General features: G+C 38.1%; 2 protein-coding genes and 2 pseudogenes across 9 annotated transcripts; 1 reads left to right on the top strand and 3 right to left on the bottom strand.

Moving 5' to 3' along the window:
- The first annotated feature begins 29,766 nt into the window (after positions 1–29,766).
- Positions 29,767–36,739, top strand: NR1I2 (nuclear receptor subfamily 1 group I member 2). The gene is given in 9 exon segments (XM_032630749.1): positions 29,767–29,896; positions 31,126–31,313; positions 31,811–31,841; positions 32,190–32,422; positions 32,424–32,434; positions 34,471–34,604; positions 34,806–34,931; positions 35,291–35,396; positions 36,595–36,739. Coding segments are annotated over 9 exon segments (975 nt in total). The 5' UTR covers positions 29,767–29,895.
- A 3,914-nt stretch (positions 36,740–40,653) lies between these two features.
- Positions 40,654–243,628, bottom strand: GSK3B (glycogen synthase kinase 3 beta). 8 transcript variants are annotated; one of them, XM_032629874.1, is made up of 13 exons: positions 242,542–243,054; positions 173,739–173,932; positions 144,751–144,834; positions 122,856–122,966; positions 120,672–120,802; positions 113,304–113,410; positions 110,418–110,515; positions 86,711–86,806; positions 77,725–77,763; positions 74,767–74,953; positions 60,367–60,465; positions 54,316–54,365; positions 40,654–45,537 (listed from the first exon to the last, which is right to left on the bottom strand). In XM_032629874.1, exons 1-12 carry the CDS (start codon positions 242,627–242,629, stop codon positions 54,361–54,363), a joined length of 1,239 nt encoding a protein of 412 aa, XP_032485765.1. In that variant the 5' UTR covers positions 242,630–243,054; the 3' UTR covers positions 40,654–45,537; positions 54,316–54,360. The 8 variants fall into 8 exon arrangements, with proteins under 8 accessions (XP_032485765.1, XP_032485766.1, XP_032485769.1 ...); XM_032629875.1 differs by lacking the exon at positions 77,725–77,763 and having other exon boundaries at positions 242,542–243,628; XM_032629878.1 differs by lacking the exons at positions 54,316–54,365; positions 77,725–77,763 and adding an exon at positions 153,752–155,156 and having other exon boundaries at positions 242,542–243,627.
- LOC116752846 lies at positions 138,345–139,000 on the bottom strand (annotated as a pseudogene).
- LOC116752847 lies at positions 220,752–221,395 on the bottom strand (annotated as a pseudogene).
- Positions 243,629–251,486: the final 7,858 nt, after the last annotated feature.

Below are 251,486 nucleotides of genomic sequence, written 5' to 3'. Positions count from 1 at the left end.
TGTTTTCCCTAACTATAAGTAAAAAGGGTTGAGCCATTTAGACAAGTGAGCTTGATTTGTTCCATCTGCCAGAAACCCAATTTTAATCCAACCTCTTTTGTAAACTGATGGGTTTTACATTGCTGTACCTGACTCAGGGCTGAAATTCTGAAAGGAGAACTATGAGGTCTCTCTGTTTGTTTGTTTATGTCTTTGTCTTTGGATAACATTGCTGAGGTTAATCTGTAAATGAGCTCTATTTAATTGGCTTAAAGAAAGGTAAGCGCTTACAAACTAAACAATTCTAAATACAAGAGAAATTAAGCTAAATGAGTTTCAGGTTCTCTTGAACTGGGAAATATTTAGTATTAAATTAAAACCTCAGGGGCTTCCCTGGTGGCACAGTGGTTGAGTGCTAATTCAGGGAACACGGGTTCGAGCCCTGGCCTGGGAGGATACCAAATGCCACGGAGCAACTAGGCCCGTGAACCACAACTACTGAGCCTGCACGTCTGGAGCCTGTGCTCCGCAACAAGAGAGGCCGCGATAGTGAGAGGCCCACACACCGCGATGAAGAGTGGCCCCCGCTTGCCACAACTAGAGAAAGCCCTCGCACAGAAACGAAGACCCAACACAGCAAAAATAAGTAAATTAATTAATTAATAAACTCCTACCCCTAACATCTTTAAAAAAAATTAATACCTGGTACTAATGTTTAAGTTTGTTGATCTAATTAATATAGACATGTCTTTAGAGTCATCAACATTAAGTATAATACTTTATTTATTTATTTTTGCGGTACGCGGGCCTCTCACTGTTGTGGCCTCTCCCGTTGCGGAGCACAGGCTCCGGACGCGCAGGCTCAGCGGCCATGGCTCACGGGCCTAGCCGCTCTGCGGCATGTGGGATATTCCCGGACCAGGGCACGAACCCGTGTCCCCTGCATCGGCAGGCGGACTCTCAACCACTGTGCCACCAGAGAAGCCCCAAGTATAATACTTTTACTGCACCTAGGTTTAATAGAAGTTAAATAAAACCTTGTTATATCTGTTGCAAACTTGTCAGCATGAAAAATAACTTGACATGATGAAATTTTAAAGTAAATGCAAATAAGAGCTTTTAGGTAAACTCTATAGGAATAATTACATTCTGAAAATTATTTAAAATAGCTTCTTCAGATTTTGGTAACTATTACTTGCCTCTTGGTTTTCACCAGAAATTAAGCTTTTTGAGAGTCGGGATTCTAATTTAAATATGTAATTAAAGCTACCGAAAATAATAAAACATTTCATTATACAGGAGGAAAGAGCAAAATATGTTTTGAGTAAAAGGAGTTTTATGCATGATCAGGCTGAGATTAAACTTAACTGAGTAAATGAATTTTTAAAAGCTGGTGCAAATCTTGAATCTGGCTTTTCTGTTAATAGGACAAGTTTTCTTAAAATGTCGAACTGCCTTTGATAACAGATTTTTAAGTTTCTTTACCTTTTAAGTGATCAGTTCTGTACCTATAGAATCTTTTATTGTTACTTTGGTTAATGAATAACAATTGTTTCACAGTGACCTGTGATCCTATCTGAGTGTTCTAGACTCTCTAGTTTTTTGACAAAACTTCCTAAATCAAATTCTAATGAAGTCCTTTTGGACTCTAGATAACTTTGGGATTCTTCAAAGGGCTCCTGAAGCATCCCAAAGCAAGATAGGTTCATTTGGTATGTTAAATTACACGGGAAGTATTTTCAAATGAGTAATAGATCTTCTTAGGTTATACTGTATGGTAAATGTTACTAATATAGACATTCTAGAGATTATATAAAGTTTCTGAAATTTGGTATGTCCTGGTATAATGTTATAATTTTGTTATCTTAAAATACTGTATGTCACAACAACTTGGATAAACTTCTTTGTCAAGAAGAATTGTAATCAGATCTTTAACCTTGCCTTTTTAAGACCTTCATCATTCATAGGCAGCTAAGGTAATACTTTGCAAAACTGCCATATCTTCAACGAGATTCATAAAAAAGAAACTTTTTAACAAATATAAGTTTCTGATAGCCTTTAGATAATACCACTGGACTGGGTAACAAATGACAAAACTAATGGGAAACCTGATTACTTCATCCAGATAAAGAGGAATTAATTACATGGGACTGAATGAACTGATGAATATGGTTTATGACTTTGGGAAATATACTAGCTTTAATCTTTGTTTTCCAGAAAAACCTTTTCTCTTATGCTATGACCTAAGACAAGTTGATAAAGTATGTCTTTGTGAACAAAGATGAAACATTTATCTTTTTCTCTCTACTTGATCCTGCCAGAATTTGGCCTCTCCAGCTGGCTCTCCTGTGGACTTGATATTTTATTGCAGCTGGATTACAACTAGTTATGCTAATCATTGCTTTAATTTGTTCTTTGTTTCCAAACTGTTTGTGCTTTGTGTCTCCCTGCTGCCCTATAACTTTGTCCGTGTTACTAGCTGCATTACTTTTATCCTATTTTATAAGATTGTTGTCTATTACAGTACCTAGTGTGTAACTAGGCCTCCAACAAAATAGATGATGGTTAACATCTTGAGGAAATAGATCACATTTATAACATAAAATAATTGTAATAGTGTGATTCTAGGTATGGGTAGAAGCAACAAGGGAAAATGTCTCCTGGATCATAATTAGACAGAGGATCCAGAGAATCTTTAATTATCAGTAGGGCCTAATCCAAAAATTAGCACCTGGAGTGGCATATCAAGAATTTTTGCCTGATCTAGGATGAGCCTCCTAGCGCCGTGGGACAAATTTGATCATGAAATGTCTCCAAAACGTTGGTCAAATTCCTGACCAAGAGGGGAGGATTTGAGAAATGGAATATTTCCTGCCACATCAGTCATCGGGGATTGCAGCCCTCCAATGTGAGCTGGTGAACCCTGAGGGAACTCAGGAAGGAAAAGAATACCTGCCATCTAGCAGCCATCAGACTGCAGCCACTCCCTATGGTGAGCCCTAAGGAAACTCAGGATGTGAAAAAGCAGGATACAGGCCCCAGATAGCTGTGGTGCCTATCAAAGGAATGATTTCAGTGAGCCCAGACTCTTGCATCTTCCCATACACGGAAAAGCGCAAATTCCTTAACTTGAGATGTTGCCTCCCGGGTTTGAACTCCTAAAATAATTCCTGCTGAATAAAACATAACTCTCAACTTTTAGGTTGTGAATATTTTTTAAGTCTCTAGGTGTAAAGTAGACACTTTCCAAAGAGGAACAAAAGAAGACAAATCTCAACATTTGGAACACTGGCACCGCCGGTGGACACTCCCAGAAAGATCCATCTGATGAAGCAGTTAGGATGGTCGTCACCCCTTTTCCCATAATACTGTGGAATGGACATTGACAGTGGGGAACTGTAACAGGAAAGAGCCAATTTTGACTCCATGCTGGATCTGTTTCTTTGACTTTAACCTTTGCTTTTTGTAACTTTTGTTATAATCATACATAATGGTCCCTCTGCCTGAATGTTAAACTAAAGTGCCTTTGTTCAGCTCACTGGGAGACAATCTGACCCTGCCCACCTGTGAATGACTGCAGAAAAGAAGAAATTAATACATCCCCTCCCTGATGCTGGCCAAGCCAGACAAAACTAATGGCCTTTTTACTTTACTTCCTCACCTCCTCCCCCTCCCCCTCTGTTCTATAAAAGAAACTGGCATCCAGACCCCCATAAGATGGTTATTTTGAGACTTTAGTCTGCCATCTTCTCCATCTGCCAGCTTTGCTTTCCGAATAAAGTAACTATTCCTTGCCTCAACACCTCGTCTCCTGATTTATTGGCCTGTCGTGTGGCGGGCAGAGCGAGCTTGGACGTGGTAACAACATTACTATAGGAAACAACCTTTAGAAACTGCTTGGTGTTTTTAATAAGAGGCATAAAGAAATGGCCTCTTAGAAAACTGAAGCAGGGAATCATAAGAACAGACAGAGGTTAGCCCTGGATGACCAATCCTACAAGCAGTTGGAATTCTTAGACAAAACAAAAACAAATAAAATAGAAACAATAATCAAAGTTATAACAAAAAATTTCCTGAGCTGAAAAAATACCTGATCATACAAACTTGAAAGGTTTTACCTTATCCTAGGAAAACTAGGATTGGGGCAACGTTTTTGTTTTTTTGTTTTGTTTGCCTTGAGGATCACTGACCGACAGAAAAGTACTGCACAAGTAAGAGGCAATTGAATTTTATTTTGTTCCTTTAAAATTGCTAACCTTAACTAGGTAGAGGTTATATTATTCACTTGTGAAATGGAAAATCGGGAACACAAAATGAGAAAACATGGGTTAGGGATGATGGGGTAGAAGGTGGGAGGAAGGGAACAGCAGGGAACAGGAGACTTTTTCTGTAAAGAGCCAGATAGTAACCATTTTAGACTTTGCAGGGAAGATGGTCTCTGTTGCAACTACTCAACTCTGCCATTTTAGGGTGAAAGCAGCAATGGATAACACATAAATGAATGAATGTAGCTGTGTTCCAAAAAAACTTCAGGTACAAAAACTGGTAGCAGGCCAGATTTGGTCCATGGGCCATAGTTTGCCCACCCCTGCTATACAGCAGTGAACTAAAGTTAAAATCAATACCTACTTTAATAAAGGATTTAAAGCAGCTTCTAATAAAGAACATATAATGAAACTTACAATAGAATATTTTCTAAAAAATCTTTATCCTTGTATCGTCTTCTAAAATTAAGCTTTGTGTTTAGGCAAAAAGAACACTATAACGTATTACAAAATTCTCATTAGCTAATTGAAGTTTACCAAGAAAGGAAAACTTTTTCCTGATACTGGCAGCCCTCTGCTTATAATGACTTGAGTTGAAACACCCCAACTTTAATAAGTCTTTGCTCTTGAAAAGAAAACATCCTGAGTGACGAGCAAAACTTGTGTTTAAAGCCATGTGATCATGACAACTGGGGCCATGTAGTGGGTTGGGGTTGCTACAGTAGTACAGTCGGTAGCAACGCACAGTCACAAAAAACTGATTTCTGAGGCGGGAAAAGTGTTTTGCATGCATGCATAATTAGTCACAGTGGATCCTTGTGCTTCTTGACAAAGGCACTGCCTCTCTTCAAAATGCTTAAGAACAGACAAGGTAAAATCCAAGGAAGAAGTTTGTAGTGTGACTAAAGGTTCGCTTTGGGATGAGAAACTGCTGGCACAAAATTGTTGGAGAGTCCAAACTCCCGAAGCACAGAGCTCCCAGACAAGTTAAAGTCTGAGTATATGTTAGTTCAGAAGGAGCTCCCACTACTGACTCTCATCCCCCTCCTCAATTCTAGATTATGGCACACACTTGGAAGGAGACTTGCATCTACTAGGAAGACTTGGAATACTTTTATGCAGCAAGCATACATGGAAAGTAGCCCAGTGGGTTTCAATCTCTAACCAATCAGATGAGTTTCTCCATCTTACCTGGAGAAGAGTAAGAGAGAGAGAATATGGATATGCTGTCATAAGTGAAGAAGTGAGAGGAATGAGTGCCCCTTGTTCTGCAGAATCTAAGTGTTGATAATAAGGGGTCCCTCGCTACCAGACAACACAGAAGTTAGAAGGAAGCCATAAGTGTCATGAAGAAGAGTTTCCCAGAAAACTTAAAAAACCATTGAAGAAGGAGGTATCTTTATTGTAGGTGTCAAATGTTAAGAAAAGTGGAAGCGGGGACCACGGTGGTTCTCAACCATGGCTGCATGTTAAAATCATCTGAGTCCTTTAAAAAAGGGGCTCTTCACCTTCTGTCTAGACCAATCAAGACAGATCTTTAGAAGAGGAGCAAGGCAAGGGTATTTTTTCCAAGTGATCTAATGTGTGTTCAAGTTTTAGAATTAAAGACTTTCCCAAGGAAACTGTCCCTCCCCAAGCATGTACCATTCAGAGAGATTTACCATGGAAGACATGTCTTCAATACAGGTTTCAATGATATTTTATTTCTAAACCCTCAAGGATTCCAAAGGAAAAAATGTGGGAGCAAACACTGATACTGGGCACAATCATAACACGTGAACTTCCTCTGCCATGGCACATAGCACACTTGATCCCAAATGCTTATGGAGTCACCTCTTTCACCAGTTGGCCTCTTAGGTCTGAAGGGAGGGCAGGAGCTGCATCTCCTGAGTTCATTTGTTTATATCCTGGTGCCTGGCACAGTCTCTGGCACATGGTAATCTCTCAATAAGTATTTATTCAATGAAGTTCTACATACCTAACGTTTGTAGAAGCAAATATTTGTGTGGTTTTGGAAGACATTTATGATGTTTTGGTATTTTATATTATAAAATGAGTTAAGAACATAATTCTAATTTATAACGTTAATTTATAGTAAATAATATTTAACTTTTTATGATTCGACTGGTGAATGTTATCAAGGAACCAAGTAAGTCATAAAGGGAGTAAGGGCCTTCTGTATCTTGAAAGGGACTTATCCCATTTATCGTTGCACAAACAACATTCAACAACTTAAGAAACCTCCAATGGAGGACTTAGAAAAGATGCAGAAATGTTCTCCTCACTGTTTTTTATTTTAAATAAAGGTTAAAGGACTTCCCTGCTGGCACAGTGGTTAAGAAGCCACCTGCCAGTGCAGGAGACATGGGTTTGAACCCTGGTCCAGGAAGATCCCACATGCCACGGAGCAACTAAGCCCATGCGCCACAACTACGGAGCCTGTGCTCTAGAGCCTGTGAGCCACAACGACTGAGCCCACGTGTCACAACTACTGAAGCCCTCACACCTAGAGCCCGTGCTCCTCAACAAGAGAAGCCACCACAATGAGAAGCCCACGCACCACAACAAAGAGTAGCCCCTGTTCACCGCAACTAGAGAAAGCCTGCGTGCAGCAACAAAGACCCAACGCAGCCAAAAATAAAAATATAAATAAATAAATTTATTTTAAAAAATAATAAAGGCTAAAGACATTATATTAGAACATAATTATAGTCAGCTTCCAATTATGACAGAAAGAAGAGGTCAGCAATCCACCTTACTAGAAAAGTATATAACTGGACAAAACTGTCAAAACACCCATTTTTAGGCCAGCAGTAATCTACCAGAGATGGACAACAAATTGAAAACTTGCTGAAGATTCAAGTAAGAACAACAGAAGTCTTGTACCCACCCACCCCCAACCCCTCACCTACCTCAGTCAACAAGAATGGTAGTCTTCTAACACAGCAGCTTTGCTGCCAGACTGGGAAGAATGGATTTAGGGTAGGCAGTGGGGGAGAAATCTTGTGACTTTACATGCCAAACTTAGTGAACTTAGAAGTGAACAGGGAAAACCCACAGCTTTGTTAGCCCAAAGATGTAGTCTCAGTTGGGATGAGCAGCAGACCAACCAGAAATTTAATGGGAGAGACCCTGGAAGGGTTAAGACAAGTTCTCCATGCATCCCTACTTGACTGGGAATACGAAAAATTAACCCAGATGAGGGAAAGAATGGAAAAACAGAAGACTACAACACAGACGGGACAAATAGAAAACAAACAGCAGGGACTTCCCTGGTGGTACAGTGGTTAAGAATCCGCCTGCCAATACAGGGGACATGGGTTCAAGTCCTAGTCTGGGAAGATCCCACATGCCACAGAGCAACTAAGCCAGTGTGCCACAACTACTGAGCCTGCACTCTAGAGCCTGTGAGCCACAACTACTAAAGCCCACACACCTAGAGCCCATGCTCTGCAACAAGAGAAGCCACCACAGTGAGAAGCCTGTGCACCGCAACGAAGGGTAGCCCCCTCTCGCCGCAACTAGAGAAAGCCCACGCACAGAAGTGAAGACCCAATGCAGCCAAAAATTAATTAATTAATTTTTTTTAAGTTTAAAAGAAAGAAAATAGCACACCTAAACTCAGCTATAGCATGCATTAAATATAAGTGGATTAAATAAGCACTCCAAATAAAAGGCACAGATTGTCAAAATGGATTTTTTTTAAAAAAATGCAAAACCCAACTATACGATACTTGCAAAAGTCCTTTAAATATAAAAAGAGAAATAATCAGAGTAAACAGATGGAAGAAGTATGCCAGGAAAATATTTAACACAAGGAAACTAGAGTGGCTCTTTCATTATATCTGGCAAAGAAAGCTTCAAGGCAAGGAGTATTACCAGAGATTAAAAAGGACATTTTATAATGATAAAAGGATCAATTCATCAAGAAAACTGAACAATCTTAATTATTTATGCTCCTAATAACTGAGCTTCAAAATTCATGAAGCAAAGCTGACATAACTAAAGAAAGAGACAAATCTAAAATCATAGTTGGGGATTTAACAGCTTCTTCTCAATAGATGACAGAACAATTAGACAAGGAATCAGTAAAATTATAAAAGATTTGAAAAACACTATCCACCACCTTGATCTAATACTAATTAGAACACTACACCAACCACTGTAGGACATATGCTTTCAAATGTACACATGACATTTACCAATATGTGCCATATCCTGGGCCATAAAACAATTCTCAATAAATGTCCAAAGACTGAAATCTTATGGAATATGTTCTCTGGCCACAGAAATAATTAAATTAGAAATCAGGAGCAAAAAAAAAAAAAATTATTTAAAAATCCCCCAAACATTTGGAAGTTAAACAATACATTTATGAATAACCTTTGGTTCAAAGAAAAACACTGGAAATGAGAAAATACTTTGACCTTAACGATTGAGAAAATACAACTTTGAATTTTATGGGCTGCAGCTAAAGCAGTGCGTAGAGAGAAATGTACAACTTTATTTACTCATATTAGAAAAGAAGTTTAAAATAAATTATCTAATTTCACACCTAGGGAAGACATAAAAAGAAAAGCAAAGTAAATCCAAAGTAAGTTGTAAGAGGGATATTTTGATAAGAACAGAAATCAATGAAACAGAAAACCTAGAAACAATAAAGTAATAAAATCAAATTTTCATTCCGTAAAAAGATTATTAATAAAATGAATAAACTCCTAGCAATACTTATTCTAAAAAGAGATAATACAAATTATCTATGTCAAGAATGGGAGGAAGGGACTTGAATCAAGAAGATGGAGTAAGAGGACGCAGAACTCACCTTCCCCCACAAACACATCAAAAATACATCTACAGGGCTTCCCTGGTGGCGCAGTGGTTGAGAGTCCGCCTGCCGATGCAGGGGACATGGGTTCGTGCCCCGGTCCGGGAAGATCCCACATGCCGCAGAGCGGCTGGGCCCGTGAGCCATGGCCGCTGAGCCTGCGTGTCCGGGGCCTGTGCTCCGCAACGGGAGAGGCCACAACAGTGAGAGGCCCGCATGCCACAAAAAAAAAAAAAAAATACATCTACATGTGGAAAAATTCTCACTGAAAGCTAAGTGGAGATTGCAGAAGGACTCGTACAACCAAGGCTGAAAGAAAGATACATGCAGAATCAGGAAGGGAAGACAAGTGATCAGGTCAGGATCTGTGCAGAAGGAAGGAAACAATAAAGATCAGAGAAGAAATATATAAAATACAGACCAAAACCAAAAAAAGAAAAAATAGGAATGATCAATGAAATCAAGAGCTGGTTCTTTGAAAAGATAAACAAAACTGATAAACCTTTAGCCAGTCTCATCAAGAAGAAAAGAGAGAGGGACGAAATCAAAACAGGAAATGAAAGAGTTATCAAAATAAGAAATAACAACCAATATCACAGAGATACAAAAAATCGTAAGAGAAGGGACTTCCCTGGTAGTCCAGTGGTAAAGAATCTGCCTTCCAATGCAGGGGATGCAGGTTTGAGCCTTGGTTGGGGAACTAAGGTCCCACATGACATGGGGCAACTAAGTCCATGTGCTGCAACTACTGAGCTAGCATGCCTTAATGAGAGAGAGGGATGCCACAAACTACAGAGCCCACATGTTGTGTAACTTACACAAATTTCAGAGACAGAGAAACATAAGAAAAATGAGAAGACAGAGGAATTTATCTCAATTGAAAGAGCAAGAGAAAACCCCTGAAATAAACAACTAATGAAACACAAACAATTTACTAGATAAATTTTTTATCTAGATAACGAATTCAAGGCATTAGTAATAAGAATGATAACTGAATTAGGGAAAAGAATAGATGAGCACAGTGAGAATATTGATGAGGAATTAGAAAATATAAAAAAGATCTAGTCAGAACTGAATTATACAATAACTGAAATGAAAAACACACTAGAAGGAATGAGTAGCAGACTAGGTATTACAGAACTCATAGTGATCTGGAAAAAATAATGGAAATCACCCAATCAGAATGGCAAAAAGATAAACAAATTTTAAAAAATGAAACCAGTTTAAAGGATTTCTGGATAACATCAAGTGTACCAATATTTGCAATAGAGGGGTCCAGAAAGAGAAGAGAGAGAAAAAGGGGTGAAAACGTATACAATGAAATTATGACTGAAAAATTCCACATGTTCTGGAGGCTGTGCGCCATGACCAGAGAGAAAAAAAACCCTCACGCCACAACTAGAGAAAAGCACATGCACCTCAACTAGAGAGAAGCCCGCATGCCATAACAAAGAAGCTGCGCACCACAAAGAAAGATCCCACATGCCTCAGTGAAGATCCTGCATGCCACAACTAGGACTTGATGCAGCCAAAAAAATAAAGAAATTTTTTTTAAAAATAAGAGAATACTACGAAGTTATACACCAACATATTTGACAACCTAGAAGAAACGGACAAATTTCTAGAAACTTACAAACTTCCAAGACTGAATCAGGAAGAAATAGACAATCTGAACACACCGATCACTAACAGTAACATGGAATTTGTAATAAAAATATCCCAGCAAACAAAAGTCTAAGACCAGACAGCTTCACAGGGGAATTTTACCAAACATATAAAGAAGAGCTAATAGCTATACCTCTCAAACTATTCCAAAATATTGAAGAGATGGAACACTCCCAAATTGATTCTATGAGGCTACCATTACCCTGATACCAACACCAAAGATACCACAAAAAAGAAAATTACAGGCCAATATCCTTTATGAATATAGATGCAAAAATCCTGAACAATATATTAGCAAACTGAATCCAAAAGTATATAAAAAGGATTACAAACCATAATCAAGTGGGATTTATTCCAGGGATGCAAGAACAGTTCAATATTCACAAATCAATCAATGTAATACACGACGTTAACAAGCGGAAGGGAAAAAAATCACACAATTATCACAACAGACAGAGAAAAGCATTTGACAAAACTCAACATCCATTCATGATAAAAACTCTCATCAAAGTGGGTATAGAGGGAACAAATCTCAACATAATAAAGGCCATCTATGACAAACCCATAGCTAACATCATATTCAACAGTGAAAAACTGAAAACTTTTCCTTTAAAATCAGGAACAAGACAAGGATGCCCACTCTTGCCACATATATTTAACATAATATTGGAAGTTCTAACAAAAGCAATTAGACAAGAAAAAGGAAAAAAGGCATCCAAATTGGAAGGGAAGAAGTAAAACTGTCACTATTTGCACATGACATGATACTATATATAGAAAACCCTGAAGTTTCCACCAAAAACTATTAGAACTAATAAATTAATTCAGTAAATTTGCCAGACACAAGATTAACATATAGAAATCTGTTGCTTTTGTATACACAAATAATTCTATCAGAAAGAAAAATTAAGGAAACAATCAGGGAAGTTTATTGCTAGGTATTTTATTCTTTTTGGTGTGATTATAAATGTGATTCCATTTACAATCACACCAAAAAGAATAAAATACCTAGCAATAAACTTCACCTAAGAGATGAAACACCTGTATTCTGAAAACTACAATATATTGATGAAGGAATTTGAAAATGACATAAAGAAATGGAAAGATAGCCTGTGTTCTTGGATTAGGAGAATTAATATTGTTTAAAAGACTATACTACCCAAGCAATCTACAGATTTAATACAACCACTATCAAAACACTCATGACATTTTTCACACAACTGAACAAATAATCCTAAAATTTGGGGCTTCCCTGGTGGCACAGTGGTTAAGAATTCGCCTGCCAGTGCAGGGGGCACAGGTTCAGGTCCTGGTCCAAGAAGATCCCACATGCCATGGAGCAACTAAGCCTGTGCACCACAACTACTGAACCTGCACTCTAAAGCCCGTGCACCACAACTACTGAGCCCGCGTGCCACAAATACTTAAGCCCACGCACCTAGAGCCCATGCTCCACAACAAGAGAAGCCACCGCAGTGAGAAGCCCATGCACCGCAACGAAGAGTAGCCCACGCTCACCGCAACTAGAGAAAGCCTGCATGCAGCGAAGACCCAACACAGCCAAAAAAACAAAATAAATAAATAAATAAAGTAATAATAATCCTAAAATGTATATGGAACCACAAAAGACCCCAAACTGCCAATGTAATCCTGAGAAAAAAGAACAAAGCTGGTGGTATAGCTCTTCCAGACTTCAGACTATACTACAAAGCTATAGTAATCAAAATAGCATGGTACTGGCATAAAAACAGACACATAGACCAATGGAACATCACAGAGAGCTCAGAAATAAACCCACACATCTATGGTCAATTAATCTATGACAAAGGAGGCAAGAATATACAATGCAGAAAAGATAGTCTCTTCAACAAGTTGGGCTGGGAAAACTGGACAGCTACACGTAAAACAATGTAATTAGAACATTACCTCACACCATATACAAAAATAAACTCAAGGGCTTCCCTGGTGGCGCAGTGGTTGAGCGTCCGCCTGCCGACACAGGGGACACAGGTTCGTGCCCCGGTCCAGGAGGATCCCACATGCCGTGGAGCGGCTGGGCCCATGAGCCATGGCTGCTGAGCCTGTGCCTCTGGAGCCTGTGCTCCACAATGGGAGAGGCCGCAGCAGTGAGAGGCCCGCTACCGCAAAAAAAAAAACAAAAAACAAAAAACTCAAAATGGCTGAAAGGCCTAAATGTAAGACCTGAAACAATAAAACTCCTAGAAGAGAACATTGATGGGAAACTCTTTGACATAAATTGTAGTAATATTTTTTTGGATCAGTCTCCTAAGGCAAAAGAAAAAAAAGCAAAAACAGACAAATGGGAACTAAACTTAAGAGCTTTTGCACAGCAAAGGAAACCACTGACAAAATGAAAAGACAACCTACAAGCAAAGAAAATATTTGCATATGATATGACAGATAAATGGTTAATGTCGATAAATGGTTAATGTCCAAAATTTATAAACATCTCATAAAACTCAGTATCAAAATCCAAGAACCCAATTAAAAAATGGGCAGAAAACCTGAATGGACATTTTTCCAAAGAAGATATTCAGATGGCCAACAGGCACATGAAAAAAATGCTCAATATCACTAATCATCAGAGAAATGCAAATCAAAAACAGAATGAGGTATTACCTCACACCTGTCTAAAATGGCTACCATCAAAAAGTTTACAACTAACAAACATTGGTTAGGATGTGCAGAAAAGGGAACTCTGGTATACTGTTGGTAAGATTTTAAATTGGTATAGCCACTATGGAAAACGATATGTAGGTTCCTTAAAAATCAAAAAGTAGCACTACCTCATGATCCAGCAAATCCACTGCTGGGTATATACTCAGAGAAAATGAAAATGCTAATTCAAAAATATATATGCACCCCAATATTCACAGCAGCATTATTTACAATAGCCAAGATATGGAAAAAACCTAAATGTCCATCAACAGATGAATGGATAAACAAGGTGTGATACACACACACACACACACACACACACACACACACAACCAGGATATTACTCAGCCAAAACAAACAAACTGCATTCTACCATTTGCAAAAACATGGATGGACCTAGAGAATATCATGCTTAGTGAAATAGAGAAAGACAAATACTCAACATTATCACTTGTAAGTGAAATCTAAAACATAAAACAAATGAATGTATATAACAAAACAGAAACAGACTCACAGATACAGAGAAGAAACTAGTGGTTACCAGTGGAGAGAGGGAATGGGGGGAGGGGCGAGTGGGGTATGGGATTAAGAGACACAAATTACTATGTTACAAAATAAATAAGTAACAAGAATATATTGTACATCCCAGGAAAATATAGCCATTATTCTGTAAAAACTTTAAATGGAGTATAATCTATAAAAATACTGAATCACTATATTGTACACCTGAAACTAATGTAATATTGTAAATCAACTATATCTCAGTTAAAAAAATCCTAATGTTACCATCCAGAAAAAAAAAAGAGACTAGGGGAAGGTATCACTACAATGAAGGAAAGAATGTCACTACAGATCATACAGGCATTAAAAGATTAATAAGGGAACATTTTGAGGACTTAAGACAATAAATTTGATATTTTAGCTGAATGGACAATGTCCTTGAAATATAGAATTTACCAAAACAGATACGACAACAAATAGAAAATCTGAATAGCTCTATACCTATTAAGTAAAATGAATTCGTTATCAAAAAACCTTCCACAAAGAAACCTCTAGGACCAAATGGTTTCAATGGTGAATTCATCAAATATTTAAAGATACCAATACCAATTTTACACAAATTCCTTCATAAAATAAAGAGAAAACACTTAACCATCATGTTTTAAAAGGCCAATATAACCATGATACCAAAACCTGACAAAGATAAGAAAATAAATTTACAGATCTGTATTTCTCATTAATGTAGATGCAAAAGTCATTAACAAAATGTGACCAAATCAAATCCAGCACTATAAAAACAAACAAAAACCTGGACAATACATCAGGACCAAGTGGATTTATTCCAAAAATGCAAGGTTGGTTAAACATTCAAAAAATCAGTACAATTTACCATATTAATAGAGAAAAAGGAGATTATGATCTCCATAACTGAAGAAAAAATTCAACAAAATTCCACTGATTCATGATCAGAAATTCTCAAAAAAACTAGGAATAGAAAAAAATTTCCTCAATCTGACAAAAGCATCTATCAAAAACCTAAAGCTAGCATCACAGGCAATGTTGAAATAGTGGATGCCCCCCACCTCAAAACTGGCAACAAGTCAAGGACATACACCCCACCACACTTCTATTCAATTGTGTAGTAACGGTTCCAAATGGTTCAATAAGGCAAGAAAAAAGCATAAAGATTGGAAAGGAACAAGTAAAACTGTCATTATTTGCAGAAAACATGTTTTTTTTTTTAACATGGAAGAACCTAAGGAGTACTAAGGAGCAACTATTGGAGCTATTTAACAAAGTCACCAGACACAGGGCAATATACAGAGGAAGGAAAAATGTGTGTGTGTGTGTGTGTGTGTGTGTGTTAGCAACAATTAGAAGATGAAAAATTTTGATTTATAATAACAGTATAAAAACCTTAATAAATTTAACAAAAGATATGCAAAATCTCTGCACTGAAAATTACAAAACACTGTGAAAAAATAAGTGACCTAAATAAATAGAGAGATATACCACATTCACGTACTGGAGCACTCAACATTATGATGATGATTCTCCCCAAACTGATCTATAGATTTAATGATAACAATCAAAATACCACAAGCATTTTAGTAACTTTGATAAGTTGATTTTGAATTTTATATGTAATGGACATAGGTCAGTTTTAAGCAAAGTTGAATGGTCCACGCACCTGAATTCAAGACTTGCTATAAAGTTTCCATCAAAACACTGTGATATTGGCATAAGGATAGACAACTAGATAAATGTTACAGAATCGGGGGTCCAGGCTTGGGCCCAGGCATATATAGTTAAATGAGTTTTGACTAATGTGCCAGAGCTGTGTAATGGGGAAAGGATTGTCTTTTCAACAAATGATGCTGGAACTAGTGAATAAATGAAAGGGAGGAAAATGAATCTTAACACATTACACCAAACACAACTAATTTGAGATGGATCTCAGAATTAAGTTAAAAGCTTAAACTATAAACCTCTTAGAAGAAAATCTTCATGATTTACCTGCACAGGAACCAAAAAGTACTAATCATAAACTAAAAAACAAACTGATGGATGGCTACAGCTCCTTCTGGGGAGACGTCGTTCACCATTATGGCCAATGTGGATGCAAAGCCCAACACAAAAAGGTCTTGGGCTTGTGGACAAAAAAAAATGTTGTCTGCCATTTTAGTAAACGAAGAATGCCACACAAGCCATCAGTCACTGCAGCTACCACCAACGGTGCACCCTGAGGGGCATTCAGGATGGAGAAAAATAGGCTATTGGCCCCAGACAGTTAAGATGCATGTCAGAGGAATAATCTCAATGAACCCAGACCCTTGCATCTTCCCATACACAGAAAGGCACTAAAATCATTAACTTGAAATGTCTGGATTTTTTTGTGATTTGCAGTAATCTCTTCATGTTCAACTACATTTTTTTTTTTTTTTCCAGCAAAACCTCCTTTATATCCTGGCTCCTCCCTTACCTCTTTGGAAAGTTCCACAAAGCTATCTAAGAGGCTGTTTACACACTATAATCCTCAGTAATATCCTCGAATAAATCATAATTCTCAACTTTTAGGTTGTGCATTTTTTTTTTCAGTTGACAGACTTCTGGAATAGGTTTTTTTTTATTTTAGTGATCATTTCTCTCAAAAGGAAAGCCTCACTACAAGCTCCCTGTATCATCTCCTGTACAGAAAAAGGAACTGAGACAAACACAAAGAAGTTAAGAAGTGAGTCATCCACGAGCACTGATGTCAGCAAAATGGCAGAATGGGCGGCTCCATACTCCTGTCCCTCCACACAAACACTGACAAACAAGCAGCACCTGTCAGAACCAACTTTGCCAGAACTCTTGAGAAGAGTCAGAAGTTTACGTCAACCAAGCAAATGCTGAATTAAGAAAAAGGCCACTTAAAAACGGTAGGAAAGCTCTGTGGCAGTTTTACTTTTCTTGCTACCTCCCCTCCCTGGCTCAGCAGCAGTCTTGAAATCAGCAGCCTGTATTCCCAGTGTAGACCCCTGGTCCCTGGTTCTGGAGGGAGCAGAGCAGACCTTATTCACTAATTATTGTGTTTGTCTGTCCTAACCTGTCTGGAGGCCAAATGAAGGACTGTGTAAAGTGCTCTCTCTGTTTTGACTCACTTGTAACGGACATGGGGAAGGGTGTGTGTGTGTGACAAGCACTGCTCAAGAACTTTGTAAGGCAAACAAAAAATCCCCAGCTCCCTGGGGACAAAAGATTCAGGTGGAGACATACAACAGACTGCCTAAGGCCTGGGAGGAAAAGCCAGGGAGAGATTCTTTGGGAAATAAGGACCATTCAAAAGTGTAAAAGACTTGAGAAGACCCTAAGCTTTTATAGTTGGCTGCTCTCCAAAGTTCAGCACAAGCAGGAAGTGAGGGCTGAGGGAGAGTTGTAAATGGCTAGGTGTTAAAAGGAGTGCCCTAGGACAAGCCACTCCACAAAGAGTAGGAAAGGTGGGGGGTTTGTTTTGTTTTGTTTAGCTCCTGGATTTCAAGGAAATCTCTGTCAAACACTAACTGAATATAAGCTAAGCCTTCAACAATTAAGAAAAGCAAACCCAGGGGGACAGGAAGAATCTGGCTTCCAGAGTTAACACATTATAATATTTGAATGTCAAATTTTCAACAACAAAAAAAAATCACAGAGCATACAAAGAAGTGGTAAAGTATGATCCATTCAAAGGAAAAAAAAAAGAACTGACAAAACTGTCCATGAGGAAGCTCAGATATTGAACTTACTAGACAAAAACTTTTAAAAAACTGTTTTAAATATACTCAAAGAATAAAAGAAAACCAAGGACAAGGACTAAAGGAAACTAACTACAGCTGTTGAGAGGTCATTGTCATTAATATTGCCAGAAAGAGGCACTGTTGTGTTACCAGATTCCAGATTTTCACATTCTTTCCTCAATTCCTTTATCCCTTATATATTATAGTGATTTATTTAAAAATAAATTTAAAAGTCCAAATCATATCTTAGGTTTTAGGTAATTCCATATATATTTAATACCCAAGTATTTCTTTACTGTCAAAATATAATTTATCTCTATCATGACTTTTGCCATCATTGTGTATGTAAGTTTTAAAAAATTAAAATTTAAGATTTTACTCATTTAAATATTAATTCATTTAATAATAAATTAAAAGTAAGCATGAGTTTCGTTCAATGCTATCGTGAGCTGCAAGGAAGACTCTTTCAAGGTGGTTGTGAGCTGATTTTTTTTCTCCTTTTCAATCAAAACAGAACTTTATTAAAGTAGTGTTAGGAAATACCATCTTTAAAAGAATTATTGAACTGAACAGAGCATTCACCAAATGAATGTGGTACAAAACAGGTGAGGGGCTCTGCCCTCAGGGAGATTATAACCTAGTAGCAAAATCAGACACAGGTACCACATTCTGCAATATAACTCATGAATGAGGGGAAACCAGTGTTCCAAGACTCTGAGATGAGAGATACTGGGGCTCAACTGATACTGAGCAGGACTTGTGGGGCTCCTGCACACAAAAGCCTTTCTGTGCCCCCATTTCTTAATTACAGGAAATAGGCTTCATTCAGCCTCCAGGACCTCCCCTGAGTTCCAAGGGCAGGTTCAAACAGATGCTAATTAGGGAAGGGAGGAGATGCAGAGACAAGGGAGGAGCAGTCAAGAGGAACAATAGTGCAGCCTTGGGGCAGGGTCCTGGTCCCGCCTCAGGGGATATACATAACAACATCTTTGAGCTGTTGTGCAGATAGGGAAGCCCAACCAGGTGGGAGAAGTTAACGGTATGCTGCCCACAAGCATATAGACCACAGACCGTTTGGAACCAGAAGGATGATGATGCTGCCTCCCACTTACCTCACCACCAACCAATCAGAAGAATGTCCATGAGCTGACCACGCCCTCTTTGAACCATTACTATAAAACTCCTCACTGCCCCCTCCAGGTGGGGACACAGAGTTTTGAGGGCATTAGCCCACTGTGGCCCCCTTTGCCTGGCAAAGCAATAAGACTATTCTTTTCTACTTCACTCCAAACTCTGTCTCTGAGATTTAATTCAGTGTCAGGGTACAGAGGCTGGATTCGGCTTCACAACCACAAGTATGACTGGTGGTGCCTTGGAGCAATTATAGGGTCTGGAACAGCTGAAACTCAAGTTTAGTAGCTCCCCCAGTTGCTGAAACCTGCCATTTCTAGGAAGGGAAGATTCTTGGCACTGCTCCCACTTATGAAAAATGGGACCACATTCAAAGAGAAGGTTCCTATTCCTTGTCTTCTTGGGTCTTTTCTATCTCCACCCAAGGACAAAACGGGAGAGGGCGCCTCTAGGATTGCCTCACGTGGGTCAGAGTTGCACCTCCATGTGTCCTGCCCTGCCTGCCCCCTGTTCCAGGGGTCTCCTAGAGTACACCCCGGGGGAATCTTAAGAGATTTTGAGAAGGATACCTGTCTAGTTGATAAACATCTATTTTCCTCAGGCTCGACCTGAATTTATACCATTAGTGGAAAAGTTTTATTTGGGGATCTTACTGAGGACTATGTACTGGGAGATGGCCTCTCAGATGCTCCGAGAAACTACTCTGAAGAGGTAGGTGAGGAGCCAGGATATATAAGAGTTTGGGGGCTGGAAAAACAAAACAAAACAAACATGTGGTGGAACATCAAAAGATTACTGTGAATCACAAAGAACAGACATCTCAAGTTAATGATTTTAGTGCTTTTCTATGTATGGGAAGATGCAAGCGTCTAGTAGACTCATTGAAATTATTCCTTAGATAGCATCTTAACTATCAAGAGCCAGTGTCCAGGGCACAGGATGTTTGCTCTCTTTCTCCATCCGGAATTCCCCTCAGGGGGCACTGCTACAGTGGCTCATGGCCTGATCCTTGTAGACCTGGGATGGTGAGCAACATTCCCTGTCCACACATTTCTCCTTTAGTTGACTCTCTCTGTTCTTCTTTAAAATACAAATATTCCTCAGAGGGAGGTAAAACATTAAGTGGATTCACAGTAAGGAAACTCCCTAGGTTTATCATATATGCTTTTCTGTTACCAGCAGCTTAAGAGCTTCACATTTCTGGTTGCTGCAAAAGAGTAGAATATAGGTCGGGGACTCAAAACTTCTCCTACTTTTCAGCTGTGCTTGAAGCTGACTCATCTGGGGACATCAGTGTGCTGTTCTTAATAACAAGAGTGTAGTTTCTGGGTGTTTCTTAGCTCAGAGCTGTGCCTAAAGTTAAAACTGCCCTTATAGACTCAAGAGGCCTGGCAGTCCTGCAGCCTTTTTCCTGTCTTCTGACCACACAAGAGACCCAAAGGAAAAGGGATCCAGAAGATCCCTGCAGAAACCTGAGAATAGTTTCTTTGCCTCAGTGGTTTTATTACCTGTTCTTAGTTCCCTGTCCCTTACTGTAAATAATTTGCTATTTTAATAAGAGAGCTAAGACCAGGCCCTTGTGAGCCAGGAAGGACTGAGAGATGAAAGCTATGTATTTTACCCATGACCCAAGGACTTCTGGCAAGCTGCCTTACCTGAGCCGGGATCTGCCTTTTTCTCCTGGACACAGAAATGCCTGTCTTTACAAAAGGGCCTACTTCTTTTTTTAAGACTTTGGGTTTTTTTAGAGCAGTTTTAGTTTCACAGCGAAACTGAAAGAAAGGTACAGAGTCCACATATACTCTCTGACCCCCACTTGCACAGGCTCCCACCAAAATGGTGTAACAGGGAAGAGCCAAATCTGACTCCATGTTGGATCTGTTTCTTCTACTTTAACCTTTGCTTCCCACTGCTTTTGTTCACTAAAATGATACTGTCTATACACAATGGCCTGCCTCAGGGAATCCTACCCCTCTGCATGAATGTTAAACCAAAGTGCCTTTGTTCAGGGAGGCATCCTGACCCTGTCCACCTGTGGATGGCTGCAAGAAAGAAGAAATTAACACATCCGCTCCCGGAGGCTGGCCATTCCAGGGGATATTTGCAAAACTTATGGCGTTTTTACTTTACTTCCTCATTTCCTCCCCTTCTCTATGCTATAAAAGAAACTGGCATCCAGACCCCCGACAAGATGGTTACTTTGAGACATTAGTCTGCCATCTTCTCCGTCTGCTGGCTTTCTGAATAAAGTTGTACTCCTCACCTCAACACCTCGTGTCCGATTTATTGGCCTGCTGTGCACCCAGCAGAGCGAGCTTGGACTCGGTAACAACTGGACATTTGTTACAATCAATGAACCTACATTGACACATCATAATCACCCAGAGTCCAGAGTTTACATCAGAGTTCACTCTTGGTGGTGTACATTCTATGGGTTTGGATAAATGTATAATGACATGTACCTACCATTATACTGTCCTACAAGATTATTTTCACTGCCCTAATTATCTCCTTAGCTCCCAGAAAGACCTACTTTGAATCGTGGAAATAAAGTCTCCTGGGATTAGTTCCTAACCATTTTCAGCCTTCCAACCCCATGTGGCTGTGGTCATGACCTTCTGGTCATAGCTTATCAGGGTACCAGAGGTGCCACGGGGCCCAGCATGCAGCCTCCAGGGCACACTAGAGAGGCTGCTTCCATTGGGACCAGGATCCAGTATTTCACTTATTCTAGGTTCTTCCTGTCCAAGGCCCAAGTCAACCTCCCAACCAGTGGGATGTATAATTCAGTGCTTCCCAGTCTTAGCAGAATCCCCCGTGGACAGTCAGAATCTTGACTGAAAGAAAAGAGCTCCATGCCCAGGGGTCCCAGTCACCACTGCTGCTGCAGATCTCTTGCTGTGTGAGCTGCCCTATTCTCTGTGCTTGGCTGGGAGGAGCAAAGCAAGCAAGCACTTGAGAAACGTTGACCCCTAGGAAGTCCCAGACTCAAATCCCCCTTATCCCCTGGGAGGGGCAAGCTGAGTAAAAGAGACAAACCAATTTAACTAAAGACCAACCAAACAAACAAAAACCATACTTAGATATTCTTGCTCTTCTCATCAGGAGGGCGGGGTTAAGACATGAATTCAAAACAAAAACAATTTAAATCAGGAAATAAGTGTAAGGAATCTGAAATTTTCACACGAAGATTGCCACAGTAATTTTTTGGGAATCCGTAGTTCTCTCCCCCCAGCATCCCACCCCCACCACCACCATCTAATCAACAGTTCTTCTCCCCTTCCTCTCCCCCTCCTTCGTGGCCAGAACCCTCTTACTGTTGTCTGAAACATGTATCTAGCCCATTCCCTACATCTGCCATAAAGCATCCTTAAGAACAAAGCAAGTGGGAGAAACATAACCTGTGAAACTCACCACTTTGGGCTTCTGTCTCCTCTTTTCCCTTGAGAGCTAGAACAGCCATCAGCAGCTGCTGCTGGGAACCCAAACGATTAGGTTGATGAAGGAGGGGCTGCTGGCTGCTGGCAGGGCCTGGTGGAGGAAAGAACCCTGAGAACCTTTCCCCACGGTCCATGCTCCCTGCTCCTGGTCAGCCAGCGTCCTGAGGTCAGAGCCACAGGTCACACTCTTGTGAGCTGTGCTCAGACCCCTCATCTCAGACTCTTTCCCTCTCCCTGCCTGCTTGTCTCTCTTACACAAACATGCAGTTTCAAGTAAGTAACCCTATCCAGGAAGGTGGCTCAGACAAAGAAAGAAGTGTTTGGAGATCTAAGTTCGAATTAACTTTGCCCTGGGGGCTAAAGTGCAGAGCCCCTCAGATGCATGAAATTTGCTCAGAACTAATTAGACAAAGCAGATACTAGCAACATTCCTCCCCTTCTCCTGTGTTTTACAGTGAAGACATCCGAGAGAAAAAGTCAGGGGCACATAATGAGAGTAAATACGGTAATCCGGTCACTTGCAAGTTCAAGCACTGGACTTGGGACTTAGTAGTGCCAGATGGGGGGCACTTACAGCCTCCCTCTGACCTGGACTGAAATGTGGGTGACAGACAAGATTGGCTCAGATCCTGGGAAATAATAACCTATGACTACAGCACAGGGAAGAGGAAGCACTGCCCTGACAAGAGAGGCAGCCTCTCGCCCAAGTGAAGTGTTTGTTCACTCCTGTGAAAAGCAAAAGATTAAGCTAATGCTCCAGTCTTTAACAAGGCAACTACTTCAGGGATATTGATGTTTTGATTGATCCTTTATTCCTGATTGTTCAAAGTGGACCTCAAAGGAGAAGTCACAGCAAAGAAGTTACCACCTAACAGGTATAGTTTTTCTTTCTCTTTTGCTGCTGCCCCCAGTTCCATGTGAAAGAAGTGTGGGAACACAAATGTATCTTAAGTTTGAGGTCAACATCGCTGTGGGATGTGTATGTGTTGGCCTTGCTGCTCTCCATATTTCTGGGGCGGAAAAAATCATGAAGGGAATCACTTAATACTGAGTCTCATTCATAATGCTTCCTGATCCTGCACTTGCCTCCTAGAGAAATAATCACAGTGGAAACCTCAACCGTAATGAGCCACCATGAGTCATACATACACTCAGCCCACTCTCTGTGGTAGTTGGAGCCTCCTGACCCAGAAGATACCACGGTTGGGGACTGTGGGAGCTAGACAGTAGGAGCATCCCAGCCCTGGTTCCGCTCAGCCTGCTGAATTAGCGTTGGCGGACCCTGGGACCACAGCTGAGACAAAGCAGCGTGACAGTCACAGGGCCTCAAGTCCTCAGTTAGGGGTCCCTCCTAGGCCTGCCACACACTGCACAGCCCTGGGGCTGCACTGGCTTTGCCCCAGTGAGTTTTCTGTCTCCACTTGCCAGGTGAGGCACCTTGTCCCATAGAACCGAGCCTCTCCTACAGGTGTCAGCACCACCAAGCCCTCCTCCCCACCTCACAGCCCAGCCTGGCTGAGCCTATGGCCAGAGACTTTGCTTTAAGGCAACTCCACATCTGGGGATGGTCAGGAGTCACCTCTGAGGCCACTGAACCTTGACTCAGTGAGTCACGTGTGGCAGGCACTATCCCCGCCATCTCATGGATGGCTGTGCGACTCTGCTGCTGGGAAGGCCGATGGTCACCACCGAGATGGCCAAGGTAAATGGATTATCTCCACTGGGATGGGTGTTTGGTCTCTAAAGATATGGCCAGAGTCTAAAATATTCTAAGCAAGGCCCCAGAGGCTACAGCTTATTTAATTAGTTGGTTAATACAAAAGATTATTTTCCCATACAACAAAAGCACTTATTCAAAATACATTTTAGTTATATAATAAACTTAGTCTAAACAAGGGGTTCGCAAACTACGGCTCAGAAGCCAGATGTGAGCCATTTGGGGTTCTTTTTTTTAATCATCTTTATTGGAGTATAACTGCTGTACGATGGTGTGTTAGTTTCTGCTGTTTAACACAGTGAATCAGCTATATGTACACATATATCCCCATATCCTCTCCCTCTTGCGTCTCCCTCCTACCCTCCCTATCCCACCCGTCTAGGTGTTCACAAAGCACCAAGTTGATCTCCCTGTGCTATGCGGCTGCTTCCCACTAGCTATTTTATGTTTGGTAGTGTATATATGTCCATGCCACTCTCTCACTTTGTCACAGCTTACCCTTCCCCTTCCCATATCCTCAAGTACATTCTCTAATAGGTCTGTGTCTTTATTCCCATCTTACCCCTAGGTTCTTCATGACATTTTTTTGTTTTTTTCTTAGATTCCATATATATGTGTTAGCATACGGTATTTGTCTTTCTCTTTCTGACTTACTTCACTCTGTATGACAGGCTCTAGGTCCATCCACCTCACTACAAATAACTCAATTTCGTTTCTTTTTATGGCTGAGTAATATTCCATTGTATATATGTGCCACATCTTCTTTATCCGTTCATCCGATTATGGACACTTAGGTTGCTTCCATCTCCTGGCTATTGTAAACAGAGCTGCAATGAACATTTTGGTACGTGACTCTTTTTGAATTATGGTTTTCTCAGGGTATATACCCAGTAGTGGGATTTCTGGGTCATATGGTAGTTCTATTTGTACTTTTTTAAGGAACCTCCATACTGTTCTCCATAGTGGCTGTACCAATTCACATTCCCACCAGCAGTGCAAGAGTGTTCCCTTTTCTCCACACCCTCTCCAGCATTTACTGTTTCTAGATTTTTTGATGATGGCCATTCTGACCAGTGTGAGATGATATCTCATTGTAGTTTTGATTTGCATTTCTCTAATAATTAATGATGTTGAGCATTCTTTCATGTGTTTGTTGGCAGTCTGTATATCATCGTATCTCTTTCTCTGAATAAACACAGGAAAGCCTTTTAAGAACTCTGGTAATTAGATGGAGCCCACCTGGGTAACTCTGGGTAACTAATTCCCTGTCTCAAGGTCTGCAACCTCAATCACAGCTGCAAAGACCCTTTTGCCAATATAAGGAAACATATTCACATGTTCCGGGGATTAGGATATGGATGTCTTTGGGGGCCATTATTCTGTCTCCCACAAGGAGACAATCAAGATATCATAGAGGAGTGTCGGGAAGTTAATTAATTAAAATATTAGGCTATTTTTTATGGATTTCATGATGTTTGCTACTTGTCCTTTTTAGTATTTGTTATTTATTGTGATTTCACTTCTCATTCTTTCTCACATAGAGAGAAAATACATATTCTCTTTGGTACCTAATTATGTATTTTCAACTTTGTACTCTTTTTTGTAAAGAAGACTCCTCCAATTGTATATGCCTCAGACCCCACATGAGCCGACATAAGACGACACATGGGCACCTCTACTCACCCACTGACTCAACTGAGAACTTGATGAAATCTCTCCCACTGCCAGCTGGGGAGAGTCTACTGCTGGCCGGGGTGGGTGACCCGTGGGCTCACAGGCCAGCAGGGGAGCCAGGGAGTGCTAAGTGGAGCTGACTGGTGTCTCACAGTGACCCTCCTTTTGTCTGGGCCCTGGAGAGTCACTTTCCCAGCAAATGCAGCACATGGACATGCCCTTAGGGCTGCCCAGAATGACATCTCTGCTAAATTTCAAAACCTAACAGGCAGCACCTTGGACCTCTCACTGGGCATCTTCTTTCTTGTACCTAAAGCCAACCAATTCCCATGTCAATACCTGTTTTCTGGCCCGTTGGCCTGGATGTAGCCACAGCACCATTCCGGTGGTCTCTAAATACCTGACTCCAAAGGTTACTAGTTGATGGCTTTCCATCCTCCTATTTCCACCCCCAGGCAAAGTCTTCCCGTCACCTTCCTTCTACGCCTTCCCTTCCACACGTTCCTTCTGTAGTAGAGGAGCGTGCATGTCACACATTTTTCTGATGTTTTCTAGTTTGGAGTCGAGATCAGCCACCTATCCCGTATCATTCATGCTGAGGGTGCTGCATCTCACAGCCTAATCCCCTGAGCAACAGGAAATCCCGGGTCCTGAAGCAGGGTCTCATTCAGCCTAGTTTAGGAACCTGAAATTGCTGAGTCCGCTCGCAGCACCAGGCTCCCTTTGTGAGCCTCCTGTAACCTGTCATCCTTCTCTGTTGCTCCCAGCTCACCCCTGGGTTCCATCTAGTTCCCATCCTTGAGGATGCCTCTGCAGTCCTTTCCTTGCTCCCTTTTCACCCATGAAAGTAGCACCCTGTGCTACTCTCCTTTCTCCCCTCCCTCCCCACTCCGTTGCTCTCCTCTGCTCTCCCCCACCCCGGGGATCCTTGTTCCTTCTACTGCAGAAACAATTCACATTTTCTTTAGAATTTACCCCCTTATCCTCTGGTCTCGGTATGCACCACTCTCCTTCCTTTCTTTCTCCCCAAGTTGGAATCTTCTCCCGGAACAGCACACTCTCCACCCACAGTGGTTCCCTCTGGGCCGACTTCTGAGGGACACGTGCCTCTACAGTTCCTCCTCCACTTCTCTCCCTGCCAGATCAGCCTGTGGATGGACACTGATCAGCTGGTAACATCCCCAGAAAGGCACACTCTCCTCTTCCTTTTCAGGCTGAAGGTCATGTTGGCCTCTTCCAGCAGGTTCCATTTATTTATGAGGAGCCTGAGCACCAGAGAAGTTAGTGAGAGAGTCAAAGGCCAGTGGCAGGGCCTAGGCCCTCTTGACAGTGAAAGCAGGACAGTACCTGCCACATCTCCAGCCCCAGGGAGCAAAATCCAAAGTCCTCTGACCTCCAGGTGACAGTAGGACAGCTGGGCCCTGTTTGGTCACAGTTAGTCATTCCCTTGTGTACCCCCATGTATGTCATTCACGGAAGACCTCCCTTCTCCCTAATTTAATAGGAGACCTGGAACTTTAGCAAATGAAGTTACTGCATTTATTTACATCAGCCTGGTCAGGCCACTGCTGCATGCACCCAGGACTGAGCCTTCAACAATGTCAATGATTTCTTAGGCAGCACACACTGTGGAACCATCCTGAATGTGCAGCCACCCCAAAGCTCTCCAAAGGTCCTTTGCCAAAGCTGTTTTTTTTAAAGGGCTTAGTAAAAGGCCCTGGCTGGTGAGAAACAAAAGAAAAAGCTCCAACATAAACAATGAGGAAAATACAAAGGCTAAGAACCACTGAATCTGCAGAAAACAGGCAGCATCAGCCCCAGAAAAACTGCAGGTCCTTTTAGTGGTATGGCCATCTGCTCACATGAGCCTCTGCTTAGAAAGTGAAGGATGTGGAACACAGATGGAGCCTCCCTGGAACTGCTCAAGAGAGCCAGTGGACTGACACATGGTCCTCTGACTGTGAGAGGGAGGACCCGCAGCTCTCCAGAGTGCAGGGCCAGATGCCTCTGGATATGGCTGGAGTGATAGCAAAGTTCCTTGGTCCCTTCTGCTGTAACCAGCATTGAGATGGCAAGAATTGAGGACCTTAGGGAATCACTTTCTGCCCAAGAACAGAGAGCTACCCCAAAGGACTCACATGACATGGAGGGCTCTGTGTGAAATGAACTGCCTAGGAACAAGTCTGCACAGAAACGAAGGAGGTTTAATAAATGGTTTACCCACTCAGAAACGCGTCTTGTGAAGGATGCAGCACAATGTTGAATTAAGAACACAGGTCTTGGGACTTCCCTGGTGGTGCAGTGGTTAAGAATCCACCTGCCAATGCAGGGGACATGGGTTCGAGCCCTGGTCCGGGAAGATCCCACATGCGGCGGAGCAACTAAGCCCGTGCACCACAACTACTGAGCCTGCACTCTAGAGCCCGCAAGCCACAACTGCTGAGCCCTCGCACCACAACTACTGAAGCCCGCACACCTAGAGCCCGGGCTCCACAATAAGGGAAGCCACCGCAATGAGAAGCCTGTGTACTGCAATGCAGAGTAGCCCCTGCTCGCCGCAACTAGAGAAAGCCTGCACAGCAACAAAGACCCAATGCAGCCAAATAATAAATTAATTAATTTAAAAAAAAAGAACACAGGTTTTGGAGTCAGACTGACATGGGTTCAAATTCTGGCTCCACCTCCTACTAGCTAAGCCATGTCAACTAATCACTCGCCCACAGAGGGGGTGAGGATGTGTGCACTCAGGGCAGCAAGCCCCAGTCACATACAAACACTGTTTATTAATTTATTCATTCATTTATTGATGGCTCTTCCTTGCTGAGAATTTATCCCATCTTTGGTATTCAGACTAAATACTGGATTTTACAATTAATTATTTTTGCAAAGGCCTCACTGAAGAAGTATTTTACTTTCATGGAATTTAAGAGGCGATCATTTCCACCCTCTGCTGGCTAGATTTCACACATTCCCAAGCAATGAGGAACAGGTGCAAACCTCAGAGTAAATACAGCTGGAATGAATTAAAACTGCACAGCTAACTGGTCTTATTAAATTCACATGAAAGAGAGATGTGGCTGGCATATACCAGTCACCTAGTCACTGTCATTTTCCTGCCCACAGGGCATCATTCTGTAAGAAGGGCTGATGTAAGAGTGGAATAGGATCAAGACTGGGGGTGTTGGCTGGCACCCCATCGACCCCAGTCCAGATCGACATCTAACAAAGCTCCAGGCCGTCTGTTTCCATGATCTCTTGCCAAGTAACAAACCTCCCCCAAACATACTAATTAAACCAACCACCATTTTATTTTCTGTCATGCTCCTGTATGTTGACGGGGCTCTGCCGGGAGTTCTGCGCACACAGCATGTGTAGACACTTAGCTGGACAGAGACACGGGTTAGGCCATAAGACGGTTAAGATCTCTAAAAGGCATCTACCCCCTTGTCTCCCTCCTGGCACAGCTGTGCGGGGACGTGTGGGTGCAGTGCACGCTCACCCCACTATTACGGGCCTCTGAACCTCTCTGTTCCCCTAGGTCCATCAGGAGAATCTGCTTTTCCAAGGGGGAAGCCTTTGTCCAGTGAGGTAGAAAGCTTCCCATAGTCTACCCGGTCCTCTGGCTGCCCCTGACCCCCCAGTCCAGAATGGGGACTGGGGAAGGCAGGGAGCTTCTATACCCCTGGGGACAGGTTTCCTCCGGCTCCCTCTTCCAAGAAGGAGAAATCCTGGAAGAGGCCGCCTCCACAGAAACCTGGGGGCGCCTGGGAGTGAGGGGGAAGAGGGCAGGGTGCGGGAAAGACTGAGGCTCGGCCTGGCGCTGAAGCACCCCAGAAAGCGGCTCTGGTGCAGGCCCTGTTGGAAGCAGTGCCCACCTCCTGCATGAATGTTGCAGGACAGTCTCCTCCCCGGCTCCCCTCCTCCAGCCGGCTCCGGGGCCCCTGGGGAAGCCCAACACCCACCGACAGACGCCTGAACAGCGTCCACCTGTACCCCTCCTGTGGCCCCGACCCAACTCAGAGGCAAAGGCAGGGCCCACAGAGGGTGTGACTAGTGTCCATGTCGGGAGGGGACTGGAAGCCAGTGCCCCACGCGGCCTACCTCTTGCTCTTTGTCCTCTCGCAGCACAGCCATGAAACGCAACGCCCGGCTCTGGTGCCCTGTCCAGAAGGCACCTACGAGATCATCCGGAAGACTCGGCGGCAGTGCCGGGCCTGCCGCCTGCCGCCTGCGCAAGTTCCTGGAGAGCGGCTGCAGGAAAGACAGTACAAGCCGCGCAGGCGGGCGTCGGCACGTGAGCCCGAGCAGGCTCGGGCCGCGGGTTGTGTGCGGGCGCGTGCGCAGCCGTGGGATGTGTGCGGGCGCGTGCGCAGACGGGCGGGCGTCGGCCTGAGGCCAGCTGCCTCTCCTGGAGGGGTGGAGGGGAGGAGCGCGTCTGCGCTCTCTGCTCTGGGAGGCCAGGTTCTCTCTGGCCAGGGTCGTGCCCGCCTCTCCCCTCTGTTGCACTTGTGTGATTCATTTTGTTCCCTTCATAGTTGTTTAAGGCAAATTGGGGGCGGTGAATTGGGGACGGGAAGCTGGAGACACGTGGTGTGCTATGACCCCCCGCCTTCCACCAGCTGCCCAGACCCGGCGTCCTCCGAGGAACTGTGTGCCGCCAGCGACAGGGGGGTTCTCATTTCACCTGTCCAGCTTTGGTATAACTGTGCTCCCAGGGACTCTGAGATTAAAGCGCATGGGGAAAAGGCTGGAAGCTACCAGAGCGTATTTCACTCCATCAGTCACAGAGGGACCCGAGACCCTGGACAGACTTTCAGAGGCCAAGTTCCTTGGACATTTGGGCAGAGAGCCTTTCCTGCAGACCAGCAGTCCCTGTCGTCCCCTCCCTGCCAGGATTCCCACAGCTTTGCTCTGCACACAGAAGTGGGCCCCAGAAATCCAGGGAAGACCCTAAGGCTACCGGCTACATAGGAAGTGGCTGGAGTCGATATTTCTTGCTAAGCAGTAGTCCCAGCTCTCTGGGGTCTTGGAGTCCCAGAGATCTTGGGGGCCTCTGAGGAGTCTTGTTGGTATCTGATCCACCATAAAAGAATAATCGAGTGCATTTATTGAACAACTATTATGTACCAGGAGCTGTACTAGGCATTTCCTGTGCAGTGTCTGATCCTAGCAGCAGTGTGAGGTGAGCACTGTCACTGCAGATTACCAAGAAGGAAACTGAAGGCAAGAGAGGTTAGGGAGCCTGTCAAGGTCACCACTAGAAAGTGGCAAAACCGTCACTCAAGCCGGTGCCTTAAGATCCAGAAGCCTGAGCAATTCCCATCGCTCCACGAAGTTGTCTTGAACCCATCCTTCCCCAAGTGTTTCTTCAGAGGAGCCCAGAGTCCTTGAGAGTCTGGAAAAAGGCAGGTTTCTTGTCACAAGCATGTCCCCATCTGCTGCTGCTGCCCGAGCCCCTGCAGGCACCTGAGGCTGCTTCTGGCTATCCCTGCAGTGATCATGTCTGACACGGCCGTGGAGCAGAAGCGGGCCTTTATCAGGAGGAAGAAGAGAGAACAGATTGGGACTCAGCCCCCTGGAGCCAAGGCTCTGACTGAAGAGCAGCAGACGATGATCAGGGAGTTGATAATCGCTCAGGTGAAAACCTTTGATGGCATCTTCATGCATTTCAAGAATTTCCGGGTATGAGGCTTTAGAGACGGCTCAGCTCCTGCACTAGCTCCTCAGAACCCCAATCTCATTCCCAGCGGTTCTCAAAGAGTGGCCCCTGGACTTGCAGCAGCAGCAGCATCTGGGAACTTGTAAGAAAGGCAAAAATCTCAGATCATCCCCTATCTCCTGAATCAGAAACTTTGAGGTTGGGGGCCCAGCAGTCTGTGCCTTGACAAGACCCCTCAGGTGATTCTGACTCATGCTCAGGTCAGGAACTCTGCTCTCTCCTTTCGCAGCAGGTAGAAATTGAGTCTGTGCCATAAATGGAGTTATGGACAGCTGAGTTGCCCCAGGGTTGCTGGCGTTCAGGGCTTTATGAGGACAGGGGCAGGACCTGCAGGGGGCATGACATTTGTGAACTGGTTTTACTGAACCAATAAACTCCAGTGATCTCAGCAATGGTAGCCGTGTCTGATCCCAGTGCCCTCTTCCGCCTGTGCTCACAGGTATCTCGGTGACCCGTCCAGCTCAGAGAACTGGTAGCCAGTGGCCTCCAAAGTCTGTTTCTTTCCATATTTAGCTCCCAGATCCTTTTCTCTGAGTTTCCTGAGTGCAAGGTCAGGGATGCTTGGGACACACCCCTGACCAGGCAGGGATGTGAGGGACCATGAATTAACAGATCCACCTGATAGGAGAAGACCAAAAAGAAGGAACAAGTGCTGTGTGTGGAGATGGGGTGTACACTCCTGCCACCGTGCAGCCACTCAGGGTGCAGCTGTGGCTGTGTGTGCCTGTCTGGGGCCTGTGTCAGAACCTGTTTGGGGGAATATATGCCGTCTCTCCTCTCTTCTCTCCCCCTCCCGGCTCATGTCCCAGCTGCCAGAGGTGCTTAGCCGTGCCCACAAGATTTGGAGTCTCTGCAGACTCAGTCAAATGAAGAAGCTGCCAAGTGGTGCAAGATCAGGGAAGATCTACGTTCAGTGAAGGTCTCCCTGCAGCTGCGGGGGGAAGACGGCAGCATCTGGAACTACAAGCCCGCAGCCGACAATAGTGGGAAAGAGATCTCTTCCCCGTTGCCCCACATGGCTGACACGTCAACCTACGTGTTCAAAGGCATCATCAACTTTGCCAAAGTCATTCTCCTATTTCAGGTAGGACACAGTGGTGGGGTGGATGGTGTGGAAAGGAGCAGGAAATGGCCAATAGGTTCAAATGGTCTGGGGTAGATTTCTCTGAATTTGGGGGACGTTGGTGCCAAAAGACCCTCCTTTACCTCTGCCCCCAGGCCACCTGGTCCTGCTGGGGAATGGAGCCCTCGCTGTCTGTATGGCTCATTAGCTTTGTGACTGTGGCCTGCCCTTTAACCTGTGTCTCAGCCTCTTCATCTGCTAGACAGGGGCTAATAATGCCTACCTTGCAGGGCCGTTGTGTGGAATAAGAAAATATCTGGAAGAGCATTCATCACATACACGGGGGACGTTCAGAAAGTAATCCCCCTCCCCATTTCCCCGCAAAGGGGCAGGAATCACAAGTTGACAGTTCCAGAGCAAAGGAAGAGTTGGAAGGAAAAGGAAGGAAGTCCAGAGGGAGAAGAAGGAAAGGGCCAGGAACAGACGTGGGGTCACTGGCAGTCTGCTGCCCAGAGAAGGCTGAGAAGGAGGACAAGGGGCCGGAACACCCCAGAGCTAGGCGTGAAGGCAGCAACCACTGGGCAACCGGGGTGAATGAGAGACCCTGGACCCTTCTGGTGTGGTGGTAACCACAGCCACACAATATGGAGCCTGTCAGGGCTGGAGATGGCACTGGGCGTGTCTTCCCTGGGGTCAGCCACTGGCCTTGCCAGGCCTGGGCATGTGGAGCTGAATCACACATGAGGAGCCCTGATTTCATCCGCAGGCAGAGGGCAGGTTCTCTTCCAGGAGCCCACAGGTTGCCCTGTGGGTGACACGTAGGACTTATTTACTGGGGTGATGGTGGCCACAGGCTGGAGTGGGGTTCAGATGGCAGCAGAGTAGGTCAAGGGAGCAGGGAGAAAGGCCCCCTTCCACGCATAGACCTGGCAGATCCCCACCAACATCTCATGACCCAGACCCTACCACCAGGGTGGGAGGCCACTCATTTCTCATGACAACCAGTTTGGGGTACAGCCACCCCAGGCGGCAGGAGTTGCTCTCACCTTCATCCCACAGATAGAAAACCAAGGTTAAGGCACGTGTGCGGGATCGCAGCTAATCAGAGGGGCCAGCTTTGGAAGCAGAGTACAGCCTCCAGAGCCGGTCCCCTGCCCGGTCCTGGGCTGGGAGCTGGGCGGGGCGGGGGGTGAGGGCGGCGGCGGGGACACACGGAAGGAAAAGATCAAGTTCACGGCATCGGTGGCTCAACGCTGTGGATCTAAATGAAGGGACTGAACTCCCGAGGAGACCAAAGCCAGGCAAAGGTCCTCCTGAAGAGCTCCCTCCTGGGTTTTCAGTTGGAATGCCTCCATCAGTGGGGAGATGGGGGCCCCTCTCAGGTTGGGAGGGGTGTCAGTCTAACCGTGAATACTAGAGGCATCCACTGTGGCTGGGCCTGTGCTCAGTGCTACGGGTGGAGCTCAGGGCATCCAGGCTGCCTGGAGAGAAACAGAAGAAACAGCAAATCCAAAACAGACGGCAGGAAGCAAATAGCCCCGCTGCATGGAACTCATGCTGGAGGACTGGCACTTGCAAAAGGACTGCAGTCTGGAAAGACCTCTAGGAGGCACAAGGACAGCTTGGCCCAAAGGACTAGCAGAGTCTACTTAAGTGAAGCTATAGGGGTACTCATTCCAAGTGGGGAAACCGAGGCAGAAAGCAGGAGGCCAGGGACCAGGAGCCAAGGCATCGGCTGGGGGGTCAGTGGCTGTGCAGGGAGCTGGAGGTGATGGGGCTAGGCTGTAAAGGCCTGGACACCAAGCTACATCAGCAGTGGAGAGTCCCTGAAGGTAGCAGGAGACCAGAGGAAGACGGCAGGGAGGAGGAATCTGCTTGCTGGATTGGGACAGGGAGAGATTGGAGGCAGTTTGAAGGCACCTGCAATAATCCGCAGGGGGAGGAGCCTCCCTCTCCTCTTCACCACCCTCCCGCCCTGATTCTGGACTATGGGACGGGGTGATGGCCTGTGGCAGTTTCCTAGGAAGCGGCATCTCTTCCTTATCCTTTGCTGCCAGGGACCTGCTCATCGAGGACCAGATCTCCCTGCTGAAGGCGGCCGCTTTTGAGCTGTGCCAGCTGAGATTCAACACGGTGTTCAATGCAGAGACCAGGACCTGGGAGTGTGGTCAGCTGTCCTACTGCTTGGAAACCCTGCAGGTGCCCGAGAGATGCCTGTCTGCCCCGGCAGAGGGTGGGAAACAGCCGTGGAGGGAGGAGAGGAGCCACGCCAGGTTACATGGGTCCTGGGATTGCAGGGCATAAGATTGGGCAATGGGAAAAAAGACCTTGGTGAGGGAAGTCTGGGTCTTGGGTCAGCTTCCTGAGAAATTTACCCCTCCAGCCTGCACCCACCCTACAGGTGGCTTCCAGCAGCTTCTACTGGAGCCCGTATTGAAATTCCACTACATGTGGAAGAAGCTGGAGCTGCATAAGGAGGAGTATGTGCTGATGCAGGTCATCTCCCTCTTCTCTCCAGGTGATAACCCCACCTGTCCTACCTGGCTTCCCCGTGCCCCTCGCCCACCTCTCCAGGCTTGCTCACACCCCATCAGCTTCAGCTGAGGGAGGCAGCAGCCCCTCCTTTGCCTTCCCCAGGGAAGGTCCCAACTGATGGCCTCGCCCTCCACTCACTGCTCAGCCAGGATGGGGGCTCTGGCTGTTTTCTCCTAGGGTCAGAGGGGTGATACAAAGCCCTCTTAGCGCCCCCCTCACTTCCTTGCCTGGGAATTCCTGGCCCTGGAAAGTGGTTGGCAATTTGTCCCCTCTGGGATGGACCAAGCTTGTCTCGGCCCCCATGGCCTTGCGGGGACCGTACCACCTTCTCCTCCCCACCAGACCGCCCGGGTGTGGGGCAGTGCCGCTTGCTGGACCGGCTGCAGGAGTGGTTCGCTATTACCCTGAAGGCCTACATCAAGTGCAACCGGCCCTGGCCCGCCCACCGGTGAGCAGCAAGCAGAGAGGGTGTGAGGGGGTGTGAGCCCTGCCCCCAGGCCCCCGACTGTTCTGGGTCTCTCTGGGGGCGCAGACCACAGCTGCTCCTGGGGAAGCCTCTAATTATCAGGGCTTTGGGACCCTGCTTTGTGACCTCCACTGAGGCCTCCTGCCCAGTCGACCTAGAACAACTACTGTTTATTGAGAAGAGCCAGCCCTGGTGCCAAGCAGTTTTACATGCATATCACCTTTCATCTTGAAAACAGCCCCATGCAGTGGGTGCCATCATATCCTGTAAAGGACTGGGGGCTCCGGGCGACTGACCCAGGTCCCGCCCCAGGCAGGTGGAGTCTGGAGATGGATCCTTGCGGGCCAAGTCTACAGCCCACACCCTTGAGCACTAACTACCTAACCACCTCCCAGGACAAACAACAGATAACGGGGTAGGAGACTCCTTAGTTAGTTCTGGTCATAACCCGAAGGAGGAAGGCTGCTCAGGGCTTGACCAGATAGAGGCTACCCCCCCTTCACTGGGCCTCAGCAGCCCTGTGACCTGGTGCCATGGTCCCAGGCTGGACGGGGGAAGGCCAGCACTGGGTGTGTTAGTGCGAACATAAAACCTCAAGTCCTTACTTGGCCTCCGCTGCAGCTGGCTTGTGAGCTTGGCCTCCTGGGATGCTGGGGGTGGCCGTGTCTTGCTTTGCTCAGTCCTCCCCTGTACGGAGCCAGGAGGCATCATGGGGAAACTGAGGCACGAGGTGTGTCTCAGACACCAGATCTCAGGCTAGATCCGGGGAGGGACTGCTGCCTGCGGCCCGTGCCTCCACAGCTACTCCACCCCATCCTGACCCCCGTCCATTAGCCACGGCAGTGATGTACCCCTGGAATGACCTATTCACGTGGTGCCTGCAATACCTGGTTTTCCCACAGACGTCCCTGTGTACAGGGACTCAAGCCCAGAGGAGGAGGTGCGAGTGGGAAGGGCGGGTGCACACCTGCAGGGCCCAGGCTGTTCTGCCCCCTCATCTGTAGGCTGAAAGGGAAGCTTAAGGAATTCAGCCAAGCCTTGTCTCTTGGCTGACCTGTGAGATGAGATGAAAACCTGAGATGAAAACCCTCAAATGTGTTCAATTTCAGAGGGGCCCCAGTGTTGGTGGGTGGGGGCAGGGCGGGCCACACCCCCAACCCTTCCCCTGACTGGCCGGCAGGTTCCTGTTCCTGAAGATCATGGCTATGCTCACCGAGCTCCGCAGCATCAACGTCCAGCACACCCAGTGGCTGCTGCACATCCAGGACATTCACCCCTTCGCTACCCCACTCACGCAGAAGTTGTTCAGCATCACAAACGGCTGAGTGGCCGCCCCACAGCAGTCAGAGCCAGAGCCCTGGGAGCCAGAGCCACCATTCCTAGGGCCACACAGACAGACACTGACAATGCCGGGCAGGTCCTGCCTCTCCAGGGAACTCACAAAGACAGCTGTGAGGGTGGCAGGCTAGCATTCCTCAGCCCCCAGCTCAGCCTGGGGAGAGCCGAGCCCTAGAGCCTTACATGAAGAGTATGCTGGCCCCTCGGTCAGGCCTATCGATCGAGAGGCAAGGGCACCCTCCCCTTAGAAAAGGCCCTGGGTCTGGGGATCTAGTATCATGGTGGGAGAGGGGATAGGGGATATGGTGCCCGGAGCTGGGGCATCTGAGGGTCTATGCCCACACCCAAGTTCATTAGCTTCTTGGGTATTTTCACTGCTACGTCTGCTACCCCTGTCTCCCACTCGCCAGCCGTTCCCAACCCACAGCCTCCTGTCCTGAGTTGCTCTGTGGGTTTCAGGCCTGTGTCCACCAGCAGGTGCATTAGCGTCTGAGGGAGTCTTTTAGAGAGGCCAGAAGGCCTGCACCAAATGTCACAAGCTTGTCATTACCTGTCTCTGCGTTTATTCTTCCCTCCTTCTGGGCACCTCATTCTGTGTCTCTGCATCCATTAAAACACATCATTAAGCACCAACAATGTGCAACCTGCTGTGGGGAATACATGCTGACTGACATGGATCCTGACCTCGAAGGGGTTATACATGTGTGTGACTTGGTGCAGATTTGCTTCACAACCGACCTGGGGCTGGGTGGCTCCTGAGGCTGGAATGCTGAAGGCTCTGTGACGAGGCTGTACTGACGGCACTTAATAAATGTGTTCCTGTTTACACACCTGTTTGCAGAGCTGAAGAGTATGAAGGTGTCTGCTTTGTTTGTAACCACTTTGAGTAAAAATGTTGCTGCATTTTTCGAAAATTACATTTCAACTAACTTTACATAGGGCATCACACACCTAAGAACCAGGCTTAGCAAATATGATCCTGTGGTTAACGTCAAATCAAGGCAAGAGGACTTCAATAATTAACTTTTGGCTAGATTTAAGCCTTTTTTGGCCTTCCTTTCTGGGGGAAAAAAGAAATGTGGGGGTGGTGAAATAGAGATCTATTTGTATATATTTCTAAATTTTTACTTATTTTACTATTGCCCTTTACATATCTGAAGATTGTTGGTGTGAGAACATAAAAATGCATTATTTGAGCTTCCCTCGTGGCGCAGTGGTTAAAAATCTGCCTGCCAATGCAGGGGACACGGGTTCGAGCCCTGGTCTGGGAAGATCCCACATGCCGCGGAGTGACTAAGCCTGTGTGCCACAATTACTGGGCCCGTGTGCTGCAACTACTGAATCCTGCACGCCTAGAGCCCGTGCTCCACAACAAGAGAAGCCACCGCAATGAGAAGCCCGTGCACCGCAGCAAAGAGTATCCCCCGCTTGCCGCAACTAGAGAGAGCCCGTGCGCAGCAACGAAGTCCCAACGGAGCCAAAAATAAATAAATAAATTTATTTTGAAAAAATGCATTACTTAACTTGGTTTGTTCATAATTATTCTATATAAAAATTTAAAATGAATGATTTAAAATGTAGTAATTAATTTTAAATGGTTAATATTTTGATGCAAATGAAGCTACAAGTTAACTGAATTTTAAGAAACAGATACTGGCTTAGCTTTTACCATTTTACAGGAAGGCCAAACTTGGAGAACATAAATCATTGAGACTATAAATCAAAGCAAACAAACATATTCTCTGCCATCCCTCCAGCCTCTTCTGCATCAAGGGGACATAGAACGCACTCATATTTAGAAAAGAAACTGAGGGGAAAGGAGCTCCTCTTTCCAAACACAATGAATGCAGATTTTGCCCCCAGTAATTGTGTCTAATTATGCTCATTTGGAAATATAAATGTCATTTAACTGTATTCATATATACATCTCTTCTTTCCCATTGAAATAATTTTGAGTGTGCTATTCACTCAAGAGCTTGAAATGGTTGTTAAACGTAGACTACGATAAGGTGAGAGCAAGGTGAGATTAAGGTGGGATGTAGAGTAAACTCCCATCTCCCAGTATTGATTTTAAAGACACCTGGGCAGTTTCACAAACATTGAATTGATATGTACATATGAATTACATATATTATAAAAACTAAGTGCAGTCCAAGCGCAGTTAAGATACAATGTTAGATGCACCAAAGAGCCCACACTGGATACTTCCTTTCGGCAGCTTTGTGCATCTCCAGTTTGTAGGGCTAGGAGCCAGATTCAACTTTCCTACTCTCAAACATCTGAATTTCCCTATACTCCCTTCGCTGAGCCCTTGAGCAGTTGAACTAAATGTCAGTTTCTAGGCATCCCTGTGGCCCCCATTCTTTTCCTAGGTCTTGCTTCAGTCAGGTGAGGATGGAGTCAGTCTCCAAAGCTCAGGAGAAAAGCCCTTCTAAATAAGTTACTGCTTACCTTCTGGCTGCCCTGTTAGAGCCCTCCACCACCAATCTCTACCTGGCCCGGACTTTAAGGATCGTTAAAGCCTTGACATCAACAACTTTTGTGGGAAGGCCCAGGGTGTCCTCTCCTTTCTGGAGAAAAGAGGATGTAAAGAGAAACATACATTTAATGGACCATCCCTTCCCAGCTTCTGACAACTTGTGGGCCTCATCATGCCATCTTCTACAACTGTTTTAAAAGTTTTCCCCTTAACTGCAGCTCTCCTAGACCTGAAGGTGCTAGTGGGTGGGTGAAGTATTTTTGCACCTGAGAGAGGGGTGACAGCCTCATCACTTTTGCTCCCTTCCTTTCACAGACTTCTCCATGGGGAGCTGCAACCTGAGCGCTCCCTTTCCTAACTACACTTCTAGAGCCCCTTCTCAACTGGCATCCAGCATCACTGCTCTCCTGAGACATGATCCTGAAGGACTGGTTCGTCACAACATTTTGGAAGACCTTAGAAATTAACGATGCAGTCTTTCAGGAGTTTTTAAGTTAAAAAGATATCTTGCTCAATCCCAATTCAAATATGGCAGGAAATAAGATAGTAGTATATCCCAAACAAATGCACTTCAATGCCATCAGGAGACCCATCCCACAAGTGACATCTTGCATATTTGTGCTGATCCCCACCCTTCCCCCCAAATCCCCGCAACTGGTAAACATGTTAAACTAGTTTACAAATATTAGCTAAGCACACCACCACAATAATAATAAAGAGGACCAGACTTTATCCAATATAAATTTGTTTTTATTGAAGCAGCAGTCACATGACTTTGTATCTAGCCTTTAGATTAGGCCTGACAGAGTGAGCCAGCCCTAAAAAAAAATGATGTTTCTTTTTGCACTAAGAGACATAACATGTTTACATACATCATCCAGTATTGGAAATGAGCAGACTCAAACACAACGTGTTGGTTACCTGGGAGGTACAGCCCCACTGTTTGTGGTGTTCATATAATTCACAGATACTCCCAAAGACCATTACTAATGGGATGAAAGTTAAAAGAAAATACAGCTACACCAAACCATGAACACAGTAATCAGACAGCAGCTTATACACATTTTAAAAATTCGTCCCTTTCAGGGATGTATTCTTTCTTTTCAAAGCAGTGTCTGCAAAGCTTCCTCTACATCAAAGCCAAAGGTTTCCAAGATGGAAGCTGCACCTGTTGGGGCTATACAATGGAATAAGATCATTTGAAAGAAGGAGAACTAGTGTTCACATCTTGATTTTTATAACAAAGATTCATGTTTCTCTAATTGGAGGAACGAAGTGGTGATGTGTCTACATATTGCAGTGGCAGAATAGGCAGGGTGAAGAAAAGAAGGTTGGGTACTGAAATAAAGACCACACACTTGTGAATTTTAATTTCATTTCCAGGCTAACCTACTTTTTATTTAATGCAAATTACAGTACCAGTTAACTATTTCCAAACCAAGTCACATAGAACGAAATGTATTTACAAGGGAATGGGGAAAGGGAAAAAAAACATTGAGCATACTTTTCACAAAAAAGTTTATATTTAAAATGAAAAAAAAAAATCAGTCACAGAGGCATTCAAGTAGTAATAATGTTATACAGATTTTGCTTTTCCTTTATATCAAGACAGATTTGCACAAGTGTTTGCAATAGTTTGTATACAACCCACAGTCCTTTATATATATATATATATATATAATAAATTTTGTTTTTTAGATTTGATTTTAAGATGGAAGTGGTCACGCTAATTGGTATGTGTACAGGCCCAAGTGATCCATCGGCAACACATTTATGAATGCAAATTTTACAGGCAAGCACATTTTCATACATCTATCTGTATCTGCCTGTAGACAGATATAGTAAGAAAAAAAACTTAAAAATTAACACAAGGAAGTCTACTTTGTCAAGCTAACCCCTTATGTACTGGTTGTCATTTTGCTTTTATTGCAGAGGTGCAAAACGGAGCAACAAACTTGAATAAAATGTCATAACCCTTGTGAAAATAATCCAAACCCCAGGGATTACTTTCAAAGCCTCTCAAACATAGACCTTAGTCTGGGACTCTACTCTGCTTCTAGTTGTTTCTCTTATTTTCAGTGGCTCAGGTTTCTATCAGAAAAGACAGATTTTATTGTAAAGCATGCTTAGTTTATTTTTCTGTATAGGGGAGAAAGTGTTCGACTCTGTGATTAGATGACCACTAACATGAACAAGAAGAATCAGATACAATTTTGGTTTAAAACAAAGAAAAATCCCCAAACTTCTGGGAATCTGGCACTGGCCAAACTTCCTTTGGAAGATTCCAAAGTTAAATCCCTTAAAAAGGAAAGGGAAAAAGAAATGAAATGCCAGTGTCTTTATATCCACAGGGATAGAGAATACAATAGTCCTCTCGGAAACCTTTGCATTGGTGCAGACAAGATGACTGGTTAGGCAGGCTTTGTTAAAACACAAATCAAAAATACGTGTCTAAAAATTAAGAGGACTTAAAAAAAAAAGGACACAGCACGTTGCTGGAAAGAAGGTGCAGTCTTCCGCCTTGCTGGAATGAACACGTGATATTTCAAAAATAGCAACCTTTGGTTTGGTAAAGTTTTTTTATTCTACTCAAGACATATGGAGTACTTGGAGGCAAAACAAATTTGATTTTTTTTCTTTCGAAAAAGGCCTTCATGATGTGCACACAGTAAGAATTAAACTCATTTTTTTCAAAGATAAATTAAAATGACATTTCATTGAACAGGGGTAGAGGTGGCAGGAGGAAGGAAAGTTCCCTTGCGAAAACAACAGTCCTCATCACGCGGGCGGCAATTGTGCAGCAGCCACTAGGAATTGCACCACAGCATTTTAGACCACTCGTGTATCAAAACTGATACATTAAGAAACTTTGATTCATAAATCTAATTCTCTCTCTATTTCTTTCTCTCATTTGGGAGGGAAGTAGACAAGGAGGAGAGAGAGAGAGAGGGTGGAAGTCTCCTGGAATCTGCTGTTTGTAAGACCCATGGTTAGGGTTTGGGGACAGAGACGAGCAAAATCTAATCTATTCAATATCCTCCAGCTCTAGGGCTCCCTGGCACTACACTAAGTCCCTGGATGGACCGAGTGAAATGAAACTGGTCACTGCAACTGAGGAGGAAACAGATGTTCAGAACCAAATCAAAGGCAGGGCTTAAATGAAATGAGATTATGAACATGGTTTCCTCTTTCCACTCCTGAGCATGGTATCACTGAAATTAACTGTGGAAGGAGCAAAGATAATGTGTTATGAGTGAGCTATTATTTCAAAGGGAAAGGGGCGGGACAGGGAGACATGGAGAGAGAAACCAATTAAAACTTCAAAATGAAAAACAAAAAAACAAACACATGGAAGCGAAGGCACTCCAAACTATATAGATACACTATACATTGCTAGAGTTATTGTTACAATAATACAGGCCGGTACCTACTGTACAGAGTTAAAACTATATGGCTTTAAAAAGCTCGTCTACAATTTGTCTGATTATTAAACAGAATCACTGCCCTGAACAGTAACTTTTTGCTCATTAATAACAGTTCCTGGGTCCACATATTTACATACAAAACAATAAAACTTAAATTGAAACACATTGAAAGAAAATATAATGTACAAGCTTGAATTTGGTGAGGAGCTTTTTATTATTATTATTATTATTTACAAAAAGATATTCAGAGACCTGGATCTCACTTGTATAAAAGAGTTCTGTGATCCCGCCATGATCCTTGAGAGAGAAAAATCATGCACCTCAGCCCTCACACACACACACACACACAATAAAATAAGAGAAAAGCATCTGACTTTTCTCTCTTCTTCTCTTACCCCATTTGTGGGGGGAAAGTGTTTTCTAAAACAAGCACAGATTTTTATGGACTCTAGCAAGTATACCAAGTCCAGAGTAGTGTCTGTGTCCAAATGTTTGGCTGGGCAGTTTGGTCTGAAAGTAGGTCCATTCCTTTGTCACAGACCTGCTGTCCAGCTTCTTTATAAATCTTTTCTGAAAATGGTCTATCAAAGCCATTCCCTTTAGGAATTATGCTGCCACACACTTTGATTCAGACTTCTTTCAAATCTTAATTTGCTCTCGGAAGCTCATTATGCAAAGTAAAATTCAATTTGATTTGGTTTGACTGAGTGTGTTTCCCTTCTCATGAACTCTGATATAACCAGAGGTTTGAGAAACGCTTCTGTGGCTTAAGAGCTTAGCCAGACAGTGAGTGAAAACTAAGATGGCTCACCGTTGTCTCTCTGGGTACTGGTTCATGTCAGCAGGCAGTACGACTCTCTTGGAGAGTCACACACACTTTGTTAAGAAGCAGGACAGGGTGCCGGGACCTGCATGAGGGCTGCCAAGACACTCTACTTCCAAATCACCTGGAGGGCGAGACCCCTAACATGTCCTAAGGTGGCAACAAGGAGGGTGAAAGGAGGTTACACACAATCTGGGGCTCAGCTCTGCAGCCCTACAGTTATCAGCTAACCTTGGAAGGTGTACGGGGCAGGAAGGAAGGTAGGCGGGAAAGGCGGCCATCACTCAAGTGATCTTTAAATGTAAAGTACAACTGATTGTGCCTTAAAGATTCCTTAGGTCAAGTAATGGCCCATAAGCACCAAGGTGACTAAGGTTCATTTTAGAGTATATAAGGCCCGCATAGATGTCAACCTTAAACATATAAACCAAACTAGTTGTGAAAATCTATTTCCTCACTGCCAACATAATCCTTCAATTCTCCTTGCTTTCCAAGGAATATTGCTTTTTCTTCAAAAACAGAGACTGATTCTTACACTGTTCACTGATTATACAAAGAAAAACAGAAACAAAAATTCTTAACTGGGTTTGGGGGGAAACATTCTTCTCATGCTTCAACCAGTCAATTTTGATACTGTGGACAAAAACAAACAAACAAACAAACAAAAAACCCAAAACTAAAGGCAGTATTGAATCTATGTATATAACATATATACACACATTTATATAATCAGCTTTCCTATAAAGTCAGCAGGTACAAGTGACTGTTTATATCATTTTGATGTGTAGTTTTTAATATTCCTACCATCTAAAATCATAATGGTCTATCTCACATGCGTCAATAAATACAATTTAAAAAGCACGAGGTTAAAAAGGCTGAAATTAAATACAGATTCTAGATTTGGATTTAAAATCAGAACTATGTGCAGAATGTGGCACTTTCTGCAAGCTCATTTTGCAATTAAAAAATATGAAAAATAAACCAGTAGACTGTTATAGTTCACATTATTTAACTATGATGTCCTCTCAAGTGTATCTTTCCAAGGGAAGCAACTTTAGAAAAAATCTGGACAAATTCATCCACAGTGGTGAGACCTGCCCCTGGCCTGTCCCCTTCCTCCAGGTTCGTCAGCTTTTGACCTCTGCAGTCAGAGGGGCCAGCTCAGCACCCTTTTTAGTCTCCTCCTAGGTCACTAGATTAAAATTGTACTAAGATTTATAGAGAACCTTTGGTCAGGCAAACAAAGATCCACACACAGAGCACACACGCTCCTCCTTTGACAGCTTCCTACGTAAGTTTCTTCACCACTAGCACTGATTAAGAGCAAAATGAAACCTTAACAAATCAATTAAGAATTTTCCCCTTATAAATTCAAACTTTATTGACCTCCAGGGTTACAAATGACACACATTTCCTTTTTTGTCTGCCACACCTGCCATCAACATGCCAAAGGCATGTCTTCAAGTACCCGAGGATATGGATTAATTTTACAAGTGACATTTAAGTCCCCATTGAGTTACACCTGCTAAGCTCCCAACCAATTTCAAGCTGTGCACTATACCCAAGTCTTACACTTGACTTTAAAAGAAAACAAAGTTCAAAAAAACTTCCGCACAGAACAAAGTTTTCTTCTTTTGTGGAAGGGGCATGAGGCAGGAGTCCTGTTTTTAAAGTATACAACAGCAGACTTTTGATAAAAAAAAGATTGTCGTGGGAGAGAGACTGTGTGTTCTAGTGCCCCGCTTTCCCCTCCCCACGACCCCTCCCAACCCCTGGGTCTCCCTCAAAGTGAGAATACAATGAAATTGGTTTGTATTTATAGATATTTTACAAGGTTAAATAAGAACAACAATAATAATAAAAAAATTGAACACTAAAATGAACAGGTTTTTTTTCTCTTTTTAATTTTCTTTCCAAATGTGACCAGTGTTGCTGAGTGACACTCAAGTAACTGGTGGTTTTTCCTGTGCAGCTGGCTGCTCGGGACTGTTCAGGTGGAGTTGGAAGCTGATGCGGAAGCGGCGTTATTGGTCTGTCCACGGTCTCCAGCATTAGCATCTGCAAATCAAAAGCCCCAAGAGAGAGCATGAACAATGCTGTAACACCCCAGAGAGAAAAGTACGCGGCCTCAACTGCAGGCTGAGAGCTGCATCTGGAACACTGTTTTGAATATGGCCAATACTATGAAATCTGAATTTTCTTCTGCTTAGAGTTAAGTATGTGCGTTGGCCAGGTCTTGGTACAGAGAAGACGGTATCTTTGAGTAAGTTACAGACTCAGGGAGCCAGAGACCATTTCTGTCAAAGCTCTTGCCACAGCTGGGATTAGCAGAGCATGAATACTCAGTTGGACTCTAGCTCACTTGAAAATAAATGAACAGTGTACAGCTGTGAAAACTTGCTAAAAATTCTGAATGGTGTTACCATATGCCATCTGCTTAAGTGGGTGAATGAGTGGGGCAGTGAAAGTAATATGGGTCAGTGGTGATGGGAGAAGCACCAAGCATAAATCAAACTCAGCTGCTTGCTTTCTAGGTACAGTCCCCCTTCGTTATTCACACAAATGGAAGACACAACCAGCAAAAAGGAAATTTCAGCCATTGTAGTACCAATTCCCTTATTCAATTCAATAAAGCATCTTATAGTCAAATGTCTTAGCACTTGAGCTTACTTTACCTAATCCTTTAAAAATACATATAACTTTACAACTAACTTGAACCCCTGCCCCCCCCCACTCACACTTTTTAAGGTCCATTATTATTTCACAGCCTCCATTAACATTTACACAGACATTTAACTGTGTCCAGACTGGCTCTCCATCTCGGGTAGGCAAGATACTACTGTTTCAGTGGCTTGTCAAGTGGCATCCCTGTCATCACACACGTGACTGGGAATATACTGCTAGGCAAATTTTCTCTCAAAAACTTCACACTAAGCCCTGAGCAAGAAGGGAGGTGGCTTGACTGAGATGGGCAACTTCCAAGAGCCATCGCCCTAGAAGTCCACCACCCTTGGCTATCAAGGCTAGGGACACCAAAAAACAGACTCAGAAGTTTTGTCTCTCTCTCAAGACTGTAGCTCTCCTGTATCCTATGTTGAGTAGAGTAAATGTTATGGTTGAAGGCAACATTTGGTCTTTGGATCTTTCTACTTTGAATTTTTTAATTGAGCAAGAAACAAAAGACCCCAAGGATACACAGCAACTGTAGCTTAAGGAACTCTTAAGGATTAGCTATTCAGTTCATCATTTTGATAGCAACCCGTTAAAAACTATACTTCCTTCCTAAATTCCCAATTGTTCCTCAAAACAATCTACCCTTATATACATTTAACTCAGCCTTTGGGGAAAAAATGTTTATATCTCTTAATAAGAATGGTTGTGCTTAATTCATTTTACTTCCTTCAAAACATCTATAGCACTATTTTCATGAAAATAAGCACAGACATTATGACATCAGGATCCACGCGTTAGTTTCATATTGCCCAGGGCATGGCATCATGTTAACTTATCTGCATGGCACATGGACAGGTGGCAAGAGAGGGTATATGATATATAGCATATAACCTAGTCTCCAAAGGCAGGCAAACAGCCTTTCCCAATAATCAGTCAGTAATTGTACTAATACTTCATTCATTAACTCTTGGTTTTTCCTGGATATGCCCTACTTAGCAGGAGTTTTATTCTCAATGATCATCCCAGTTCTGTGCATCAATAACCTAACATCAATTCCTATCCAGGCCACAGGCTCCTATAAGGCTTTCTCAGGAAAAATGTTCATTTTCATAATTTAGGCACAGGCTACATTAAAAACAACACTCCTGAGAAAGCCTGGAAGGCACAGAGATATTGGCACAGAGATATTTCAGAATTATAATGCTCCTCACAAACCCATGCTTATTATTGCAGCATTTCTCATGCTTTGGATGACACTCAGAACCTGCATGCTTATCATCAAACAGCACTTTCCTCTCATTTTCAACATGTGAAGATGACAGGTAAAACTGTCAAATTCTGGTCTTCCTCAGGACTTAAGAGATCAGCACACATACCAGCAGTGTTAGCAGCTCTGGCTATAGCAGCCATTAGCTATTGGCCAACATTCACCAAGGCTCCTCTACATTGCCAGCCAGCCCATTACATTAATTTACTCTTTGGCAATATCTTATTTAGCTACTAATCTGCTATTGTCCTTTCAGCGGCTATTACCTATGAGCTTATGACATTCCCAAAACTAGTCTTCCCTTCCTTGGATAAATTCAAAGGCTGCTTGTATGATCATAATAAAAAGCATAAGCCTTTTAAGTGGGCATATAACCAGAAACAAAATCACGTTCTGAATAATAAAAAACATTCATGTTCCTCAGGTTTGTAATTTAATGATCTCTTATTTTTCTTTGAATTATTTCCAAATCACCTAATGAGTAAAATTTTAACAGCTAATTATTTTGATTACAATTATCCTTGATATCACAGGATAATATAAAGTCACAGCACTGGACTCATTCATCAAAAACAAAGAAACAAAAACCCTACGCCCTGTGCAATGAACTCTACTTAAAATCAAATTATACATGTCCTTCCTGAGAAAGGAGAGTTCTCTGCTTTTCAGAGGGAGACAAAGCACAGGGAGGAGAAAAGCAAAACAAACAAACGTGACTCTCCATAAACTCAATAGTAGCTCCAACAGACTGCCTGGTTTACTAAATGAGCAAAACTATGTTTTTAAAGTTCTTCTTGGTACATGCTTATTTTGATCTCACTGTCAAGTCTGTAAATTTATTTTACAGAGTTGAATCTGAATTAATATGGACCCTCTATAATAAAAATGTTCATTAATTTAAAATTCTGATAAACTGTCACTAGACTTAGATGTTTACTGCAATTTCTGTAACTTTTCTTCTCAAGCATTTAAAACAGTAACTTTTTTTTTGACATTCTTTTTTTAAAATATTCTTTTCCGTTACGGTTTATCAGACAGGATATTGAATACACTTCCCTGTGCTATACAGTAGGACCTTGTTGTTTATCCACTCTATATGTAATAGTTTGCACCTGCTAATCCCAAACTCCCAGTCCATCCCCCCCAACACCCCTCCCCGTTGGTAACCACAAGTCTGTTCTCTATGTCTAAACAGTAACTCTTTAAAAGCAGCAAAGCTCATTTTGCCTCTCTTTCATTCCCTTCCCTTTACATATGTACTGGTAAAAGTGATGCAACCTGGCATTATGATTTAAACTAAGATCTTTTGATTATAAAGGATCCAACTATAAAGAGTCAAAGATTGACTATATAGTCTCTTGTTTTCAGTCTTGAGATGCTCTTCTGAAGTTCACAGTGATATATCTTCCTTAAATCTAATCCAATTTCACAAAGTTGTACAACTTAATAACTGTGTGATTTTGGAACAAGTTATTTTACCTCTCTAACCTCAATTTCCCCATCTGTAAAATGGTGATAATACCACCCATCTATGTAATAAGGCCTAAGAAGTGCTTAGTAATTGTCCAATAAATGGAAAGGTAAAAGAAACATCTAGAAATACACAGATGTATAGTTTAGTGTGACTGCAATAACCACCATCACCACCACAGTAAGTATCAGTGGTAGCAGTTGTTGACATCTGGGTGCTTACCAATGTGCTAGACATCATACTAAGTATGTTGCAAGCATGTCATTTAGCCTACAAAGCAAGAAACAGGTACAATTATTGCACCCATTTTGCAAATGGGAAAAAATGGATGCACAAAGCGATGAGATAATGTGTCTAAGGTCACAGAGCTAACAAGTGGAGAGCTGAGCACAGAGGGAACAGAGGAAGAATATGATTACCTTTATGCCTATAGGAGACAAGCAGAAAAGATTTCCTAGCAAAGGGAGAGAGAGGACTTTCATTCAGGCCTAACCCCTACATAATCCAGTGTGATTTCCAGAAGTCTATTTCTATTAACTAAAGAGTTACTACATTAAAACAGGTGAATTTATAATATGAAGAATTAAGAGGATGGCTATTTTATTATCTAATTTTCAAACAGTCTCTACGGGGTATACAGAGATACAAGTGTTTTGGAAACAACTATAGAGCTGATGTTTCACTGACTTCCAACATTCCTAGAAACCAATGCTCATTACCACCCTTCTGATACTGCTGCACAATAAACCAACCAACCAACAAACCAAATGAAGAATGGACTTGAGGGAGAAAGGAGAGAATAATCAGTTTTGGGGGAGGAAGGTGTAAGACCGTTCTTTTACATTGTGGTAGCCACCCTCGAAGATGACTTCAGTGAGTCATGCACCTCTTGATGTCCATGCCCTCATGCAGTCCCCTCCCCCAGTAAATAGGGCTGACCTGTGTAACCAACAGGATATTGCAGAAATAATGGTGCGTGACTTACAAAGTTAGGACATAAAAGACACGTGGCTTCCACCTTCTCCTCCTTGGATTGCTTGGCCTAGGGGAAGCCAGCTGCCACAATGTGAGATACTCAAGTAGCACTACGGAGAGGTCCACGTGGTGAGGGACTGGGCCTCCTGCATACAGCCAGCTCAGAGTCACTAACCACACGAATGAGCCATCCTGCAAGTACAGCTTCCAGCCCCAGGCAACCAGCCTTCAGATGTCTGAAGCCCTGGCTGACATTTTGGCTACAACCTCATGAGAAATCCTGACCCAGAATTATACAGTTAGGCTGCTTCTGAATTTCTGACCCATGAAAACTGTGTGAGATGCTAAATGTTTATTCTTTTTTTTAATGTCATTTTTGTCTTTTATTCGTTTTTAAAAGTTTATTTATTTACTTTTTTACTTTTGGGTCTTCGTAGCTGCATGCGGGCTTTCTCTAGTTGTGGTGAGCAGGGGCTACTCTTCATTGCAGTGTGCAGGCTTCTCATTGCAGTGGCTTCTCTTGTTGTGGAGCACGGGCTCTAGGTGCTCAGGCTTCAGTAGCTGTGGCTCGCGGGCTCTAGAGCACAGGCTCAGTAGTTGTGGTGCATGGGCTTAGTTGCTCCGTGGCATGTGGGATCTTCCCGGCCCAGGGCTTGAACCTGTGTCCCCTGCATTGGCAGGCGGATTCTTAACCACTGTGCCACCAGAGAAGCCCGAAATGTTTACTCTTAAGCTGCTAAATTTTGGGGTCTCTTGATACACAGCAACAGATAACTAATGCATACATATAGGTCAAATAACTTAAATGCCAGTTAGGGTTTGTGTTCACAAGCCCATGAACCAAGTCCCTCTACAAAATTAGGTATGCTCCTAATAAACTGTACAAGCAAGAAAGATTGCATCAGATGTTCAATTGTTTTTTCCCTAATGCTGAGAAGAGTCTATGGTTCTGTGACTTTTGTATTGGATATGGCAAAGGGAATTTGTGCATGTACTGTATTGAGACCAATTTTACTCTGACTTCAGATGTAAAAATGACAAGTTGGGCAATCCCATAGTGAAACTAAGGGTGAAGCTCTAAGGTATTAAGTTCCCAATAGAGTCCACCAGGCTGCGATTTTTGTCCTAGAGTAAGTTTTTATGTACAAAATTCCATATCTGATACATATATTTTTCAGGAGAGGATTCACAGTTTTATTCTCAGAGTCTCAAAGATCTGTAAGAGTTGCTACATAATCCAGTCATGGATTTGATGGGTAGCTGTCTCAATTCCGAGGAAACTGCATCATCTAGTTGCTCAGGCAGTAAACCAAAAGTTCTTACCTCGATTCTTTACTCCCCAACCCCCACCAATGTATCAGCAAGTCCTGTCCATTCTCCCTCCAAATGTGTCTGATAAATGTGTAAATGGGGAGGGGAAGGAGAGTGAATGGAAGGTCCCACATTTACAAACTGTCACCAAAAGGTTTAAATAGAAAAGCAGAAAACAAGGGAACAGGTCAGGAGGAAAGGACAGAGAATAAACAAAGGAGCTGGGGTTCCTAAGACTCTGCTCAGTATTCCAGAACTATGGGTCTATAAAAGTTAAAACCTTCTAATTGATACAAGTGTTCATTGTCTGGCTCAACAGCAATAATGGAAATGTTTTATCTGCACTCTGTAATAGGATGACTGCTAGCTATATATGGTTATTTAAATTTAATTGAAATTAAATAAAAATAAAAATGTAGTTCCTTATTTACCCTAAACACGTTTTCAGATTCTCAAAAGCTATAAAATCATTATTGGCATATTAGTAGAAGAGCGTATTTCAGATATATCCAATCCTTTTTGTGCTTTACATGTACTTTACAAGTATACTTGGGAACTTTAAGTATACTTTTATTTCCTTTATTATGCTCTTCCCAAGCCTATATTATGTATTTCTATTTGCCAGCTATCCTGTTTTTATAGCAAGTTAGAAATGTCTCATGACAGGTCAACTCCTCTAAAAGATAAAATTTTGGAGGCCTGGGCCACGCTGTTTGTACTGTGTAGCTAACTCAGGATGTTGCTATTCAAGCTGTTCCAAGTGGAAATGCCTCTACTATAAAACTATGTCTCAGACATTCATGTTATTAACTGACACATGAACAAACAACACATGAACCATTACTCACAGAGAATTAAAGGTATACCCCAAAGTTATATTTAAACCGAAATCATAATCCACACTAATGAAATCAAAGTAGTGTCACTATTAGGGAAAAGGATTCAATTTTCACTTTTCTCTTTATACTGTCTACTATGATTTTGACGATTTTGTGTGTGTCATAATGAGGGAGAGGGAGGGGAAACACTCCTCAGCAAAGCACCATCACCTCTCACGTCATATTATTCCAAGGAAAAGGTGTGGCACAAGACTCCATGGTGGCTTCAGTCATTTAAAAAATAGAACTGAAATTCAGGTGCTAGTGAGCCAATCAATCCAGCAGCAAACCTGGAGGGCTTATCAACAACACTGTTTATACTTGATGTGCCAGCAGTAGAGGTCTTAGCTGCTGTGAGTTCAGGGGCAGAGCACATTTCAATTAAGAGGCTTGGTTGTTCAGGGTAAAAAAACTGAAGGCCATGGGGACACAGGATATATTTTCATCTTTTAAGTTAAAAGACTTAGTTTAGGAACAAAGAATAAGAAAAGGCATATGAACATAAACAGGTAACTTCAGGTAAGGAACTGAGGAACACCTGAAGAACACCTGGAAGAATGTCTTATAGGACACTCACCAACTTAATCAAGAAGGTTTTATTACATTACTTTTGGAGGAAGGAGGAAAAACCCAGGTAAAATTTTTGACTTAATAGGAAAGAACATGTTTTACATAAAAAGAAGCAATTTCCTAGAAGTGATACTTAGCACTGCTCTGGTGAAAATAACGACAAAGATGGTTTGACTTTAGGTACCTATACGCAAACTCACTAAGTGAACTTGAAATCCTAACAGAGGGTAGACATAGTCTCATTGGTGTCAGTGAATTTGTCAAACTGGCACATATGGATGGAAGTCTGTATTTCAAACACAGAGCCAATAGGAGGAAATGGGTACAGCGCTGTACCTACACACACCTTTTTCATCTGCTAAGTTGGTAATGCATAAAAATACACGTGTGCACGTGTGCAGTGCATACTCTGCACCTCCCCCACCCCACTCTGGGCTGGCCAGTGTTGAAGTAATAGAGAAGTGAAAAAATATGTGCATTACCATTGTAGACTGGGACAAACTTTCTGGAAGGCAATTTGACAATATGTCTTAAAAAAAACTTCCTTATATCTTTTGACTCAGGAATTCTTCTAAAAACTGGGACACAACCCAAATGTCCAAGAATAAGGAATTAGTTAAAGAAATTATGGTACAGGCTTAGAATACTGGTTGAATACTAAAGTCATGTACTCCCCTTCCCCCAAATAGCATAAGCCCATTTAAAAAATGGGACAGAGTTATCTCTGTCCACTGATAACTAGACTAAAATATATTAAATGGTGTTACCTTTGATTTTCTTTGGAAGTGAGAATATGGAGAGTCTTATTTTCTAAAATAATTATATACTGTATTTTTAATAGAGAAAAATCCTTGGGTTTTTAAAAAAAGTTATATATTTTTATAAAATTCCACATACATTTAGGTTAAGACAAAGAGAAAATAGACAGGAAAGAGTTTGGAAGATGAACACCTGAGGGCAACACTGTGGGTTCTGCAGCTAGACAGGGTATGGGTGCAGCTTTCCCAGAGCACACTATACAAGTGCCACAGAGGCAAAGGGTAATCATACTTGGGGGGGGGGTGGGGGGGGGGATAAAGGGATGGTAACCATTATTTTAGGAAAGTAAGTATTTGATACACTGACTTAATTTAACATTTTATTTATCAAAATCAGTGGAAACAAACAATGGGAGAAATTACTCTGGGTTTAATTCTGCCCAGCTAGAAAAAACTGTCTGGTGATGTAGAAGGTGACAGGGTGACAGAAATTCTGGGGTAAAAATAACTGTAATAGTAAGAAAAAGGGATCACTAGCCCTGGCTAAACTGAAACATGACTTTAGCAAAATGCATTTCAAAAAGTTCAGGGAACAAATAGGTATGATTTTGTAGTTACAGTCTTCAAAAGGGGTTAATAACTGACAAGAAATAGAAAATTATGAAAATCAAAATTCTGACCAACCAAACAATTGCACATACTCTCAATGCAAAGTAAAAGGAGAAGAACCAAAGAAACCAACTAAAAGGGTTTTCTTTGATGGGCTCATAATTTAAAAAGTAGGGCACACATCCCAGGAAGAATAGAAAATAAAAATGTGCACTTGTCAGAACAGGCCAGATTTGGTTTAAATGAGGTAACAGCAAAGGGTTTCAAAGCAAGATCAAAAAACATTAAGCCCCCTGACCAGGTAAAAAGACAGAGAAGACAGACCTTGTCCAACTCTTATCATGATTCCCTTTTCTGTTAGAAGGGTTTTCAACCTGGAAAGGATATAACAAAAATCCTAATAAACAAAATGCAGCCCGAGGAAGGTGAGGGAAATCTATACATTTTAAATGTCTTTAAACCCAGAATCTATAGTCCAACAAACACATTCTTAAATGGATTACAGAAATTCAGTTTACAAATATTTAAGCACTAGAAATTTCCTTAAGTCTTAAAAAAAAAAAAAAAGATTTCATTTCCATCTTTAACAGAGTTTCTTTTTTTTTTTTTTTTTTTTTTTAAATATTTATTTATTTATTTGGTTGCACCAGGTCTTAGTTGAGGCACGCATGTGGGATCTAGTTCCCCGGCCAGGGATCAAACCCAGGCCCCCTGCGTTGGGAGCATGGAGTCCTAACCACTGTGCCACCAGGGAAGTCCCCAGAGTTTCTTTTTTGATGGAAAAAATCTGAAAGTTTTCTTGACAACAGCAAAGCATTTAACTTAGTTTTCATAACATTATTATATAAATGAGTATTGTAAGGTTGGTCTGTAGTTAAGAGACCAGTTATTCAGAGACTGTCACAAGAATAATCCCTAGTAAGCGTTGCATAGTCCCATTTAACTTGTTTTATCAGTAACTTCAGTAAAGGCAAAAAAAAACCAAAACAAAACAAAAAACTAGTAGGCTCTGACTTGTCCTGTTTAATATATTCTATTAGTTGCTTGGATAGAGGCAAAAAATTGATGTGTTTATGAAATGTGCAGATGACAAATAATTGTATAGAAAACCTAACATCCTGATACTTTAGAACATATTCAGGATTAGGATTTAAAATCCTCATTAGTATGGAGGGGATGCTAGCCATCATTAAAATTTGAAGGACTTTTGCGTGTAAGAATTGGGTTGGTTTTCTATAATCCCAGAGTAGGATCACTGAATGAAAGAGGATTTCTAACAAAGTGATACAAAGATGGAATGTGTTACTGAATATTCCAGTTACTGAATATACACAAGCATGAGACACTAGTTCTCAGTAGATAATAAGGAAGGTGAAATCAGTGGTTTTCAAATTTGTTTTAATAGCAGAACTATTGCACTGGAAGAAGACTAATATACAAAGCAGAGAGAAAACTGCTCTAGCTGAAATTCCCAACCACATCTCACACTTAACTCAGGTGGCACTGGATCAGATTATCTCTAAAGTGGTTCATATTTGATTAGCAAAACTATAATTCCTCAAGATGTATTACTCTAGATGGTCCAGATGAATGGTCTCCCAAATGGAATGATTGGGAGGATCTGTTGGGGGTGTGGAGAAAAATCAGGTATAAATATCAAAATAAGAAATTGTACTTTATGGACTGAGAGTGGTATGTATACTTTTCAGGAGTTTCTCGTGTCAATCAGAGCCACAGTCAGATATAATGCCCCCAGGCACTGAGGTATTCTAAAAACAATTTAAAAGAATGAAAGTTTTTGAGGGAAAAAAACTCCCCACCACTAACAACATCCATACCCACTAATTTAACACAACTGTTTTAATTTCTGTATATTTGTATCTAGTTCCTATCCACACGCAAATACATATTTTGGCACAGTTACCAACATGGTACATAGGATTTTTAAGTTTTCTCCACATAAATTAAGATACTTCCACAAATGTAAGTTTCATAATAATTGTCTTTCATGGTTACATACAAATGGAGATTTCATAATGTACTGAAACATTTTCCTACTGTTGACCATTCAGATCATATTGGCTCTTTTTTTGTTCTTATATAATTATTCCTATTCATATCTCTGTACATGGTAGCTTTTTTTCTTCTATTAGATGTACCCTGAAGTTAAGATCCCTAAAGTGGGATTAGTGAATAAAAAAGTATGAATGCTGCTGTGTTAGCTCTTGTACATAGTAATGCTTTCCAACAGGTCTTTATCCATTCATCTGCAGTCACTACCGGAACCTTGAATACAACACATGGAAAAAGTAGTTGAAACATCTGCAAAAACAGTTTCCTCAGTATTAATCTCATTAAACTGATAGAAGCTATCTTTACTATTTTCAAGAAAGGTGAGAAAAATAGCTATTACTGTGATATTCTATTGTACTGATCAAGGTTCTTTTGGAGAGGCTAGAGAATAACAACTATATATTCCCAGAGTAATCTCACCTTTAGGCCATGGAATAATAACCTTTAGGCCACAATCTGGATAAGAAAAGGTTTACTTTCTTTGCTTTTCCAGAAGTAGCAATATAGAGACTAAATTGAGATTTCTGCCTACAATGTATTTAAAATTTAATAAGACCTAACATCTGAATACCATTTAATAACTTTGGCTACCAAAAGAAACTGACTAAAATCTAAAGCTTATTTCATGATAATATAGTCAGTATGATCACTGTTGATGGCATCTTCATCATTCTACTTTGTTCTTCTTCTGCTTTTATCCTACCTACTTTAGGATTTAGCTTTGCTCCCAGATCAACATAAATGTCACAGAACTCCATTCTTATTTAAGCCAGCTATAAACAACATAAAAGCTTCTGAGGCAGTCATCTAGGAGCCTCTGTATTCTGATGATCTTGCTCAAGATACAAACATGTGTGACAGAAGCTGAACTTCAGTGGTGCGGAGCATCAGCAGAAATGGTATTTTAACAGATCAGAAGATAATTTCAGGGCTATGCTTCTCTTCCGAAGTTGTTTCTTAGTGATCTAAATCCAATGTTAGATGACCAGGAGGCACATTCTCAGGCTAGTCAAAGTAGATATTCTGCTTCTTGTTGATATGGTTTTGTCCTAAACTAAAAGTGGCTCTATTTTCATGTATATTCTCCATTAAATTGACTTAAACTAAGTAAGCCAATTGTTTAGTTAGAAGTACATATTGCAATTAATTCACCTAAAGACATATTGGGTTCTATTGTGGTGCTGCACCTAGGGTGGGTGATTAGAAATTCTAATTTTGATAATTTTAAATTAGAAACATTTTCCAGGTTCAGATCTTCAAGGTCTGAAGCTTTGCAGCTTAACAGTTTACTTCTTCATACCTTGGAACAGACCTGGAAATGCTTTGTGAGGAAAGTTTCAGCCATGTCAGCAGGCATTCATTCCCTCACTGCTTGGGTGGAAAGATGGGGTGTCTATTTATTCAGGTGAGGAGAGTCACAGGTTCTTTCATAAGAATGATCCTTTTTCGTAAGAGGATGGATGTCAACCTGCCTTTCACATGGCTGGTTTTTAACATTTCTGGATCTGTCCTTACTTGGCAATAACAATAATAAAAATAGTGTAGCAGTTTCCTTTCACTGAAAGTCTACCATGTGACCAGGCAAAGTGTTAAGCACTTTGTACATTTTATATCTTACTTCTCACAACTATATGTAGTGGGTATTTACTATTCCTGTTTTATGGATAAAGAAACTGAAGCTAAGAGAGACAACAAAGAGCATGTATATTTTAAGGTGTTACTAAAGAATATAACTTATACTACCAAATTCTTATTTAAAATATGTGTACACGCACATACATATATATTTATACAAATACAGGTGGCCGTTAAGGTCATACAGTCAATCCCTTCATCTAGATGAGCATTTCCTGAGGTATGTTTGGTGACATTTACTTTGGCTCGCATTACTTTGGCCCCAAAGGAAACTGTTTTCCTTTAACTACACTGTGGTGGTATGCCTTTGGCTTACACTGAAGGGCATGAAGGGCACTTAGGAAAGTATCCAAATGGAACTCACCATTACATTTATTGTTGAAACTTTATTGTTGAGAATTTCATTTACTCTTATCTCTTATAGTACTAAATCTGTGGCCCTAAAGGAGAAATACTTCTCAAACAGCAGAGTCAGAAACACTTTGCTTCTCCTAAGCCACCAGTGTGCTTTTAATCTAATGAACGATGGAAATTTTTTTTTTTTTTTTTTTGCGGTACGCGGGCCTCTCACTGTTGTGGCCTCTCCCGTTGCGGAGCACAGGCTCCTGACGCGCAGGCTCAGCGGCCATGGCTCACGGGCCCAGCCACTCTGCGGCTTGTGGGATCTTCTTGGACCGGGGCACGAACCCGTGTCCCCTGCATTGGCAGGCGGACTCTCAACCACTGCGCCACCAGGGAAGCCCCAATGGAAATTTTTAACAGATATCATTTCTTTATTTACTTTAGCCACTAGGAGGCTCAGAGAAATATGTGAAATCCTTTCTGATAACTATTAAGATACTCAAGGCATACATTCCTTTAATTTTAGCTCTGCCCTTAGCCTACTATTCCTCTATTAAATTCCTCATACCCTGATCTATTTCAACTTTAAAGTAAATTCTCAGGATTAAAGTCTAATGTTAGTTTCCATATTTATGTTGAAATTCGATTTCAACAGCTATAAAATGTATATACCACAATAAAATATTTTTTGAGGACTGCTGTAACCTGTATCAAAGCAACATCAAAATCAGGTTACATACTAGGATCCTACCAGGCAGACAATTTGCCCAAAACCTTAGTTGCAATCATTAACTAGTTTAGTATTTCACATTAAGAAAATCATTTAAAATTACCCAAAACTTACCAATCATAATTCTCATTGTTATTCACAGTCTAAAACAATTCCTAGAAACTAGATCAACAAGTAAGTGTACTAGTTCGGGGTTAGGGCCTATTTAATGTTTTGAACAATCTGTGTAATCTAACGTTGGCCAGTGAATTATTAAGTTTATTAATAGCTCATCTAAGTAATTCTGTCTTCCTTCTAAATAGAGGTCATAGTTAAAAACAAAACCAAAAACAGCCTCTATATTTTTACATTTAAAAAATTCAAAGCACATTTCAGTACATAATTGATTTGTACCATATTACTCTAAGAGAGCACTGCCACTCATTTTACAGATTGAGAAAACTAATAAGACATTACTAAAACTAATAAAGTTCAAATGACTTTCTCAAGGTTAACATGCGCTGATGAAACTAGAACTAGAAAAGAGACCTTTCTTTCCAAACTTTTTCTGGAATGAAGACAGGCCACAGATTAGAATGAAATGTTTTAAATCCTTATTAGCAACATTCTAAAAGAATAAGATCGGACAGGAACAAACAACTCTGTGTCAGACAACATGAGAGAGATTTTGACCTCACTGCTGAATGCTAAGAACTAGTAATGCAAGATTTTCTGTCTTGGAGCATAAACGCCCTTTGGCAAAAATGGGTCTGATCCAACTCAATTCAATGAAACAGATGATTAAATAAAAATGGAGTCAGCTCCTGACATCTGCGTTTTTGGTGGTGGTGGTGGTAGTGGGGTGTTGAGGGGAAGATACCAAATTCTTTGTGAGCCCAACTGTACTACCTACTATATTTCTAACTTCATTTTTAGCTGTCCTTCCGAGGACCTTCAATTCACTCAAGGTTGGGTATTTTCAGAATATCTGTAAAATGACAGTAATTCTCACTAAATCAGGTCCCAACATTAGCTATCTATGGGACCAGCAGTGTACCTGAGCTCTAAGCTTGGAGACCATGTGGGCATTCTTTTCTTTTTGGATAGACAAGATTTAGTCATATTCTGATCTAAGTCTTAGCTAAATGTATTGGCATTGCAGTTTTAGCCCTTTCAAATGATTAAATTACACCAATCTATATTCATACTTCTTGAAAATTTGCCTCTCTAGTATATTAATATAATTTATATTCAGGGTGATGGAATTAAAGTGAATTATCTTCAATAATATTACATTTGTACAGACTGCTTTCTGCTATAAGCATCTCACTTGACATATTAATCAAGAAATTATACAGAAAGCATGACTTTTAAAATAACAATTATGGTGACATCACTTAACATTATTATAAGATATTTATACCTCATATATAAAGCATTTATGGGGTCCTTTTATGCTTTTTGGAAATTAAAGCAACATTTTATTCCCATTTAATCATTTGGCTATGCTATGTTTTTGATACTTGGAAGGCACTAAATGTTCACATTCACCAAATGAGATAAAATGAAGACAAAAACAAAATACGTTTTTATAGCAGAGACTTATGTATTCTCACCTGAGGCTGCTGTGGTATTTGAAGGGGTTGAAGCAGCTGCTTGAATCCGAGCATGAGGAGGAATAAGGATGGTAGCTAGAGGTGGATTACTTGACAGTTCTAGAGAAAAGGTAAGACGCATGTGTTAGAATCCACTCTTAAATTTTATGTGAAACTATTTTATTGGTAACACTAACAGAAGATACAGCATTAAAACATTGGTTTAACAGAAAAAAAAGACATGATAAACCTACATCTGAAACTAAATCATGAGCTAGTAATTAACATATAGAAAGTCCACAGAAATGGTGTGATACATAACAAAGGCACTATCTGCTAAAATTAGGGTATCTCTGAAAACTAAAGATAGGCCGGAGAAAGGTACTGGTCAAAAGTTTGAGGGTAAGCATATTAATAAGATATATTTCCATCTTTTATTAACTTAAATATACTAGGTTTTCCCTTGGTGCTCCGACAGTATTTGACTGCAGGGATTGAGGGTGACGGTGTCACGGAAAAGAGAATATAATTGCAGTTTGTACTTCGGCATGCACAGACCAAGTTACTCGATAGCAGGTAAGATTTATCCAAACAGTAGAGGAAACGGGATTTAAGGAACATCTGTTTAAATTCTCATTGCTTTTATTAAAAATGTCTTTACTGAATTCTACTTTGCTTTTTAACTTAGTAAGATTATTACTTTTTAAAAGTTTGAAATACGCTTTTATCTGCACGTGGAAAGTTTCTCTCTGTCAACTGTATACAAACTGGCTTTCTTTAAAGAATTAAGTTCTGTATATGAATCGTGACAAAAAGATGATATTGGACTTAATAATGTAAACAACTACCGAGACATGGTGGTGAGCTTGTACATAAAAGTATCTGGTGTTAACTTCCGATAATACGACTTCTTCTAGTCTGCCTGGGATAACCCTGGTTTATTCTTGTAGTTCTGGCATTTAACTAGTGAGTGCTTATTTCCACTCTAATAAGTGTCGCTATTAATAATTCTTATTCCAATAATTTGAAGGAATAATTATATGACCATACTAGCTAAAGAAAGATGTTATCCTCTGAGCTACAAGCAATTCACAGTTACGGCACGGACTAAAAAAAGTTAGGAAATAGTATTTTCTTTAAATTAAAGTAAAATTCACATAATATAAAATTAATCATTTTAAAGTGTATAATTCGTGGAAGTTAGTACATTCACAATGTTGTACAACCATCACCTCTACCTAGTTTCAAAATATTTTCATCACCCCAAAGGGAAACCTTTAAGCAACTACTCGCCATTCATCCCTACCGCCAGCCCCTAGTAAGAGAAATATCGTTTTAACGCAGTACTTTACAAAGCCCCTGGCAATACTGATTTATTCAACTCGGTGCCTTAGTAGCTAAATTTTGTACTAAATCAGATTCTAAATGATAACCAGATTCTGGTAAAAAGAAGCAATATGCTGATGTCAAGATATATGAAAAATGAATGGGAGGAAAAGCTCAAAACTGAGAGAAGACTATTCATTATCTTTTCCCCTTAAATGAGAAGACTTATTAGGTCAGCTCATCAAATAATAACCTTCCCTGAGTTGGAAAATCACTGCCCTAATGATCAGGTTTGAAGATATGCTGTTTTCTCATAATCAGCTTTAGTAAGCTGCTTCAGTTCTCACTGAGGTGCAGAAAGAGCCAGTGTAGTTTTACTTCAAATCAGTCCAATTTTAACGCACAACCTTACACCTAGAAAAACAAGAGAATCACTGATAATTGCCATAGCTGATGAGTTTATGGTTCTAAGAATAAAAATTAATGTAAGATGTGGTAGTTACTCTTCAGTAATCCAAAAGAAAGTCAGACTTACCATCCCAATTAAGATTAAAATCTCCTAAAATAGAAAAGCTTCTTTAAAATCCACCCATCCATCTACCCACCCACACCCTCATCCAACTAACAATACTGAGCATGAAAGATTGTGTTAGGTCCCAGGATAGACAGATAAAAAGATGGTTGTCTTTGTCTGTTCAACAGAAATAGGAAATGGAAGGACAATTACACAAATAAGCTGGCAAGAAAGGCATTCAATCGATTCGAGACTGGGACACTTTTAAATTAAAAGATCTCTATGATTATGAGCCCAACATCTAAAAGAAAACCCAAAAAAGGAAAAGATGACCAAAGATTTTAATATAAGACATTCTGACAGAGCTACAATTGAGATAATCTTTAAAATAAACTGAGTATCAGTGGTCTGTGGTCACATGCTGTCCATTTTCTCCCATTCACTCAATCTCTTTTACCAGATCACCTATCCTTGTGTATCTGCATGTCCAATTGAGGGCCATGGTGGTTTTGTGTCTTATTCTGGTTAAGGTGTATATATGCGTACACACACACACACACACACACACACACACACACACACAGTTGCAGGGTTTGAGAAAAACAACCTCTTTTTCACTAGGTGGCAGAGGGGTACTAATGAAAGTGAAAGGGAACAGCAAAGAAAGACGACGATAACCAAAAAAAAGGAAGCTATGGGATACCGGAGGCTTTGCCACATCTGAAGACACAGGGGAGAGGTAAGTAAGGTTCATGAAACAACTTAAAAGACTAAGTTCTTAACCTAGAGTGAACAGTGGATAGCCTTTGGGGGCAGGGAGAACTTTTGTGAAAGTTGAGTCACACACCCAAAAACTTAAGAAATTCTAACCTGGTCAGCCACATATAGCTCTATTATCTCTCCAACTTCTATACACCATTGTCCTTTTCCTCTTCCTTAATTATATGTATTCCTTCAGGTCCATTGCTTTCCATCCATTAACTCTTCTCCACTTCAGAGAGCTTGCTCACTGTCACAGCTTTTGCTTGTGTGAATGAGGAAGCCTCCATGTATTACAGCACTGTTTTCTACACTACAAGTCTGTCCCTTTTGTGAGGAGAGACTATGGGCACTTCTGTGGGCTGTCACAAGTAGTCCAAAATGCTTGCAATTTTTTTTTTTTTTTGCATGCAACAATTACAACCTACTCCCAATCTCCCTATCTATCCATGGCACTGAATAGTAAGGAAACGGAGGCAATGAGTATGCATACAAAATGCACTGAAAGAAAGCAAAAAAAAGATGGCATTTTGGAGGACAGAAAGAGCAAAGCAACAGACATTTTTAGAATCAGGGAAAGTATACGTATTCTTTTTTTCTTTAAATTTTATGGACTGATTGATTGGCTGTGTTAGGTCTTCAATGCTGCACGTGGGCTTTCTTTAGTTGCAGTGAGCGGGGCAACTCTTCGTTGCAGTGCGTGGGCTTCTCATTGCGGTGGCTTCTCTTGTTGCGGAGCACGGGCTCTAGGCACTTGGGCTTCAGCAGTTGTCGCATACAGGCTCTAGAGCGCAGCCTCAGTAGTTGTGGCACACGGGCTTGGCTGCTCCGTAGCATGTGGGATCTTCCTGGACCAGGGCTCGAACCTGTGTCCCCTGCATTGGCAGGTGGATTCTTAACCACTGTGCCACCAGGCAAGTCCCAGTATATGTATTCTTAAAGGCAGAGAATATGATGGAGTGTAGAAGAGATTGAAAATGAAAAGTTAATATTTATTCACTAAATATATGTGTGAGGCTTGAGAGCAGGGAGATTATTAAGGAAACAAGGAAGCCCATAATATAAAAGTGGGTCTAGCTATGGAAAAGAGGTGGGAAGAATAAGAGACTGCATTACTCCAGAGACACGGTTCAAACAAAATGGCAACAGGTTCCAGAATGTTTTAGAAAACTTCATGCATGACAAGGATTTCTTCAACCAATTGAAGATGCCATAAAACTACTCATTAAAAAAAAATCACATAGTAGTTTATGAGGAAACATTATGAATGTTTTGATGGTGTATCAATCATTATGTGGTCCACCATCAAAACATAATGCACAATTCGAACAAAAGCAAATGAATTTAAACATAGCTATCAATAAGCCAACCAAGAAAGGTATCAACCAACCAAAAGGTTAACCAAACTCATTTAAATAAATTTTGCTGCACTGTTGACACTAAAAACTATAGAAGAAAAATTCCCATGAAAAGACCACTGTAAGTTAAGCAATCTTTTTAAATTTTAAAAACAAGAACAGAACCTAAATCTAGTTGTTTTGGAGAAACCTGAAGTTTCCCTTCTTCCAAATATAAGATTTCCAAATTTATTAATAAGGGCGGGTTTTTGTTTTTTTTAATTTGCAGGGGTGGGGGATAGGAGTAGGGGTGGGAAGAGGTATATATGTTTGTTCAAACTTGTGTTGTGTGAAAGCTGAGGATAAGTTTGAGAATAGTAATCAATGTACAAACCAGAAGGAAGAAATCAACCCTTTATTAACTAGACCTCTTACAGTCATAAGTTAGAAGGAAATCTTTCTTTGTTATCTTTGAAAGGGCTCAACATGCAGACCTCCAGAAAGGAGTCACTACAAGACGCAAACTTTCTTTATCTTCTATAAGTAGTTTGAGGTTTTCATGTGTGTATCAGGTCTCTTAAGAATAAATGACAATTGCCAGTGGTTGTCCATATAGTTAAAACTATTTTTTTTTTCCTATTCACAGAAAATGACTTAACAATGGCATGGTACTTTTTTTTTGAGGAGTAATTCAAATGTTAGGATGGTGAACCTTGATCTTACACACTGAATTCTAATGTTGCTTGTTTGGATGTATATTTTTTAGATGAACAAGTAACCCCATTAAAACTGTTTCTCTCCTAACAATTTCAAAGTGCCCAGGAAATCTCTGACCAAGTTCCTAACGTTGACTACATACTCCATACTCATTCAGAAAAGTAAACAAATACTAATCAGAAGATCAGACAAATAGTAAACAAATTACAAGGCTTGCTCCTGCTGCTTGGTAATATTAGCAATGTTTCATGCGCGAACTACATGATACCTGTAGAAACCCATGACTACTTTGCCTTGGAACTGCCCAAGAGGGAGCATCACAATTTATACTAGTCACCCAAAAAGGTGTGTACTACATTTATAGTAATGCATTGTGTACTACATAATGCATTTTGTGTACTACATAATGCATTTTGTGTACTACATTTATAGTAATGATACATTTACAAGTTATCTAGCAAAACGTTAGTATTTTTAAAGTCCTGGTGATTAAAAAGAATAAGCTTTAGTAACCTGAAAATCTTAGAACTCCATTCTTGATGAAATGTAGTAAGTGTAGCATTTATGTTGAATTCTGCAGGAACCAGTTTGTGGTTTTTTTGTGTCCATTTACACCATGATTTTACATATCTTACCCTTTCATGCTCTATGTTTTTAGCTTTATTTCTCATTTTTTCTTTGTCTTTCTGGAGTCAACTCATTTTTTACAATCAGAATTTTGGAGCTGCATGTGTCTTTTTTTTTTTTTAAACACACGTTCTTTCTTATTTTATTCTTTCTGACAGTTTTGAAAAGAATCTTTTTTTTTTAACATCTTTATTGGAGTATAATTGCTTTACAATGGTGTGTTAGTTTCTGCTTTATAACAAAGTGAATCAGTTATACATATACATATGTTCCCATATCTCTTCCCTCTTGCGTCTCCCTCCCTCCCTATCCCACCCCTCTAGGTGGTCACAAACCACCAAGCTGATCTCCCTGTGCTATGCGGCTGCTTCCCACTAGCTATCTATTTTACGTTTGGTAGTGTATATATGTCCATGCCACTCTCTCACTTTGTCACAGCTTACCCTTCCCCCTCCCCATATCCTCAAGTCCATTCTCTAGTAGGTCTGTGTCTTTATTCCCGTCTTACCCCTAGGTTCTTAATGACCTTTGTTTTTTTCTTAGATTCCATATATATGTGTTAGCATACGGTATTTGTTTTTTTCTTTCTGACTTACTTCACTCCATATGACAGACTCTAGGTCCATCCACCTCACTACAAATAACTCAATTTTGTTTCTTTTTATGGCTGAGTAATATTCCATTGTATATATAGAACTACCATACAACCCAGTAATCCCACTACTGGGCATATACCCTGAAAAAACCATAATTCAAAAAGAATCATGTACCAAAATGTTCATTGCAGCTCTATTTACAATAGCCAGGAGATGGAAGCAACCTAAGTGTCCATCATCGGATGAATGGATAAAGAAGATGTGGCACATATATACAATGCAATATTACTCAGCTGTATGTGTCTTTGAATATCCTTTAATCCAACTACCTCATCTTTTTAAATTAGTAAACTCAGAGATAGTGTCTTGGCCAAGATCTGCACCTAGTTAGAGAGAGACTGGGAAGGAGACTTTAGGTCTGACTTACTCCATATGCAATACTGCATATCTTTATTGCCTTGGTTATACATCACATACCACCAGTATTCTGGTCTTCCTGGAAGTGTATCTGTCCAAACTACACACAGAACTTTAAGTCCAAACATTAGTTTTTCATTGTTTGTTCCTATAACATTCCACATTCTCTCCAATAGTACAGTTGAGGCAGCAGAGACACTCAAATCTCAGGGAAAGGGAAAATAATCCTCATAAATAATTGATAATTTAGATCCTAAAATTCTGAATACAGACAATACTGTATGTCAGTAGTACTCTAGTTGCCTGAATTAAAAGTAACCTGCCCCCTCTTACTGGCACTCACGAATTTCCTAAGCTCTCCCTTGCAGTGTATTTCCTTGGTTTAGCTTTCAATACCTAGAAGAGTACAGCTTACCTCGATATTTTACTCTTCTAAATTATTCATAAAATATTAAAGAATAATTCTGACACCAATTCCTTTGATAAGTATAAACAGCTCCATCTCTCATTTATTTACTAGAATAATCCTTTTATTTATACCCAAATTTCCTCAAGTCCATTTATCAAGATCTTTTATAGCCATTTTTCACCCAGAAGAACACAGTAGAAAAACAGGGATAGCCTGTTTTGGTTAAAAAAAAAAAGAGGGGCACTGCAAGTGAGAGCAGTTTATGAGTTCCTATTTAGGATTTGATTCATATCCTACATATAAATCAAGATTTCCTATCTTATGTAAATTTATTCTTGCTATTGTAAATGATAATAAATCTAAAACCAAAAAGACCCTAGTCAAGGTTAGAATATTACAAGATACTTCATTACCTTAATTAAGGTGGTTGAAATACTATGTCCACTTTATTTTTTTTTAACTTTTTATTTTATATTGGAGTATAGCCGATTAACAATGTTGTGATATACTATGTCCACTTTAGATGTGGCTGAGGGTAAGACAGGCTAGAAGAAAATACCCAGGATATAGAAAGCTAGGTAAGCAGGTGGGCTGACCATATTTATGCGTATCACTATTTCATAACAAAAAAACTGGTTTAAAAATCATTGCTATAAAGATATGGAGCCTCCTAATTATCAAAAATAATGAGTTACAACAGATTTTATAAATAAGTAGTCTACTGCTTTCAGATGAAGAAATATAACCCTTTGGTAAGCTGGCCTTCTGTAACACTTGCTTTTGTTGCCCACCCCCAACTTGTCCTCAGACCCTGTTTTCATCACTTCCTTTTCTTTAACACAGTCCTAAACGCATTTAAAAAATCTTTCTCTGATCCTTCCCCCATTCCCTTTGGTTTTCTCTTACTCTTCCTTTTACTGTCTTTTTCTCCACTTGATTTCAGGAACCGCTTTGCTGTCTCATCACTGTTTTCCTCATGTCCGGATACTCTTTTCCCTGTATCCCAAGACATCCATAGTCTGCCTGAGTTTGCAAGCTGTTTTCTGAATGCTCCAAATATCCTGTTTTAACTCTCATTTAAGCAGTCCCCCCTTCTTCTGGCCTAACCAATAAGCCACTCTTCCTCCTTGTTCCCCCACAAAACTATCATTCCCTCAGATAACCCAGCTAAGTGGTAGAGCAGTAGACTCTTCGAACTAAGTCACACTAATGTAAATAGTTGATAATCTTTACTTACACCTGCCCAACCCCCATCCTATCCGATGCCCTCAGGGAGACGTTTACTAAAATAATTTTACTTGGTAAAATCTCATAAAATCAGGCTAGAAAATTGGAACTGGAGAATGTGTGTGGTGGAATTAACTGGAGACTCATCTTTAAACATACAAAACTACCTATTTCCAGTATATTCCACCCTTAGAACAGGTAAGGAATTGGTAAACAAAGAGAATATCTATCTCTGTTGGGATTTCCTGGTTCTATTTGATTCCTAAGGTCTGATTAAGTTATGTACAACCTTTGAGATCCAATAACTGAGGGAAAGGGAAAGAAGGGTATGGTATGCTAAAGGTCTGTCATGGTTTCCAATGTCCGGAGGCAGGTAATACTGTCAGTCAGGGGATCCTAGAACACAGAAACCCCAGTGCCAGAAAAAAAGAGAGGTGTAATAGTTATGGATCCAGAAGGTCAGAAGGATCTCAAAGTTTTCTGTCCCATATCTGTTCACCTCTCTTCTCCCTCTAGCTGATCACAGAAACACTTGTTTTGATTATATGAAAGTAATATTAACTAACATTTATGACTATTTACTCATGGCACAGTAACAAACATCAAATTGTAGTTAGCTATAAGCTTTACTATATTCTACTCAAGTGTCTAATCTTCATAGTTCTGTTCATATGGTAGGTTTACTTTACTAATTAAAACAACAGTACCAACAACTAGAGGGAACATCAGAAATGCCCAGTAAGTACAGGTTGCATGAATTAATAAATACTGTGTGTATTTAAAGTGGCAGGTATCAATCACTCAAACAGTCATTGAGCATCTACTATATGTAGATCAGGGATTACCTTTAGTTTATCTGGGGAAAATAGTATAGACTTCACTGAAAATTTGCTGTGAGGATGTAGAAGGGTACAGCAGAACCTCACTAATGACACCCTCCATCCCCCCCTGCCTCTGTCCCCATGTTTCCTATCTCTGCACTCTCTCTAGCTATACAACCAACTGGAAAGTTAGTTCTCCTTCTTCATTCTCTTGAATTAGCCAGTTTTATTCTGATCATCCATTAACTGCTATTAATTAGTATGTGCTTTAAAGTTGCATCTGCACAACAGTTCCATCTTTGCCTTAGTAAATAAGATGACTATTTGCAAAAACTGCTCCAAAATCAGAACAGGGAGGATCAAACAGAAATAACACAAATTATTGACATCAAGTAGCACCTCTTTCCTGGACAGCTGTGTCCTTATATGGAAACACTGTTCAAGTATAATAGTGATCTAGAAGGATAGGGAGAAAGTACTACTAAGTGATCATAGCCTAGTTTCAGAATGGCTGCTAAGACAGGGCAGCATTTAACAACTTTAATAAAGAAGGGCCATATTACAAAATGATGTCATGTTCAACTTAATACATTGAGTTTTATGAAAAACCATTTCAAGGATACATTCACAGGGTCCATTTGAAGAGGTACAAAGATTCATGCACATCCTTTTCACTGATATCCACAGAATCACATAAAGAGTCTGACAGCCACAGAGATTGCATGCCATGTCTACATATACCACATCCATGTACACACATATTCTTCAACTCCTCAAAGTCATATGCACATTCAGACATACACAGAGTCATATTTATGTTTGATATCCTGGGCAAATATAAAAAGTTGAAATATCAAAATAAAACATTCTTCATTCCTTTTTTAAAACTTATAACAATTAGGTATGTGTGAACAAAGTCTGAATTAAATTATTTACTCTTTAAAATGAGCCTTTTCTTTACTTTAGCTGATTCTATTATTTGACAATATGAAAACTGCCCAGTCACAAAAGTCCTTCCAATATTTTAGAGACCATATTCTAAAATCTAAGCCAATTTATTTTCATGTTAATCTGTCTTATGAACACAATTTACTAGAGAACAGGTAAATAGCATTTACCAGGTTCTAAATCATTATACTGCAGTAAGCCTTAGGATCAAATGAGATTCCACTTCACACCCACTGAGACAGCTATTAAAAAAAAAAAGGAAGACAAGTATTTGTGAGGATGTGAAGAAATGGGGACGCTTGTAACATTCCTGGTAGGAATGTAAAATGTGCAAGCCATTGTGCAAAATGGTTTGGTAGTTCCTCAAGAAATTAAACATAGAATTACCATATGACTCAAAAAAACTGAAAACAAGTATTCAAACAAATTCATACTTGTACACAATGGTCAGAGCAGCACTATTCACAACAGCCAGGTAGAAACAAACCAAATGTCCATCAGTACATGAATGGATAAACAAAATGTGGTATATCCCTATGCTATGGACTGAAGGTTTGTGTCCCCTTAAACTTCATATGCTGAAGCCCTAATCCACAATGTGATGGTATCTGGAAGTGGAGCCTTTGGGAGGAAATTTGGTCATGAGGGTAGAACCCTCATGAATGGGATCAGTGGTCTTATAAGAAGCGACACAAGAGAGGTGATCTCTCTTCACCATATGAGCAAAAAGTAGCCATCTGCAAACCAGGAGGTGGGCCCCTGCCGAACACTGAATTTGCCGGCATCTTGATCTTGATGTTCCCAACCTCCAGAACCATGAGAGATAAATGTTTGCTGCTTAAACCTAAGTGTCCATCGACAGATGAATGGATAAAGATGTGGCACATATATACAATGGAATATTACTCAGCCATAAAAAGAAACGAAATTGAGTTATTTGTAGTGAGGTGGATGGACCTAGAGTCTGTCATACAGAGTGAAGTAAGTCAGAAAGAGAAAAACAAACACCGTATGCTAACACATATATATGGAATCTAAAAAAAAAAAAAAAAAAAAGGTTCTGAAGAACCTAGGGGCAGGACAGGAATAAAGATGCAGACATAGAGAATGGACTTGAGGACACGGGGAGAGGACGGGTAAGCTGGGACGAAGTGAGAGAGTGGCATTGACTTATATATACTACCAAATGTAAAATAGCTAGCTAGTGGGAAGCAGCTGCATAGCACAGGGAGATCAGCTCGGTGCTCTGTCACCACCTAGAGGGGTGAGATAGGGAGGGTGGGAGGAAGACGCAAGAGGGAGGAGATATGGGGATATATGTATATGTATAGCTGATTCACTTTTTTATACAGCAGAAACTAACACACCATTGTAAGGCAATTATACTCCAATAAAGATGTTTAAAAAAAATATATAAATGTTTGCTGCTTAATCCACCTAGTCTATGGTATTTTGTTATAGTTGCCTGAACTGATTAAGACATGATATAATGAAATATTATTCTGCCATAAAAAGGAATGAAATACTGATACATGCTACAACATGGATGAGCTCTGAAAACATGCTAAGTGAAAGAATCCCACATTATGTGATTCCATCATATGAAGTAACCAGAATAGGGAAATCTATAGAGACAGAAAGCAGATTGGTGGCTACCAAGGGCTGAAGGAGGGATTAATGGAGACTGAGTGCTTAATGGGTATGGAGTTTTCTTCAGGAGCAATGAAAATGTTTTGGAATTTGACAGAGGTGATAGCTGCACAACACTGTGAATGTAGTAAACACTACTGGATTGTTTACTTTAAAATGGTTCATCTCATGCTATGTGAATTTTATCTCAGTTTTTTAAAAAGCTTAGGAATTCATAAAATAACAAACTTAGTTGTTTTAAATTTTACTTTCTTTAGTAATAATAGAAAATTATTAGCCAGTGACTAAAGAGTTAAATGTAATTACTTCAAAAATGGTGCATGGGAACAGTGAAACTGAATCCTGGATTTTAAAATCTGATCAAAGAAAGGTTTAAGCAGCATCTCATTTTCAATCAACACATACAGGTGCACACACACATTGAAGAGTATGTATCAAAATATGTCTCAATTTAAGGAGAATTATTCTCCAAAATGTATCCATCATAAATATCACCTTGTATGCATTTGAGTTTCTACTAAGTTGTTCACTTGACAAGGGGCTGTCTTGATTTGTGTATTCTGAGAAACAAAGTACTTGCTGGAGAAGATACTTAGCATGGGAAAAAACTCAATCAAGTTTCCCTTCAAAATTTGGGAAACTTTAAAGTTACCTGACAGAAATGGTAAAAAAAGAGGTAAAGAAATTTAGCACTGACTTAGTAGTTTCTGATGTCAAGACTCCACAGTTCCACTGGATGTCATTGTATACAAAGCCTTATAGATACCACTTTAAAAAGCAATCCACTAAATAATTATATTATGCAGAAAATAAACATATACCTACAGTACAAAAAGGAAAAAAATGTATCGTGCTATGTAAATGGATACATGTAGAATTTCCAATGGCGGTCTCAGATAGATTCAAAAAGTGCTTCATATTAAAAACTTTAGGTGATGTAACCTAAAAAACTATATAGATGGTTCAAAAAGTAGCTCTACTGATAACAAAGACACAGATGTAAAAGATGCATAGAGTTTGAAAAAAATTGTTTTATGAAATTTGAGATGTAAAAAAAATTCCTAACCTAATATTAACTTTATATAATTTTCAACATATTCAAGTTAACAAAAAGAACCTTTTTGTTATCTTCTAAATGGGAAAATAGAGGATCACTTTATATTCAAGGATTAACAGCTTTAGCATTAGAAAAAAGACTGAAAAGAGCTACACCATAAAATGCTAAAAGTGATTATTCTGAAGGCTAAGAGTAATTACTTCGGGATTGTGATTTTAATTTTCTCTACCTCCTCTGCATTTTCAACATTTTCTTCTATCTACATGTATTACTCGATTAAAACAAAAGCAGTAAGAATTAAAAATAAAATTTATTTTCTCAAGAGGTCTAAAACTTGTATGACATGGAATCAATGAATTTCTGTTCTGGAATAGGCCAAGAGTCTCCCAGTCTAAACTTCTGCCAAATCGGAATCATCTTATCTACAATATTTGACATCATCCAGCTTTTCCCTGATATACAGATCAATATTCTGAAAACAGCTTGTTCCATTATTACCAGTTGAAAACTTCTTTATTGATTCATCAATAATTTTATTTAGTCTCTATTTATGCCAGGGGCTGAGGTCTTTATTTGAGGTATTTTTCTCAGGAGTCCCTTAAGTCTTCACTTTTCCAGGCTCTATATCCAATTCTGCTTCTTTGTATACCCTACCTGGCATTCATTAACATTCTTCTTAGAGAGGCATAGTCAGGACTTAAAACAACATTCCAAGTGATTTCTGATCAACCCTAGTCAAAATTAATAGTCCCAGGATACCTGAACATTTTTCTTAGATGAACGTAGACTACATCAGCATTGCCAGCATTACATAAGAGTGACAGCTTAAGATTATAGTCAACTGAATCATCCAGGTCTATTTTACTAGCAACTTAAATGTTCCAAATCTAAAGTTTAAGCAGCACATTTTTCCACAATCAATTTTAGAAAAGTTTAAATACGGGGGAAAAATTGGCTTTATAATAAAGGAAATATATCTATTTCCTGATCACAGAAAGCTCTCCATCCCCCTTCTATATTTTTAGCTTGACTAATCAATGAAAACAAGCAATCTATTTACTCCTTGTTTTATCTATAGGGAATTGTACACATTTAATGTTCAGTTTAGGAAGAAAATCACATCATCAGAGGCAGTGTGGTTGATGAATGAATGAAAAATGAACACAGAAATGGTGAAGAAATTACTATCCCTGGGCTTTTTAGAAACCACCAATGCACAAACTTAGTTTTCCAATCAGTGTTTCCTCAGCAGCAATGATGCCAAGCCCAGAAGGGATGACAATTTCTCTTCTACATCCCTTATATATAAAGTTATATTAAGTTCCAAGAAGGGGTTTATAGGACTCTAGTTTTCCCCATCTGTATAATGTCTAAAATTATAAAAATACAGCCACCAATTTATTCCCAGGTTAAAAAAACTTGATATAAATCCTTGGGAAGCAAGAAATTTTAATATTCTAAGTTTCATATACAAAGCTGAAGGTTAAATTATACATTAGTCTTACTAGTGATAAACCTCACTCAGTGAAATCTCTATATAACTTCTCCAGTACCAAGATTTATCATAATCTGCTAAAAATTAGAGAAGCTACACCTATTTGAAACTTTTTGCCTGCCATTATTTTGTTCAAAACCATACAAGTCGTAGCCTAATAAGTGGTTAGATAGGATGCTTCCTACCTGCATAAGTACTTAATATGCCTACTTTTATCCTACACAGATTTGATTAACAGAGTGTCACTTCACACACATGTGTAATTTTCCCAGAAATGGTAAAAGAATTAAGTGTTAGGGCTTCCCTGGTGGCGCAGTGGTTGAGAGTCCGCCTGCCGATGCAGGGGACATGGGTTCGTGCCCCGGTCCGGGAAGATCCCACATGCAGTGGAGTGGCTGGGCCCGTGAGCCATGGCCGCTGAGCCTGTGCGTCCGGAGCCTGTGCTCCGCAACGGCAGAGGCCACAACAGTGAGAGGCCCACATACTGCAAAAAAAAAAAAGAATTAAGTGTTAGGAGTTACCTTGAGTGGTGAAGTTGAAGAGTGCAGGTGTGTCTCGCCCATTTGGTAGTTTGACATTTGGGTCCCGTAATTCATCAAAAAATGAATGTGCACAAGCTTCCAGTGGTGTCAATCGGGCAGTTGGGGTATATTCCAGCAGACGGCTACATAGTGCAATCGCCTCTGGTGGAGTTCGAGGTCGGAAGACCTACAGTATAAAAAAAGAGAAGGTACAATTAATGTTTCCTTGCAAGAATCTTAGCAAATTATCCTCTGAGTACTGAGTTAATTCCCACCATGTACAAAAACATGGTTGCATTTGTGAAAGGAACCTTCTAGAATGAAAGGAGTTAACTGCACATGATTTACCACAGTGATGTGAACTGCTAATTAAAGACTATATGAGAAAAGCTCAGAGAAAAAACTAGGGGAAATGGAAAAAAATCTATATATGCTAATCATAAAGCAGTACAATCAAACATGCACACAAAATGTGACAGGCACAAAAGAAAGCCTGGGTTCTGGAGGCAAGCACAACTAGGAGAATACAAAATTAATTTTAAAGTTTTGACTGCTGTGGCAATAGACAAAATGTTGCCTCTTTTGTGTGATTTTTTTAGCAGAACGATTATGGATAATGGACAGCACTGTTCAAATTTTGGCAATTAATATCTTTTAAAAAAGAAAAGCTGTTTTACTCTTAGTCTATAAATATTAATGATTTGGTATTAATTCTTCAATAAGCAGAGACTATTATTATTTGAAGAAATTCTTGAATATCCAGAACTTCGCAAAATGTCCAAAACTGTTTTCTCAGGTAGCTGTTATCGTGAACACGGCCAGTTTACCCGCATTTGAATAAATATTCTAGGGTTTTAATCAGGAATAGAGAAATGTATTTTTCATTAAGAGCTATTAATTCACAGAAAAAGTAAACTGAAAGCTATACTGAAGCAAAATGCAAATAAATAAATTTGCTTAAAGGAACAGAAAGCTTTCTACTCATCTATGTCTTAAAACTCCTAATAAATACATGAAACTATGAAAAATATACTGTGTTCTAAATTATGGACAGTTAAAGAATAAAAGCAGAAGGGGAAAACCAAATAAACGAACAGAAAGCCTTTGAAACTAAAGAAAAATGAAACATATACCCCTTGACAGGAAGAACACAGAATCAAATAGAAGGTGTAGTAGTGGCAGTGGTGGAGGTAGACAGACACATAAAGAGAAAGAGATGTGTAAAAATGGAGGGAAATAGACCTAAAAGTGAGGAAAGAACATGTAGATTGTGACAAGGCACAGAGGAGCCTGGGAGGCTTAAGTTTTCCTAACGAGAAAGGCTCATGTAACATTTGTCTATTCACCTAGGCTGAAAGCAGAACTGGTTACTACTACAGACTCCTTAGGTTATAAGAGACTATTTATAAGAGTACTCTACTCTGAAAATCTTTTTTTATTCCTTTTGTTTTTACACAAAGTTTATTATTAATAAAGATATTTTCCATGGAAATTGAGAGATTGGCTTGGGTAGGATATTAGAAATTTATTTCCGAATATTAAAGGCCTTAGTTAATTTATTTGGCTTGTTAGAAAACCCTCTCTCTAAGGTTAAAAACTGCTTTATCTTTATTCTTTTGAGTAATCTGACTTGCCTCAGTCAAGGAGTTACTGTATTATTTGAAATGTTTAGATCTTACACTGTTCTTAGTCATTTTCCCCTTTCTTGCTCCCCAGCCAGAACCATAATCAAAGTGTGAAAGAAAATAATCAGTGGAAATATTTAGAAAATTTTTCATAAAAATATTAAGCACTACTGACATTGCCCTGAGGGCAATTTGCATTTGACAGCATATGGACTTATTTTGCTAGCTAGTCTAATAAAAATGTCTCTGCACCAATATGGTAACACATAAGTAGAATTAAAAGTACCACCACCAAAAGCAGAAATAAATATCTTCTAACATTCAAATGCAGGGTAGCTACACAGTGAGTGTAGTTTAAATGAAAAAAAAATTTGTGTTATTGCTATTAATAAATCAGTATTGTAAGCTTATTTCTGATTATTAAAAAAAAAGTTATCCACATCTTTCTGGTTTCTTACTGGCTACAAGTGACCATCCATGTTGGTACTAAGACACATGTTAGCTTATTCTTGCCTAACTCACAGTATCAAAGAGTTAAAAACAATAAAGAAAAGAATTCATTCCAAGAGCCTAAAATTAAGACTTAACCCGCCTTTTAAAAATGTATCCATTATTAATTTAAACGCCTTGAGAGATTCTTGATGAGAAAAGTCTTGGTTCAGTAATCTATGGATAAAGGTTAAGCGGAAAATTATGTGGGGTCAAAACCCAGTGTACCCAAAGTCCAGATTTCTGACCATAAGACTGGGTGTGGTAGCATGCAACTTTCAAAAATTACAGGCCAAACTAGAAATAGCTCTTCTGAATTATGTCTGTGTCTAAAGAAAAGGAAACCAGTAACTATTGAGATTTGGCTTCTTTTTTTTTTTTTTTGGCCGCAATGCGCAGCATGCAGAACTTCCCCAACCAGGGATCGAACCCATCCTCACTTCAGTGGAAATAAAGTCTTAACCCCTGGACTGCCATGAAAGTCCTTGGCTTTTAGTTTCTGCTGCTTTTCATTCCTTATTCATTTAAATTGCCTAACACTCGGAATCTTTGGTTCTGTGGATCTTTGTCAATATTTATTCTTGTAAAAATAATAATTTTTAAACCCCTCAACTCCTAAACTTCAGCTTAGATGTCAATAAATCACTCAGGAAACTGACAATCTAAATATACTATAAGCAAAACCTATACCATACAGTGAGTAAAAACAGAAATCACAGCTACCTACATTGTTTTTACTATTACATTTCAAGAATGAATAACTATTTAGCCTTTCAAAAAAAGTTTTCCCCCTAGTTTTATAGACCTGCCCTGAAATTTTGGGAAAAAAAAATTAAGTACATACCCGAACTCCTGAGGTGAAATGTCCTGTTCCTGACGAATCCTAAAGATGAGAATGCAGTGAAATAATCCAAACAGGGGAAGTCAATCCAAAAGAGAATAGTCCAGCAAGGAAAAATATATCCAATGTTATAAGAAATCCATGGTGTGGGGGGGGACATAGAAAATGTTTATACAGTTATAAACTTTAAACATCAGTCTCCACAGTAGCAAGTCCAAGTTTTAAAAATTATTTCACCACAGTGTATGCAAAAAAAATTTGATTGCGCAATGGTGAGGCACAGTAAAGAAACATTTTAATTTTAGTTAATTATGTTCCGATGCCAGTGCGTTTATTAAAAAAATACAAAACCAAAAAAAGTTAAAATCAAAATGAAATCTAGAAGTAAAGTTCCCAAAGTAAAGTGTTTGGTCTTCTACGACCTGGATTCATTGTCCATTGACATGGCTTGGGAGGGGGCATATCAGACTGCTTTTAAAGATACCAGTTCCCAATTTGCTAATTTTCTCTATTAATGAATTTCAGTACACAGTATAAACATTTTTTGCTAAATTATTAGTGATCAGAGAAAAGTAATAAATATATTTAATTTATATTACTATAGATTTCAAGCCAGATATTTTCAATTTGTGTGAGCTAAGAAGGATCAGGCCACCGCGGATTATTCTCCATTTTGGATTGACTTCCCTGCTAAGAGATGTTTACTGACATTCTCATTATCTTAGAGGACTCTTCAGGAAATTGACATATCACCTCAGGAGTGCGGGTATAAACTTACTTTTTCTATTGTGGGCTTTGCCCCCTGATACCCTTGCACCCATTACTTAGGAAAAATAATGAACATTCTTTCTTTTTGGAAAAACTCACTGAAAAAAATTCTATATCTTTGAGCACTACAAATTCAACACAGTTCCATCTGCAAATATGCCCAATTCACCCACCAAAAGCTAAACAAAAATATATACAATGAACAATACAACTAAGGGACAGTCACAGTTATAGGTGACATGCATAGTAATGTACACCAACACCTAGGCACAACGGAGCCAATTATGCAAAAGGGAGGTAGTAGGGTCTATTATGTCTAGGTATTGAGAACAAAAAATGGCAGACCTCACCAGTAGCTGTGAATTCCCTTGGCTATTCTAAGAGAATTTAACATTCTTTTAGGATAGTTTCCAGTGGGGGAATTAAATATTTTGCAAAAATAAATAATCCGCGGATTATTTTTAGTCTGCAGACTAAAATTTAGTACACGGATTAAAATCCGGCCCATCAGGATAAAAATCTCTCATGAACTTAAAACACAACCAGGTGGACAAAAGTAGAAAACCAGACTAAAAAAACTGAGAGCACAAAGTAAGACTCAACTGGGCCAACTAATAATTAGTGCGCAGACTAAATATGGCCAGCCAAGAATGTCAGCAAGGCCATGAAGAGCCCAAAACACCCCCTGTAAAAACTAAAACCAAAAATAAATAAATAAAACAAAACAGAACAAAGCAAAAAATAAATAAACAAAAGAAGGAAAGAAAACAAAAGAGAAAGGAAAAACTGAAAAGAACCAAAACACTGACATGAACTTTTAAGTGATTCAAATACTACCTCACCTGTGCAGCAACTCATTTTCTTAAATTGAAACAAACTCTCATCACAAATACTAGTCTATAGAAGAAACTGAGAGAAAAAATTCATTTTTTTCCAAAATAAATTATCTGTGGTACTGAACAAATGCAAATGAGTCCTTAACAGAAGAATTATTCAAAATAAATTTGTATTTGGATAACTCAGAAAGGACGGAGGTAATTTTCTCCTTTACATGTCCTAGAATAGACTTTTGCCATCAAACATCAAATTTCAACCTGGAGCTAACTGTTATGACTGAATCATAAGCCCCTTAAAATTATCATTTATAAATGGTCATATATACCACATCAAGGCCTATGGTTGATTCTCTCAGCATCAGCTTTCAACAATTCCACTGTATTAAACAGCCAACCAGAGCAATGTAAGAATGCCTATGAGCAATGTTAATTAATCTAAGTAGAATGCAAAACAAGTACTGTGCCTGTTTCGAACAGCTACTCCTCCCAAGTTTTCATTGTGATAAATGTACAATACAGATGACACTGTTCTCTGGTCATACACAAAATACACAAGCATCCAATGCTAAAAACTGATAATACACCATGAACATTCCTGAAGAGCAACCCTAATATATAAAATTATTTGCAATTTGTAAGCCTTAAATACAGGACTAAAAGTGAGACAATGCCATGGATTTGTTGACTAGTTAATTATGCTAATTAATCAAGTTAATTAAGAAAAGAACTTAAGTCTACTGAAGTGCTCATGTGCAGTACATAATTCATAAGAAACAAAAACATCCTTTCCTTAGCCACAGCAGAGCCAGCATTCAATACATTTCAGCTGCACTAATTAAAAGGCTTATGGAGCTTTCCTGAGCTCTAATACACATAAGGAACATCATATGTGTATTGATATCAGCATTTAACTATGAAATGAAATTTCTCCCTCTGATCTCATTTACTGATAAAATAGTACTATACTATAGAAGTGTGAATTACCAAATGTCCACTTATCCAATTTAATCTTTCATTGTTCATAAAATGGTTACTATAGTCAGCTTGATCTTCCTAAGAATATAATATTTTCTTTTCATCCACACCTCCTTATCTTAAGGGATATACCCCTAAACTACAGCAATTCCTAACTTTAGTGACACCTAAGCAAATCTAAATCCTCCTTCAAAAGTACCCACCCTCATTCCCCTTAGCCCTTCTATCACCCTTAAAGGAGGCTTCCTTTTCCCCTCCACCACCCATGCTGGAACTCTTCCCTATAATACCTATAGTATGTGAAACAACTTTGAATACTAATAGTACATAATCAAGTATATGGTTATATATTATTCAATACTTGCTTCAACTGAGTCAGTTATATCATCTCTAAGTTTTTCAAAGAGGAGGACTATATATTTTAGTTCTTTTGCATCCTTTATGGTAGCCAGCACAGCACTGATTACATAGGAGATAAGTGTTTTAAAGAACAAATGATTAAGTCAGAAACAGATTTTTGCCTTCTTTTTCAATCCACCCTCAACCCTATCCTCTGCTCCCCACAAGTGATCTTGAAACTTATGTCTTAGCATTCTTTCTTTTTTATATTATTCTTCCCACATATGGACTAGCCACACTAGTAGCTGGATTTTAATGTGCAAGTTTCCAAAGAAATAGGGGTAAAGCCAGTATAAACAGAAAAGTGAGGAAGTCTATTCACATACGAAAATGGGTGATGTAGGTAGAAAATTCAGTAGAGAACGTAGTATATTTATGAGATAATTGATAATGTACTAGTTGAGGTCAGCATGCAGATGGGGTTGAGTAATAATATACAAATTGATTACCTAAGCAATAGAACAAAACAGACAAGTGGCAGACGCAGACTTAGGAACCAATAGAAATCCCCAACACAGTTTTATGCTTTCTGAAATACATGTGAGCAAAACAAGGCAGACAGACCAGAAAAGGTAGAGTGGACTTGCAAAAAAAAAAAGTTTGACAGCAATTTTTGTTTTGCACTAAGACCCTCTGAAGACATTTTTGGTAACATGTAAAACTGTAGTTAGAACAGGTAAGTTTACCAAGTGAAAAATCTTGTATTCAAAGGTTCAGGGAATAAAAACCAACATTATGAAGAAAAGTCTTTTAAAAAATATTATAGTGGGGCTTTTTGGTTTAGCTTTAAGCATAGAGAATAATACATATAATAAGCAGTTCATCTGGTCTGAGTCCTTGATGGCTGAAATGACCTCAATTTTCTGCTTACTCTATTAGCTAGCTGGAAACACTAGTATTCATTCATTTCACAGCATGTGGACTGTGTTCTAAGAAATCAAGTATGTAAGGATTGATTTTTGTAGATAAGGCTTTCTAGGATACTTAACCAATGATCCAAGGTCCTCACATACCCTAAAGACAATCAAGTATTAAGTAAACTTAATACTTAATATTAAGTTTTGGCATACATACTCATGTATGCCAAAAACTCAGCAACAAACATTTTGAGGGAATAGATATTCATTTTATTACTACCATTACAAAAGAGAAATTAGAAACTGCTATAATACACATGGTATGAATTGATAGGTACTACAGGAGTTATGTGGTGGGAATAATCATGTAGAATTTGGATAATTAGAAAACGTTTCACGGGAGAAGTGAGATTTGAGGTCTTAACAGAAGGTCAAGACTTGGTAAGCAGAGAAAAAAAGAATGTTCTAAGTGTCCACTAGGAAGCGGTAGAAACGAATGTGACTTCTCTGGGGAACCATTAGGAGAACAGTTTGATTAGACCAAAAAAATTCAGCATGACTGCATGATCCCTTCAAAGTGAGGACAACACTGTCATATGTAGCTAACATATTAAACAGCAATAGGTCAACAGAAAGAGACCAAGGCCCTTGGGATTCTAATCTACTTCCTTCTACTAACCAGATACATCATTTATGAATTTCATTACTCTGAAAGAATATAGACATCTGTGTTATCTAACTGACCTCACAGGATTACTTATTACTGGGATAAAGGGGAATACTTGTTTTAACTTTAAACAAAACGTTACTCAAAATTGGGAAGAAATTTATATAACTATTACAATGTAACCTTATTAGAAACCCTTAATCTACCCTAACTAAACACTAAGCTTTTAAATTCATTTCTTAACTGTATGCATTTAAGGGTGAAGGAGTTGGAGCACTTGGGAAAGACTGGGTTTAATGGACTAGATGCCTCAGAAAAGGTTAAGAGCAGGACAAAGAACTAAATCTCTTGTTTTTCTGGAAAGAAAAAGCAGAAATGATTAGGAGCAGAGTGACTGGATAATCTGTCACCCAAACTAGGACAGTGAAGAGTGTGAAGGAATGTGGCATTAATAATTTCACTGGACAAGCATAAATTGGGACACATGATCACTCTTGTCTTTATGTGTATAGTATGTCAAATTTTCCTAAAGGCAATGAGGAATCAGAAAAATTTTAAATAGGAGTGACAGTATCACATGTGCTTTTAAGAAAGCTGACTTTGACAGCAATGAGGATGTGAAAGATATGAAGGAGGGAACTTAGGATGTAGTTTTAACAATTCTATGATACAATGATGGGCTAAACTAAAGTCAGGGCAGTGGAGATAGAGAGGACAAATCACAGAACTACACTGGAGGTACAATCTTTACATTTACTCTGAACTAAAATGAAATAATCCTTTATATGCATACTTTGTTTTCAAAAGGACACAACAGCTAATTGCTATCTTACCAAAACAAAACAAAAAAGACAAAAACAAAAAAAATTTTAAGCACAAAGAATGGGAGAAGTGCTTAAACTAGATCATTACTTCATACCTAAAAGAACTGCCATTTGACCAAATCTCCATGTACCAAATGCAGAATATTTCAGCTTCTTCTCTTCTTCCAACCAATCTCCATCTCTGTTTAATTCTCAATTTATTTTTTTTTCCTTTTTTTTTTCAATTTACTTTTATTATCACTTCCTTTTGCTTCCCATCTGGCTTTTATTCTTTTAAGTGTACACCATACACCAGTGGGGAGGTATTTATCCTCCCCATCCTCACTCTCAATATTGGTCCCTGTTTCAAAACATTAGAACATATTGCCTTTCCAACTTAAGCCTCAAATGCTTATCCAATGAATTAGGTTGTTATGGCTATTAAGTAATAGTCAAGGCCATCTTATTGGATTTCTAAATTCTCAAGATTCCTGCTATATATCACACTAGGATTATTTCATTGTTTTGTTCTTCTGTTTGCTATCTTTCTTACACATCTTAATACCCTCACCTCAATGTTTCCACGGTAGACATTTTCTCCCTTGATCTTTTTATCTGCCCACATTTTTTGAGAACAAGAGCTCCCAGATCTGGGGATATAGTTGTACTACACTGCCGCATAGGAAAGGAGGGTTTACATGCTCACAGCTTCAGGAAATGGGGCTAAAGTGGGTTTTAACAGAAGACCTCAATAGAGGCAAAGCAGGTTTTGTTTCCAGACTCCCGTTTACCTGCCCTCCAAAGGCAAAAAGCTCTTCTCTTTAGAGAACATTTTGTATGTTTTAAAAAAATAACTCCATTGGCTGCCTAGCATAAGAGATCATTTCTCAAGTTGGTGTTCACTATCACAAGGCAGGGGAGAGGGGACTGAGTTACCTCTAGAAATTTAAAATTTTGTATTATTATGTTGATAATAATCTACTTTTTTTTTTTTTGCGGTACGCAGGCCTCTCACTGTTGTGGCCTCTCCCGTTGCGGTGCACAGGCTCTGGACGCGCAGGCTCAGCGGCCATGGCTCACAGGCCCAGCTGCTCCACGGCATGTGGGATCTTCCCGGACCGGGGCACGAACCCGTGTCCCCTGCATCAGCAGGCGGACTCTCAACCACTGTGCCACCAGGGAAGCCCCAATAATAATCTACTTTTAAAAATCAATATATTCTGGATCACCTGGATGACAGAGTAGTGCCATGGAATTTCTATGTCTGAATTTGGTTTTGTGTTTATACCCACAATAACAGCAACCTAATGGTGTGCACTATTAAGAAATTAACGTAAGTGTACTATTACATAATAAATGCATTTGTACCAAGTGAGAACCCAATTATGTTACATATATGAATGAAGAGTTCACAAGAGTTTGAAGAGACAAAATAGGTGGGAGAATTGAGTTATTATTCTACACATGGTACAGGAACAGAAGCCTAAATAAAACAAACACGTAAAGGGCTTTGTATAGATTATTCAAGTTTGAAAAGCATTAGTATAAGATACAGAAACATCAGGAATCCACAAAGGCAAAAGAATCCAAAAGGCAAAAGGTAAAGCATGCAAATTCACCACAAATCTTCAATTGCCTGCACGGTAATTATAATAAATCATTCCCCACATACCATCCCAGCTAATACTTGAAGAGATATAATCCAGGGGAAAAAAATGGAGAATATGACACATACTAATACTGGTGTCAGTCTTGATTTAAAAAAAAAAAAATTGAGGACAAGGACTACTAAATAAGATCTCATGACCTTGTTTCAGCATTATATTGGTCAGAAACTCTATACATGTGATGAATGCTTAGATTAGATTCAACCAAAAAGAATTTTACTTTTCTTTCTTCCTAAAAATAACATGCTTATTAAATAAAATATGGAAATATAGAAATGCAGAACAAAGAAAATAAAATCACCTACACTCTTCTTACCCTAACTACTATTAGCATTTTGGAATATTTCCCTGTATTAATTCAATACACAGAATTCTCTTTGCTTTTTGTTTCTCTTTAACATGGCTGAAATCACTTGTTACAAACACTTTAACTTGGAGTAACTTTGCTGGATTCAAACTGTAACTCAGCTTCTAAATCCAAACAGGCCACTTAGGATTCTCTGAGTTTAGAATGAGTGAGAGACCCTAAATATCTTCTGACGCAGATTCAAAATAAACTTGAAGTACAAAGACCAAAGAATGATTTACCTCAGAATATTTAGTGTTTATTGTAAACTTAAAAAGAGGGTGGGGGAGAGGGCAACATCTTAGTCAGTGAAAGCTACAACCTATAGCTCTGGCACTAAAATATTACTGAGGTCTTTGATTCTAAATAATAAGCAATAAGAGGATTTTCTGAAGTGAAGAGAGGTGAAGAGAAGTGAAGGGAAGTGAAGATAGTGATTAACTCGAAGGAAAGTAACTTGAATCATAATACAACTTATAGAAAGAGACCTACTTTTAATCTAAAAATGTAAATTATTTTACCTAGCCCTAAATTACTTCACCTTATTATAAAAGATCTATAACCAATTAAATGAACTTGTCAATGATCAAAACATGTTATATATATATATATTTTTAAATATACAAAGTGTCTGCTTGAAATACATATTAAAAAGCTGAAAACTTCCAACCCACAAAATATATAATGAAATGTAAGTAAATTGGGAAGGGCGATGCATGCATAGCACATAACTAGAAGTTTAAAAGACCAGGCATTAAACACACACACACACACACACACACACACACGAGAAGAAGCTTAATCCTGGCTTTGTCACAGCCACCTATGAAATCTTGGATAAGTCATTTGACATGTTTAGCCAGAGTTTCAGAATCTATAAAATGAGAGATTCACTCTAGCTATAAACTCTATTGAGATTTTTTTCTTTTCCCTCTGCATACAATCTCACAAATCAAACTGACATGAAAACAACTTCATAATAAAATCTCTCTAGAATCATCTCAATTAAGTATCAAAGCAAAAAATAAAGTCCTCTCATAAATTAGTACTTATGGCTCTTAGAATTGGCTCCGTCTAAATGTTGCGGTTAGGCTTTTCCAACGGCTAGTGACACGCTGTTGACATATTAATTGCTTTCAATGTATACTACTAGTATGATCAAATCTTCATTTTATTCCTGCTCCCAAAACACCAATAGGAAAGTAAACAAAAGAACACAAAATATCATCTATAATATGGTCTATATAGTAACAGTTAAAAAAAAATATATAAAATGTATATTTTCATATGCTATATGATACTGAACTAATAATAAACACTTCTAACTATGTAAAGAAATTACTTCTGAATTTTAAGTAGTCAAAATTTATATATAAGATCCTGCTCCTAATGAAATTCTTTATTTGAATGCTATGTATATGTACTGTCCTGATCCTACAAATAAAAACCCAGGCCGAAAACTTTCTATAGGAAGTCAGTGGGGATGAAACTATATGGTCAATGAAACACTGAAGTACAGCTATCTAATTATCTTTACGTGCAGAAGTGCTATTGTACTTTGTACTCTGGCAGCCATCTAGTCTCGAAATAGTTTACTTTAAGAACAAAGAGAAATCCAACTTCTAGTTAACTACTGGTTAATGTGCTTTTTAAAAAACTCTTTTGACTCACCTTAGTCCAAGGATGTGCCTTAATTTGAGGGAATTTGAATTCTGTGTAGTTTGGGTTCATTTCTCTAATTTGCTCCCTTGTTGGTGTCCCCAGGACCTAGATAAAGAAAGCAAGTTATTGCCGTATTTTTCTATGTACTTACAAATATAGTCTTTATGTCTTAATGTACTGGTTTTACTGGAAAAAGGAATTCCAAAGTTATAAAATACACAGCTCATTAAATAGAGCAGACTTTATAAAAAGACTTTAATTTCTAACTGACTACAGAACCCATGCTATACTACTGTATACAGACATTTATGATAATAGTAATGTTAAATCAGGATTGTAAAAGAAAGATCACTCAAAAATATTCAAGTAAAAATCAGGCATCCTCGTTCTGTCTAGAAAAACAATCTATTGCAATGATGGCATCTGAAATGAGAGTATCTTTTATTCATTTAGTAAAGTAAGCCAAAGGTTTTATTATTAATAAACTGTTGATATTTAGGAGGATCTTAGTCAAACATGGTCATCAATAATTCCATTCAATCACTGAATATTAAGTGAGTGTCTTTGTGTACTAGGAACTACACTATGGTATATGAAGGATACAAAGAACAAGAGATTTCCTGCTATGATAAACTTACTTATTTGTGTGTGGGAAAAAGTATAACTATAATACAAGATGAAAATATATCAAGTACTTCATTGCCTCCAGAGCTGTATTAGGCACCAGACAAAGGAAAGTATATGGACCTGAGTGCACAAAGTAGATGATGGGGAAGAAACACTAAATACTAAAATGAGTACTTTGAAGTAAGATGACATTTATTGCCCATCTCTATAACTCTAGGGCCTGATATAAAACAAGTTTGTTAAAATAAAATGTTAAGCCATTTACAATTCAAGGATAGTTGTGCAGAAGGAGTAGAATGTAATGATAAGTGCTTGATTTGTGGCGAATAATCACGGCAAAGTAAGAATTTCAGGGTTTTTTTTGTTGTTTCTACTTCTGTAGACTTCATTAAAACTTGCACAACTTAATCAAAATTTTAAGTTTTATTCTTCAAAAGACACTCTTAAGAAAACAAAAGGTAAGACAGACTGAGAGAAAACATTTGCAAAACATATTCAAAGGACTTGTATCTCGAATATACAAGGACTCTTATAATTCAAAAACAGAAAGACAACACAATAAAAATGGGCAAAAGATATGACCAGATACTTCACAGAAGACACAGAGATGGCAAATAAGCACATTAAATGACGCTCAATATCACTGATCATTAGGGAAATGCTAACTAAAACTACAAGATACTACCTACTAAGGCGGCTAAAATTAAAAGGACTATGTATACAAAGTCTTGTTGAGAATGTAGAGCAAGTGAAACTCTCATCCAGTGCTGGTGGAATTGTAAAAAAGTTATACTCATCATTCCCTCTCCTAGGTAGTTACCCAAGATAATTAAAAGCATATGCCCATACAAAGACTTGTACACTAATGTGCATAGCATCTTTCTTGCCACTGCCAGAAAGTGGAAATAACTCAAATGTCCACAACACGGTGAATGAACAAATAGTGGTATATTAATACAATGCAATACTACTCAGTAATAATAATAAAAACATGGATGAATAATTATACTGAGCAAAAGCAGAAGAAAAAAGTACCTACTGTACCATATAATTTAATTCATATGGAATTCTAGAACATTTTCTGCCTACAGTGACAGAAAGAAGATCCATGGTTATGAGGAGCTGGAGGCAAATATTACAAAGAGGTACTAGGAAATTTTTAGAGGTGATAAATATTTATAAACTTCCTTTCCTTCTTGTAGTAGAATTCCAGCTTTACAGAGAGAAGCAAGGTGTATTGAGAAGGGAAATCTCTGATCTTTGTAGTTGTAACTATCAGATATTTAAAAGTCAGGAGCTATCCATACTTAAAATATGAAAAATAAAAGTTTTTATTTTTAAATAATAAAGCAAGCACTTATATTCTAAATTAGACCCTTGATGAAGGGTGTACATGTATAACATGTACTGGGAAAAAGGGAAAAGAGTGAAAAAGAAGGGAGAGTGAACTTATCGATAATTCTACCTCCTAAATGCAACTCCACTGGATTTTTTTAAGTTCTAAAGAAAAACAACAGCAATGACTTGAAAAAATGTGAGCATTTAAAATGCATACCTTCAGGGACTTCCCTGGTGGTCCAGTGGTAAAGAATCCACCTCCCAATGCAAGGGATGCAGGTTCGATCCCTGGTCAGGGAACTAGGATCCCACATGCCGCGGGGCAACTAAGCCCACGTGCCACAAACTACTGCAGAGCTCACGCACTCTGGAGCCCAAGTGCCACAACTAGAGAGAAGCCCACGTGCCACAACAAAAGATCCCACATGCCACAACGAAGATCCCGTGTGCCACAACTAAGACCCAATGCAGGCAAATAAATAAATAATTTAAAAAATGAAATGCATACCTTTAATGATTTTACAACCCACTAATTCCATTTTAAGGCATATATTCTAACTAGAGAATCTCTTTATATGTATATATACACATATATATATATAGTCTGTAACATATATATATGTAGTCTGTAATATATATATATGTAATCTGCAATAATATAATATTGCAGGCAAAAACAAAAATCCAAAAGTAGAATAAATAAATTAAATTGTGGTATAGTCATACAATGATATAATAACTAGCAATGAAAATAAATGAACTAGAGCTACACATACCTCATGGATGAATCTCATGCAGCGGTGAGTTTTCACTCAATAATGAATACATATAGTATAACTGCCTTATATAAAGTTTAAAACAGGTAACACTAAACTATATTTTAGTTTACATAGTAAAACTAAATCAAAAGCATGGGACTATTCATTAGAAAAATCAAGTATAGATTATTTAGCTTACTAGAAAGGATGTAGGAGGAGGGACTGTGAGTGGGATGGGCATTAAGTAGTTCTTCTAATTCTAATTCTTAATATGAGTGGTACTTACATGGATATCCACTTCATTATTATGCTTTAAACTTAATATATTTTTGCATTATGATACGTTTCACAATAAACAAAATGACACTTAAGAAATGCCCACTCTCAAATCAGTGGGTATTTTTTGCGCAGTCTCCCTGTATTTATTCAATACTTTGTTAACACAAGGCATGGTCCTAACTCCCTACAAGCTGGTAAGAATGCCAAAAGAAATGAGTGTTGTATGCTACCCACTAGTAAATACATTTTTTTACTGTATGAACACAGATCATATGAACTTATCAGCCATTTGGCTGACTGTCCCATATTTACACACTGTATAATTAAAAGGCAGGATGCTCTTTGAAGTTTCAATTCTTATGTTTTTATTATAGCCTATGAATATTCCCAGGGGAAGAAAATCTGTGAAATATACACTAAAACAGCTAAGAAACTTATGACATATACAAAAGGTTTGCTTAACATACAAATTTTAATAATTTATTTTATGTGAAAGCAAGAAGATATACTATATGTGTGCATATGTATAGTCACTCTCATATTCTCCCTAAATCCACTAGTCCAGGGATTAGTGTCTCACAGCCACTTAGATCTAAACATTTATCCAAAATTTTATACATGAAAAATTTCAAACATGAGAAAGTTGCACCTTTTCTTAAATAGTGAAAATGCCCTCGTCTATACTACCTCGATTCTATGATTAATATTTTACTATATTTGTTTCATCACATTTCCACCCCTCAATCCATATATCGATCCACCTTATTTTTTGATACATTTGAAAGTCAGTTGCAGACACTAGTACATGTCAGCATACATATAATTAACTAAGGTTCAATATTTCTGGCATTTTCATCTAAACATTTTTTACATACCTAGAATTCTCCTTCGATATACACCAGGTGCATGGATGTGGAAAAAAATCTTTTATCACAACAGGAAATAATCTGCTTTGATGAATAGTTATGATATAAAAAAGATTCTTAATTACACTTCTGATTAGTGGTCAGTTTAACTGTGTTCTTTACCTTCAAAATGTGGATATTTGTGACTTTTAAGAAACTTAATTACTAACTAGTAAATGGAATCATTGACATATTCACTATCAATTATTTAAAAGCAATTAAGCAAATGAACTAGCATGTTACCACAAAGTGGCAATAGAGATCTCCTTACTCCTTTGTTACTGCCACATGACCTTTAATCACTAAGGCCATTAGATGGGGAAAGCGAAATTCCAATGTCACAGTCTGTTCTATGTTTAATTTCTCTTGCCAAATATTCAACTACTATAATAATTTTTCTATTCTTTTTCTTCTCACTTTTAAATCTTGAAAGCACACTCTCCCCAGGCTGGCTAACAGAGATTAAAAGTAGATGGGAGATCCACTAGTCCAGGGATTAGCAAACTTTTTTTAAAGGGCCAGAGAGTAAATTAACTTAGGCTTTGTGGGCCATACAGCCTCTGTCACTAGTCAGCTCTACTACTGTAGCACAAAGCAGCCATAAATAAATAGGCAGCAGACTTAATTTGGTCCCTGGCCCTAGTTGCTGACCTCGAATCTAGTCTAAACATTTTTAGAGATAAGAAAAACTGAAGCCCAGAAAGAACAACTTTTCAGAGGTCAGAACTAATCAGAAGCAGAGCTAGAACATAATTTAAATCTTGGGACTTCCCTGGTGGTCCAGTGGTTAAGACTCCACATTCCCAATGCAAGGTTCAATCCCTGGTCAGGGAACTAGATCCCTCATGCCGCAACTAAAGATCCTGTGTGCCGCAAATAAGACCTGGCGCAGCCAAATAAATATTAAACAAACAAACTAACATAAGAAAGACAAATCTTAAAAAAAAATATTTAAATCTCATCAGTGGCAAACCAATTTTAGGAGATGGTATGAAAGAATCTGTTTATTGACTTGGTTGGAGGACAAACAATTTCAGTTTTTAATGTTGGTAGCTGTGAAAAATTTTGATGCTATTAAGCATGAAGGAATAGAGCTGGAGGAGAAAACAGTATTTAAGATATTCAAGAAGAACCTGGAGGAGTTCTCCACCAAGTGGTGGATACAAGTATATCATTTAGAGGTGAGCTTGAGGATGGAAAAACAGCTTTGGTAGTACCTGATGCACAAATGCTAGGCGGTTGTGAGAGTAAGAGGCAACGCAGATTGAAGAAGAAGAGTGCTAAAGATGGGTACTCAAAAGACACAAATATATGGAAAAAGGGAAATTTAAAAAGGTTGAGACAGAAGCCTAAGAGATTGGAACAGGTCCTACAGACGATGATACCATGGAGGACAAGGAAAGTGAACATTTAAAGGACTGAGAGGTGGGTATCTGACACAATGAGCCCAGGTAAAACAAAGCCCAAAAGGTGTTCACTGATGCTGGCCATGAAGACTTCCTTTCTGACCTTGGTGAGGTTAGTCGTGAGAAGAGCAAGCAGACTATAATCATCTGAAATGAGCAAGTAAAGACAGCATACATAAGTTCTCCTTTTAAAAGGTACATCAGTGAGGGAAGTGGGAGAACAAAAAGAAGAAATGTTTACCGAGTAACCAGTATTAAGAGCTCTGTGCTAGGTATATTAATTTTCTTTTCTCGTTTAAACTTTACAGATACTCTATTACCCCATTTCACACTTAAGAGAAACCTAAGGTTCACTGAGGTAAACAGACTTCTCAGAGTTACAGTCTGCCAATAATAAATATGGGATTCAATGCACGTGTAGTTGACTCCCTAAAATGGTCTACCTAATATTAAGGGCAGGAACAAGAAAAGGTTTCTAAAAAATAATTTAAAGGGACTTCCCTGTGGCACAGTGGTTAAGAATCCACCTGCCAGTGCAGGGGACATGGGTTGGATCCCTGGTCCGGGAAGATCCCACGTGCCGTGGAGCAACGAAGCTCAAGCGTCACAACTACTGAGCCTGTGCTCTAGAGCCCACAAGCCACAACTACTGAAGTCCGTGTGCCTAGAGCCCGTGCTCCACAACAAGAGAAGCCACCACGATGAAAAGCACTCCCATTGCAACAAAGAGTAGCCCCTGCTCGCCGCAACTAGAGAAAGCCCACGTGCAGCAACAAAGACCCAACACAGCCAAAATTAAATAAATAAATTTATTTTAAAAGTAATAATAATTTTAAAAAATCACTTTCTTAAACTCCATTGGTTACACGATAAACTAAAACCTGAATTCTTTGGAGTCATGTGGAATATATTTAGATTTTATAAGATCACAAGGCTATAGTTAAAAGTTAAACAAAAAAGTTGGACTTTTCTTGACAACTTAAAAAAAAACATGACTTAAATAAAATCTACCTATATCATGGTAAAATCTAACTATATCAATTTAATAAAAGGAATATCTTGAAATGTTTATGGATTATAGATTTTAGGCAACAGAAGAATAATATGAATAAATACAGGTATCAATTTGGCTAAACAAGATCAAAAAGTGTAACAAATCTCAAACTTATTTTATAAAGTTTTGTAAAAATTCTTTTAATAATTGAGCAATCTTGATAAATCACTTTCAGGCTCCTTTAGCTGTAGATTTTCACTGTAAATCCCATGCTTACTCATGCTTAAGCATATCTGCAATACCAAACATATAAGTTTAGTACCTTTTGTATGTAAGTGATTGTTTCACACATGTAGAATTTAGATTGGAATGTTAAATGATGGGCAAGTCCCATGGATGTACACATTGTAAGTAATTCTATTGCTCAGAATTTTTAATCTCAAGGCCTAAGTTACAGAAACCATTGTTATGGAATTGCTTTGGGTATAAATATTGTGCACACCTAGCAGGGAGCCATAACTACTTTAAGGTGGTCTAATGTAAACTAAAAGCCTTATATAACATAGTACAATTCTGCATAACCTGGCATCAGTAGTTCAATAAATTTGGAATGTCAGGCAAAGGCTTGCATTAGTTAAAAAAAAATTATCATGGACTTCTCCTTCTAGTCATTATTAAGTAACTGATACTAGAATTGCTCTCTAGAGTAAATAACTAGAAAACTAACTGACAAAATACTCTTTAAAGAAAAAGGTAAATATGATCCAAAAAGAAGAGGGGGGAAAAAACTGGTCAACAGGTACAGATCCAAAAATGACAGAGATGACACAATTGACAAATAAGGACTATAAGACAGCTATTATAATGAAGAGACACATGGAGGATTAAAAAAAAAAACAACACAGTAATTGTACAGTTGAAAAGTATGACACATGAAATGAAAACTTCCCTGGAGGTCTAACACCACAGAAGACAATCAGTGAACTTTAAAAAACAAAAGAAAAACAAAAAATAGAAACTACCAAAGCTGAAGCATGGAGGTAAAATGGCTGGAAAAACATATGTATGTATGTTTGGAGTCTGAGTAGGGTAATGGGGGGAAAGATGTAGAAAAACTATTTGAAGAAATAGTGGTCAACATTTTTCCAAATTTGATGAAAATCTCAGTGAAACCTAGGCAGTATAAATAAAGAAAATAACACAACAAGTCACAATCAACTAATAAAAGCCACTGATAAAGGGAAAATCTTTCCCAAAACAAAGGGACACATTTTATACAGCCAACAATAAGAATGACAGCTGACTTAGCAGAAACAATGCAAGCCAGAAGAAAATAGAGACCTTTCTAAAAAATGAAACTGGAAACCAAGAAATTCTATATCCAGTGAAAATATCCTTCAAAATACATTATTAGGCAAACAAAAGCTAAGAGAGTTTGTCACCAGATTTTCACTAAAAGAAAATACTTCAGGATGACAGAAAAGGATTCCAAATGGACATTCCTCTCTATAAAAAGGAATAAAGACCACCAAAACTGGTAAATATGGGCTATATGTATGACATTTCCCCTTTGCTTTTAAATTGCTTTAGAAGAAAACTGTTTAAAGCAAAATAATAAAGTATTGTAGGAGTAAAAAATATCTGACAACAAGAGCACGAAGGACAGGAAGGGAAAATGTAAATACTTTGTTGTAAGGTTCTTACTTTATATGCAAAGTGGTAAATTATTATTTGTAGTCTGTGACAGAGTAGGATGCCTATTTTCAATCTTAGAACAAACTCTAAAAAAAATGCAACATGGTGATATAGCTTAAAAAGTCAATAGGGAAAATAAAAAACACTCATTATAAGCCACAAGGTAGCAGTAAAAGAGAAGAAGAGAGAGAGAAGGAACGATAAAAAGAAAACAAATATCAAGGTGGAATACTTAAACCCAAGCATATTAATAATTGCATTGAATGTAAATGGTCTAAACGCTCCAATTAAAGGCAGAAATTATCAGACAATTTAAAAAAGAAGACCTAAGTATATACTGTCTGTAAGAAATGAACTTTAAATATAAAGACACATATATTAAAAGTAAAAGGATGCAAAAAGATATACCATGCAAACACTAATCATAAGAAGGATAGAGTGCTTATTACATTAATATCAGAAAATTGTAGACTTCAGGACAAGGAAATTAAACAAAGAGGGACATTTCCTAATGATAAAAGCAATTTTTTTTTTTTTTTTTTTTTTTTTGCGGTATGCGGGCCTCTCACAGTTGTGGCCTCTCCCGTTGCGGAGCACTGGCTCCGGACACGCAGGCTCAGCGGCCATGGCTCACGGGCCCAGCCGCTCCACGGCATGTGGGATCTTCCCAGACCGGGGCATGAACCTGTGTCCCCTGCATCGGCAGGCGGACTCTCAACCACAGCGCCACCAGGGAAGCCCGATAAAAGCAATTTTAAGACTAAACTTAAAGTTATTATGAATACTGTATGTTGGTAAGAATGTAAACTGCTGGAACTCTCATACACTGCTGGTGGGAGTGAAAAATAGTGAAACTGCTTTGGAAAACAGTTTGATGATTTCTTACAAAGTTTACATACACTTATCATATGACCAGCAATTTCAGTCCTAGCTCTTTATTGAAGAGAAATGTAAACACATGTCTGCAGAAATATTTATAAACAAACACAGAAACTTTACTCACAATAGCCAAAACAAAAAAACAAGTCAAATGCCCATCTACAAGTGAATGGATAAACAAATTGTGGTATATGCATAGAATACAACTAAGCATAAAACAGAATAAATAGGTAATACAAATAAAAAGATGGATGAGTCTCAAAAACATGATGTTGAGCTAAAGAAGCCAGATATAAAAATATACATATACTATATGATTCCACTTATATGAAATTCTGGAATAGGAAAAACTAATCATCAGTGACAGAAAGCAGACCTATGGTAACCTGAAACAGAAGATGGGAGACTGCAAAGGTATACAAACAGGGTGATCAACTGTCCCAGTTTACCTGGGACTATCTTGACAAATCCCTCAGTCCTGGGCAAACTGGGACATTTGGTCACCCCATTATTTGGGGTGATGTAAATGTTCTAAACCTTGACTAGTATAGTGGTTATATGTTTGTCAAAACTCATTAAACTGTACACTTAAAGTTGCTACGTTTTATTGTATGTAAGTTAACATCTCTATGAAATTAATTTAAAAAGTAAAAAACAGACCATTATGTAATTTGTGATGACGTTACTACCCTAAATACAACCATATGTTTATCCTTCTTCTGTTGCTATATTAAGGCTAGCATTAAAAGTTATCAGTCTGTCAAACCCTAAAATCAGAATTATTTTATATACAGTATGTTTAGTCTTTAAGAAAGCAAAGGTATGAGTTAAGATGCAAAGGAATGTAAGAATGCAAAGGTTAGACATAATTGAGAGGCATTTAAAAAATTTTTTCAGCCTCCTTAAGTCACTCACTCAACAAAGTTCCTATGCTCAAGGAGCTCTAGGGCAGAGAGACTTGTACATTATAAGTCAAGTTCAAATAGCCAAGATCAGTACAACAAAATAAGCACAGATAATGTGTAAGGTGAAAGTGCTAACAATGCACTGAAGTAAGGAAAAGATTCAGGAAAGGATCCTGAAAGGAGAGGCAAGAGCTAATTTTACTTAAGCAATCTAGGAAGCAAGCGAGTCAGATGCACATTCTATGCGCTCTAGGTACCAAGTGGAGAACAGCATGATCTGGATAACTGTTAACAGTTGAGTGCTAACAGAAAATAAGGATTAGAAAATGGATGGATGGCAACATTAAAGGCTAAAAGGTAAACAAGTGACAGATTATGAAGAGCAAGATTCTGAATGCATCACCATCTGCAATCAATACCACAAATATAAAACATTTAAATACATCAACTATCCCATTTCTACTTCTGAGTATATCTTTAAGTTTTACGTTGTTTCTATTAGGTTCAGAGTGTATTTCCGCCTGATTTATTTCAGCTGATTTATATTTGGAAACTCTGAAATCATACACTTAAACTTTTTCATTTTATAGATTAAGAAAAAGCATGTTTGATGTGGACTTCATCACTTCAGACACAAAACAAGTCTTAGGATTCCCCAAATATTAAGAGGTGGAAAAGTAATTTTTTCCCAAAACTTTTAGACTAAGGGTACACTTAAAAAATAATTATTATTCCTGGATTTCCTAAAAACTGAGTCCCCCACAACTTAAAGGAAACGAAACTACACGTAATGTTTTATGCACTTTTCTGTACGTATATCTCTCACACAATAAAAGGGGCAGACGTTCAAAATTATCACACCATTGGGACGTGTGTACTCTTGAGTTATCTGTTATTAGAATAAGATCTTTCCATTTATTGCAAAAAAGCATTTTTTAAGTCCATTGTCCTAGAACATCATGTGGAGTAGGTGGTGGAAAGACTCAAAGTACCAGAGATTAGCCTGTCACAACCCTTTGGGGATGCTGTTCATCCCTTATGATTAAATCAATCATTTCATTTGTACCCGGTCCCATCATGCTTGTTTTAACATTTTTTTCATTCATTTAGTTGCAAATTTAGCTAACACCAATAAATATCAAGTCAGGAATTACAATTTATGTCTTCAAAGAAATAAAACACAGCCAAGAATCATCTGACAAAAGCTCTGAAATACATTTCTTTCACAGCTTTGCGTTTTAATGGCTCAACACCAGAGGTCGCCAAACTTTAGCAATAGAGCTGTATGTGCAGCCTTTAAAGCAAACGTGAAATAAAAGAAATTCTATTAGAAATCTGTTACTCCTCTGCTTAAAATCCTACAGTGGCTTCCAGCTGCTTACATACTAATGTGTTCTGGCCACTGCCCACAGCTCCAGCCTTCTCTCTCCTGGTAAACTCATATTCTATCCCCACCATTCAGAACCTTAGGCTCAAACCATAAAGCAACACACAATAGACCTGACTTCACTAAGCATCCTTGTCCAAATTGGCACGTATGTCCTCCATTCTCGTCCTTTCACTAAATGGTGAATATCTTTCCATGTTTCAAGAGTCAGCTCAAGAGTTACCTCTTCTATGAAGTCCTTCCAGATAGGATTTACCTCCAAATAGAATGCTCCTGCCTTTGTACTCTGCTCAGACTTCTGGGATCATACCTGCCTTACTTTATTGCCCTCATTTGTTCCCTTCCTCCCCTCAATGAGTCTCTGAACTCCTTGAGGGCAAAGACCCTCGATGTTCTAGCCCAGATAGTTCACTAAATCAGCATGTTGTTGATTTAGTGGTATGTACCCTGAAAGACTAAAAGGATACATGACCCAGGCTATACATAATGAATTCAATCAAAGCTTTTTAAATAAGCAGATAAAAACTGTGTAACACAGAAGCAAGAGATTACGTGTGACATGGCTGAATAATTAAACATCTTTATTTCCTTTCTGCATAAAAGAAATGTTTATTCAAATTGCATAACTGTCAAGTTGGCTGCCTATATCATAAATGTAACAAATTTCTCTAATTAGAAAACTAGAAAAGATGTCACTGAGCTATTCTATTTCAAAATATTAGTACTCTATTGACACTGGAATCATTTCTACACATTTTCACTTCCACAGGATTGATATAAAATGCTATGTCCTCTGTAGGTAGCCAAAATACTTAACTTTCAACACACACAGATTTTATCCAGTTTCCATCTACCTCTTTCTTACAATATATGAGTGAAATTTTGGTATAAGAATTTTTTTTTTTTTTTTTTGGTGGTGTATGCAATGTTTCCTTCTCAGGGTTCTCCACTGATTTCCAAAAGGCAAGGAACCACCACCCACCCCTTCCCCGGCAAAAAAGTGCAGCAATACAAATCTTAAAATCCCATTAGGAACATCTGTGAAGAAAAGAGCATCAAGTTGTCATGTTATTTGAACACAACTAAACAATTTGGCTGAAGTATTTTCTCAGCCTAGAGGGGATAAACTAGTACAGGAGGGTCCCTTTATGTGTCCATGCTGTACTCCATTTAATCCTGCGCCATCTGTCACTTAACTTGATCTGAGTCCTTTGCAAAACTACGGTCAGAGTTTATTGCCTTTCTTAAAATATGGTGGAAACAGCAACACGACCTGATCAAAAGTTCTGTAGGCACATGCCGTCACTCTTGTCTTCAGAACAAAAATCTTTCAGATATACTTCATATATTATGAAATTCACCCCTTTAAAGTATAGAACTGATTTTTTTTAGTATATTCAGAGGTGTACAGCCATCAACTGCTATCTAATTTTAGAACATGTTCATCACCCCAAAATGAAACCCTGCACCCATGAGCAGTCACTGCCATTTCCACTCTCCCCAATTCCTGGCAACCACTAATCTACTTTCTGTCTCTACAGATCTGCTTATTCTGGACATTTCACATAAATGGAATCACATTAACATGTGGTCTTTTGTGTCTGACATTTTCTTCATCCATTCATCAACTGATGGATATTTGAAACATTTCTACTTTTTGGCTATAAATAATGTTGCTATGAACATTTATGTGCAAGTTTTTGTGTGGATAAATGTTTTCAATTCATTCCTATGAATGGAATTGCCGGGTCATATGGTAACTCTATGTTTAGTATTTTGAGGAAATGCCAAACCATTTTTTGTTCACACCATTTTACAATCCCTCCAGCAATGTATGAAGATTTCAATTTCTCCACATCCTTACCAATACTAGTTATTGTCTGTCTTTATTTTAGCCATCCTGATGAATGTGATGTAGTATTCATTATGGTATTGATTTGCATTTCTCTAATGACTAACAATGTTGAGCATCTTTTTTGTGTATGTGTGCCTACTGGTCATTTGTATGTCTTCTTTCGAGAAATGTTATTCGGATCCTTTGCCCATTTTTCTATTGGGTTGTCTTTTTATCATTGAGTTGTAAGAGTTCCTTATTCTGGATACAAGTCCTTTATCATATATATGATTTGCAAAAATTTTCTCCCATTCTGTGTGCTTTTAATTTTCTGGATGGTGTCCTTTGAAACACAAATTGTTAAATTTTGATGAAGTTCAATGTATCTGTTTTTTCCACTGTCACTTGTGCTTTTTGTGCCATATCTAAAAAGTCACTGCCTAATTGAAGGTCACAAAGATCTACACCCATGTTTCTTTCTAAGAGTTTTATAGTCTTGGCTCTTATGTTTAGGTCTATCCATTTTGAGTTAATTTTTGTATCCGGTGTAAGAGGTAGGTGTCCAACTTCATTCTTTTGCATATGGATAGCCAGTTGCCCAAATATCATTTGTTAAAGACTATTGTTTCCCTGTTGAACTGCCCTTGTCAAAGGTCAATGGACCATAAATGTAAAGGTTTACTTCTAGACTCTCAATTCTACTCCATTGATCTACATGCCTACACTCATGTCAGTACTATACTTCCCCCAACCCTTTCTTGAGGTTTAACTGACAAAATTGTAAGACATACAAAATGTACACAGTGGTGATTTTATATACATATAAAGGATTTCCACCATCTAGTTAATTAACATATTCATCACCTCACACTTTCTTCCCTTCCTTCCCTCCTTCCTTCTTTTGGTGAGAACATTTAATAGTGTTATCAACTATAGCCATCATGTTTTACATCAGATCCTCAGACCTTATTCATCTTATAAAGTCTGTCCTCTTTTACCAACCTCTCCTCATTTCCTCCACCTCCCTAAGTCCCTGGTAACCACTTTTCTACTCTCTGTTTCTATGACTTGACTCTTTTCTTTTTAGATTCTACATACATGGAATACCATGCAGTAGTTGTCTTTCTCTCTCTGGCTTATTTCATTTAGTACAATGCCCTAAGGTCCATCCATGTTGCCACAAATGGCAGGATTTCCTTCTTTCTTGTGGCTGAATAATATTCCATTGTATATGCACTGTCTTGATTGCTGCAGCTGTATAGTAAGTTTCAAAAATGGGAAGTATGACTTTACTCTTTTTTTTAAAGATTGCTTTGACTCTCATTTTTTCTTCCTGAATAAAATTTTATATTTGGCAACAAGTACCCTCCTTCCCCCTGAAAAAGGTAATTACTGTTTTGATTATGCAAATTATTCAACATAAAGTAAAAAAGTCATTCTTGGTTAATACATATTCACAGGAGTCAAAGGCCTTTTTTTCTAGGTGAATCTCAGCCATAGTGGTATGCTCAAGGTAGGAGTACAAAACAGAAAAGGGGATAGGGGTGGGATTAGAATCTCTTGGGTTAAGAAAAAAAAAACACCTCACTGTATTTCCCAAACTTTTAAAAATCACACTCCGCTTTGAGACATGTAAACATTTTATACACACATCACCCAGCTCTTGCTTCTTTTGAGAATCATTAACACTATAGTTCTTCATAGCACCACATGCCAAGATTTTCTTCATGTTTTCCTTCTATTATATATGTATCAATAATATAAACATTATGTTTTATAAATATGAAATATCAATCAGTATGCTTTTAACAAAATAAATGCCCCTCTACAAGATTCCAGTGTTTCTTTATATTGGACCCTGAAATTAAGCAAACACACCAAAGAACTAAAAAATGCAACCATGTGGAAGAATCTGCAGTTGACACGTGAAGTGTATTATATCCCACAAAGAGTAATTCTGTGCATGGTCTTCTGAGTCGGGTTGTAAAATGTAATTATCAGTACAACAGTTTTGAGGTCACAATGTCATGAAACTTAGGTCTGTGTGAAAAAAGTTTCTTTGCATAAATAAAACATATCGTGGCAACTTAGTACATCATTTTATACTGTTTGTTTTGGGGAAATTAAAGATTTCAAATGGATGTCATTATTCTCAAGTCAAAAGCTAAACTAGACCACACTGCCAGAAGACGACTTCTCTGTGCCTGGGCACACTTACATGTAAGCGCACAGAGATTTAACCAAGTACTAGTATTACTGTAGAGTCAGTAAAATTTCATAGTAGTTACTTAAAACTTGATGTTTCTTCTGGTCTATGTACAACATATTAATGTAAAGATGTAGTTGAGGAGTTTTACATTAAAATGATTATTCTAATACTCATTTACTCATTCACTTATTTTTACTTTTATTTTATTTTTTATTTATTTATTTTTTTTGTGGTACATGGGCCTCTCACTGTTGTGGCCTCTCCCGTTGCGGAGCACAGGCTCTGGACGCGCAGGCTCAGCGGCCATGGCTCACGGGCCCAGCCGCTCCGCGGCACGTGGGATCTTCCTGGACCGGGGCACGAACCCGTGTCCCCTGCATCGGCAGGTGGACTCTCAACCACTGCGCCACCAGGGAAGCCCTCATTCACTTATTTTTAAAACGTTGACATTATGTACATAATATTTATACTGCAGGCGGTTACTATAAACTGTAACCATAGTTCCTTGTACTAGTATAGGGATATTTAAGCTAGGGATTCTGGATGAGCTTCAGAAAGTCCAAAGTTCACCTGATATCATATGCAAAACTCTGGCATGACTACATTTTTCTGGGGGAGAGTCCATTGCTATGAACAGATTTTCAAAGAGGCCCATGATCCAAAAGCTACTAAAAGTTGCTGCTCTAGTCAGTAATAAACATAGAAAAATTTAAACAAATAATACAAGAATGAAAAAAGCAATAAAATTTTTTTTATATATTGCATATTATATTGATACATTACAAGTAAAAATGTGTACCACAATGTGTAATGGAGTGTGCTTACTTGTTCCGGAGAGTGGAAAAAGGAGAGAGAACTAAATTTAATATGCTGTCCCTGCAGTCTGTTAACAACACAAGAGCTCTATAATATGACAGCACAAGAAATATCACCAGGTAACATATGATTAAGCTCCAAATGCATGTTAGCAAAGATACATCATGGATCCGTCAAAAAACTTAGGAAAAAAAGTATTTTATACTCATTAAATTCTGATTTAGTTAATATCTGAGACCTCTGTCTGAAAGACTGTTTAATGGTGAAAATGTTAAGCCAGGAGAGAGTGCACACACAGGTGCTAAACAACTCATAATACGGAGATAACTGAAAGCTAAACTATTTGCTAAACAAAGATGATGAAAATGACACTGAGCTGTACTTGAAAGCAAGGAATCCACTATTACAACCTTGATTGCTTTAGATGAAGCACAACTGAATCTAGTCCAAAGACATCACAAACTGATTTCGTATATTCATTACAATAAGATTTAGGGGCTGTTTCCTTTATTTTGTGGTCATACTTTAAAAATACTAAATTCAGGGACTTCCCTGGTGGCGCAGTGGTTAAGAATCCGCCTGCCAATGAAAGGGACACGGGTTTGAGCCCTGGTCCGGGAAGATCCCACATGCCGCGGGGCAACTAAACCCGTGTGCCACAACTACTGAGCCTGCGCTCTAGAGCCCGTGAGCCACAACTACTGAGCCCGCGTGCTACAACTACTGAAGCCCGCACGCCTAGAGCCCACGCTCCGCAGCAAGAGAAGCCACCGCAATGAGAAGCCTGCACACCTTAACGAAGAGTAGCCCCCGCTCGCCGCAACTAGAGAAAGCCTGCGTGCAGCAACGAAGACTCAGTGCAGCCCAAAATAAATAAATATATTTAAAAATATACTAAATTAATGGGTTCTAGACAACAAGTTGACATTAAGTATCATATTGTTTTCCCCAGAGCTACAAAATACCATGAATAGAGGACACCAATTTAGCTAAAGATGAATCAGACAGGATTTTCCTACCACCCAACCCCTCCCAGATACAGTAGTGGTACTCATCTTTGTCATTATCATCCTTCTAGGATTAAGGTAAGGATTAAATGTGGTAATATATGTAAAGTGCTTAGCCCAGTGCCTGGTTCAGAGGAAGTTCTCACTGAGTGGTAGCTTTTATAATTAGCAGTATTTTACCAATATTAGAAAATGTAGACTTCTGAGGGGCCAGATAATCACTGATCTATTTGTCTATAAATTATACTGCAAAGAGCCATCAGTCAAACTGGAAGACCAGGAAAACAATGATTTAGACAGACATTTGTAATAAAATGCAGCTCTCTTAACTCTATGTAACTGTTTTTGTTTCCTAACAAAAGATTCTGGCACAAAACAACTGAAAACACCTATTTTTTTCATAGTTTCTGGGATTTCAAAAAGCTGATTGTTTAAAAAAAAAAAAATCAACATCACAGAACAGTAAAAAGTGAAAAACCTCTTTTTTCCCTCTCTCTCCTTAATCCCACTCTCCACTGCTAAATCTTTTTCTACTGATAGGCAACACAAGAAATGAAGTCCACTTACTTAGCTATAATAACATAATCAAAAGATTATTTGGATCTGTTTTTTACTTTCAAATTTCTAAAGTTTCTGCTAGAGATAAGATTTTACTAGCTCTTACCTGTGTAAGAGCCATCTACACAAATATCTAAATTGAATTATTGCTAAGAGAAAATTAAACAATAGCTTAGTAAAGTTGTTTTAAAAGGGAAATTATGTAATTTTAATTGCCTTATAACAAACTATTTAAGTATGTTTTGCGCCCCAATGTTCGTATCAGGACTATTTACAACAGCCAAGACATGGAAGCAACCTTGGCTATTTACAACAGCCAAGACATGGAATCAACAGATAAATTGTTAAAAAAGATGTGGAAGATATGGTATACGTATATACACATACAAAAAACAGAATACTACTCAGCCATAAAAGGAATGAAATAGTGCCATTTGCAGCAACGTGGATGGACCTAGAAATTATCGTACTAAGTGAAGTAAGTCAAAAAGAGAAAGACAAATACCATATGATATCACTTATATGTGAAATCTAAAATATGACAGAAATGAACTTATTTATGAACAGAAACAGACTCACAGACACAGAAAACAAACTTATGGTTACCAAAGAGGTAAGGTTACCAATGTGGGAGAGAGAAATTACGAGTCTGGGATTAGCAGATACGAACTACTATATATAAAATAGATAAACAAGGTCCTACTATATAGCACAGGGAACTATATTCAATATCCTGTAATAAACTATAATGGAAAAGAACATGAAAGGATATGCATATATATGTATACCTGAATCACTTTCCCGTACACCAGAAACTAACACAATGTTGTAAATCAACTATAAAAATAAAAAATTAAAGAAAAAATGATCTACATGTTTAATGTCATGCTTTTCTAAAAGAGATATATCCAAATTTAAAAGGCTAGTTACTACAGTTATGAAAGCTATAGAGAAATTCTATCATCTAGAGGTGGACTCTTAACTACTTCTGCCTTTAAAACTCTTCCATTAGAAAGAAAGGGTCATATTATTACAAAGCATAAGTAAATGTTTATGGAATAAATCAAAGTATATCTCTAGGAACATTATTACATTTAAAACTTGAAATTCTACAAAATGGTTGGTTTCTTTCAAATATTAAGTTCTGTGATATTTTAATCCAAAAATTCAACTCTGGACTGAAGCTTGCCTTTTGTTACTTGAAATTTACATTTTAAAATTTGGAGGGGGAAAAGAAACTATTAGTAAAACCTACAGCATTCCCAGGTCCAGAATTTCCTAGACTGCTTCAACTTCAATCCATCTGCGGAATTTTGGGGACATTTGTCATTTATATAAGGAAGTTAATGATCAAATCTTTGAGAAGCTAAATATGGAATTTCTCTTCAAAAGCAATAGTTTATCACTTTATATTATTCTTTTCAGAATCAATTATGTAATTCAGAATAGAACCTACAATAGAATCTATGCAGTCATTAAAAAAATCACTTAGTCAACATACACTTCTTCACATGAGAAATACATTTAATTATTTAGTAAAAAAAAGTCTACAAAACAGATGGCACTTTTGTTTTAACATACATATGCATAGAAAAGTGTATAAAAATATTCACAGAAGTTATTTTTCATGATGTACCAGAACAGAAAGTGATTATTTTTGTTCTTTTCTTTGCATTTGTGTCTGGGTATATTTTCTGCATTAAGCATATAAAGTTATAGCATATATAATTATAAAAAAGTAATCATATTAAAAACTACTACCTTTTCCAAGTCTTCAAAAGACTCTTTAACCCCACTGCTATGACTTTTCGCAGAGGTGTCAAAGGACAATGCTATATCACTGAACCTATGGTTTGTGAAATTCCTGACAGATCTTCTCCCAAAATGTTTTATTTTTATCCAGGTATCTGAAACCACATCAAATATTCCTTAAGGGTATTTTAACTAGTACTGTTAAGGAAGAATTTAAGAAAAAAAATCTTATTATCTTAGAAGTCCCAAACAGAATCTCTCTGTTTACAAATGCTTTGAAAATCCAAGCACTTTTTGATACTCAGAGATTAACCAGCATAATGAGATTCTGATCTGATAATCCTATGTATGAAATCAACTTCAGAAAGCTAAGTGTTTTTCATGCTTAAAAATGATTTCTCATGACTTTCTATTCCATTCTGCCTTACACTTTTAACTTACTCTGAAGATGTATTTTAATTTTATTCTAAATATTTTTCAAAAGCCTTATTTGAGGGTAAGTAGGGAGGTTAAGGTTAAGCTAAGTTAGCTCAGTTTAAATAATACTCTGTGTTACTCATTCTGTAAATTATTGGCATGGACGTCCAAGCCAATAAAATTTAGTAAACAACATATACAACAACAATCACACTAACTTTTCTTATTAATTCCCAGGTAATTCCAAATTCATGAATGAACAATGATCTAGTAGATTAATTCAATTTAAACACTTACTGAAAACTATTTTGGTGTCCTTGGATATTAAAACACAACAATAAAAGAAAGTCCCTGCTCAGAAAGTTTATAAAATAATTAGGTAATTCTACCATTTATAATTTATGAAGTTTGCTGTACGATTGTTCACTTTTTGCATAAACTCAAAATCAGAGAGAAGAGTACCTATCGTACCGGGGGCAGGGGTGTGGGGGGCTGCGTCAGCTACCTCCAGTTACTCCAGAGGAATACCCATGAGGCTTTCAAGAGAGAAAATGGAAAGAGCAGAAAGGAACAGTAACATAGATTCCCTAGTTACCGAAAGGACTAAGGGTGCATGCCTAACATCTCAAAAAAACTGAGACTTGAGTTGGGCAACTGCGAGACCACTTTTCACAGAAAACTCAAATCTATTCTTGAAGTCCTGATTAGCAGAAATGACAATATTTGCTTAAAATATAAAATGCCTTAATACATTTAACTTTGAAAGCTAACCTATACAACTCTTTTCTGACATACAACTTAGATCATGAAAACTGGAACAGTTATATCATAATTAGTTAAGAGTTCTTATTTCAATGAAACACCACAGATTTTCAACATGTAAAGTACACAGACAGGATCAACAAGACTTAGAGCTAACTTAAACACACAAAATCCCTACAAAGTTTATTAACCTCCATGCAATAAGATTTAGAGCTATACTATACACACATACACACACACCCCAATACAATGTCTATTAATTAACCTTAGTGTAATGTATAACTTTAGGTCACCAAATGGGTGGTAAACTAATACTGATATATCATTTATCCTGGGTAGTATTGCTTAAAACTGTAAAAGGGACTGAGAAGCTTGATATCCCAAACTGTCCTGGGATGTTAACTCCATTATATCATCTTCAAAACATCTATAGAAAGTGATCTTGGAACTTCAGTAGGTGATGACTATGTATAAATGCAAGATGACAAGATAACATAAAAATGAAAAGAGTGTTTTATTTTAGAGATGGCCTACTATAACAAATTAATCATGGACAAACTTGCAACAAATAAGCCCTAAATAAAAATGACATCAATAACAAATTGACAGTTTCTACTAAAATTAAATAAGCACAGACCAATATTAGTAGAAAACTGAATTACAAGGACTGACAAAAAGTGGTGAAATAAGTTCTGGACTTAAAGGTGTATAAGATATGAGATATAGGATTTATCACAGATATTCAGTTTAGCTTCCTAAGCAATTTGGTTTGTGTCTTGTATGAATTCATTAAAATTAATGACAAAGAATAAACCATCACACAGTTCTAAACTATAATCAGTAGAGAAATGATGCAGTTCTAATAAGCTAAACATATATGACAAATAGGATGTCAATACACCAGGAGAACTGTAGTATGGTAAACTCAGATACAATTGAAAGCCTGGGGATAGAAGAAATGCTGAACGGTTGTACTGACTAAGGGTCAGCAAACTATGGCCCAATCTCTGTTTATGTAGGAAGGGCCCAGGAACTAAGAATTGATTTTACAGATAAACATTTGCAATCAATTTGATGATACGAAACACTGACTTTGAACCCCAATTAAGAGAAATGTTATAGCCCCCTCAAAAGAAATCCATTCCTCTAATTAGGAGACTTGAATTTCATCAATGAAAAATATGTGGAAATTTTTTTGTTATATTGAGTTGGCCAAAAAGTTCGTTCGGTTTTAAGTACAAATAAAAGACACATTTTTCATTTTCATGAAGAACTTTACTGAACAATGTGTTCAGTAACCAAACAAACTTTTTGCCCAATCCAATATATCTCAGACATCCCTAACTTTCCTTTTAGCCCATGAAGCCTAAAATGTTTTATCTAGCCCTTTATAGAAAGTTTGCCAACTCCTGTATTAGAATACTAATTTGAATAATAATGAAGAATACATAGGCTTTTAGGAAACAAGGAAATCAAACTATCTGAACTTAGATCTGAGTGTAGTATGGGAATCAGGAAGGAAGTAGGTCTGCTGAACTAAGTTTAAAGCTTCAATTTGAAACTAAAAGATGGTTACTACAAGAAGACAGCAAAATACCAGTGATCTCAAGGGCAAATCATAAGAAATTATATAGATAGTAAGGAAGATTCTTGATTACACATGGGTGTTTTCAACCACACTTGTACACACTGATACCTAGCAAGATCATTTTATCAAAAGTAACATATTCTGGGCCTCCCTGGTGGTGCAGTGGTTGAGAGTCTGCCTGCCGATGCAGGGGACACGGGTTCGTGCCCCGGTCCGGGAAGATTCCACATGCCGCGGAGCGGCTGGGCCCGTAAGCCATGGCCACTAAGCCTGCATGTCTGGAGCCTGTGCTCCGCAACGGGAGAGGCCACAACAGTGAGAGGCCCGCATACCACAAAAAAAAAAAAGTAACATATTCTTATAAATTAAGTACAAGGATTTTAAAATAACTTAATCACCATCCTGTGTATAACTACAAAAAGCTACTGAGAACCAATAAGGACCTACTGAATAGCACAGGGAACCCTGCTCAATACTCTGTAATAACCTAAATGGGAAAAGATTTAGAAAAATAGATAATGTATATGTATAACTGAATCACGCTGCTGTACACTTGAAACTAACACATTGTTAATCAACTATACTCCAATATAAAATACAAAATTTTTTAAAATAAATAAATAAATAAATAAGCTGCTGAGGCTCAGCACAATAAAAACTAAATTCAAGCTGTCCAGATACAAAACAGGCTGCATTCCAAAGTAGCGACCTGATGCTGGAAGTATTCAAGAAAACACTGAAAAATCATCTGTCAGGAATGTAACTAAGAAGCTTCTTTCATTGGATAGAGAATTGGACTACATAACCTCTAAGGAGACTTTCAATTTTCCACTTCCATGAAACATCTGGAAAATCAAGAATAAAGCCTAATAGACAGTAGGTGTTGTTGCTTTGGACAAACTATAACCTTAGAATCAACCAATCTAGTGGTCTAAATACAGAGACACTAGATATTACTAAAGGGGGGGAGGTGAGAACTTATTTAAGATCTCAAATATTAAAAACTTGAAAATGTCACTGCTGCTGTTCTTAAGAGACAGTATGAATTCCAAAATAATAATACTTTGGATCTGATGTTGTTAATAAAGGTGTTGACAGACCTAATAAATTATAAGTAAATTTATAAGTAAAAACTTCCTTAACTTATAAGTAAAAATTCTGCTTCTATCAAGTGATCTAGTCATATATATTCACTTTTTCATTTTATAAATATTGACTAAATACAAGCATCTCCTATGTGCTCAGCAGAGTATTATGAGCAGAGAGCACATGGTGAGCAAAAATAGACATAGCTTGGGTTTTTATTCAGTTTATATACATTTTAGTGATCTATTGCTTTTAAGTACTTTAAATAACAGATATATCCCTTTCTTGCATCAGATAGCCAAAATAGCTTTTCTAGTATCACATAACAAAAGAATAACTCAATTAGAAAGCAAAAGCTGGGTTCTTATACTTCTTCCACAGCTGAACTTGCTATGTGATCTTAGATCACATTCTCCATTTCCTCAGTTTTTCATGAGTGTGTGAGAGATATGGATTCTTAGAAAACAGCAGTAAGATTCCTTCTAGTTCAAAAATTCTGATCCCATCTTCTCACCTTGATTATTTCTACCAATTGATCCACACCACTGTCCCCTGGAAATATTGGTTGTCCTAGCAACAGCTCAGCCAACACACAGCCTGCAGACCATACATCTGAAGAAAAAAGAAAAAGAAAGCTTATTAATACTCTGTAGCTTAAGTTGCATTAAATTGTATACATTTTCTAATTTTACTTTGGTCAGAGAAATATCACAAGGAAAAGACTGTATAATCCAAAACAGAGGGCAAAAAGTCATCAAACTATCCTTAATGCATTTAAAAACTGTGTTAAACTTACTACAGGAAACAGGACAATAAGAATATTCTAATAAAGGGTAATATCTATTTAATTATCAAATAGCAGATGTTCAAGTCTTCAACAACCAAGACAGGGATTATAGAATGAAAACATAGCACATGATTATTTACTTATTATACTTAAAAATAAGTCAAAGTGATACAATCTCTTCACATTGGCAGGTACTTATACAGAGTAGCAGAAAGCAAGGGTTTAATGTCCTATGTACAGGGTTGTAAGCCAATGAAAATTTCTGGGAAAAAAATTTTAATACTTTAAATGGTTAAACTTTTGTCTTGTAATATGACTGACAGAAAAATGTGCTTAAATATATGAATATTTTAAAATGCAAAGAGAGAAGAATACATTTTATTTTACAAATTACAAATTTTAATTCACTTTTAAGTCAAAGCAGAAACCTCAATCTTGAGAGAAAACTTTAAAAAATAATTTAATTAATAAATTTTAATAATTTATAAATAAATTTACTAAATAAAAAAATAAAGCGTACATCCTGGCTTACCCACGATAGTCCTGGTCTAGATGACTGTCCTGGGATAATTATGAAGAGCATCCCCTTTCTCTCTTAAAAGTATTACCAAATGAGAAGATAAATTATACGGGCACTCTATTTAGAGCCCACTACCTAAGACTTCCTGCAAGAAAAAGCTAATTTTCAGTTTCTGGATTCCTGGGTTTTGTATCCTGGGTTTTGAATTCCTGGGTTTTGAATCACCAAACAACTGTTTTAGGGAGATGAACATAAATCATTGCTGGGTTTTCCATCTACCAGTAGGGAAGGAGAAGAATGGTGAATGGCATGGGGACAATAAATAATTTAATCAGTCTGATGTGGTAAGACGCACTAACAAGAGGAACTGGAAACTAACACGACATTGTAAGTCAACTATATTCCAATATAAAATAAAAATTAAATTAAAAAAAAAAGAGGAATTAGAAATCCCTGCTCCAATGACTACATTTTACTGGCTTGGAAAAATAATGACAGAAAATTCATCTAAGAAATTCAAGTTGATTTTGTCCAGCTACTTTCACTTTTAATACCATTGTTAAAAATATTTCCAAAATATATTTGTATTAGAACACTTTTAAATATATTTATTTTTGTTTATTTATAAATCTTCCAGAGTCTTAAGAAGCAAGTATCCTAAATCTAAAAGGGAAAGCCAAATCTAGGCTTGTTAGGGTTCAAAAGGTCCCAGCTGAATCAGTGGCCTATGGTGAGTCCTACGCCTAGGACGTCAGAATCTGGTTTTAGTCATGCAAAGGAGGCTACTGGAAAGCAGGTACTCATAATATCCAGAAAATTGATTCCTAGTAGAGGAAACAGATTACACTGGCCTTTTTTGTGAGAAGTATTCCCAAAGAACTGCTAGGCACATGGACATTTACAGAAGTAATATACTCTTAAGAGGGTTAAAGGTTTATGTTAAACATGCCTTAATATGTCACATAATATGATCATGACTTTTTTAAAAGAAGCAAACCAGGACTTCCCTGGAGGCGCAGTGGTTAAGAAACTGCCTGTCAATGCAGGGGACATGGGTTCGAACCCTGGGCCAGGAAGATCCCACATGCCACGGAGCAACTAAGCCCGTGCGCCACAACTACTGAGACTGCACTCTAGAGCCCACGTGCCACAACTGCTGAAGCCCGCACACCAACTCCATTCTCCACAACAAGAGAAGCCACCGCAATGAGAAGCACACGCACTGCAACGAAGAGTAGCTCCTACTTGCTCCAACTAAAGAAAGCCCGCATGCAGCAATGAAGACCCAATGCAGCCAAAAATAAAATTAATAAAAAATAAATAAATAAAAGAGGCAAACCGCATTTACTTATTTTTTTGTTTGTTTGTCTTGTATGCTTTTGGACCAAGGAATTCTCTTCAGAAGCAATATATAACAATAAAATAAAGTTGACCTCCACCTGCATGCCACCCTAAGGTTGCTCCTTTCTTAGCTTCCTATTCATGTTCAGCTGATCATACTCTGTATGTGCACTACTACTAGTGGGCTAAAATGAGGTAGAAGAGGAGGTCAATGAAGAATGAAGCAAACTGTCTCTATTCAATTCCTTCTATCATTAAAGATCTTTGGTGACAAATTCTACAGAATTGGTGGGTTTGTCCAAACTACTAATAAAAAAATCAGATTGTTCCTTTTGAGCAGACTTAAATAACCAACTGAGACAGCACAGCAGGAGTATCAGTAATATGGTCATCCTACCACTTTAATCATAAACTTAATTGATGCAAATTCTCCAACTGGCAATCAAGCTCAGAAGGGAATATTTCAGGGGAATTTTTTTTTTTAAGTTAGAAAAGGTATACTTAGAATTTATTTACAATTTTAAGTTAAAAATAACTGTACTCCTAAAGAAATCACAAAGGAGTAGCTTATAATACAAGAAACGTAAAAGTAGAATAATAAATATATCTTAAATTCTATACATTTTTGCATATCAATCTTTAAGAAGAAATATATTTCAAGGTATATTTAAGAACAGATTAGTAATACTAAATTACTAAAAACAAGATGCAATAAATAATTACAAGCCATTATATTTGGGTCCATTACTTACCTATACTAGAGGTATAATCAGTGGCTCCAAAGATCAACTCTGGTGCCCTATAGTACCGAGAACAGATATACGAAACATTGGGTTCTCCTCGGACCAGCTGCTTTGCACTAATAAAAAAATCAAAAGCAAAAATTCTTTAAATGAAATCTAAACCGTATCATTGCTATCGTAAACTGCTATCATTCGCACTCGCAACACAATGTTTATCTAAGATTCCCATAATTCCAATCATGCAATATATAAGAAAAAGAAAATATGAACCATAACTATGTCTGACAAAACAAACTTATAATTTTAACATATCACTCTGAAAAAAGAACAGTAACTTTTAAAGAATGCATTTGTTAACTGTCACCTGAGGAAAAAGATTTTTAAAAAAATCACAAAATGATAAATGTTGAATTTCTTCTGCTCTTGTTCCCTGAATTCCACCTTTAAAATACAAAGAAGAAAGGGCATGAAAATGAGCGGTACTTCCCGTCACCAAAAAGCACAGTAATAGATTATAAGAATGAATACTGCTTACCCAATATGTTTTTGAAAAAGGTAGGAAATTGGCCACTCTCTTAAAATTTGACTTCTGACTCAGAGTAAGTATCCCAAAGCTTGCAGATCCAATCTACTTTATGTTTTTCCACCATTTGGTCAATTTATTAACTGTCTAAGCATTTGTTATCCAATAAAAAAAGATAGGCCCTTTCCTGTAGGGCAGAGGTAATTCACAGTCCATGAATTCTAATTCCACTGTTGTAAGTTAAATCACACATTCTCTTAATCCAACTTTCCTTCCCAAATACTTTGTGGCATGTATTTTAAATATTAAAATTAGTTTCTTTCGAAGTACCTCTCAAGATAACTTGAAGACACACTAAAATAAATAAACTGCTACAGAAGCTAACCATTTTGACATACAATTATAGGAAAGATAAATACAGGAAATAAATACAAACAACAAAATCAAAACAGTAAAAAAGTAAGTCACAGAAAAGGTAAAAAAATTTTTTTAGGTAAAGGTACGGGAAAATCAGAGTAGAGATAGATGAAAGTAGTCACAAAGGTTTCAGTTTGGGCTTTCTTTTCTTACATTTGTTTCTGGTCAATGATAAGTCTGACCATAACCTGGTCTTCCTTCATCACAAGTTTTGAAGGTGGGAGGCAGTTTATTTTTTAACATTCTCACCAAGGTCTGACATACAGCAGCCATTTCATAAATTGATAAACACTAATCCCTGTTTTTAGGCATGAAAATTAAGACACTTTTTCAGTAAAACTGATAAAACCTTTCTACCTTATAAAGAATTTTCTAAATTAACAAGACGGATTCCAATTATTTAGTCAGAAAATTCAGTGATAAAGAAGGTAATATTAGAAATGCCACTTGATAGCGCTACCTTCAAAGTGTAACCCAAACTCTACTTGCTCAAACTAGCCGTTAAAAACAAAAAAGGCAGCTTTGTTATCAGAGCTATTAAAAGTGAACTAGGCAGAGTCAAGATGGTGGTGTGGGAAGACACAAAGTTAGCTTCTCCCCACAACTAGTGTGCCTGCCGGCCGCTGGTGGGGGACGCTAACGCCCAAGGAGATAGTAGGAACCCCAAAGTAAACCGGTAGGAAGTAGGGGGACTGACGGGGGAGGAGAAGTGGAGGTCAGACAGGATCTGTGCCCCTGAGGTCAGGGAGATCAGGAGAGGCACAAGGGAGGGACTCTCTGGGAAGAGAAGGAGAGGAGCAGAGGGTGATCGCCTGGCTCACTTGGGCTGGGGAGCCTGCTGAGCTCTCAAGCCAGTACCCCACCTCCACAGCCCCATCCAGGCCATGTGGGTCCTGGGGGCATAAGAGGGAGGCTGGGGAGATGAGGAGCGGCAGGCGGGAGGAGCCATCCAAGGAGGGACAGGAGAGAAGCAGAGGGTGATTGCCCCACCCACTGGGGCCCCGCGCAGCCTGCTGAGCTCCCAGACCAATCCCCTGCCCTCCAAAGGCCCCTCCAGGTCTCGTGGGTCCTTGGGGGCATAGGAAGGAGGCCTAGGGGAGAACAGGAGAGGCAGGCGGGAGGGGCCCTCCAGGAAGAGAGGGAGAGGAGCAGAGGGCAACTGCCCCACCCACTAGACCCCAGGAAGATTGCTGGGCTCCCCTGTGAGGTCCCCCGCCCTCTGAGACCAGGGCTGGGGGGCAAACCTGGGTCCCTTCTGTTCCTTGAGCCTAAGCCCCACCCCCCACAGCCCCCACGGCCTTTTCCAGCCCTGTCAGTCCTGAGCATTAGCCCTGCCCACCACCCAAACCTCACCCTTGCTTAGGCCCCGCCCTCCACAGCCAAGGCCTCCCCCTGCCCACATCTTTTCTCTTCTTTTTTCTTTTTCCTCCTCCTCTTTTTTACTATTATGGTACTGATGTGCCTTCTGGCTGTTGATTCATCTATACTTTTATTTTTATATTCTTCCTAACATATCTGTTTATTTTTTACTTTGTTATTGTTTTTTTTTGCTGCCCCAGGCAACTTGCCGGACCTTGGTTCACGAACCCAGGGTTGGGCCAAAATTCCTTCGGTGGGAGCTCCAGTGGGAGCTCCGACTCTGAACCACTGGACTAACAGAGAACCTCAGACCTCAGGGAATGTTCACTGGAGTGAGACCTCACAGAGCTCCTCATCTCAGCACCAAGACCCAGCTCTACCCAACAGCCTACAAACTCCAGTGTTGGAAGTCTCAGGTCAAACAACCAGTAAGTCAGAAACACAATCCCACTCATTAGGGGAAAAAAAAAAAAAGACACGGCAAAAAAAAATGTCACAAATGAAGGAGCAAGGTAAAAACCTACAAGACCAAATAAATGAAGAGGAAATAGGCAATCTACCTGAAAAAGAATTCAGAGTAATGATAGTAAAGATGATCCAGAATCTCGGAAATAGAATGGAGGCATGGACTGAGAAAATACAAGAAATGGTTAACAAAGATCTAGAAGAACTAAAGAACAAACAAACAGAGATGAACAACACAATACTGAAATGAAAAAGACACTAGAAGGAATCGATAACAGAATAACTGAGGCAGAAAAATGAGTAAGTGAGCTGGAAGACAAAATGGTGGAAATAATTGCTGAGGAACAGAAAAAAGAATGAAAAGATTGAAGACAATCTCAAGACCTCTGGGACAACACGAAATGCACCAACATTCGAATTATGGGGGTCCCAGGAGAAGAAGAGAAAAAGAAAGGGTCTGAGAAAATATTTGAAGAGGTTATAGTTGAAAACTTCCTTAACATGGGAAAGTAAACAGTCACCCAAGTCCAGGAAGTACAGAGAGTCCCATACAGGATAAACCCTAGGAAAAACACACCAAGACACATATTAATCAAACTAACAAAAATTAAATTCAAAGAAAAAATATTAAAAGCAGCAAGGGAAAAACAAAAAATAATATACAAAGGAATCCCCATAACATTATCAGCTGATTTTTCAGCGGAAACTCTGCAGGCCAGAAGGGAGTGGCAGGATTCGATGGAAAAGTCAAAAGCTTTTCAGACAAGCAAAAGCTAAGAGAATTCAGCACCACCAAATCAGCTTTACAAAAAATGCTAAAGAAACTTCTCTAAGCGGAGACACAAGAGAAGAAAAAGACCCACAAAAACAAACCCAAGGGCTTCCCTGGTGGTGCAGTGGTTGAAAGTCTGCCTGCCGATGCAGGAGACACGGGTTCATGCCCCGGTCTGGGAAGGTCCCACATGCCGAGGAGCGGCTGGGCCTGTGAGCCATGGCTGCTGAGCCTGCGCGTCCGGAGCCTGTGCTCCGCAACTGGAGAGGCCACAACAGTGAGAGGCCCACGTACCGCAAAAAAAAAAAAAAAAAAAAAAAAAAAAAAATTAAGAAAATGGTAATAGGAACATATATATCAATAATAACTTTGACTATAAATGGATTAAATGCCCCAACCAAAAGACACAGACTGGCTGAATGGATACAAAAACAAGACCTATATATATGCTGTCTACAAGAGACCCACTTCAGACCTAGGGACACATACAGACTGAAAGTGAGGGGATGGAAAAAGATATTCCATGCAAATGAAAATCAAAAGAAAGCTGGAGTAACAATACTCGTATCAGATTAAATAGATTTTAAAATAAAGACTGTTACAAGAGATAAGGAGGGACACTACGTAATGATCAAAGGATCAATCCAAGAAGAAGATATAACAATTATAAATGTTTATGCACCCAACATAGGAGCACCTCAATACATAAGGCAAATGCTAACAACCATGAAAGGAGAAATCGACAGTAACACAATCATAGTAGGGGACTTTAACACCCCACTTACACCCATGGACAGATCATCCAAACAGAAAATAAATAAGGAAACACAAGCTTTAAATGACACAATAAACCAGATAGATCTAACTGATATTTATAGAACATTCCTCCCAGAAATGGCAGAATACACTTTCTTCTCAACTGCACCTGGAACGTTCTCCAGGATAGATCAAATCTTGGGTCACAAATCAAGCCTCGGAAGACTTAAGAAAATTGAAATAGTATCAAGCATCTTTTCTGACCACAACACTATGAGACTGGAAATCAATTACAGGAAAAAAAACTGTAAAAAACACAAATACATGGAGGCTAAACAGTGTGCTACTAAATAACCAAGAGATAACTGAAGAAATCAAAGAAGAAATTAAAAAATACATAGAAACAAATGACAATGAAAACATGATGACCCAAAACCTGTGGGACACAGCAAAAGCAGTTCTAAGAGGGAAGTTTACAGCAATTCAACCTCACCTCAAGAAACAAGAATAATCTCAAATAAACAATCTAACCCTACACTTAAAACAACTAGAGAAAGAAGACCAAAGAAAACCCAAAGTCAGTAGAAGGAAAGAAATCATAAAGATCAGAGCAGAAATAAATGAAATAGAAATGAAGAAATCTATAATAAAGATCAATAAAACTAAAAGCTGGTTCTTTGAGAAGATAAACAAAATTGATAAACCCTTAGCCAGATTCATCAAGAAAAAATGGGAGAGGATGCAAATAAATAAAATTAGAAATGAAAAAGGAGAAATCACAACTGACACTGCAGAAATACAAAGGATTATAAGAGACTACTACAAACAACTATATGCCAGTAAAATGGACAAACCTGGAAGAAACTGACAAGTTCTTGGAAAGGTACAATTTTCCAAGACTGAACCAGGAAGAAGTAGAAAATATAAACAGACCTATCACAAGTAATGAAATTGAAACCGTAATTAAAAATCTTCCAACAAACAAAAGTTCAGGACCAGATGGCTTCACAGGCGAATTCTATCAAACGTTTACAGAAGAACTAACACCTATCCTTGTCAAACTCTTTCAAAAAATTGCAGAGGGAGAAACACTCCCAAAGTCATTCTATGAAGCCACCATCACACTGTCACCATAACCAGAAAAAGATATCACAAAAAAAGAAAATTATAGACCAATATCACTGATGAACACAGATGCAAAAATCCTGAACAAAATATTAGCATATAGAATCCAACAGCACATTAAAAGGATCATACGCCATGATCAAGTGGGATTTATCCCAGGGATGCAATGATTCTTCAATATACACAAATCAATCAATGTGACATACCACATTAACAAATTAAGGAATAAAAACCATATGATCATCTCAATAGATGCAGAAAAAGCTTCTGACAAAATTCAACACACATTTATGATAAAAGCTCTCCAGAATATGGGTAGAGAGGGAAACTTCCTCAACATAATAAAGGCTATATATGACAAATCCACAGCAAGCATCATACTCAATGGTGAAAAACTGAAAGCATTTTCACTAAGATCAGGAACAAGACAAGGATGCCCACTCTCACCACTCTTATTCAACATAGTTTTGCAAGTCCTACCCACAGCAATCAGAGAAGAAAAAGAAATAAAAGCAATACAAATTGGAAAAGAAGAAGTAAAACCGTCACTGTTTGCAGATGACATACACTATACATAGAAAACCCTAAAGACGCCACCAGAAAACCAGTAGAACTAACCAGTGAATTTGGTAAAGTAGCAGGATAAAAAATTAACGCACAGAAATCTCTGGTATTACTATACACTAACAACGAAAAATCAGAAAGAGAAATTAAGGAAACACTCCCATTTACCACTGCAACAGAAAGAACAAAATACCTAGGAATAAACCTGCTTAAGGAGGTGAAAGACTTGTACTCAGAAAACTATAAAACACTGATGAAAGAAATCATAGATGACATAAACAGATGGAGAAATATACCATGTTCTTGGATTGGAAGAATTAATATTGTGAAAATGACTATACTACCCAAAGCAATCTATAGATTCAATGCAATCCCTATCAAACTACCAATGGCATTCTTCACAGAATTAGAAGAAAATATTTTACAATTCATATGGAAACTCAAAAGATCCCGAATAGCCAAGGCAATCTTGACAAAGAAAAATGGAGTCGAAGGAATCAGATTCCCCGACTTCAAACTACACCACAAAGCTACAGTAATCAAGACAGTATAGTACTGGCACAAAAACAGAAATATAGATCAATGGTACAGGATAGAATGCCCAGAGATAAACCCATGCACATATGGGCACCTAATTTATGACAAAGAAGGCAAGAACATACAATGGAGGAAAGACAGCCTCTTCAATAAGTGGTGCTGGGAAAACTGGACAGCTACATGTAAAAGAATGAAATTAGAACACTCCCTAACACCATACACAAAAATAAACTCAAAATGGATTAAAGACCTAAAGGTAAGACCAGACACTATACAAGTCTTAGAGGAAAACGTAGGAAAAACACTCTTTCACATAAACCACAGCAAGATCTTTTTTGACCCACCTCCTAGAGTAACGGAAATAAAACCATAAATAAACAAACGGGACCTGCTCCTAGGAGCAATCAATATTATGAATTTATATCATTCCAAAAATAAGCTATGCATCTGTGTACATATGCCTATACTCTCTGTGTTTTTAGAATACAAAAGGGAACATACTATATAGATTCTTGACCTTGTTTTTTTGAATTTAATACTTCTTAGAGATCATTCACTTTCCATTCATAGAGAGCCTCCCCTTTCTTTTTTTAACAGCTGCCATGTATTACATTATATGTATGATGTACCATAATTTATCTGGTAATCTTCCTACTGCCAGACATTTATATACAATTCTATAATAAAAATCCTGGTATATACAATATTTTGTAAATGTGTGAGTATCTGTAAGGGAACAGTTCCTAGGAGTTAAATTGTTGGATGAAAGACTAAAATTCTGAGTATACAGGGTATACAGGGTGGGAGGGTGGGGTTGGAGAGGAGGGAAGGGAGGGAGAAGAAAAGAGAACTAGCTTACCTTCCAAAGTCACAGAGTTTTAAGACAGCTGTATCAGGATCCAACAAGAGGTTCTGTGGTTTAATATCCCGATGGCAGATTCCAAAGGAATGGATATAGGCTAAACTTCGGAACAGCTGATACATATACAACTGGAATAAAGAGTAAAAATTCATTGAATACTTACTTTCTATCCCAAACAATTCAGAGTCCTTACACAGGAAACAAAGTAACAGATTTCCAGAAAAGAATAGTGAAAAGCTGGGGATTGTTTGCACTCAGTCTTTCTTAAACAAGTTTTATGTCATTTCTCTATCCATTAGCTAATTATAGTTTAGTTAACCAATGTTATATTTGTACCATCTTTTAATAACTTAAAAAAGGAAAATTTACAATGTGCTTTTATAATTTTACTAACATCTCACCACAAACCTGTTTTTTTTCCCTAAACACAGATTTAAAAACTCAGAGGGGTATTCCAAATCATGTGACTAACAAGTAACAATGTTTAGACCAGAAGCCAAGTCTTCTTGGCTTCATCATCCTTTGTCAGGGCCAGAGGTTATTGATACAGAGGTCTGGGAAAACTCACACGTGAACTGAGAAAATCTGTTATCAACGATCTATCAAGACATCAGTAAATCTATTAATAGCAACACCACTCTTCCTGTTAATATCCTTCAGAATTAAGTAGACTTCAAAATGCCATTTAAAAACAGATCCTAGATGACTACTGACATCAATTTAAAAGAATATTTATTTCAATTTTATTACAAAACAACATACAGTGAGAAACTGGGTCTGTGTGGAAGAAAGAATTAGACTCTTGACTGGCGAAGAGACAGTCTTTGTGAAGAAAGTGAGTATGTCTTTTTCTTTTCTTTCTTTTTTTTTTTGTGGTACGCGGGCCTCTCACTTTTGTGGCCTCTCCCGTTGCGGAGCACAGGCTCCAGACGCGCAGGCTCAGCAGCCATGGCTCACAGGCCCAGCTGCTCCGCGGCATGTGGGATCTTCCCGGACCGGGGCACGAACCCGTGTCCCCTGCATCGGCAGGCGGACTCTCAACCACTGCGCCACCAGGGAAGCCCGAAAGTGAGTATATCTTAAACCTTCTATTTGTTCCAAGGTCAGTGTTCTGGTTCACTTATAAATTTTTCTGACTCCTCACCTTCTGACCTCTACCCCAAAGTTATATACCATGAAAAGAACTTTTGAAATGATTCAAATCAAAGATACCAGTATCTTGGTGAAAAACAACAAAAAGAGAGTTAAAAGTCAGATAAAGCACTGACATAAGGTATCATCTACATATGAAGTGGTCTTGACTCCTACAAAAATATACTGAATCACCAATTTACAGGAACTACTGAGGACAGAGGAACATATTAACACCACTATAGTAATCCCATCAGCAAAATCCATTTTATTACTATAAAGCTTAAAACTATAACTATTAAGTAAAAACTTCAATACTCAAAACATTCAGAATCAATGCCATTTTATTTTCTAGAGTATTTGTATAAAAGGTAAAATGCAAAAAATTATACTTAGAAAGCTGAACTTTTAAATTTAACTCCTAGTAAATTTTTACAATGTCATAGTTAAACAAATAATAATCTGTTTCTAATAATCTACCACAACTTCAGTTATAATTATGTTGGATAAATTGCAAGCCACTCTAACATGAGTTGTATCAAATAAAAAAGATGACATTGACATCAGGTATCAAAAATTAAATAACACCTTAATCGAGTCTGTGCATACTTAAAATTACGAGAAGTTTAAACTTCAGCTACGGACACCCTGTATCTATAAATGGCAATGAAACATTGCATTTGGTAATATTTATAACCATATTTTTATAATTTTATAGGATATGCTTGTTCCTATTTCAGCCTGTGGCACAATAAGGGTTATAAGACATTAAATTAAAAGGTGCTATAGGTAGCAAAATTAAAACCCATAATTGTCTGTGAAAAAGTTCATTTGTCAGAAAGATGACAAGTATCTTTAACACCTGTGTCATGAAAGCTTAAAAAGGGAAGACTTCACGCTTTAAAACTGTACAAAAATTTAATGTAACTCTAGCAATACCTACTTTGCAGCTTTTCCCCAGAATGAGATGTAATAATATAGTTAAAATACACCCAGCACTCTCCCTTGTTCATAATAACTAAAATGGTAAATTGCTCCATTTTTACATACCTTAACATAGATCACAGGGAGCGTCTGTTTGGCTCGACTATAGTGTCTGGCAACTCTGTATACTGTTTCCGGAACATAGTCCAGCACCAGATTAAGATAGACCTCATCTTTCTGAAAGAGTTTATTAAAAACAAACAAACCAAAAAAACAAGATTAGGAACTAGTCTTTAAATATTCAAATTAGAGTAAGTTCTCTATACATTCACTTATTCAGATTTTTAAAGAAAAGATTCATGTGTTCAATTTTAATTATACAAAATTAATTCAGAATATAACTGTAACAGTAAAAACAAATCTACCACATTTTTTTTACTAACAATTTCATGGCAAAAACACAGCCATTTCAAGACTGTTAAGATTCCTAGTCATATTTAAACTGTTATTTTGGTTATATGATTTTAGAGGATATTACCTGTCACAAAATTTCGTATTTTCTAGTTTGAGAATCATTGCCCTTATATCCTATCAGGAAAGGTGCCATGGTAGTAAAATAAGTATTGAACTGGGAGCTAAGAAATGTGCATTTCTAGCCCTAGCTCTGCTAACTGATGTACGCAAGCCATTTAATCTCTCTAAGCTTCCATTTCTTCAACTATAGCATGAAAAGTTGGACTTCAAAATTTCTCCTTAAAAAAGATTCTATGGTTATTTGATTAGTTATATTAGTTAATTAGTCTATGATTAGTAAAATAACCACTTGTCTTCTACAATAAACTGAAAAAAAAAAAAAAAAAAACTTATAAGGCAGCGAGTTACCATACTCACAAGTTTACTGCAGGTCATATGTTTAAACATCCATTCACAGCAGCATAAAGACACCAATCCAAGATCAGTGGAAAGAAGGGAATTCCAACTAAGTACCAAGTAGGAAAGAAGAAGAGAGTGCTACCCTCACCCTGTTCATGTGAATAATATCAGATAAGCAAACTGAAGCAGAACACAAAGTTGAGAATCACTGTGTTCAAGTCTAGAACTGGCTACTGAGTAGGAAAATCTTCAGGTAAAACTTCACAATCTTCCCAGTTTGAAATCATCTTACCTGCCAAACTAAAGTGAAGAATTTCAATTTTCAGCATTTATTGAGCATTTTCTATGTCAGTAGTCATTGCAGAGGAAGTAAGGATGCAGGTAAAAGGCATGTCATCTAAATTGAGTATGAAAGGGGCATTTCAGGCAGAGAGAAAACTGTATTCAAGATGTGAGGTCAGGCTTTCCTGATGGTGCAGTGGTTAAGAATCCGCCTGCCGATGCAGGGGACACGGGTTCAAGCCCTGGTCCAGGAAGATCCCACATGCTGCAGAGCAACTAAGCCCATGCGCCACAACTACTGAGGCTGCGCTCTAGAGCCCGCGAGCCCCAACTACTGAGCCCACGTGCCACAACTACTGAAGCCCGCGTGCCTAGAGCCCATGCTCCACAACAAGGGAAACCATGACAATGAGAAGCCCGCGCACTGCAACGAAGAGTAGCCGCCACTCACCGCAACTAGAGAAAGCCCGTGCGCAGCAATGAAGACACAACACAGCCAAAAATAAATTAAAAAAAAAAAAAAAAAAAGGATGTGAGGTCAAAGAACAGAGCAGATCTCAGGAAACAGTTTAGTGAGGCAGCATGCCATTGACACTACTACCTTTTCACTTTCCCTCAGTCTTTCATGTTCTCCTCTCTTCCCTCCATATCCAGCTTAAATTCCATGGTCTAACATTACCCTCACTCTCTAACAAGGGAGTTAGTAAACAATAGCAAAGGCCTGTTTTTAAACTCTTCTCCCATCCTCACCCTCAGCTGATACCTTGCTTGTACCACTACATGTATCCATTTACCAGCATCTACCCCCAGATGCTTTTCCTTCACTACTTTAACTAGAGATAAGCTGACCAAGCTCCCTTCTAAGGCAAACTCTGCTGCATGTAAACAAACTACTCTGCTTTTCCTATTTACACTCATTGCTTCAGTAATTTTTCTTTCTCTGTCGATTATTCTGTGTGAGAGCATTACAATCAGCACATAAACTTGTTATTTCTTCCATCGTTAGAAAAATTCTCTAATCGCACTAATCACCACCATCTTATTTTCTGGCCCCTTTAACAGCAAAATTCTTCAAGAGATGTCTGAACTGACTTTCTCCAATACCTGGCTCTCCTCATTCTCTCTAAAACTTACTCCAATAGAATTTCGCCACCACTATTCCACAAGAATTATTCATCAAGATCAATAATCTCCTTGTTGCTGTATTCAGTGCTAATTTTCAGGCATCATCTTTCCCTCTCTTTTACTTGACTTAGCACTACCATCTGACATAGTCGATCACGTTCCCTTCTTTGAAACACTTGCTTCACTTGGGTTTTAGAACACTATACTCTTCTGGTTTTCATCCTACCTTAAAGACAGCTCTTCTGGCTCTCTATTTCTGGTTCCTTCTGTTCTCCTTTATCTCTTAAGGAATAGAGGATCCTAAGGCTCAGTCCTCAGACCTCTGTTCTTTGTGTAAGCCCACTCATCCAGTCTAATGGCTCAGTACTACTATACACTGATGACTCCCAAATTCATATATGTCCTGGGACCTCTACCTTTAAGTCCAGGCTAGTATCCACTAGCCTGGACTTAAAGGCAGAAGGGGAAGTTGGGAAGATGATAATGAAAGCAGTGTGAGCAGCTGGAAACCTTCTACAAGGATCCAAGGCCTAGACTAGGGCATAGGTAATAAGGATTTTTAAAAAAGGAGGTGGGAGACAGGTATATTGGCTAGCTAAACAAGAGAGTAATAGAGAACCTGAGAAACAAAGAAGTTTGGATTAATTTAACAGTCTCTAAACCTGGGCAACTAGGCAGGTAATGAGACAAGGAATGTAAAAAGAGCAAAAAGGTGTGAGGGAAAAAGCTGAACTTTTATTTAATGAATATCAGAACATTTTAAGTAGCTTTGTTCCATAGGTGGTTGGAAATACATAGGTGGTTGGTCAAGTCAAACTCAGAAAACAAGAGTAGAGCATAGCTAGAGATTTAGGCAATAGCTGAAACTGTAAGAACAAGAATCACTCACCTAAGAAGAGTGTATACAGTAAGAGAGTGAGGAAAGGACTGAGCATAAGATCCTTGAAAATTAAGAATGAAATTTCCCTTAAGACATTAGCGAACAACTCAGCAATGAGAACTAAGAGGCATAAAGGAGCAAGGAAAGACTAGCATGGAAAGATCCAAAGTTGAGTTTCAATAATGACGAGATGTGGAACAGCAAAGTGTTTCAATGGCAGGAAGGATGGGATTGAAAAGGCTGTTGGATCTGGTATACCATGGTTCAGTGACGCTGTTGGAAAGAGCAGTTTCAGACCATGGTGCCAATAGCAACCAACCTATACTGAGTTCACGAGTGAGCAGATGGCAGGTAAGAAATAGGAGGCAGTTAATTTAGTTTGTTCTTACAAAATCTCTAGTGGTGAAAGTAAGGAGAGAGCTGGGAGCTGGTAACTTGAGGGGAAACAAAAGTCAAAGAAAAATTTTAAATGTGCTTTTTGTTTGTAGTTTTTAGTGGCTAAGAGACCCAAATTTATTTGTATGCTGACTGGATAAAGACAGAAAAGTTTTGAGAAACAAAAGAAAAGGGACAACTGATGAAACAAGGTTCTTGAACATCACAAGAACAGGAAAACAAGAACACAGAGAAGTTATACCAGGTAGTAATTAAAAGGCAAGGTTAGCATGAGTCACACAAACTACACGGAGGTCCCAACACTGCTACTACAAGTTATGTGACCACAGTAAGTTACTTAACCTCTTGAAGCCACAGTTTCCTGTAAAATAGTGCTAATGATGATACCTACTTTAAAAGACTGTCATGAGATTATTAGAAATAATCATATACGGCTCTTGAAGCATATTACCTGGCACATAATACTTAATTTTAACTTTTATCATCTTTAAAAAGGAACGATACCACATTTTCCCCCCTGTACATCTAAAATAAGTGATAAGGTATTAGAAAGAATAAATAAAATGAATGTATGTCTGATGACCCTATTTCTTGTAAAATAAGAGATAGGTTATATGTAAAACTGAGGGTAGCAAAAGCAATGCTGAGGGCTAAGGGAAGAAAATTTCAAAGATCAAGATTTAGGTAAGAATTAGTTCCAAGTGAAGGTGAGGTCTGATAAAGAGAATAAACAAATAGAAAATGCTGAACTGGTGTTGAAGGGGTTGCTGTGTAAGTAGAACCCAAGGAATGGTAAGTCTTGGGTTTTGGAAGGATCATTAATATGGATGCCAAAATTATTCTTTTTTAACTATTATTTGATTACAAGGTTTCTTGATTTTAATAAATCACTTGACAAAGTTAATCACAATATATTTATAAATGACCTGGAGATGTATATGGTAATTTAATTCATTTGCTAAATAATCATACCAAAAGTGAAGAATAAAAAGACTAAAAAATGAATACTAAGTTCAAGGAAGATTTCTAGTTGTAGGGCTACAAACTCTGTTCTTTCCTTGTCCTAATCAAATTATTGTAAATGATTTCCTTCATTAGGGGATGCAAGAGCAAATGGCTAAACAACAAATGTAAATGTGTGAAGCCAAAATGTATAATGCAGTAAGAGGCAGTGGTTGGTAAATCAGATAGTACAAGACTTAACTAAAAGCATTCTAATTAAAAAAAAAAAAATTAACAATGTGCTTGCAAAATAAAACACATCAGAGGATGAATCTGGCAGTCTATTTACAATTTTCTGACTTTAACACAACCACCTAATATTGCCACAAACCTAGGAAGAATGGCTTAAAATGGAAGACTAAATATATCTAGTAGTCTAGAATGCTAAGCCAAACCCACAAAATAAAACTTAACAAAGATAAATATAAAACCCTATGATTAAAATCGAAGTATCAATTTATTACGTAGAATGACAGATTAAGACTTAGTAATTCATCTGGAAAATAAATGATAGGTGTAACTGAACAGAGCTCAAAAGTTATCAACATTGAGATGCAGCTAATGAAAAAATTTCATTCAGTATTAGTTTACAGTAGAAGTATTGTGTTCAGATCAACAAAGATAATTCCACTCTACTTTGTACAGTTCAGGCTTCATTTGATGTACTGATGATATCCATTTTTAGGCAGTATATTTTATTCATAATATTAACAAAACAAAACATATCAAAGGAAGGTTATCGAAACCATGTCTGCAATAGGTCAAAAGTTCTCATTTATTATACTATGAGAAACATGGAGGCTCAAATTATATTTGGAGCAGTACTTTGCAGATTAATATAAGCTTATCTTTTTGCTCAAATAAATTTTATTTATTCACTCCATTAACTAATCAACAACTTGTCAATTTTCTTTAGCACCACAGAGGAGGTCTGTCTATTTTGTAAGTATAACTGTCTCTCTGACATTTAAAAGTTGTCATTTTGACTATCTTCATTTTCTGAGACACTGGAGGTGTCTATACTCAAGGGCACTTTGAACAACCCTTCAATTCATGGCTCTGTGCTTGTATTCAAATCAAATCCACTTAAAAAATATATATATATATACAATTGGTCCTAAGACTGAAAACCAAAACTAACAACAAGTAATACCACCAATGCCAATTTGAAATAAATGGGCTCAACATCATATTCTTTAAATGCTCTTGTTAAATCTACAGATGTTCTGCTGTAAATTTAACAGCATCAGGAGTAATCCCTGAGGGGGAAGTGCCCATTCCTAGGAAATGTCATCACAGCAGAGAAACTACTATTTTCACGTTTCCAAAGTAGCTTTGTCTGGAGGTTTACGTAAAAGATAATTCATGAGACTGAGGACACTAATATTTCAAGAAGAAAGAAGGATCAGGATTCTGCATTTCTATCACTTGTAATTTTCTGGAAAATCTCAGGCCTGCTGTTTTCTTAATGTAATCTCTCTCTTTTGAGTTATCAAACAGAATGCCTGAATATTCACAGATTAGCAGTGAACTGTAAAAGCTAAGTATAAAAATACAACATAAAGAGTATCATTTAGCTGGAGATTCTGAAAACAGTCTACTAACATAATGAGAAAGTACTATTTCAGAGAACAGTTACTAGGCTTCCAAATTACATGATGTACAACTTCGGGAATATTTCTCTCAATGGTTCAGTTATCATTTTTATTAATAAACTATTCTCTAACTGCTGATAATCCCTCCTCTATGAACTCCACTCTAAAACTGTTCACTGAGTTAAGAAATTTAAATGACAAAATTCTGATCACACCTAACAAAAACTCAGCAAAAGCTGTGATAACTTCATCCATTGGAAGACAGACATTACTTACTATGATGCTCTTACCCCCAAATAATTTTTCAAGTCAGGGAAACAAAATTGCTTGAAGCTGCAGTTTTAAGTAGAACCATGCTAGCATTCTAAAAATTTGATGGGATGCAAAGCAGCATATAAGAGAACCCAGTAAAAAGACATCCAACAGGGCTTCCCTGGTGGCACAGTGGTTGAGAGTCTGCCTGCCGATGCAGGGGACACGGGTTTGTGCCCCGGTCTGGGCTGTGGAGCGGCTGGGCCCGTGAGCCATGGCCGCTGAGCCTGCGCGTCTGGAGCCTGTGCTCCGCAACGGGAGAGGCCACAACAGTGAGAGGCCCCCGTACCGCAAAAAAAAAAAAAAAAAAAATCCAACAAAGTATCATGATAGACCTAGATTCTCCTCAGAATTGGGTTTAGGGAACTTGCACTAGCAGAATAACCTTCAAAGCAGTTGCCTTTTCTCTGATGAATGTGCCAGGCTGGCTAAAGATGGAAATAATACTAACAGTAAAGTGGGTGTGGGTTAGGAAAAAGAGAAACATTCTTTTGCTTCGGAGACTGAGGGAGAGAATGGGGAAAGAGATGAGAACCTAGCATACAACAATGATTATGGCAAGCTTCATCCTTATCTCACACCTTCAAAGAAAATAAATACCAAATTTACATAAAAATGTACCAGAACAAAAGATGTTTGCAAATACTGTAGGGCAAAATATTTATAAGCTATTAAGGAAAATAATGCCAATTTGATTACATAAAAATGTAAAACATTTATACTACTTTAAAAAAATAACAGAACAAACCAAATAAAAATATGACAATTTGGAAAAAAATTTTGCTTACACACGACAAAGAACTAACTTGTTTTTGTTTAAAATGCAAATGGGACTTCGCTGGTGGCGCAGTGGTTAATAATCCACCTGCTAATGCAGGGGACATGGGTTTGAGCCCTGGACCGGGAAGATCCCACCTGCCGCGGAGCAGCTAAGCCCATGAGCCGCAACTAGTGAGCCTGTGCTCTAGAGCCTGTGAGCCACAACTACTGAAGTCCACACGCCTAGAGCCCGTGCTCCGCAACAAGAGAAGCCACCGCAATGAGAAGCCCGCGCACCACAATGAAGAGTAGCACCCGCTCAATGCAACTAGAGAAAGCCCGCGCGTGGCAATGAAGACCCAACACAGCCAAAATAAATAAATAAAATAAATTTACAAAATGCAAATGGCTCTTATAAGTCAATAACAAAAGACTAACATTCTAATAGAAAAAAATGTAAAGGGGCACAAATACGTAGCCATACAAATGGCAAACAAAAATGCAGAAAGATGCTCAACCTCATTCATAATTAAAGAAATGCAATAAAAATAACAATCAGCTACCATTTCTTATATATCAAATTGGAAAAGAAAAGTCAATCTGAGAGAACTAAGTATTGGAACAGTGTCCCTGTCCAAAATGCACCATTATACACTTCTGGTGAATGTCCCAACTCTTGCAATCTTTTGGGAAGTCAATGGGCTAATATATTCATCCCAAAGTGAAGATGAACAGACACCCATTTCAACTCAGCAATGCCATTTCTACGAACTAAGTCTATGAAAACAATTCCGTATGTGTATGCTTATGTATATGTGCATGCACACACACAAAGATGATTGAAGATTTGTGAAAAGAAATTTAAAATAATCTATATGCCAGAAAGTAGACATGCTCAAAAACACAAACCAAAACAAAACTGAGACCCACATTAATAGAGGTATGTCAAAGGAGAAGAGATGCTAACTGCAAAGAGCTCCCAATAACCAAAGCAGGAACAATTTGATTAATAAAATAAAGTAGTATTAGATTATAACCCAAAGTATAAAATAAATATGCATGAGTCTACACTGATATAAGTAAATAATAGATTAATAAATGGGGGAGAAGAGACAATCTTTCACGCAAAAGAAATCCAAATAGTTTATGTAGCAACTTTGCCCTTAAGAAAAATAACTCCCCTCTTCTTAGGTGTGGGCTATGGATAGTGACTTCCTTCCAAAGGATACAGCATGGAAATGGGGGGAAAAGAGCAGCTTTACAGTGGAGAAAACTGAAAAATACAAGGTCAGCCAGGTAATCAAGATTAATAGCAATTCTTATTGATAGCACATACCCTTGATATGATGTGATGAAAATAGCACTCTGTGGTCTTTTTCCAAATAACCTATAGCCCTAGTTTGTTATGAGATAAACATCAGATGAATTCCAATAGTGAGGCAGTCCACAAAATCTCTACCTAGTATTCCTCAAAACTGTCAAGGTCATCAAAAACAAGGAAAGTCTGAGAAATTGCCAGGGCCAAGAGGAGCCTAAGAGACATAATAACTAAATGCACTATGGTAGCTTAAACAGGATCATGGAAGAGAAAAAAGACATTAGGTAAAAACTAAGGAAATCTGGGACTTCTCTGGTGGTCCAGTGGTTAACACTCCATGCTCCCAGTGCAGGGCACTGGGTTTGATCCCTGGTCAGGGAACTAGATCTCGCATGCCTCAACTAAGAGCCAGTGTAGCCGAATAAGTAAATAAATATTAAAAAACAAACAAACAAAAACTATGGAAATCTGAATAAACTATGGATACATAATAATGTTATCAATACTGGTTCATTAATTATAATAAATGTACCATACTAACATTAGATGTTAACAACAGAGGAAACTGGGTGCAGTGTCTACACACACAGACATAAAGGCCATATTATTATGCTGTTATATTAACCTATGATATATGTGCTCATATATGCACATAGGAAATTTACCTCTGTGGAAAGGGATTTGGGGAGTTAGGGATTAGGGTAAAGAAGATTTTACTGTTGTCTACTGCCCTTCTGTGTTACCTCAATTTTTTTATAATATGAATGTAATAATATTTTAGTTTTAGTAAAATATTAAAATAACATTAAAACATGGTAATAACTGACATTAACAAGAAACTCCTGGATTAACATTTTCAAGCAGATGATAGTTAGCATCTTATTGCTCTTAGTAACATTTATAATTTATGAGGAGGTCTTGACAATTCATCCACTGCAGGAGTTTTACATTACCTATATATTTATTCTCTAGGTCACACTCCAATAAAAATGTCAGCATTTCATCAGTAAAAGTTTCATCCAGATTATCAATGTACCACTTCAGTAGAAATCACCATAAAATTTTAAGGAAGATACAAAACTGGCCTTATTTAGGCAACCTCTTTATTTAAGTGAATAAAATTCCTTGCTATCAATAATTTTCACACAGTAAGAAAGGTGAGAGAAAAAAAGTGATGGGGGTTTATTTTGTAAACTTGGCCATGTATACACTTAGCTATAACTTTGTATACCATTTCTATATGTATGTCATTTCTATAACAGGGTTTCATTTAATTTAAAACAACAACATAACAAAATATCCTTTTCATATAGGGAGGCTGACCTTGACCCAAACAATTATGAATCCACTTTTACTTCCTCAGCTTCACCTCCCACTACTGTCCCCACACTCCCCTAACTTTATATACCTGAAATTTCGAAATACCTGTATCTCCTTACACAGACTATGCTCTTTAACTCCAATAAACTTTTCAAACATCCTGGACTTCTAAATTGACACATACTTATTCTGCACTAGTTATCAAAATAGCTCCTATTTGGCCTTCAAAACCCTGAATAAGCATCACCTCTCCTATGTAATTCCTTTGCTGACTCCTCTGGATAATTTTTTACTTTCCTCCATCCTATTTCTGTTCATAGTACAAATAACTGTCTTTCCATGTATCACTTTGAAGTATTATTTCTCTTCTTGTCCTTCTTCAAACTCATTTAGACAGATCTTATACTTTGTCTTTGTACCTAAAACACTACACAGTGCCAGTAAATTGAAATAAAGTAAACTTTACAATGTGAAGAGAGTAGGAGGTAGGAAAGAACACAGACTTTATAGTTGAAGAATCTATGCTTGAAAATGGTTCCCATGGTTACTAACTAACTATACAACACGGGACAGATTCTTTAGTCACACAAGACTCCAACATTCCCAATGATAAAACTAACGAAATAGTACTTCTATCTAGAGTACTGTTATGATGCATAAATGACAAAAATGCATTAAAAAAAGCACTTTATAAATCATAAAATTTTAAAAGAAAAATTTGTATTTTTATTCACGATTTAAGACATTATGTAATTCTACAGTTAACCAAAAGAATATCACTGAGAATATGAATGTGATAAAAATTATATATAGGATATATCTATTTAATGTTTTAAAATATTTATTTTGGTATATGTTTTATAAAGTATTAGTAAAAGGTTCTAATTTTTTGTGTTTACGTAAAATTTTTTTAGCTAATGAGGTAAACAGACATAGACGATTAGCATATACTCAGTCATTACTTTTTAGTCTATCCCTCTACACTACAGTACGCACCCACTATAGTTGGAGGCCTCTTTTTATTCATCTTTTCTATCTAGAATAACAATTTCACTAAGCAGTCCACAAAGTGTAGAAAATAGTAAGAGGGAAAGCAGGACTTCTGAAATAGCAGCACAAGGAGTTCAAATTTTCTCCTCAGCAAAGCAAAATGATAAAATGATTAGCAAACAGTCGTGTAAAGTATCTGGAAATTGTTCTAAGGGCGCACAGCAAGTGAAGAAGCAAATCTTGGTAAGAACTGCAAGAGTCTATGGCATTTTAGCACAGACCTGCTCCTTTACCCTGCCATCCTACCTCCATGTTTGGAAAGGTCTACCCAGCACTCTTAATCCAGACAGCACCCTCTCTGCTCAGAAACCAATCAGGAACTATGGTTTCACCCCAGGAGGGAAAAGCTGCATCCCAAGTTGCAAAAGACTTATCCCAGCCAAGAGAACTGTGTCTCCCTTCCCCCACTCAGTCCCCACTAGTAAGCCAGAGAAGGCCTACTCCAGGCAGAGTAGGCTAGGGCCCCGAGAGCCTCATCCTCAATCTGCTCACAGGGAAGATCTCCCACTTGGAGAGGGCCAACTTGTGAAGACCAGGGGCTGCCATTGCACTGCGCCTCCTCCAGTGCCCTACATAAAGTGGGGATGTTACTCTGGGAAAAGTGAGTTCTCACCCCAGTTCTAGGGCAGTAGAAAAGGGGCTTTGTCCAGAGGGAAAGGCAGGCTAAGTGCTCTGCTGAAAGAGACTATTTGCAATATAGTAGGAAGAACTCTAGCCTATAGGCGTTGCCTAAAAACAGTGGAGATCTTTTTGGAGAGCAATTAAGAGGTGGCTGGTAGGTTCATGACACAAACAAAGCAAGGCACCAGAAATTTAATAGAAAGAACTAAGGACAGAGATAGCCAAGAAGAGCCTACTTGGGATTACAGTCATCTCTGGAGGTCAATAAGAACGTGTACAGGGCTTCCCTGGTGGCGCAGTGGTTGAGAGTCCACCTGCCGATGCAGGGGGCATGGGTTCGTGCCCCGGTCCGGGAAGATCCCACATGCCGCAGAGCGGCTGGGCCTGTGAGCCATGGCCGCTGAGCCTATGCGTACGGAGCCTGTGCTCCGCAATGGGAGAGGCCACGGCAGTGAGAGGCCCGCGTACCGCAAAAAAAAAAAAAAAAAAAAAAAAAAAACCCCAGAAAACCCCAATGTGTACAGGTGCTAGCTGAGCAGCATGCAGGACAAACTTGAAGCATTCCCCAAGTTGCACACAGATACATCAACGTACAGCAGAAGCATCACTGGCACAAGGGGCTTACAAGCAACCTCTGACCAAACATTTGACTAAACAATAAACTGACTCAAGAGCAACTCCCAGGAAGTAAAATCACATTCATCCTGGCAGTCAAAAAGACTGAATGCCCAAGGCTGTACCCTCTCAGGAGCAATCAGAGGGGAAAGTCCAAGCTACTAGTCCCTGGTTCAACATGTGGCAAATAAATATGAACTCCCTGAACTATGATAGCAGCACCCAAGCCACTCAAACATCCAATGGTAAAGGATAAAAATATAACTGGCTAACGGGACTTTAAGCATAGCCTCTGACCAATAAGTGACATTTAAAAGAGGAAAGATCTCTAATCAATAAGCTTAACTTCTAGCTTAAAAAAGTAGGGGGAAAAAAAAGGCAAAATAAACCCACAGGAAGAAAATAATGAAGACTAGAACATAAATAAATAAACTGGAGAATACAAAAGCAATTTTAAAAGCTTAATGAAATCAAAAGTTGGTTCACTGAAAAAAAAAATCAACAAAATTGACAGGCCTTGAGCTAGACTGACCAAGAAACATAAGACTCAAATTACTGAAACCAGGAATGAAAGACGAGACATCACAACTGACTTTAAAGAAACAAAAAGAATTTTAAGACAAAAGTATAAACTTTATACCAATAAATAAGATAATTTAGATGAAATGAACAAATCACCAAAACGGACAAAAGAAGAAATAAAAAAATCTAAGTACACCTATTACAAGTAAAGTAACTGAATTAGTAATTTAAAATTTACCACAAAAAGTGACCTGTTGTAAATGGCTTCACTGGAGAAACCTACCAAACCTTCAAAGAAGAATCAATACCAATTCTTCACAAAAATTTTCAAAAAAATAGAAGACAAAAACACTTCCTAACTCATTCTATGAGACCAGTATTACCCTGATACCAAACCAAACAAAGACATCACAAGAAGGGGAAAGAAAGAAAGATGGCTAATTTATATTCCTTATGAATACAGATGCAAAAATCCTCTAAAAAATACTATCCAGCAACATATAAAAATTATACACCATGACCAAATGTTATTAATTCCAGAAATGCAAGGCAGGTTTAGCATTCAAAAAATTAATGTAAAATACTTTATTAATAGAATAAAGGACAAAAACCCCAACAGATGGGGGAAAACCATTTGAAGAAATACAGCATTTCATGATAAAAATGCTCAACAAACTAGCAATGGCAAGGAACCTCCTCAACCTGATAAATGACATCTACAAAAAACACAGCTAAAAATCACACTTAAAAATGCAGGACTAAATACTTCTTCTCTCTAAAATTGGAAACAAGACAAGGATGTCTGCCTTCATCTCTTCTCAACATCATGCTGGAGGTTCTAGCCAGGGCAGTTGCAAGAAAAAGAAATAAAAGGCATTCAAGACATTATATTTTAATAAGGGTCAATTCATCAAGAAGATATAACTATTATATAATATATTCACTAAACAACAGAGTTCCAAATACATGATACAAATATTGATAGAAGTGAAGGAAGAAATAAACAATTCTACAACAATAGCTGGGAGACTTTAATACACCACTTCCAATAATGGACATCTAGACAGAAGAGCAATAAAAAAAACAGAGGACTTGAACAGCACCATAAACCAACTGGACCTAACAGATATATATAGAATATTCTACCCCAAAACAGAAGAATACAAATTCTTCTTAAGTGTACATGGGATGTTATCCAGAATATGTCATATGTTAGGTCACAAGACAAATCTCAATAAGTTTAAAAAGACTGAAATTATACAAAGTTATCTTCTCCAACCACAATGAAATAAAACTAGAAATCAATAAGAGGAAACCAAAAGATTCACAAATGTGTGGAAATTAAACAACACATTGTTAACAACCAACAGGTCAAAGGAAATTAAACAACACACTCTAAAACAAGAAAAATTAGAAAATACTTAAGAGATAAATGAAAACAAAAACACAATATACCAAAACTTATGGGAGGCAGTGAAGGCAGTACTCAGGGAAATCTACAGCTGTAAATGCCTACATTAAGAAGATCTTAAGTCAATAACCTAACTTTACATCCTGAAAAACTAGAAAAAGAAGAGGAAACTAAACCTAAACTACTAGAAGAAAGAAAATAATAAAGATTAGACCAGAAATAAAATAAGAGACCAGAAAAAAACAATAGATTCAAGAAAACCAAAAGTTGGTTCTTTGAAAAGATCAACAAAGTTGAAACCTTTAGCAAGACTGACAGAGAGAAGACACAAATAACTAAATCAGAAATGAAAGTGAGGACATTACTACTGACCTCATAGAAATAAGGACTAAACAGAATACAATAAACTGTGTGCCAACGAATTAGATAATGTAGATGAAACTGATAAATTCCTAGAAACACACCAATCACTAAAATGACTCAAGATGAAACACAAAATCTCAACAAACCTGTATGACAAGTAGAGATTGAATCAGTAAGCAAAAACTTCCCCACAAGTCCAAAGCCAGCTGGTTTCAATGGCAAATTCTAACAAACATTTAAAGAAGAATTAACAACAATCCTCTCAAAAGCTCTTCCAAAAAAATAGAAAACAAAAAACAAAAGAGTAAGTAAAATGTTTAGGTTATAGTCATATAGTAAGCACCATATAAGTTTGGGCTATTATTACTATTTACTATTAGTATTACTATTTACTATTACTACTATTACTATCATACAGCAAAAGGCTATTTATTCTCTTCTTAAAAAGTTCTACAAAGTAGACACTGTACAATCTCCCCTTGTTAATCATTACTTAAGACATTTTTTTTCCTTTTAAAGAGACAGCCTTTATTTTAAGGATTTTTACATTGAAGACTTCAAAAAGTGGTAGGTTTTTAGAACTTATTGACCTGTATTTAAAAGGAACTGTTGACAGAGATTCGCCAGAAATAATCTGAACAAGTGGGAAAATACAGTTAATACTACTGAAACCTACTAAAATAACTCCAGGACATATGGTTTATCCGACATAACGATACCTCTAAATGCTGTCACCGTTATGAAACTGACTGCTTCTTTTCTAAACACACAGTGGTATAATTAACAATATTCAATCACTTCTGTTCTTCCCTGAATATATAAAAATTAAAATACCAATTAAAAAACAAATATATTTTTTTCTTTCAATGTTTCTTACAGATACAGTTTCAATATTTTCATTCAATAGTGGTGTGGTTTAAGAGACTTTTCATTCACAAGTCAAACAACAATCCACCCAAAGGGAACTGATAGTCTATAGGCTCATAGTGCAAATAAAGAGTTCAGGAATGCAGCAACTGACCTTTCTAAAGTACAAAACGGATAAAATTCTTAGAAGATACATGCAATAAGATCTACTAAGCACATGGCCATAGAACTAGAACATTTGATAATTTTCCTGGTGACTTCAATGGGACTCCAGCTGTTTCCAAACTCAACTTGAACTCTCATCTTAGGCTTTGTATTTTGCTTTTCCCATTCTGCTAATGACACAAACATGATTCAAATCCCTGAAGTATTCATTATAGTCAAGAGCATAGCCTACAACAAACTTGTCTGGAATTTCAAATCCAACAAAGTCTGGTCTATATCCAACACATCGAGGAGTCCTTTTCACCAGCAAGCTTGTAACCTTGACCATCTTTGGATTATGCTGCTTGACCTAGGAAAGCAAGGTCTGCATTGTTTTGCCAGTGTCAATTATATCTTCAACAATCAAGACATTCTTTCCAGTTAAAGTTGAGAGATATCTCCACCAATTACTTTTATGTCACCTGTTGACTGGTCATTACGGCAGCTCTTCAGTCTGATAAAATCTACAGTCACAGGTATAGATCTATCACTACTTCTGTTCAGTGCTTTGATGTAATCCAGCAGGTCAGCAAAGAACTTATAGCCCCCATTGAGCACATAGAGGGCCACGATGTGATGGCCTCCGATCTCCTTCATCACATCTTGAGCCAGCGATTCGGTCCTGTCCTTAATTAGTCCATAAGGAATAAACACCTTTTCCAAATCCTCAGCATAATGATTAGGTATACAGAATAAATCTAGGTCATAACCTGGTGCATCATCACTAATCACGACGCTGGGGCTCCGGGTAGCCATAACGGAGCCGGCCGGCGAGCGGGCTGAGGGCAGTCTTGGGAGGAGGAAGCCGATGGCCGGGCCCAGCAGGAGGCAGAGGCGCGGCGGGAAGCGGCGCCGCGCGGGAAAGCAGAGTGGTCCGCGGGAGCACTCTTCCCTGCCGCCAACGCTGCAGCTCTACTAAGACATTTTTAAGTGTTACGTTTCTAACACACTGCTTCTAGAGAAATCTACATTCTATGCTAAATGGTATAGCAATATTACACAGACTCTGGAGACACAGACTCTGGAGTTGACTCCTAACTTTGACACTCTGTAGTTGTAGGACTCTTAGGTAACTTAACTGTGACTGCCTCAGTTTCTTCTTCTATAAAATGGGGATAATAACAGTATACCCTTTCTTCACTGGGTTGCAGTGAGGTTTAAGTGTCTGGATGCATAGCAAGTGCAACATATATATGCTATTATTAAACAATAATTTGTAAAATAGTAAGTTAATGTGTTAATTATATGCCACGTGCTATGATAAGCACTTAGTAAACATTATTACATTTTTTCCTTACAAAATCCCTACTGTACAGATGACAGGGGTTGAAAAGGGTTTACAAAGGTAAATATCTTGCCCTGTCATACTGCTATCAAGTGGCACAAATAGGATGCAAACCCAAATATTTCTGGACACAAAGCCAGAGCTCTTTACTTTTCAGAATGGATTCACCCCAACCTTTCCTCTCCAGGGCTAGTGACAAACAGGCATAATCAAGCACAGCATTCTTCTCCCTGATCCCAGAAGCACTGGTACAATCTTCACTTTCTGAACACAGCCCTCCACACAGCTACTCTCAATAGAAAAGTTGGTATGAGGAATAAAATCAATTTGCAAACCTTGCTATTTAAACTGTCTCTCATACAAATGGGGAGTTTTATTTAAGGAAGATAACCTTTATCACTCAAGTAATCAATCTATGATGAACCACAGGTAAAACATTTTTATATGTAAGGCTACTTAGAGAAATATTTCTTACAGAAAACTATTAATTGATTTAAATAAAATTGAAGGCTCCTGTAAAAACAAAATATGATTTCCATACTCCTACAGAGACCCAAGGTTCTACAAAGGTGAGCCGCAACTCAAGGGAAGGTAAAGTCAGCTGGTCCCATATCCCAGTTTCAACCAGAACAACTTTGTTTTTTATCTATTCTACCTGTAGAACAGGGATTCTTCATAAATTTCATTTAGGGGGAGAAAGGTTCCTATTGCTAAATATTAATACTAAAAAACACTATTCTCTAAGATACTTGGAATTCACAAAACTATTATAAGCCCAGACTGTTCAAAACCTTTAAAAAATTCCATTTCTCTCTGATCAAGGAGAAAGAGTACTAATTACTCTGAACTAAATCAGAGTTAATAAAATCTATTGGTTAACCTGGAGTATACTAATTGACTACATGATGCTCCAGTTATTACAGCAAATACTAATAATTCCAACCAGAAGACTAATGACTAGGACTAATTTGGTCACATTTCTAGTCCCTGTCCTGACTAATTCCTCCTTCTTCTAGCTACATTGGCTACTCTCTTCCACAATTATAGGCTGAAAGCTGATTATGTATAATTCCTAAAGAAAAACAGTCTTTAAAATGGCAGGGTGGAGTACAATAAAGAGAAGGTCACCAAAATAGGTATAACCATTCAGTCAAACTGTGGTCAGTGGACATATTTATCAAATATAACAGCCATCCTACTTGAACCCAGAGCTGGAAAATGCTTATGGACAAAAATTATGATGAGACTTTTGGATAGCTTAGCTACAATTCTAAAATTAAAAATAACAATAGGGGAACAGTTAAGAGTATTATGTAGTACAAAAACCCAGAGGAATATTACATAACCAACAACTAAAAATATTATGAGGCAAAAAGGGAAAGCTTTTATGAGATTCTGAATACTTAACAAGGTTAAAAATAGTTATTCATACAACTATGTAGAACATGAACATACAGAATAAGATATGTAGTACTGAAGTCAAAAGCCAGGATAGTGAGTGAAAATTTTTCCTTTTTAAAAAAATTCCCAAAAAGGAGTAGTAGAGGCTCAGAGAGAAGACATACCAAGAGAGTGAATGAGGAAGGCTCAGGACAGATGGAAATCCACACAAAAATGTAGAAAGGATCAAATATTCAAAGAGAGTAGGATGGGTAGAAACCCAATGAATGAGGGGTACAGAAACCCAGAGAAAGAGGTTGAAAAGAAGTAGCCTACAGAGAGAGAAACAGATGGACAGATAGACACCAGAGTTAAAGAGGAAAGAAATATGAGGGGGTGCCACAGACCAAGAGAATGGGATAGAAACCCAGAGACAGAAAGAGACAAAGAGCCCAGAGTGAAAGGGCCAGAAACCCAGAATGTGGACAGAGACTGAAGGAAAAGGTGATAAAAAGCTGAGAAGAACAGAGTGATTGAAAATCATAGAGAAGAAAGAGAATCAGAGATGATGAAGATGATGAGAGGATTAAAAAATATTCCCATTTATATTTAAACATATTCACAGGACCTAACAAGAATTTCATGCCTATAATGATGAAACACTGAAACCTTCTCTTTCTCATACTCACAATGCCGTCAACTCATTCTAATGGCCTCCTCACACCTCCTTTAGGCTCATGTTCTTACCAGAGATCTCCTGCTCAGAGCTTCCCCTAAGCGATCTGAAACCCCAAAAGAAACTCTTCACAGAGCTTCAAACCCCAGTCTCTTCAAAGAGGGTTCTTTTCACTGCCTTGCCCTAGACAAAACCTGGATCCAACCCAAAGGCACTGGTTTCCTTGCACCTCTCTCAAATGAAGCCTGCTCTCAACCCTCAACATATTCTAGGACAAGAGAGCAATACTGATAAACTGCTAGCTCTTTGCTCAAACAACATCACCTCTCCCTCCTTCCTGACTCCTAAGAGCTCTACAACATGACTACACACCCTATCTACCCAACCTTGTCAATGTCATCTCTCCACTTAGAGTCCCACCACCACCACCTAGAAGTCTTACATGTATATGTCTACTGGGCATCTCTATCTGCATATCCCAGAGGCATTTCAAACTACTACTTTATTATTTCCTCCCCCTAAACTCTTCTAATATATATACATAGGCAACATATAATGCTCTTCACAAGACATTTAGATCCCTTTCTAAACAGCAGCTCTGAGTTCACTCTCAGTAACCTACTCTTGGAGAGTTAGAACTAACAAACCTGAGCTCTCAAACCTAGAGCAGAATCCATTTTCTCATATGAGAAATATTAGTTTACTACCTGGTCTCTGGAGTGATGTTAGTCCTGCCAGAACAATTCAGAAGCAAGGAAGTGAAGATCATGAGTAGGGGAAGAAGAAATTATCAGTTTGGTGGCTGGAAGATTATGGAAGTTCCTTAACCTATATACTTCTGCATATCTTTAGAAAGCCTTCCCTTTTTTGACAACGGAGGATCATTATTTTCAGCAACACATCACAAGTTTTCTTCCTTTCTTTCTGTTCTCTTAATGGAGCTATGCAAAATTAAAAGGGGTGTTTTTTTCACTTTGGAAAACTTACAACACTCAAGAGAAAGTTCTGAGATAAATGAAATATTAGAAAGTATATGTATTTCTTTTTTATAATAGAGAGAAGTGCATTGTCCTTCCGGTTATCTTCCCCTAATGACTTCTCAATTGCTCTTTATCTGTAAGACCATTTAAGATAAATAAGCAGCTCTGAATAGCAGCAGGGAGGAAATCGTCCTCTGGGGTACACAGATAACAGTCAGTCCATCGTCACTCCTGCAGGATTAAGTAAGGGTAAGGGCAGATTGTGATGGGGGCTTCCACCAAACCAAAACCAGACAGGTAAGCCTTTAGGTGCTACCACAAAAGGTAGTCTTGAAAAGGTTTGTTCAAAAGTTTTGTGCTTCCCTTTCTGCTCTTTATCTTCGTAAGAATTAAATGAGTTAGTATTTGTAAAGCACTGAAACTGTGCCTGGCATACAGGAAAAGCTATATACATACATACACACACACACATATATATATATATATATTTTTTTCTTTTCCACTATGGTTTATTACAGGATATTGGATATAATTCCCTGAGCTATACAATATGACCTTGTTGTTTATCCAGGGAAAGCTATATAAATTAAGTAATCAAGAGAAGATGTTTAAGGGGCTTTGTAGGGAGGCCTTTGCAAATGAATCCACATGCAATTCAGTGGTTCATGGAACAAATAGTTCTGACCTTTACTTTCTTCCCTGGGGTATTATAATGTCTAGCATTTAATAACAAAACCCATAGGGATGCGAAATTCCATTATAAGAGTGCTGTGCACACAACAGATGCTCCATAATTTCATTTGGGAAGGGACAGGAAAAAGTAAAAACATGTCAAAACAGGTAAGATCAAAGACATAACAGGCAGTTTGCTACGTTAAAAAAAAAAAAAAGGAGCATGAACCAAATATGGGCTTTAGGAACAAAAGAGCTCAAAAAATTTGAGGGTTTATGGTCCTTAATACAAGCAGAGGCCATCATTTAAACTTAAAAAAAATTTTTTTTATAAAAACACCTAAGAAATGAGAGTCACTAAAGGGCCAATCTGCTAGTTATGGTTGTTAGAACATTAGCTATCATATACACACACGCGCACGCACGCAACAACTATATATCTGTAGGCATGTATATCATAATTCTGGCTTAATACATAGGTATTTTCCCATATTACAGGCTCTGTCATGAAAAAAGAATTTCTAAGAAAATAATCTCAATAAAATTTAATGGAAAACGATTAAATGGTACACTGGGAAATATGTGAGTAAAAAGAACTGGGCTAGAAATCAAGAGGTACCATGGATCTAAGGGCTTTGGGACAGTATAAGCATGGTATGTGAGGTCCAAAAATATCAAATGAACGTATCCAAAGTAATGTTTATTTAGCCAAAAAGATGAAGTGTTTATTACCTGCCCTCCCCCTTACCCCAAACCAGTGAAGGAAGACTGAATCTGGGAAGAAGGAACAGTGAACAGACAGAAAGAAAAAGACCATGGTAAAACAGAAGAAACTGGTTTTCTATGCTTCCAACTCCAGTTAGTACAGTGACATTAGCCATTGCATCTTCTAAAGAGAAAGACCAAGGGGGTCGGGGTAGGGGGCAAGGGGGGATCCAAATCATGAAATCTTCTTTAATTATCCTTTGCTTTCACAGAATTAAATGTGATCATAAATAGTGATCACTTATTAAGAAGTTCCGTAATATTATATCTTTTCCAACTTTTTCCCTAGCCAAGGATAGGTTAAACTTGCTTCCCAATGTTTAAGTCTCATTCTGGTCCTACCAAAGTCCTCCTGGTTCCCTTTCCCCTCCAACACTTCCACTTAACAATATGACATCATTTTCCTCCCTCCAATAAACAGGTGAACTATCATGGGGCTCCAGAAGCAAATAAGGAACACAAAAGGTTTTAAAATATATACATATTTGCTTTAGAACTGAAGACAAGTGTTTTAAAAAGAAGAAAATTCTTAAAAATTAATCCCCTCTATCATTTCATTAACATTTTCCTGATATAACTAATGATATTCAATAATCATATCTTGAGGTCAGAATCACTAGGGCCTGTGTTTTGGAATACTTCCATTCAATGAGCAAAGCTGTTTCAAGGGGAAGGTGGGATATGGACTATTTTTAGAAGAATAACAAGTCTATCACAATATTCAGTATCAACGTTCTACAAGACTTACCTTTTCACCACTTGAGTAGAAGAAATAACGCAATCGGACTATGTTACAGTGATCTAGCTTTCTCATGATTTGGAGCTCTCGGTTCTGAAAAGGAAACACATGAAAATATTTTTTAAAGGATAACTGCTATTCATATTGACTAAGATGCTTCTGAAATAACATTAAGCACTACAAAGAGCAGGCTATAGATATGTTACTAAAAAGTGTCATCTATAGACCAGTCTGTGAACTATTTATTACTGTTATGCAATAAGATAAATACAGAAATTGAGAATAAGTGTTCAGACTCTTTTATTGCAACTTGAAAGAATAATTTTATATCTATGAATCTTATAATTAAAAGTGGGGCCTACATTTTGTATTTTCTTAAAATTCACTTTTCTCATAATTCATTTTTATTGTATTTTATAAAAAATATCAGTCTTCAATGAATTAGAAATTTTTAAAACCAGTACCTCACTACAAATAGCTTGAGAAGCACTAGTCTACAGTATGTAAGAGATATCTGAAAGAAGCTATTATTACTATAATTTCTGCAACTATAATAAAAATCAAACTTCTCACCAAATAAATAAATTTGGGTGCCAAGAAAACTCTCACAAGCCCTATTATTTTCCAAGATACAGTGAAAAATCTGAGAGTTAGCCCCATTAGAAGGGCTCAGTTGCCAGAGTTAAAATATGACATGCTGGAAATTGTACAGTCCTGGTAAATTTATAGATTCCACAAATAATATTCCCTTTGGGGAGTTTCAAAATTGTGCTTCAAGAAAATAAAACATTAAATAATATGACAACTTCCTAACACCATGAATTTTGCAGTAATAAATTTGAAGAGTACATGTATATTAACAATTCCAACCATTATACTTAGCTGTCAGAAATCCAGTTAATAAAGTCCAAATTATATAACACAGAGAAAGAATACCAAAATGTCTGTTAAGCGGACAGAAAACATACAATTGCAATTAAAATGGTGATTTAGAAGAGCTAGAAACATAAAGTACATACCTGGGAATTTGGAAGGTAAATGATGTTATGGTTAGAAAACAAGGCCAAAATATAGAGGGGTGGGGGGTGTACTGCGGACAAAGAGCCTAATAAGCAGAACTGTCCTAGAGCAGAGTGGGCTCCAGTTCTTGGAAGATGGTAGCAGAAATAAGCAAATGTTCCTCCTCCTCTAGAAACTTCCAATAGACTCTATGATGGTTCTAGCATGTCCTCTAAAAGGAAATAGGAAACTCAAGATGACTCTCCTTCTGTCCCTTGAAACTGACTGTGAGAGCTGGGCTTATGTACACAGTGATATTTAAAATCCTTTTATAAAATATCCATCTTTCACTCCATTACTTGTTATAAAATGTTTATAGCTGAAGCAATAAACAGAAACTTAAGACAGTACAGTATACTTGCTTTAACAAAAATAATAACTTGTATCAGACTCTGAGTTTTGACTGTTACAGAGAAGGACACAGAAAATTTTACAAATTTCAAAACTTTCCATTTCTTCCAAATTGAAGCTATTTCTGAAGTATGGCTATACTTTGCCAATTCACATCTAGGTAGCTAGTTTTGTGGGAGAACTGCTAGTAAGCTAAGACTCACTCCTCTCAGATATTAAGATTGTTTTTAACATAGCCAGCCATGTTAAGATAAGCTATCTATTTTTCCAGACTCATTAACCAAGGTAACAGAGAACTATTAAATTCCCAGATAACAGAAGTTGTGTTAAGTTTATGCATATGATCTTTTATCAAAAAGAATGCATAAGTGAAGCAAGTACAAGGACCAAATATTCATCTAGGGACTTCCTTGGTGGCACAGTGATTAAGAATCCGCCTGCCAATGCAGGGGACACGAGTTTGATCCCTGGTCCGGGAAGATCCCACATGCCAGGGAGCAACTAAGCCCGCGCGCCACAACTACTGAAGCCCGCGCACCTAGAGCCCGTGCTCCACAATGAGAAGCCTGTGCACCACACCGAAGCGTAGCCCCCACTCACCGCAACTAGAGAAAGCTCGTGTGCAGCAACGAAGACCCAATGCAGCCAAAAATAAATAAATAGATTTATAAATAAATAAATGAATAAAAATTTTTAAATATGATACAAATGAACTTAAAAAATATTCATCTACCCTTACTTCCTGTTCATATTCTATTATTTTTGAAAGGAGGCTTAAATTTTCTCATTTTAAAATTCCCCAGGACTTCCCTGGTGGCTCAGTGGTTAAGAATCCGCCTGCCAATGCAGGGGACACGGGTTTGAGCCCTGGTCCAGGAAGATCCCACATGCTGCAGAGCAACTAAGCCCGTCCACCACAACTACTGAGCCTGCGCTCTGGAGGCCGTGAGCCACAACTACTAACCCTACGTGCCGCAACTACTGAAGCCCGCACACCTAGGGTCCGTGCCCCACAACAAGAGAAGCCACTGCAATGAGAAGCCCACCCAACACAATGAAGAGTAGCCCCCACTCACCACAACTAGTGAAAGCCAGTGCACAGCAATGAAAGACCCAACACAGCCAAAAAAAAAAAAAAAAAAAATTCCCTAAAAGATCCAAAATATAAATTTCATAGAGTAATATTTTAAATTATTAATCAAGCTAATATTAGACAAAGTTCATGTCTGAGATGCATTTAACACACAACTATCCCAAGCCTAACCATTTTTACTGAGTCATTCTTTATTAGTACACTAATGACATACTAATTCTACAGAAAAAAAAATTGTTATTCTACAAATACAGTGCACCTATTCTGTGACAGGCATCATTTACAGTATTAAGGATATGGCAGTAAACAAGACTAACGAAGTTCTTATCCTCATGAAACTTTCAGTCTACGGAGGACAGGGAGGAATAAACAATATATTTTCATGTAAAGTAAGAGGACAGATCATGATAGAGAGAAAGGGTTATTATTTTAGATACAGAAGTCGGAGTAGACCTCACAAAGAAGGTAAGATCTGAACACAAATCTGAACGATATAAAAATGAGAACCATGTGAGGATATTGGGGAAGAGCACTACAGTTACAGGGAACTCCAAATATAAATGCCTAGAGGTGGGCTTGGCATATTCAAAAATAGCTAGAAGAATAATGTGATTGCAACATGTTGAGTAAAGGAAGAGGCAAGAGACAAGTACAGAGAGAGGCAGGTGGTATGTCATATAAACTCTCATTAATAATGGTGAGAAACTGAATTTCACACTAAATGTAAAGGAAAGCCAATGAGGCCAAGAAAATGACATAATCAGACTTACGTTTTTAAATGATCATTCCAAAAACTAAAAATAAATTTGGGGGAGAAAGTGGATCAAGAGTTCTGTTTGAAATCCTTATTAGACATCCAAGTGAAAACACTGAGGCTTAAGGTAGAAGGTGGGGCTGGAAATATATGTCTGGGAGTCATTGCATAAAGGGGACTCAAAGCAAGGGGACCTAATAATATCACCTAGGGAAGAAGTTTAGAAAAATACATATATATATATTCATATATCTATATATCTATATCTGTCTGTCTATCTATCTATTTATCTACCTACCTACCTACCTACCTATCCATCCATCCGTCCACAGGTATAAAAAGGAGTAAATCAAGTGAAGTAATCAGTGAAGTAGGATGAAAAGCAAGAGAGAAGATTACCTTAGAAGCCAAGTAAAATAAGTTTTCAGAAAAAGGCCCTGACCATTTATATCAAAAGCTGCTGAAAGGCTGATTAAGATGAAAATAGAAGACAACTGGATATGGCAAATGCAGGATGTTAGTGACTCTTACAAGAGTGATTTCAGTGGTGACAAAAGTCTGACTACAGTGAATTAAATTGGGGTTGGGAGACAAGGGAAGGAACTAAGAAGTCAGAAAGTTCAAAAAGAAATGAGATTTTCAGCTCTAGCGGAATGAAGAAATCAGCAAATTCACTCCCCCAAAACACCTGTAAAAAGAACTGCATTGTAGAAAACAATCATTTCAGGGCTCAGGAAATCAACCAAAAGCAGCAACAAATCAAAAAGCATTTATTCAAGAAACACTGCTAGATACTGGAGTTATGACAGTGGGGGCTGGTGACCTTCTTGCTAGGGAATACTGCCTTCCCCCACAATCACCTCCCAGCTCAGCCCACAGCTCTGCTACCCTGAGGATGCAACACCAGGTGGGGAAAATGACAGACTGGCAGAACACTAAGAAATATAACAGGGAGATCCTGAAAATGGAGAGGCTAAATAAGCTCTGCACATACCCTTGGGCTGATTTAGAGGCTGTGCACATATGCATGGGAGATCCAAGAAGGCCTTTGGAGAAAGTAAAAGCTGAGGCTGACTTAAAAACTGCCTGAATTTTTAATGTACAGAACCCGTGTACAGAAGCATCCAAAAAATGATGGAAGCTTTATAAACTCAAAATGTTTGAACATAATCTCTAACCAATAACTGGCTGACCACTAAGCCATGCAGACAAAGAGTAACTCCTAAGAAATGAGGAGAAAAAATTAAAATTAGAATAAAAATTTAACACAGAATTCAGGGGCTTCAAACTGGGGAGGAGAAAGATTCTATAGATTAGCTGCAGGTAAGTTACAAAAAAAAGAAAAAGAAAGAAAACCCCCAAAACAAGTTTCAGGGCGAATAAAAAAAAATTAACAGAATCCAGAGTTGCTACAATATATTATCCAACATTTCCAACTGTCCAAGAAAATTGTGAGACCTGCAAACAACAGGAAAAGTTGACCTACACTCAGGTAAAAAAGAAAAGGAGCCAACAGAAACTGACTGTGGGTAGACACAGCTGTTGGATTTAGCAGACAAGAATACAAAGCAGGTATTATGTTCAAAGAATGTTAAGCTTCTTGACACTGGCCTTGGCAATGATTTTTTAGATTTGACACCAAAAGCAAAGGCAACAAAAACAAAAATAAACAAGTGCGACTACCTCAAATTAAAAACCTCTGCACAGCAAACTATCAACAAAATGAAAAGACAACCTATGGAATGGGATAAAATATTTGCAAATCATATATTAGATAAGGGGTTAATATCCAAAATATATAGAACTCATACAACTCAACAGCAAAATAAAGAACAAAATAAAACAAACCTCAAATAATCTGATTTAAAAATGGGCAAAGGATCTGAATAGGCATTTTTCCAAAGACGACATACAGATGGCCAACAAGTACATGAAAAGATGCTCAACATCACTAATCATCAGGCAATGCAAATCAAAACCACACCTGTTAGAATGGATATTATCAAAAAGGCAAGAAATAACCAGTGTTTGTGAGGATGCAGAGAAAGGGAACCTTGGAAATGTACACTGGTGCAGCCACTATGGAAAATAATAGTACACTGGTGGATGTACTACTGGTGGAAATGTACATTGATGCAGCCACTATGGAAAATAGTATGGAGGTTCCTCAAAATATTAAAAATAGAACTATTTGAGGAGCTTTTTATGGAAATGTTACCATTCTGACCTCTATTATTTCAGTATATCATTGTAATGAATAAAGAGTTAAAAGCAGGAAAAAAAAAAAAAACTATCAAAGGATCCAGCAATTCCACTTCTGGGTATATATCCAAAGAAAATGAAATGACTATCTCAAAGAGATACCTGTACTGCCATGTTCACTGCAGTATTATTTACAACAGCCCAAGACATAGAAACAATCTAAGTGTCCATCAACAGTTGAATGGATAATGTGTGTGTGTGTGTGTGTGTGTGTGTGTGTGTGTGTGTGTGTGTGTGTGTGTGTGTGTGAGAGAGAGAGAGAGAGAGAGAGAGAGAGAGAGAGAGCGGGCATTATGCTAAGTGAAATAAGTCAGACAGAGAAAGACAAACACTATACGATAACACATGTGGAATCTAAAAAAGCCCAACTCATACAAACAGACTAGAAAGGTGGCTGCCAGAGGCTGGAGGCTGGGGGAAAGGGGGAGCTGGTCAAAGAATATAAACTTCAAATTATAACATAAACAAGTTTTGAGAATTTCATATACAGTATGACTATAATTAATAATACTGTATTGTATATCTGAAAGTTGCTGAGAGAGTAGACCTTAAATGTTCTCATTACAAAAAAGAAATAGTAATTACAAGCCATGACATGTTAGCAGATGCTATGATGGTAATCATTTTGCTATATGTAACTGCATGAAATCAAAATGTTGTACCTTAAACTTACACAATATTATACATCAATTGTATCTCAATAAAGCTGAAAAAAATTTTAATATATAGTAAACAAATTAATATGTTCAAAGAATTAAGGGAAATTATATTTTAAAAATTAAAGAAAAATATGATGACAACTATACAAGTAGAAAACTTCAATAAAGAAATATTAACATTTAAAACCTGGAAATACTAGAGATGAAAAGTGTAACAAAAGAAGTAAAAGATTCACTATGGGCTCAACATAAGATTTGAGGTGACATTTAAAAAAAAATCTGTGAACTTGAAAACAGAGAATTAGAAATTATTCAATTGAAAAACCAAAGAGAAAAATAAGACAGGAGAAAAATGAACAGGGCCTCAGAGACCTGCTGTAGGATAATGTCACACCTACCAAACAACTAGAAATATGTATAAAGGCAATCAGAAAAAAGACATACCAAAATATGGATAAAGGCAACATCAGAAAAGAGGGAAAAGTAAAAGGAGAAAAAATATATTTGAAGAAGTAATTGCTGAAAACTTCCCAAATTTGATGAAAAACACTAATCTACTGAACCATAAAGCTTAATGAACCCCCAACAGAATAAACACAAAAAGATTCACATGGAGGCACAGCACTTTTGAACTGAAGCCACAAAAGAAGAATAATGAAAGCAGTAACAGAAAAATGATTCATCATATACACAGGGAAAACAATATAATTAACAGCTGACTAATCATCGAACTAATGGAGGCTAGAAAGCGATTAAAAAAAAATCAAAATGCTGAAATAAAAAAAACAAATAAACCCTGTCAACCAAGAATGCTATATACAGAAAAATTATTCTTCAAACAGGAAAGGAAAAATAAAAACATCCTCAGATTTTTTTTTTAAATGGTGAATATTCTATGGCAGAAGGCCTGTCTTTAAAAAATACTAAAGCAAGTCTCTCAGGCTGAAAGGAAATGACACCAGAAGGTGATTCAAATACACAAGGAGAAATAAGACCACTACAAATGGTAAATATAAATGGGAAAATAGAAAAACTACACATATTTTCTTTTCTTAATTTCATCAGACATAAACTGTATAAAGCAATTATGATAACAGTGTGTTAGTAGGCTTATAACAGAAATAGATATAATACATATGACAATAATAGCAGGAAGGAGAGAGGAGAAAAGGTATTTTGGAAAAAAGGTGCTATATTTTCCTGGAATTAAGTCAGTAACTAAACTGAAGCAGACTGTGATAAACTGAAATGCACACTGTAATTCCTAAAGCAGCCACTAAGAAAATAATTTTTTTAATATTGAAAATCAACACTGGGGGCTTCCCTGGTGGCACAGTGGTTGAGAGTCTGCCTGCTGATGCAGGGGACACGGGTTTGTGCCCCGGTCCGGGAAGATCCTACATGCCGCAGAGCGGCTGGGCTCGTGAGCCATGGCCGCTGAGCCTGCACGTCCGGAGCCTGTGCTCCACAACGGGAGAGGCCACAACAGTGAGAGGCCCGCGTACGGCAAAAAAAAAAAAAAAATCAACATTGGACCTAAAATTGTACACTAAAAAAGTTGTTCAACACAAAGGGAGGCAATAAATGAGAACGGAGGAACAAAAACAACACGAGAGATATAGAAAACAAAGAGCAACATGCAGGAGTAAATCTAGTCATATGAAAAACTGTAAAATGTGATTGAGCATACACAGTCAAAGGCAAAGATTGTCAGACTGGAGAAGAAAGCAAGCTCTAACTATATTCTTTCTACAATAGGCACGCTTTAGATTCAGATTCAAAGACATAATAACTTGAGCATAAAATGATGGAAAAACATATGCCATGAAAACAGCAACAAAAGAGATCTGGAGTGGAAATGTTATTAGCAAAGTAAATTTTAAGAGAGATAAGAAATATTCCCATTTCCTACCAGATAAAGCCTAAATCACTTCATAATCTCGTCCCTCTTTATCAACTCAATCTTACCCTCCGTTCAAGGCCAATGAGATCATAACTAGATCCCACTTCTCACTCTTCTTGAGTATATTACTTCACTCCCAGTTCTAAGCCACTGATCACACTTAGCATCACTGGAATGTCTCTACCCTCCCTCCCTCCTACATATATTCTACCCATCCTTTAAGTTCCTATTTAATTCCCACCTCTTCAAGGCCATCTCCAGCTGCCCCCACTCACACTAATCTTTTCCAATATCTAAATTCCTGTAGCACCTAAGAATTATTTTGGAATTTATTATATACTCTATTAGCTTTGTTTTATTTTACAACTATAGTTCAGTGCTGTTATATAAAACACTGCTTTTCAAAAAGCAGCTTATAAAAATCATATATATCACTGGAGATACACAAACACACACACACCCCTTGCCCAACTAGCTTACTATAAGTGCCTTTAGAGCAAAATATGAATTTTGTCTCTTTCTATATCACCCACAGGGTTCTCAAAGCCTAGCCAAATTAATAGTTTCACTTGCTAGTTCATCTAATCTCCTTATTTTCTAGACAATGGAGTAGCCAGGGCTTGGTCTCTCACCTCTTTTTAGCTATCTCAATTATCTCTTCCAGTCTTAGGGCTTTAAAGGCTGATGACTCCCAATTTTATATTGCCAGACCAGATCTTTCCTATGTAATACTCCAGAATCTTCTAGCCAACTGCCTACTTGACAATTCTAATATACATCTCAACTTGACATATCATGAGTAAAATTTCTGTTCTTCCTTAAACCTGTTCAACTCATAGCCTCCCTGTCTCAATTATCAACAATTCCACTATTCCAGCCATGCAGGCCAAAAATTTGAAATCTTGATTCCTCCTTCTCTCTGATCTCACCTTCAATCTGTCAAGAAATACTGTTGGCTCCATCTTCAAAATATTTCCAAGATCCCAGCAACTGCACTGTGAAGCAATTTAATAGAAATGGAAATTTATGTTTATACAAAAAACCTACAGTTGAATGTTCATAGCTGAATTCAGAATACCTACCAGATGTCTTTCAATGGGCGAATGGATAAACAAATTGTGGTATATACATACTATGGAATGCTAGTTAGTAATAAGAAAAGAGAACCAATTATTGATACATGCAACAACTCTGATGAATTTCCAGAGAATTATGCTGAGCAAATAAAGCCAATCTCAAAAGGTAACACACTGTATATGACTTCATTTATATAGCATTCTTCAAATAACAATATTACAGAAATGGGGAACAGATTACTGATTGTTGCAAGGGGTTAAACTGGAGGTTAGAAGTGGAAAGATGGTGGGGAGACAAATGAGTATGGTTATAAAAGGGCAGTAAGAGGGTCCTTGTGATGGTGGAACTGTTCCATATCTTGACTGTAGTAGTAAATACACAAATGTACAAAGTAGTACAAGAAGATATGGAGATGTCATACAGAGTGAAGTCAGAAAGAGAAAGACAAATACCGTATGCTAACACATATATATGGAATTTAAGAAAAAAAATGTCATGAAGAACCTAGGGGTAAGACAGGAATAAAGCCACAGACATACTAGAGAACGGACTTGAGGATATGGGGAGGGGGAAGGGTGAGCTGTGACAAAGCGAGAGAGAGGCATGGACATATATACACTACCAAATGTAAGGTAGATAGCTAGTGGGAGGCAGCCGCATAGCACAGGGAGATCAGCTCGGTGGTTTGTGACCGCCTGGAGGGGTGGGATAGGGAGGGTGGGAGGGAGGGAGACGCAAGAGGGAAGAGATACGGGAACATATGTATATGTATAACTGATTCACTTTGTTATAAAGCAGAAACTAACACACCATTGTAAAGCAATTATACTCCAATAAAGATGTTAAAAGAGCATTAGAAAATGAATAATAAAAGTAAAATATATTTTATTTTTCTTATTCTTAATTGATCTAACATATAACTATTTGTTCAAAATAATAACAGCAACAATGCATTCAGTGATGATATCTTACAGATTAGTGATATTAATGACAGCAACGTCATATGGAATGGAAAGGAGGAACTGGGAATACTCTGCCCTGAGGTACTTTCACTTTCAGTGAAGTAGTATAGTGTTAATTGAAAATGGACTTCAAAAAGTAGTAAAACGGGGCTTCCCTGGTGGCGCAGTGGTTGAGAGTCTGCCTGCCAATGCAGGGGACACGGGTTCGTGCCCCAGTCCGGGAAGATCCCACGTGCCGCAGAGCAGCTGGGCCCGTGAGCCATGGCCGCTGAGCCTACGCGTCCGGAGCTGTGCTCTGCAACGGGAGAGGCCGCAACAGTGAGAGGCCCGCGTACCGCAAAAAAAAAAAAAAGTAGTAAAATGTACATTGTAGACTCAAGTACAACTACTAAATAAAGTTAAAAAGAAAAGTGTAATAGATATGCTAAGAGAGGAGAAAAAACAGAATCCTATAAAATGCTCAGTCAAAAACAGAGAAAGCAAAAAAACAGCAAGACAAAATAAACGAAGAACAAGTTCAATGAATAGAAACAGTAACAAATATGGTAAAAATATGATTCAACTATATCAATAATCTCTTTAAACATCAAAGGCCTAAATATATCACACGAAAGACAGAGACCATCAGTGGATTAAAAAAAAAAAAAAGAAAAAACATTAAAGTTGCACAATGTTATAAATCAATTATATCACAATTTAAAAAGATAAAAATAATTTTAAAAATAAGTTTTAAAAAGACCCAACTCTATATAATCTAAAAGAAATCCATTTAAAATTCAAAGACACAGATACATTAAAAGTAGGGATGGAAACATCAGGAAAACTACAGACCAATATCTCTGATAGATACTGATGCAAAAACCCTCAACAAAATACTAGCAAACCAAACTCAAAAGCTCAGGGGCTTCCCTGGTGGCGCAGTGGTTGAGAGTCCGCCTGCCGATGCAGGGGACACGGGTTCGTGCCCCGGTCCGGGAAGATCCCACATGCCGCAGAGCGGCTGGGCCCGTGGGCCATGGCCACTGGGCCTGCGCGTCCGGAGCCTGTGCTCCGCAGCGGGAGAGGCCACAGCGGTGAGAGCCCCATGTACCGCAAAAAAAAAAAAAAAAAAAAAGCTCAGTGAAAGGATTATATACCTTATAAACATTATCAAGTTTTTTTTTAAACTTGTATACAGCAAAGTGATTCAATTATACATATACACGTATCTATTCTTTTTCAAATTCTTTTCCCATTTAGGTTGTTAAATAATATTGAGCAGAGTTCCCTGTGCTATACAGTGGGTCCTTGTTGGTTAACCATTTTATTTATTTATTTTAAATTGGAGTATAATTGCTTTACAATGTTGTGTTTGTTTCTGCTGTACAATGAAGTGAATCATCTGTATGTATACATATATCCCCTCCCTCCCAGCACCCCCATCTCACCCATCTAAGTCATCAAAGAGCAACAAGCTGAGCTCCCTGTGCTATACCACAGCTTCCCACTAGCTATTTTACACATGGTAGTGTATTTATGTCAAACCCAATCTCCCAATTCATCCCACCCTCCCCTTCTCCTGCTGTGTCCACACACCCATTCTCTATGTCTGTGTCTCTATTCCTGCCCTGCAAATAGGTTCATCTGTACAATTTTTCTAGATTCTACATATATGCGTTAATATACTATATTTGTTTTTCTCATTCTGACTTACTTCACTCTGTATGACAGACTCTAAGTCCATCTGCATCTCTACAAATGACCCAATTTTGTTCCTTTTTATGGCTGAGTAACATTCCATTGTATATATGTACCACACCTTCTTTATCCATTCATCTGTCGATGGACATTTAGGTTGCTTCCATGTCCTGGCTATTGTAAATGGTGCTGCAATGAACATTGGGGTACATGTGTCTTTCTGAATTATGTTTTTCTCAGGGTACATGCCCAGTAGTGGGATTACTGGGTCATGTGGTAGTTCTATTTTTAGTTTTTTAAGGAACCTCCATACTGTTCTCCATAGTGGCTCTATCAATTTACATTCCCACCAACAGTGCAAGAGGGTTCTCCTTTTTCCACACCCTCTCCATTTTAAATACAGCAGTGTGTACATGTCAATCCCAAACTCCTGAACTATCCCTACCCCTCACCCTTCCCCCTGGTAACCGTAAATTCGCTCTAAGTCTGTTTCTGTTTTGCAGATAAGTTCATTTGTATCATCAGACAAGGTCATTTGTATCACTTCTTTTTAGATTCCACATATAAGCGATATCATGCAATGTATCTCTTTCTTTGTCTGACTTAACTTCACTCAGTATGACAATCTCTAGGTCCACCATGTTGCTGCAAATGGCATTATTTCATTCTTTCTAATGGCTTAGTAATATTCTGCTGTATATATGCACCACATCTTCTTTAGCCACTCCTCTGTTGATGGACATTTAAGTTGCTTCCATGTCTTGGCTATTGTAAACAGTGCTGCATTGAACACTGGGGTGCATGTATCCTTTTGGACCATGTTTTTCTGCAGATATATGCCCAGGAGTGTAATGTAAATTGGTACAGCCACTATGGAGAACAGTATGGAGGTTCCTTAAAAAACTAAAAATAGAGCTACCATATGATCCTGTAATCCTACTCCTGGGTATATCTCTGGAGAAATACCAAGTTTTATACCTGGAATGCAAGGGTGGTTCTACATATGGAAATCAATCAATGTAATACATCACATTAGCAACATGAAGGACAAAAATCAAATGACCATCTCAACTGATACAGAAAAAGCATTTAACAAAATTCAACATTCTTTCATGATAAGAATGCTCAACAAACTAGAAATAGAAGAAAACTGCCTCAACGTAATAAGTTGTATGTGAAAAACCCACAGTTAACATCATACTCAATGTCACAAAACTTAAAGCTTCCCCTCTAAAATCAGGAACAAGGCAAGGATGCCCTCTCTTGCCACTACTATTAAAACAGTGTTTGAAACCCTAGCCAGAACATTTACAAAAGAAAAATAATAAAAGACATTCAAATTGGAAAAATAAGTAAAATTATTTGTTTACAGATGAGATGATCTTACATGTAGAAAACCCTGAAGAATTAAAAACAAAAAAACCTCATAAAGCCCTGTTAGAAATAAGAAACGATTTCAGCAAAGTTTTAGGATACTAAAACAAAATGAATACAAAAATTGATTGTATTTCTATAAACTAACAATGACCAATCAAAAAAGAAAGCAATCGGGCTTCCCTGGTGGTGCAGTGGTCGAGAGTATGCCTGCTGATGCAGGGGACACGGGTTCGTGCCCCGGTCCTGGAAGATCCCACATGCTGCGGAGCGGCTGGGCCCGTGAGCCATGGCCACTGGGCCTGCGCGTCCGGAGCCTGTGCTCTGCAACAGGAGAGGCCACAACAGCGAGAGGCCCACGTACCGCAAAAAAAAAAAAAAAGCAATCTCATTTACTATATATAGCGCCAAAAAGGACAAAACACTTAGGAAAAAACCTAACCAAGGAGGTAAAAGACTTGTACACTGAGAAATATGAAACACTGCCAAAAGAAATCAAAGATAGAAATAAGTGGAAAGACCTCACACTCATGGACTGGAAGACTTAATAACATTAAAATGTCTGTACCACCCAAAAGTCATCTACAGATTCAATCCAATTCCTATCAAAATCCCAATGGCATCTTTTGCAGTAATAGAAAAACAAAATCCTAAAATCCTATACAGAATCTCAAATACCCCAAAGAGCCAAAACAATCTTGAAAACAGAAGGACAAAGTTGGAGGTTTCACACTTCCTGATTTGAAAACAAGCTACAAAGCAACAGGAATCAAGACAGTATGGAACTAGCATAAACACAGATATATAGACTAATGGAACAGAATAGAGATACTAGAAATAAACCCTTATGTGTATTTTCAACAAGGGTGCCAAGACTACACAATCGGGAAAGGATAATCTCTTAAGCAAATGGTGCTGGGAAAACAGGATATTCACAGGCAAAAAAAAAAAAAAAAAAAAAGAAGAAGAGGGACCCTTACCTTACACCATACACAAAAATTAACTCAAAATGGATCAAAGTCCTAAACAGAAGACCTAAGACCACAAAAATCCTAGAAGAAAATATAGGGAAAACACTTCAGGACACAAGCATTGGCAACATATTTGACCTTTGGTGACTAGCTTACTTCACTTAGCATAATGTTTTTGAGGTTCATCCATGTTCTGACAAGTGACAGAATTTCTTTCTTTTGATGACATCAAAAAGCTCAAGTGACTACAGCAAAAAGAGACAAATGGGACTACATCAAACTTTTAAACTTCTGAGTGTTAAAGGAAATTAAAGCATAAGCTAACTTGTATGTGAAATCCTTTTTTTAATAAAAAAAAAGGTCAAACTCACAGAAAAATAGAGTAGAATTATGGTTACAATGGGTTGGGGGTGTGGGTGAAATAGAAAGATGCTGGTTAAAGGGTACATGCCTTCAGTCATGAGACGACATAGTTCTGGGGATCTAACGTACAACATGGTACCTATAGTTAATAGTACTGTATTGTATACTTGAAATTTGCTAAGAGAGTAGATCTCAAGTGTCCTCACCATGCACATACAAAAAAGGTAATTATGTGAAGTGATGAATATGTTAATTACTTCTTAGGGCAATCATTTCACAATTTATACATATAACAGATTATTACATTGAATACTTTAAATATATGCAGTTTTGTCAATTATACTTAATAAAACTGGGGGGAAAACGTTCAACAAAAAAAACCCCAAAACAGAAAAAATAGCTATGTAAATCAGTTTAATGTTACATATCTTTTTATAAAATAAAGGAATGGAGAACAATATACCATACAAAGACTGAGCTAAAGAAAACTGAAGTAGTTACATTAATTTCAGACAAAGAGGACTACACAGCAAGAATAATTATCAGGGATAAAAAGGGACATTACAGACATTACATAATGAAAAAGGGATCAATTCTCCAAAGAGACATAATAATTCTTAAGGTGTATGCACCTAACAACAGAGTCAAAATATCTGAGGCAAAAAGAAATGGAATCGGGCTTCCCTGGCGGCACAGTGGTTGAGAGTCCGCCTGCTGATGCATGGGACCAGGGTTCATGCCCTGGTCCGGGAGGATCCCGCATGCCGCAGAGCGGCTGGGCCCGTGAGACATGGCTGCTGGGTCTGTGCGTCCGGAGCCTGTGCTCCACAAAGGGAGAGGCCACAACAGTGAGAGGCCCGTGTACCTCAAAAAAAAACAAAACAAAACAAAAAGAACTAATGGAATCACAAGGAGGAACAGACAAATCCACTATTATATTTAGAGATTTCAACAACTTTTCATCAGTTATCAGTTACTGATAGATCCAGCAAGCAGAAAATCAATGAAGGACATAGTTAAACTGAACGACATTATTATTCAACTGGATCTAATTAACATATTTACAGAAAATTTTATCCAACAATTGAATACGTATTCTTCTCAAGCTCATACAGAACATTAGTCAAGATAGACCTAATTCTGGGTCATAAAACATACCCTAGCAAATTAAAAAGAAGAGACATCATACAAGGTATGCTCTCAGACCACAATGGAATTAAACTAGAAATCAGTAACTGAAAAACAGTCAGAAAAAACAAAAACAAAAACTTGGAGCATAAACAACATACTTCTAAGTACCAACTGGGTCAAAGAAGTCTCAAGAGAAAACAGAAAATATTTTGAGTTAAATCAGTATTTGTGGATGCAATGAAGGCAGTGCTTACAGGGAAATTTATAGCAATGATTGCATATATTAAATAAGAAGAAAATCCAAAAGCAATATCTAAGTTTGCAACTTAGAAAAGTAGAAAAAGAACAAATTAAATCCAAAGTAAGCAGAAGAAAAGAAATATAAATTAGAGATGAAACTGAAAACAGGAAATCAACAGAGAAAAATTAGCAAAATCAAAAGATAGTTCTTTGAGAAGATCAGTAAAACTGATAAAAATCTAGCCAGGTTAGCTAAGAAGAGAGAAGACATAAATTACCAATATCAAAAGCAAAAAGATGTCATCATCACAGATCTCATGGACATTAACAGATTAAAGGAATATCACGACAAACTCTGTACTCACAAATTTGATAACATAGATAAAATGGGCCAATTTCTTGAAAAACACAATCTACTAGAACACACACAAGGAGAACTAGATAATCTGAAAAGGTCTGTATCTATTAAACAATCTGACATACAATTAATCATCTTCCAAAATAGAAAGCACCACACCCAGATGAGTTCACTGGTGAATTCCACCAATCATTTAAGGAAGAAATTATATCAATTCTCTACAGTCCCTTCCAGAAGACAAAAACAAAGGGAATATATCCCAACTCATTCTTTGAGACCAGTATTACCCTAATACCAAAAACAGAAGACATTACAAGAAACAAAAGCTACAGACCAATATCTCACATGAACATAAATGCAAAAATCATCAACAAAATATTAGCAAACTGATTCCAACAATGTATAAAAAGAAGTATACACCAAGACCAAGTGGGATTTAGTCCAGGTATGATAAGTTGGTTCAACATTTAAAATTAATTAATATAATCCAGTCCATCAACTGGCTAAAGAAGAATTATCTGATCGTATGTATAGATGCAGAAAACGTAGTTGACAAAATCCAACATCCGTCCACGATGAAAAAAAGAAAAAAACAACTCTTAGCAAACTAGGAATAGAGGGGAACATCTTCAACTTGATGAAGAACATCTACAGGGACTTCCCTGGTAGTGCAGTGGTTAAGACTCTGTACTCCCAATGCAGGGGGCCTGGGTTCGATCCCTGGTCAGGGAACTAGATCCCACATGCATGCCGCAACTAAGAGATCGCATGCCACAACTAAGGAGCCTGCCTGCCACAACTAAGACCAGGCGCAACCGAATAAATAAAAAATAAAAAAAAAAAAAGAACATCTACAAAAAATCCTACAGCTAACTTTATACTTAATGAGGAGAAACTATGTTTTCCTGCTAAGATCAGAAACAAGTCAAGAAAAACTTGAGACTCTCACCACTCCTATTCAACATTGCATATGCAATAAGACACCCACCCCCCAAGAAAATAAAGGGTATACAGACTTGGAAAGAAGTAAAACTATCTTTGTTCACAGATGACATGATTGTCCATGTAAAAAATCCCAAGGCATCAAAAACGAAAAACACCCTGGAATTAATAAGGGACTATAGCAAGATTGCTGGATACAAGATTAAGGTACAAAAGTCAAGTGCTTTTTTATATACCAGCAATGAACAATTTACATTTGAAATTAAAAAACAATACAATTTACATTAGTACACAAAAAAAGAAAAAAAAGGAATATTAGGTACAAAGCAAACAAACTATATAAAAGATTTATATGAGGAAAACTATAAAGCTCTGAGGAAAGAAATCAAGGATCTAAATAAATGGAAACATATTTCATGTACATGGAGAGGAGGACTGAATAGTCAAGATATCAGTTCTTCCTAACATGATCTATAGATTTAATGCAATCCCAATCAAATCCCAGCAAATTATTTTGTGGATATGGAACAGTCAACACAATACTGAAGAAGAGTCAAAATATTGACACTAACTGACTTCAAGACTTATTATAAATCTAGAGTAAAAATGGATATGATATTAGAGAAAGAACAAACAAATAGATCACTGGAACAGAACAGAGAGTGCAGAAATAGCCACAGATATAATTAACTGAACTTTGACAAAGGAACAAAGGCATTTAAAAGGAGAAAGGATAGTCTTTTCAACAAACAGTGCTGTAACAACTGAACAGCAAAGAAATGAATCTCGACACCGATCTTACATCTTTCACAAAAATTAACTCAAAATGGATCACATACCTAAATGTAAAAGGCAAAACTATAAAACAGTACAAGATAATATGGGAAAAAATTTAGGTGTCCTTGCGTTTGGCAGTGACTTTTTAGATGCAACTCCAAAAGCACAATCCATGAAAGAAAAAAGTTGTAAATTGGACTTTTCACTAAAATTAAAAATTTCTGGTCTAAGACACTAATGAAAAGACAAGTCACAGACTGGGAGAAAAGCACTGTAAAACACTTATCTGATAAATAATTGTTAACTAAAATATACAAAGAACCCTTAAAACTCAATAGAAGAAAACACTCAACCATTGGTAATGGGCAAAAGACTTGAAAAGACACCTCACCAAAGAAGATATAGAAAGAAAAGATGCTCAACATCGTATTTCATCGGGAACTGCAAATTTAAACAACAGTGAGATACTACTGCACTCCTATTAGAATGGCTAAAACCCAAAACACTGATAACACCAAAGGCTGGTAAGGATGCAGAGCAACAGGAACTCTCATCAGTGCTGGTGGGAATACAAAATTATTCTGCACAGTCACTTTGGAAGATAATTGGGCAGTTTCTTGAAAAACTGAACCATACTCTTACCATACAATCTAGCAACTGTGCTACTTGGTATTTACCCAAATGACCTGAAAACTTATATCCACACAAAAACCTGCACATGAATGTTTACAGCAACTTTATTCATAACTGCCAAAACCTGGAAGCAACCAAGATGTCCTTCAATAAGCAAATAAAAAAACCCAAAATGTAGTATATGCATATAATTGTATTTTTTCTGAGAGAAAAAGAAATGAGCTATCACGCCAAGAAAAGCTATGCAGGCACATTAAATGCATACTGCTAAGTGAAAAAAGTCAATCTGAAAAGGCTATGTATGTACTGTTTGATTCCAAGTATATGACATTCTAGAAGAGGCAAAACTACAGAAACAGTTTTTTTTAAAATCAATGGTTGTCAGGGTTGAGGTGAGGAAGGGAGGGATGAACAGGTGGAGCTCAGGAAATTTTTAGGGCAGTGAAACTATTCTGCATGACACTGTAATGATGGAAACATGTCATTATACATTTGCCAAAGTCCACAGACTATACAACACAAATACTGAACCATAATGCAAACTGTGGACTTTAATTACTACTAATACATCAATATTGCTACGATTGTAACAAATCTACATTAATGCAAAAGGTTGAAAACGGGGGAACTGAGGAGAAGAGTGTATACAGGAACACTGTACTTTCCATTCATTTTTCTGTAAAACTAAAACTGCTCAAAAAATAGTTATCTGTTAAAAAGAGAAATTTTCAAATTAAAAAAAAATTCTAGTGGGTAAAGAAATTCAACAGACAGGGACTTTCCTGGTGTCACAGTGGTTAAGAATCTGCCTGCCAATGCAGGGGACACAGTTTCGAGCCCTGGTCCGGGAAGATCCCACATGCCAGGTAGCAACTAAGCCCGTGCACCACAACTACTGAGCCTGCTCTCTAGAGCCCAAGAGCCACAGCTACTGAAGCCCGCGCACCTAGAGCCCGTGCTCCGTAACAAGAGAAGCCACCACAATGAGAAGCTCACACACCACAATGAAGAGTAGCCCCCGACTGCCACAACTAGAGAAAGCCCACACGCAGCAACGAATACCCAACGCAGCCAAAAATAATAGTTAATTAGTTAATTAATTAAAAAAAAGAAATTCAACAGACATTTCTCCAAAGAACACATACTAATGGCCAATAAAAGATGAAGAGATGCCCATTAGCCGCCAGGAAATTCAAATCAAGACAAGATGTATCAGTTTACTCTAAGACAGATACCATCAAAAACCAGATAATAACAAGTATTGGCAATGATGTGGAGAAACTGCAATGTTTATCCAGTGCTTGTAGATTGTAGAATGGTACAGTGGCTTTGGAAAACAAGTTCACACTTCCTCATAATGTTAAGCACAGAGTCACCATATGACCCACCATACTTCCAAGTATATTCCCAAGAGAACTGTTAAAAAAAAAAAAAGTCCCCACAAAAACTTGTATGCAAATGTTCAGAGGAGCATCATTCATTATAGCCAAAAAATGAAGACAACTCAGATGTTCATCAACTGACAAATGGATAAACAAAATGCAGCATATCCATAAAATGGAATATTATTCATCCACAAAAAGTACTTAAGTAATGAGACAGTACAACGTGGATGAACCTTGAATACATTATTCCAAGTGAAAGAAGACAGAAACAAAAAGGTCATATATTATGATTCCATTTATATGAAATGTCCAGAATGGGCAAATCCATAGAGATGGAAAGTAGATTAGTGATTGCCAGGGCCTAGGGGAAGAGGAGGATGGGGAGGGACTATTAATAAGAATTGAATAGGGAACTATTAAAAGAGTTCCTTCTTGAGGTGATGAAAATATTCTAGAATTAGTAGTGACAGTTGCACAACTCTGTGACTATACTGAAACCAATGTATATACTTTAAAAGGGTGAAAGAGTGTTTACTTTAAAAGGGTGAAATTTATGGTATAGGAATTATATCTCAATAAAACTGTTAATAAAAAAAGAATCAAGCAGCTGACCATCCACAAAAATTGCAAAGCCTTCAGTGAAACTAGTCAAAAGAGCAGATCTAACTCCGGATGCTAAACACTTCTTTGGAACTTACCACAGAAATATAGGAATTTGAAAAGGTATAAACACTAAAGGATAATAAAATTAAAAGAAAAAAAGTGAGAAAACTCAGAAGTGTACTATGCCTCATATTTAAGTTTTATTTTCTTTTTTCTTTTTACCTTTTGACCCCCTTCACCTATTTCTCCCACCTCCTGCCTCTGGCAACCACCAATCTGTTCTCTATATCTACACGCTTGTTTTTTATTGTTGCTGCTGTTCATTTTTTAAGATTTCATACATAAGAGAGAGCATATGGCATTTGTGTTATTCTGTCTGACTTATTTCACCTAGCATAATGCCCTCAAGGTCTATCCATGTTGTCACAATGTCAGGATTTCCTTCTCTTTACGGCTGAATAATGTTCCATCATACACACAACACACACACACACACACACACACACACACACACCACAATTTCTTTATCCATTCATCCACTGATGGGCACTTAGGTTGTTTCCATATCCTGACTATTGTAAATAATGCTGCAATGAACATGGGGTACATATATCTTTTCAAGTTAGTTATTTTCATTTTCTTCAGATAAATATCCAAAAGTAGAATTGCTGGATCCTATGGTAGTTCTATTTTTAATATTTTGAGGAAACTCCATACCGTTTTCCATAGTGCCTGTACCAATCTACATTCCCACAAACAGCACACAAATGTTCCCTTTCTCCGCATCCTTGCCAACACTTGTTATTTCTTGTCTTTTTCATAATAGCCATTCTAACAGGTGTGAGGTGATATCTCATTGTGGTTTTGATTTGCCTTTCCCTGATGATTAGTGATGTTGAGCATCTTTTCATGTACTTGTCAGCCATCTGTATGTCTTCTTCAGGAAAATGTCTATTCAGGTCCTGTGCCCATTTTTTAATTGGATTGTTGGGGTTTTTTTTTTTATATTAGCCTGTTATCAGACATATGATTTGTGAATATTTTATCCCATTCAGTGGGCTGCCTTTTCATTTTGTTGATGGTTTCCTTTGCTGTGCAGAAGCTTTTTAGTTTGATGTAGTCCCACTTGTTTATTTTTGCTTTTGTTGCCTCTAGTTTTAGTGTCAGATTCAAAAAATCATCACCAAGACCTACATCAAGTAGTTTACCATTTATGTTTTCTTCTAGTTTTATGGTTTCAGGTCTTAAACTCAGGTCTTTAATCCATTTTGAGTTAATTTTTGTGTATGGTATAAGACAGTTGTCAAGTTTCATTCTTTTGCATGTGGCTCTTCAGTTTTCCCAACACCATTTATTGAAAAGGCTGTCCTTTCCTCACTGTATAGTCTTGTCTCCTTCACTGTAAATTAATTGACCATGTGTGGGTTTATTCCTGGATTCTCCATTCTGTCCCACTGATCTATGTGTCTGGTTTTATGCTAATACTATATTGCTTTAATTGCTGTAGCTGTGTAATATAGTTTGAAATCATGAAGCATTATATCTCCAGCTTTGTTCTTCTTTCTCAAGAATGCTTTGACTATTTGAGGTTTTTGTGGTTCTATACAAATTTCAGGATTATTTGTTCTATTTCTTTGAAAAATGACATTGGAATTTTGATAGGGATTGCAGTGAATCCATAGATTGTTTTGGGTAGTATGGACATTTTAACAATATTGATTCAATCCACAAGCACATAATATCTTTCCATTTATTTGTGTCTTCAACAATTTCTTTCATTAATGTCTTAGAGTTTTCAATATACAGGTCTTTCATTTCCTTGGTCAAATATATTCCTAGGTATTTTATTCTTTTCAGTGCAACTGTTAATGAGATTGTTTTCTTTATTTCTCTTTCTGATAGTTTGTTATTAGTATACAGAAATGCAAGAGATTTGTGTGCACTGATCTGCATCCTGCAACTTTACTGAATTAGTTTATTCTAACAGTTTTTGTTTTTAATGGAGCCTTTAGGATTTTCCATATGTAATATTATGTCATCTGCAAACAGTGACAGTTTCATTTCTTCCTTTCCAATTTGGATGCCTTTTACTTCTTTTTCTTGCCTAATTGCTCTGGCTGCCTTCTATTAAGTTTTATTTCTCTTTCTCTCAAGCCATTCAAGCCACTGAAAGGCAGAAAGAAGACACTCAGGACCACAATATCATGCCTCCATTTTTTCTCTCTGGAATAATGGAGGCAATAAAACTATATATAATTTTAAAGCAAAATCAATAGAATCCTTACCAATAAACCTTTGTACAGTCTCTGAAAATTCAATTTGAAAAAATATTTTATCAGTCATCCTACATAGGCACTTGGGAAAGTAGCATAAAATAGTCTATATCCTTAGGAAGTTTGGTATGTCAACTATGAAAATGTGCCTCTCAGATATCCCACTGCAGGAAACATTATTGACCAATGGTCCCAGCTGCTGAACTCTCAAAGCTATTCTCTTGTTTGGGGCCAAGCCAAGCTTCTCATGAGCTGTTCCCTGCCAATGACTCAGCATGGCAGACATATTTAATGAAGCTCTTTTCCCAGGAGACACTGGACTCCTCTGATGGTTCAACCTTGCACTGAAAAAAATCCAAAGTAAATAGCAGTTTGTAGTACTTCAGAAGCCTAAAATTAAAACCAATAGAACTTAATTATAAGGAGTTTTAAAATTCAGTAAATGTTTTCATAATACATTGTTTCTTTTGATTCACACAATGTTGGAGTAAAAAGGGAGCACAGGGCTTCCCTGGTGGCGCAGTGGTTGAGAGTCCGCCTGCCGATGCAGGGGACACGGGTTCGTGCCCCAGTCCGGGAAGATCCCACATGCCGCGGAGCGGCTGGGCCCGTGAGCCATGGCCGCTGAGCCTGCGCGTCCGGAGCCTGTGCTCTGCAACGGGAGTGGCCACAACAGTGAGAGGCCCGAGTACCGCAAAAAAAAAAAAAAAAAAAAAAAAAAAAAAAAAAAAAAAAGGGAGCACAATACTTCTTGAGTTCTTTTATTTTTTCTTCTTTTTTTTTTGCGGTACACGGGCCTCTCCCGTTGCGGAGCGCAGGCTCCGGACGTGCAGGCTCAGCGGCCACGGCTCACAGGCCCAGCCGCTCCGCGGCATGTGGGATCTTCCCGGACCGGGGCACTAACCCGTGTCCCCTGCATCGGCAGGCAGACTCTCAACCACTGCGCCACCAGGGAAGCTCCTTATTGAGTTCTTTTATGCACCAAACACTGGACTGGGGCATTGCTGTAGTAACAGCATTCCCATTGTACACATGATGAAATTGAAGCTCATAAAGTTAATGGATATACTTAAGCTTACAAAACTAATAGTGGACCAAGGTCTTATTTCTCCTTTGTTGTCTCCAGAATATCATACAGAAAATAATCATATCCCTAAGGACTGAGCCCAGACATTCTCTCTCCTCACTCTCCAAAATGGTATATATTAAAGTAGGGCTCAAATTCTCTATTCACAACAGAACAACAGTGACACTTCACTTCACCCCCACATCCTAACTACAGAACAAATGAAACTAAGCAGGACACCTGAAACCTATGACTTGGTTCAAAGGAGAACTGAAATTAATAGTTAATGAAGCTGATTACTAATTAATTAAAATGTAGCTTACTGATTTTCAAATTGGAAAAGCCAGCCCCAACAACCATCTGTAGCCTTTGGGATTGATTAATCTTCTCCCTGCTCTAATATCAAAGGTCTCCTACATTAGTTTCCTAGCTGGACTCTACCCCTAACACCACAATAGCATTTTCTATCACAAGCACTTTCAAACTGGCCAATTGAAGTTGCTTAATTTTAGTTATTTGCCACAGTATGATGGGTCCAGAAGGAAAAAAGTATTCAAATTGTAAGTAAAACACTACTGAAATGAAACTTGTTACACCAGAAATTCTTTAAAAAAAAAAAAAAGGTTCACTATCTTAGATATAGTTTTCATGACTACAGTGCAGGGATAATTACTCTTGTTTTCTTTCTATCTCTGACCATTCTTTCTCTTCTTGTTTTTTCACCACAACAAACTGCCTCTCACTGACACCAGCAGGTTAAGCATGTTGGTTTATGTAATTGTGCAAGAAGATCCTATTCCACCTTTTCCTGAAAACACGTAATTATTTAATGCAAAATACATGATTATTTAATCCTAGGTAGCAGCTATGTAAAAATTACAAATGTGAAACTACAGAATTTTAAGTTGTCAGAAAAAATGCCTATTTTATGATAATCAAGAGAAATGAATCAGTCAATACACCAAATTTTATATTTTTGGAAACAGCTAACATTTAGCAAGGAGAACAAAGAATACTTAAGTTTCACAAAGAAAAGGTGATACACTGGAAAGAACTGAGCCTGGTGTCACACAGTCTGCCACGTTATAGCATTTAGCAGAAAAAAATAAAAACAAAATTATATAATAGCAACAGAAGCAATAAAATAAGCTTAATAAGAAATGTCAAAGCCTATATAAGTAAAACTCCTAAAAGATATAAAAGTAAACTTGAACAAATGGAAAGGCATCTCTTATTCCTGGATAAGGTAATTCAGCATCATGGACAGGTGATTTAACTCCCTAAGTTAGTTTATAAAGTTGAAATTGATGAAATTCCAATTAAAAATATCAATGAGCTTTTTCATGGAGTTAGTCAAACTGATACCAAAGTTCATCGGGAAAAATAAACATCCAAAAATAGCTAGAAAAACATGAAAAAGAAAAGCTACATGGGCAGATTAGCCCTACCAGACACTGAAATATACTATAGAGCTCTATAATTAAAACAATGTGGTACTGACTTAGATATATGCAAATGACCTAGTAGAACAGAATGGAAAGTCCAGAAATAGACCAATTACCGTGGAAATTCAGCATATAATAACAATAGCATCTCAAATCACTGGAACAAACATAGATTTTTAAATAAATGAGACAAATGATTAATGATTTAGAAAGGATAAAATTAGATCAATAACTCATACCATACACAGGAATAAACTCCACAAACAGGAACAAACTTCAAATGGATCAGGGATCTAACTGTAAAAAGTGAAAACTTACAAGTGCTAGAAAATATGGATGAATTTCTCTTTAACCTGAGGAAAAGGCTTTCTGTAAGACTTTATAAGGAAGAGGCTTTCTAATCACAACTAAAATCCAGATATGATAAAAGTGGACATTAAACACATGAAAGGATGTTAAACTACATTCATAAGATTGTAAATTAAAACTACAATGAGATACCATTTCTCACCTATCAGATTGGCAAAAACTGAAAAAGTAAATCAATGCATGTTGTCAAACCTTGTGGGTAAAAAGGCATTCATATATTACTAGAGAGAATGCAAATCTGTACAAGCTCTTATGCAGGGGAATTTAGCAATATCATACAAAACTACATATATGTTTATGTTCTCATTCAGCAGCCCTAGTTCTCTTAATTTATTGTGAAGATACACATCTAATAATAAATACCTATGCACAAAGTTTTTCATAACAGCCCCCTTGGAGATTACAAAATATTGAAAAGTAATTCAATATCCATATATAGAAGAATGGTTGGAATCAACTCTGCAATACTATGAAGCTCTAAAACGGATGAGAAAAATCTCTGAACTGATATGACTTTCAGGAACTATAGTTAACAGAAAAGGAAAGTACAAAAGAGTATCTCTAATACTACACTTTGTGTAAGAAAGAAACAAAGAGAACTACAGTCTACCCTCTGCATTCATGGATTCCGCAACCAGGGATTCAGCCAAGCTGGGATCAAAAATATTCAGGGGGGAAAAGCTCTGGAAAGTTCCAAAAATCAAAACTTCAATTTGCCACATCAGCAACTATTTAAATAGTATTTACAACTATTCACATAGCATCAACAAGGTATTATAAGTATTCTAGAGATGGTTTAAAGTATATGGGAGGATGAGCTTAGGTTATATGGAAATACCACACCATTTTATATACGGAACTAGAGCATCTGCAGATTTTGGTATCCACTGGGTACCCTGGAACCAATCCACTGTGGATACCAAGGGATGATTGTACACTTACTGCTCATTTGTGCAAAAGAAACCCAGAAAAAATAAATCAGAACATAATGAGATTGGCTATCTAGAGGGAGTGAGTGGAAACAAGACAGAGGGAATGACATTTGTGTATCTCTGACTTTTAGAACCACATTAGTGTTTCACAGACTGAAAATATAATTTTTTTTTAAAAAGTCAAAAAGAATGCTGATAAAGTTCTACAAAGGGATACATACAAAAACAGATGAACCAAACTGTATTTCAGTTGAATAACTTAACTATGATAAAGGGAAAAATTAGAATTTTTTTAAAAAGCAAGAAAAAGAAGAACTAACCGAAGTATCTTCTGAACAGAATATACTGGTTTGATACAGCAATGATAAAATATAATAAAGCACTCTGGAGTCAGACTGCTTGGATTCAAATACCTGCCCAGCTATCCACTTGCTAACTGTATGACCCTGGACAAGTTAATTTATAATCTCTTTGTGTGTAGGTTTCCTTATCTGAATAATAACAGTACCAATATCACAGGACTAACGGTAAAGCTCTTATAAAACTACTCATGTAAAAGCCTGAGATCACCTGGCATATTTTAAGGATTTGATAAGTATCTGCTATCAGCAACTATTAATTCAAAAACACATTAAGTGTGTGGATATCCTGGAGACACACATAATAAAAATGGAGTCCTTGTCATGAAAAAATTTGGAATTTCCTAGTTTATGAACAATAAGTGTTCAAGGAATCTAGACTAGCAAGATCCATAGGGCTGGCTAGAATCATCTGGGAAATTTCATAAAGGAAGAAACTGACATGGATCTTTATATATGCACACGGTTTAGACAGCAGGAGAATGCAAGTGACAGAAGGGAAACTGAACAAAAGCAGAGAGGCCATAAAAACCAATATATCTCAAAGATAGTGATACATAAGGTTTGTAAAAGCTGAATATCTGGAGATAAGGCAAGACTATAGAAGCTCCCGAATGTACAATTAAAACTGGGCAGGCTTTATTTTCTAGGCTATGAGGAACCCATAGAAGATTTGTGTGTAGGAGAAACAACATGACCAAACTGAACTGTGGGATTATTCTAATGTCCGTATACAGAAAGACTGGAAGTGAGAAGATCAGAGGCAAGAGTCTTACTAGTTGTTAAGCCAAATAATGACAAAGGTCTGGCTAGAATAGCAGTGATGAGAAAAGGAAAGAAGGTATAGCTCAACAAGGCAGTTGGTGGGGTGGGGTGGGGGGAATCAACCAAATTTGGTAATCACTAGATATGAGGTATGAGAGAATGAAAGAGCCTGAATGACAGGTAAATGAGAAAACCATCAGAAGGAAAGAGCCACAAGGAATGGGAGCCAATAGAGAGGATTTCCTTTAAGATTGAAAGTTTAAGTCAGAGTTAGATAAGAAACCTTGCCAATATGAAATAACAGTACCTTCAGATATCAAGATCCAGTGGGCACTGGGCAACATGGTACTAGTGCTTGGGAGAGAGAGAATTGAAGACAAAAACTTCAGAATTTTTTTTTTTAATCTCTTTAGAAAGTTCAGGACATTCTGGAGCATACAGACACTAGGCTGTGTGCTATTTCAGAGCAGTGATCCCCTCTTATTTTTTTTTTAATCCCTCAATGTTTAGCACAGTTCCTAGTACACAGGAGACTCTCAGTAAAATGTTGCAGAGGTGGGAAGAGTAGGGAAGGGAACGGGGTTGCATGGCTTGTTAATGGCAGAGCCTTGATTAGAGTGCAGGTCTCACTGATTCTCCACTATACCATAACGTACAGGTGACTCTGACCATCTACGTACAGGACACCCTAAAGAGACGGTGTAAGAAATAAAAATAAGCTGAACTGTGGGGAGTACTGCTTTGTAGGGGCAGATGAAAGGGAGACATAAGAAGATAGCAAAGAAAGGTCAGTTATAGGGGAAAAAAAATGATAGTGTTATATCACAGACTCAAAGGAAATTTTTCAAGAGAGGAAGCATAGTCAACTGTACCAAATGATCATATGCTACAGGTAATGTTTCTCTGGTCTCCTACACCAATGACAACCAAGGCAGAGAAAGGTCACATTTTTAAATAGAAATTAAGAAATTTTAATCTACATTTCACAGCATTTTAGATACATATGTCACTCACAGCAGTTCAAAAAAAATACTGCAATCTTCAGTAAATTTTATCTCTACATAATACACAATGCGAAATAAAGTCACTACAGTAGTTGACCTGAATAAAAATTTGTTCAATAGATGAAATTTAAAGCAAAGAGAAACAACTCAAAAAATAATTATTTACATGCATTGACAGCAACAAAATACATGAAATACTGAAGGTCTTACCTTAAATCTCTTGTCCTGTAATACTTTCTTGATGGCAACCAGCTCTCCTGAATCACAAAGTTTGGCTTGATATACCACACCAAATGACCCATTCCCAATCACTTTAGTGTCTGTATAGCTGACTTCTTGTGGCCTGTCTGGACCCTGCCCAGGAGTTGCCACCACTGTGGTCACCTTGCTGCCATCCTTGTCTCCTAAAAGAAATAAGGGATAGATAAATGAGAACTGTAAAGAATTCAACAGAGAAAATTGCCAAAGTATAGCAAGTAAACTATATTCTTTGCTACAAATTATTTTTAAATGCTCATCTTAGTTTATCACATAGTATTACTTCAACTATTTGTTTCAATTATAAGTAATTATTTTAACCACCATTTATTCAGTCATTCCATAGACCAGACACCATGCTTAGTTTATATATATGACTTCATTTAATGAAAACAACCCCATGAAGTAGACAGAACTGTTCCTATATTAAACATAATGAGAAGAATGTTACATTTGTTCAGTCAAAAGGCGAATGATGGACCCACCAAAGAATCCTTATCTGTCCAACTCTAAAGGCCCTAATTCTTTCCTCAGGGCTTTCTTATTTTACTTGAAAATAAGATAAGTACAATTGAAAAAGTCTAAATATGCTGACTCTATTCAGACCACTCTCCCTTTAGGAAGGTAAGGCTTTGAGTTTTTGCTTCTCCGTGTCTTATTTCTTCTTCAGAAAATAATGATGCCTCTCCAAGAAAGGTCTGATGGGTAAAAGAAATAGGGGAATGTTAAATTTGGGGGTAAGACATGCAAAACTTAAAAGAAAAATCAAACCCATTCAAACTGAGCCTCATTCATAACTAGCTCTCCAGCTCTGGGGTCTCTGCCCACTCATGACCATCTCCTTACCTCTTCTGCCTTCCCTCCTCGCCAGTAACAATCCAAAGACTCTTCAATTCAAGCTCAAGAGCCACCTCCTTCTTGACTAAGCACAGTTCATATCTCGGAATTCTTAAACTATTCTAAACCATTCTATACTACCTAGCATTTAATTTTAAGAAGCTTTAAATTGTTCTTTTAGTGATTTCAGAATACACAAAGATTCTAGGGACTACGATCTTTGTGAAGTAGCAATTATGACTTCGTGCCTGTTCTCTCTTTCCTGACAAATCTAAAACCAATTCTCAGTACAATGTAAGTCCTTAGGCTCACTGACTAAACTTCACTTCTTTTTCTTCTCTCTCTTACTCTTCCATTATAGCAATTTCATTTCTAAGATGCTCACTGAATTCATACTAACCTCATAGAAGAAAAATAATGTAATATTTAACCCTAGATACCAAACCAAACAACAACAACAAAAACCTCTGCTCACTATCTTAGTAAAAATTAAAAGGTTTACTCTGTTCTCTTTTGAGCAGTTAGAGAAACTGCTGAGAACTCTTACAGACTATATTCTCCCACTAGTAGGAAATCCTGGGTATACAAGGAACAATGGCTCTTTGTGCCTAAGCATCCTGGAATTTTTATTCAGAAATCACCAAGCTCTTCAGACTGCTCCATCAGAGATCTGAAATAGCAGAGCTGTAAAGAATGGCAAGGTAACACCGGGGGTGACTTGGTATGAGCATTAGTAATGCATGGGACAGTCAGCAGCTAGTGTGCCAAGGAAAAGCATGTCACCATTTGGCACTGCAATTTGCTGACTCAGCAATAAAATAACAGCTGTATAAAATTTCACTGTACAAAAGAACTTTCCGATTGTTTCATCTACTCTAATACTTAAATGGAGGGCCATGTTTACTATGCAAATAAGGAAAGTAAGAGAGATTAACTTGTCCAATATCATAAAGCTTTAAGTAAAAGAACTCTTCATTCACGTCAGGCTGCCTCTGCCATTATTTTACAACCTTCCTACTACAGCTGAAAGACCGACTTCATATACCGTTACCCACACCCCCCCCCCAAGAAGCAGATGTTTCTGAAAATATGATGTAAAAAAGGTCAGTTCCAGAATAATAGTAACAGAATACATGAATAATCTTTTGTAGTTTTCAGTCCTCAATTATTCATTTATTAATAGCTAAACAGCTTTTTCCAAAGATACTTTGGCAACATTAGACTTTGAAAGTTATCCCAAAGCAAAAGCATATGGAAAACAAAAATGTAAAACAATTGATTCTGTGATGTTCAAACAATTTAACTTTTGCTACTAGAAACTGTGTAACTTTGGATCTTAACAACAGAGCAGCGTTTTAAACACTGCTACCAAGAAACCAAAGTCCTCATGAAAAGCTAGAATTCATAACAAACATGCCTCATTAAAAAATAAAAAGTCACCACTTTGCCCAATATTGAATTTCCCAGAATGCATGGTATCATGAGCTTCACACCAACTACAATAAAATTGGTTCCTAAAAAATGCCACTGTCTCTCAGGAGCAACAACAGCAAAGCAGTGGGAACAGCTCAGTTTCAGGCACTCTCTTCTGGCCAGAGAACTCCTGGGATCCTCTATTACAATTAAAATTCACTCAGGTGGTATGAATTTCCTATTCTGATTAGAACACAGAATTAAATCCCCTATTTAGCACAGTGGATAAATCTTAAATATATAAACCACAAAAGACTCCTCATAAAGCAATGGAAAGGTGGTATGCAGCAGAACAACCACTTTCAATTGAAGGCTGTTAAATATAGAATACAATTTTACAAAGCCCCTTATATGTATCCCAAAATGATATGTGTAGCCTTGTTCTCAGTCTCTTAAACACAGCAACACCTTGTGGTTACATTTTTTTGTCTTCTGAAGTCACTCCTCAGAACAATTGATCCATCCAAAACCCAAAAGGCCACTTCGGGCATATGTAAATATTTAGGAGGTATCTGACACTGACATTCTAATTTTAGTATTTCTTAATGATTCAGAGCTGAGAAAAAGCAACTGTGACCCTTTTTAACTAGGAGACTTTTAGAGATGTTAATAAGTCATACTACTAAATAAACTGAACAAAGTCAGCAACGACTATCTATATTAAATCTTCCTTTACCTCCAGAAGAATGTCTCCGGTGTAGAAATAACAGAAAATTAAAAGTCTACAAAGCCCAGAGAAACCAGCACACCAGGTATGATACAAGGAGGATACAAGGTATTTTTATGAAGCTTTTTAACCTAACAATAGGATTAGTAAGGAAACTAGCTCTGACTATTGTTTCTCATGAAGAGATGTAACAGATAGCTATGTTTATGGATGTTCAAAAACAATATAACAGTCTATTGAAAAATATTATTATATAAATTACTTAAAAGAACCAAAAAACCTTATTTTCAGGCATGATTAAGATAGTCTGAAGGGGAAACACTGACCACTGTCAAATTTTCAGGTTTTTAAATTAAACTTCAAACAACTCTTTATCCTAAGTATATGGCTAAGGAACTTCTATTAAAGCAAGATGTCCTCCCCTAAATAAACACAACAGCTTAGAGACATGAAAACAACATAAAAATTAATAAGCAAAAGAAATAAGAAACAAGGAACTGAGGTCCACAGAAAATCAGAGTTAGACAAATTCTAAAATAAGCTTATTATTGTCAAGAAATAGGGCCTCTACTCTATGATGTGGAAGCTCTAGCGAGTGTGCAACTGCTCTCATAACTTGGAGCAAAACTATGAAGAAAGAAAGAGAATGCAAACTAAGCAGCTGAATCAGTCAAATCAACCCTAATGTCAACAGCACGATAAAAAATTTTAGGGGCTTCCCTGGTGGCGCAGTGGTTGAGAGTCTGCCTGCCGATGCAGGGGACACGGGTCCGTGCCCTGGTCCAGGAAGATCCCACATGCCGCGGAGCAGCTGGGCCCGTGAGCCATGGCCACTGAGCCTGCGCGTCCGGAGCCCGTGCTCCGCAACGGGAGAGGCCACAACAGTGAGAGGCCCGCGTACAGCAAAAAAAAAAAAAAAAAAGGACAGATGTTATACATGAGCTGGCTTTTGGAGATGTTTTCCTGTATATCGCTTCTAGAAATGAAAGGAAAACATAGGGTGATAGAGGATAAAGATGAGACAGAAAAGACTCCCAAGTCCTTGATAGTGCAATAATACCACATTTTCAATCACAGGCAGATACCATGCCAATGGGATTAACAAGCATCAATTCTGAAGAACCATAAAATTAATCTTAAGAAAAACAAATCAGTCATTTTTGTCCTTAGAGAGAGGCATAATGGTGTTAATATGGGCTCTGAAGTCAGACCAAGGTTTGAATCACATATTCTACCACTTAGTATCTATAAAATGTAAATAGCTGCTACTTCATAGGGTTGTTGTAATGATTAAATAACACAGGTTAAGCAGTTTTGTTTTGTTTTGTTTTTTAAATACATGCCATATAGTGAGTGCTCAATAAATTATAGTTTCTCTGAAGAATTATTGGTAGTGGGAGTTGAAAAAAAAAAATTCTTCTGCTATGCTCTTTTACCACCAGGTACGTGCCCTACTACAGTGCTGATCACAATGTTCTATATAAGAGTCCGAGCCCCCCACTTGACTATGAGCTCTTAGGAAAGCCAGACATTACCTAAATCATTTAGATTTATTTCCCTAGTACTTATTAGCAGAGGGTTCAGCACAATGCAGGTGGCCCAGCAAATGTCTGCTCTTGAATTTATATAAAAATCACTCAAGCAGAATTATTAGGATTTGGGAAATGACTACTTCCTGCTAAACAGCAGTGTTTTTACTTCTTGCACTTGCCATTGATCAGATACAAATCCCTAGGGATAAGGTATATAGAAGCCTTACAAATAGCAAAACAGAATGGAAGGTTTACTAAAAACATGGCAACAACAAACAGCCAAAACAAATAACACAATTTGCCACATGTGTATCTATTTATAGGTAGGAGAATTACTCTGTTCATAACCCTTTTCCAGGTAATTTTGGTTTCTTCGGAGCATCAATATGCATGCAGCAATGGATAAGAACTGGGCAAGGGACATCTCTGAGGTCTGAAGCTCAATTTACAACAATACATATATAAGTATATTCCTTGAGTACTATTTTACAGTTTGCAAGCACCACTCACAGTGGACGTAAGAGTCACCTTGGAGAGTTTACTAAGAATGAAGATTCTAGAATTTCACCCCTAGAGAGACTCAGTAAATCTGCAGTAGGGCAGAAACTGTATTTTTTTTTTTTTGCAGTACGCGGGCCTCTCACTGTTGTGGCCTCTCCCGTTGCGGAGCACAGGCTCCGGACGTGCAGGCTCAGCGGCCATGGCTCACGGGCCCAGCCGCTCCGCGGCATGTGGGATCTTCCCGGACCGGGGCACGGACCCGTGTCCCCTGCATCGGCAGGCGGACTCTCAACCACTGCGCCACCAGGGAAGCCCGAAACTGTATTTTTAAAAAGCCCCCCGCCCCAATGATTCTTAATGCAGTTCTAGCAACCACTTTTTTTTTTTTTTTTTTTTTGGCTGAGTTGGGTCTTTGTTGCTGAGCACGGCTTTCACTAGTTGCAGCGAGTGGGGGCTACTCTTCAGCATGGTGCGCGGGCTTCTCATTGCAGTGGCTTCTCTTGTTGCACAGCACGGGCTCTAGGCATGCGGGCTTTAGTAGCTGTGGCTCGCGAGCTCTAGAGTGCAGACTCAGTTGTGGCGCATGCGCTTAGTTGCTCCGCGGCATGTGGGATCTTCCCGGACCAGGGCTCGAATACGTGTCCCCTGCATTGGCAGGCAGATTCTTTTTTTTTTTTTTTTTTTTTTTTGCTGTACGCCGGCCTCTCACTGTTGTGGCCTCTCCCGTTGCGGAGAACAGGCTCCGGATGCGCAGGCTCAGCGGCCATGGTTCATGGGCCCAGCCGCTCCGCGGCATGTGGGATCTTCCCCTACCGGGACACGAACCCGTGTCCCCTGCATCGGCAGGTGGACTCTCAACCACTGCGCCACCAGGGGAGCCCGGCAGGGGGATTCTTAACCACTGTGCCACCAAGGAAGTCCTTAGCTACCATATTGTGAGAAAGAACCATAATACCATTTAATTCGTACAACTTGGTGATGTACTCAGTCAGATAATCATTTAACAAATGGGAGAAACTAGGATGTTTGAAAGGTTCATTGGTAATTTGCCCAAAGTAACCCCTTCAATAAAGTGTACCCACAGGATTCAGACCTATCCATTTACTCTAAAACCTGTACCCTACTACACTACTTTGCTTAAGACTATGCCATGAAAATAACACACAGGGGTCAAGGTCCTAAAATCAACTTTCTATTTTCAGCAAAACTGAAAATTTTAAATATTTTACAGAAGATTCTGATGCAAAACTCTTACTTCAAGTTATCTATACTCCTTTTGAACTAATTTTAATTTACTCAAATTTTAAATCTTCTCTTAAAACCCAAATTTTACTTTAAACCAAAAACCAGAATGAACCATGCTAATTTTCAACAGTCTGAATTTAAATATTATTTTACTTATGAACCATGAACCGGAATGAAGCACATTTTTTCCTTTTTTCTAACTCAAGTGAACTGGAATAAAATCAAACCAAACCCAAAATTAATAAACATTTTACTTGGTCTTAAGCCTTCACTTGAAACAGTATCAAGATGTATCAATATTCTAGAAACAGGTTTATTTCCCATGGAAGTCTAAAAGGCTTGCAGCATGTGTCTAAAGAGCTTTGGCTTTTAGGAATTAACATTAGAATCTTGTAAGTCTTAAACATGCTTATCTGTTTGATTTACAAAAACTGACCAATTTGGGGCAGGGAGAAAGTAGACAAATACATTAAAATCTTTCTTAATGAGGAAGTTTACCATATTACCAAAGAAACAGTATACCATACATGGGTGGGAAGAGTAAATGGTAAACACTTAGACTAAAGAAACAAATAATTACTTTAAAAAACACAATGACTCACTGAGCAGTGATCACACTTCTGGCAACTTCAGTATTGAACAGCTGTGAATCCAGAAGAAAGCCAAAAAATAGCTCTCACAAAGCTGATATAATTTATTCTAGTCTTTAGTGAGCGTAATATTAAAATCAGCACTCTATAATTTCTTTTTAATGGGTTACGTCTGTTCTTGGCCTGACACACATGCCCTCGATGCTCAATATTACCTTCTGACAACCCAAAACCCTGACTCAGTGTTGCTTTCTCCTGAACTACGCACCAAAGTTATCTCCACCCCTAAATCCAAACTGCTTTTCCAATAGCACAGCATACAAATTTACAAGCGTTTTTATATGCATTTTAAAGAAGTTATTAACCTGAAATTTTATGCTATATTTCAAACAGCAGTAAAGGAAAGATGGGAAGGACACGATCTGTTTTCTCCCAGAAGACTTCGTTACTCTAGGTTGGTCCCATGTGCTTTATCAATTATAATTTAACAACTAATATCCAATCCATGAGGGCAACAATCAAGTTTATCACACGTTTATTGCTATAACCCATTTTATGCCTATGCACGTAGCAGGCTGTAAAATATTTGCTCATTTATAAGTGAACAGCTTCCTATAGGATTCCACTAAACTTTGGAATCTGCTAAAATTCTTAAAGTCACTAAAACAAGTACCTCTAATTCCTCCTCTAAAATAATACAAGACTCTGTAATCTCTCAAAAGGACTGGGTCACTCAGTAGACTGAGAAGAAAATGCAAAGACAAATTCAGTGGTTTGACAATTTTCCCTGGGACCAACCGTGATCACCACACATCATCTTCACCAATAACATATTTGTGGAGCACTTGATAGTTTATGAACATGTTTAGACCCATAACCTCACTTTATCCAGGCAACAGTCCTATGAGGGAGGTAGAACCAATAATGAACTGTAGAACTGAAGCTCAAAAGATAAGCAAAATTGCCCAGGTCGTCCAATTCCCAAGTTTAATACACTTTCCAATGCCTATAAAAATGGAAGCAAACCAAGCCATTTATTTCTATTCCAAAATAAATCCATAAAAATAACTCAGCCAACAGTACCACAGATTTTAAGCATCCTCACACATTTTTAAAATTTTTATTTATTTAGTTATTTATTTGTGGCTTCGTTTGGGTCTTCATTGCTGCACGCGGGCTTTGCAGCGAGCGGGGGCTACTCTTCGTTGCGGTGCCCGGGCTTCTCATTGCGGTGGCTTCTCTTGTTGCTGAGCACGGGCTCTAGGCGCGCAGGCTTCAGTAGTTGCAGCATGTGCGCTCTAGAGCACAGGCTCAGTAGTTGTGGCACACAGGCTTAGTTGCTCCGCGACATGTGGGATCTTCCCGGACCAGGGCTCGAAGCCGTGTCCCCTGCACTGGCTGGCGGATTCTTAACCACTGTGCCACCAGGGACGTCCCCTCACACATTTTAATATAAACTGCAAAAATACTTTCAATAAAAAATTGCTCGTTTTGCCTGAGACATAAGGCTACCTGATACATAAGGCTATCTAAAATGAATAAAATAAGAGAATTCCTCTGAGGAAAATCAAATCAGTGACCTGATAGCAAACATTTAAGTACTTGAACAGATTCATCACAATACAAAATAATAATCCACTGGTTAACGACAGCTGCTACTTTTGCAGGAACAGAAGAAACATTTCCTGCCTTTTTTTTTTGGTGGGGGCACGTCTGCGGGGACGGGGGGTTTGTGTGGTTTATTCTAAATAAGAAACCTACTGGGGACAGAAAAAGCAGGGAAGCATGATTTTTCTAATCAAGAAACAAAAAAGAAATATGAAGACTAAATCTCTCTACATTACACAGTTTTAGGAATCTCCTGTTGATCTGGCTGAATTACAATATTTCCCTTTTTTTTAAGTTTTAAAAATACTGATTTATTAATTCATTTAAAAATAACAGAAATAACAAAAATAAACCCATTACATGTTAACATAATTAACATACAATATTTCACTTTTCATAAATGTAAAGATAACAGCATATTTGCTTAATAATGATAATAATTGAATTTATTTAAAAAAATACCCCCAAATCTATGTAATATTTGGTGGTAGATGCTGTCCCACATCATGAAAAACCAACTCTGAAATATGTGCAAATATAAATACCAAATTAGCACACTGTTCCTCATTCCCAGTTCTAAACAGCTTCCAAAGATACCCAGCACCAGTTACTGACCAACACAGGGTTGTCTAACTCAACACACTTTCTTATTATCACCTTCTCTCTCCCAGAACAGGAATCATTCACATTGTTATACTCTCCCCGCACTCCCTTAAACTTGCATTATTCTTATGTCAATTAAATCCACCTCAGACAACAGACATCCTAGGTTACTTCACCTTCTGTCTGTTTGTTTTCAAGTTGTAGTTACCAAAAGAAACTTTCTCTCCCTTTCTTTTCCCTATCACTTCATTCCACTCAAGAACTAAAAAAGCAACCTTAACCACAGCTGGTAAGCAAAAGGATAGCACTTCTGCTCTTACACCAGTATCAAGAGAAAGTAAAGCCATGAGTTAAAAAGCCAATCCCATCCATCTATTAAGCTCCTGAAAGTACCCAGAAAGATGTCAGTTTCCCATAGTCTCTATCTACTTCTCATCTCCCTCAGATTAAATCCCTTTATCAATCTAGTAGTACCAGCATTTGGAAGAATTTTTCAAAACTAACTTTTAGGGGGGTTTTAGTTTTACTAAAATAATATTATAATATGATATTATTATATTATCAGTAATAATATAATAAAGAGAATATTATTATTCTCCATTATTTTTCACTATAGTATGTAGATGTCTGAGCTAATTATGGCTTAGTTAGGCTTTTGTAGGATAGCCTGGGAACCTAATTATTTTTATTTCACATATTTACAAAACTTTCAATGAAAAATTATGTTCTGAGTTCCAAAACAACTGATGAACCTTTGAAACACAATCTGTTTACAGGCTAAGACTATTCTGTATAATCTGGGAGGAAAATAAACATAAAATGTTACAGTTTAACTTGTTAAACTGTTAAAGTGGAAATGAAATAGGGTACCTCCTAAGAACTTTACAAGAATCTCTTTAACTATGAAAAATAAAATAACCAGGTAATAAGAGTTCTGTCAATTCCATTTCCATAAGGAACACCATACACTTTCAAATAGTGGTTAATTAATTTTTAGTTTACATTTATAACTACATGAGTAATAACACTACGTTTATAGTTAATAAATATGCCTAAGAGAAAAATATATTAAATAGCATTGTCCCAACTGATTCTAATCCTTTGGAATCAAATCCATATTGGTTTTCATATTTACCCCTTTCTTCCTTCCTCCAAAAGCTGACAACATCCGCCAGTACTCTGCCCACAAAAATGGACTTTAGAGAACAGAGCAATGCCATTTAAATAGGACAAGTCCCAGGCCCATCTCTCCATGGAGGAAGAGTAATGACAGATCAACTAGGTCAATTCACAAAGCAGAGTCCACTCTGCATTTCTCCTCACAAAGCTCTGCTACAAGAGAAGCTAACTGGGCTCTGTTAAATAAAGAGCATTGAAATGACACAGTCTTACACTCACAGTGGGACTATAATAAGAGTTGGCTTCAATTGCCACTGCCTAAGAAGTATGGCTGATCCTCTTACTAGTGGGTCACAGAAGAGCATGCTGGGACACCCCCATGCCAGGGTAGAGTAATTCTCACACTGCTGACTCATAACTTATAATGTAAGAAGCCTAAGAGGACTTAAAGCAAAAGAACTCTCGTCCTTGGGAAACACCTTCCTTGCTAACCTTGCCTTTTCAGATGGTCTCTGTCATCTCCTACTGTTACCTACATGATCCAATGATAAACCAGGACAGGACCAGCGTAAGCCTATTAACAGTGACTGCTGGCTTATTTCCTTTTTTATACCATACCCCCACAATCTACAGAAGCACTGGAACACATACTCTAAAGTCAATGGGAAAGTGAGTACCATTTAAAATGAGAACGAGAGACAGAAATGCAATCCTATACTTCAAGTACTTGTATTTTAATAAATCATCTGTGTGTGGCTTTATAAAATATTAATTCTCATATGTGTTTGTGTTACATACAACCTTTCTAGTTTGTAAGTATTCTCTCACATTAATGGCACACAGTAGGCTAACTGTAGAAAGTTTCAAAAATCTTGAGAACAGAAAAAGAAGATGCAGTTGAATTTTTGGTTCACATACATTGTTATTGATTAATTCTTCACATGCTTAATAAGCATTATTGGGGCTTCCCTGGTGGCACAGTGGTTAAGCATCTGCTTGCCAACGCAGGGGACATGAGTTCGAGCCCTGGTCCAGGAAGATCCCACATGCCACGGAGCAACTAAGCCCGTGTGCCACAACTACTGAGCCTGCACTCTAGAGCCCACATGCCACATCTACTGAAGCCCAAGCGCCTAGAGCCCGTGCTCCGCAACAAGAGAGGCCACCGCAATGAGAAGCCCATGCACCACAACGAAGAGTAGCCCCCACTCGCCGCAACTAGAGAGAAGCCTGTGCGCAGCAACGAAGACCCAACGCAGCCAAAAATAAATAAATTTATTTTTAAAAACATGAGCATTCTCTGTGTACTAAATAGGTATTGTGCTAAGAACTGGGGTCCCAAAAATGACTAAGATAAACAAGAACCCTTCCTTCATGGAGTTTTCTGTTCAAAGAGAATTTAGTTATTTATTTATTAATGAAATCTGGATTCAATATTTATTCAAAATCTGGGTTCAGTATTTCCTGTAACATAATAGAGCCAGATACCTTACTAATTATTTTTACATAATACCTTACTTAATCTTAATAATCCTGTGAAGTTCATGAAATTACTTCCACTTCAGAGATGAGGAAACTGAGACTCCAGGAAGTTAAGAGACGCATTGGAAATCACTAACTAATTATTAAGAGGGGCCACATTAAAACAGCTATTCTAACTCCAAGTGATGACTCCGTTACTAATATATCAATCTGCTTCTAAGGAAAGGCCAAACAGGAAAAGGTACCACTGGCTGCCCAGATTATGAAATTAACTTTAACAAGAAACGAAGTTCCAAAAATCTTTTAAAAAACATTCTGGTGCAAATATATACAAATAACAGGACCAAGACTGCAATGAAGACATTTCTGAGTTGATTCCCTTCAAGACTCCACTCAATACAGCCCTCCATTCTGTGCACATTCATGCTTCACAGATGAAATATACTGTAATAAAAGTTAATTATAAAGTAAGTATCTGTAGCACCATCATACTTTCTCACCAGTTTCCATTATAAAAAAATGAAACTACGAACCCACAGAATAGCTTAACGGTAGAGACAGAGTTTAAGGCTTCAGAGATTTGATTTGGTAAACAGTCTCGTGCAACTTATGATCTTGTAGATCAACAAGGTCAACAGAAAGCCATGTGAACTATTACTCTTGAAATGTTACTTTAAATCTCATCAAGGAGAAATATACTATTTCCCCCTATTTTTGAGACCCCCATACACACAACCCATAGTCACATACCTTTGTCCCAGGCCCCTGCATTATCCAAAAAGGAGCAAATAAACATTAAGGGAGAAAAGAACAAATGTACCAAACAATCCAGGTACTATAACAAATAGAGAAGAAATAGTGGACTTCAGAGACCAATAACAGCAGTTGAACCTTGACAAATTCATAAATATATCCATCAAAGCAAGTGAAGCAACATGCTCCTGCAATAAACTGTGTCCCAAGGAGACAACAGAACCCATAATTTACAAATGTCCTTGGAAACCTGAAATGTTTGATTCCAAATTTTAAAAAGAGAGAATATTTTAGTTGGGCTATTCCACTTCTTGGGTAGGATAAATATTCCACATAATCTAGTCAACAACATAAATGGACTCCAGAAATTAACCTGGCACTAACATCTTAAGCTTTCCTTTAGTGACAGATTTTCTAAAGTCATATTTCTGGGAGAGTGTAAAAGACAATGCTTATGTCCAACACATGTACATAAAGCCTAATTTACCACTAATTTTCTAATTTTTCAGCTTATGTTTTCAACTATGAGTAGTGTTGTTACATTGAGAGTTAATACACACAATTAATACCCTCCCTCTCTTCTCTAAAAACTTCCCCCCTCCCACTGGGTTGAGCACCTGAATGTATTCATCCAAGCAGTTATTTCTTCCTAGACTAGACAGTGGAAAATCAACAACAAACAACAAACTCCTTGCTTTCATGGACCTAGAGCCTAGTGAGAAAAGCAAAGATTATTTATACAAATAATTTTCCAGTTATATAACAACTGAGGTAAGAGTATGTAAAAGAGAACTACAGGATTCAAGGAAGCCCATAATGGAGGATCTAGAACCTAATTAGGGTTGGGTCACCTAGAGAGAGTGATATATTTTGGTTGAAATTTGAAGAAGTGTGAAGGGGGGAGGGACAACAGGATGGGAAAAGATAATAAAAGCATGTTAAAAGAAAGACATTGAAGGAGTTCAGGAAAATAGGGGACTAAAAGAAGGGTAGTCAGTCACAAAGACAATATATTGCATGATCCTGTTTACATGAGATGTCCAGAATAAGCAAATCTACAGAGACAGAAGGTAAATTAGTGGTTGCCTAGGGTTGGGGAGGGGCGTGGGGTAGAAGATAGAGAGTGATTGCTAATGGGTTAGAGATTTCTTTGGGAGATGAGGGAAATGTTCTAATATTAGATTGTGGTGATGATTGCACAACCCTGTAAACAAACTAAAGATAAATGAATTGTACCATTTAAATGAGTGAATTTTACAGTATGAAAATACATACTCTCTAAAAGTGGGGGCACCCAAAGCCCAAGGCAGCATGGTTAGAGCAAAGTGAGCAAAAAAGAATGGAGGCAGGGGATTGGAGAAGAGGCCAGGAGCTGTATTACTATGCAGGTTTGTAAACCATTTCAGTATCACTAGATTGAATTAAATGACTTCTTGTCTGATACCTCAGTATATATTCACTGCAACTCAGAAATGGTTATTTGAAGAATAGATCCACTATCTCCCCAACTTTGGCTTTACAGCAAAAACAGGTAGTTTAACTACTTTAGCTATCAGATACTTTAAATGAAACTGATGTCACTGAGAGATGAACGGTTTCTAATTAAGCAGATTATTTATAAAATTAGACATTTTGGCAGGCTACCTCTAGAAAAACAATGACCATCAGTGAAAATAATACACTACGGCATGGTTCCTAACACTGCTCATACTTCTAAAAGCAATTCTGAAGGAAAATGGTGAAAAGACAACGTACTGAGAACTCTCTCTGATACTCCTCAATATGGTAAAAAGTAGAACATGAAAATGCCATAGGCAGCTATGGAGTTGGGAGTGGCAAGGTAGGGGAGGGAGGGTCCAGGAAAAGTCCGCAGCTAATTTTTTTACCCCCGAAAGCCCCTTACACACCACAGGTGAACCTCAGCAAAAGCTGAAAAGGCCAATGTCTTCAAGATTATACTAAATTGAGGGAAAAAACAGAAGCCCACAAAAACGGAATGTACCCATGGCTTAGTGGTAGAAAAAATGCTCAGAAAGGATTACACTGGCTAATAGACTTCTTTACCTACTATACTCCTCAGGCTACAGAAGAGTGGTTGAAAAACAATGGCCACATTAGTAGAAGACAAAGATATCCAAACTAAGGTGAAAAAGAAAGAATTCACTGATAGACATTGTATCAAAACAAAAGATCTGGAAAGAGCTGCCCAATTTAACCATAAGAAAGTTGAAAAAAACTGACACAAACACACTACAGGAAAAACATGCAAAAGCCAAATCAAACACTTATCTGCAAGAACAGGAAAAAAATTCCTTCCAATAGTGAGAACTTAAAAAGAAAGTAATTAAAACAAGAGTCCAAAGATAAGGTCATAAAACAACAGAAAGATTAAAAAGAAAAATTATTTTGGTCCTTGTATTAGTTTCCTGTGGCTGCAGTAACAAATTACCAAAAACTGGGCTGCTTAAGAGAACAGAAATTATTCTCACAGTCCTGGAGACCAAAAGTCTGAAATCAAGCTGTCAGCATGGCTGCACTCCCTCCGTAGGCTGTAGGAGAAAACCCATCCCTTGCATCTTCTAGCTTCTGGTAGCTGTCCATGTTACTTGCATTGTGGCCTTGTGGACACATGATTCCAAATCTCTGCCTCCATGGTCACATAGCCTCCTCCTCCGTGTGTCTGCTCTCTTCTGTGTATCTCATAAGGACATCTGTCAGTTGGACTTAGATCCTACCAGGATAATCTAGGATGATCTCATTTCAAGATCCTTAATTTACCTGCAATCTGCAAAAACCCTTTTTCCAAATAAGGTAACATTCACAGGTTGCTAAAGTTTGACATGGATATCTTTGGGGGGCTCATTTTTCAGCCTACCACAGTTCTCAATTTGTTCCTTAGCTTAGCAAAACAACCATAGATCTAATAAACTAGAAACAGCAAAGAACAGAAGAGACTTGGTGAAAAATTAATGCAAGGGGAAAAGGAAATCATAGTAATGCAGAGGGAATCAATGAAGAGATTAAAGTAATTCTTGAGAAGATAATAAATGTGGAGAACAAAAATGATAATTATTGTTCCAAGAATGGATTCCAATACATGAGTAGAAAAAGTATTCAAAGATACAAATTTCCTTGAAATTGAACAAACTACATCTGCAGGACAAAAAGTTATGGTGTATACCAGAAAGAACTGACTCAGAATGGTTGAAATATCCTGGTTAAACTAAAGGATAAAAAAGATTCTATCAGGCATACAAACAGAAAAAAAATTAGTCACCTACAAGGGTGGGGGCGGCGGGGGGAGGCAGGGGACGTTTGCGGAAAAGCCAACAGACTAGCTATGAAAAAACAAGCCAGCTTTTTTGTACCACTGTTTGGTTTATGACTTTGGCAAAGTCAAGGAAGCTCCTTTCTAAACCTCACTTTCCCTATCTGTAAACTGAAAGGAGTGAATAAATATGAGCTTTTAGATCCTTTTTGGGTCTTAAAGTATATGATTTCATGGCAGCCAGATGAAGAGGATAAATTTCAAACACTAGGTTTTAGAACCTAATTCTCACCTTCCAATTTTTATTCAGTTACAGGCTGGGAAATCAAGAAGTTACTATTTCAGTCACTCCTCCTACCCCCAAATATAGCTATCATTTATACCCAGCAAATTAGCAAATATTAAAAAATAAAAAGTAAACACTCGAGGTTAACAAGGATACAATAAAACTAGGCATCCTCAAACACAATTAGCTCTTACTGAGTTCTAGAGGTTTTATCAATTTACACTTTCACTCCCAGTGTTTGAGAATTAATATCTTAAAACTGTTAAAAAGTCTTAAAATTGTTCCCAAATATCAAGCAAGAATGTTAGAAAAAAAGTTCACTTAATGAAGAAGGAGTATTTGTTAGGGGCAATGAGAAGCTATCTGCTGGAGTAAGAGCAGTGAAAGATAAGGTGTGAGAGAGAAGTGAAGGTTTATATATAATATAATCTCCAGTAGTAGTCTCAACATTTGAGCCAAAGAGACCCTGTAGAATGTGTTATTGCAAGGGGGTCTCCAAATCCATAAACAAACCAACCATTGTTGGAACTGCACAATAAATAATGTCATACCCACAAATATATACACATATGTATACAGATTCTTAAATATGAAATCCTGTATTAAGTATATTTTTCCTTAAAAGCATCAACAATGACAAACAACAACAAAACCCTACCCTTTGACTCAGTATTTCCCTTTCTAGGAATATGGTGGGGAAAAAAGTAATCAGAGGGACTTCCCTGGTGGCGCAGTGGTTAAAAATCCACCTGCCAATGCAGGGGACACGGGTTCAATCCCTGATCCGGGAAGATCCCACATGCTGTGCAACTAGGCCTGTGCGCCACAACTACTGAGCCCATGCGCCTAGAGCCTGTGCTCTGCAATGAGAAGACACCACAGTGAGAAGCCCGTGTACCACATGGAAGAGTAGCCCCCGCTCGCCACAACTAGAGAAAGCCTGTGCACAGCAACGAAGACCCAATGCAGCCAAAAATAAATAAAGAAATAAAGAACATAAACATTAAAAAAAAAGTAATCATAAACTGAGACAGAATGATTGCTTTATGTAGACATTCATATTCACTGAAGCAATATATATATCAATAAATTGAAACCAATCTAGATACTGCAAAATAAGAGAACAACTAGGTAAATATAATGCTCCAGTGAACAGATTAAACAACCATTAAAATTAACTTTCAAAGAATACTTAAGTTTACAAGGAAATATTCATGATTACATGAAAAAGCAGGTTACAAACTGCTATATACTGTGTGATCCCAATGTTGAAAAAAAATATTACAAACACATCAAAAAGTAAACAGGAGTTTTTCTTTGGATAGTGAGAATACAGACAAATTTTCTTTTTTGTACCTCTTTGTAATTTCCAAATTCTCTATAATTGAGCATGTAAATTTTTTAAAGATGAATTTGCTTAAAGTTCTAAAAAGATACTCTTTTCATAGAAGTATTACTATTATAATCTAACATTTTCATCACTGGGTTCTAAAATATCCAAGTACGCTTAAGGAACTGTCTAAAGTAAAAAAGGAGCAAATGCCTACCTTCTGAATGTCTTATCCTTAGTTCTAAAATAGAGTATAATCAGTATTATGAAGAGATGGATTGAGTGCCTCATGGCCAATGTTTATTTTTCAATTAAGCATTGATTCTTATACTCAATACAGAAAAGAGTGACAAGAAAATAAGCTGGATAACTCATGACTCATTATGATGTACATTTAAAAGATTTCCTAAAGGGCTATCCATATTCAGATTCAACTTTTATGAACCACTCTGTGACTGTTCATTTAAATCATAAAACAATCAATGAGGTATTATTACTATTTAATAAATAAAAGAATTGAACAGGCCAGCCCAGAGCCTCACCATAGTACAACTAGAACCTACTAAAGCCAATTTACATCAACAAAAACCTGTTCCTCCCCCAACAAACTACTTGAAATTGTCCAAATTTTACCACTAAGGCCATAGATCCCTCCAGCCTACAAGAAACTTTAAGGACTAAATCTATCACACCGCATATCCTTGTTTACCTAAGTCTTCACCAGAAATACAAGCCCCTCTTATTTGCTATTAACTCTCATCCCCCATCTACTCTATATATCCTTCTCATCTGAGTCAACTCGACTTCCCCTTCTACAATATCCTCTGAATTCTTACTCTGATCAGCAAACTCCCATCTGCTGGCCTTAAGGAAAACATAATTTCCCCCAAGGACACTACTTTCAGAAATCCCACAGAGGCTGATTCAATTCCTCGACACATCTCAAATAATGTCCTTCTTGCTCCTTATTTCCATTTCAGAACCTCTGGTCATCCAAAACAACCCCCACCACCCCGCAAAAAAAACCCAACAACCTTGCTTATAGTTGAGGGACTCCTATTCTGTTTCCTCCTCTACAAACCTCTAAATGCTGGAGGTCTTCTGGTCTGGGTCCTAGACCTCCTTTCTCTTCTGCCACTATACTTTCCCCAAATTTATCTTACACATTCCCAGAACTTTAATTACATGGTATTCAAATTATTAATAACATTTGAGAGCTGTTGGTTCTCAAATTTATTTCTGTAGCCCAGACCTCTCTTTCAACCTGTAGAGACCCTTATATTCAACCTCCCATTTCAGTGTTACACTTGTCTAAATCATGTCCCTGATTAAAATACTTGAAAGGGTTCAACATGTTATACAAGACTCTACAAAATCTGGTTGGATACTCACCTCATGCCATTCTTCCCCTTGCTCTCATCATCAGGTCACACTAGGCTTCTTTCAATTTATTGGATACACAACGCTCTTTGCCTCCACAGGACTCTTACATGATATTTCCCTGTGCCTGGAATGGTATTTTTCTAGGCCACTAGGCAACTCCTTTTCTTTTAGGTCTCAGCTTAAATATCACTCTCTCAGAGAAGCCTACTCTATGACCATCCTAGCAAAGTAATTTTCCTCCGTTATTATACTCTCACTGTAACCAGCTCTTTTCCTTCAAAGTATTTATCACAATCTGTAAATATAAGTAAATACACAAATAATGTCCTGATCACATTAAATATTCAAACTATATCTTTCAAATGAATCAAAAATCAGTGAATGAATGGACTTACCACAACCATATAGCTAACACACAAGAAAGCAAGATCTGCCCAACCTAAATCCAGTGTTCAACATACAATAATAATGTCACTACAACTCATCTCAAACTTAATGTAACTAACTTTAATATTTAACTAGATTTAATAATTCTTACTGTAAAGAAGTATGGTAAAGTTTTGAGATCTTAGAATGTAAAAATTACAAGGATCAGAGTGCTCAGAAATGTAATGGGAAGTCTGAATTTTTGAAAAATAAAATAATTTTAGGGCTTCCCTGGTGGCGCAGTGGTTGCGAGTCCACCTGCCGATGCAGGGGACACTGGTTCGTGCCCCGGTCCGGGAAGATCCCACATGCCGCGGAGCGGCTAGGCCAGTGAGCCATGGCCGCTGAGCCTGCACATCCGGAGCCTGTGCTCCGCAATGGGAGAGGCCACAACAGTGAGAGGCCCACGTACCGCAAAAAAAAAATAATAATAATAATTTTATTTCAACACTTCTCAAAATATTTTTGAAACACTTTCTCATCTGAATAAGCAAAAGATAATAAATTTAGCAGGCAGAGCTCCAAATTTTCACTCATAGAACAATTGTTTGGAATGAAACATTAAAATTTACAGAAAAAGCAATAATTTATGTTCTTAATCCAGTCCATAAAAACCTATTTAACACTGGTTAAATAGGCCTTAGTACTAATAGTACAAACCTGAGTTCTGCGTCTAGGAAGCAGGACTGTGTAGTGAAAGAAGGCTGAGGATAAAAGAAGAAGGTAAGAGCTCATTTAAGTCCCTGGGTAGCCTGCTTGTTTTTTGACTCTGCCACGTCCTAAGCTTCTTTTTCCCATGCCCTGATGCATGCATTCAACAAGGGACAGAGGATGAAGTGGGAAGAAAGAAAGAGAAGAGCAGTATTTATTAAATACTTGGCAACAAGTACAGTGTTGGGTATATCCTATTTCACTTACTCCCACCAACCCCACAATGCAGTTATCATCATCCGTTGTTTCACAGGGAATAATTAACTTTAAGCCTATGCTCTTTCCACTAACTACTTCTTAACCAATTCTAATTAAATAATTGTATAATTAACTGTTTAATGTACTGTCCACAAGGAGATAAGGCAGGTCTGCATTTTACACCAGTTTTCATAAAAGAGCTCAAAATTTCTTGGATGAATAAATGACTGAATCAATAAATGAATGAGTGAGCAAAATAAACTGAAGCTCCATCTCCTCTGTGACCTGTCCTAACCATTCTAAACTACAATGATTATTCATCCTCTGGAGTCACACTGACTGTCTCTATCTGTGCTAACACAACAGTCACCAACAACATGAGGCTACTGAACACTTGAAAGTGGTTAGTCTGAATTGAGACGTGCTGTTATTACATAACACATTTTGAAGACTCAATATAAAAAACAAACAAAAAAAACAGAATGCAAAATATCTCAATGACTTTTATATGTATTACATGTTAAAATGTGAATATTTTTATATATTGGGTTAAATAAAATATATTACTACAATTAATCCCATCCATTTCTTTTTTTTAAAGTGGCTTTTAGAATTTTTCATTATATGTGTGCCTTACAATATATATATATTATTTTATTTTATTTTATTATTATTATTTTTTAGCAGTACGTGGGCCTCTCACTGTTGTGGCCTCTCCCGTTGCAGAGCACAGGCTCTGGACATGCAGGCTCAGCGGCCATGGCTCACGGGCCTGGCCACTCCGCGGCATTACAATAGATCTTTACTGAACAACACTGACCTATAACTTACATATTTCTATTTTATAGCATCTCTTATGTTATTTAAATTTTCATGTGATGTTTCCCTACAATGAGGGGTCCCTAGTCTTATAAAATGACAATATGAACTTTTTAAATGTACTTTTTAAAATGCATTTTTTAAAACAGGTTTGTTAAGTTATACTTTATATAACATATAATTCACCCATTTAAAGTGTACAGTTCAGTGACTTTTAGTATATTCACAGGCTTGTGCATCCATCATCTCAATCAATTTCAGAACATTTTCATTACATCAAAGAGAAACTCTACACCCCTTAGCTATCATCCCCCAATCCCTCCATAGCTACTAGCCCTAGGAAAATATTAATCTACTTTCTGTCTACAGATTTGTCTGTTCTAGACACTTCATACAAATGGAATCATGTGGTCTTTTGTGGCTGGCTTCTTTAACTTTCAATGTTTTCCAGGTTCATCCATGTTGAGGTACTTTGATTTCTTTATGTACTGATATGATTTTTTTAAATTACTGAATAATATTCCATTGTATGGATAGTCCCCATTTTCTTTGTCCATTCATCAGATGATGGACATTTGGGTGTTTCTACTTTATGGCTACTATGAATAATGAAGCTATGAACATTCATGTACATGAACATATGGGTATGTATCTAGGAGCGGAATTGCTGGAGCATATGGTAACTCTATGTGTAAACATTCAAAGAACTACCAAATTGTTTTCTGAAGTGGCTGCACTATTTTATATTCCCACCTACAGTGTATCAGGGTTCCAATTTATCCACATCTTCACAAACACTTAACATTATCTGACTTTTTTATTCTAGCCATCCTAGCAGATGTGAAGCAGTATTTCCTTGTAGTTTTTCTTTAGATTTCCCTGATGGCTAATGATGTTGAGAAACTTTTCATGTGTTTATGGGCCACTGGGTTACTTAGCTTTCTTATTATTGAGTTATAAGAGTTCTTTGTATATTCTAGCTATAAGTCCCTTATCAGATATATGATTCACAATTCTTTTCTCCCAAGAAAACAGTCTTTTCTTTTTCTTGGTATTCTGAACCGTAAATGTTTTTATTTTTAATAATGTTCAATTTACCTTTTCTTTTGTTACTTGTGCTCTTGATATCATATGCAAGAAGCCATTGCCTAATCCAAGGTCACAAAGATTTATTCCTGTTTTACTACCCTAAGAGTTCTACAGTTTTAGCTCTTGCATGTAGGTCTTTAATCTATTTTGAGACAATTTTTACATATGGTGTGAGGTAGGAATTCACCTTCATTCTTTTTGTGTGTAGTTAACCAGTTGTCTCAGACCATTTGTGGAAAAGACACTTCTTTTCAAAACCAACTGACCATAAATGCAGGGGCTTATTTCTAAACTCTCAAATCTATTCCATTGATCTATATGTCAATCCTTATGCCAGTACCACAATGTCTGATTACTGTACCTTTGTAGTAAGTTTTGAAATTGGTAAGTATAAGTCCTCCAACTTTGTTCTTTTACTTTTCAAGATATTTTTGGCTATTAAGAAGCTGCTATGGATTGAATTGGGTCCCCCCAAAAGACATATGCAAGTGCTAACCCTCAGTACCTCAGAATGTGACCTTATTTAGAAATAGGGTTTTTACAGATATAATCACGTTAAAATGAGGTTATACTGGTGGCCCCTAATCCAATGACTGGTGTCCTTATAAAAAAGGGTATACTGGAAACACAGACAAACACATAGAGGGAAGACAATGTGAAGACACACATGGAGAAGACATCCAGGTGAATGGAGTGATGCATCTACAAGCCAAGGAAGAGAAAAGGGAGGATTCTTCCTTAGAGCTATCAGAGAGCATGGCCCAGCCAACATCTTGATTTTGGACTTCTAGCTTCTGGAACGGTGAGACAATAAATTTCTGTTGTTTTAAGCCACCTTGCTTTTGGTACTTTGCTATGGAAGCCCTAGAAAACTAATACAAGAGCCCATGTATTTCCGCATGAATTTCAGGATCAGCTCATCAATTTCTGCAAAAAAGCAGTTTTGTGTGGATGAAAGGCTCTTGGTGCTGCAGCCAGGAGTCAGTGCTGTGCCTCTGAGGTGGGAGAGCCAACTTCAGGACACTGGTCCACAAGAGACCTCCCAGCTCCACGTAATATAAAATGGCAAAAATCTCCCAGAGATCTCCATCTCAACACCAACACCCAGCTTCACTCAATGACCAGCAAGCTACAGTGCTGGAAACCCTATGCCAAACAACTACCAAGACAGGAACACAAACCCACCCATTAGCAGAAAGCCTGCCTAAAATCATAATAAGTCCACAAACACCCCAAAACACACCACCACACGTGGACCTGCCCACCAGAAAGACAAGATCCAGCCTCATCCACCAGAACACAGGAACTAGTCCCCTCCACCAGGAAGCCTACACAACCCACTGAACCAACTTTAGCCACTGGGGACAGACACCAAAAACAACGGGAGCTACGAACCTGCAGCCTGCAAATAGGAGACCCCAAACACAGTAAGATAAGCAAAATGAGAAGACAGAAAAACACACAGCAGATAAAGGAGCAAGATAAAAACCCACCAGACCTAACAAATGAAGAGGAAATAGGCAGTCTACCTGAAAAAGAATTCAGAATAATGATAGTAAAGATGATCCAAAATCTTGGAAATAGAATAGACAAAGTGCAAGAAACATTTAACAAGGACCTAGAAGAACTAAAGATGAAACAAGCAACGATGAACAACACAATAAATGAAATTTAAAATACTCTAGATGGGATCAATAGCAGAATGACTGAGGCAAAAGAACAGATAAGTGACCTGGAAGATAAAATAGTGGAAATAACTACTGCAGAGCAGAATAAAGAAAAAAGAATGAAAAGAACTGAGGACAGTCTCAGAGACCTCTGGGACAACATTAAACACACCAACATTCGAATTATAGGGGTTCCAGAAGAAGAAGAGAAAAAGAAAAGGACTGAGAAGATATTTAAAGAGATTATAGTTGAAAACGTCCCTAATATGGGAAAGGAAATAGTTAATCAAGTCCAGGAAGCACAGAGAGTCCCATACAGGAAAACTCCAAGGAGAAATAAGCCAAGACACATATTAGTCAAACTGTCAAGAAAGCATATTAAAAGCAGCAAGGGAAAAACAACAAATAACACACAAGGGAATCCCCATAAGGTTAACAGCTGATCTTTCAGCAGAAACTCTGCAAGCCAGAAGGGACTGGCAGGACATATTTAAAGTGATGAAGGAGAAGAACCTGCAACCAAGATTACTCTACCCAGCAAGGATCTCATTCAGATTTGATGGAGAAATTAAAACCTTTACAGACAAGCAAAAACTGAGAGAGTTCGGCACCACGAAACCAGCTTTTCAAACAAATGCTAAAGAAACTTCTCTAGGCAAGAAACACAAGAGAAGGAAAAGACCTACAATAACGAACCCAAAACAATTAAGAAAATGGGAATAGGAACGTACATACCAATAATTACCTTAAATGTAAATGGATTAAATGCTCCCACCAAAAGACACCGATTGGCTGAATGGATACAAAAACAAGACCCATATATATGCTGTCTACAAGAGACCCACTTCAGACCTAGAGACACATACAGACTGAAAGTAAGGGGATGGAAAAATATATTCCATGCAAATGGAAACCAAAAGACAGCTGGAGTAGCAATTCTCATATCAGACAAAATAGACTTTAAAATAAAAAGTATTAGAAGAGACAAAGTAGGACACTACATAATGATCAAGGGATCAATCCAAGAAGAAGATACAACAATTGTAAATATTTATGCACCCAACATAGGAGCACCTCAATACATAAGGCAAATACTAACAGCCATAAAAGGGGAAATCGACAGTAACACATTCATAGTAGGGGACTTTAACACCCCACTTTCACCAATGGACAGATCATCCAAAATGAAAATAAATAAGGAAACACAAGCTTTAAATGATACATTAAACAAGATGGACTTAATTGATATTTATAGGACACTTCATCCAAAAACAACAGAATACACATTTTTCTCAAGTGCTCATGGAACATTCTCCAGGATAGAACATATCTTGGGTCACAAATCAAGCCTTGGTAAATTTAAGAAAATTAAAATTGTATCAAGTATCTTTTCCCACCACAACACCATGAGACTAGATATCAATTACAGGAAAAGATCTGTAAAAGATACAAACACATGGAAGCTAAATAATACACTACTTAATAACGAAGTGATCACTGAAGATATCAAAGAGGAAATAAAAAAATACCTAGAAACAAATGACAATGGAGACACAATGACCCAAAACCTATGGGATGCAGCAAAAGCACTTCTAAGAGGGAAGTTTATACCAATACAAGCCCACCTTAAGAAACAGGAAACATCTCGAATAAACAACCTAATCTTGCACCTAAAGCAATTAGAGAAAGAAGAACAAAAAAACCCCAAAGTTAGCAGAAGGAAAGAAATCATAAAAATCAGATCAGAAATAAATGAAAAAGAAATGAAGGAAACGATAGCAAAGGTCAATAAAACTAAAAGCTGGTTCTTTGAGAAGATAAACAAAATTGATAAACCACTAGCCAGACTCATCAAGAAAAAAAGGGAGAAGACTCAAATCAATAGAACTAGAAATGAAAAAGGAGAAGTAACAACTGACACTGCAGAAATACAAAAGATCATGAGAGATTACTACAAGCAACTCTATGCCAATAAAATGGACAACCTGGAAGAAATGGACAAATTCTTAGAAATGCACAACCTGCCAAGACTGAACCAGGAAGAAATAGAAAATATGAACAGACCAATCACAAGCACTGAAATTGAAAGTGTGATTAAAAATCTTCCAACAAACAAAAGCCCAGGACCAGATGGCTTCACAGGTGAATTCTATCAAACGTTTAGAGAAGAGCTAACACCTATCCTTCTCAAACTCTTCCAAAATATAGCAGAGGGAGGAACACTCCCAAATTCATTCTACGAGGCCACCATCACCTTGATACCAAAACCAGACAAGGATGTCACAAAGAAAGAAAACTACAGGCCAATATCACTGATGAACATAGATGCAAAAATCCTCAAAAAAACACTAGCAGGGCTTCCCCGGTGGCGCAGTGGTTGAGAGTCTGCCTGCCGATGCAGGGGACACGGGTTCGTGCCCCGGTCCGGGAAGATCCCACATGCCGTGGAGCGGCTGGGCCCGTGAGCCATGGCCGCTGAGCCTGCGCGTCCAGAGCCTGTGCTCCGCAACGGGAGAGGCCACAACAGTGAGAGGCCCGCGTACCACAAAAAAAAAAAAAAAAAAAAAACACTAGCAAACAGAATCCAACAGCACATTAAAAGGATCATACACCATGATCAAGTGGGGTTTATTCCAGGAATGCAAGGATTCGTCAATATATGCAAATCAATCAATGTGATAAACCATATTAACAAATTGAAGGAGAAAAACCATATGATCATCTCAATAGATGCAGAAGAAGCTTTTGACAAAATTCAACACCCATTTATGATAAAAAGCCCTGCAGAAAGTAGGCATAGAGGGAACTTTCCTCAACTTTTTTTGAATTTTATTTATTTTTTTATACAGCAGGTTCTTATTAGTTATCCATTTTATACATATGAGTGTATATATGTGAATCCCAATCTCCTGGAATACAACCTACTTTTATACAGTGATTCTCTGTCATGCTAATAAACTCACTGATTAGCTGTAATAGTGGATTTCTTGGACTTTCTATACACATCTGATCTATACACAGAGACAGTTTCACTTCCTCCTCACCAATTTGGATGCCTTTGATTTCTTTTTCTTGCCAAACTGCCGTAGCTAGGACTTCCAATACAATGTTGAATAGAAGTGGCAATAGTGGACATTCTTATCTTGCTCCTGATCTTAGCTTATCCACAGCAATTAAGAAACACATACTTCTCTACCCAGAAGTTCTGTAACATTGAAGAACTGAAGACCCATTACCTTAAAAAATTCATATTCTTTTTGGCAAGATTAACTCAAACAAAATCTAAAATAAATTATTCTAAATACGTAAGCAAGCAGATAGTGTGTAATTCATCATATACAAAGAAGTGAAATATGTTTTCATAGACACTACAGCTCTTCTTTCACCATCACCTTTTACATATAACTGTTACTCTTGAACTATTCGATATTTATTGAGTTTAGAAAACAATGAGCTTGTAGAATGAAGTAAGCACTCAGTTTTTTATACTTTACGCACTTCAAACGATGATTATACTAGGTCAGTCATTAAACTCCCTTATGTAAATCTGCTTCTGCCAGAAAGTCATCAATAACAACAGAAACAGTCCAAGTATAATGTTTACTCTTCTTTAGATTAACACCATTATTATTTCTCTAGAACACACTGTAGGGAATAAAGTAACAGAGATTAGAAAATTAAAAGTATATAAAGCATTTGGGGGTTCCTTATTTTCTTTTTAACAGATCTTTACTGGAGTATAATTGCTTCATAATACTGTGTTAGTTTCTGTTGCACAACAAAGAGAATCAGCCATATGATAGGCAACATACTGTACCGCTTTATATTACATATTTTTCACTTAGCATAAGAATAGTTTTTACACAGGAGGAGACTGAGGCACCGTTAAGTAACTTGTCCAAGGTCACAGCTAGTAAATGGCAAATTCAGAATCTGAATAAAAGAACTGAGTTGTCCTACAGCCCAAGCTCTTACTCAATATGCTACTACCTCCTAAACTACTCTTAAACTCTATAAATCAGGGCTCCCCTGGTGGCGCAGTGGTTAAGAATCCGCCTGCCAATGCAGGGGACACAGGTTCGAGCCCTGGTCTGGGAAGATCCCACATGCCATGGAGCAACTAAGCCCAAGCGCCACAACTACAGAGCCTGCACTCTAGAGGCCGTGAGCCACAACTACTGAACCCACGTGCCCCAACTACTGAAGCTGATGCACCTAGAGCCCGTGCTCCACAAGAAGAGAAGCCACCGCAATGAGAAGCTCGCTCACCACAACGAACAGTAGCCCCCACTTGCCGCAAGTAGAGAAAGCCTGTGCACAGCAATGAAGACCCAACACAGCCAAAAAAAAAAAAAATTTAACTCTATAAATCAAAACAATGATGATAATCTCAAGTTCCTTATTTTATTTTTATTTATTTATTTTCTGCGGTATGTGGGCCTCTCACTGTTGTGGCATCTCCCGTTGTGGACCACAAGCTCCAGATGCGCAGTCTCAGCAGCCATGGCTCACGGGCCCAGCCGCTCCGCAGCATGTGGGATCTTCCTGGACCAGGGCACGAACCCGCATCCCCTGCATCGGCAGGCGGACTCTCAACCACTGCGCCACCAGGGAAGCCCTCCTTATTTTATTTTAATAATCATAATTCACACTTGAGCACAGCTCCATTGAAAGAGGACATCAAAAAAGCATGACAGGTGTTCAAAAAAATTGTGGTAGATCAACTAGATATCTACTTGTAAAAAAAAAATTTGAATATATACTGCGCTTACACCTTTTACAAATATTAACTTAAAATGGATCACAGATCTAAAGTAAAATGCAAAACTATAAAACTTCTAAAAGATAACACAGGAGAAAATCTAGCTGCCCAGGGGTTTGGTGATGACTTTTTGGATACAACACCAAAATCAAATTCCATGAAAGAAAAACTGATTAGTTGGACTTCTGCTTATCAAAAGACACCGTTAAGAGAATGAAAAGCCACAAACTGGGAGAAAATATTTGCAAAACACATATCTGATAAAGGACTTGTATCCAAAATACATGAAGAGTTCTTAAAACTCAACAATAAGAGAACAACCCAATTAAAAACAGGCAAAAGACTTGAACAGACGTCTCACCAAAGAAGATATACAGATGGCAAATAAAGTATGAAAAGATGCTCAACACTGTATGTCATTAGGGAATTGCAAGATTAAAATAAAATACTACTGCAAACCTATTAGGATGGCTAAAATCTAAAACACTGACAACACCAAAGGCTGGTGAGGATGTAGAGCAACAGAAACTTCCACTGTTGGTCCCCATCCCAAATCTAATAAAAAAAAAAAGCCTTTGGGAGTAGGACCCTAACATGTTTATTAAGTTTATAAAAGTCCCCAAGGAAAAAAAAAAAAAAAAGTCCCCAAGTGATTCTACTGTCAATATGATGCAAAAGAGCCAGGAACTTTTGAGTTAAACAGACTGGTTGACTGCTGATTTGTACTGACCTAGCACGTAACATAACTTCTTTGCACCCCAATTTCCTCAAATGTAAAATGAGAGGATTAAACTTGACAAACAAGAACATGAACCAGAATACTAGGGTCACTTCTGGCTCAAAATTTCCTTCTCTACATGAATATAAGTTTGAACTAGAATGATTTCTAAACCACATACTCCTTTACTTATTTTAATCAAGATAGACAATTTTTATTGTTTTAACTGAAGTGATACAAAAGACCTATAGACTACACCTAAACTGTCTTACCTGATCAAATAAACCAATGCTTTTTCTATCACAGTTCTCTTCCCACAAGAACAAGAGCATTTAAGTCTTTTGCAACTGTTTGGGGTATTCAAAAAGATCATTTAGGGTGTAAGTTAAGAATCTGAGATAACTAAGAAATCAGATACTCTCAAGAAAGCAATCTGATAGAATGCTATTATCGCTCACTGGTAGCAAATTTCCCATATTTCCTAACATTCACGAGAGCAAAGACCAGCACACACTAAACTCAATGCCAGTACGGTTCAATTTCCCTGTTTAAAAATTGGTCTAAGTATCATGCTGATATCAAAAGTCTCACCCTAGAAAACTAAAATTTACCATCTACCCATAGCACCTAGTACATTAAACAGCACCTTTGTACCATATAATATGTATATAGGGAATAATTAAGTATTTTTAGTTAGCAAATAATTGTTAACCATTTACTATATACCAGACACTATGCTGAGCAATGGAAAAGAACAGTGAGCAAAACCAAGTCTCTGTCCTCAGGAAGTTTACACTTTAAGTAGAAAAGACAAACTAATATATGCCAAGCTGAAATAATTGCAATTTTTGAAAATAAAGCAAGATAAGGGATGGGGCATTTACTGACTGGGAGAGGCCACAAGAGAGCCTTCTGGAATGATAATGAAAATGTTGAACACTTCGCTTGATCTCTGTGGTAGTGTATTCACCGCGTTGTACACTTAGGCTTTGAGTAATCTGCTATATATAAGTTGTATCTCCAGGTGTTTTTTTAAGCTGGCTAAAAGCAACACCCAGAAGCTCCAATGATGATTTCCTCTTGATTACCACAGTTATTAATATATTTCCAAGTTTAGGGACTATATATACTCACAGCTAAATAAAATTATACCTTCTATAGCTACATACATAAATTTGTTTCATTATATATATAACTTTCAACTGTAATACACTTGCCTCTATTGCCCCACAGTTCTTTGCTTAAAGCCAACCATTTAGTAAGCACTTACTATATACATACAAGTTAAGCCAAAAGAAAACCAAACTCTTGCCTCAATTTGCAGTAAAAGATAAAAGGAATTCTATCACTAATCACGAAAAATATAAAATGGGATATACATGTCTTTTTTAAGAAAACTATCTTTAACCATTTAGTACTTCCTCCTTTCCCGACTGGCCCCAAATCCCAGAGTTTTGTTTTAAAGAGGAAGGCAATGAACACAAGAACTGTGCACTCAAATCATTCCATGATCCATGAAGGAAAAGTCCATCGTACTGACCAAGAGCACCTAGTCTGGGGCCAGACAGCTGGGGTTAAATTCTGGCTCCACCATTTATTAGCTGTATTATCTTAGCCAAGTTTATTTATGTCACTTCCCTGTGCCTCAGGCCCCTCATCTGTAAAATAAGGATAACAGAATCTACCTCATAGGTTATAAATGAGTTAATTTATGTACTACTGTGCTTAGAACAGTCGCTGGCACATAAAAAGCACTAGACAAGTGTCGACAATGACAATGACGATGACGACTCCTCCTCCTTCTACTGGTAGGAAATATTATGAGGACCAACACCTAGGTCCCACAAACAGGTATATTAATCTAGTAAAGAAAAAGTATAGATAGCTAACAGCTAATGGCAATAGTAACACATTCCATTTCTGTTCCCATTTACACCCAGACTAACTCAGTACTTTTAGAATGACTTTGTCCTGTATGAATGCATCAACTTAGCACATTCCATCTATCTTGTTCCTTATATCTGCACTATGCAGAACAGGTCATATGATGCCTAATTAATGGCACAAAATATTAAATTAAAATCAATTAAATTGCCCAGTACGGAAGAGAATAAAAAGTGCCTATATATGACAAGGGGGGGAAGTTAGTAATTAAAACAAATCAAGTCCCCTTTTAATGGGCTTAGCCAGATAGCCTCTCTTTGATAAATGTCCATTCTCCCCAAAAGGAATCTTTTGCTTCCTTTATCTAGATGACAATTCAAACCAAGAATTTAACCAATAACTGTACCTACTATGGATATAGCATTTCCCTAGATACAATCAGAGGAAGTAAAAGTTGTTTAAGACATGATTCCTGCCATGACAGACTAGTTAGGAAAAATTTAACACAAAAGCAATCAATTCACTCAGTCAACAAACACTTCTTGAAGGAGTAATTCAATACCTGGCTCCAGGCCTGGCCCAGGGTTGGTTTTAAAGTCTACTAGGGGAATACCATTAAGTGGATAAGATTGCATGATGGGTATGTTAAGTACAACAAAAGTTGTAGAAGGTATGAAGGAAGCAAGGAAGAGGGAATAATCTAGAATATCAGAAGATTTCTTAGGAAAATAACATCTCTGCTAGATTTTGAGAGACATATAAATGTACCAGAAAGAAAAGAGAACATTTCAGGCACATACCAGAGAGACTAAGATGCCTTCTGAATGAGAAAATAAGCCAAGAGAGGTAAGCAAGGGCTTTATGTATGATAAGAGTCTCAAACTTTATTCAATAGGGAATGAATAGTAAATAAAAGATTCATGCAATGGGATATATGGTCAGACCTCTGAATATTCACCTGGAGTGGTAAACACGGTAAAGACAGAAAATCCAAGGGTAGGCAAATCTTTTCTGTAAAGGGTCTGACAGTAAATATTTTAGGCTTTGCAGGCCATGTGGTCTCTGTTACAACTATACAACTCTGCCACTGTAGCATAAAACCAGCCATAGACGATGAACACCTAAAACTAATGAGCAAAGCTGTATTCCCATAAAACTTGATTCTACAAAAACTGCTGACAGCTGGCCATAACTGGTCTTTGGGCTACAGTTTGTGAACCCCTTTCTAGGCAAAAAGTGATAAGGTCCTAAACTAAAGTGAGGTCTATAGAAATGAAAAGGAAGAGATTCCAGAGATATTTAAGGGGTAGAGTGGACTTGAAGAATGACTAGAGGTAGAGAATTAGGTACTCATATAAAGAGGAAACAACTTTGACTCCTGGGAACAAACCCAGGGATCTCCATGGATAATGGTGCCATTTACCAAGAGAGAGAATAGAAGGAAGAGTAATACTAAGGTTTCATTTCATTTAAGGAAGGAGAGGGTAAGGAGAGAAAAGGATTTCAATTTTAACATGTTCAGTTTAAAGTAGTTGTGAAACATCCAGGTGGTAATTCCAGCAGGTCTGGAATTCTGATGATATCTGGGTTAGAGATCTCAATTTGGCCACAGAAGTAGCTAAGATCACCCAGGGAGAAGGAAGGTGGAAAGAGTAAGAACAAAGGGCTGAGGTCAATATACAAACATTAGGGGGAGGGCCCTCTCCCTGCCTTCCTGCAAAGGAAGCACCCTGCAGGAAAGACTCAGAGGAAACAACATGAGAAACGGAAAAGCAGTTCCAGTGGAGTGCAGTGCTAATGTTCACTGCAGCTAAATTAAACTACAGGATACAATCTCTGTGAGGAGGAAGAAATAAGTGGGCCAAATACTGAAGAGGCCTAATAGGATTCTGGATACTCTGGGCAGAAAGAACAAAACCGGATGCATAGAGGATAAAAACAAATGACAGCCCAGAATAAGTAAATCCATAGGGACAGAAAGCATATTGGTGGTTGCCAGGGGTTTATAGGAAGACTTGAGTAGGTGATTGCTAATGGACACAGATTTTTCTTTCAAGGCGATAAAAATATTTTGGAACTTGATAAAAGTGGTGGCTACATACTGTGAATGTAAACGCATGTACACTTTAAAGTGTTTGATTTTTTTGTTGTGTCAATTTTATCTCCAAAAAAAAAAAATGACAGAGAGAAAGTCACTGGGCACGCCAGAGAACAGAACTCTGGGAAATAAAACTGAATAGACTATGAGAAAGCAGATTATTAAGAAAGCCTTCAAAGAAAGGCAGGAAAATTAATCAGATTAAAATAGGCAACAGAGGACAATTTTAAACATCTCTTCCAGTTTTCTTAACTAAATAGGACATAACTCAACTGTTTAGTTGGGAACCCAATCTGCATTATGTAGGAAAGCGTAACTGTGAAGGAAATAAGATAAAAGCTGTTTGTAGGTATAGCACAGCTACTCCAGGGAGTAGGTATGTGCTTTATCACTAATAAAGGTTTAAAAGTATATGATTGGGTAATTGAAAAAAATCACTATACTAAATGTGGGAGTTTTTTTTTTAATTGGAGTATATAGTCCATTGAATGTGGGAGACTGACTGTAAAAGTTCCCCCCATTTTTCAGGTCTCCCTATATTTACACGCTTCACAGTGTGACTTTGTAGTCTTTCCCCACCTCTTGAATTTGAATTGGACTGATGACATGCTTTGGCCAATAGAAGGCAGTAAAAATGACAGTTTGCCAGTTTTAAGCCTAAGCCTCAAGAACTCCTGCATGCTTCCATCTCTCTCTTGAAAATATCCTCTGCCACAGTGGAACAAGCCTAAGTCAGACTGCAGGATATCTAAAGACATGTGGCCCAGTCACCCTGGTACTCCAGCTGACATGCAGCCAACCAGCAAATCATGAGTGAGACCACGCTAGACAAGTTAGTCTTAGACAATCTATTGACTAAATCCGTGAGAAATATGAGCAAACCCATGTAAGATACGTAAGCCTGGCCCAGATCAGCAGAACTACCCAGCTGATCCAAAGATTCATGGGCAATAACAAATGGTGGTTGTTTTAAACCATGTTTTCAGTGGTTTGTTATATGTCAATAGCTAACACACACTACTGATACCAGTGATGACAGGTAAAGGCCATTAATCTGGTGCAAAAGCTAGCTTTATGTTATCAAATACTCACTTGTTCCGTGTGGTTTAGGTTCTATAGATATACAACCTATATCTTAAAGAGAAAAAGAAAACCTACCTATTAAATTTGTACAATTACTTTGTGATTAGGAATCTGAAAACCAATCTACTAAGTCACCACCACCCTTTTTTCTAAAATTTTAGCAACTTAAAACCATTAATAACATAAATGCAATTTTTGATAACATGACATTACTTTGGAAAAACAACTATCACATAATGGCCACTGACTGTACTTAGAGGGGAGGTATTTATATGGTTAACTAAAATTGGAGTTTTTAGGGTTTTTTCCTTTTGCTTAAGTAAGGGAATTCTCCAAGAGTTTCTAAATTTTCCAGAAGAACTGTATCACGAGAGCAACTTTTTAATACAAGACAATTAAATCTTACTTTGACAAGTCAAAAATACTAAACCTTATTAATCCAATACCTCCCACAAATGGTACAATAGTTTTCTCAACTGGCAAGCACCTAACATATTTCAACAGAGGACAGAGATCTTATCCCCCCTTCAATGAAAAGCTAGCACTGCTTTAATAGTCAGGTCACTGACCTAACACTGCCAATGCCAACAAGCTCTACCTACTGCTGAGAGGGTGGTTTTGTAGCAAGGCAAGAACCAAGGCACTCGTGTTTCATTTGGTATGACTGCAGATACGGAGAGACTTGCATACAGGAAGTACTTTTTTTAAAAAAACTCATTGAAACCTTTAATGTTTTCTTAAATCATTCTGAATTTAACATGGTCTTTTTACTAAGCCAGTTATCAATAAAAGTAAAATCTGTTTTTATGGCATTTAAAACAAGTGAAAATTCCCGTGTGGGTTTAGCAGCTTTATAAATTTTCAACTCCATTAACACATCCAGAGAAATTCTCAGAAGGAAACAATTTAGTTTACTATTTTTAAACATATTAAATGCTCCTCTCCTTTATAAAGGGGGTCTGTGGGTGTTACAGAAGTTCAATGGCGAGGCTTACATATGTACTTGTACATTCACAAAAGCTACAAAACAGGATTTTCCATCCATTAGTGTTTGACTATACCAAAAAAGGCATAGATTCTCAACAGAACTCTAAATTGTTTAAAAGAATAGTACAACTTATTTGATAGAAGGAAGAAAAGAATGACTAAATTGACGGTTATCAAATACTAGATAATTTCATTCTCTGTCTTTTTTAAGAGCTCAAGTCTCTCATAAAAAAAGGTGAATATAGGCTTTCTCAGACAAAGGTACAGACTCTAACTTCCTGCCCTCCAAGTACTGCCCTGGGTTAAATTACAGGTTACCCAGTGGTTTTGATACTAAGCCTGCAATATTCATGAGCCTCACCAGGTTACATTAATTTCCTGTCCTAAAATAGCAGCCTACAGCAACCCCTGTTCTCCTACACACACACACACACACACACACACACACACACACACACACACACACACACACACACACACACTCTCTCTCCCTCTCTCTCTCTCTGTGTGTGTCTCTGTCTCTCTCAACTAAAATGCCCCATAACATAATTCTAGGTCATTTTTACCCCCCCCTCTCATTTTAAAATACTTTTTGTATTCGATTCAAAAATAAAGGGATTACAGAACCAATTTAGAGGTATACAGCATTTCAAATGCCTCTAAGAAAAACCTGCCCTCAACAGGTATAACAACCAACCAACCTATCTCAGGAAATAAATCTCCTTCTTTATATATGCTGCAAATTCTCACTGCCCTCCCAGACACATAAAATCTACACTATGCTCTATTTTAATCTAGTCCCTTTTCAAATATAGTAACACCTCTCTAATCAAGAAAACATCCAGGAACATCAAGCCTAGAAAATCAAAACCCTGGAGACAGTAACAGCTAACAATTGTTAATCTACCTGCTCTGTACCAAGCGTGTTTTTAATGGGTTACACCATTTATCCTCCATAATGGTCCTGTGAGGTAAGTACTATTATCATCATTTTAAAAATAAAGTAAATCAAGTTTTGAAAGTTTTTCAAGTTCAGAGTTAGTAAGTGTTGGAGTTGGCATTCTAAAGCAATCTAACTATGAGCTCTACATCCTTTAAGTGAAACAGCAGCAGAAAACCATAGACAGATACATAGATAGATCACAAACTAAGCTTTATGGAAGCAGCCATCCCCCAGATCTTCCTTACAATTTACTAATTAATATCAGTAATCTCATTCAGAGCACAATTCTAACAACTGATTAACAGATTTCCCAGTTCAGTTACTTAGGCAGTACATTTGTAGGAACAGATGGTATTACTGTTAGCATCAACCACATTAATGAGTTGGGGGGACACATACACATGCAAGAAAAAGATGAAACTGACCATCAAAAAGCTACATGATTATATTAAATAGCCCATTTTAGAATGGAGCGCTTCAGTAGAACAACAGTAGAGTAACTCCTGTTTGTGACAACTGAAATACCATAAAAAGGTATCAAAAACCAGTCAGTATTATCTAAAATATACATTTTAGAAAAATTTTTACGAAAAGAACAAAAAGTTTGAAATCATTTCTCTAGAAAGTCCAAGATGACTGTATTTCCCCAACTCTTAGTTCAACCTCTTATTCTCTCCTCTCTTCTTCCTTAGAACATAAACACTCTCAAATCCCTATGTTTTTGTCCACTTCTAATTCACACTCCCCATCTTCATAGGCAAGCTTCTCAAAGAGTAGCCAATACTATCTTCCACTTCTTCACCTTTAACCTCTTTGCTATTAACTTCTGTACCCAGCCCCCCAGTTAAACTGTTTTTGCTTTAGTCAACAATGCCTCCTTATTCTTAAATCTAATGAACCATTTTCAGGCTTGTCTTTTTAAGCTGGATTTAACATTTCAAATCCCTTTCTCCACTACCCTCATCCTTCTTTAAATTCTGGTCAGTTGCATTCTATACCATCACTCTTCCCTCTTCTGACTACTTTTTGCTGGATTTATTTTCCTCTGCCTGTCTCTGAAATGTTGGAGGGTCCCTATCCTCCTTCTCTTCTCCTGCTAATAATTCTCAAAGGATGATCTTAATCTTCATTCAACCACTTATGCTACACTGCTAACTCTCTAGCCCACACTCTCTCCTAACAGCTTTCCAATGCCTCCTACACATCTCCACCTGAATATTTCCAGGCCCATCAAACTCAACATGGCCACAACTGATCTCATCTTGGAAAGCAAAAGAACAGAGCCTTGGAAAGTGTAGGTGTGCAGGGAGTTTTATTTTGTTAGAAGCAGAATATATTCCCTATTTTAGTAAACTTCATTATCCACCCTGTCTTTCAAGCCAACTAGTTGGGAGTCATTCTTTTTTTTTTTTTTTTAAACATCTTTATTGGGGTATAATTGCTTTACAATGGTGTGTTAGTTTCTGCTTTATAACAAAGTGAATCAGCTATACATATACATATGTTAGTTGGGAGTCATTCTTGACTCCTACCTTCTCTTGACCCAGACAGCCAAACAAATCATCAAAAAATACTAAAGAAAGATTATACAACCTTAATTTTTTCAAGACCACTGCCTACTCTTCACTCCCTCATCATTTTTCAACAATAGCTTGCTTAGGCTCTCCCATAATATTCATAATTGCTTACAGCTATAATAATACTTATCACATACATGTTTATTATTTCTTCATTAACCTGCAAAATTAGTGACAAGGGAAATGAAGTCTTGTTCTTTTTATCCAAAGTACCTAGGAACACACAAAAAGTAATAAACATAAGTCTGGTGAGCAAGGGATCCCAAGAAGCTAAGCAGCACATCAAAAGATGTACAATTTATTAAGAGTGGAGCAGGAATTTACGTATAGCTCAACTTGCTAGCATTTTTCAATACTGAAGTAACCTCCACCACAGGACAACAATAATAGCATGTCTGCAGCACTCTGCATATTCATAGTGACAAAATATTCTTTTCTCATTTATGCTTCTATGCACATTTTAGATTTCCTACAGTGATTATACATCACTTTCATAATTGGTGAGCAAACTATTTTTCAGAGCAATATGCCACAATCATCACCAGAAATAAAAAATCTTTAAGTTTTAGGACAATATATGTGAAACTGAAAGTTGGGGTTGAGGGAATGCATCAGGAACCTAAGAGAATATACCAAAATAGAGATACAACATTAAGCAAAGATTGCTAAGACTAGGGCTTTCAATCAACAGTTAAGCTCAGGCAGTAACAACTGAGCAAGGTGGAAAGGTTTATAGCTTCATTCTAGGCAGTCAGTCAATGATTTACAAGAAAATGGGACTTTCAAAAGATGTTGGGTAGGGCTTCCCTGGTGGCGCAGTGGTTGAGAGTCCGCCTGCCGATGCAGGGGACACGGGTTCGTGCCCCGGTCTGGGAAGATCCCACATGCCACAGAGCGGCTGGGCCCATGAGCCATGGCTGCTGAGCCTGGGTGTCCGGAGCCTGTGCTCCGCAAAGGGAGAGGCCACAACAGTGAGAGGCCCACACACTGCCAAAAAAAAAAAAAAGATGTTGACTAATGAGTGGTGGGAGGGTAGTAATCAAATTCATTCCAGATTTAAATTCGGTCATAAAAATACAAGAAGAAAATATAATTGAATATTTATGTCAGCAGTTCTCAAAGTGTAGTCTAGATCTCTGGATCCTTTCAGGAGGCCCATGAGGCCAAAACTATTTTCATAACAATAATATTTCACGTAACATAACAATGCCTTTTTCACTCTCATTCTCTTTGCAAAGAGATTTGCAAAAATGTAAAATTTCTCAATATTTTTATTTGGGAAAATATTATTTTTATTAAAAATGTTGTTAGGGACTTCGCTGGTGGTGCAGTGGTTAAGAATCCGCCTGCCAATGCAGGGGACACGGGTTCGAGCCCTGGTCCGGGAAGATCCCACATGCCACGGAGCAACTAAGCCCATCTGCCACAACTACTGAGCCCATGCACCACAACTACTGAAGCCCGCGTGCCTAGAGCCTGTGCTCTGCAACAAGAGAAGCCACCGCAATGGGAAGCCCATGCATTGCAATGAAGAGTAGCCCCTGCTCGCCGCAACTAGAGAAAGCCCGTGCACAGCAACGAAGAACCAACACAGCCAAAAATAAATTTATTAAAAAAAAAAAAACCTTTATGACGTAGGCTGCCCTCTCCAAACCTCAGTTCTTTCCTTTGAAAAATTTAAATAATTTGCCCCAAAACCATGAAAGTCTCAAATCACAAAACTATTAGATGGCAGAGCCCAGATTTAATTCCAGGTCTCAGAAACTCTGGAATCCAAACTATCAATATATTACGTTAAATATCACCCATATACCAAAAGGTTAACAGTGGTTCAACAGGACTATGGCTCTCCCAATCCCAGCTACCTTTCTTCTTTTCTTCTTTTCTCTTCTCCCTAATCTTGTATTTCTTGCCATAATGAATATATTTTATTTTTTCTTAAAAAAAAAAAAATTTTATTTTGAAATACTCTGGCTCAAAATTTGCAGAACAGCTTACAAATTCAGTACATCTTGTTATTTAACATTACCTACGTGCCCCCAACCCTGCCAAAATAAAGAAAACCAGATTCCTCTGGGGAAGTGTTATAAAAAGTTTATGGACTTCAGCATCAATAGGCTTGGTTTAAAATCCACGACTTATAAGCTATGAACCGTAAGCGAATGCCTTAAGCTCTCTGAAACTCACTTTTCTTATTTGTAAAATACTGACAATAACTCCCATCTCTCAGGGTTGTTATAAGGACTATGTTAAAAGAATAAAGCAGGTAAAAAGTACAAGACAATAAATGTTAATACCTTCAAAAAAGACATATACATTCATACAAACTCCAGCTCAATAGCAGATTGATATTAAAATTATGCTGTGAGGGCTTCCCTGGTGGCGTAGTGTTTGGGAGTCCGCCTGCCGATGCAGGGGACATGGGTTTATGCCCCGGTCCGGGAAGATCCCACATGCCGCGGAGCGGCTGGGCCCGTGAGCCATGGCCGCTGAGCCTGCGCATCCAGAGCCTGTGCTCCGCAACAAGAGAGGCCACAACAGTGAGAGGCCCGCATACCGAAAAAAAAAAAAAAAATTATGCTGTGATCATACATCTCAATACTAGTTAGTGGCTCATTTTCTATTTCAATTTAGATTAAATCAAAATCAAAAATACCCAAGAAAATAAATTCTCCTACTTTTGGGAAATCCCACATCTAGGAGAAGCACCTGTGAAACAAACATTTTTACTATCTCCTCTTTACTGAATCTGTCCCACTGACTTTTGTATGCTCAGTAGTCTAGCAGAGTGCCTAGCATATAGTTGGCCTTAAGTGCTGGATGAATAAATGTGGAGACCTTGGAACATCTTACACTCTATAATAATGAGACTCATTATCACTCAAGTCTAAAAGCCTTCACACAAAGCTATGGTACTAATTAACATTCAACAACGGTTTTGATTTCAAAAAAGCAATCATGGCAGCAGTTTCATCAAACTCATTTCCTCACAACTTGTTATTTCCAAAGAAATATAACTAAAAACACAAAATCCCTGGGATGAATCTCAAAGTCAGAGAGAGAGCAAGAAAGCTCTTAAACCTTAATCCAGGTCCCTCACAAGGACCAAAAAAGCCAGACTCTCACAGCAAGCTAAAAGGTTTTTCCCCTACTCATCTTATTAATCTTTTTGGTATTCACTTAGCAAATGTTAATAAACAATATCATAAAAGTTAAATTAATAAAGAATAATCCCTGTTCTGGAATTATTCAGAAATAAATTCAGAAATTTCAACTTGTCAATAAATTTAATTCTATTACTAGACTGACAATGAAACACCACAATACAAAACAACTATGGAATCCTAAACTGTAAACACTTAGAATTTCACCTCCATCAACTAAATAAAACAGCCAATCATTCCACAAATACTGAGTACCCTCTATTCATTGTTCAAAAAATAATTACTGAAATCCTATTATCCAGGCATTGCTTTGCACTCTGGAAATACACAAGGCACTAAAGAAACAAAAATCTGTCCACTCCCTGTAACTTTCATTTTAAACAGGGGAGGAGGGAAGAGCAGATACAAAAAAATAAATTATGTATAACAAGGTGATAAATGTTTCAAAAAAAAGTGCAGAGGAGGGGAATGGAAAGTGCAGAATTGGGGAGCAGCTACAATTGTTAAAATATGAGGCAAAGAAGGCCTGACTGAGAAAAACATTTTAATAAGGTCTTAAAGATGAAGCTAAGTAAAACTAGCACAAGTTCTAGTCCTACATAGATCAGATTCATAAGCAGCAACCTGGTGAACTAATTTTCTTAATTCCTGAAAAGGGTGGGAACAAGACTGAAACTATAAGACTCAAAAGATTTGAAAGAAACCAATTCTTAAAGAGGAGAAAAAATAATTATAAGAATTACTGGACTTCCCTGGTGGTGCGGTCATTAAGAATCCACCTGCCAATGCAGGGGACACGGGTTCGAGCCCTGGTCCGGGAAGATCCCACATGCTGTGGAGCAACTAAGCCTGTGGGCCACAACTACTGAGCCTGCGCTCTAGAGCCCGCGAGCCACAACTACTAAAGCCCGCGAGCCTAGAGCCCATGCTCTGCAACAAGAGAAGCCACTGCCATAAGAAGCCGGCGCATCGCAACTAAGAGCAGCCCCTGCTAGCCACCCGCCGCAACTAGAGAAAGCCCACGTGGAACAACAAAGACCCAATGCAGCCAAAATTAAATAAATAAATAAATAAATAATAAAATGAAAGATACAATGAAATAGAATTTTTAAAAAAAGAATTACTAAATTCCTACTGGAAAAGAGAAAATACCTGATTATAATACCATGAAAATATAGCAAGCAAAAATATAGTAAGTCCCTTTCTACTTCCTTCCTTCATTCTTTTTCCCCTTCCCCCTTCTTTCTTTCTTTCATTTATGATAAAGCTTTACTGCCAGCAACCACAAAACTAACATCTAAAAGACTTCATCATTTTGCCATTGTCAGGCTTCAAACTTTATATGCTTCAGTTAACTTTCTACTCTTTCCATTTCTAATCCCTAGAAAACACCATCCAATTAACGGCAATCAAAGACTACACTTCATTTTAATCCCTATTTTACGTGTTCACCAAAAGTTAGTTACTAATGGATTTCTACTTTAAAGGTACTTAGAGAATTTACTGTTCAGGAATCCTGAAGCAAATCCTTTTGGAAAATCAAAGAACATTTTTTAAAATAACAGGTTTCTTGTTAGACAATATATGTTCACTGTAGAAAAACTCAGAAAAAGTAACATATTTGAACAACAGGATTATAACTGTATTGTAAGTACAATAAAGGGTTATAAGCATAAGTATAAATATTTGGAGAATATTCTCAGTTTTCTCTATTTTGTTGCAGTTAATGCAATCACACTGCACATACTCCTTTGCAATGTGCTGTTTGTTTTCACTCATTCTTATCATGAACTTATTTCTATGTTAAATATTCTTATACATCATCATTTTTAATCCTACTGTATAAATACTATAGTATTGTAGAAAGGATTAAATAAATGTATGGCATGGATGAAGCACTATTTAAGTAGTATTACTGTTATTAATCCCAGGATTAAATTTTTCATAAACATTCATGTAAAACTAAATTTATGAGCATAGCCTTAATTTTTTTCCTTAAAGTCTCAGAATTAGAACTTCTGAAACTCTCCAAACTGCCCTCCAAAAAGAATAAATTTACTTTCCTTTTGCAACACAACTCCCAAAACTCTTGTCACCAACTAAATATGATCTTTCTAATCTTTGCCAATTTCACTGGGGAGGAAGGGGTACAATTTTGCCTCATCCTATTTTTGTATTTCACCAATTATACTAAATTGAACACTTTTTTCACATGTTAACTATTTTTATTTCTCATTATGTGAATTGCTTATCACTTTAAAGTGAATAACTCTAATATTCATCATCAGAATACTCACATATTAGATTTGTTTATAGCACGTTAATGCACACTGCCATTCTACATAAACATTTACTTATGTTATACACTTTAAGAAAGGGAGTTATACAAGTTCGTTCCAATATAATCCTCAACTTAGTATCTTCCACTAATATTTTAAAAACAGAACACTAGTACCAAAGTCTGGGGGGGGGTGAGGAGGGTTCAAATTAAAGTCTTTAAAACCACCTAATTATGTAATATATAGTATCTCCATTAATACATTCATTTAAAAGAATGAAGCAGATACTTAAGTATTGACAAGAAAACTTTCCATAATATATTAACAAATGAAAAAAGGATACAGAACATGATCCATTTCTAATTTATGGTGAAAATAAAACAAATACAGAGTAAGAAGAATAGGGAGCCAGTCGCTGTCCTAGGTGCTAGGGACCCAGTGATAAACAAGATAGGCAGGTTTTTTCCTGTTTTTATGGAGCTCACTGGTGGTTAACAGGTATACTGACTTTATTTAGATTTCCTTTTAGTGTTAAGCCACAATAGAATACAATAAAATTTTTCTCAATTTCATTCCAAATGTAAGTTTGAGTCTAAGAAGAAAGTAAAGAGGGATATAGCTACACACACTACTTTCTGGATTTTAGAGCAGAAATTACAACACAGAAAATTTAGTAAGTTATATACACACACAAAATATTATTGACTAGTGTTAATGAAAGAGAAGACAAAAAGTCTCAAAATCTTTTTTTTTTTTTTTTTTTTTTGCGGTACGCAAGGCTCTCACTGTTGTGGCCTCTACCGTTGCGGAGCATAGGCTCCGGATGCGCAGGCTCAGTGGCCATGGCTCACGGGCCTAGCCGCTCCGCAGCATGTGGGATTTTCCCGGACCGGGGCACGAACCCGTGTCCCCTGCATCAGCAGGCAGACTCTCAACCACTGCGCCACCAGGGAAGCCCTCAAAATAATTTTTTAAGTCTTAGTTATACTCACGAACCTTTTTCATTATCCAAATTTAAAGCTCAATCAATAATATTACATTGAAGAAATCAAGTTACAGAATATTCATGATATGATCCCCATTTTGTTTAAAAACTATTTGTAGTATATTAAATGCTATACACTCGTAGAAAAATATCTTGAACTAACTTACTAGTAGTAATTTCTGGAGATAGGAATAAAGGGAAACCGAGCATATGGGAATCAGAGACAATTTTACAAATTTTATTGCATACACTTCTATACTGTTTGAGTATTTGTGGTAAAATAATATCTTTATTATTTAAATAAAAAATAAAATACTTTGAAGTTTCAGTGCCAGAAGAACCAGGAACTTGGCCCCATCAAAATTTCTCTTTGGGGCTTCCCTGGTGGTGCAGTGGTTGGGACTCTGCCTGCCAATGCAGGGGACAAGGGTTCGTGCCCCGGTCCGGGAAGATCCCACGTGCCGCAGAGCAGCTGGGCCCGTGAGCCATGGCCGCTGAGCCTGCGTGTCCGGAGCCTGTGCTCCGCAACGGGAGAGGCCACAGCAGTGAGAGGCCCGCATACCGAAAAAAAAAAAAAAATTCTCCATGTAATACACTAATGTAATCAATATGGAACTGCTTGAATTAAAAAATCAGAGTGTTAGTCAGGTTTAAAAAGCAGTAAGGAAGAGCTCCCTATATTCTAAGTGATTTCCAGGATTTCTGCTAAGTAGAAGAAAATACAAGGTGCTAAATAAAGTGTAAGTTTTATCTAAGAAAGAAAGAGTAATATGACTAAGTATATATACATTTTTTATAAACAACGAAAAACTAATAAAAATGGTCACTTATGGGGGAAGGAGAGGATAAAGGCTGGATTTTTCTGACTACATATTGTAGTTTTGGTTCGGGAACAATGAAAATGTTTTAAATAATTATAAAAGTAATCAAAAGTAAATCAGGGCTTCCCTGGTGGCGCAGTGGTTGAGAGTCCGCCTGCCGATGTAGGGGACACGGGTTCGTGCCCCGGTCCGGGAGGATCCCACATGCCGCGGAGCGGATAGGCCCGTGAGCCATGGCCGCTGAGCCTGCGCGTCCGGAGCCTGTGCTCCGCGACGGGAGAGGCCACAACGGTGAGAGGCCCGCGTACCGCCAAAAAAAAAAAAAAAAAAAAGTAAATCAAAATGAAAACAGATTATTCCCAAAAACTGATAGCAAAATGAATAAACCAAACTATATATCAAATGGGTGGCTTAGAGAGCAATCATTTCAAATGATTTTAAAACAGTAGTTTGACTATAAATCCCTAGTAGAATTTGTAAGAATTTTTTTTTTAAGTTGGTCCAATTTTATTGAAATCTGTTACAGAAGATAATTCAAATAGGAACCACTGTCTGTGGTTTTAAGGCCTACAGAAATCTGAGTTACGTTTACTACAAAATATAAAATACATTAATTCAAACTACAGCATAAAAAGATTTTAATAATGAACTGTACGTCCTCATTAAATTAGATATTTGCAAATGTTTTCCTAAATACTTACAATTAATTTAGAGATATCTTTTAAAGTTCAAATAGCCAGTCTAAATTTAAGAAAACATACTTACTGTAACATGAAAGATGTTCACATTGAGATACTTCAGCCCCAACTTCACAAACTACTGGAAATTAGGAGATACTCTGTTGCTAGATGAAAAAATATCACTTACGTCAGGGAAAATTATACTAGACTACCAGTTTAAAATGAGCAATAGTTCACATAATATTAGAGAAATTCTCTCTTGTCTTACAAATGCAAAGTGAATCCTCCAGACTCCCTTCTCTGTAGAGACCACCAGCTCACTACCCAGGCTCTGAAACTCAGCACAGTTAGGGATAAAACAAGACAGACTTCAGTATGAGAATGAGCCAAAACATTTCCCGAGGGAAGCATTTCTGATTTTGTTTTTGTTAAGTATTCTCTTGATCTTTAAGCTCATTTAAAAAAAAAAAACCACTCAATTCCCAAGATCAGTTTGGAAATGAAAAAAATAGATCTGCTGGCTCTCACAGCAACCTTCATCATGTCAAGGCACTGGTTTAACTCACATCTCCTGATATTTCCTGCCCATTTCCTACCGACAGCGTCCCCCTTGCCCTAACAGAAGTTGAGGTTCCCTGTAATACTGACCCTAGGTTTTTTTAGCGTTAGCTAAAACACATATTTTGAAAAATGTGTTTAGTAAAAATACCCTTCAAGTCCTGACCTAATTTCCTTATATGTAAAGCACATAAGAGGTGGTGTTCCCTGCGACTGTCTAAGGCTTACCAACTATTTAGGAAGTTCCCCTGACTCTTAAGCTTTGCCTTTAGAGGTTAAAATTCAACACAGAAAAAAATTCAGTTATCAAACATCTATTCCTAATTTAGAGTAAAGCTATATTACATAGCAAAACTCCACTTATTAAACTTTATCTCATGCAAACTTAAAATTTTTTAAATAGTAATTCCAGGCCCCAAGGTAGACCATGAACCTACTTAGATGAAAATATGGTAAATACTTAAAAATTTTTTTTCCAATCTTCCTAAAAGAAGTGTGTTTTCGCTGATAGATCAACATTATACGTCTGTTGCTAAGGAACACAGTTTTTGACCTGGTAACTGAAATCATTCTGGTAATCTGACACACGACCAAGATGCTAAGACTATAGAATTAAAGGCATTCTTTTGGATTATGTCCTTTAATAATTTTTAAGTGGAAAACCATGAAGAGGCTTCCAGCTCTGTAGAGACATTGATTAAAGCTTGGTAAAAATGGGCAGGTTCGCTGACCTTGGGTAACGCAAGTCAAATTCAACAGGCCAAAAAAAAAAAAAAAACAAAAAAAAAAAACAAAAACAGGCCAAAGGAGTGAGTTTTTCATGATGGGGCTCTCACCACTCACTGGTTTTGGGCCAGTTTTCCATAGCCTCCTCTCCCAGCATCATAGTCCTGACGATACTCATCTCGTACCTGGCCCCCCGAACACCCACGGCCATACTGCCTGCCCTCCTTAAAGCCTGCGCCCCAGTCTGTGCGAATGATCCGGTCATCTGGACAAGTTCCATTTATGTACCGCGTGGCATTTTCTGCATCTGGTCTTGAATAGTATTCCACAAAGCAGAACCCTGTTTTCTTTATTTTTATCCAGGCCCATGATGATTTTCTTTATGTCACCACTTCTGCTTAAGAGTTCATAGATTTGTTCTTCAGTTATGTAAGAGGAAAGATTTCCAACATACAATGTACAGCTTTTCTTCAGTAATTTTTCCTGTTCATTGTCACCCACTCAGGAAACACTGTAGAAATCCTACAAGACAGTATCTTACTACTACCTAAATGAAGCTATAGGCTTTAGACTGCAGAGATAAACAACAGCAAAAGTTGAATCCGTTCACTGTTTGAATCTTGCAGGATGCTTGAAATTCATGATGGTTATGATGTGGAACTTTCTAAAGTAATGAGACCCAGAAGTGCTGGTCCCAGTACTGGCTCAGCTCGACGTAGGAGTCGCTGCACAGCACCTTCAGGAGGCCACCTGACATAGTGCAGAGAAGTGACCGAGGACTCCGCCACTGTGAGAATAACGAAGCCACCCCAGTGGTGGCAGAACTGGCAATTGTTTTCAGCAACCATTTTCTAAAATAAGCTCAAAATAATAATACTAATACACATATGTATATATAAGTAACATGGCAAGTAATTCATTACTCTCCAAGACGTTCAGCGTAAAAGAAGAGCTATAAATATAAATCTTAAAAAAGTTAAAGGGAAAATCTTATAATCCTAAACCCTTAAACTGGAAACAAAATCAGACTTAGAAATATTAGTGTGAACTCATGGTGTATTTTCTTTTCTTTATTTTTTACTTTTAAAACTTTTTATTTATTTATTTTTAAAATTTTTATTGGAGTATAGCTACTTTACAGTGTTGTTGGTGTATTTTCACATTTAAATAATCATACAACAGACTAAGCAAAGTTGCAGAATATAAGATCAACACAAAAATCATGCATATTTTTATACACTAAGCAAATGAACACTCTGAAAAGAATATTAAGAAACAGTTCAGTTTACAACAGCATTAAAAATTTCAATTTAATAGCATAAAATACCACTTATGAGTAAATTAACCAAGGAGGTACAAGACTTGAAAACTACAAAAGTTACTTAAAGAATACTTAAATAAATGGAAAGACATGTCATGTTCATAGATCAGAAGACTTAATATTAAAATATCAATACTACCCAAAGCAATCTACAGAAGATTCTAAAATCCAAATGAAATCGAAAAGGATTCTGAATAGCCAAAATAATCTTTTTAAAAAACTAAGTTAGGACTTCCCTGGTGGTGCAGTGGTTGAGAGTCCGCCTGCTGATGCACGGGACTCGGGTTCATGCCCCGGTCCGGGAAGATCCCACATGCCGTGGAGCGGCTGGGCCCGTGAGCCATGGCCGCTGAGCCTGCACGTCCAGAGCCTGTGCTCCGCAACGGGAGAGGCCACAACAGTGAGAGGCCCGCATACCGCAAAAAAAAAAAAAAAAAACTAAGTTAGACTACCTAAACTTCCCAGTATCAAAACTTACCACAAAGCTAGAGTAATCAAGACAGTGTAGTACTGACATAAAGACAGAAATACAGATCTGAGAGCCCACAAATAAACCCATGCATCTATATACTCAACTGATAATCAACAAGGGTGCCAAGACACTTCAACGGGAAAAGAACAGGCTCTTCAACACATCGAACTTGGACAACTGGACCCTTACTTCACACCATATATAAAAATTAACTCAAAAATGGTTCGGGGACCTAAATATAAGAGATAAAATATAAAATCCTTAGAAGAAAACACATGGGTAAATCATGATTTTGGGTTTGGGAATACTTTTTCAGATATGACACCAAAAGCACGAGAAGGAAAGAAGCAGGTACATTTAACTTCATCAAAATTTAAAACTTCTGTGCATCTAAGTACACTGTCAAGAGAGTGAAAAGATTACCCACATAACGGCAGAATCTATTTTCAAATCATGTATCTGGTAAGGGTCTAGTATCCAGAATATACAAGGAAGCCTTACAACCCAACAACAAAAAGAAAAAATGGGAAAAGGAGTTGAATAGACATTTCTCCAAAGAAGATATACATATGGCCAACAAGCCCATCAAAAGATGCTCAACATCATTAGTCATTAGGGAAATGCAAATCAAAATCACAATGAGATACCACTTCATACCAACTAGGATGGCCATTATCAAAACATGGAAAATAACAAGTGTAAAAGAAGATGTGGAAAAATTAGAACCCTCATACACTGCTGGTGGAAATATAAAATGAGGCACCCACTGTGGAAAACTGGCAGCTCCTCAGTAAACACCCAAGAAAACTGACAAGTGTTCAAAAAAAATTTGTACACATTTACCCCAGCACTATTCACAATAGCCAAAATCTGGAAACAACCCAAACATCCATCAACTGAATAAACAAAATGTGGTATATCCATACAATGGAATGTTATTCAGCCATAAGAAAGAATGAAGTACTGATACATGCTACAACATGGATGAACCTTGAAAACACCTATGCTGAGTGAAAGAGGCCAGACACAAAGACCACATGTTGTATGATTCTACTTATGAACCATCCAGAACAAGCAAATCCATAGTCAGAAAGCAGATTAGTGCCAGGGTCTGGGGAGAGGTAAGAATGCAGAGTGACCACTTAATGAATACAGGGTTTCCTTTTGGAGTATGAAAAAGTTCAGGAACTAGACAGTGGTGATCAATAAACAATACTGTGAATGTACTTAATGTCACTGAATTGTATACTTTAAAATAGAAATGGTCAATTTTACATTGCTTATTTTACCAGAAAAAAAAAAATCACACACACACACACACCACACCCCCTAGCTCTGTCCAATAAAAGGGCCTACAAACAACACAACCATAGCAACAAAGACTCATATGATGGTCTTTAAACATAATCTTACACTAAAAGGAATCAAAACCCCTTAGAGAAATAACTGGTTCTAGATCTGAGACAGGTGATGTACAAGATGAGCCTGGAACATCTTTTTATACTGGAAAACAGGGTTACCAAAGATTATTGAGGTTTTCTCGAGGAATACAGGAGCCAACATGAAGGGGCTCCCACTAGCTAAGGATGAGACAATTTGAGAATTAAAAAGAATAACTACAATGGATTATAACAAACATATCCAAAACCTGGGGTTCATATTGATTCTTAAAGAAAACAAAACAAACAAACAAAAACCTCACTGGCCACCTCTATCAAATACTAGGAAAAGAATCAGGCATTTATTCTACTGTTCCTCAGAATAATCATACAATTGATTGAAGTAAAGAAGTTCTTTTTTATAGAAGAGCTCCAGCAAATAAAACAGAAGGAATAAAAAAATATCACCACCATCAGATAGAGTGATCTAGATCAGGGTTGGCAAACTTTTTCAGTGCCAATAAAGAGCTAAGTGGAAAGGGAAAAGGAGAAGAGAAGCAGAATAGGAGAAAGAATGAAACTGTGACTCATTCTTCTCTTCCTTCATCCTAGTTAGTGACAAGGTAGTGAGGTACTGCTACTAGCTGTTCCTTTAAAAATGTCCTGACAAGGACAAAGAGTATTTTATTTTATAAGAAAAGGTTTCCCATGAAAATCACTCTGCCTCAAGCTGTGAAAACTGGTGTTCTTAGAGCCCCCAAAGATCTTGGCTATTTCAAAGCAGGAAATAAAAATTTAGGAAAAGAAAAAAAATTTTTTGGGGGGTGGTGGGGCGGCTCTCTCCCCCACTTCCTCAGAACTGAAGAGGCATAAAAACTGAAGGAAGAAAAATACCATACTCTGCTTAACTCAATCCACAGTTAATAGTCTTATTAACTGGTTTTGAAAGGCTCTAAACATGCTTTCCAAATTTTCAGAGGGCACCTCAGACTATTTAACTCTACTGAGCAAGACTATAGACATCCAAGTTGGGAGAAAAAAATCTTCACATTCCATAGTAATCTGGTTTGCCCACCATAGTTAAACATTTAATAACTAATGGTCAAATACAAACCAAACTGTCACTGCATACACTAGCCTGGAAACAGTTTTCAGGAGAAAAATATGCAGTATAAAAAGACTGACTAGGGACTTCCCTGGTGGCGCAGTGGTTAAGAATCTGCCTGCCAATGCAAGAGACACGGGTTCGAGCCCTGGTCCAGGAAGATCCCACATGCCGCGGAGCAACTAAGTCCGTGTGCCACAGCTACTGAGCCTGTGCTCTAGAGCCCAAGAGCCACAACTACTGAGCCCGTGTGCCACAACTACCGAAGCCCAGGCGCCTAGAGCCTGTGCTGCACAACAAGAGAAGCCATGACAATGAGAAGCCCACACACCGCAACAAAAAGTAGCCCCCGCTCACCGCAACTAGAGAAAAGCCCACATGCAATGAAGACCCAATGCAGCCAAAAATAAATTAAAATTTTTTAAAAATATTGACTACACACGGGCTTCCCTGGTGGCGCAGTGGTTGAGAGTCCGCCTGCCGATGCAGGGGACTCGGGTTCGTGTCCCGGTCCGGGAGGATCCCACATGCTGCGAAGCAGCTGGGCCCGTGAGCCATGGCTGCTGAGCATGCGTATCCTCCACAACGGAAGAGGCCACAGCGGTGAGAGGCCCGTGTACCGCAAAAAAAAAAAAAAAAAAAAAAAATTGACTACACAGACATTAGATCTACTCAAAATACACATCTCACATTAAAAACAAACAAGAACTTTATGGGCACTAGGCCAACATCTGCTGATTACAAATAGTACTCACTGAAAAAGTGCCAGATGCCTAACAGCAACCGTAACTTTCTTAATGCCCTATAAAATATACCCAAGATAGGACTTTCATTCTAGGCATACCTCGGAGATATTGCAGGTTCGGTTCCAGACCATCACAATAAAGTGAGTATCACAATAAAGTGAGCCACACAAGTTTTCTGGTTTCCCAGCACACATAAAACTTATGTTTACACTACACTGTAGTCTACTAAGCATGCAATAGCATTATATCTACAAAAAAAAAATGTATACACCTTAACTAAAAAATACTTTATTGCTAAAAATGCTAACCATCATCTGACAACACAGGGTTGCCACAAACCTTCAGTCTGTAAAAAATGTGGTATCTGCAAAGTGCAATAAAGCGAAGCACAGTAAGGTGAGAGCTATGGCTGTAATTTAGTAAGGCAAACGGTGATGATTTTTCCTCAAGTAAGTTTAAAAAAAGATTTGGAGGCTCTCCTTATGACCACCCTACACATGCCCATTAAGAAACAAAACAAAACAAAAACACAGGAAACAGAGAGGTAACAATCTACACCTAAGCCTTAATTACTTTTATTACTAATAATAATAACAGCAGCTAAGGTTACTCTGTGCCAGACACCTTACATGCATAATTACCTCCTTTAAGCATCACAATCACCCAGAAAAGTAGGTATTATTATCACCACGTCCAGATGAGGAAAATGAAGCTATAAAAAGTTTGTAACTTGTCTAAGCCCACTATACCTGATCAAAGAGGGGGTTCTGGCCTTATAATGTCAAAAATGGACATAAAGCTATACATAACAAAACATACTATCAAATCTCACTCTAAAAGCACTTTAATTTACACAGTATTCTTTGAAACCTTCCCCTCTGGAGCATGGAATTCATCCATGCAAAGCAAAGGACACAGGCCATGTGTCAGGTAAGTAAATTTATCCTTTCCTTCTTCCCTAAGTAGGGCAGCTTAATCTCTTTCCTAGTATTATTGCTAAATTGCTGTTTCTAAAGTGTAAAACCCAAATGGGCAGTTCATTACAATTATATAGTAGCACAATAAAGTCAAAAGAGCAAAGATTTAGGAGTCAGAGAGATTAGGGATCCATTCCCAGTTTTGCCCTGTTGCTAGTTTTGTGTTCTTTATCCTCCAGAAGGGCCTCAGGTTCCTTGTCTGTAAAATGGAGATATCACCTAGGTCCTGTACAGTAATGCTCTTTAAACGTTGGTTCCCCTCCCTTCTCTTCTAAAATAAAAGCAAGACCCAGATACCTAAGGCAAGGACTCCAAAGTGTGATCCAACGAACACCAACCCTTAGAGGGATCCTATAAGCAGCATTTCCTAAACTTCTTTAGCCACAGAATATTATTACAGCATAACACTGCTTAAAGTAACTAGTGTAGGAAATGCTGACCAAAGGATTTTACATAGGTTAAAAAACAAAATGACACTTTGCTTCAGATGATAGCTCTTTTGGCTCTCAGTGTTCATTTTTATCCACTATCTAGTTCCTGCCTGCATTCTGGATAGCTGAGCTGGCAAGTAAGTGCCTTGTGGATATATGAATGCTCCATTTATAAACTATTATACATTAAAACCCAGATGTCTTCTTATAAGTGTGGTCTGAAAAATCTAACAGGGCTTGTTACTGCAATGTTAACAGAAAACAGTATTTTTCTACTAGTCTTCTAGTTACAGAGTAGAGGAGACAGGGAATAAAAAGTTCACATATCAGTTTTCATTTACCAAAACTGTAGGACATAAAATAAACTAAATCACTACAAACATAATGTGTATCTGGCCTCACCTGTAGAGAAAAAGGCAGTACAAAGAATGGGAGCCAATTATACTGCATCTGAATTTTGTATCATCACAGGATTTTATTATAATCTGACACTTAAAACACTTATCAACTAAGAAAAGTTCCTCAGAAGCACAGAAAATTTACTCCAAGTCATGAAAACTATAAATCAACCTTTTAAATAAATATTTACCCTCAGAAGCTACAAAAATACTACTTAGAGAGAAAAACATGATTATGAACTGATGTATTAAAAGTTGGTCTCTATGCTCAAGATTCACTGCTTTAAATTTCTGATTTATTTTTCAACATTCAACATTTATTAAGCAACAACTAGATACAGAGGATCTTCATGTGCAACAAAAATGCAAAGCAACAACAAAAATTATTGAGGGACTTCCTAGGTGGTCCAGTGGCTAAGACTCCACCCTCCCAATACAGGGGGCCTGGGTTCAATCCCTGGTCAGGGAACTAGATCCCACATGCCACAACTAAGACCTGATGCAGCCAAATAAATAAGTTAATTAATTACTTTTTTAAAAATTATTGAGACTAGTGATCTCAGGAAACAATAAGGATGGAAGCAGGTGGGTAAAGTCTAACGCTTGCCTTGAGTCAAGCTATGATGTGTCAAACTCAAAATCAGTGTCTTCAAGTTACCAGAGGTAGCAAGGCTCCATTTTTGCACATCATTCACATTCTCTTAGGACAGTAAAGTAGTTAAGAAAAGAGCTCTAGATTAAATTACCTTGGTTGGAATCCAAGCTCTGCCATCTGCTGGTTCTGAAACCTTGGCAAAAGTTACCCAACCTCTCTAAGCCTCAATTTCCTCAATGATAATGGGATCTGGCTCATAACTGACTTTGCAATATGGATTTCAACTATATTTGTTATCCATTTCTTATAGCCACTATTTCATAGACAGGCTGCATTAATTTTAAAGCAAGGTATTTGCTCTTAAAATTTTTACTTCAAAAGGATAAAACAATTTAACTTTACTTGTATATGGCTGACAATTTACTTTCTTCTTGGTAAGCAACATTAATAAAAAGTAAAAGTTCCAAAGCCCTAACCCTAAGAAACCTTAGTTCAACCAACTTCCCAGAATCTTCCTATTTTCTTTCCAAATTATAAAGGTTACATAGTGCAGCAGTTAAAAGAACAAATTTGAAGTATGGCTACAAAATTTTCTGGCTGTGTAAGGCTCTCTAAGCCTCAGTTTCCTCACTTGTAAATTGTATTTGCCTTACCAGATTGTGGTAAAGATTAAATAAGACAGAAATAAATTGCTTAGTACAGTGCAACGACATACTAAGTACTGACAACCTTTTGTCTTTTATTTAAAGTCTGGCGGCCTGAGTTCAACATGCTGGGCTTATTCCCTTCTAGTTGAGAGATCCTGAATATATCAATTAAAATATTTTTAACTCCATTATCCTTTAAATGGGGAGAATATTGCCTCAAAGCATTATGAAAGTTATATGAAATATCAGTCCTTAGCGCACAGTAAACACTCAAACAGTAGCTACATCTGAATTATTCTAGTTCTAAGGTATGGACTACCATCATAGCATCTAGGGAAACTCAATACTCATCATAATAACCACAATCTTTTTTCTAATTAACTTTTTCCCCAACCCTCACTCCTATGGTCAACAGCATTTCTTACCTCTTCCCTAAACTTTAGAAAGTACATAGGCTTTCCCAGGTATATATATGAAAAAAAAATATGTTGTTGTTGTTAATTGGGACATAAAGTAAAGCTACATTTTTAAACAATGTTTTATTCTTAAATTAATAATGATAGTTGACAAGCTGTACAATTTATATTGATGCCATATACAAGACAATGGAGTCAGAGAATCTTCTGCCTCTGGGGATCTTTCTTTTCTAAGGATCCCAGAAACTGGCCCACTTGCTCCTACGTTAGAAGTCATGACACACAGATCCTTTGTTTCTTACTAAGTACTCATTCTCCACTATAGCAGAAATAAAATACTAGAACATTTCCTCTAGCCTTTGAAAGTGCACAGCCATTCTTTAACTTTCTATAAATTGACAGGAGGTAAATATATACTGTAAAGTCTCAAAACTCTCTCAATAAAGGTTATCCCTGATGTTCAACTGAATTTAAATAGAATTATGCTTTGTCCTTTAGTAACTCCTCTTAGGTTTCAATGGCACAGCAAGCATTTGCTACTTACAGAGAAAATAAATCTCTTCTAAGAATCATGCCCTAGGTCAGCCAAACATCTCACAATGTATACAATTAGTTAAAGAAGCAGATACAATGTTGATCAGTAAAAACCAAATTATTATCCTGACATCATGATTTCTCAAAACCCAATACAGACGGCCAAATTTTATATCTATTTAAGAAGTTGGATTATTTAGTGAAGAGAATCCTTATTGCTTATTAATATTTCTTACTTTCTCTGGGAAAGCTCTTGAATTGATATACGAATATACACTAGTATATCAGACAAACTATCCGAGAGACACAAAAAAAGGCCCTGTAAAAATTAAAGTTTTCATAAATCCCCACAATACAATTATATGTCTAAGTACATCCATGGTGAAAGGGCCTGTTCATATTTAAATAGTCTGTTTATTTTGTCTCTTGCAGAATAAGCTACCTGGTAAAAATAAGGAAACTGATTTATCACTTTTCATTATTCTAAATCTCTCTTCTACCCTCACCCTCTCCAAATAAACTCCTAGAAGGCTTGGGGGTATTGTACTAGCTGGACAGGCTCAATGTTTCAAAGGTATTGTGCTTACCAACCAGTGCAACCTAGCACCTGAGTTCTTTCATTCAGCTATCCATCCAGAGTTCACACCCCTCTGTGCTAAGCACACAGTATAACACAAGTGTCTATATCTCTGTGTCTCTTTCCTTTCCCTACTATTGTTCCTTTATGTTTAAACAAAAACCCAGGTTTAACTTTATAAATTAATTTCTTGTATCAAAACTTAAATGTTTTTAGAAACATCAGTGACAGTTTGATGACCTGGAAACTCTAATACTATCATGTATAGTATACATGTAACTACCATGATAAATTGCTTTCAACTCAAATATGTATTAACTAACCCACTATAGAAAGCACTGTGCTCCACACTGCAGGAAACATAAAGGTGAGTAAAATACCATTTTTGTCATATTCGAATTTATAATCACCTAGAAAGAGACAAAACAAGTTAACTAGAATACAAGGCAGCACATAAGAAGAGTAACTGTGCTATAGGAGTTACATGCAAGTGCCTTTCATGCCTTGGAGTAAAGGGCCAGGAAGACTAAGTAGCTGAGGTGGCATATGAGACTCTGAAAGCTGGGTGGGTCTTTGAAACAGCAAGGGGAGAGAATGTATGACAAATAATATTTAGACTAATAAGATCTCATTGGGACCAAGACAATCATGGCAATAACAACATCTAACAAGTATACCAATAAGAATTTTAATATACTTTTGAAGTGTGCTAAAATATGGGGAAAAAATCATTACCTCCTACACCAAGGACCTTTCTGAAGAACATAAATCTCTCAACCTCCTTTAATGTGGTGTAAATTTCAAAATAAACTGAAGACATGACTAAAAACAAAGAGACAAATCAATGAAGCGTTTTTAAACTACATACACCTTATCTGTTCCTTTAGAATACATATATATATTTTATATATTTTATATATATATATATATGATTAGGCAGATTAACAACAATATTACACAGTAACGTAATTCTGGAAAATTCTAAACCTGTACTGCTCAACATGTGGCTATTAAGCGCTTAAAATATGGCTACTGCAAATTAGTATGTGCTATTAAGAGTGAAATACCCACTAGGTTGTGAAGACTTGGTACTCAAAAAAGGTGGCAAAATTTATCATTAGTAAATTTTATATTCATTACATGTTGACATAATATTTTGGATACACTGCTTTAAATAAAATATATTCTTAAGATTAAGTTCACCTGTCTTTTTACTCTTTTTAATGTGGCTCCTAGAAAATTTTAAATTACATATGTGACTCACATTTGTGGCTTCCATTATATTTCTATTGACTAGGTCTGGTTTAAACAACTACTTAACATTTATATTGTTCAGATTTCTGTACCTGCTTCAGATTGGCATGGTAATCACTTGATCACAATGATACTAAGTAACCTTCCAAACATCTTGCCTCAGTGTCTAGATACTGAAAAGTTGAGACACCTGCCAAAAAAGTGTGTCAGCTTCTTAACTACCCTTTTGGAGCAAATGTGGAAAAAACAACCAACTAAAAACTTTTCCAGATACATTTACCAAACAGTTAATACTCCAGGCACTGCTAGCTGATGTCATGAGACTATGTTAGATAAGAACTACTCAGGGATGCAAAGAGATGGGATCCAAGAAATAGGACAGTGGACCCTAAAGAGCAGTGAAAGAAGTTAGAGGATGACAGCTGTACAGCAGAGGCCTGGAGAACAACCAGGCCAGATCCCAGTAGGACAGCACTCCAGGAAAAGAATGGAGGGTATGGCAGAATCCAGAGAATGCTTAATAAAATTTGAGGGGAAAAAAATGAAGACTGTGATCATTGCAAGCTGTGCAAGAAAAAGAAAACGGCAACAAAAAAGTGTAAAAAAAAGTTGAAAGCAAAGGAAATGTGATCGCCACTTCAGAAAGTTTGGTAATTCTTTAAAATATTAAACAGTTACCATATGACCTAGCAATTCCACTCCTAAGTATACACCCAAAAGATCTGAAAATATATGTCCACACAAAAACTTGTTCACAAATGTTCATATCAGCATAATTCACAATCGCCAAAAAGTAGAAACTATCCAAGTGTCCACTGACTGATGAACGGGTAAACAAATGGTGGCATTTCCATACAATGGAATATTATTCAGCAATAAAAAGTAATGAAGTACTGATAAATGCTACAACATAGATGAACCTAGAAGACATTATATGAAGTGAAAGAAGCCAGTCACAAAAGGCCACATATTTTATGATTTCATTTATATGAAATGTCAAGCATAGGCAAATCCATAGAGACAGAGAGTAGATTAGTGGTTGCCTGGAGCTGGAAGGAAGGGAAATATGAGGAATGACTACTAATGGATACAGAGTTTCTTTTTGGGGTGATTAAAAATGTTCTAAAATTAGATTGTGGTGATGGTTGCATCACTCTGTGAGTACTGGAAACCACTGAACTGTACACCTTAAATTAATGAATTTTATGGTATGTGAATTATATCTCAATAATGCAGTTTTTAAAAGGAAATGTAATCATTGTACACTATTCACCTTAATGTCTAGATATTGAGTACTGATCATCTGAATAATAATTTAAATAAATAATTATTTAACTAAAAATGGTGGTATAATTGCATTAGTAAGATAGTAAAAGGGAGATGGTGATGACTATAAATAATACCTAAAAATAATTTTAAGACATAGACAAATAGTACACTAATTAAAATTATGATAAAACTACTAGAGGAAATAGCTGTCATAGTTAAGGTTGCCTCTGAGAAACAGAAATGAGGGAGAGGAGTTACGCTTCGATATTAAGACTTTCTGCACTATTTGATTTCTTTAAATCATACGATAGTGTATTACTTAATAAAAAAATTTTTTTTTAATTTTTTAAGACTAAGGAATGCTTGGTTTAGGAGCAGAATGAAACCATGCGCTCTTAAAGAGGTAAAAGGCACAGGCTTCATTGACATTGACGCACTCTGCGCCTCTGATCTCTCAAGAGAACAGGTTTTCTCATCTAAGATGTTCAAAAAATGCAAAGTTAAAGGAAAATATCAATTATCTTTTTCTTTACAATGAAATAAACAGCTATTTCCAGCAAGAACACACATGATATCTACTTGACCTTATAGATCATTTCTCAAATACACAAAGAGTGGCAAATATTTTAAATGTGCCACTAAGCGTTCATCGGTTATGCCTGTTATCATTTTACCTCTTATTACCAAGAGAAGCACTCTCTCATCTTTGTATTTACTCCCCATCCAACTCATATTCAAAAAATAAGGGTTTAGTAATCTACTAGGATGAAAAACAATAGCAATTTTCTAGAATAACTGATTTAAATGTTGTTTTAATTCTAACACTCTTATGCTAAAGCCAGTGTTAATTCAGGTCTGCATACACAAAATGTTATTTCATAGCAGAAATAACCTGTAAAGATTCAGAATATCTATGGAAGGATACTTAAGAAATTGGAATGCTGACTGTCTCCAGGAAAGAGGGCTGGTAGTTACAGAGCAGGAGGAGGAGGAAGACATCACTGAGTACTTTTAAATTTTGAATCACGTGAATAAATTCCATTTTTAAAAGCAAAATATGTAAATAAGACAAACATGGAATTGTCTATCATACAGCATCCAATTTATATTATTATTGTGATTGTTACTATCCATTACGTAAATATGATACACATATATACATATAATTTATTATTATTATTGAAACCCTACCAACTCAAAGCTTCCCTCTTCCCTTCAGAGTTTAAATAATGTGTAAAGTGCGAAAGCTCTGAAATTCCAGTAAGACAGCAAATGCACCTACAATACCGTCAGTCTGATGCCAGGCATAACTCCAGCACTCCAATTCTCCAGGTGCTGCCTTTATGAATTCAAAAGTCTAGGATTAGCAACTCAACTCAACTCAATAACTTCCACACAGATCATGAAGAAAGTGGTTAATCAATTTAAAAGAATTAACTGATTTTACGGAATAAGGGGAAGTAGAGGGAGTCACATTTTTAAAAGATAGGTTAGCCTTCCTTAGAAAGAAATCTGAAACATCTTCTCACTTATATTAGTCAATTAAGCCCCTAAAAATTTCTTAGACCTCCAAAAGAGAACAAAAAGTACGTTGTCATGATTGTCCTTTTTCTTCAGGTAAACAATTAAGATACCCACCTTTTCAATTCTCATTATAGAGGCCATAAGTGTATTTGGTAAAGTGACTCTCTAACAGCTAATCATAATTCATAAGAAAGCTTAAATGATTCCATGCAGTGCCTTCTAAGCATTCCACAAAGGTATGGGCATGTCAAAATCCAAAGAGCACCTCCATATATACCACAGAAGAAAAAATAAGACAACAAATCTTAAATCAGATAAAATGCTGTTGCTGAGTAATATACATAGATGGGCAATGGAAGAAAGAGTTGGAAACGATACTCTGGGCTAGCATACTGAAGACTTTAGTACCTTCATCCGTTATCACTGAAAGCCAACTGGAATTGGTCAACCAGACAGGTAACTTCAGGTAACAAAGAAATTAGAGACTGTTTAATTCAGTGAGAAGTTGAGAATCCCAGCTACCCAGAAGAGACCTTCCTGACTCCTGTCCTTTTGAGAGAGTGAAGTTAGTATAATTTAACCTTCCCTAGACCAAAATTTTGAACAATTATCAGAGTGATTTCCCCTGGGGTTGTGTGAGGCTACACTAGGTAACCGCAATATGCTTGTTTTCCTGAACTGTCTGTCTATACTTTTTAGAAGGTGTAATGCTTAATATCAGTGTAATTCACTCCCTTCTAATTGGCAGTTTTAAAAAAAAAAAAGACAAGTGAATGACTTAGAACTATGTGTTAAAGAATAAAAAAAGAACTCTAAATAAAAGCCAAAAAATAACCTATGAGGAAAGAGTATGCACCATTTGTGTGGGGATTTTTGGTTCACTTCCTGATTGTCAAATACAAACGAATTCCAAAAAGGTGATGTTCCAAATAACCCAACTGCACATGATGCATAGCTGTTAATTCTTTAACAACAAGTACAACAACAACCTGAAGGCTCACAGTTCCAGACATAACAAGTGTTCGATAGATACTTGACTAATTGGTTGTGTACATATAATAAAATTTCATGAAGTTTGCTGTCAAATATTAAAATAAAGAGTAGAACACTTAAAATACTTCACAACATATAGGAAGGGATGGAGAGAAATAATTCTTAATAATGGCTAATTTGGGGCTTCCCTGGTGGTGCAGTGGTTGAGAGTCCGTCTGCTGATGCAGGGGACACGAACCGGTCTGGGAAAATCCCACATGCCGCGGAGCGGCTGAGCCCGTGAGCCCTGGCCACTGAGCCTGTGAGCCCTGGCCACTGAGCCTGTGAGCCCTGGCCACTGAGCCTGCGCGTCCGGAGCCTGTGCTCCGCAACGGGAGAGGCCGCAACAGTGAGAGGCCTGCGTACCGCCAAAAAAAAAAAAAAAAAAGGCTAATTTGTAGAATCACATTCTAATATTACCTGGAAATATAAATACACCAGATTTACTTACGATCAATCAGTACTTTTCAATAAAAACCAGTGCTCCAACTGAACATTAAACCAAAAAATACCATATACTACTTATTTTTCTTTTTGTGCCATCATAAGCTCTAACATTTTCATTTTCAATGTTTGTCTTAACAAGTTTTCCCTGAAATCTTAAAAGAATTGAGAATTTTTTCCAATATAACTGTAAGTAATTAAATACTATATTTGCTAACAGGCATGCCTGAAACTAATTTCAAAAACGGTACCAATCATGAAAGTCTTACACAGTCACTGCTAAATTATCAATGAAAGACTATCCTAAAAGAAAAGGCACTTTAGCTTATCTCTGGAATCCAAGTGTTAAGGCAACAGCAATCCATTCTCTATAAAATATACAATAAAGAGCAAGAGCTCTAGAATCAGAATGCCTGTATTTGAATTCTAGCAGAGCAATCTTTTCTAGTCAGGTAATCTTGGACAAGTGGCTTCACTTCTCTAAATGTCATTTACCTATCTATAAGGTGGGGATAATAGTATTAGCTACTTTGTAGAGTTGTAATGATTAAAATGAGCTGTTGCATGTAAAGAATTTAGCAGATTGCTTATTAGCATTTAATAAACATTCAACAGACATATCACAAGTCAATCACGTTATTATTCACAGCCCCTTTCTATTAAAGCAACCTACTTATTTTTGGCTTCCTAAGCCAAGGAATTCAACATGATACAATTAATGGTAATGAAAAAATGGAGTATTAATGTTACTGCTTTGCACCAATGTTACCAATATTTTTGCCTGCCTACCTACCATCTCTTTGGCATTAGGGCATGCTCATTCAATCCTAGGACTGTAAGAGTTCATTTAAATTATACCACCATCTAAAACACAAGCTTCTATGGCAGTTTGCTAGTGGCCTAGTGGTTAGGATTCCGGGCTTTCACTACCGTGGCCCAGGTTCAATCCCTGGTCCGGGAACTCAGATCCCACAAGCCGCGCAGTGCAGCCAAAAAAATGTTTAAAATTTTAAAAATACAAGTTTCTAGGAAAATAGTGCCTCGTTCGTCAGGAATGTTTACTTTTCATTATTAAATTGATTTGAAAGGACAATCAAGAAATTAACAACTCAAAACTATGTTAATAAAGGAACACGTTAAAGGTTCATATTCATGCCATTGTTGGCCATGGTATCCTGGAGACAAAAGGAAAACCTGGTTTGGCAAAATTAGTTTCAAAATAACCAAAACATCATTGCCTCAACATGATCACACTAAAATGCTTCTAAGAAAACTATTCAATACAAAAATATAAGATTCAATCATTTACAGAATTTCAACTTGCACACGCTTTGAAAGTACACTTTTCTCCCCGAAACATAAGCAAAAGTGAGAAAGGAAATCATAAACTAAGAATCCAAATCTACAAAGTTGTGTCTTTGTATCTTGTTTCAGACCAAGTATATTACAGACATGAGCATAAACTGAAATAATTTACTGAATGTCCATCACGTGCTAAATATTAACTCATTTTTTAAAAAAACTAGAATAAAAACTCAATAATAAATAGAATAGAATAAATATCCCTTTATTTTATCAATTTAATGGTAGGAAACTTGGGAAAACAAATTGCTCTCCTTTAACTGTCAGTTTTTCCTTGCTGTTTTGTTCACACAGGTCTTCATATAAATATACATTTCTATATCGCACTCAACCAAGGTCAAAGACAATTTATATAACCAAGGATGGTTTGTACAACCCAAGATAGAAGCAAAGATTGCAACCTCTACTTTAAAACCAGTGAACCATGAAAATGCTTCTATCCTTGCAATCATGCAAGGTTCCCTTTCCATACTATCCCCTCCAACCCCTCCCCCCCAAAAATAGGCTAGAAAATGATGCTAAACATTCCAATAAATTCATTTACTCATGGTGATTATGTTCTTAGTAGAACAATATCTGGGAAATCAGGTTAGTTCTGTTAGTACCAGCATATAATCCCATCACACCCACATGTTCTGCCCCTCCATTCTCCTATTGCAGGGTGGAGCATCACAAGACACACCACAATCCCACAGCCTGCCCAATCCCACCCCTGTCCCACAATCCCATGAGAGTTATTAAATGTATGGAACTGCAGCACATGCACGTTTCACAGCCTTCTCTACACATAATGCACACACAAAAACAGATCTCCCTTGGTCTCAGAATCTGCTGCTGACACTTAAGAAACTCTGGCTTCCCCAGCCTTGCTGTTTCTCCAAAACAGTATCTCACACCAGCAACCTAAGTCCAAAACAAGGGGCAGACAGCACAGGATACAAGTATATACTGATTTTCAGCTGAACTATGCAAGTGAAATGAGAAGATGTTGCCTCATTTTCTAAATGCAATTCCCAACCAGTCATAAATTGATTTGTGAACCTCTGGGTTCCCTTGAAGTTTTTCTTAGTACCTGTGCCTTAAAGTCATTTCACAATTAGCATTCTAGAGGTGCATGTAACAAGAGAGCATGCAATTTTTATATGAAGGTCTAGTTTTTTTAACAACTCTGGAAAGGGCTGGTTGGGAAAGGAATGAAAACAATGAAAATAAAAGTCTAGTTTTCAGTTTCACACATGAGCTCTCTTCCACAATGGATAATCTAGGAATTGGTTACATTCTAATAACCTGATTTTTATGTGTCACAAAGAGATTAAATTCCCTCTGGAATAGAAAAACTCTAAGTTGCCACCTGCTCTTTGGTTTTAGTCACCATACAACTAAATACTACACAGTAACATGCAACTACTATTAATTATTTACTTCACTAAAAAAAAATTGATCTAAAAAAGTTTTATATGAGGAAATAACTTCTCCTTGACTTAGCTAGACAACTAGCTAAATTTTCACTAATAGTTTATGAAAAAGATTTATTAATAACCAATAATCTTTTATTAATAAAAGATTTATTTTAACCAAAAGTCACCATAGACAGTCCCTTACACTCTCTATTTTGAGTAAAATATCATGTGATTCTACAGAAGAACATAACTATTTACATTTATTTAATAACACTTGAATATGGACGAGAACAAAAAAAATGGGTTCACCATAGCGAGTAAAAAAAAAAAAAAAATTCAGGGACTTCCCTGGTGGCACAGTGGTTAAGAATCCGCTTGCCAGTGTAGGGGACACGGGTTCGAGCCCTGGTCTGGGAAGATCCGCCATGCTGTGGAGCAACTAAGCCCGTGCGCCACAACTACTGAGCCTGTGCTCTAGAGCCCACGAGCCACAACTACTGAGCCCACACACCAGAACTACTGAAGCCCGAGCACCTAGAGCCCGAGCTCTCTAACAAGAGAAGCCTCCTCAATGAGAAGCCCGTGCACCGCAACTAGAGAGCCCACGTGCAGCAACGAAGACCCAACGCAGCCAAAAAAAAAAATTCAAATATACTGTTTTAAACTTAGCTCAACAAAAAAAGGCAAAAAATACTTGTTATAAAATCAACTTTTAATTTCTGCTGGAGTCTGCATATTACCATTATTTTAAATGCAAGGTTTACTTAAGAATAACCATTATTTATGAAAAACTAGTTTTAAGCATGTACCGAAGATTAAATTAAAGGCTGTATAAAATATCTAAAATTTTTATGTCATGGTTTAGCCCAAAAAATATTTTCATTGTTTTCAAATAAATTACCATCGGGTTATTATAACTAAGTTTCAAGTGTGAGGTTTCTGAATCTACATAAAAAAATATTTTCTTTTTTAGGACTTTAAATGGAATGCATATAAATAAAAACCTTTAGTTTACTACTCCTGAAAATAAATCTGACAGTTTTGGGTTCAGAAAAATTAGGAAGAGTTCAAGACTGTAAAGTTAAATATCATTGCCAGTAACCAACTGCTGCCTCTGAATTTCAAGAAAACCTATTGTATATTAAATTTTTAAAAAGTGAACTCAACTACCCTCTCATCTCAGCACTTTCTCAACTTTCCCATTACAATCAACAATATAACTTGGTGGTCAAATCTTCCAGACCAGTAACATCAGAATTTATTTTTAACTCCTGACTCCTTCCCAAATATTCCCCTTCAATCCAATCCAAAGCCCTGCCAGTTCTGCATTCACGCTGTCTCGCAAATGTGCTTTCATCTCATTTTCACACTTTATAGTCTCTCATTCTTCATGACATACCCTACTACTCCCTAAAATGGCTCTGATGTTTTGTTACTAACCCATCAACTCAGCTGCCCAGATCGTCTTCAAATATTTTGTTCAGCAACCTACAGTAAATACCAATCTCTCTTGAATCTCAACCGAACTCTTACAGGCCCCCTTTGCCCTCCATCAGTTAACATGTTTCTCAAATTCCATCTCCTCTTATTTTCCTATTTAGGCCCCTTTCATTCAGATTTACTAACCTGCTTTATAAATACAAAAATCACTACCTCTGTGCGTCTGTCCATTCCTTCCATCTAGAATCCTCTATGCTTCTCTGTCAATTCAAGTTACTGCCTCCTTTAACACCTGTCTAAAAACACACCTCTACAGAAGTCTTCTCTCTCCAGCCCTCTACCTCATCCCTTCATTTCTTGTCCCTCTGAACGAAGCACTTCTGTTTGCATTTATAATCTTGCAGTCATCATGATATTGTTTTCACATTTTGACCTATAACCTGTCTCAACAACTGACAAGCTTTTCAGGCCAAGGACTATAATTTCTTACGTATCTCTCATTTGAACAGGGGTCCCTTAGAACACTAGCACTCTAACAAATGCTTAATTACTCCCCTTTCTTCCAAAATGTCCTTAAAGTCAGGGTTGTCAAAAACACATAATTAGCACTGATCTCCAACTTTTAAAATGTTAGGTTGACCTATATGGTAACAGAAAAGTCAACATTTTAACCTGCACACTTTGCAAGAGTTACTCCATCCTCAGGCAACATCCACACAGGATTCAAAGAGAATCCTGGAAACTAAATGAGAAGTCCCCAAATTTATTATTATAAGCTATCCTATTTTGCTCTCTGAAATATATCTAATACATTAATTACCTAAAATTGATTTCGAGTGGTTTTTAAACCAAGATGAAAAACATCCTAACACTCCAGTACCACAAGAGGCTCTTAAGTAGCTATTATAAGATTTGCTTCATCACAGCAGAAAATTACCCCGGAATTTAAAAATATTCCTCTCAAATGACCCCATGAAGTGCTTAGAAAGCTTGACCATTCCCTGAAAGATGCATCATCAGCTTCCCTCTTCACATACCCTGCATTCTGAACTAGCTAGTCACCAAAAAAAAAAAAAAAAAAGACTTAACTCTCAAAAATAATCTCCCATTCAGTTATTACCTTAGACTACCCTGTTTCAGGCAAGTTCCAAAAGCCAAAATAAATTGAAATCCTGAGTTCAAATAAGAGTTATCATTTTATGTTGCTTAAGGACATAATCAATTTCATATAACAGCAAATACTTTTTAAAAATCTCAGTTCAATTCTCTCCTTCTAGGCAGCAAAACAGTTTTTCTTTGCCCTCATCATGCCCCTTTCTGGAGGAATAAGGAAACAATACAGATATTTTTGTCAAATTCTGTAAGTATGTTTAAATAAACTGTCATTAAATACCACATAAACATATCCACATACAGAGATTAGAACATTGGACACTTAGTATAGACTTGGACACTCAACATAGACTTTTCTGCACAAATCAGGGAAGACGGTACAGTCTAGCAACAACCTTGAACACAGCCCAAGTATCCCTATTATATGCAGGACCACAGCCTTCTGCAAAACCTATGATGGAAAGGTCTAAATCCATATTCTTCTAACTCCATAGTCTTACCTAAATTCAACAGGAAACCAATGCAAGAGTATTTTAAATAGTCTTAAGAAGGAACCCCTGAACTCTAGATCATTTGGCAAGTACTGAGTGCAATGGCACCCTAAAACTGAACTTTAATGATGAGTCAGTGACAATTAACATTCAACTTAGCATTTGGCAACATTACAAGTCCCAATCAAAACTTGGACATACTTCCAAATTACCTTTTGATTAAACGTTAATTCTATAGTGGTAGATTGGTAATGTCAAAATGGAAAGGTTAAGAGTTAACATATTATACCACTTATCCAATTTAGAACAATGCATGTTGAGATACTACTGCTACTGCATATCAATCAGCCCCATCGGTCCCTTCTAAAGGGAAGAATCAAAGCTTGCCTCCAAACCATAATGTGGTTACGGAGCAAGTTCATCTCTAGGTTATGAACACACACTTTGTATAGTCACATAGGCAAGAAAGAAATGTTACGAGACAGTGACAATTTAGCTCCTCTATTAAGTATACAAAACTATGGTAACCCCTAAGACCTGAGCTAACTAAACTATCCCTCATTCCAAAAAAGACACATTCTGCAAAGGCACATAATGGTTTATGAGTCTTGTCCTTCGCTTTATTCAAAAGGATGAGCAAGTAAACACTTCCATCGCTATTCTAAGATGGAAAAACTCAACCACTTGATAAAGCTATCAACTGCAAGAAAACTATATGAAAAGAACTAAGTTTCAGATCGAATCATCCAAATAAAAATCATATTCCCTCAATTCAAGGTTAATAAGACCGGGGGAGGGGATATGGGAGGAGAAAAGAGGGAGCTGCCTCATCCTTGGCTGAAGACAGGTTTTTGCCCTTTTCCATTACCTCCGGCTGTTATATCAGAAGGTCTCATATTTTAAGATCCTGATATTTTAAAGTCTCTTATTTAAAGGGTGAGGTGGAAAAGGGGTGTAAAATAAAATCAATACTCACTGCTAACTTTCATGCTGCCAAAAGCTGAAGGCTGCTGCACTGGCTTGCAGCTCTCCGCAAAGGAGGTGGTTCTGGGCCGCCCTGACATGATCACTCTCTTTCCGAATCACCTTCTTTTCCTTCCTTCCTCCTCTTCTTCCTTTTGTTTTATGTTGGGGTGTTAGGTTAATGATAAATGCAGCATTAAGTTCTCCCACAAGAAAAAGACTTCGTCCTCTTGGCTTTTCACTCCTTTTGTACAGCTATAAAAAAAAGCGAGCGATGTATTTCTCCTTGAAGACAGATCAGTACGGATATTTAACATATAGATGATCGGGAGCTGGGAAAAAAATACAGTTCTTTCCCCTCACTTTCCTTGGAGGGGAGATATGGTTGGGAGGTCCTAAAAAATATATATCACGTGAAACGGGGGCAGATACTTGATTGAAAATAAGTACTCTGAATATTATATTTTCCTCGGGGATTTTTTTTCCGAGTCAATGAAGAAGGGAAGCGGCGGAAGGATCACGAGTCTCACGCTTGAAAAGAAAGGGGGATGGGAAGGAGGGAGGGAGAGGGAGGGGGTGGCTCGGAGATGCGTCGGGAAACGCTGCGGCTCCGACAGCGGCGGGATCCGGCGGCCTGACGGCAGGGGCCCGGCGAACTGGAAGGCGGCGGAGTCGCGAGTCAGTCAGAGGCGGGCGGTGGCGGCGGCTCCCCTCCTCATTGCGCCAGGAGCAGCTGCACTCGGCGGCTGGATCCAGCGGCCATGGCGGCGGCGGTGGCGGAGGCAGCTCCCTTCAGACCCCAGGCAGCGGCTCCTCGACTGCTCCCCATACGCCGGGGACATGGGAACCCAGCAACCGCTTCCGTCCCTCGGGGCCCCCTCCCCCGTCCAAGGCACCAGCGCGGCCGCCCTCCCGCCCCTCGCTTCTGCACGGTCCCGCTCAGGAAGTGTCCGCGCTTTGCCCCCAGCCCGGGCCCTGTCAGTGGCTGCAGGGCCGGCTCCTCCTCGCTTCCTTCCTTCCTTTGTCACTCGGCCCGGGCGGCGGCAGCGGCAGCGGCAGCACAAACCTGCATTCGCCCGGGTCGGGGGCAGCTCTGTGTGAGGAGTACCGTCTGCGCAGCCGCCTAGCTTTTCCCCACTCCCCCTCCCCCCTCCTACTCGTCCTCCGCCTCCTTCCTCCCCCACCCAGCCTTACACCGCCCAGCGCCCCCGCGTCCGCGTAACAGGCGTCTGGGAATCGCCGGCCGAGCCGAGTGTCCTCCCCCTTCGGTAGGGGAGCCGAAGCCCGAGCGGAACCAATCACGGATGTCGTTTGTTTGCAGATCCTCCCGGAAAAAGCCGATCGACCTGAGGAGCCAATTAGAAAGTGTCGCTGGAAATTCACGCCCAAGGACGGAAAATACCGAAGATAGCCGACCGAGAAGAAGGTGGGTTCGCCTTGTCTTGTGGCTGGCTGGAGGAGAAATTCGACAATGGCAACAGTGACCAATCGGAGTCGCCGGCCCTCAGGAAAATGCTTGAAGAGTTAAGGACGGTGAAGCCGGGAGTCGCTGGTGAAACCGCACGGCTGGGCGCCGTGGCCGCTTTGTAATTGGCCGAAACTCCGCTGGGAGTGCACCTCCCTCGGTGATTGGTGAAGGAATGGGGCTTCCGAGGACAGTCTGGCCAGTCAGGACGTCCCCTCCCTCGACGAGGTGGGGAGAAGTTGAGAGCGAAGGGAGGGCATCTATAAAGCGCCTTCTCATTGGCCTGAAGCTCTGGAGCCGGAGTCGGGGCAAAAGGGAAAAGGAGGGCGGTCGAAACCCTTAGCGGCAGCCAATCGGCTCTCGCTGCCGTCCAATCGCAAGACCTAGCTGCAGTGTGATTGGCCCTCGGTCTCCGGTGGCGGTCCCTGGAGCGGGGAGAAGCGCGACTGGGGTCGTGGCGGGTGGTTAGACCGTCTCGCCCGCGGCTACTTGCAGCTTGTGTGGAAACTGCAGATAGGGAGCGCGAGCCCTTCGCGAGCCGGTGTGAAACTGATGTGGTCGGCGGCGCTGGGCTCCGAGCGCTCGAGCGAACGGAGGGTTGAGGGGTCTCCCCACCCACTGGAGGGTCTCGGCGGGGCGGGGCTAATTCTGCGCGCCCGAGGCTCCCCTCCGCCCAAGAGAGCGCGTCCCGAGCGCCGGCGTCTTCCACGGAAGGGCCAGACGGATTCAGGGCGCCTCCCCGGCTGGGTGCGAGTTCTCGGGCGCTAAACTGAGAACAAAGCTTCCAGACAGGCAGCGCCCCACGACGGCCGCGCCCCGCCCAGTCGCGGAGGCCATTGATAAGAGTGAGGGCGACTGCGCCTCGTGCGCCAGGCCAAGCCCGGCCTTCCAGAAACGCCCCTGAGAAATGAGCTCATGCTGGCTGCGCGCGCTCTTCGGGTGCGACTGCCCAGCGCAGAACGGGCCCCAAAAGCAGGTGAGGGGAAGTGCCGTCAGGTCGGATGTCCCGAAGACTCTGAGGAAACAGGGAGTCAGAATAGCCCTTTGTAGTTTTTGGTTCTTTGGAACTAGGGTGATCTATAAAAGTACTATGTAAGTTGATTTCGTACGTAGGCCAGTGGTCAGATTCCCGTGGTTTGCCTAAGGACAGTGAGGTATGGCTACAGAAAAAGTAGAAAGGACAGTTGCCATCAGTCCCGTGGTGTCTGTAATTTCCACCTGCAGAGTCATCCCTTTCTGTTACGATACTGTCTCTGGGAGCACATATAAAAATACACATACTTGGTCAGGTTAACTAGATGTTGCTTTGTCAAACTGATGAGGAACTTGGGACAAAACAAAGTAAGCTTTGATGGGAGAACGGAAAGGTCTAGATACTAGTGTTTGCAAACTCAGATGTCTACAGGGGCCAGAAAAGCAAAGCAAATGAGTGAAACTGGCCTGGTGTAAAACAATAGGGAATGATAAGCAACGTGGCAAATTGGAGTGTCCGTGCTGTAACTGAAAGGAGCAGCTGTTCGGCTCTAGCAGATTGTTGCCCTGAAGAATGTGGATCCAGTGTTCTGAGGTATTCTGGTTTTTTCCCCCAAGAGAAACCATAAAGCAGGATTTTTGTATGAAATCCCTCGATTTTTACACTAATATTTCCAAACCCTACAGGCCGAATTAAAAACATCCCAGGGTAGATGTGGCCAACATGCAATCAATTTGTAATCTCAAACCTGGACATAGGTTTTTTTATATAGCCCAGGAGTGGTAGCAGCTCTTGTTCTTTGCAATGAAGAGAAAACATGAGGCCTCTGGATGTCATGGAGAAGGGTAAAGAATGTTAAAAGCAAACTCAGTGCGTGGCAGTTTTGTCAAATGATTGTTGCCTCTCCCTGCAAACTATTATGAAAGACCTTTGCCACTAGTCCCTAAAACACTGTGAGGCAAAGCTCTAAATCCTGCCTTCCTCTTTACTCCCCATCCCTACTCCCAGTTATACCAGGGGGAAAGTGAATAACAAATGTTTAGGTTATACAAATTGGAAACATGGCTATTCTTTTGTATATAATAAAGTACAGAAATAGTCTACCTTAAGGTTATGATTAGTAGCTTTACTGTTGCTGCTTTCAAATATTTTGAACTGATGCTGTTTAAAATAAAAAAAAATCTGACCAAGAGGGGGGAAATTTTATAGGAAAAAAAAAAGTAGTTCAATCTAGAATTAGGACATAAGCAGGGAGAAGTTTAGGAGAAAATATAGAACCACTGAAATTAACATTCCATGATTGTTTCTCTGACCTTTCAAATTCTTCCTCTACCTTCCCGCCTGCTGTCAACCATTTATCAGTTTTTAATAATTTTAATAGTTAATGCTTCCTGAGTGTTTATAATGTGCCAGACACTGTTCTTAAGTGCTTCACACATGCTATCTCAAATTATAATTGTATGATGTAAGTACTGTTACCACCTCCACTTAAAAGATTAGGAAACTCAAGGTCTGAAAGTTGTACTGACTTACCTAAGGTCCACAGAGCTAAAGTAAGCAGAACCAGGATTCAGATCTCTTGTACTTCTCTCTCAAACATAGTCCCCACCTCTCCTGGTCTTGCTTTATCTTAAATTCTAAGCCTTATGTCTTCAACTGTGTGTGCCTGGTTGTGAATACATCCCCTACTTTGGTTTCTAATAGTTTGGTTTCCTTTAGGGCTCATCAGGTGGTCCCTTGCAAAGATCAGTGATTCTGAGCCACAGTAACCAACCAGAGGACTAGAAAAAGATGAATATAGGAAAGCTGGGTGATACAGAACAGGTAAGTAGTGTAGTAGAGGGGGAAAAAAAAGAGGTTGGTGAGCCTGTCCACAAGGTAACAGTTATAAATTAAAATGCACAATGAACTGGCTTCTATAGTAATTACATGTATTTGTATAGCACTTTGCACTTGGGAAGTACTATTACGTTAATGAAGTTTATGAAGTACTGTTATGGAACTATTATGTTTTTACAAATGAGGAAACTACACAATAGCTCAGAATCACTTAGCTGCATTTTTAATTGAAACTAGAAGAAAACATATGCAGGTTTAATAATGAAGATAGCAAATAGAATATGAGATGCTATTTATTTAGATGAACCCAGGGTCAGTCAGTACAAACAGAAGTTCACAGCAAACTCTTCCTAGGACCTCATTTAGTTAGCCAACGTATATTAAACACCTAAATGTTGTTGGGTGCTGGCCTTCAAAATTTAATAAGATATGGTCTCTGCTCCAGATATTTGCAGATACTGTAAGATGGAAAAGAGTTGTTTAGTAATGAACTCTAGGAAAACCCTCCAATAACAAGGTCGATGTGAAGATTAAGAGGAAGGAAAAAAATTTGCATTTACTGAGTGCCTGTTCAGTCCTTCCCTGAACCTCCAGAGATAGCCATTATTAACTCTTTTGTTAATAGATTGGGGAGGGGGGATGAGCAATATGTACATTGATCAAGGCCACACAGTTAGAAAATGGCAGAGCTGGGATGGAATCTACAGCTGAGTATATTTGATCCAGCTTCTTTATACTAGATTACTCTGCTCTCCATCAAAAAATAATATTGTTTATCCCATTCATGTAAAATTGCATATGTGTGTGTGCTTGCACACCCACACATAAGAGTCTGGAAATATTCATTTTGATGGCATTTTGGATGATACTGTATTCATGATTTCCAGTATTGTCTTCATTTTCCACCTTTACATAAGAAACAAAATACTTAAAAAGAGAAGACAAAGGTAAGACTGCAGAAGAACCAAAGAAAAGAAGTAGCAGTGTGAAATCACTCAGTTTGGTTAAATCAATTTGATTTATAGGACACTGTGCCAAGTCTTAGGAATACAGGAGTGTGAAGATGAATAAAAGTCATTCAGAGGTGACTGCCTTGCTCCAGTCTTAGGGGGAGCTCTTGTAGAGTGGAGATGTGTAAACAGACAACACCACAATGTGATCTGGGCAGCTATGGAAGAAAAGTGGCCCAGAGATCATTTTCCAAGTTGTATTTAAACTACCGGTCTCCAAGTTGCGTGTATATACCCAGAGGTTGTATGGGATGATCCTTTGGAATGCTAGAACTACTAAATCTTATTTTTATCTTAAAACGTAAGAAATTACCTTTCCAGTGGTTAATATACTGGTTGACAGTGGTGCCCTCCTCAGTCCCTATGTCAAAGGAAGGAGTCACATGGTCCACCATACAGTTTTCCTAAAGGAAGGGGATGAATCCACAGCCTAGAAGGGATTGAGAATATACAGTACCCTCCTGCTTTTTAAAAATTTCAGCAACATACGACACTTTACTTGTGCTTAATTAATGGATTTGCAGTCATATTATTTGATTTTTAACTAACTTGACCCTCATAGATTGAAAATGATTCCTGCAAATAAAGTGTAGATAAAAGAACAAACAAAATGGCAAAGCTCACATTCTACTCTTAGTAGGAACTCTTCATCAGTCACATCAATAGGTTAAAAACAATAATGAGCTAATCAAATTTGACAAGTAGGCCTGAAATTTTTGGAATTTTTGAAATATGAACCATCCACTATTTTTTAGTCAAAGTTTACCCTAAGGTTAAGTATGACAGATATAGCTAATGCCAGTGTGAAGTCTTCACAATTACCAAAACGTTTAAAGACTATGCATCTGGGACAGTTAATAATTTGGGGGGGCGGGGGGTTAGTGGTGAGAATAAAAAAGTATTGGGGGTACTTCCCTGGTGGCGCAGTGGTTAAGAATCCACCTGCCAATGCAAGGGACATGGGTTCAAACCGTGGACCAGGAAGATTCCTACGTGCCACAGAGCAAGTAAGCCCGTGCACCACAACTACTGAATCCCACACACCTAGAGCCCGTGCTCCGCAACGAGAGGCCACAGCAATGAGAAGCCCATGCACTGCAACAAAGAGTAGCCCCCGCTCACCACAACTAGAGAAAGCCTGCGCGCAGCAACAAAGACCCAATGCAGCCAAAGATTAATTAATTAATTTTAAAAAAAGTATTGGGCCTTAAATAATATTGTTTTAAAATATTGTTTATTATGACTGTTATCCTTTTTTATTCCTGTATATGTCTTATATATGCATATCATGTTAGCTCAAGAGTATATGTTTTATAAATATGCAGAATATTTGGGGGTTAGCTCAAGAATATATGTTTTATAAATATGCAGAATATTGGGGGGTTGATATTAAAATTTTTTACTAGTACAGTGTAAGAACAAAAAAGTTTGTAGACCACTGTTTTTTGCTGGTTTTTTTTGGTTTTTTTTAATAGATCTTTATTGGAGTATAATTGCTTCACGATACTGTGTTAGTTTCTGTTGTACAGCAAAGTGAATCAGCCATATGCATACACATGTCCCCATGTCCCCTCCCTCTTGAGCCTCCCTCCCAACCTCCCTATCCCACTGCTCTAGGTCATCGCAAAGCACTGAGCCAATCTCCCTATGCTATGCTGCTGCTTCCCACCAGCCAACTATTTTACATTTGGTAGTATATGTATGTTGATGCTTCTCTCACTTTGCCCCAGCTTCGCCCTCCCACCCCATGTCATCAAGTCCATTCTCTATGTCTACCTCTTTATTCCTGCCCTGCAACTAGGTTCATCAGTACCATTTTTTTTTTTTTAGATTCCATATATATGTATTAGCATACGGTATTTGTTTTTCTCTTTCTTACTTCACTCTGTATGACAGACTCTAGGTCCATCCACCTCACTACAAATAAATCAATTTTGTTTCTTTTTATGGCTAAGTAATACTCCATTTTTTATATGTGCCACATCTTCTTTATCCATTCATCTTGTAGACCACTGTTTTAAACAAAGATTAGTTTTTTAGATGATGGAAGTGAAGAACATTCTAGGCAAAAAGAAGTTATGCAGTGGCGGAAATATATGTTACAGGGTATCAGAGAACTGGAGGTAGTTTGAAATTATGTAGCATGTAAGATCTGGGCCTAGAGAAAAGAAAGGGAAACAGTATCAGATAATAAAGGTGTAGTTAAGTAAATTATGTTCTACTAAGTCCATATTATGTAAACAGAAAAAAGAATAAATACAAAGACTAATAGCAACTTAATACTAATTAAAAAATATAGAACTTGATTGTATATTACCATATTTCCAATTCTGCAAAATATGAACATATTGAAAAGGAAGACAAATTAGAATAATTTTGTTAATATATTGGCATATTATAGATGAAGATATTAACTTTAACTGTTTTCATGTCATATTTTTACAATAAATTAATGTTTGTTGGGTTTTAAAAGGGAATTGGCTCCCTTTTCTTTACTGTGATTCACATATTCCTCAGAATGGCTCTCATTACATGGAATTCTTAACAAAAACTCCAAATTTCTCAGCAAAGCTTTCCAATGCTAACATTTCTACTGATAATCCTTTGTAATATAAATTATATACTGTATTAATAAAAGTAGCCAACATTTGTTATATGCAAGACATCTGCTAGGCACCTGATATAAAGAAGTACATGAGCCACCTGAGTGGCTCTGTGCCCTCAGTGAACTTATCCTCTGGGGAAACAACCTCATGAAAAGCTAAATAAGTAATTATTTAAGATCATATTTGAATCCATAAACAAGTTGTAAGGCAGAACATAATTTGCTAATATGGTTGTTACTCATGCTCAAATGAATTGGTCATGCTGTCCTATTTAAAATAGGTAAATGGAGGACACTTCAGTCTAAAGTGAATCTTAAAGGATGGGTAGTAGGATTTGGAGATGAAGAAAGGAAAGAGGAAGTAAACTATTTTCTACGACTTCATTTCCAGCCCATCAGACAAACCCCCTTAGTAAACTTAGGTGGATCCAGCTGTCAGAGCAATTAAGGACAGCGTGAGTCTGTTCATTTGACTATAGGAAAACCAGTTTGGCTATAATAGAAAGCCAATAGAGGAGACTAATGGACGATAAAGCTTAAAAGGTAGTTTGGGGGCTTCCCTGGTGGCGCAGTGGTTGAGAGTCCGCCTGCCGATGCAGGGGACATGAGTTCGTGCCCTGGTCCGGGAAGATCCCACATGTCGCGGAGCGGCTGGGCCCGTGAGCCATGGCCGCTGAGCCTGTGCATCCGGAGCCTGTGCTCCGCAGCGAGAGAGAGACCACAACAGTAAGAGGCCCGCATACCGCAAAAAAAAAAAAAAGGTAGTTTGGGGCCAGATTTGAAAAAGCTTTGAATGTTACACCAAGAAATCTTGTAGACAATGGAGAATTATGGGAGGTAGCAGATGTAAGACATTGTCACTGCAGGAGAGCCTCTGGGGTAACATACACTGTGTGGTTTTTCCCGTTGCTGAAAATGTGCCCAGGGTAACAAGACAGCATATTTGATCATGCTTCTTATAACCAATGGGGTGTGCCCAAATGGGAAAATAATGGATGACTACCCAAAAAGAAGAGGGACAGTGTTTGAAACATTGCCACTATGAAATAGACTCTGGTTGTATTAA

This window comes from Phocoena sinus, chromosome 4 (genome assembly GCF_008692025.1).
Source record: "Phocoena sinus isolate mPhoSin1 chromosome 4, mPhoSin1.pri, whole genome shotgun sequence".
In the NCBI taxonomy this organism is placed as follows: domain Eukaryota; kingdom Metazoa; phylum Chordata; class Mammalia; order Artiodactyla; family Phocoenidae; genus Phocoena; species Phocoena sinus.
Note: the sequence above shows the minus strand (reverse complement) of the source record. Positions and strands in the feature narration are given on the sequence as shown.

Bases quoted from the DNA above. Each gene is read 5' to 3' on its own strand.
- GSK3B (XM_032629871.1), bottom strand. From the start codon at position 242,629: ATGTCAGGGCGGCCCAGAACCACCTCCTTTGCGGAGAGCTGCAAGCCA. The intron at 113,411-120,671 runs GTAAGCTAGTTC...TTTTTTTATTAG, and splicing joins AAACTCTGTGACTTTGGAAG to TGCAAAGCAGCTGGTCCGAG. The intron at 74,954-77,724 runs GTATGTACTTAA...TTTATACTGTAG, and splicing joins ATTTCACCTCAGGAGTTCGG to GTCTTCCGACCTCGAACTCC.